At 43.3% G+C, this 288,358-nt stretch overlaps 2 protein-coding genes across 3 annotated transcripts; one reads left to right on the forward strand and one right to left on the reverse strand.

Annotated features, from left to right (window-relative positions):
• Positions 1-30,719: 30,719 nt before the first annotated feature.
• On the reverse strand, positions 30,720-169,977 carry LNX2 (ligand of numb-protein X 2). 2 transcript variants are annotated; one of them, XM_075851671.1, is made up of 11 exons: positions 169,792-169,977; positions 126,250-126,379; positions 98,106-98,584; positions 80,776-81,023; positions 66,290-66,489; positions 60,448-60,816; positions 58,062-58,199; positions 56,659-56,836; positions 55,281-55,509; positions 37,852-38,010; positions 30,720-36,352 (listed from the first exon to the last, which is right to left on the reverse strand). In XM_075851671.1, the coding sequence occupies exons 3-11, from the start codon at positions 98,504-98,506 to the stop codon at positions 36,217-36,219; spliced, it is 2,058 nt and encodes a 685-aa protein (XP_075707786.1). In that variant the 5' UTR covers positions 98,507-98,584; positions 126,250-126,379; positions 169,792-169,977; the 3' UTR covers positions 30,720-36,216. The 2 variants fall into 2 exon arrangements, with proteins under 2 accessions (XP_075707786.1, XP_075707785.1); XM_075851670.1 differs by lacking the exon at positions 126,250-126,379.
• A 28,384-nt stretch (positions 169,978-198,361) lies between these two features.
• On the forward strand, positions 198,362-213,607 carry POLR1D (RNA polymerase I and III subunit D). Its single transcript, XM_075850017.1, has 3 exons — positions 198,362-198,460; positions 207,830-207,904; positions 212,518-213,607. The coding sequence occupies exons 1-3, from the start codon at positions 198,438-198,440 to the stop codon at positions 212,783-212,785; spliced, it is 366 nt and encodes a 121-aa protein (XP_075706132.1). The 5' UTR covers positions 198,362-198,437; the 3' UTR covers positions 212,786-213,607.
• The last annotated feature ends 74,751 nt before the right edge of the window (positions 213,608-288,358 follow it).

Below are 288,358 nucleotides of genomic sequence, written 5' to 3' on the forward strand. Positions count from 1 at the left end.
AATCGACATCGATCTGGTGCTCCATGCAAAATCTCACCTCGTGGGGTATCCTTGATCCTGAGGAAGGTGAGAGCTCAGCCGAAAACTACACGGGGGGAACTTGTTAATGATCTCAAGGCAGCTGGGACCACAGTCACCAAGAAAACCATTGGTAACACATTCCGCCATAATGGATTAAAATCCTGCAGTGCCCGCAAGGTCCCCCTGCTCAAGAAGGCACATGTACAGGCCCGTCTGAAGTTTGCAAATGAACATCTGGATGATTCTGAGAGTGATTGGGAGAAGGTGCTGTGGTCAGCTAAGACTAAAATTGAGCTCTTTGGCATTAACTCAACTCGCCGTGTTTGGAGGAAGAGAAATGCTGCCTATGACCCAAAGAACACTGTCCCCACTGTCAAGCATGGAGGTGGAAACATTATGTTTTGGGGGTGTTTCTCTGCTAAGGGCACAGGACTACTTCACCGCATCAATGGGAGAATGGATGGAGCCATGTACCGTCAAATCCTGAGTGACAACCTCCTTCCCTCCACCAGGACATTAAAAATGGCTCGTGGCTGGGTCTTCCAGCACGACAATGACCCGAAACATACAGCCAAGGCAACAAAGGAGTGGCTCAAAAAGAAGCACATTAAGGTCATGGAGTGGCCTAGCCAGTCTCCAGACTTTAATCCCATCGAAAACTTATGGAGGGAGCTGAAGATCCGAGTTGCCAAGCGACAGCCTCGAAATCTTAATGATTTACAGATGATCTGCAAAGAGGAGTGGGCCAAAATTCCATCTAACATGTGTGCAAACCTCATCATCAACTACAAAAAAAGGCCTGACTGCTGTGCTTGCCAACAAGGGATTTGCCACCAAGTATTACGTCTTGTTTGCCAAAGGGATCAAATACTTATTTCTCTGTGCACAATGCAAATAAATATATATAATTTTTTTAGATAGTCTATCTCTCACTGGTAAAATTAACCTAGCCTAAAAATTCTAGACTGTTCATGTCTTTGACAGTGGGCAAACTTACAAAATCAGCAAGGGATCAAATACTTATTTCCTTCACTGTACATGTAGCAACATATTTAGTACAGACAGTTTGAAAATCATTTATCTGTAGAAAACCCTTTAACATAAGGCCTGTCTTCCTAAATAACAGGTTAGTTGATATCTGTTCTTCTGTGTCAAAAAAGGAAGAGAGTGACTTTAAGATTAGTTAATTGTTTTTGTACTGAGGTCAGTAATGGTAGGTAGTTACATAAATATAATTGAGTAGGATCTTTAGTAAGATGGATGCCTAGGTATTTTATAGATTTAGATGGCCATTGGAAGGGAGAATGGGCTTTAATAAGTTCTATAAGTGCAGTAGGAGCAGTAACATTCAATGCCTCCGACTTCCCAAAATTAACTTTAAAGTTTGACACCTCCCCCAAACGATTCAAATAAGCTTATCAAATGAGGGATAGAAACAGCAGGATTGGAAGTCAAACCCCATAGGTCATCTGCCAATGCGGCTATTGTATGGGATCCCACCTTTAATCCTTGTACCATAGGGTCTTGCCGAATCGTTTGTAGAAGAGTCTCCATTACTAGGACAAAAAAATGAGGGTGATAGGGGACAACCCTGTCGAGTGCCATTACAGATAGTAAAGGTTTTTGAAGGAGTCCCATTTATTTGAATCTTAGCACTAGGAGATTTATAAAGTGAGAAAATGGCTTTTATGAACAGTTGGGGGAAACCAAATTTCTGTAGTGTAGCTTCAAGAAATGTCCAACTGACCCTATCGAGTGCCTTCTCGGCATCTTTATCGAGAAGGACCAAAAGGATGCCCTTGGATTTGGCAAATTCAATAAGTCTAATAACCCGACATGTGTTGTCTTTTCCCTGTCTATTCTTAACAAATCCCGTTTGGTCATTTCCAATCAACACAGACAATAAATGACTGAGTCTCAAAGTAAGTGCCTTGGGCCACCCCTTGACATCTGCATTAAGCAGAGATAGCGGCCTGTAACTGCTACATAAAGTAGGGTCTTTTCCATCTTTTGGCAATATTGTAATATGTGCTTCAAGGGCCTGTTTAGGGAGGGAGCAGCCTGTAAACAGGGAGTTACACATGGCAGTAAATCGCAGAAGTAAAATAGATTTAAAGGTTTTATAATACCCAATTGGGAGACCATCAGTTCTAGGGCTTTTCCCCAAAGGGATAGTAGTCAATACTTTCTCCATTTCAGATTCTGAGAAGGTGCGTAATAGTGTCTCTATGGTCACACTATCTAATTTAGGGAGATCAATGGAGTTAAGGAAGGAAGTTAGAAGCTCTTTGTCTTGAATATTACTCAAAATAGTATCTGATGGGTCTTAAATTATAAAGATCCTGGTAAAATGCCTGAATGGCATCAGCTATAAAATTGGTATCCGTATCCGATCCTCCCCCAGATTTTTTGATCTCCGAGATAAAAGTATGTCCATGTTGTTTACGCAACAAGGCCGACATCATTTCATTACCTCTGTCACCATGGGCATATTGTTTGAACTTCAAAACTTGAAGCATTTTAGCCAACTGAACATTCAGAACATTTTTCACTTAATTCCGGAGATCAGTCAATTTCTTTAAGGAAGAAACAGCTCTTGTCTTTTTATGTATACCCTCAAGGCTAGAAATCTGGAAAAACAAAGAGTCAAGAGTCTTAGTCCTCTGTTTTTTCACATAAGACCCTAAGGAAATAAGTTCCCCTCTAATTACAGTTTTATGTGCTCCCCACAGGATAGATACAGAGATAGAGTTAGTCTCATTGTGTATAAAATATTAGGACAAATGATTCTCAATGACATGTACATTGGAAGTATCAGCAATAAGAGTACCATTAAGGCCTCGTGCACACTTCCGACACGGTTTTCACGGCCGTTTTTGACGGATCCGTGTGTCCGTTTTATCGGCCATGTGCACTCCCGTGGGCACTCCGTGTTTCCGTTTCCGTGCGCCGAGCATGGTACTGTCCAGCGTGCTGAAAGAGTTAATGGGCTGCACTGATCGGCGGTAACTCTTACAGCCCCCTTGACAGTACCATGCTCGGCGCTCGTAAAATAAAATTTTAATGTAATGAAAAAAAAAAAAATGTCATACTAACTTTCCTCCTGTCCGGCCTCCAGCAATGACGTTTCATCCATGTCGCCGCTGCAGCCAATCACAAGTTGTAGTGGCGGTCACGCACGTCAGGATGACATCAGAAGGCCGGCCTCCAGGCTCCATCCCATGTGACCGCCTCTGCAGCCAATCACAGGCTGCAGCGGCCTCTGCAGCCAATCACAGGCTGCCTCGTCATTCTGGAAGGTCGGACTGGAGGAAGAAGAGGGACTCATCACCAAGACAACAACCGGGTAAATATGAACTGATTTTTATTTTATTTTTAATCAGCAGCCTCTTTTCTCTATCAGTGATTGATAGAGACAAGTGGTTGCCGATTAGTATAAAATTTCTGTTATGTTTTACTGCCCGCCCGGCGGTTGCTAGGCAATGGCTCCGTCACACACGGACGGCACACGAATGCCTTCCGTGTGCCTTCAGTTTTTTTGACGGCCCCATTGACTTGCATGGGCCTCACTGTCACGGAATTCCGGACCAAAGTAGGACATGCTCTACTTTGGATCGGAACGGAGCAACGGACCGTCAAAAAAACTGAAGTGTGCATGGCCCCATTGAAATGAATGGGTCAGGGTGCTATCCGTCAGAAAAACGGCTAGCACCCTGAAGGAAAAAACTGATGTGGGCATGGGGCCTAAGGCTATGTTCACACGGAGTATTTTGGGGGAGGAATATCTGCCACAAAATTCCGTTTGGAACTTTGAGGCAGATATTCCTCTCCCTGCACGCCGATTTTCGCGGCAATTATCGCGCCGTTTTTCGCCCGCGGCCATTGAGCGCCGCGGGCATAAAACAGCGAGATATACGCTTTCTCCTGCCTCCCATTGAAGTCAATGGGAGGTCAGAGGCGGAAGCGCCCGAAGATAGGGCATGTCGCTTCTTTTTCCCGCGAGGCAGTTTTACTGCTCGCGGGAAAAAGACGCCGACGCCTCCCATTGAAATCAATGGGAGGCGTTCTCGGGCCGTTTCTGCCGAGTTTTGCGACGCGGTTTCCGCGTCAAAAAACTCGGCAAAAGACCCCGTGTGAACATAGCCTAAGCCCCCAGCTCCAATCTCCTTTAGGAATATCTACCAATCTCATAGTCAGAGATACAGTGGCATGGTCCGAAAGAAATATATTCCCAATGTCCACAGATTGTACCGGAGTAGTACATTTCTTTAAAAGAAAAATATAGTCCAATGTGTGGTACGTGTTGTGTGTGGGAAAAAATAAGTAAAGTATTTATCTGTCGGATGGAAAAGTCTTCACAGGTCTATAAGATGTAGGGAATGCAAGGTCTTATTAAGTCTAGACAGTTTTCTATATGATACATGTTGTGAGCCAGTTGTGTCCAACACAGGATTCAGAGGAAGGTTGAAATCCCCACGAACCACTAAAACCCCATCAGCAAAATCCCGCAGTAAGTGCAGGGTCCTGACTATCCAAGAAGTCTGGTTCGTATTCGGTACATAAAAATTGGCCAAAGTATAAACATCCCTACCTATTTTCCCTTTGACAAACAAGTATCTGCCTCCAACATCCTTCATTTCTGCCAAATATATGAAAGGAACATGCTTATTGATAGCAATGCTCACCCCTCTAGCTGCGGAATGATAGGGACTATGAAACCACAAGACATATTCACTGGTGGGAAGTGAAGGATTTTTGTTAAATTTAAAATGCGTTTCTTGAAAAAGCACTATACTCGATGCAATCTTTTTTAACATTCTAAACATTTGATACGCTTCTGTGGAACATTAACCCCTTCCCGACATTTCTCGTAAGTATACGACATGGAAAGCCAGTGCTTACCCGCAAAATGTTGTATACTTACGACAAATGCATGGCACCGGCTCAGAAGCTGAGTCGGTGCCATCATCCCCGGATGTCAGCTGTATCTGACAGCTGACATCCTGCTGTAACGGCGGGGACCGAAGTTAGCTTCGATCCCCGCCATTAACTCCATAAATGCAGCTGTCAAAAGCGATGGGTACATTTAAGGTGTTTGCAGCTCATCGACACCCCAGCAATGAAATTGACATCCACCTGTAACTGCAGGAACCGGAGCTAGCTCCGATCCCTGCCATTAAGCCCTCAGATGCAGCGATTGGATGCGATTGCTGCATCTTTGTGGTTGCTAGCAGATCCGCAGCTGTGCCCTGCAAACGCACGACTGCTGACTGCTATTATGACACCAGGAGACCTAACAATGGCCTCCTGTTTGCCATTATGGAAGCCGATTAGGCCCGACTCGGAGGCGAAGCCTAATCGGCTTGCTGTCAGTGAATGACTGACAGATCTAATACATTGCAGTACGTAGGTAGTGCAATGTATTAGAAAAAAAATCTGACAGTTGGACCTTCAAGTCCCCTAGTGGGACTAAAGTAAAGTGGAAAAAAAGTGGAAAAAAATATGAAAAAAAGTTGTAAAAACTATAATAAAAATGTTAAGTAATAAAATAAAACACAATCGCCCTTTTTCCCTTATCAAGTCCTTTATTATTGAAAAAAATAAATAAACCATTTATATTTGGTATTGCCGCGGCCGTAACGGCCTAAACTATAAAAATATTATGTTATTTATTCCATGTGGTGAACGGCGTAAAAAAAAAAACGTAGAAAATATTGCCAGAATTTCTGGTTTTTGGTCACTTTGCCCTACAAAAGTGATCAAAAAGTCGCATGTATCCAAAAATGGTGCTTATAAAAACTATAGCTCGTCTTGCAAAAAACAAGCCCTCATACAGCTCAGTTGATGAAAAAAATTAGTACATTCTTTTTACAAAAGTAATTTTATTGTGCAAAAAGTTGTAAAACATAAAAAAGTGTTATAAATTTGGTATCGCCGGAATCGAACGGACCCGCAGAATAAAGTTAACATGTAATTTATAGCGCATGGTGAACGCTGTATAAAAAAAACCTAAAAAAAACTATGCCAGAATTGCAGTTTTTTTGGTCATTTTGCCTCTAAAAAAATAGGATAAAAAGTGATCAAAAAGTCGCATGTACCCCAAAATGGTACCAATAATAACTACAGGGAACAAGGAAGGGGGGGGGGGGGCAAACATATCTGCTAGAAGCGAGGGTGCCCGTATTATATCACGACAACACTTCCTAGCAAATTTCCCCAAACTGCAAAGGTGCGGAGTCTGGACCCAAAGGGGGATAAGTAAAGACACCGTTTATCAGTGCGACGCCGGCCTGTGCAGAAAGGATTGCTTCACAGCGTTACACACATCTATGGTTCATTTTATTGTTTACCCTATTATTATACCCCCTGACTATGCCCCTGATGTACGCTGCCCAGCATACATATGCCCCACATTATAAACTGAAACACCAGTAAAACTCCAAACAAAACTACCACGAAGCAAAATCCACGCTCCAAAAGCCAAATGGCGCTCCCACCCATCTGAGCCCTATAGTGTGCCCAAACAGCAGTTTACTTCCACATATATGGCACCGCCATACCCGGGGGAACACTTTTAACAATTTTTGGGGTGTGTGTCTCCAATGGCATAAGCTGGGCACGACATACTTGCCACTGAATTGTCAATTCTGGGGAAAAATGTTAATTTTTACTTTGCACAATACAGCGCATTTATTTATGGAAAAGACCTGTGGGGTGAAAATGCTCACTACACCCCTTAATAAATGCCTTGAGGGGTGTAGTTTCTAAAATGGGGTCACTTCTGGGGGGTTTCTTTTATTATTTCTGATCTGGGCCTCTGTAATTGTGAACCAATTTTGTGTAAATCGCCAAATTAGGCCTCAATTTTGCATGGTACTCTTTCGCTCCTGAGCCCTGTCAAATGTCCAGGCAAAAGATTAGGGCCCCATGTAGGGTGATTCTAAAACCGGGAAACACAGCATAATAATTAGAGAGCTGTCTTGTTATGGTGACACAAGCTGGGCACCACATATTGGCATATCTATTGAAAAATCCCATTTTTACTCTGCAATATCGAGTGCACACTAATTTATGCAAAACACCCGTGGGGTTAACATGCTCACTACACTCCTAGGTGAATACCTTGAGGGGTGTAGTTTTCCAAAATGGGGGTCATTTTTGGGGGGTTTCCACTGTTTTGGTCCCACAGGGGTTTTTCAAATGCGACATAGCAACCAGAAACCAATCCAGCAAAATCTGTAGTCCGAAACCCTTCTGAACCCTGCCGTGGGCCCAAAAATTAGTTTATAACCAAATATGGGGCATTGCCATACTCGGGAGAAATTGCTTAACAAATGTTGGGGTTCTTTTTCTGCTTTATTTTTTGAGAAAATGAAAAATTTTGCACTAAAGCTACGTCTTATTGGAAAAAAAAAGTAATTTTTATTTTCACTGCCCAATTCAAATAAAATCTATGAAACAGCTGTGGGGTCAAAATGCTCACTACACCCCTAGATTAATTCCTCAAGGGGTGTAGTATCACAAATGGAGTCCCTTTTGGGTAGTTTCCACTGTACTGGTACCTTAGGGGCTTTGCAAAAGCAACATGGTGTCAAGAAACCAATCCAGCAAAATCTGTGCTCCAAAAGCCAAATGCCGCTCCTTCTCTTCTGAGCCCTGCCGTTTGCCCAAACAGCGGTTTATGACCACATATTTGGTATTTCCATATCACAGAGAAGTTGCTTTACAAATATTGGGGTTCTTTTTTTCCTTTATTTGTTTAGAAAATGAAAAATTTTGGGCTAAAGCTACATCTTATTGAAGAAAAAGGATTGTTTTTATTTTCACTGCCCAATTCTAATAAATTCTATGAAACACCTGTGGGGTCAAAATGATCACTACACCCGTAGATGAATTCTTCAAGGGGTGTAGTTTCCAAAATGGGGTCACTTTTTGGGCGTTTTCATTGTTTTGTCCTTTCAGGGACTCTGCAAATGTGATATGGCCTCCGAAAATCGTTCCTGCTAAATTTGGGCTCCAAAAGCCAAATGGCTCTCTTTCCCTTCTCAGCCCTGCCGTGTGTCCAAACAGCCGTTTATTACCACATGTGGTGTACTGTTTTACTCGGGAGAAATTGGTTTAAAAATTTTGCTGTGCTTTTTCTCCTTTAGTCCTTGTGGAAATGAGAAAAAATTAGCTAAACCTACATTTTCTTTGAAAGAATGTAGATTTTCATTTTCACGGCCTACTACCAATAATTTCTGCAAAAAACCTGCGGCGTCAAAATGCTCACTACACCACTAGATAATTTCCTCAAGGGGTGCAGTTTCCAAAATGGGGCCACTTGTGGGTGGTTTCCACTGTTTTGGTCCCTCTGGGGCTTTACAAATGTGACATGACCTCCGAAAAACATTCTGTGAGGGATTTGCCTGACACAGCTTCTGTGTCGAAGCCCGTGGTTAATGAGCCTGCATTTGTTCCTAGGTCTGCTAGAGTGACTCGATCTGCTACCACTCAGGCTGGTAAGCTGAGGAGTGGAAGAGCCTATCGCAGCCTGGCCAGACGGTTCTAGCTCCCGCCCTTGGTCTACTTATACCTTAATTTGCTGCTTGTCATTTGCCTGTGATTCTCCTGTTTCCTGGCTCTGCTGTTCCTGCTGTTACCATTGACCTCTGCTTCATATTGACCCTGACTTGACTGACTATTCTCCTGCTCTGCATTTGTTACCACGTACACTCCTGGTTTGACTCGGCTCGTCCACTACTCTGTTGCTCACGGTGTCGCCGTGGGCAACTGCCCCACATCCCTTGCTTTTGTGTACCCTTGTCTTGTTTGTCTTTCGTGCACATATTGAGCGTAGGGACCGTCGCCCAGTTGTACGCCGCCGCCTAGAACCGGCTGTGCAAGTAGGCAGGGACTGAGTGGCGGGTAGATTAGGGCTCACCTGTCGGTCTCCCTATCCTGAGATTACACATTTCTGCTAAATTTTAGCTCCAAAAGCCAAATGACGCTCTTTCCCTTCTAAGCCCTGCCGTGTGTCCAAACAGCCGTTTATGACCACATGTGAGGTATTGTTTTACTCGGGAGAAATTGCTCTACAAATGTTGTGGTGCTTTTTCTCTTTTAGTCCTTTTGGAAATTAAAAAAAATTAGCTAAACCTACATTTTATTTGAAAGAATGTAGATTTTCATTTTCATGGCCTACTTCCAAAAACTTCTGCAAAAAAACTGTCCGGTCAAAATGCTAACTATAGACTTCTCCCTACCTGAAGTTCTTGGGTATTAAGATTGGGCATAATTTGGATAATCTATTTTCCCTAAACTATGCCTCTTTCCTCGCCGCTTTGCCGGCCCAACTAAAGAGGTTTGAAGTCCCTTTTATCTCATGGTTTGGTAGGAAGAATGTTTTAATGTCATTTATTCTCCCTAAGCTTACGTACCTTATGCAAGTTCTGCCGATACCACTTAATAAGACATTCTTTACAGAGGTTAATAGATTATTTGTTAAATTTATATGGCAGAACAAGAAAGCTAGAATTGCTAGAGACATCTTGTCCAGACCCAAATCAAATGGGGGTATAGGTCTACCTGATCCTGAAAAATATTATCAGGCCATACATCTATCGAGGATCATAGACTGGATCCACGCCCCGTTATATAAGTTATGGGTGTCAATAGAAAACGATCTTTCCTCAATCCCTCTCCGCACATTAGTACTATATATCGGGGACTCTACAAAGGAGGCCAAGATATATAATCCAATTACACTGGCGACGTTTAGGGTCTGGCGTTCTTTTCTATTATGCCCAGACAATTGTTCAATCCCTTCCCCTCTACTACAAGTTAAAGATATATTGAGCCTTGCTCAAGGTGCCTTAAAGGAAAGTATTCCTAGTGTGATTGCCTCCTCAGAATGCCCGTTGACACAGCTTTTTGATGACCTTGGTGATATAAAAGATGACTTGTCTCTGTCCTCTATACTTAGTATCCCCATTCATCACTCCCCCTTGCTTTCCTTCATTAGACTTAAGATCAGGGCTCTAGGGCAGGCAATTAACGAAACACGCCCTCTATTATGGTTTGGAAAGCTTTTGTCACAAACATCACCAGTCCTCAAACCAATTTCTTTATTGTATAAAAGACTCATCTCACCCACCTCATCTACAACTCCGTATTTTGTTAAAATATGGGAAAGAGATCTTAACAGGTCCTTCTCCGAAGTTGAACTTCACAATTTGTTGATAGCTCCACATAAAATGTCCAGATGTGTCCGTATTCAAGAAAATGGATAAAAGATTTTATCCAGGTGGTACAAAACGCCCGACATAACCTCCATATACACACCGACACACTCAGACACTTGTTGGAGATGCAATACAGATAGACGTACTTTTTTACATATCCGGTGGTCCTGTACCGTCATTCAAAAATGGTGGAGAGATATCTTTGCCTATTGTAACAATGTATGTGGCACTAAGGTTTTAGCTTTCCCAGATCTTGCTTTGTTATTGATCAACCCCCCCCCCCCTCTACTACGATCCTATCCTCAAAATTATTTCAGATTCTGCTAATTGCTGCGAGACTACTGATCCCCTCTTACTGGCTGTCTGTTGAAACCCCGTCGGTAGCGCATTGGATTGTGAAAGTAGACCAAATTTATAGATTGGAAGAAATTTCTCATTGGGAAAGTTGTTCCAGAGATACCTTCTTGACAATATGGGAACCCTGGAGGAAGTACAGAAAATTTTCATAACCAGTCATAACCAGTGATAATGCCCCTGAATACCCCAATATCTGTATCTTCTCTAGGTTAACTCTCATGCAGAAGATTTCTTTTTAGGTGGTTTTTTATCTCATCTAAATTGTTGATACTGTATAACTATATTTGACTATCTGCTCATATAAATACTTGCACTTTCTTTGAATACTGCGATATTACATGAACATGCATGTACTATGTAATTTATTTTATGTTTGTTGTTTTCTTTTTGTTAATGTGTTTTTCCTTTGATATTTTTACGTTTTACTTTGTAATGCGTTTTTCTTTCAATAAAAATCTTTAAAAACTAAAAAAAAAATGCAAAAAAAAAATGCTTACTATACCCCTAGATTATTTCCTCAAGGGGTGTAGTTTCCCAAATGGGGTCACTTTTGGGGAGTTTCCACTGTTTTGGTACCACAAGAGCACTTCAAAGCTGACATGGTGCCTAAAATATATTCTAATAGAAAGGAGTGTCCAAAATCCACTAGGTGCCCCTGTACTTCTGAGGCCTGTGTTTGAGTCCATAAGCACACTAGAGCCACATGTGGGATATTTCCTAAAACTGCAGAATCTGGGCAATAAATATTGAGTTGCGTTTCTCTGGTAAAACTTTGTGTTACAAATTTTTTTTATTAAAAACTAATTTCTGCAACAACAAAAATATATAAGGCCCTAAAAGCCACTTCACAACTGAACTGGCCCCTGTAAAAATAGCCTTTTGACATTTTCTTGAAAATGTGAGAAATTGCTGCTAAAGTTCTAAGCCTCGTAACGTCCTAGAAAAATAAAAGGATGTTCAAAAAACTATGCCAATCTAAAGAAGACATATGGGGGATGTTAATTAGCGATTATTGTGTGTGGTATAACTGCCTGTCTTACAAGCAGATACATTTAAATGTAGAAAAATGCTAATATTTGCAATTTTTCGCTAAATTTTGTCGTTTTTCACAATTAAATACTGAATGTATCGAACAAATTTTGCCAGTAAGTGTATGTGCACACGACCAATTTTCAGGTGTAATGGAGGCGTTTTACGCCTCGAATTACGCCTGAAAAGACGGCTCCAATACGTCGGAAAATATCTGCCCATTGCTTGCAATGGGTCTTACGATGTTCTGTGCAGACGAGTTGTCATTTTAAGCATTGCTGTCAAAAGACGGCGCGTAAAATTACGGCCGCGTCAAAGAAGTGCAGGACACTTCTTGGGACGTAATTGGAGCCGTTTTTCATTGACTCCAATGAAGAACAGCTCCAATTACGTCCGTAAAAGACGCCGCGAAAAACGCGAGTACATGCAATAACGTCTGAAATTCAGGAGCTGTTTTCTCCTGAAAACAGCTCCATAATTTCAGACGTAATTGGCGTTGTCGTGTGCACATACCCTAACATAAAGTCCAATGTGTCAAGAGAAAACAGTCTCAGAATCGCTTGGATAGGTGAAAGCATTCCGAAGTTATTACCACATAAAGTGAAACATGTCAGATTTGAAAAATGAGGCTCTGTCAGGTAGGTCAAAAGTGGCTAAAGAGGGAAGGGGTTAAGGCCTGGCACATTGTGTGAAACTACCTTAAGTGCAGCCATAGTGATACGTTTTCAGAGAGCTTATTATATAGAAATACGTCCATGGATAACACAATAAGTAATAACCTGAAGAACAATGAGACACAGTTAGGCAATAATGAACAAACCAAAAATCATGTAGTTAGCAAAATTCCCCCAAAAAGGGAGAGTGAGGGATAACACGATGTAACATAAACAATCACACACTGCATAAACATGCCTTCTTCAAAATATGAAGAAGGGATGTCTCTAAGAGAAAAAATAAGGTTGACCGAAAGCGTGACAACCAAGATCAAGCCTAAAAATCAAGTTAAAAAGATGTAGCAGGAGTGCGATATGTTCCAAATATGAGAACAATGAAAACGTAATGTCAACAAGTACAACATGAGTGTAGCGTCCATGGTCGCGGGCCGTCCGTTTTACTTATGATCTGTGAGCGCTGGTCCCCATCTTCTTCCCAGGAGATGCTAGAGCTCACTTCCACTCCGGTCTGCTGTGTCCCGTAGGGTGCGCATGCACGCTCATGCCCGCTCTTAAAGGGCCAGCGTGCGCACATGAAAACAATCATTATCATCAACTCACATGATTTCCTGGACTATAAGAAGGCCTCTGCCCTTCTGATCCTTGCCTGAGCGTTGTTTGTTATATCCTAGTTTGTCTAAGCAAATGGTCTCCTAGTGTTTTCCAGTTCCAGTGTTCCCTGTTCTTGTATCCTGTATCCCGTGCTATCCTGGTCAAGTGCCGAGCTGTGCTGTAGTCGTGCTGTGCTGCGGCTCCATGCTTGACGTCTACCCGCTGCCTAGTCCCAGCCGAGCCTGCCTTGCTACTGTCTGAGCTGCCACAGGTACCCTATACGAACTATAGACTTTGACCTGCGCCCTGTTGGCCAGCTGCCATACCGCCAAGGCGGTACGGCCCAGTGGGTCCACGAACCCAATGTGACAATGAGGCATCCAAATAAAGGTCCGCACAGGAGAGGAAGGTAAGAAAAACCTCATGTCAAAGCATAGGCATCTCGATTCTTGTGAGGCTATTGTAATGGATTTGCCTGACACTGCTTCTTTGTCGACGCCCATGGTTAATCAGCCTGCATCTGTGCCTAGGTCTGTTAGAGTGACTCGATCTGCTACCACTCAGGCTGGGAGGCTGAGGAGTGGGAGAACCTATCACAGCCTGGCCAGACTGAGCTAGCTCCCACCCTCTGTCTATTTATACCTTAATTTCCTGCTCCTCCTTTGCCTGTGATTCTGTCTGTTTCCTGGCTCTGCTGCTCCTGCTAATACTATTGACCTCTGCTTCAAATTGACCCTGGCTTTACTAACCACTCTCCTGCTCTGCGTTTGGTACCTCGTACACTCCTGGTTTGACTCGGCTCGTTCACTACTTTTGTTGCTCACGGTGTTGCCGTGGGTAACTGCCCCATTTCCCTTAGCTTCTGTGTACCCTTGTCTGTTGGTCTGTCGTGCACTTTTTGAGCGTCGGGATCGTCACCCAGTTGTACGCCGTCGCCTAGGACGGGCCGTGCAAGTAGGCAGGGACTGAGTGGCGGGTAGATTAGGGCTCACCTGTCTGTCTCCCTACCCCGTCATTACATAATCACAGGCCCAAATACCTTTTCTACCCTGGTCCCTGACACACTATGGACCCCCTTGAGGCCCTGGCTCAGCAAATGCAGGGTCTTTCCCTATAGGTCCAAGACCTGGCTCAGAGGTGCAACCAGCGTGATGCTACCCTGGTAGTGCCCCCCCACCTCACCTCTAGAACCCCACCTCAAGTTGCTTGACCGGTTCTCAGGGGACCGGAAGACTTTTTTCTCCTTCCGGGAGAGTTGTAGGCTCTATTTCCATTTAAGGCCCCACTCCTCAGGTTCTGAGAACCAGCGAGTGGGTATAATTATGTCCCAGCTCCAGGACGGCCCCCAGGAATGGGCCTTCTCCTTAGCTCCTGACTCCCCTGAACTTTCGTCTGTTGATTTTTTTTTCCCGCTCTCGGGCTCATCTATGGCGAGACTGACAAGACTGCCTTGTCAGGGTAAGAGACCCGTCAGGGTAAGAGACCCGTTGAGGGTACTGTTCTGACTTTAGGAAGTGGTGTGTAGCTTCTCGGTGGAATGACGCTACCCTGAGGTGTCAGTTTAGATTGGGTCTGTTGAACGCCCTGAAAGACCTGTTAGTTAGTTATCCCTCTTCGGACTCTCTAGATCAGGTAATGGCTTTAGAGGTACGTCTTGACCGACGTCTCAGGGAACGACGACTCGAACGTTTTTGTGCCTTTTTCTCTGACTCCCCTATGATGGCTCCAGAGGTTCTGTTGCTTCGTTCTTCCACGGAAAACTCGGATGAACCTATGCAACTCGGGGCTTCTGTGTCTCCCCAACAACGTAGAGAGTTCCACAGGAAGAATGGTCTCTGCTTCTACTGTGGGGATGACAAGCATCAAGTGAACGACTGTCCTAGGTGTAAGAATAAGCAGCAGGAAAACGTCCGCGCCTAAGTGACCATCAGGGAGGTCGCTTGGGCGCACAGGTATTTCCCGTAAATATGAAGCCTAATAAAATCTTGCTTCCATTTCAGGTCTCTTTTGGTGGTAGGTCTGCCACCGGCAGTGCCTTGGTGGACTCAGGGTCTTCTGCTAATATTATGTCTGTGGAATTTGCTATGTCTTTGGCTATGCCTTTAATTGATTTGCCTAAACCTGTCCCGGTAGTGGGTATCGACTCCACTCCACTTGCTAATGGTTATTTTACACAGCATACCCCTGTATTTGAACTCATGGTTGGCTCCATGCATTTGGAGCAGTGTTCTGTGTTGGTGATGCAGGGATTATCGTCCGATTTGGTTTTAGGCCTTCCTTGGTTGAAGATGCATAATCCCACGTTTAACTGGAATACTGGGGTTCTTTCCAAATGGGGTAATGAATGCATGACTTCCTGTTTTTCTATTAATTTGATTTCTCTTGCTGAGGAGGTGAACACTCTACCTGAGTTTATTAAGGACTTTGATGATGTTTTTTCTAAAAAAGCCTCCGAAGAGTTACCTCCTCATAGAGAGTACGATTGCGCAATCGATTTGGTACCAGGAGCTAAGCTCCCTAAAGGTAGGATATTTAATCTCTCTTGTCCTGAACGTGAAGCCATGAGAGAATATATCCAGGAAAGCCTGGCCAAGGGTTACATCCACCCCTCTACTTCTCCGGTAGGTGCTGGCTTCTTCTTCGTAGGAAAGAAGGATGGTGGTCTTAGGCCATGCATCGATTACTGGAACTTGAATAAGGTCACTGTAAGGAACCAATATCCCCTTCCTATGATTCCTGATCTCTTCAATCATGTTCAGGGGGCCCAATGGTTCTCTAAGTTTGATCTTCGGGGGGCTTATAACCTTATCCGAATCAGGGAAGGGGATGAGTGGAAGACTGCGTTTAACACGCCCGAAGGTCATTTCGAATAACTCGTCATGCCCTTTGGGTTGTGTAATGCTCCCGCGGTCTTCCAGAATTTCATAAATGAGGTTTTAAGAGACTACCTGGGGGTATTTCTTGTAGTGTACCTTGATGATATACTTGTGTTTTCCAAGGACTGGTCCTCCCACATTGAGCATGTCAGGAAGGTGCTCCAGGCCCTTCGGGAACACAAACTGTTGCTAAAACCGAAAAATGTGTATTTGGGGTGCAAGAGATACCATTTTTGGGTCAAATCCTCACTCCTCATGAATTCTGCATGGACCCTGCCAAGGTTCAGGCTGTGGCTGAATGGGTCCAACCTGCCTCCCTGAAGGCGTTACAGTGCTTCCTGGGGTTTGCTAATTATTACAGGAGATTTATTGCTAACTTCTCGGTCATCGCTAAGCCTCTTACGGATCTCACTCGCAAAGGTGCGGATCTCCTCCACTGGCCTCCTGAGGCGGTCCAGGCTTTTGAGGTCCTTAAGAAGTGCTCGGCCCCAGTGCTGATTCAGCCTAACCAAATGGAGCCGTTCATCGTGGAGGTTGACGACTCCGAGGTGGGAGTGGGTGCTGTCTTGTCCCAGGGTACCAGGTCCCTCACCCATCTCTGTCCCTGTGCCTACTTCTCCAGGAAGTTCTCACCCACTGAGAGTAACTATGACATTGGCAACCGCGAACTCTTAGCCATTAAATGGGCATTTGAAGAGTGGCGCCACTTCCTGGAGGGGGCTAGGCACCAGGTAACGGTCCTTACCGACCACAAGAATCTGGTTTTCCTAGAATCTGCCCGAGACAAGCTCGATGGTCGTTATTTTTTACTAGATTCAACTTTTTGGTCTCCTATAGGGCTGGGTCTAAAATATTAAAGCTGATGCACTGTCGCGTAGCTTCATGGCCAGCCCTCCTTCGGAGGAAGATCCTGCTTGTGTTTTGCCCCCAGGTATAATAATTTCCTCTGTTCATTCTGACCTAGTCTCCGAAATTGCAGCTGATCAAGGTTCAGCTCCCGGGAACCTTCCTGAGAACAAGCTGTTTGTTCCCCTGCAATTCCGGCTAAGGGTACTCAGGGAGAACCATGACTCTGCACTATCTGGCCATCCAAGCATCCTGGGTACCAAGCACCTCATTTCCAGAAACTATTGGTTGCCTGGGTTGCTTAAAGACGTTAAGGCCTACGTCGCCGCTTGTGAAATTTGTGATAGGTCCAAGACTCCCAGGTCCCTATCACTTACTATGTTCTTTGCCCATTCCCCAGAGACCTTGGACCCATATCTCCATGGATTTTATCACCGATCTGACTCCATCTCAAGGCAAGTCGGTGGTGTGAGTTGTAGTAGACCGTTTCTGTAAAATGTGCCACTTTGTGCCCCTCAAGAAACTACCCAATGCTAAGACGTTAGCTACCTTGTTTGTCAAACACATCCTGCGTCTCCATGGGGTTCCTGTCAATATAGTTTCTGACAGAGGGGTACAATTTGTTTCATTGTTTTGGAGAGCCTTCTGTAAGAAGTTGGAGATTGATCTGTCCTTCTCCTCAGCCTTCCATCCTGAAACCAATGGCCAGACTGAGAGGAATAATCAGTCTCTAGAACAATATTTAAGGTGTTTCATCTGTGACTGTCAATATGATTGGGTCTCCTTCATTTCCCTCGCTGAATTTTCCCTTAATAACCGGGTCAGTAACTCGTCAGGGGTCTCCCCCTTTTTCTGTAATTTTGGGTTTAATCCACGGTTCTCTTCCGTTTCACCTGGTGGTTCCAACAATCCCGAGGTAGATGTCGTTCATTGGGAACTGTGCACAGTCTGGGCACAGGTTCAGAAGAACCTAGAGGCGTCCCAGAGCATACAAAAGACTCAGGCAGATAGAAGACGTTCTGCTAACCCCTTGTTTGTGGTCGGGGATCTGGTGTGGCTGTCTTCAAAAAATTTGCGCCTTAAAGTCCCGTCCAAAAAATTTGCTCCCCGGTATATAGGGCCGTACAAGGTCATTGAAGTCCTTAACCCTGTCTCCTTCCGACTGGAGTTACCCCCGTCTTTTCGAATACACGACGTGTTTCATGCCTCCCTCCTTAAACACTGCTCCCCGTCCTTGGCTCCCTCGAGGAAACCTCCTGTCCCTGTTTTCACCCATGAAGGGGTAGAATTCGAGGTGGCCAAGATTGTGGCCAGCAGGATGGTCCAAGGCTCCCTCCAGTGCCTGGTTCATTGGAGAGGATACGGGCCTGAGGAGAGGACTTGGGTACCCATCCGGGATATTCACGCTGGGGTATTGCTCAGGAGGTTCCATCTTCGGTTCCCCAATAAGCCAGGTCCACCTAGAAAGGGTCCAGTGGCCCCTCATAAAAGGGGGGGTACTGTAAAGGATCTGCCAGACACAGCTTCTGTGTCGACCCCGTGGTTACTCAGTCTGCACCTGCTCCTAAGTCTGATAGAGTGACTCGATCATCTACCACTTGGGCTGGGAGGCTGAGAAGTGGGAGAGCCTATCACGGCCTGGGCAGACGGAGCTAGCTCCCGCCCTCTGTCTATTTGTACCTTCGTTTCCTGCTTCTCCTTTGCCTGTGATTCTGCTGGTTTCCTGGCTCTGCTGCTGCTGCTTGTACTATTTGTCCTCTGCTACATACTGACCCTGGCTTTACTGACTACTCTCTTGCTCTGCGTTTGGTGCCTCGTACACTCCTGGTTTGACTCGGCTTGTTCACTACTCGTTGCTCACGGTGTTGCCGTGGGCAACTGCCCCATTTCCCTTAGCTTCTTTGTACCCTTGTCTGTCTGTCTGTCGTGCACATAGTGAGAGTAGGGACCTTCGCCCAGTTGTACGCCGTCGCCTAGGACGGGCCATTACAAGTAGGCAGGGACTGAGTGGTGGGTAGTTTAGGGCTCACCTGTCTGTCTCCCTACCCCGTCATTACAGCGCACCTACGGGATCCGGCTGAGGTGAGTGGACGCAAGTGCTGGCGTCTCCTGAGGAGGAGGCTGGGACCAGCGCTTGCCGACTCGTGGCTGTCAGGGGGAGGTTGGAGCTGACAGCCCGCAGACACGGACATTACAGGGTGAAGATATTAAAATCTGTAGCATATCAATTTCTGTTGCTAATATTCACAGCGGCTTTCATCCCTTTCATTGTAGAAAGGGGTGAAATCAGCGGTGATTCCTCAGCTAAATCTGCGGTGAAAAAATCCACTGGATCTACCCTAAGGCCTAATGCACTACGGTCGTTTTTTTCCGTGTGCTAGCTGCAAATTTGCATATAGCACACGTACCAATTGATTTGTATGGCCCCCCGCGTGGGGGCCGTAAAAACTCAGGACATGTAATTTTACTGACTGTATTTGCGGATCATGTGACCTACTCAGGGAGTTCCACCCTTTCGTTTTTTGCGGATCTGTGAATATTGATGATCACGGGCGGATTAATGAGGGCAATCTGGCAAAGTGCCAAGGGCCCGAGGCTGAAAGGGGCCCAGTTCGCCTCGGTTCTCCTGTACCGGCTGTTAAAATTACAGCTAGTTCAGAGAACCGGGGTGAAGCGGGACCTCTCACCCAATTGTATCCACGTCCTTAGGAGCTGTATTTGTGCTGGTGTTGTATATATGTAGTGAGCTTGGATCTGGTATTGTATTTATGTACTGAGATCTGTTCTGGTGCTGTATTTATGTACTGAGCTTTGTTCTGGCACTGTATTTATGTACTGAGCTTGGTTCTGGTGCTCTAGTTATGTACTGAGCTTGGATCTATGACTGTATATTTATGTACTGAGCTTGGTTCTGGGGCTGTATATATTTACCTTATCTTAACCCCTTCCCTCCGCAGCCATTTTTCGGATTTTCACTTTTGTTTTTTCCTCCCCATTTTCCAAAAGCCATAACTCTTTTATTTTTCCATCAATATTGCCATATGAGGGCTTGTTTTTTGTGGGACGAGTTGTAGATTTTCACAGCACCATTTTTTGTACTATATAATGTAGTGGGAAACGACAAAAAATATATGTGGGGTGGAATAGGAAAAAAACTGTGATTCCTCAACGTTTTGGGAGGTTTTGTTTTTACGGCATTCACCGTACGGTAAAAATGGCATGTTACCTTTATTCTGTGGGTCAATACGATTACAGCAATACCAAATTTATATAGTTTTCTTTAAGTTTTACTACTTTTACAAGGAAAAAACTGATTGTTAAAAATAAAATTTGAGTTTTGTCGACACATTCTGAGAGTCATAACGTTGTTATTTTTCTGTCGATTTAGCCGTGTGAAGGCTTATTTTTTACGGGGCGAGCTGCAGTTTATATTGGTACCATTTTGGGGTATGTGAGACTTTTTATCACTTTTTATTTCATTTTTTGGGAAAAGAAGGGACCAAAAAACAGCAATTCTGATGTTTTTAATTTTTTCTTTTTTACGGCATTCACCGTGCGGACTAAATAATGATACATTGTAATAGTTCAGACTTTTATGGACACGTCGATACCAGTTATGTTAGCTTTTTATTTTTTTTACATTGTTCTTGAGGGAAAATGGGAAAAGGTTGTTTTTTTTAGCTTTTAATTTTTTATTTTTTTATTTGTTAAAAAAAACTTTATTTTACTGTTTTTTTTACTTGTCCCCCTAGGGGACCTTAACCAGTGATCGTTAGATCGCTTGCACGATATACTGCAATACTAATGTATTGCAGTATATCGCGATTCTGACAGTGTCTTATGAAGCCCTGCCAGAGGCAGGGCTTCATAGGAGTATAAAGATGGCGGACCTGGGGGACTTCGTCAGGCCCCCAGGCTGCCGTGCCAATCAACGGCTCCCCCCGATCTTGCCGCGGGGTGGCTGTTTGGGACATTACAGGGGGTCGCCCCCTGTTTTTAGTCATTTAAATGCTGTGATCGCTATTGAACGCAGCATTTAATGGGTTAAACAACGGGATCCCGCTCGTTACCCGGAAGTGTCGGCTGTAACACACTCAGCCCGTGAGCCCGCTCCATATTCCCCCACCCGGCATGCGCCGTATGTATACGGCGGATGTCGGGAAGGGGTTAAGGTAAAATTAGATGTCAAATATATACATACAGTAAAATCTAAACCCAAAAAAAACATGGAAGAACTGCAGTTTTTTTCAATTCACCCATTATATGGTACTTTAAATGGAGCCAATAAAACCCACTCCTTCCGCAAAAAATAATCGTTCGCACACCATTCCATTGAGGTAAAAATAAGAAAGTTATGGCTCTAGGAAGGTGGCGAGTGAAAATGAAAAAATAAAAACATGGGTTGGACTTTAACCCATTAATGACCGGGCCATTTTGCACGTTAATGACCAAGGATTATTTTTTGTTTTTTCACGGTCGCATTCCAAGAGTCGTAACTCTTTTTTTATTCCGTCGACATAGCCGTATAAGGGCTTGTTTTTTGCGGGACGAGTTGTATTTTGTAATTGTACCATTTTTAGATGCTTATAACATATTGATTAACTTTTATTAACTTTATTTTAGGAGAGAATTGAAAATAAGCAGCTATTCCAGCATTGATTTTCACGTTATAAATTTACACTATTTACTATGCAGCGTAAATAACATGTTAACTTTATTCTGTGGGTCGGCACGATTACAGGGATACCAAATGTGTAAAGGTTTTATATGTTTTTTCTACGTTTGCACAATAAAAACCCTTTTAGAAAAAAATTACTTGTTTTTGCATCGCCGCATTCCAAGAGCCGTAACGTTTTTATTTTTCCGTCGATGTGGCCGTACGTGGGCTTGATTTTTGCGGGACAATGTGTAGTTTTTATTAGTACTATTTTGGGGTACATAGGACTTATAGATTAACTTTTATTTTATTTTTTATGGGGGGAATGGGAGAAAAGAGAGAATTTTGACGTTGTTTTTTGCGTTTTCTTTGGACGCCGTTCATCCGGCGGTTTAATTAATATGTTCATTTTATTGGTCAAGTTGTTACGAACGCGGGGATACCATATATGTGTATGTGTAATTTGTTTTGACGGTTTTACTAAATAAAACCACTTTTTGGGCCAAAAAAGTAGTTTTATTTGACTTTGACTGTAATTTTTTATTTTTTTTTTCACAAACTTTATTTAACTGTTTTACATTTTTTTTTTTAGTCCCACCAGGGGACTTCACTATGCGATGTGCCGATCGCATATATAATGCTTTGGTATACTTCGTATACCAAAGCATTATTGCCTGTCAGTGTAAAACCGACAGGCAACCTGTTAGGTCATGCCTCCGGCATCGCCTAACAGGCAGATGCTGAAGGCAGACCTGGGGGTCTTTGTTAGACCCCCGGCTGTCATGAAAACCCGACGGCGACCCGCGATTTGTTTGCGGGGGCGCCGATCGGGTGACAGAGGGAGCTCCCCCCTCTGTCAAACACATTAAATGCCGCTGTCACTATTGACAGCGGCATTTAATGGGTTAAACTGCCGGAATCGGCGCACGCTTCGATTCCGGCAGTTGCAGCAGGAGCCAGGCTGTGTATAACAGCCGTGCTCCTGCCGCTGATCGCGTGGGTACAGTCTCAGTACCCGCACCATCACAGGACGGATATATCCGTCCTCCTGCGCGAACTAGCAGCTGCTGAGGACGGATATATCCGTCCTTCGGCGTTAAGGAGTTAAGGGGTTAGAAAACAGACAGACAGACAGATTTTTTTCCCCCCCAGAAACAACAATTTAAAGCTCCTGACCTCTTTAGGGTCTCAAAGTATTCAGCTTTTTCTCTTCTGTATGGCTTATTCTTCTCTTACAGTGAATTCAAAACCGTGCCAGATCTGAGGACGCCTAAACTGAAATCTACAAATATACTGTACAGTGTCTTCAGAGTTGGGGGGGGGGGGGGGACACTTTGGGAACTACCCGGGGCCCATGGTGTTAGGAAATATCCGTCCCTTTAAGATTACCATGACTACTAGTCTAGCTTGGCTCTGGTTTTAGTTGCAGAGCTTATCCCACTTCTCTGTCTTTCTTCCTATCAGATTGAAGGGTGGAGTTGGTTTGGTTCTGTCTTCTTTGCTTATGGTTCTCCTTGTTTACATGTGTTTGATCAAGCTTCAATTATATCCTGGACCTTTGACTATTTGGAACTGGACCTCGGCTTGTCTATGGATTTACCCTTTGCTTACTGATTTGGAAATTCTGCTCCCAGCTGGTTTTGACCTTGGCAATTCCTGATATCCTCTAGCTTTCTGATTTGGACTTTCTGTTTGTCTGGTTTCCGTTCTGGTATTGCCTGCATTGCATCTCTTGTCCAACACCGAACTCTGTTAAAGCAACCTGGGTTCTATGCAGCCAATTCCAACCTGCCCTGCGGCGGGCTCTGGTGAAGACCATGGAGTAGCCTTAGACTCTGCTGATCAGAGTTGTGACGGATTTGAGGTAGCAGATTTACTTGCACGCTTGACCCAGACAGTCGCCAGCTGCCTTTGGGATATGGCTCACATAGCAATTCCATCAACTTTCACTCTGGGAATTGCTCAACTAGCGATTCCATAACACATGGTACCCTTAATCTGCCCCTGCTGATTATACATGGATGCACTACGGAAGTTTTTTTGCGGACAAATGGACCACAAATACGGACAACAGATCCGTGGTTTTGCGAATCGCGATTAAAATGCGCTTTAGCTGTACAAAATCACACCAAAATGATGGATTTTTAATGCGATTCGCGGCAAACCTAGCCTAACTGCTTCTGATCTGTGCCAAAGGGTAACCCCCCTCCTTTGATAAGAAACAGGTTACAGATCATAGTCATTAATTATAAGGGAGGGGCTTCTCTTTTTACTCTGGCTGGGTTCGCACACTGAGGTTGTCGTGATTCCGCCGCAAAAGTTGCAACACACTGCTTTCTGTTCCGGTTTTTGCATCCCGATTAAATTCAATGGGGAAAACTCGCAACAGAAAATCAACGAAAATGCAGCATAGATTGACATGCTGCGGATTTAAATTCCGCAACGCAGGTCAATTTATTAACATTTATGCTGCATTATTTTTCTGCAGCGCGGGCACAAAATTTTCTAAATCTCATCCACTTTGCTGCTACTGTAAATGCTGCAGAATTTCCACAGAGAATTACATTGTTTATGCTACACTACCGTTCAAAAGTTTGGGGTCACCCAGACAATTTTGTGTTTTCCATGAAAACTCACACTTATATTTATCAAATGAGTTGCAAAATGACTAGAAAATATAGTCAAGACATTGACAAGGTTATAAATAATGATTATTATTTTAAATAATAATTTTCTCCTTCAAACTTTGCTTTCGTCAAAGAATGCTCCATTTGCAGCAATTACAGCATTGCAGACCTTTGGCATTCTAGCTGTTAATTTGCTGAGGTAATCGGGAGAAATTTCACCCCATGCTTCCAGAAGCCCCTCCCACAAGTTGGATTGGCTTGATGGGCACTTCTTGCGTACCATACGGTCAAGCTGCTCCCACAACAGCTCTATGGGGTTGAAATCTGGTGACTGTGCTGGCCACTCCATTACAGATAGAATACCAGCTGCCTGCTTCTTCCCTAAATAGTTCTTGCATAATTTGGAAGTGTGCTTTGGGTCATTGTCCTGTTGTAGGATGAAATTGGCTCCAATCAAGTGCTGTCCACAGGGTATGGCATGGCGTTGCAAAATGATAGCCTTCCTTATTCAAAATCCCTTTTACCTTGTACAATATCCCACTTTACCAGCACCAAAGCAACCCCAGACCATCACATTACCTCCACCATGCTTAACAGATGGCGTCAGGCACTCTTCCAGCATCTTTTCAGTTGTTCTGCTGTAATGCCGGGGTAGGGAGACAGACAGGTGAGCCCTAATCTACCCGCCACTCAGTCCCTGCATACTTGCAACGGCCCATCCTAGGCGACGGCGTACAACTGGGCGACGGTCCCTACGCTCACTATGTGCACGACAGACAACAGACAAGGGTACACAGAAGCTCGGGGAACGGGGCAGTTGCCCACGGCAACACCGTGAGCAACAAGAGTAGTGAACGAGCCGAGTCAAACCAGGAGTGTACGAGGTACCAAACGCAGAGCAGGAGAGTAGTGAACGAGCCGAGTCAAACCAGGAGTGTACGAGGTACCAAACGCAGAGCAGGAGAGTAGTGAACTAGCCGAGTCAAACCAGGAGTGTATGAGGTACCAAACGCAGAGCAGGAGAGTAGTCAGTAAGCCAGGGTCTATATGGCGCAGAGGACAAAAGTACAAGCAGCAGCAGAGCCAGGAAACAGACAGAATCACAGGCAAAGGAGGAGCAGGAAGTGAAGGTATAAATAGACAGAGGGCGGGAGCTAGCTCCGTCTGGCCAGGCTGTGATAGGCTCTCCCACTCCTCAGCCTCCCAGCCTGATTGGTAGAAGAAGGGGTCACTCGATCAGACTTAGGAGCAGGTGCAGACTGACTAACCACGGGCGTCGACACAGAAGCTGTGTCTGGTAGATCCTTTACATCTGCGTCTCACAAATGTTCTTCTGTGTGATCCAAACACCTCAAACTTCGATTCGTCTGTCCATAACACTTTTTCCCAATCTTCCTCTGTCCAATGTCTGTGTGCTTTTGCCCATATTAATCTTTTCCTTTTATTAGCCAGTCTCAGATATGGCTTTTTCTTTGCCACTCTGCCCTGAAGGCCAGCATCCCGGAGTCGCCTCTTCACTGTAGACGTTGACACTGGCGTTTTGCGGGTACTATTTAATGAAGCTGCCAGTTGAGGACCTGTGAGGCGTCTATTTCTCAAACTAGAGACTCTAATGTACTTGTTTTGTTGCTCAGTTGTGCAGCGGGGCCTCCCACTTTCTACTCTGGTTAGAGCCTGTGTGAGCTGTCCTCTGAAGGGAGTAGTACACACTGTTGTAGGAAATCTTCAGTTTCTTGGCAATTTCTCGCATGGAATAGCCTTCATTTCTAAGAACAAGAATAGACTGTCGAGTTTCACATGAAAGCTCTCTTTTTCTAGCCATTTTGAGAGTTTAATCGAACCCACAAATGTAATGCTCCAGATCTCAACTAGCTCAAAGGAAGGTCAGTTTTATAGCTTCTCTAAACAGCAAAACTGTTTACAGCGGTGCTAACATAATTGCACAAGGGTTTTCAAGTGTTTTCTAATCATCCATTAGAACACTGGAGAGATGGTTGCTGGAAATGGGCCTCTATACACCTATGTAGATATTGCATTAAAAACCAGACGTTTGCAGCTAGAATAGTCATTTAGCACATTAACAATGTATAGAGTGTATTTCTGATTAATTTAATGTTATCTTCATTGAAAAAAACTGTGCTTTTCTTTCAAAAATAAGGACATTTCTAAGTGACCCTTAACTTTTGAACGGTAGTGTATGTGGAAACCCAGCCTGCGGCTTTGTTTTCCCGGCGCAGTCAAGACACATTTTGACTGCGATGTGTGAACCCAGAATTATAGAACAGGGGACAGGAGCGGCGCATATTCATGAGGCTGGGTTTACATTCCGCGGTCAAAATTTTGTAGCGCACCATTTTGCAGCCATTTTCCAAGAAAATCGCATCAAAACGGGGTGGTTTTGCTGTCATTTTTGGAAATATTGCAGGAAAACTGTTCGGTTTTGCAGCAATTTTCGGAAAATCACGGCAAAATGGTGCGCTTTTGCCGCTATGTTTTGGAAAATTGCGGGAAATAGTGCAGTAAAAAATGCATTTTGACTGCGGTATGTGAAACCAGCCTTATGATGCGCGGAATTTTTTTAAACTTTTCTTCTCATGTGCCCCAGCACATTAAATATAATCAGACATTGCCCCCCCCTAACATTACTCTCAGTTTTAGTAGTACGTTGCAGCATAGGCTCTCTCACTATCTCCTGTAATTTGCCCTTAACTTACATGGCCGCTCTCGTCATGGCTCCGTCCACTGTCACTCCATTGGTTCTCCCAAAGCTGCAAGAGAACCCGCTGATTGGATAAATGCCTGTCAGATAGGGAGACTGGCAGGCTCTCATCCAATCAGCAATTCCAAGTGGCACAGAGTGTGCTGCGTTCAGGGGAGCCGGAAGCTGGAGGTATAGCGCCAGCCCACTAACTGACCGACCCACCGGAAATCTTCCCTGTAGTTCACATTGCCAATCCGCCCCTGCTTCAGGGGCTCCTCTGGCCCCGGCCCGAGTCTCAGCAATGCTCTGGCTGGGGATTCCACTCCTAGAGTGAACTTCACTGGAGCTAACTACAGTGTACAGTAAGGGAGGGGGGTGTATCGCTGTCAACATGGTGTTGCACTATCTACAGGGGGCTTTGTGGCCATTGCTCACCTACCACCAATGATCCAGCAGTGCAGGAAAGGGACTGTGCTCCTTCGGCCTGCTCTCTCCTCTCCTGAGGGAGCTTCGGTGCCCCACGCGTCACAAATGACAGCCCCAAGGCCACATGCGGCCCGCGGCCCGCGTGTTTAAAAACCCCTGTTATAGAGTATTTCTTCACTATCAAATTTCTGCTAAACAAATGCCCTAGATATATGCAACTTAATGCCTATATTGTCGCATACGTTTGCCACCCATTTAAAAACCGTATACCACATAGTATTAAAAAGTACAGTCAACTACAATTTTTTACATAGTAGAGTATATCAATGTACATCAAAAGGACACTCTTTTGGCATACAACTTGCATCTACGGGCATATTAGATGTATACATCTGGAGAGTTTATCAGCGTATACATTGAATGTAGAGCCCAAATGTCATGTGAACCTAGGTTTGAGGGGTTATCCGGGACTTTAAAAAAATAAATAAATTCTAGTGCAGGTAATGGTATAAAATAATAAACTTGATACTAACCCCTGAAATGATGCCCCGCTCCAGTCTCAGCAGATTCTGCAGCGGTGACGTGCCATTCTTCTGTCATGTGCCGCTGTAGACTATCACAGATCTCAGCGGTTACATGTTGTTCATGGCAGCATCACCGATGAGGTCAATCAGTAGCTGCAACAGCAAACGACCGCTGCAGGAGCTTCTGGGACCGGAGCAACGGGAAATGGAGCTGATGCGCTGGAGCGTGGGTGGGGGGCATTTCAGCGGTGAATATCTGATTGAGTATCTGGTGAGTATCTTAATATTTGACACAATTACCTGCCCTAGACTTTTTGTAAAAAAAGTCTTGGATATCTTCTTTTAATGGTCTATTTACACTTCACGGTATAGCAAATCCTAACTCTGAAAGTTTGTCTCCATACATCGTAAGGGGGAGTTCACACAGTTTTTTTTTTACACATTTTTTGACGCGGAAACTGCATCGGAAAATGGCCGGAAATGCCTCCCATTAAAAACGGCTCGCGGGAAAAAGAAGCGACATGACCTATCTTTGGGCGTTTACGTCTCTGACCTCCCATTGACATCAATGGGAGGCAGAGAAAGAGTATTTTGCTGCATTTTTTGCCCGCAGCGCTCAATGGCCGTGGGCAAAAAACGCTGCGAAAATCGGCGTGCAGGCAGAGCAAAATCTGCCTCAGAATTCCAAACTGAATTTTGAGGCAGATTTTCTGCCTGCAAAAAACTCTGTGTGAACCCAGCCTTACTCTGGTCTGTGTTTCCATTCACAAGGATTGGTTTCTGAAACTTGTATATAGTATAAAAACACAACAACATACAGAATGTGCTCATTGTTTTTGATTTATTTGCCATTATTTATATAGCTCGCACATATTCTGCAGCGCTGTACAGAGAATGCATCAATCAAACGGTCCCTGCCCAAGTGGGGCTCACAATCTAATGTTACTATTTCAGACACACGCAAACTAGGAAGCCCTTTATCCTACCAGTGTGTTTTTGGAGTGTGGGAGGAAACTGGAGAACCAGAAGGAATTCAACACAGACATGGGGAGAAAATACAAACTCCAAGCAGATGTTGCCCCTGGTTGGTTTCCAACCCAGGACTCCAGTGCTTCATGAAAAAGTAATAAATAGCTTCTTCGCTGTGTCTTGTACATTTTCAGAAAGAAGGTGGTAAACTCCCTTGTAGCATTTATTAGGGAGTATTAGCAAAAATGTGGTCATCATGACCTCCAACTATACCGAATTTAGGCAGTAGAGTATTAACCCTATATAGTCTTTACCACATATGTAAGGCTCTGTTCACATCTGCATCAAGCCTTCTGTCTATAATTGAAATCACGATGCAGTGCCGGATAAGTAGTACAACCAGTGGCGTAACTACCGCCGTAGCAGCCGTAGCGGCTGCTACGGGGACCACGGCATGAGGGCTGGAGGCTCCGCTAGCAGCCGCTATGGCTGCTGCAGCGCGATGCCACTGAACACTACGGCAGAGCAGGGAGGTATCTCCCCGCTCTGCCATTAAACAAAAGACATGTATCCCCTATCCACAGGATAGGGGATACATGTGTGATCGCTGGAAGCGATAAGGAGAACGGGGGACTGAAAATCCCCTGAAGTTCTCCATCACAAACCTCGGACTTCCGGGGTCTGTGTCGGCAGCTCCATAGAAATGAATGGAGCGCGGGTCGCGCTTGTGCGCATGCGTGACCAGCGCTCCTTTCATTTTTATTGAACTGCGCAGACGCCGGAAGTCAGAGGTATGTCATGGAGAACTTGGTGGGGACTTTCGGTCCCCCGTTCTCCCTATCAATGCCAGCGATCACACATGTATCCATCCCCTCTCCTGTGGATAGGGGATATATGTCTTTTGTAGGACACACTGCAGGTCGCATTTTTTTGGGAGGGGGGACGCTGTATGGCGTTCCCTACAGGGGGGGGGGGCTGTATGGCGTTCCCTACAGGGGGGCTGTATGGCGTTCCCTACAGGGGGGAGCTGTATGGCGTCCCCTACAGATGGGGCTGTATGGTGTTCCCTACAGGGGGGGCTGTATGGCGTTCTCTACGGGGGGGCCGTATGGCGTTCTCTGCAGGGGGGGCTGTATGGCGTTCCCTACAGGGGGGGCTGTATGGCATTCCCTACAGGGGGGGCTGTATGGCGTTCCCTACGGGGGGCTGTATGGTGTTCCCTACAGGGGGGCTGTATGGCGTTCGGGGCTGTATGGCGTTCTCTACAGGGGGGGCTGTATGGCGGTCTCTACAGGGGGGGGGCTGTATCGCGTTCTCTACAGGGGGGGCTGTATGGCGTTCTCTACAAGGGGGGCGTATGGCGTTAGCGCCATACAGCCCCCCCTGCAGAGAACGCCATACAGCCCCCCTGTAGAGAACGTCATACAGCCCCCTCTATAGATAACGCCATACAGCCCTCTCTGTAGATAACGCCATACAGCCCCGCTGTAGAGAACGCCATACAGCCCCCTCTGTAGAGAACGCCATACAGCCCCCACTGTAGAGAACGCCATACAGCCCCCTCTGTAGATAACGCCATACAGCCCCCTCTGTAGATAACGCCATACAGCCCTCTGTAGATAACGCCATACAGCCCCCTCTGTAGATAACGCCATACAGCCCCCTCTGTAGATAACGCCATACAGCCCCCCTGTAGATAACGCAATACAGCCCCCTCTGTAGAGAACGCCATACAGCCCCCTTTGTAGATAACGCCATACAGCCCCCTCTGTAGATAACGCCATACAGCCCCCTCTGTAGATAACTCCATACAGCCCCCTCTGTAGAGAACGCCATACAGCCCCCTTTGTAGATAACGCCATACAGCCCCCTCTGTAGATATCTACAAAGGGGGCTGTATGGTGCTATCTACAGAGGGGGATGTATGGCGCTATCTACAGAGGGGGCTGTATGAGTTTTCTACAGGGGGATGTATGGCGCTATCTACAGAGGGGGCTGTATGGCGTTATCTACAGAGGGGGCTGTATGGCGTTATCTACAGAGGGGGCTGTATGGCGTTCTCTACAGAGGGGGCTGTATGGCGCTCTCTACAGAGGGGGCTGTATGGCGCTCTCTACAGGGGGGGCTGTATGACGTTATCTACAGGGGGCTGTATGGCGTTATCTACAGGGGGATGTATGGCGCTATCTACAGGGGGATGTATGGCGCTATCTACAGAGGGGGCTGTATGGCGTTATCTACAGGGGGGGCTGTAAAAAAGGCACTATCTACAAGGAGGGTTGTATGACACCCAGGGGAGGGGGGGCCCCAGTCAAAATTTTGCTATGGGGCCCAGTCTTTCCTAGTTACGCCCCTGAGTACAACAGATACCACCGGCGCCCGATGGACCACATTGACTTATAATGGGGACCGTCAGGTTAAGAATAATGCCAGATATAGTGCTTTTGTTCCTGGCAGATCTTAGGGAATCTACAACCAAGGTACCGAATTACGCCTCTAATGCAGATGTGAACATATCCTTATTCTGGTCATTACTGGTTTTTAATCATTCAAAATCTCAAACTTCAGTCTGCAATATTTAAGCTCAACATGTACAAAAGTATTTTCATAGAAAAATTGCCTCAATGGCATATTGTTTCTCAAGGATGTTTGTGTACTTATTTTACTGTTCCCAAATTTAAAGGAGTTTTCTTATCTTAGCCTTAAATATCTAAAAGGTGAGGGTCCTATTGGGAGGAAAGGGATGCCCGGACCGCTATTCCACCAGGCTAGGCAGTTGTTTCCCAGTCTTGAATGGAAAGAGACGTATACATGTGCGGCCACCTCTCTATTTACTCTACGCCTGGATGCGGCTGCTGTTGCCTGCCCCAACTGTCGGAGCAGGGGACAGGGCAGGGGCGGACATACTATATGTGCAGCCTGTGAAGCTGCACAGGGGCCCAGTAGGTAAGAGGGCCACTGCAAGCTTAAAAGCAGCTTCCTACTGACTATTAGATTGCATGAAGGGACTGAGCTAATGAATTTCATGGCTCCCTATTACAGGTTGATTGTGTGAGAGACATAAGGGATGTTGTATCATGAGCTATATGAGAGAGCATGGGGCTCATATACTGTTCTTGCACAGGCGTCCTCTGTCTGTGTCCGCCGCTGGGTCAAGGACTTTTTACTGAATGTTCCTACAATCTTATTCATCCCATATAATGGATTACTACTAACAAAAAGTACAGGACATATAACTGACCCACTTTACAGTTTATTTTTGTTGTTGTACATCATTCGTCAAGCTTCCAATCAATGCAGCAAACAATATCCATGACTTGTGAACAACATAGAAGGAAATGTTCTACAGAGATCTAAATAGAGGGTTAAGTTCCTCGTATTACCTAAAATGTGCGACCATGTGAATTACTGAGGCAAGTGATATTCATTGACATTCATTTAGAGATTATAATTTTTTTCCATTTGTATTTTCATTTCAAACAACGGTTGCACCCATAGGGATGCAGTAAGTTGCACAAACCCACAACAGTCGAACTCCAGTAGAGGTCAATGAAGATCAAGGCAGTCATGCAAAATGTTACACAACTTTTTCCATTCACATCTTTTGGTGTGAGAGGTGAGAAAGTTACATAAATTGCATGAAAGACACAACATTTCAGGATGACACGACTGAACGTTGTCTACCACTGGCCTTCAAGGTTATATCCACCTTCACAACCAATTTTTATTTGCGCAAATTCTACTAAAATAAAAAATGAACCAACTTTGCAAATAATCTTAATGAAAAATACATGATTGTTTTGTGTGTAGAGTTCCTATGCAGACCTATATGTCTCCATGGTTACAGACTACAAACTCTGTGTAGTCTGATCTTGCAATCACACTCTTCCATCTCCCTACTTTTTGCTATACATTTGCTAGGGTACAAGAAGTAGGGGACTAATAGAAGTGAGTATGGATGCAGGATTTAATAACACATGGTTTGTAGTCTGTTACCCTGGAAACACAAAGATCTGCATAGGAGCTGTAGACACAAAACGGTAGGCATTTTTTTTTAATAAAGACTATTTGAAAGGTTAATTTATTTCAGATGCATTAGGCATTTTAAAAAATTGGTCGTAAAAGGGAACATGTTTATGTTTTGCCTTCATAGTGGAAGTAACCATTTTGTATGTTGAAATAATATTGAGAGAACGTCGCCTATTCATACTCTGAGGCTTGTGCTGTTATTGTCTTGTAATGTTGCTCAATTTACTGTGCCTCAGTCTCTCTGGTCCTAACTTTTATGTATATATATATATATATATATATATTTTATATATATTTATTTTATCAATGAGGACCCTGTGAGACAAATGAATGTTGCAATACGACACCAGTGCTACAGTATATACATTCCAAAAAAGTCCTGGACCGAACACACTGCAGGGAGCCGGGCTCCTAGCATCATAGTTATGTACGACGCTAGGAGTCCCTGCCTCGCTGCGGGACAACTGTCCCGTACTGAAAACATCATTACAGTACGGGACAGTTGTGAATTCAGCCTAAGGCTTTAAAAAACAAAACAAATTTCAAGATTTTTTTCGTGGCATTTAAACCAAAATGCATTGTATATAGTGATTTCTATATTTTACTACGGACTTCAAAGTAACTCCTGGCCGTAGCGGGTTTTTTTCATCTAAAAATACGCTGTGAAGAATGGTAGTGAAAACAGCACAAAAAACGCAGCAAAATGCTGTTTGGGTATGTTCACATGGCAAACAGAAGATGGCTGAAAATACGGAGCTGTTTTCAAGAGAAAACAGCACCTGATTTTTAGCCGGTTTTTAAGCAACTAGCGGTTTTTACGGCCGTTTTTGGAGCTGTTTTTCTATTGAGTCAATGAAAAACGGGTCCAAAAACTGGTCAAGAAGTGACATGCACTTGTTTTTACAAAGCGTTTTTTTACGTGCCCGTTTTTAAAAACGACCGCGTAAAAAAACGCCCCGTGGGAATAGAATGCCGTTTCTCCCATTAAAATCAATGGCCAGATGTTTGGAGGCATTCAGCCCCCGCATTTTTTGCCGTTTTTCGGGGGGTTTACGGACCGTGTGAACATACCCTTTGAGAATCCAGTCTAAAGGCAATCTTGACCTCAATGCATGGGAACGTCTTTAAGATAAATGGTATTCTTGTGCATGTTAGTAATACTGTGAAAGGATGGTGGGACTATGGTAGATCTCATGAGTATCTGATCAAAATACGTATAAAAAAAATCCACATCGTAAAGACATTGGGGGGAATTTATTAACCTTCCTATGCCAGTTTTCTGGTGTAGAAAAGTCGCAAAAGAGACCTATTTACGCCGTCCCTCCCACTTTTGCAAAAAGGGGAGTGGTTTCACACAATGATGGGTCACAGCGGCTTGACACATTTATTATCATTTGCGCCAAAAAACTGGCGGAAATTGTAGTGGAAATCTATGCAAGCTCCTAGCTAGAGTATATTTCACTCTGTGGGGCGTAGCAAAGTAGAGGCTCATGCCAGGCCCCGTATCTTGCCCTCATCAGACTACTCCCCAAACTCCCTTCTGACAATTAAATAAATAAATAATTTAAAAAAAAATTATGCTCATCTCAACACTCATCTTCTCTCCTCTGGGTCCTCTCAGTCTCCCTCAGCGATCGGCAACTCATACAACGTACTGACGCTGGGCAGCATCAGGACATTGTATGCGACGCAGCACTGATGAGGTTGAATGTACGTCACATATAAGACTCTGATGCTGCTCAGTATCAGGACCTTGTATGAGCCGCGGCACGCTGTGGGAGGCGGAGAGGAGAAGTGATGCGCCAAACGGCTGGAAGATGCCATAGATTTATTACGTGTGTCTCTAAATACATCTGTTGCATCTTACTCCAGAGGAGCAGATAGCTAAGACTAGCGTATGAAATGCCAGTCTTAATGAAGCTATTCACACAGCCGTTTTTTTTAACGGACCGTGTGAAAAACCTGTGACAAAATAGGACATCTCCTATTTTTGCCCATTCTCACGGATTCCTCGAAAGACTCAAGACTATGAGGGATCTGTGAACTCAGGTCCCAAACTGTTTTTTCACAACTGATTTGACACACGTTCGTGTGAATAAGGCCTTACTAAATCTGCAACATTGACTTGGTGAGACAAATCCATACCACATGGTGATTTTATAGAGGGGACACCCATTTATTTCTATGGAAGCCACGTTGTTTGCGCAACAGTAGAAAAATGACTAATTCCTTTGCAATTTCCCTGCTAAGAGTAGCTGATTACCGAGAGCTCCCAGGCAACCATCTCAAACCAAAGATACATGAACAAAATAAAAGGACAAAAAAAATGTCCAATCTTGGATGGAGTTACTTTTTAATCCTACAGTTTACTAGTCAACTCTTAGGCTCTGTTCACATCTGCCTAAGGGGCATTCATCGGGGGGTTTCATCGGCCATTCCCTCGGCCATTCTGGTATTCTTGGCAGAAAAAATAGCGCAGTCTGATTCCATTGAAATTTAATAGGGACTGTCCTCGTCAGTTTAGATCTGTTTGAAAATGGTAGCCACAACGCTAATGTGAACAGAGCCTTAGGCCTCATTCATACAAAAATGATTCAGCCCACAAAATGGTCACATGCTGTATAAAGGCAACATGCACACCCTGTGCTGAAAAGAAAACAGCATCAATGTTGAAATACATATCCCGTGATGCATAGATACCAAATACCTTCTCCTGCAATGCTCATCAAATTCAGAAATTGCATGTCTTTTATTGTCTGGTAGCAACAGGTGGGGGAAACCCAAAGATTCCAGTTCTCAATTGAAGCAATCTTAGTTCAAAAAGTTGCCTTAATGTCCAACTTTGTAAAAAGTCCACGAGCACGTCCAAATAGAAATCTTGCAGTAAAAATATCAAAATTTTGTTCATACTAACAAAAAAACACATTCATTATCAGGAAGGTAAACGTTAAGATGAATCCCCTTGTCCTTTGTCAAGGATACGTTGTGTATCAAATTACTTTTTTTTTTTTTAGCAAAAAAGAAGAACATTTATTGCACAGTACAAAACCCAAGTTTAACTTTGGCCCCCCCATATTATTTTAAGAATTCTCAAAGCCGCCACAGGCAGGTGAATGATATAATTCTTAAAGGACACACATTACTGGCAATGTCCCCATGAGGTAAACCAATAAAGGGTCCTGTAGCAGCAAAAAAGTCTATAAAGAAATGGTCAGGCTTTTCATTTACGGAGAAAATTTGTATAATAAAGATGGTGGTACAGGTTTCGTCACTGACAATGTAGCGAGAACCATCAAACACTAACCATGGCACGAAAGAAAACCCCCCAAAAACATTTACTCATTGGCTTTACATAACCTCTACAGCAAAACTTTATTGTATATGAGATGATAGCGCAGCACAATCTACAGACTCGGTCAAAATATTTTATTTCGGATGGCTGGAAGAAAAGCTATGACGCCTTATTACCAGACAAGCGCATGTAGTGAGTATGTTCAAGCCCCTCATGTGAGTCTTCTCACCTCGATATGAACTTCAAAGGTCTTACAACACATATCTATCACTTCTGAGCACCTTTCCGTGAAGTGTGTAATGCTGAGATGAGGACCAGCTCTGAACCAGCTCTAGAGCACAGAAGATGTATCACAACAATTCGGTAAGATTCACTTAGACCAGGCTTCCGGGCCAGGAGATAACACTTAGTGTGACTTTGCTTCTTTGTTCCTTAAGCATTGGGACTAGAGCAGAATGGCTCATTCCAACAGTAGACAAGCCGTTAACAGCAACAATCATGTCTCCACACCTGCAATGGGAAATAATTCACGTGTAGATAGACATTACAGTATAGGCGTTCCACAATCCAATCCATTCATTGAAAATGGCAACGTACAAAAAAACAAGACAGACAAAAATAAAAAAAAAACAACATATGGCATCTACTCACACATTGTAATACAAGAGTTGGATAATATACTCTAGATTGTATCGGTCGTGCAAATTCTTCTTTGGTGAAATAGGAAAAACAAAGTAAAGTAATTTGATTCTAAAAGAGCTTCTTCCCTAGCGACATTTCCAGTCTGAGGACAATCAGGTCTCCACCCATCCATCCTATGCAGATAGGTCTTTGTGTGTACCAAAACTACTTTTTGGTTTTAGAACTGTAGTTATGATGCTATGAAATTAAACCTGGTGTTGTCCAACCCAGTATGGGTAGAAGGCCATTAGCGGCCTAGACCCAATTCCTATATGTTTCCTAAAATATGTTCATGGACAGGACTTTTTGTCCTAGGCACAAATAAGAAAAAATTTGGTTTCATGCCTTTCTTACTCTGGTCTTGGATAAGACCTACACAAACCACACATTAAACCTTTCCAATATCGATCTTCCATTGTATGGGAATATAGACTGCAAACGACCATACAGATGTGTCCCCCCTTACCGTTGCCTGAATTTGGTTAAGGACTCCCATTTCTCATTAAATAATTTTAATACAATATCGGGCAAAACCTGTGACAGGCTGCAATTCACATCACAACCACTGGGGGCCACACATAGACACAAATAGCATACACATCTCATGACAGAGTATCGCAAAATCATGTTTTTTTTAAAAAAAAAAAGCTGGTCATCTCACGCCACACATTTCAGGATATGTTGAGATAAGAAAAAAGGTAAGAAAGGACACATTTGTATATACTAGCCCATATATATAAATATATAAATATATATATGCATACACATCTGTTCAATCATTAAATTCTCCAGGCATTTTATATGGATAGCCTATCCTTAGGACTATCCGATTGGTGGGGGTCCAACTCCAGACACCCCCACCAATCAGCCTGTTGATGGGGCCACGGCGATCCTCGCCACAGCCTTTTCCCAGTGTAGAGACACAGCACCGTGCACATTCATAGCAGATGTGCCTGGAATTGCAGTTCCGGTCCCATCCAAGTGAATGGGAGTAAGATGAAATCCCAGGCACAACCGCTACGGATGTGTACGGCGCTCTGCCTGGTAAACACTGAAGAGGTCGCGTCCATGAATGTTGTGGACCCTTTATTAAGCTGATCGGTGGGGTGCCGATTGTCGGACTTCCACTGATCTGATATTGATTATTTATCCTAAGGATAGGCCATCAATATAAAAGGCCCAGAGACATGTGATTGGAAAATCACTGGATCTATACATAGAGTTAAATTTGTCAGCCATTAACTATTTGATTTAACATACAAATATCAGGCAGAGTAAAAATAGTATATGGATGATGCAGCCGGCTTCCATTGCTGAATCATACTCACTTAAGTCGCCCATCATAGTATGCAGGTGTCCCAAGAACTATGGTTTTAATGAAGAAAGGCTGATTTGTATGGTTCTCTTCATAACCTCCAACTATACTAAAGCCCCAGCTGCCCAAACTGCTTCTTCTTAGGATGACATCATGGCAGCTATGGAGACAGCTGAGGAAAAGAAAAATATATGATGGAAGTATACGTTTTAGATACTGTAGCATCTATAATGACTGTAACAACAAGTTATGTATTTGCAATGTGGCTTTTTATACATATTACATTTTTGTCAGTCCCATACTCAACAAATCAAGGAGCTGAAACAGCGCCATCTTTTCCAAAGGCTGTGTATGGTATTGCAGCTCTGCCCCATTCACTTCAATGTGTGTGAGTGGAATAGCATAGGCAGCTCATGGACAAGAGTGGTGCATATCTGCTTAGTTATGAAGTAATTTATTCCCTGCTCTAAATCGCTGCATAACTAGTTGAATTTACTACCCAGGAATCTGAGAAAGCTGGCTCTCAATCCCTGTAGCAGCTGTAGTTGTTAGCCCAGTGCACCGTAGCAGGGTTAACAACCAGGTGAGATACATTACTACATATCATTCCAGATGGAAGGAGATGAGGGGATTTCTGCAAAAACATTGGCAGATTCTCTTGACAGATCGTACTCTAGAAAAGATCTTGACTCCTTATCCAGCCATAAACAAAAGACATATATAGTTCAAAGTTATCTTCCTCCAATACGTCCTTAAAGAGGATTTGAGTCAAAGGGACCAAAATGGGACTGCTATCCATGTGAAAAATGTATTGCAGTCCCATTTATAGAACAAACTAATGCATTTTCTGATTTAGATGCCATGCATACAGGCATATTACATGCTCCACTATAGAAGTGGTGTGCTATGCCTTGTGCCCCTGTAATAATATCTATGTGGGATTGACCAGCAGGGGATTACGTATAAGTGAATACATTAGGGATATTGAGGCTGCCAGGGACGATGAGGACATTAAGAAACTCAAACCCATTACTAAACACTTTAAAGAGGCTCTGTCACCACATAAGTACCCTATGTCCTGCATAAGGAGATCGGCGCTATAATGTAGGTGACAGCAGTGCTTTTTATTTAAAAAAACGATCTGTTTTCACCACTTTATTAGCGATTTTAGGTTTATGCTAATGAGTTGCTTAATGCCCAAGTGGGCGTGTTTTTACTTTAGACCAAGTGGGCGTTGTACAGAGGAGTGTATGACGCTGACCAATCAGCGTCATGTACTCCTCTCCATTCATTTAGACAGCGCATAGGGATCCTTTTAGATCGCTATGTGCTGTCTTATACTAACACATTATCGATACTGAAGTGTTTAGACAGTCCACGGGATGTCTATTCACAATCTCTGCACTTCGTTACTGTTTCTGTGGTAGTTACAGCAGAGGAAGCGTAATCTCGCGAGATTAAGCTGTAGATGTCAGGTTACAACGAGATTACGCTTCCTCTGCTGTAACTACCATAGAAACAGTAACGAAGTGCAGAGATTGTGAATAGACATCCCGTGGAATGTCTATTCACTGTCTAAACACTTCAGTATCGATAATAGCATAAATCTAAAATCCCTAATAAAGTGGTGAAAACAGATCGTTTTCTTAAATAAAAAGCATTACTGTCACCTACATTACAGCGCCCATCTCCTTATGTAGGAGACAGGGCACTTATAATGTGGTGACAGAGCCTCTTTAAATGACATCACCAATGCATGTCTAAGGATAGAATATATTGATCTACGAATGAGTGGATGTGATTTACCCAAAATACCTATGTGAAAGTAAGTGGATCTGACAGTTAAAAACCTTAATACCAAAGGGCCTCAACAAGACCCTGAGTTTTTCACTGTTCGGCCGGGTTCACACGTAGAGTAAATACTGCGGATTTTCCACACCGGATTTCTTTGCGGAAAATCTGCAGCATATTACAGTATTGGCAAATTGGATGAGATTTGAACAAATCTCATCCACGCGCTGCGTAAATGATACGCGGAAAAACGCTCAGAAATTGACCTGCGGTGCGTATTTTTTAATCCACAGCATGTCAATTGTATTTGTATAATCGCTGCTTTTTTCTTGCGAGTTTTCCCCATTGAATTCAATGTGAGGTAAAACCTGCAACAAATAGCAGATGTTGCAATTTTTGAAGCGGGAAAGCTGCGATTCCACCACAAAAAATGGCAACTCAGAAATAAAAAAAAAAATATATACTTACCCAGAATTTTGTGCTTCTTCATCCAGCCCGGCCTCCTGGGATGACAATTCATCCCATGTGACCGCTGCAGCCAATCACATGGGATGAAACGTCATCCCAGGAGGCCGGGCTGCAGGATGTCAGAGGGTATGTGTGCGCGGTTTTTATTCTATTCTGTTTTACGCAGCGGACATTCCAGGCGAAAAACTGAACCACAATTTGGTGCGGTTTTTCAGCCAGAATTCACTACAGCCGTCAGGGTGGATACGCTGTGTACCTTTATACAGCGTATCCACTCTATGTGAACATACCCTTCCTTTGATTGCTGAAACTGTAAGGCTGGGTTCACACGTGGCGGAATTTCACTTAAATTCCGCTGCGGACACTCCGCAGCGTTAATCCGCAGCGGAGCCGTTTGTCCATTGACTTACACTTTAATTTAGCAGTGTTCGTTTAGACGAGGCGTAAAATTCCGCTGCGGAGCATAGGCTGCGGAGCGGAATTTGGTGTCCGCAGCATGCTCTGTCTGTTGCGGAGCAGTGGCGGACTCATGGCGGAATTTCTCCATTGACTTCAATGGAGATTCTAATTTCCGCAATGAAGTCCGCAGCTGTCATGCACATGTTATGTGTGCTGCGGATCCGTCTTGCTTTTTTAACTTGACATTTCTTCATTCTGGCTGGACCTATGTATTTCTAGGTCTACAGCCAGACTGAGGAAGTCAATGGGGCTCCCGTAAAGACGGGAGCGTTGATAGGAGACGTCTGTAAATAGTCACTGTCCAGGGTGCTGAAAGAGTTAAGCGATCGGCAGTAACTGTTTCTGCACCCGGGACAGTGACTACCGATCCCAATATACATGTATCTGTAAAAAAAAAAGAAGTTCATACTTACCGAGAACTCCCTGCTTCTGTCTCCAGTCCGGCCTCCCAGGATGACGTTTCAGTCTAAGTGACGGCTGCAGCCAATCACAGGCTAATGACAGGCTGCAGCGGTCACATGGACTGCCGCGTCATCCAGGGAGATCGGGCTGGATGCCGAAGGAGGGACGCGTCACCAAGACAACGGGCGGTAAGTATGAATTTCTTTGACTTTCACAAGGGAAAGTGCTGTCCCTTCTCTCTATCCTGCACTGATAGGGAGAAGGGAAGTACTTTTACCGCAGTCCGCAGCAGCTAGTCCGCATCAATTTACTGCACATTTTGTGCAGATCCGCAGCAGAATCTGCAACGCAGATTCTGTGCGGCATTGATGCGGACAGTTGCGGAGGAAATCCGCCACGTGTGGTCATGCCCTTAATGAAGTTCAATGCTCCTAGTGTTTTGATTTAATTACTCTGGAGTTTTATTATTTTTATATATATATATATATATATATATATATATATATATATATATATATATATATATATATATATATATATATATGTATATATAATGTTTGTCATTTGTTTTTCACACTATATGTATTCATTATTTGCAATATTTATTATTTGTGGTGCTTTAAGACATAAGGTATCATGCATTGTACATGAATTAACTTGAAAAACCCTTTTTTTTATTATTATTATTATTGGTGTATTTAGACAGATATTAGGCACAAATGGTTTGTTCCATGTGTTCTTATATTGCACTAGTCACTTTAAAGAGGTGTGCATTCATATTATTCACATTATATATTGTTATTACTTATTTTTATTGTAATTAAACTTATTTTATGTTATTAGCACTTTTACATCTCTCTTTGATCCGTACTGCTCTTATATATAAAAGTTAAGGGTATATCTGGATGCTGTTATTATAAGGGCACATTCACACGTGGCGGAATTGCTGTGGAATTCCGCTGCGGACAGTCCGCAGTGGAATTCTCCAGCGGCCGTTTTTTACATTTGTTTCTATACATTTCAGTTATACATTTCAGTCATATACAGTTCAGACGTTGCGGAAAACTCCGCTGCGGACCATAGGCTGCGGTGCAGAATTTTCCCTCCGCAGAATGCACTGTCTGTTGCGGAGAAGAAGCGGAATTTCACTGCGGATTTCAGCCTTTGCAATGCAAAAACTGAAATCTGTGGCAAGTCCGCTGTGTTTTCTGCAACGTCTGAATTACCTGTCAAATATCCAAATGTTGGTGCAGATTCGTTGCGTAATTGCCCCAAATCTGCACCAACATTTGCAGCGGAAAAATTCTGCCACGTCTGAACGTGCCCTTAATGATAGGTGGACTACTCCAGAGAAAGCATAATTTTTATTTAACTCCATGTGTGCGTGTAAGAGCATCCCAAACTCTGCGTTTTTTATCTATGGTGACTGTTGGCATCACAAATGGTGGCGTGATATGTGTTGCGGGCGCGCTACATCACATAAACGGCGCCGGTCACCTGACGCGGAAGCGCAGAGTTTCAGGCTAGGAGATTCCATGCGTGGCATGACGCCAACGGCTAAATTTAATTTTTGAATACATACACTCCTCACCATGCTCACTGTAGCAAGTGCAACGTGCAGTTTGACGTTGTCCTGTTGAAAAACGGCTTCTGGGACACTTTGGAGAAACGGCTGTACCACTGGTTCTACGACTAAATCAATTTAAAGCTGAGCTGTTCGTGTACCCGAAATGAAGATTAAGAGCTCCAGCTACCATACATTATGCCACCCCACACCCTAATCCTGGGAGTAGGTCTGGTGTGACGTTCCCTTGTGAAGACCTCTTCATGCCATTCCCCATGTGGTCTCCAGACCAATCTCCTGCTATCATTGCATCCAAGGCAAAAGCAGTACTCATCGCTGAAGAGGATAGACCTCCTTTCAGCCTCCATTGCCGTCTTGCTTTGCACCATGCTAGCCTTTGAGAGCGGTGGTGTGTGATCAATGGAACACCTGTAGCTGGATGTCTGGCTCGTATCCCAATGTCATGCAAACGCCTTCTTTTTTTGTCGACACTGGTTGCCACCCTAGGCTTGGGATGTGACGTCCAATTTCAGTTGCAGTACAAAATGGATCACTACGTGCCATTCTTACAATCAGACGACCTGTCTGTGCAGAGGTTCGCCTCCAGGCACCTTTTGCTGTCATTCCTTTTCAATGTTGTTCTCCCAACCTCCGAGACATGCAATGTTGAACAGTGCTAACATCTCGGCCCAGGCGCGTAACCAAGGTTTCTCAGTTCAAGGATTCTGTCCCTCTCTGTTTGCGACAACTGGCGATAACTGGCACGTCGATGAACAGAAGGCATTGCGCAATCATCCCACACCACTTGATCCGATTTTTGAGGTTTCATGTGGCTAAACAATTTTGCTTTCAATCTGGCTCTTATGTACCTCCCACATGCCACAGATTGGAGCTAGGTGCCTGAAAATATGATCATTTACAGATCTTAGCGACACCTGCTACTTCCTCGATTTGCATGACATTACGGCTTGCCCTGCTTTGTGTTGCAATTTCAATGTCGAGGAGTGTATGTATATGTCTTCCCTAGATTGGTTCATTGTCGGTGTAAATGTGTGGCTGGCCTCAGCATGACTCCATCCCCAGACCAAGGCTTGTGCCGAAACACCCCTCTGGGTTGGCATCATCTGAGTGACCACCATTACTTGGGGTAGGAACCTCGTTATACATTCTTTATAGCTCAGGTCGTCATGTTGTATTGAACTTTATGTCCTATTGCACTTTACTTATGTACTACAACGTTACCCTTTGCGATCACATCTATGTAGCAGCTATTCTATTAATTATGACCTTGTGACCAGTATTTCCAGTGTGACTCCTTTAATGTTTTTAAATATATTTATGGTAAACATGAAGAAAGATGAATTATGATTACAATTTTGTCTCCTATACATTGCTAGTTTTCATATGTTGGGTTCTGGTAAATATATTGGTCTAACAGAAAAAGTTTACTGGTGATTTTTTTTTCTCGCCATTTTTAGGGGAGAAGACAGTTTAAAGGCGACCTGTTAGCTGTTCTGACTTGCTACAATTCTAGAGCATCTTTTCTTAGAACTCTACAGTGTAATTGAAAACCGGGTGTTACCATTCCCCTTGTCATTGGGGTGTATTCCTACACAGTCTGAGACTGTAATTACTGATTGGACAATGTCAGTCTGTGTAGGGACACCCCCCCCCCAGTTGGAATCACCTAATTGTCAATTTGTCCATGAATATGTAAAAGGAATAACGGAGAAAAGGTACAACGCAGAGTTCTAAGAAAAGATGCTCTAGAATCTTTATTTTATGGGCATACAAGTATTTACTAAAACAGACATGTCAAGAGTGGCGAGAGGTCCTCTTTAACCCCTTCCCGACATTGACGTACAGTTACATCATAACCAGGAAGGGGAAGTATAGAGTGGGCTCACGTGCTGAGCCCGCTCCGTACTTAGCAGGTGTCAGCTGTATGTTATAGTAAAAACCTCACTGCAATGGTTGGGATCAGAGATTACTCTTTACTACTACGATAACCCGATCCTGGGCATTTAATCAGGGGCCCCCTCTGACAGCCCATCTGTCCCACCGCTATGTGATAGACGCGTGCTGAGGGTTGTCACGCCAGACGACTTGGGGCCTACTGAAGGCGAGAGGCATGGCTTAATAGAAGTCGGTAAAAAACACAACATATTGCAATACATAAGTATTGCAGTATATTGTGCTAGCGATCCAACGATCACTTGTTCAAGTCCCTTAGGATAAAAAAAACGTAAAAAAACATAAATAAAGTGTTTTTATATACATAAAAAAATATAAATAAAAGCCTTTTCTAACTTTTTCCCCATAAGTAATGTAAAAAGAATATAATTGGTATCGCCATAGCCGTAATAGTCCAAACTATTACAATATAACATTATTTAAGCCACACGGTAAATACCTTAAAAAAACTAAATTAAAGCATGAGGATTGATTTTTTTTATCACCTCGTCTCCCACAAAAATTAAATCAAAAGTGATAAAAAGGTCACATGTACCCCAAAATAGTACAAATGGAAACTCATGGAAGCTCATCCCACAAAAAAAAGTGATGACACAGCTCAGTCAATTGAAAAAGAAAAAAATTATGGCTCCCAGAATATGGCGACACAAATTTTTTTTTGTTTTTAACAATAATTTTCTTTTCTTTGTAAAAGTAGTCAAATTTGGTTATCGCCGTAATAGTATTGACCCACAGAATAAAGTTAACATGTAGTTTTTACTGCATCGTGAATGCTGTAAAAACGAAACCAAAAAAACTATGGAGTTTCAGCATCCCATTACAAAAAATGGTGCCCTGAAAAACTACAACTTGTCCCGCAAAAAACAAGGCCTCATATGGCTTTATCGACGGAAAAATAAAGAAGTTATAGCTTTTGAAATATGGCTGCGATGGAAAGGGGTTACATTGTGAAAGAAATAATAATGTGAGCTTATGCACATGGGGGCTCAGGAACACAGTTGTATAAACAAATCACTGCATGCTTAATCGTATGCTGTATTACAGATGTATTCACCTTTGTAGCAAGTAACATGTATGCAGGGCCGGCCTTAGGGGTGTGCGACCTGTGCGGACGCTGCAGCCGCCCCACATGTAGGGGGCGCCACTGTGCAGGTCGTTTGAGCTCTGTTCTCTGCTCCTCGTTACACACACTGAGAAAGCAGAGGCAGCAAGAGCAGAGGAAGAAGCTCCGCCCACAGCCTGTCCTACAAGAAGCCTGTGCAGCAAGGTGGGATGGTAAATGTCTATTTGTGTCTATATGTGTCTGTGTACATATGTTCCCATATGTGTGTGTATATGTGTGTTTGCGTGTCTATGTATGTGTATATATGTCTCTGTGTATGTGTATATTTTTCTGTGTGTGTTTTTGTCTGTGTGTGTATATATATATGTGTGTGTGTGTGTGTGTGTGTGTATTTATCAGTGTGTTATCTGTGTTGTTACATAGGACTGCAGGCGACATCTACTACATTATCTGTACTGTGTATATGTGTGCCCGTGTGGGTATATATGTGTCTCTGTGCATGTATATACAGTATGTACCAGTGTATATAAATATATATATATATATATATATATATATATATATATATATATATATATATATATATATATATATGTGAGTTTGTGTATACATGCCTCCTGTGTGTGTGCGTGTGTGTGTCTATATATTTACCTATGTGTATGTATATATATATATATATATATATATATATACACACTACCGTTCAAAAGTTTAGGGTCACTTAGAAATTTCCTTTTTTTTTAAAGAAAAGCACAGTTTTTTTAAATGAAGATAACATGAAATTAATCAGAAATACACTCTATACATTGTTAATGTGCTAAATCACTATTCTAGCTGCAAACGTCTGGTTTTTAATGCAATATCTACATAGGTGTATAGAGGCCCATTTCCAGCAACCATCATTCCAGTGTTCTAATGGTACATTGTGTTTGCAAACTGTGTTAGAAGGCTAATGGATGATTAGAAAACACTTGAAAACCCTTGTGCAATTATGTTAGCACCGCTGTAAACAGTTTTGCAGTTTAGAGAAGCTATAAAACTGACCTTCCTTTGAGCTAGTTGAGAATCTGGAGCATTACATTTGTGGGTTCGATTAAACTCTCAAAATGGCTAGAAAAAGAGAGCTATCATGTGAAACTCGACAGTCTATTCTTGTTCTTAGAAATGAAGGCTATTCCATGCGAGAAATTGCCAAGAAACTGAAGATTTCCTACAACGGTGTGTACTACTCCCTTCAGAGGACAGCACAAACAGGCTCTAACCAGAGTAGAAAGAGAAGTGGGAGGCCCCGCTGCACAACTGAGCAACAAGACAAGTACATTAGAGTCCCTAGTTTGAGAAATAGACGCCTCACAGGTCCTCAACTGGCAACGTCTACAGTGAAGAGGCGACTCCGGGATGCTGGCATTCAGGGCAGAGTGGCAAAGAAAAAGCTATATCTGAGACTGGCTAATAAAAGGAAAAGATTAATATGGGCAAAAGCACACAGACATTGGACAGAGGAAGATTGGAAAAAAGTGTTATGGACAGACAAATCGAAGTTTGAGGTGTTTGGATCACACAGAAGAAGATTTGTGAGACGCAGAACAACTGAAAAGATGCTGGAAGAGTGCCTTACACCATCTGTCAAGCATGGTAGAGGCAATGTGATGGTCTGGGGTTGCTTTGGTGCTGGTAAAGTGGGAGATTTGTAAAAGGTAAAAGGGATTTTGAATAAGGAAGGCTATCCCTCCATTTTGCAACGCCATGCCATACCCTGTGGACAGCGCTTGATTGGAGCCAATTTCATCCTACAACAGGACAATGACCCAAAGCACACCTCCAAATTATGCTAGAACTATTTAGGGAAGAAGCAGGCAGCTGGTATTCTATCTGTAATGGAGTGGCCAGCGCAGTCACCAGATCTCAACCCCATAGAAATGTTGTGGGAGCAGCTTGACCGTATGGTACGCAAGAAGTGCCCATCAAGTCAATCCAACTTGTGGGAGGGCCTTCTGGAAGCATGGGGTGAAATTTCTCCTCATTACCTCAGCAAATTAACAGCTAGAATGCCAAAGGTCTGCAATGCTGTAATTGCTGCAAATGGAGCATTCTTTGACGAAAGCAAAGTTTGAAGGAGAAAATTATTATTTCAAATAAAAATCATTATTTCTAACCTTGTCAATGTCTTGACTATATTTTCTAGTGATTTTGCAACTCATTTGATAAATATAAGTGTGAGTTTTCATGGAAAACACAAAATTGTCTGAGTGACCCCAAACTTTTGAACGGTAGTGTATATATAAATATATATATATATATATATATATATATATATATATATATATATATACACTACCGTTCAAAAGTTTGTGGTCACCCAGACAATTTTGTGTTTTACATGAAAACTCACACTTATATTTATCAAATGAGTTGCAAAATGACTAGAAAATATAGTCAAGACATTGACAAGGTTAGAAATAATGATTTTTATTTCAAATAATAATTTTCTCCTTCAAACTTTGCTTTCGTCAAAGAATGCTCCATTTGCAGCAATTACAGCATTGCAGACCTTTGGCATTCTAGCTGTTAATTTGCTGAGATAAATCGGGAGAAATTTCACCCCATGCTTCCAGAAGGCCCTCCCACAAGTTGGATTGGCTTGATGGGCACTTCTTGTGTACCATACGGTCAAGAATGCTCCCACAACAGCTCTATGGGGTTAAGATCTGGTGACTGCGCTGGCCACTCCATTACAGATAGAATACCAGCTGCCTGCTTCTTCCCTAAATAGTTCTTGCATAATTTGGAGGTGTGCTTTGGGTCATTATCCTGTTGTAGGATGAAATTGGCTCCAATCAAGCGCTGTCCACAGGGTATGGCATGGCGTTGCAAAATGGACTGATAGTCTTCCTTATTCAAAATCCCTTTTACCTTGTACAAATCTCCCACTTTACCAGCACCAAAGCAACCCAAGACCATCACATTACCTCCACCATGCTTGACAGATGGCGTCAGGCACTCTTCCAGCATCTTTTCAGTTGTTCTGCGTCTCACAAATCTTCTTCTGTGTGATCCAAACACCTCAAACTTCGATTCGTCTGTCCATAACACTTTTTTTCAATCTTCCTCTGTCCAATGTCTGTGTGCTTTTGCCCATACTAATCTTTTCCTTTTATTAGCCAGTCTCAGATATGGCTTTTTCTTTGCCACTCTGCCCTGAAGGCCAGCATCCCGGAGTCGCCTCTTCACTGTAGACGTTGACACTGAGGTTTTGCGGGTACTATTTAATGAAGCTGCCAGTTGAGGACCTGTGAGGCGTCTATTTCTCAAACTAGAGACTCTAATGTACTTGTCTTGTTGCTCAGTTGTGCAGCGGGGCCTCCCACTTCTCTTTCTACTCTGGTTAGAGCCTGTTTGTGCTGTCCTCTGAAGGGAGTAGTACACACCGTTGTAGGAAATCTTCAGTTTCTTGGCAATTTCTCGCATGGAATAGCCTTCATTTCTAAGAACAAGAATAGACTGTCGAGTTTCACATGAAAGCTCTCTTTTTCTAGCCATTTTGAGAGTTTAATCGAACCCACAAATGTAATGCTCCAGATTCTCAACTAGCTCAAAGGAAGGTCAGTTTTATAGCTCCTCTAAACAGCAAAACTGTTTACAGCGGTGCTAACATAATTGCACAAGGGTTTTCAAGTGTTTTCTAATCATCCATTAGCCTTCTAACACAGTTAGCAAACACAATGTACCATTAGAACACTGGAGTGATGGATGCTGGAAATGGGCCTCTATACACCTATGTAGATATTGCATTAAAAACCAGACGTTTGCAGCTAGAATAGTAATTTAGCACATTAACAATGTATAGAGTGTATTTCTGATTAATTTAATGTTATCTTCATTGAAAAAAACTGTGCTTTTCTTGAAAAAATAAGGAAACTTCTAAGTGACCCTAAACTTTTGAACGGTAGTGTATATATATTTGCCTGCATGTCTAAATATGTTTTTATGTATGTACAGTATATATGTTCGGATATGTGCACGTTTGTATTTGTGGTTAATCTTTAATTTGTGGATTGCAGCAATAGAGTCCTGCACAGGGCGCCATCCCACCTAAGGCTGGCCCGGCATGTATGCATGGTGAGACACTATACAGGGTCCATGATATGACAATGTCACATGTGTAGACGCTAATGCTGTAAATGGTCAAGTGGAATTACGGGTGCATTTACATACGTACACCTCAACCAAATGCAGTAAACTAAAAAAAAAAAAACATAATGTGGAATAACAGCATTAAACGCAGGATTTTTTTTCATTTTCTGAATTACCCTTTTTGCTTTAAGTTGTAGACAAAAGCCCAGATGTGGAAAGTGTGCAATGTTAAAGCTGCCTTCGTATACATTTCCATTTGACGTAAATGGAATGTAAAAAAAAAAAGAGACTGTTCAAGTGGAATAAAATATTCTTGTCTATGCAGCAAGTTCAGTGTTCAGCTTTTCTTGCAATTATACTAATAGCCAAACAGTGCAGACCACTTTGCTGCAGGCAACTTAATTGTATGCAAATTCTAAGCAACAGTTAACAGAAAATATGACTTTTACTTTTCCCTTTTTTTTCCCCAAACATAAAACGGTAAACTGTGTAATCACAGTAGAACTGCAATAAAATTGTTTAAAGAAAAAAATTATTGTGGGGTCAATGAGAAAATAAAGACTGTTTGTAGATATATTATGTACATTTCCGATTGGAAACACCAAAAACGTACCTTAGTTTATTTTAGTGAAAACTGCTTTTTATTAAGGGCTGATGGGCAAGGCAGAATACACAAAGTGTCCTTGAGGCTCTGTTCTAGGGAGCTACAGGCACTACGTGTGCCACCATATAATGTCTCTTGTATTACGTAAATATTCACTCCTAGAAAGAAGGCGTCCAGATGAGAATACCCCTGTAATACGACATTGGATTGTGCATGCCAGATTCTGTATGAAAACACTGTATCCCTCTATTTGCAGTCTAAAGCATATGGGGGTACAGTATGGCCCCATACACTTCCATGGGTACCATTTTACAGCTCCATACAACTCGGAGGTAGGTTGAAACCATAACGGTCGTGTGCATGGGGCCAAAGTATAAGAGTAACAGAGTTCTTCCAATAAAGAAATTTGAGAAACCCTGGTAGTGGGCGGGCAAAAATGAATAATTAATAATTACTAAATGCCAAAGGCAAAAGTAGCCCTATTTCCCAACTACACATTTATGTGCATACATTTAAAACATAACTTTATTATTATAATTTAGGAGTAACATTAACAGCTGACATTGCATTAAAAAGATCAATGCGATCTGACAAGAAGTAAGCTGAAAAGCTGTGTCCGGATAGTGCCCGAGTGATGTCAATTGCTATCTAGGTGGGCGGCTGCAGTCCGCTACCTGGTTGCTACCTAGTAGTACACAAATTCTAAGTATAATTGTCAGTAAAGCATTGTGCTTAAAGGGAATGTGTCGCGAATTAAACCTTTTTTTAAGTAAGTTACTTATTTCTATTATATTTTTTACGTCTTTTGCTTTTTTTTTTCTTTCTTCCACCTGGTGGAAAGTATTACAAATTTAATTATAATTTGACATGTTTTTTCCAATGTTGGCCACCAGAGGGAGCACTTCCCAGAATTACAGGAAGGTGAATAAGGCAAAGCAACCTGACTCACGACTGCTGTAAATGTGTAAATGTGGGAGAGAATCTCACCCCCCCTCCCTATTTTTGGCTACAAGCCAGGAAAAGGTGTCATCAAATTGCTAAGCATTGTCCAGCTGTCATTTTGGGAGTGATTGTACAAATGGCAGCTGGCAGAAGCTGTAGGACACACCAAAAGGCTAAGGATTTGTACACATGCTTACTAAAAAAAAACATCTGAAAATACGGAGCTGTTTTCAAGGGAAAACAGCTCCTGATATTCAGCCGTTTTTTAATCAAACTCACGTTTTTCATTTTTTATGGCTGTTTTTGGAGCTGTTTTCCTATAGAGTCAATGAGAAACGGCTCCAAAAACGTCCCAAGAAGTGACATGCACTTCTTTTTCACGGGTGTCTTTTTACATGCCGTTTTTTGAAAATGAGGTGTAAAAAAACGACCCGTTGGAACAGAACGCCGTATTTCCCATTGAAATCAATGTGCAGATGTTTGTAGGCATTCTGCTTCCGATTCTTCAGCCCTCTTTCGGGAAATGGACGGGAGCCATTCATTGTGTCCTATGCATTGTAGCTGCCGTATTCCATCTGTGTATGTGTCGTTAAGAGACACATACACAGATGAAATAAAACATGGCAGCCCCTAGTACAGTAAGAAAGTGTTAATTAAAAAAACATTGTGTGTGAAAAAATAAATAAAGTCAATCTAATATTTTATTAAATAAAAACACAAATTAATTTAAAAAAAAATCATGACACTGACCCTTTAAACCTCGGTTAGCCCGTCCCCCCATCAATTAACAAAATACAAAGTAAATGAACGGAAGACAAGTCTAAATCAAATCAAATCAATATTTGGTGTGACCACCTTTTGTCTTCAAAACAACACCAATTCTTCTAGGTACACTTGCACACAGTTTCTTAAAGGAACTCGGCAGGGGGGTTGTTCCAAACATCTTGGAGAACTAACCAGAGATCTTCTGTGGATGTAGACTTCCTCAAATCCTTCTGCCTCCTCATGTAATCCCAGACTGACTCGATAATGTTGAGATCAGTGCTCTGTGGGGGCCATATCATCACTTCCAGGGCTCCTTGTTCTTCTTTATGCTTAATATAATTTTTATTGACATTGGCTGTATATTTGGGGTTGTTGTCCTGCTGCAGAATAAATATGGAGCCAATCAGACTCCTCCCTGATGGTTTTGCAGGATGGATAAGTATCTGCCTGTATTTCTCAGCATTGAGGACACCATTAATCCTGACTAAATCCCCAACTCCATTTGCTGAAATGCAGCCCCAAACTTGCAAGAAACCTCCACCATGCTTCACTGTTGCCTGCAGACACTCATTATTTACCGCTCTCCAGCCCTTCGGCAACTAAACTGCCTTCAGTTACAGCCAAATTTTGACTCATCAGTCCAAACCACCTGCTGCCATTTTTCTGCACCCCAGTTCCTATGTTTTCATGCATAGTTGAGTCGCTTGGCCTTGTATCCACGTTGAAGGTATGGCCTTCATCTTGACTCTGATAACTAGTTGCACAACAAAAGCCATGGAAAAGTCATTGAAAAAGTCAAGATAAAGGATCTTGCCACTGTGTATTTCATGCGTTAAAATTCAAGATAAAAATGGCTACATCTGTATGGCTTTTTGGCCGCAATTCTTCCATGAAGACCACTTCTGGCCAGACTTCTCCGAACAACAGATGGGTGTACCTGGGTCCCGCTGGTTTCTGACATTTCTGAGCTGTTGCAACTGTTGGACATCTTCCAATTTCAAAGGGAAGTAAGCATGATGTAAGCATGATGTGTCTTTGATCTACTGCACTGTTTTCTTGGCCACTGCGTCAACGGTCCTAAACATTGCCTGTTTCTTTGTGCTTCTTCAAAAGAGCTTGAACAACACATCTTGAACCCCCAGTCTGCTTTAAAATCTTTGCCTGAGAGAGACCTCGCTGATGCAGTACAACTACTTTGTGTCATGTTGCTGTTCTCAGACTTGCCATGGTGGACCTGTGACATAAAATGGTCTTCCACAACCTCACCTTCGTAGCAGAATTTGCCTGTTCCTCACCCAGTTTTAAGCCTCCTACACAGCTGTTTCTGTTACAGTTAATGACTGTGTTTCAACCTACATGAGAAAATTATGATCATTATTGTCACAGTCTGTGGGTATGTGGACTCACTAGGCCGCACCGCCATAATGGGGAAGCAGCTGGCCAAACAACAAAGCACCCAAGCAATACAAAGTCCAGCACAAGGGTACCTAAATAGTTCAGACAGTGGCAGAGGCTTTAGCATGAATGACAGCAGGTGCAGTAGGTTGCGCCAGACGTGGCGGATGACAGTAAGAGCCGCAGGATATGACTCCAATCACTAACAGGCTCAGGAACAATAACACAGCACGGGATACAGGAAACAGGCAGCAGGGCACGGGAACAACGGGAACAGGGCAAACACTTAGGGACCATTTGCAAAGACTAACATGGGAATACTAACAACGCTCAGGCAATGAGAAAAAGGGACAGGGCCCTTCTTATAGTCCAGGGTGATCATGGGCTAATTGATCATGATTCCCATGTGTGCGCGCTGGCCCTTTAAGGCCGGGCTCGAATGTGCGCGTGCACCCTACGGGACACAGCGGACCAGAGCGTAAGTGAGCGCTCACAGATCCATGGCTGCGGCCGCCGAGAGGGTGAGTAATCCTGACGGTCCGCGGCCATGGACGCTACAATTATCACCTGTTTGGTATAATTGGTTAATCGTATACATAACTATAATCCTACAAAAATCCATGACTTTGTGCAAGTGTACCTAGAAGAACTGATGCTGTTCTGAAAGCAAAGGGTGGTCCCACCGAATATTGATTTGATTTAGATTTCTCTTCTGTTCAGTCACTTTGTATTTTGTTAAAGAGTCTCTGTCAACAGATTATATCTCCTACATAATGTGATCGGTGCTGTAATATAGATAATAACAGTGGTTTTTATTTTGAAAAACAATCATTTTTGACCAAGTTATGTACAATTTTAGATTTATGCTAATTAGTTTCTTAATAGACAACTTGGCGTGCTTTTACTTTTTACCAACTGGGCATTGTGAAGAGAAGTGTATGACGCTGACCAATCAGTGACCAATCAGCGTCATACACTTCTCATTGTTCCAGCCCAGCTTCTATCTCTGCTCAATCACACTGGGCTGGAACAATGAGAAGTGTATGACGCTGATTGGCTGATTGGTCACTGATTGGTCAGCATCATACACTTCTCTTTACAACGCCCAGTTGGTAAAAAGTAAAAACACGCCCAGTTGTCTATTAAGAAACTAATTAGCATAAATCTAAAATTGTGCATAACTTGGTAAAAAAAATTATAGTTTTTCAAAATAAAAACCACTGCTGTTATCTACATTACAGCGCCGATCAGATTATGTAGGAGATAGGACACTTATAATCTGGTGACAGAGCCTCTTTAATTGATAAAAAAAACTGTTAACTTCTGGGTGCAGACCTCCTGGGTTGAGGCTAAGAACCCTTGTCAATACAAAAATTCAAATGAAGAGAAATGCATTCCAGGGAAAAAGGTGATGTGTTTATTCACCCCATAGGCAGGCAACATTTCCATCCGTCTCAATGGGATCTTTGTCAAGCCAAGGCTTGGCAGAGATCCCATTGAGACAGATCGAAACATTGCCTGCCTATGGGGTGAATAAACACATCACCTTTTTTCACCTTTTTCCCTGGAGTGCTGTCTCTTCATTTGAATTTTTATATATATTTTAAAAAAAAAATTCTAAACATTTTGCACACTTACGTCTCTGCATAAGCTCTATTGTACAAAGCCACAATACAGCAACCATACCAGTCTATGGGGTTCTACTGCACCCCCTTATGCCTCCAATTTCTTATGTAGACATACAGAAGTTTTTCTGTCAGCCTCATAGGGAATTCAAGAACATATCATGGTGCCTCAATACAGTCAGAGGGACTCTGTGTGCTGAGGCACAGTCACAAGTGCAGAAAGAGAATATTTTTTACTGATAATACTTTTATGTACCTGGGGAGTCCAAGCCACATGACCCATGATGGAGACCAGCTGGCATCATATTCATTTTCACTGATTGTGCTCATTTCTTCATTTACTTGTGTTTGCTCCTCCAAAACCTCTACCTCAAGGGCCTTAAGAGTAATGATAGAGGAGGCAGCGCTGGCTTTGAGCATAGCCACTGCTTCACTATGACTCAAGTTGGTCAGGTCAATACCATTTATACTCAGCAGAACATCCCCTGGAGAAAAAAAAAAGTTTATCATTATAATATATATATATATATTAAGTAAACAAATAAAATACACTATAAGCTATGAAGGGAGAACGTGTCATTAGGGAAAGAATATGTTTTCAAAATGTCAACTTGATATTTCTGTTTTGCCTACCAAAAGATTTACATATTTTGGTTTTCAGTCTAGGGCTTTCATTTTATTTAGTTTGAATAGTAACTACTGGTACCACCACCAATCCGGAGAATGGGGTGCCCAGACCAATTTCTGGTGGAAAGATAACCCTGATGGAAAAGCAAGTAGTAGTCGAGCAAATAGAAGAGCTGGGAAATGAATAGTCTAGCATCTAGTATAACTGGAGAAGTAGTAGTCTGGAATACAGTGGGGCTGGGTAAGGGGTAGTCCGGCATAAAGAAAAGTTGATGAAGTAGTAGTCCGGCATATAGTAAAGCTAGGGAAGCAGTAGTCCAGCATCTAGAAGAACTGAGGAAGGAGTGGTCTGGCATATAGAAAACCTGGGAAAGTAGTAGTCTGGCATATAGAAGAGCTGGGAAAATAGTAGTCTAGGATATAAAATAGCTGAGAAAGGATTGGTCTAACAAATAGCAGAGCTGGGGAAGTAGTAGTCGTATAAGATATTGCAGTGCTGGGGAATGAGTAGTGTTGCATATATAAAACCTGGGAAAGTAGTAGTCTGGCAAAAAGAAAACCTGGGGAAGTAGTAATCGGGCATACAGTAGAGCTGGGGAAGTAGTAGTCTAGCATATAAAAGAGCTAAGAAAGGATTGGTCAGCTGGAGAAGTAGTAGTCTGGCATACAGTAGAGCTGGAGAAGGAATCGTCTGGAGTAAAGTAGACCTGGGTAAGGAGCGGTTTGGTCCCAAACAACTAAATGTGGCAATCCATTTGTCATTGTTGAACCCAAAGAGCAAAAAAAAAGACCAGATGTTCACGCCTTATAAATCATGTAAGAAAATTGACTTGAAAAGTAGTGGATAAAAGCTGTCTAAATTCTCGTCTGTGATGTCTAACCACTGCCATCTGGATTCAGCTCTGTGTATCTACAGCTTATATAAATTACCAATTATTCCTACCAGCATGATTTCTACATTTATCAAGTTCTATTTGTCGGTTAGAAAGGAAAATGTAGACTTAAACCTCGTTTTATTCTGCTGTCTCTAGCAAGACATCCGTGAGGCTGCACGCTGGTTACAAAGATTGGTAGCTCTCCACTTTTACTCCCTCTTCCTCCCGCTACTGTCATGCCTAATGATTCCATGGGAGCTTTCTTCACTGTAATATGCTTCTCGTGGCATGTTACACACTGGGCAAGATCCTGAGACAGACAAAAAAGAATACCTGAGTCAAAGGAAGGTTTACTCAGACAATACATCAGCTGAATACTGGTAATAATTTATGCCTGCTGCTGCACATGCAAATTCTATGCAAAGAACAGTCCAATATAATGCAGTGATTTTGGTTTCGTGTTTATGGCCTAGCCCGTGTGGTACTTCACACTTCTCTCCAAAGCCCTGTTCAACCACAAATCTTCCGATCTCACCTGAGCGCAATATCGATTACTTACATATCTTTCTATCAGCTAAGCAAACGATAGCCCATGCTTGGAAGAAACCATATATTCCATACTTGGAATTTCTATCCAGCTTGGACACTTTTATGACTGATGAACAACTCACCAGCATTCTCCACGATACCCATTAAAAACCTCAAGATCTGGGGCCCGTGGATCTCTTATGCCCACCCCCATCTATCGCTTACTAGTCTCTCCTTCGGATAGCTCTGGAGATTTCCCATAGATACCTTCCACTCATTCTCATTCCCCTTTTTTTCTTCTCTTTTCTTTTTTCTATCTCTCTTCTCCTCTTTTCTCTCTCTCTCTCTACTGACTCTCTCATTTCATCCTTCTACTTCTTTGATGCCGATTAGCTAATTTTATATTACTGTGATGTTACCGTTTTTGCACAGATGCAATGCAACTCCAAGTAGATTGGATGGACAGACGTCTATGCTCATATATAAGCACATTTAACATTTATCACCAATTAGAATTAAAATAACATTATCTCTGTGAAGTAAATACATCAGCAGAAGATGCTCAAATCTCACTGATAGTTTGCTACAATGTATCAGTCTGTAGTCCAAGCAGTTTAGTTCACAGAGCACAGTCTAGACTTGACACAATTTTATCCGTTAGGTATGTACAGCGTTTCAGCCTCTGAATGGAAACTAGAGTGTTCCCATTCAATGACAGCAAACTAATATCTTGAAATATGGTGAGGAATTGAAATACAAATTATATTAGAAAATTGTAAAACTTTTCATTTGTACACTGATTAAGCTGTATTTATAGAAAACAGAAAACCTCTGTATGCCTTCGTATGAACTTGGTGGTATACGGAGGTATGGTATGGATCCATAGACTTCTATGTGTGCTGTACTAAGACTGTACAAGTCAGAATTTGTACTGAGGCCTAATGAGTTAATAAAATTCTGAGACTAAAAAATACAACTCTATTGGATCAACTTCATAAACTCCTTACCCTGTGTGCACTTGGCCTGTGATGATACACTTGCTGCATATGGTGGTGAGACTGGCTGTTGCCCACTTCTCGGGTTATGTTACCAGCTGGATGCTTTACAGGCCGAGATACTGTTAAATGGACTCGTTCTCCGCTACCCTGTAGTAGAGCACAGGAATGCAAGATGAACCTACATGGATCAATATAAATATCTTAATGTAGTTTCTGTAAGAAATATTCTTGCCTTGATTCCTAAGAGACTGAGGAGAGAATTACCACTCTGCAGTCAAAATCTGCAATATTTTTGTTCTACTGATAAAAGAAATCATGTTATGCTATGCTCGGTATATGACAAAGTGCAAGGCCTCCTCCACATTTACTGTCTAAAATATATTGTAGTTTATCGAGAACCTGCTGTATGTAATAAATATACTGTATCCACAAAAACATTGCGAAATTCTTTTAATCCGATATTAATGAAAGTTGAAAAATACCAGATTATCAGATATTTTGCATTATCATATTCATACAAAAGTATATAAAATGTATTAATAAGGGTAGAGAACCATCAGGGCACTGTGGCTGGTATTATTAACAATGTATGATGGGTAATATTATGCACCAGTAGAGGCCCTGTAAAAAATACAAGCGGCCTAACCTTTCCCTTGGACTAGTTTACGACGGATATCAATGGTGCCCGACGGACCACATTGACCTATAATGGGTTCCGTCTTGGTATCTGTTGTTTGACAAGGAAGTATAGTGCTGCATACAGCGTTATTCCTCCCGCCAAATCTGACGGACTATGCAACGGAGCCTTCGACGCAAAAGTGAACAGAGCCTTAGTTCTTTATTAAAGTAATTCTGAAAAGTGGTTGCCATAGGCGTAAGAATCCTTATATAGGTACCGTTATATGGTAGAAATTTGATGTCTAATCATTGCTGATTGGCTTTAAAGTGCAGTCGTACTCTTGAAAATTGCTGTGCATAAAATTCTTACCTCGGAATCACAATAGTTATTAGAAATCTAAAATCAGCCAAATAAAAAACCCGATATATGAAACATCCGTCTCCTAATGCATCCTGAAAAAAAATGACGCCACGCAAAATAATATTTACTTTCTAAAAAAAGACTATTAAAAAGGATCGAAGCAAGAATATTTTCTTAATATCCCCGGAAAAGGTTCTGTGGCTAATAAAACTAAAATTTTGCTTTTATTATTAATGGAAGCCAAACAGCATACACCATGGTGTGGCAGAATCATGGTGTGGGGATGCTTCTCTGTATAAACCCTGGAGGGCTAGAGTCGGTAAAGGGTAAATTATTGCAGCCAAATACAGGCAAATATGGAAGAAACCCTGCTGCAGTCTGCAAGAGAAGTGTCTTGGAAGAAGAATACCTTTCAAAACAAGGACTCCCCACCCCAAAAATAAAAATGAGTGCTATATAGAAAAGCTCTTCCTCCTCTATGACCTGATGTTCGCACATTGGGCAGCATGTTCTATGTGACAGGTTCCCTTAAAAAAAACTAAAATTACTGAAAAAAAACTCGACCTATCCAAATGGTTAGCTAGAAATAATTGCCGTGTACCGTGTTGGAGAAATATGAGCACACTTTGGTCTGATAAAAACGTTGTCGCTAGCAGTGAAGTAAAGGTTGATACAATGTCTCATGCCACAGTACTGTACTTTCTATCATTACAGTCCTCAGCAAAGATGTCTTTATAAGACGTAACAATGTGTACTGGCACACTTACTCAATGCTGGCATGCTTCAAAACAAAAAAAACAATTCCCATCCACCGTTAGCCAGATTTCATGATTTAATGAGTCCATCTGTGAAGAATTATTTCTGTGTTCAGTTTTTTTCATCTCATTTCTGTACCCATAATTTATGGTTTAAAGGGACATCATTTGTTTCTATTGCTGTGTTCTGTAGGCAGTACATATGTAATATCGGCCTGTTAGCATGCTTTCTCTGACAATTTTATACAATTACAGGTAGTGATTATTCGTTAGGTTTAAGGGGGTATTCTAGTGTTAACAAGTGATGGATATTGCTAGAATATTATGGCACCTCATAGGGGGTTGTCAGACACCACCAATTACGAAAAAAAAGGGTCCGAATTATAGTAACTGCGGCAGTGGTGCTGTGCGCGGAAAAATTCAGTAGAAGCCCCTGTGCTCCACCACCACTTCAAATTATAAGGGATGCACAGACTCCGGGCCCTGGAGCGTGAGGAGGCCCAAAAGGTCTCTGCCCCATATGAGGCCATTACTATAAATGACATGTGATAGTAAAGCCACAATAGTGGTCACTTGCACATCTGGGAGTTGTGGTCATTTTGGAAGGAGGACTTGATAGCTGTATTTTCTTTCTTTTATGTGATTTTGTTTAGTAAAATACCTGAATAATCTGAGCAGCTAGTTCCGGAGTGCCATGCTTTAGGTCAAGACCATTGATTGCCAGGACGCGGTCATTGCTGTGAAGTCTCCCATCTTGAGCAGCCAGTCCTCCTTCTAGGAGATCCAGAATAAATACTCCAGACTCGTCAGTTCTGCGGACAAGTTTGATGCCAAGCTGCTCATTGGTTCCCCTTTTATTTAGAGTAACGTGGAAACTTTCTTCTTTCTGCAGATTGCTGTCCATATGGGCTTGTGTTCGGCTTCCAAAGCGTCTCTCCCGGAGAACGGTGAGATGGAGTACAGTACATGGTTGGGACAAGACCACCCTGGCATAGTTATGTGATACATTGCTAATGTCGAAATTATTCACCTATACAATAAAAAAAAGTATATCAATGGAGATCTAATATTTTAAAGGATATGTTCACCTTTGCAATAATTTTTTTTTTTTTAATTATTCCAACGAGTCATACTCATCTACATACTCAACTAGTCATACTTTCTTATAGCTGTCCCCTACGTCTTGTTTAGGAAGAAGTATGGAACAGATAGAAGGACATACGACTGCAGAATCAGACTACACAGGTTTTGTTTGTAGTCTGTAACCATAGATACATGTAGGTCTGCATGGGAGCTGTAGACACGTAATGGTAGGAAAGTTGTCTCATATTTCATTTTACATGTATTGGAATAATTTAAAAAAAAAACTGGTTGCAATGGCCATACCCTTACTTTTTGCTGTCAATATTAGAAATCGGCGCAACACAATTCCTGGAATTAAAGTAACGTACAAGCAGCATATGAAAAATATTAGAATAACTAGCTTGGCCATGCAGATCTGGACTGAGATGAATTATTGTCCATTTACACTCAGCAGTTTTTACTAACATCTGACCAATAATTGATGTTTCTAAATGGACATAATAACTATTTCCATGGTTTCCACACTCTGCCAATAACCTTTATTCTTACTAATCTAGTCAATTAATTGAGAAGACTATTCTGCATTATAGAACTTAGTAATGACACAAAAGGAACAATTTTTGCGTAAATGATCAACTGAAATGAGCATCCCGACCATGAATAATGAGAAGGTAAGTCTAACGCGAGGTTAAGTGGTAGAGTGTAAAGCCAACCATAAACTGGACATACGGCTGAATGGCACGCTCTACCAATTACCCCATCAACATATATGCTGGGATCCGCTGAGGGTGCATGTTTACTATCATAGGGAGAGGTAGAAAAGACAGCACTGGCAGCGCTTACCTCCTGGGGTAATAGTGGATCTGACATGTTAAATTCTAGGCTGCCATTTAGGGGACAGTGAGGCTGCCCCCCTCCAACATTTATCTCATGTGTATGGCCTGCTTCACACTGCGCATACAGAAAAGTAAGGGTATGTTCCCACAGGCAGAATACGGTGCAGATTTTCGACAACAGAAAATTTTCACACAAGAAAAACGCTGGTAAATCTGGCACAAAGATCCGCACCAAATTTTCATTGTGGAAACCCAGCCTAAGGCTTTATTCAGACGAACGTGAATTACGTCCGTGCAACGCGCGTGATTTGCACGCGCGTTGCACGGACCTATATTAGTCTATGGGGCCGTGCAGACATGTCCGTGATTTTTACTCAGCGGGAGTCCGCTGAAAAAAAGTCACGACATGTCCGTTCTTTGGGCGTTTTTCCCGCATCACGCACCCATTGAAGTCAATGGGTGCGTGAAAACCACGCATGTCGCACGGAAGCACTTCCGTGGGACAAGCGTGATTCACGCAACAGCTGTCAAAAGGATGAATGTAAACAGAAAAGCACCACGTGCTTTTCTGTTTACAAACATTCAAATGGAGTGTCATAATGATGGCGGCTGCGAGAAAACCACGCAGCCGCGCATCATATGCTGCTGCCCCACTGAGCTGTTAAGTGGTTTTTGCGCACGCAAAACGCCGCATTTTTGCGTGCGCAAAAACGCCACGCTTGTGTGAATGAGGCCTAAGGGTATGTTCCCACCCACAGGATACGCTGCGAATTTTCTGCAACAGTAAATCTGCAGCAGAATCTCTAGAAAAACGCTGGTAAATCTGTCACAGAAACCCGCACCAAATAGTGCAATTTTCCTGCTCATATTGCTCTATAGTTGCATTTTTATAGTTGCAGTGGTTTCACCTGCGTATTTAGTGTTAAACATTGATTATAGCAAAGTATATCTACACCTGCAAATTTCCAGTGGTTTTTACTTCGTTTCTGCTGCGTAAACGCTGTAAAAACCGCAACAAAACAAATCTGTTGCGAGATTTATGTTCCCCATTGAAGTCTATGGGCAAAACATGCAGCATCTCTGCACAGAACACGCAGCATAAATTGACACGCTGTGGAATTGACTTTTATGCACAATTTTTCACCATTTATTTTTTTTGCAGCCTGGGCATGCGATTTTCTAAATCTCATTCACTTTGCTGATACTGTAAATGCTGCGCAATATCCGCACAGAATTCCGTTGCTACATAGGACTCCAGCCTAAGACCGGGTTCCCACGGGTTGGGTACGCTGCGTAAAAGTCACACAGCGTGTCCGACCTAGGAACCCGCAGTACTTACCTTCTGAAAAATCGCATCACATTGTGGTGCGGTTTTTCGGACGGAATTTCCGCTGCAGAAAGCAGCGCTTGAAAAAAAACAGTCGATACTTACCCGCTCCCTCTTCTTTGCGCGTAGTCTGGACTCCGACGATAACGTTGCAGGCCATGTGACGTTGCAGCCTGTGATTGGTTGCAGCGGTCAGATGGGATGAAACGTCATCCCAGGTGGCCGGACTGCAGGAAGAACAGCGTTCTGGGTAAGTATGATTTTTTTCCCCCCCAGATTTGCGATATTTGTGGCATAACTTTATTGCTACTGTAAATGCTGCAATGCCAAAATGCATCGTGCGGAAAGTGTTATGCGGTTCGTTTTTCAATTCTGCAGAATGTCAATTTATGCTGCGTGTTCTGTGCGGAGATGCTGCGTGTTTGGCCCATAGACTTCAACGGGGAGAAGAAATTCCGCAACAGATTTATGTTATAATCTGCAGGTGCACATATACTTTGCTATAGCCAATGTTTAACACTATCCGCAGGTGAAACCACTGCAGCAACTATATAGCAATATGAGCAGGAAAAGCGCACTATTTGGTGCGGGTTTCTATGACAGATTTACCAGCGTTTTTCTAGAGATTCTGCTGCAGATTTTCTGTTGCAGAAAATCTGCAGCATATCCTGTGGGTGGGAACATACCCTTAGGGCATGCCCAGACGTGGCGGATTTCTTCCGCAACTGTCCGATTCAATGCCACACAGAATCTGCGCTGCAGATTCTGTTGCGGATCTGCCCAAAATGGGCATTAAATTGATGCGGACTAGCCGTTGCGTATTGAGGTGAAAGTACTTCCCTTCTCTTTATCAGTGCAGGATAGAGAGAAGGGACAGCACTTTCCCTAGTGAAAGTAAAAGAATTTCATACTTACCGGCCGTTGTCTTGGTGACGCGTCCCTCTTTCGGCATCCAGCCCGACCTCCCTGGATGACGCGGCAGTCCATGTGACCGCTGCAGCCTGTGATTAGCTGCAGCCGTCACTTAGACTGAAACGCCATCCTGGGAAACCGGACTGGAGGAAGAAGCAGGGAGTTCTCGGTAAGTATGAACTTCTATTTTTTTTACAGGTTGATGTATATTGTGATCGGTAGTCACTGTCCCGGGTGCTGAAACAGTTACTGGCGATCGCTTAACTCTTTCAGCACCCTGGACAGTGACTATTTACTGACGTCGCCTAGCAACGCTCCCGTAATTACGGGTGCACACACGAAGTCACCCGTAATTACGGGAGCCCCATTGACTTCCTCAGTCTGGCTGTAGACCTAGAAATACATAGGTCCAGCCAGAATGAAGAAATGTCATGTTGAAAAACTAATACGCTCCGCAGCACACATAACATCTACATTACATCTGCGGACTTCATTGCGGAATTTTAAATCTCCATTGAAGTCAATGGAGAAATTCCGCAATGAGTCCGCAACCAGTCCGCCACACGTCCGCAACAACCATTGTATGCTGCGGACACCAAATTCCGCACCGCAGCCTATGCTACGCAGCGGAATTGTCCACAACGTGCAAACGAACCCAACCACAAAGCTGTGGGGGGCAATGGAGAAACGGGTCCGCTGCGGATTCTACAGAGCAAATCCGCTACGTCTGGCCATGCCCTTAGGCTGGGTTTCCACAGTGCAGATTTGCTGCAGATTTTGCCAGCATTTTGTAAGCCAAAACCAGAATTGGATCCAGGAAACCAGACCTATAAGGCCTTTCTTTATATATTTCTTCTGTGTAGGTTCCGTTCCTGGTTTTGGCTTAAAAACCGCATGCAAAATCTTCAGCAAATCTGCACTGTGGGATCCCAGCCTTAGGGTGGGTTTGCAAGGAAGAATTTTATATGTTGGATTGTGATCAACGTTACAAAATAATCGTTTGTGTCTTACTGAAAAATCACTATTTGTATAATCTAATGTATCTCTGATTTGTCTGTATATTTTTTGTTACAATGCGTTACCCGGTAATAAAGCTGATGGTGCTATATAAATAAATAATAATCATCATCATAATAGAGCAACAAGTTGGATCTTCTGAAAATTAAATTGTGGAAATCCAGCCATGCACATGTTCCAAATACGGTTTTATATAACCTTTGAATTGTATGGAGTTGTAATAGGGCACCTATAGACTTCTATGGGGCTGTACTGTACGTCCATATGGCTCCAATTTCATAAAGAGGTTTTTCTCTGTCAGATTCTGTATAAACGTGACATGCACCAGCGGATACCATATTACAAAGTTATTCTCCCGTGTAAGCATTGCTTCTAAGGGAAAATAATCCCATAATATGGAGCCGTAGAGGGGCATTATAAAGTGTTTACAGCCCCATAATAGGGAGTCGCATGGACTTTGTGTGCCTCCATTATCTACATACAGCCACACGGCTCTGCTATATGCATGAGGCCTTATACTATACAGCAATGCAGGTAGTGCCAGTGCAAAGTAGACAGCAATGCTAACCAGGGTAAAGGGAAAGTCCAGATCTGCATAGGTATGTATGGTCTCTGATCTGCTCACAAAGGATTCCTCCACGCACTCAACATAATAATAGTTAAATTAGCTGACAAATTAAAATTACCCCAGCATGCACATAAGTACTCTACTGTATAGAAATTAGATTGTCAGCTCCATAGGAGTAGGAATAATTTCAATGGATACATACTACCCAGATCATAAAAAAGATATGTGCATTTGGGATTTTAGATGTGTACGGATTTACATGGTTGGTCTGGTCAGTGATGTGTACAGGGATTCTCACCCCGGTCAGAAAAAAAAGCTCTGGTTGGATCATTAAAGTGGTTTCCTGGATTAGAAAATGTATTATATATATTTTTTTCCAGAAACAGTGCCTCTCTTGTCCGTGGGCTATGTCTGGTATTGCAGCTCATATTCAAGTGAATAGGACCGAGCTGCAATACCAGACTCAATCCATGTACAAGAGTGGCGCTGTTTCTGGAAAAACAAACAATCCAGGACAACCCCTTTAATAAGAATGACTTGCTAAGAAGCTAAGCATCACCTCTTCCAGGAAATTATATTTCCATTTAGCCTGCCACCCCCCCCCCCCCCACAAATATTAACATCGAGGAGAGATTTTAGACAACAAAGCAGAATTAGGAAATGTGAACTATTTAAAGCCCAGACATCAGCGGTCTCCATCGACAAAAGAATAAGCAGCAATTCATAATGTCTATTTACACAGTGTGTCATTTTCGCTTACTTGAAGTATTTGGTCACCAGCCAGTAGTCTCCCATCTCTGGCAATGATGCCATCTCGATATATTTCCTGTATGACAATGTTTATTAAAGGGGTCTCATTACCGCCAACGATGCTGATCCCCAGTTCGATGTACGGGTTGGATCGGTGTATTTCAATGGTAGTAATTTCTCCTTCAGGCAGGCTAGCTGGGGGATGCATAGCTGTCCAGTACAAACAAACAAAAACACAACAATATCAATAGGATGCTTATGGTTCAGTGCCGTTCCGATCAATACACTGCAGAGATCAATATTACTCCACACTCTGCAACACAGCTGCATTATGTATTAGAAACAAGTCAAGAGACATCTCTATAGTTCATGTGTATTTAACAAGTTGTTTTATATACACATTTCATAAAATCACCCATATAAAAAATGTATTTATTCCCTATCCTAAAAGAAAAAATGAAATAAAATAAATTGAATAAGCCTGCATCATAAATATAAAATAAACACAAAAATTATATATATATATATATACTGCCTCTAGTTGTCAAACGGTATGGAGGTGAAATTGTAGTGTTACCAATAACAGTGCCAGTGTGTATTAGGGCAGATACAGACGAACGTTGCGTTTTTGCGCGCGCAAACAACGCTGCGTTTTGCGCGCGCAAAAACTATTTGACAGCTGCGTGTTTCATCTGTGTCTGATGCGCGGCTGCGTGATTTTCGCGCAGCCGCCATCATAGAGATGAGGCTAGTCGACGCCCGTCACTGTCCAAGGTGCTGAAAGAGCTAACTCTTTCAGCATCCTCGACAGTGAATGCCGAACACAATATCGAAAAACCTGTTGAAAAAAAAGAAAAAGTTCATACTTACCGAGAACTTCCCGGCCGTTGCCTTGGTGACGCGTCCTTGGTGACGCGCCTCTCGACATCGGGCCCCACCTCCCTGGATGACGCGCCAGTCCATGTGACCGCTGCAGCCTGTGCTTGGCCTGTGATTGGCTGGAGCTGTCACTTGGACTGAATTGTCATCCCGGGAGGTCAGACTGGAGGAAAACGCCGGGAGTTATCGGTAAGTCAGAACTTTGTTTTTTTTTCATGTATATTGGGATCGGAAGTCACTGTCCATGGTGCTGAAACAGTTTAACTCTTTCAGCACCATGGACAGTGACTATCTCCTGACGTAGCGTACCGATAATTTTTTTGCCGGGTTCGGCCAAAACGAGTTCGGCCGAACCCGGTGAAGTTCGGTTCGCTTGTCCGGCTTCGCTCATCGCAAAGACACTCCGTTTGGATGTTCGGAAACAGAAAAGCACGTGGTGCTTTTCTGTTTACATTCATCCTTTTGACAGCTGGTGTGCTGTTTCAGTCGGTTCGCACGGAAGTGCTTCCGTGCAACCTGCGTGGTTTTCCCGCACCCATTGACTTCAATGGGTGCGTGATGCGCGAAATACGCAGAGTTATTGAACCTGTCGTTCAGCAGACAAACGCTGCGCAAAAAGCACGGACTGTCTGTACTGCCCCATAGACTTGTATTGGTCCATGCGTGCCGCGTGAAAACCACGCGGCCCGCACGGACCGAATACACGCTCGTGTGAATCCCCCCTTAGGGTATGTGCACACGATAGCAGGCATTTACGTCTGAAAAGACAGACTGTTTTCAGGAGAAAACAGCTGCCTCGTTTCAGCCGTAATTCCTCCTCCTCGCATTTTGCGAGGCTTCTCTGACAGCCGTAAATTTTGAGCTGTGCTTCATTGCGTTCAATGAAGAACGGCTCAAATTACGTCTGAAAGAAGTGCCCTGCTTATAATGTATATAAGTGTCCTGCACTTCTTCTGACGAGGCTGTATTTTTACGCGTCGTCATTTGACAGCTGTCAAACGACGACGCGTAAATGACAGGTCGTCTGCACAGTACGTCGGCAAACCCATTCAAATGAATGGACAGATGTTTGCCGACGTATTGTAGCCCTATTTTCAGACGTAAAACGAGGCATAATACGCCTCGATTACGTCTGAAAATAGGTCGTGTGAACCCAGCCTGAGGCTGCGTTGCACTATAGTTGGCATTTTTTCACAGGCACTCCACACACTGTACAAAGCACTGGCACTGGGTATTGTATGGTATCATTGCAACACGTGATATCAAGCTCATCAACTACGAGGGGTAGTAGCTACAGAACGTTTACCTACATGAAGCATTCTTAGGGTATGTCGTAAACGCCCGAAAAACGGCAGAAAAATCGGAAGCAGAATGCCTCCAAACATCTGCCCATTGATTTCAATGGGAAAACGGCGTTCTGTTCCGACGGAGCGTTTTTCGGACGTTTTTTTACGGTTAAAAAAACGGCCGCGAAAAAGAAATGCAGGTCACTTCTTGGGACGTTTTTGGAGCCGTTTTCCATAGACTCTATTGAAAAAAGCTCCAAAAACGCCCGTAAAAAAACGCAGAGAATATCGCGAGTGGCACAAAAAACATCTGAAAATCAGGAGCTGTTTTCTCTTGTAAACAGCTCCGTATTTTGAGACGTTTTTGACTCTGCGTGTGAACATACCCTAATAATACAGCAGGCTTGGTACAATCACGCTACCTTGTTTCTTACTATCTGGAGAATTGACCTTCCTATGTTTAAGGCATTGTTGAGATTAGCTGACGGTAGCAGGTTAAGATTCTGAAATGCTGATGTCGCAGGGAGGAAGATGCGGCCAGTCATATGTTTTCCCTGCACAACGCCCATTTAATTGAATTGGCGCCCATGTGCTGAATGGATGGGTTGAGTGTACTACACCACCAGTTGGACTTTATCGGCAATCTACTCTGGGTAATAGAAAAGGGTCCTAAGCAGGCAACCCCCCCCCCCCCCCTCTGTGAAGTCTATATGTTGTAATAGGGCTTTTGGAAAGGGGTTTTTACCCATTTAATGTTTGAAGTTTGTTTTTGTACTGGAAAATAAATATCTTAAATTTGCAGTGCTGTTGCAGACTGCAGCAGGTTTTCTCTGTATTTGGCTGCATGATATAATTTCATCTCTACAAGTACTGCTTTTCTCTTATGTCGCAGTGGCCCATTGTGCTTACACCCAGGTATAGTATCCACTTGACATAAGGACTACAATTGCTCAGAATGCTAAATGCTTTGTGCAGAATTGAGCCAGCAAGAACTGCTGGGCGATTTCAGCTCTGAAGTCTGCAGAATTGTGAATGTAGCTATGGATTATATTACAGTTTAAATCAAGATCAATAATGCAAGGTATTTACAAAGTTTTATTAATCTTTTAAGAAGATTATAGCTATATGTTAACTGTAAATGTTCCGTTTAAGTTGAAGCTGTGCTTTAGTAATAAATCACTGGGTTGAGAACTTTAGGTCTATATAAAGATTAAATAATGTAAACTAAATGAATGCTCCTCATAATTATGGAGAGATTATTCCAATTCTGAGAGAATATACTGAATCAGCCCAATTATTGATCACACAGCAGGTTTACGGAGTACATTCCAGGAAAGCCCGGCAACTAATGACTCCCCAGAAACACAAGGACAGTATAATTTATTAGCGATATAAAAAATTGGATAGAGCCAAGATGAACGGACTATTGCAACTGTACTGAGAGCACCTTAGGGTATATATAATTTTCTTGGACGGTACAGCAGAAAACATCGTGTGCAGAGGGGAATGTAATTGAGTTTTACATTAATGGAAGAAAAACGTAACATACAGGGACGCACGTTTAAATATATATTCTCAGGAGCAGGTCAGATACATATGTAACACGAGACGATTACTCTTTGCAGTCTAGATCTAGAAGAATACAAAATCTGGATTTATTTTATGGAATCTTAAAAGTAAAATTCAATATATTTTGGAGAGATTTATAATTGATAAAATATTGTAATGTACTACAGACATGGGGAATGGTGTGCTAATTCACATCTCTGTTGCAAGACCAGTGTCAATCTAGTTTTTAACTGGGTGAGTCACACAAGAGAGGTCGGTTGCTAGGGATACGCTGCCTAACAACCACAGGCAAATGGGATTGTCAGACAGCACATCTCTACCAACCAGACTGTCTCAAATGACTCAGGTTTTCAGATCAACCACTGAATGGCCACTTTAGAGACACCAATCTAGTAGCGTGTTGGATCTCTTTTGGTGATCAGAACTGCAGCAATTCGTTGTGGTATAGATTCCACTAGGGGTTGAAATTGTTCTGCAGGAATATTGACGCATGCGGACAGGATAGCTAATGTGTAGTTGCCGCTAAAGTGTCCTTCTGCCGTAGGGTAAACAGCTGCCATGAAGGGATGAACTTGGTCGGCCATGATGCTTAGGTAAACCCTACATTCAACTGCCCATCCACAGGTATCAGAGGACCCATGTTGCCTCCACAACATTACTTCACCTTCACCAGCCTGAACTGTTGACATCTGGCAAGGAAGGGTTTATCGATTAATGCTGCTTGAATCAAATTCTGACCCTCCTATCATCATGTTGCATCAGAACTCTGGATTAAATCTTTCTATGCGATGTATTTCCACTGCTCAATTATCTCATTTTGCACCGTCTGTTCAGAACGATTCTTGACATTCTCTTCTGACCCCTTTTTTTGACGAGTTGTTTACTTAACAGAATCTCTTTTTGCTAAAGGTTTTTCTTCGATCACACCTTTCTCGGATCACTCTGGACACCTTTGTATGAGAAAACCCCACAAGGTTGGCAGTATTTAAAATACTGGCCCTGTGCTAATTTAGCACCGATGACTATGCTTCACTTTAGGTTGCTCAGATCACTTGATTTTCAGATTCTAATGTGCTCATTTAATTTTTTGCTGCACTCTGGAATCACATGTCTATTTTCCATATAGGCAGCGCAAATCAGGAAAGGGCAGGTGTCTTTAATAAAGTGGCCATTCAGTGTATAATGCAGAGTTCACACGTTACGGTCAAAATGTGTTTTTTTTTTTTTGCCGTGACCACAACCATTTGCCTATGGCAGGAATTTGTTAGGTTGTGGCTGCAATGGATCGCCCCTTCCCTCTGTCAAACTTCTTAGATGTCACGGTCTCTATTGACCATGGCATCTAAGGGGCTAAACTTCCCAGATCAGAGGTTTGGGCAGCACGGTGGCTAAGTGGTTAGCACTATTGCCTTGCAGAACTGGGGTCCTGGGTGCGAATCTGACTAAAGACAACATCTGCATGGAGCTTGTTTATTAAACTTTTTTATTACATTTTCCATATAAGTTTAACATACATATATAACATATCAACAGAACAAAAAAAAAACAAAAAAAAATAGACAATACATGGCAATGTTCATACCCTGAAACGGGTACATCTATGATACATATTATTTCTTTCATTTGATAAGTCCAAACTTTTTTAGATTGTAGGTCTATTGCAGCTTTGATGACAGGTTATACTGAAAAACATAGAAACATTTAACATGGTAACTATGGTAGCCTAACTAATCTTTTCTCATTTGTCTCTTCTCCTGTTTCCATTTATGTCTTGCGCTCAATGTGTTCCTCTCTGATCATTTGATTCTGTAGTCTTTAGTTTCCCTAATGTCCCTTTGATATCCTCGATGAGATACCATTTAGTTTGCCTGAAGCCCTCCATCGTTTTTGCTATATCTGAGTCTGGCATTTGTACTAAGAATGGCTTCCATTTTTTTTTAAATTTCGCCGTCCCCCGCTCCTTGTGCCTCAATGCCTCAGTTCTATCCGAATGTAGATACTTATGTAGTTGCTGGACTAATTGTTCCAAATTCGGGGTGTTAGTTTCCAGCCAATTTTTCAGTATGCACCTTTTGGCTATAAGTATTATTATGTGTGCTAACGGCGGTATGTGTTGCAATATTCCCTCGTCTTCAGTGTCTAGTAACGCTATTGAATGAAATAATAGCAGCGTCGGGTTCAATGGAATAGTTTTACCTCATAGCTTCCTAATATATGCCAATACTTCCGTCCAGTATCCCTGAGTAGCCGAACACAACCAGATACCATGATATAAGTCTGTGTGCGGCTGAGCACACTTTGGGCAGGAATGTATCCTATTTGGATTTCCATCTGTGGGTGGTATGTTAAAAGCATAAATGGCTGCATGCATCAGTCTAAATTGCGTCTCCCTCCACAGTTCATTAATCACATGCTTTCTCACTGTTTGCCATCCCTCCAGTAGTTGCTCATTTATATCTGGAGTTTTGAGAATATGTCTCCAATATGGGAATTGATTTTTATTTTCTAGTCGTACATAAATAACTTTCATTGCCCGGTATAATTCCAATAAGGACTTCCTATGTGAATCTTCTCCCACTAGCGCATCGAAGGGGTTGTCTATTATTTATTTTTCTAAATTCCCCACCAGCTTCGTAGAAAAAGCTCTAATTTGCAGATATTGCAGAAAATGAGTTTGCTGGATCCCATATTCGCTCCCCAGTTCTGATAACGTCTTTAATCTCGGTTCCGTCGCATGCAATACATGTTCTACTGTGAATATCCCTTTGTTTTTCCATGCCTTAAATAGACTGCTAGACTTCCCCGCCGGGAACCGGACATCGGTCCACAGGGGCAAATACTTAGACAATTGGAAGGAAAGGCCCTGCTTTTTCCTCACTTCCTTCCAACACATTATTGTGTCACGTAGTATGACTGAGGATTTGACCTTTTGGGGCAGGTGTCCTAGCTTAGTGTGTAGCAAAGCCCGGAGATCATATTCTCCCGCCAGAGCCGACTCCAAATCTCTATTCGAGTAGTGACTAGTTTTATGTATCCAATCCAGGACATGGCGGAAAAGTCTAGCTATGTTATAACCTCTCAAGTGCGGTATGTTCACTCCCCCTTGCCAATGATATCCCTGTAGTTTTAGCAATGACACTCTGGGGCGCTTGTTCATCCATATGAATTTCGTTATAGCCGAGTTAAAGGCATTTACATCTCTATGCTTCAGCAACAGAGGTAGTGTTTGCAGCGGATATAGTAATCTCGCAAAGGAAATCATTTTGACCAAATGGCATCTCCCAAACATGGACAGTGGTAAGGTCATCCATCTTTGTAGTTCTAGTTTTATTTTGCGGAAAATGGGTTCGTAATTCAATTGGTATAGGGTTCCTGTGGTCCGCCCTATTTGTATTCCCAGATATCTTATCTGCGATTTTGCTATTTTAATTCCCAACCGTTGGAGGATCACGTCTGCTGTGTGATTATGATGCGTTAAACCTAAAAGTTCGCTCTTAATTGTGTTAATTTTCAGTCCCGCTTGTTTTCCATATTCCTGAATCACCTCAAATACTCTAGGCAGATGTCTGGACGGGTGGGAGAGAAATAACAGAATATCATCTGCAAAAACCGCTGTTTTGACTTCTACTTCGCCCACCTGGATCCCTGAATATATCTGCCCTCGCTCCAGGACCTGTATCAGAGGATCCAAAGCAAGGTCAAATAAAAGTGGTGATAAGGGACATCCCTGTCGTGTGCCCCTTGACAACTTAAACATGTTCGATCTAACGCCCGGAGTGCAGACTGCTGCCGTGCGATTATTGTACAGCGCTTTCAGGTATACTCTAAATGCTCCTTGTATATTAAATTTATCCAGGACCATGTCTAACCACCTCCACTCAACGTTATCGAATGCTTTTTCAGCATCCAGTAACACTATCGCTGCCTGTTTGTGTGACTCTACCTCGGTCCTTATCCCGTCCATGACTCCCAATACCTTTCTGATGTTTGTGACTGCCGATCTGCCTTTTATAAACCCCACTTGTGAAGGACCCACCAATAGTGGCATTATCTGAGCCAGTCTGGTCGCCATGACTTTCGAGATTAGCTTAAGATCCTGATTAATTAAAGATATGGGTCTATAGGAGCCCGGCAGTAACAAATCTTTTCCCTCCTTGGGCAACACTTTTATATAAGCCATGTTTGCTGCTACAAGAATGCTTTCTCCCATTAACAATGAATTGAAGTATGCTAGTAGCGGCGGGGTTATTTGATCTTGTAGTATTTTGTAGAATTCCGCCGAGTAACCATCAGGTCCCGGCGCCTTTCCATTTGACAATGTCTTAATCGTCTGCTGTAGCTCTTCCTGCGTTATTGGTGCATTCAACTCCCTTAATTGCTCCTGATTGAGTGTGGGTATGGGGAGATTGGCTAAAAACTGGCTATCCTGTATATCCCCAGGTCCCGCTATGGAAGTATACAACTGCTGGTAGAATTCTTCCAGTACAGCATTTATTTTCTTAGGCTCTGAAAGAATTTGACCCTCATGATCCTTCATTTTAGTAATGTGTGTCTGCGGTCGAAACCCTCTAGATAACCCTGCTAGCATCTTTCCAGCTTTGTTGCCGAACCTAAAAAGCTTGGCTTCATAGAGTGATCTCCCGAACCTTTCTTTGTTTTCCAACCATGTTTCGAAATGTCTTCTGGCCTCTATCGATTTGAGTTTTTTACTTGTTATAGGGTCAGCTAGAAAGGTAGAATATGCTGCTCTAAGTCCGTCACTGCATTCCCTAAATTTTTGCTGCGTTTGTTTTTTCCTAAACGCTGCATACGATATGAGCCTCCCTCTTAATACCGCCTTCGCCGTTTCCCAATAAAGCGCCTGATCAGTGACATGTTCTGCATTATCTATCGAGTACTCCATCCACCATCCTTTTAACTTCTGTTGGAAATCTTCCTCTTCTGCCAGGTGAGTTGGGAATCTCCACTGCGTGAATTCTCCCCTAGTGTGTTTATCTATGAGCACCAACCTTACTGGCACATGGTCCGATATGATCATGTCAGTGATGTCTATTTGATCTACATACTGCAGTAATTGTTGGCTCAGATATATGTAATCTATCCTAGACCAGGATTTATGGTATGGTGAATAATAGGTGTATTCCTTATCATCTGGATGACTATATCTCCACCCATCCGTTACTTGTCTAGTTTGCGCGAATTCCGCTAAAATGCCATCCGTGCCTAGTGCCGATGCTTGAGTACTTCTCTTCCTATCTTCAGTCACACATTGCACTGAGTTAAAATCCCCTCCCACTAACTTCATTGCACAAGTGTCCGCTAGTAATGTCGTTTGCAGGGTCTGGAAGTAGGTGCGGTTATTTGTGTTAGGTGCATAGATATTATAGACACTGATCTCTCCCAATTGCGTGTCCAATAATAAACGTATAATCATGCGTCCCCCCGAATCTACCTCCTTCGAGCGCATCGTTGCGGCAAGGTTTTTATTTATTAAAATCAGGACCCCGTTTTTTTTTTGAACTGCCGGAGAGCCGTAGACCTGTCCCACCCAAAATTTTCGCATCCTGAAGAAATCTTTTTCTTCCAGGTGCGTTTCCTGGAGTAGGGCCAAATCTACCTTCAGTTTACCGAGATGCCTCAGAACCATCGATCTTTTGTGTGGGGACATAAGCCCCTTAACATTCCATGTTACTACTTTCATATAGGGCTCTTATGATATGTGCCTGTGTTTATATGTGTTGTATCTTCGTCCCCTAGGAGGAACCTTTTTTCAATATTCCCTTCAATATGGCTACCATTCCGCCTTAAACTCCAACTAAAAACAAACAATTTAATTATTTTTGTTGCCTTCTTGCCTTCAACCCCACTCCCCCCTTCTTTTATTACTTTTGACTTCACTTTTTTCTGCCATGTGTTCTTCTTTCACCTACTCTTAAACCTGTCCTAAGCAGACTGTCTTCCTTTATCACATATTAGATTAACATTTATAACATATCTCCCGGATTCACAGATATATACTTATACATCCCACCTTGACATCCTTATTTGAAACTTCCCTTCTTCTATTACCCCAAAGAGAGTTCCCGCCAACAAAATATATCTGGAGCTAAACATCTGCATTACTCACTACTCCCATAAATTGGACAGTCCACCATCATCTGGCTATTTGTCGAGATTATCCATGCTTTGGTGTCTGCGTCAGTCTTTTCTCTTTTGGCGGTTGTCCTCTCTGGTGCGATGTATCTTGTTGCGTGCCACTTCTTGCAGGGTTGTTCTCTGCCGCAGTAGACCCTGGACCTTTGACTATGTCTTTGTATACTGCTTCTGCTTCCCGATGATCCGTGTAGACTTGTGGTGTGCCGCTAGGCGTTGTTACTTTTAAAATCGCCGGATACTGAAGTTGAAACTTTATGCCTCGATGGTGAAACGCTGTGCAGATTCTGCTAAACAATTTCCTTTTCTTCGAGACTTCCGATGAGTAGTCTCCAAATAACATGACTGTGACCCCATTTAATTTTACCGGCCCTCTTCTGGTCTTGTATTGACGTAGTAGCGCTTCCTTGTCAGAATAATCCAGGTAGCGAACTATGACTTGTCTTGCCCTCTGTGTCTGGCCTTGTGGCTGTGTCAGCTTTTGTCTGTCGGGGCCCACCCTGTGCGCTCTTTCTACTTTGCACGGGCCTTCCATATTCAGCATCTTCGGGAGGTCATATTCACAGATACTTTTTAAATGCGTTGCCGGCACTGTTTCTGGTATTCCCACCACCCGGACGTTATTCTATCGTGATCTATTCTCTAGATCATCTATTTTGGCCAGCATCTTTTCCTTCTCTGTTACCAGCTCCTGCAGTGTGCCATGAGTCCCTGCTGCCTCATCCTCCAGCATCGAGATTCGCTGTTCCACCTCGTCTAGCCGTGTACCATGTTGCATAAGATCCGTCTGCATCTCTTTCAGGGAGGCTGATATAGTACTGGCTAGGGTGTCCTGTATATCAGGCGCAATGCGCTTAGCCACTTCCATGGCCAGCCTTTTGTAGTTTATCTTCATTGAGGTCGAGGGTTCCCCTCCCCCCTCCTCGTCTGACATTTCATCTTCCTGTTCTGACGATGGGCGACTCACTGTCTGCTTGTCTTTCCTGGTGACCGGTGGCATCGCGATAAGTGCTTCACTATGAATGTCTCTGTGTCAGATTCTACGTCTATTCAGGGTAGGTCAGTGTGTTTCTTGTTGTCAAAGTCTTGTCTGTGTGCGAGTGGTCTCTTCCGCACAAACCTGCAAGATGGCGTATCTTCTCTCCTCTGTGCTGCCCCGGGAATTTTGGCGCCAAAATGCTTACTCCGCGGTGTCCCGATAACTTTATTGCTCCCCGTGCCGTGCCCTTCTGATTTCTGTGCCTCTCCTCAGCCGGCACTGTTTGGGCTATAGGGTCCCCCTCTTTTGTACCTTTTATGGCGTCCGTGCCGTCTCACAGCGAAAGTACCTCGGGAGTTGCTATGGCTGCAGCGATGATGTCGGGACTCCCCCTCCACATTCGGCGTAGTCTGCCGGTGAGACGTGTGTCATTCCCCGGTCGATACAATAAGTGTGCTGGCTATGTCAGTCGATTTGGGTAGCGTAGGTCTGGAGAGCTCTTTTTCACTCTCCTCGCATGGCAGCGCCGGAACCGGAAGTCTGCATGGAGCTTGTATGTTTCTCCCGTTCTAAGTAGGTTTTAGAGTAATGACAACTTCTGTAAAGCATTGTGAAATATGTTGGTGGTATATGAAATCAATAAAGCCTCGCCATTACATGGTGAGCTGACCATCAGAACAAAAATGCAGGTTTAGTTAAAGGGGTTGTCCGGTTCCTAAAAACTGATGGTCTATCCTCAGGATAGGCCATCCATATCTGATTAGTCGGGTTCCGACTCCCGGCACCTCCGCCGATCAGCTGTTTTAAAGAGGACGCAGCGCCTTCATTTCCTTTACTGCTCACAATATGAACTGCCCACAGTGGACCATCAACTTTTTGGGACTAGAAAACCCCTTTAAAGCAACAGTGCAAGTAAAAACTGATGTATGCTGCAATGGGGAAAAGACTGGAGAACTGCTCGTACAGAATTAATAAATCTCCTCCATTACGTAGGGAACAAGTATCACCTGTATACCAATAGTGTACACACTAATAATATATGCCCGGCTGGTGACACCACTTGCCCATCCCCGGGATGCATCATCTTTTAGTAGCAGATGGCAGTGAAGTTTAATTTTTTTTCCCTTCTCACAAAATAATTTTCTGTAAGTTCCTGACAACAGTAAATAATTAGGATAATTGGAAATATATTCTCCTCGCGAGTGAATCAATTTTTCTTCATGCTTGTAATTGACTTTCATATTTATTTCGGCATGGGATTTATTAGCAGATTGAGATAGAATTATTCCCTGTTAGGTAAATATATTTCTTCATAATTGTCTTTGGGGAAGATTTTCCCACATCATGAATTACTAAATATATTACTCCACAATCTAAAACAGGAAAGGAAAGTACAAAGAGGACCCGACCTTGACGTCTACAAGGTTTTACTGATGGGAAATGCAATTACTGTGTAACAGCAACTGCTGAGATTTCCTCATCTACCCAAGAAACCATTAAATCTCAAACACAAACAATACAAAGGACACTACTGAATAGCTCTAAAAGTTCTAAGGTTAAAAGAACTGGTAAGGCTATGTTCACATCACGTTTATTGGCCTATATTTAGTATATGTGCCGGGAAAAGTTCATGATGTATAAATGGATGCCATAATAGTCTATGGCTGTCAGAAGCCTCTAATGAATGCCTAATAGGGGCATTCATCCCGCATAGGCTAATATGGCATCCGTTTACACCATGAGCTTTTAATAGCTTTTCATGACGTATATGTTAAACGGATACCATAATAGTCTATGCGTGACAGATGCCACTATTGGGCATCCAGCGCAGGCATCCATCGCGCAAAGGCTATCATGGCAAGCAGTTAACGTATATGTCATTTATAGCTATTGAAAAGCTCATGACGTAAATGTTTAAGGGTTGCCTGTCACATATGCCATACAGTGGCATTGATTACGCGTAGGCTCCGTGTGCAGTATACGTTATTTTACGGGATACCGTTGTATGAAATGGCGTAGTATACTACCATAGACCAGCCCGACAGACGCCAAAAGAAAACTCTTTTGGCCTCCGTCGGGCTTAAGGAGCCCTATGGACACGCTTAGCCTGTACATTGGGCGCTTCCCTGGCGTACACGCTATACGTAGTCACCAATTCTTTTTCTTATTTCCTTAATAAGGCTAGGCCCCTAGTTACGGTAAAATCGCAGCGCAAGGTCTCACATGCACAGAGGTTGTACGGCGGTACAGGACAATACAGTGCTCCATCAGGTGCCATACGTACATAACTATTCTCCTTTAGAAGCAAAGCTTCTAGGGGAGAATAACTGCACATACAGCAACCGGTGGAGCATGCCATGACCTCCATATGATTCTGTATGAAATTGCAGGCACATAGAGTTACAGTAAAGGCCACATGCACTCTATGGGTGCCCTATTATGGCTCTGTGCAAAAAAAAGCTATAATACGGCCAAGTGCATAAAATCTTACTGCGGCTCACGTGAAACCTCATTGTTTTCCTATGAGGGAAAAAGTAGCGTAACAAAGAATTCCTTTTCGTCTGTTACTCTTGTGATCATCACAATGTGGATGTACAGCATGGCATCGCTGCAGGAAAATAAACACTGGCCGGTACCACCGGAGCATCGACACTGGAGCGGCAGGGGATTAAACAAGTTATTACAGTGTGATTTTTAATTTTACTGCCAGATTAATGCATTAAACATCGGACTACCCTTTTGACTATATTGTGTTCCAAATAAAAGTTATAACTTCCACCTAAACAACATACACAATAATACTAACCAGTGGCATTCCAGTAAAGAATGGGTATCTGGGTAATTTCCTTTTGAGAACCAAAATAATGGCTAGCTACCATTCAGGAGGTATAGAAGCACATGCCACAGCAAATTTTTCAGATGAATGTCAAACTCATTATTGTTCTGGTCATAGCTCAAATAATTACCCCAGTTATAACTTCAAGATAATGTTGTGTTCTCAGTGCACAGAGGGAATGATACAAATGATGCCCCTGAAATGTTCCAAATAGTAGTGGTCAAAGCAGATCGTCTCCACTACAGAGCACATAAGACCTACACAGTGGTGTCACTTTTTCTCTGCTGTTGTGCCTATAAAGAAGTGCTCTAAAGGGAACTTACATGCGAGGAGTCAATGAGCAGACACCTATCTCCAGCTACCTGCAGTCTGAGATTGGCACTGGAGAAGAAAAATAGCTATCTGTAGCTATCGCCTCCGGTGCCAGTCTCTGCAGTCTGAGATTGGCGCTGGAGAAGAAAAATCAGGGCAGAAAGAATCAGATATGTTGCATTACAGGACTGTGCCAGGACTTCAGGACTGTCTTACTTAATCTTGGACACTCTTTTGGGATAGGGTTGAGTAGACACGAGCCACATGAAAAAGGCCTGCAAGTCACGCTGTGGAGACTTTGGCTATAGTAGGTCCAAAGTTTGCAACTGCACCAGGTGCCTGAAGGATAGTTCGCTGGTGAGTCCTGGTACATTTGCACTACATTGTTTCTGTCTACCTTCTTTTGTGTTATGAAAAACAACCTATATTCTGATATTTGCCCAGCCCTAATTTTAACCACATTAATGGTTTAATTTACGTACTGTTCGATATGGTGCTCTCTTCGAAGGCAGGGTTATCAAATCCCTGGTCATCTGACCACAAAGGCAGCACAGTTGGTGTCACATTTCTTTCCAGCAGTGCTGGTCCTGTTCCTGCTTTGTCCACATCTGGAGATACAGCTGCCGGTAGATCAATCACACCAGGACCATTTTCTCCTTCAATCTCTATTTGCAGCTTGCTGGTTCTTCTCTGGTCCAATACTTGTCTTCTGTGCGATGCTCCTGGACATCTAAAAACATAAGGCAGCCTTTAATGACCATAAAAATCTTTGTCAATCTACATTCTGTGGGTTTCCTACAGAGGAGATGATAATCTAGGGTTAAGCAGGTTCATGTTCCTAAATCTTCTATCACAGCTTCAATAAAGTACAATTGTGTTGAGGAAATAACATATAACATTAATCATCATAGACAATATTCAGAGAATCTCTAGTGACTGGTATAGTGCCAAGGGACTGGCGCAGCGCAAATGTGGTGCCTATTTTCAAAAAGGGCTCTAGGTCTTCCCCGGGTAATTATAGACCAGTAAGCTTAACATCCATTGTGGGGAAAATGTTTGAGGGGCTATTGAGGGACTATATACAGGATTATGTGACAATAAATAGTATTATAAGTGACAGCCAGCACGGTTTTACTAAGGACAGAAGTTGTCAAACTAACCTAATCTGTTTTTATGAAGAGGTGAGCAGAAGTCTAGACAGAGGGGCCGCTGTGGATTTAGTGTTTTTGGACTTTGCAAAGGCATTTGACACTGTCCCCCATAGACGCCTAATGGGTAAATTAAGGACTATAGGTTTAGAAAATATAGTTTGTAATTGGATTGAGAATTGGCTCAAGGACCGTATCCAGAGAGTTGTGGTCAATGATTCCTACTCTGACTGGTCCCCGGTTATAAGTGGTGTACCCCAGGGTTCAGTGTTGGGACCACTATTATTCAACTTATTTATTAATGATATAGAGGAAGGGATTAATAGCACTATTTCTATTTTTGCAGATGACACCAAGCTATGTAATATAGTTCAGTCTATGGAGGATGTTCATGAATTGCAGGCAGATTTAAACAAACTAAGTGTTTGGGCGTCCACTTGGCAAATGAAGTTTAATGTAGATAAATGTAAAGTTATGCATCTGGGTACCAACAACCTGCATGCATCATATGTCCTAGGGGGAGCTACACTGGCGGATTCACTTGTTGAGAAGGATCTGGGTGTACTTGTAAATCATAAACTCAATAACAGCATGCAGTGTCAATCAGCTGCTTCAAAGGCCAGCAGGATATTGTCGTGTATTAAAAGAGGCATGGACTCGCGGGACAGGGATGTAATATTGCCACTTTACAAAGCATTAGTGAGGCCTCATCTAGAATATGCAGTTCAGTTCTGGGCTCCAGTTCATAGAAAGGATGCCCTGGAGTTGGAAAAAATACAAAGAAGAGCAACGAAGCTAATTAGGGGCATGGAGAATCTAAGTTATGAGGAAAGATTAAAAGAATTAAACCTATTTAGCCTTGAAAAAAGACGACTAAGGGGGGACATGATTAACTTATATAAATATATGAATGGCACATACAAAAAATATGGTGAAATCCTGTTCCTTGTAAAACCCCCTCAAAAAACAAGGGGGCACTCCCTCCGTCTGGAGAAAAAAAGGTTCAAGCTGCAGAGGCGACAAGGCTTCTTTACCGTGAGAACTGTGAATCTATGGAATAGCCTACCGCAGGAGCCGTCACAGCAGGGACAGTAGATGGCTTTAAAAAAGGCTTAGATAATTTCCTAGAACAAAAAAATATTAGCTCCTATGTGTAGAAATTTTTCCTTCCCTTTTCCCGTCCCTTGGTTGAACTTGATGGACATGTGTCTTTTTTCAGCCGTACTAACTATGTAACTATGTAACAAGAGGGGCCGCCACAGCAAAGATAAAAATTGTCCCCTCGTTATGATGTTGGGTTTTGCAACCCAGGAAAAGGATCGGGTGTATGTTTCCCTCTCCATACCCTTTCTATGACTTTTCTTTCCCCACCCCGTTGCTTGCAAACAATGAGGTTCCTCTAGATGTCCAGAAGAATGGGACCAACCAGGACTGGGCCGCCTCTCAAGGGCCCAATAGCGGCAGCATGGTCACCTTCTATGGTATGTACACCCTTATATCAACCCTAGAAAGCTGTAAATTCTCCAAGCTTGTCAAGTTACTCAGTCTGAAAGAAAAGCCAATCTAGATCAAAGAACATTTACAACAATTACAATACTCTCAGACAAATAAAGAAAGCTTCTGTGGCCATAGAATTGAGGAGAATGAGATGGAAATTGTGTACTTTAAGTACCTTTATCTCATTTTCTGCTTTGTCAGAATTTATATTTTTACTCTCGGCTCTGTACACATCAATCCTCAGATAATCCGCACCTTCGCCTATCCTAAGGATAAAATGAAAAATGAGCGAGCACAGCTAACACAGATCTTCAGATATGACCTGTAAACCTTTCTTTCATACAAATCCTGCAGATTTTTCCAGCATAAGCTTAAAATACTTATTTCAGAATTCTTAATGTGGAACTAAGTTATATTAAACACGTGTGTAGAATAAAAGGGAGTTATTGTAGGATCGGTAAAGGGTAATGGAAGTTCCCTAAGCACTGGGAGCTTATATTGTATAACGATGGGATCATCTATGCCAATTCTGAGGTACACATAGGCTTAATCCCCAGATGTCAAAGAGGTGACGGTTAAAGAGCTTCAAGAGAAAAATGGCCAATAAAAAAAGATACTAATGGGCTTTCAATAAATATAAGGACAATCACCTAAATGGAGGCTATAACTTGGAACACAGTATGAGCATGTTTTTGAATCCATAAAGGGTTTGTATGGGAGAGCCTAACACTAGGGACCCCCAGAATCAGGAGAAAGTAGAGACCGTAGCCTTCACCCTTCACTGTTCATTCGAGCTAAACTGTAATTACTTTTTAGCTCTCACGACCATTACGCAAAGTCCACTTTTATTAATCAGAACCGAGAACCGAGAACAACATCATGTCACACTGTCGAAGAGAGGAGGCCCCATATCAAAGACCAAACTGGTCCCTCATTAATTAAAGTGCTTGGTTTTGCCTTTAAAGAGGTCCTGTCACTAGGTCATATAAGTTGAACTGGTTTACTGACCTTAATGGTGCTGTCTCCCTGATTCCAGCTCTTGGGTTTAATTTATTTTTTGATCCCCCCCGACCTCTCTGTCCCAGAGATATGGCCCACTGTTGTGTTGGCTCCCTATGTGCTAAGTTGCTGTAGTTAGCCAAATAATTTTACATTGCAGTTCCCCCAAAGCAGGACACACTGCAATCAACTATACTTAGGACTCACAATCCCACTAACCGAAATCCCACAAACCGTACAACCCCTTTTATCTGAATGTTTTAAACCTCTGCTGTAAACACCCTTTCATTCCAGTACATTTTTTAATAAAAATTCTATTATACCCAGCTCAATGATCGTCCCATTTATAGAGCGTTGTAAAACCTATTGATCCCGAATGTTTAAAAAGGTTCATCTCACTCAACCATTGAGCCATGATCTTATTTGTGGCCCCATTTGGATCCAGACCTGAAGGAACAGACCGAGATCTCTGCAGGATGCACAATGCTGCAGGGCATGAGGTTTATGTTTTCTTTCAGCAGTCTTCTGAATAGTCCATAATAGTTACCAACCTCCTCCCAATTAGGCTTATAATCCGGACCCCCGTTCTGGCACTATCCAGTGATTATGCAATCCTGAAATAAACTAGTACATTGTCCCATGTTATGTAACTCCACAATCTGACATGTTTTCTTGTGTTGGAGGGATTAGATGATTTACTGTACTTCAATCACATTCTAGACAGCAGAATGCTCGTCTCATTATATTACAATCTGGGTATCTACTTTAATTCATGTAGAGGTCACAAGTGTTTTTTTAAAAAAAATCTTAAAACATCAGCCATGTATGCAGTTGGAGGACAGCTAAGCTTGTCAATACAGCAGAGCTGAGTTTAGCATGTAACACAACTCATTATGATATCACGAAGTGTAATTTCCGGTTTTCAGGTGATCATGAGTTACCTGATTTAGGGTAGTCCTGAGTTACCAGTATGAACAAAACAAACAGATTAAAGGGGTTCTCTGGGTCTTTAACATTGATGGCCTTAGAATCGGCCATTGATGTTTGTTCGGTTGAAGTCCGACTTCCGGGATCCCTGCCGATCAGCACAGTAATGGAGCCAAGGTATTTTCAGGAGCACCTCAGCCCGTTCGTTCTGCAGATTGTGGATGTCCCAGTGGTCGGATTCCCACCGATAAATCAAAAACTTAGGATAGGCCATCAATGTTAAAGTCCCGGAGAACCCCTTTAATGGCCTATTCAGATCTACTGTTCTACTGTTAAAAGTGCTCTATATTAAAATCAAAATATCTCCAAACTCAAAACCTTAAAGGTAGTAGTTGTACTGCTTTAACTGTAATATAGTCTGGCCATTTGGTCCCTGAGCGCTGATCTCATGGACGGGCTTGTAGAAGCAGCAGGGGGTGGGGGTAGAAGAGTATGTGAGATGGTCAAGTAATTGCTTACTCAATTCTCTACAATAACTTTCTCTGGGATTTGTAGTCATTAGAAGACAATTTGAGCAACCTGTAATAATGTCCTGTTCATAATAGGAATATAATAATAGGTAACTGGGGAATTCGGTCATTACGTGACTACGTTTGAGATGAAAATCTGCAAGCTGCAGAGAGAAGCACTGAGGCTTGTGAACAATGAATGGCCCATAAAACAATGACCTCTACTCTCTGCCCTCGCTCATTTTGTACAATTTTATAGAGATCGTGTTATTACGTACGACTTCCATTACAAAGGTGTTCTTCTAAATATATTAATATAATGTATTTTGGAAGTGCAGTCTCTGGGCATACTGATGCTAGCGGCTGTCTGGCCCATCTCAGTATTAATGTTATTCTCATACAGAACACTGCAAGCACTGCTCAAAAGAGTTGCTGACAGTACAGAAAACAGCATGGATACATGCGTTATATGCTGCTGTGTAAAATACACAAATAGAAACTCTTACACAAATAGACTCTTCTGAATAGTACTATAGAGATATATATGCCTTTCAGGATGACCTACTCTCCCAAAGAATGGGAATGAAAAATTAACCATAGTGGCTTTATAACCTGAATCGTTTTTCAATGTCATATTTATCGACAGGAATTGTTTGCTATCTTGGTCAAGACCATAAAGTCAATCTCCAGAAAAAAACCACTTTTGGTCTAATATTGTATCTCTCGAATCCCCCATAACGTCTTACTAGGTGGTGTTTTCTAGCCTTATTCAGCAGGGCTGTCTATACTAGAGATGATAATCATGCCCATTCCTGCCCAACTCCGTAAAAAATAAAATAATTGGGTGCCCAGAGGTGTAACTTAAAATATCTAAGCCGATATGCAAAATCTATAACAGAGCCCCATCTACCATTTGCCATTTATAATATTGGTGTCTTTGTATGCGACGGAGAGGCCTTTAGGCCCAATCAGGCACCAGTGTTACCTCTGCACCCCCATAGCTATGCCCCTGCTTGGGTCTTAGCCGAGATTTTTATTATACAGGAGTGCATAGTTTTAGTCACAGTGCTTAGTGTATAGCCTCTGGTCAGAAGGTGGGTCTTATAAGGTTGGTCAAGGATGTACAGGCAGCTGGCCCTGTAAGCTCTGTATTTGGGCACTATCACACTAATAACCGTTTATATAACTGTATCTTATGGTAACGTTCAAATGAAAGACTGGATGTAGGAATGAGATAAATATATATATATTTTTTTTTACATTATACAGACAAAAAGTGACAAAAGTGTCAAGAATTCAAGAACATTTTGTCATAGGGCCCGTAGAAGAAGTGACTATCATGGGGCCTACAGAGGATGGTGTGAGCCCCATGTGTTGCCAATGAATTTAGCGTGGGCTAAACTGGGGAGCAGAGTCTAAGGAATAGCTAGGTGTTCACGCTTTCTCCGTACGGAGATGTGGCCGCTAGTTTCCCCAGGTCGCTACCCCCAGAGTAGTCTCCGTTGGCAATGGCTGATGTGGACAGGTGAGGTACAATAATAGCAGGCAAGATGCCGGGTCCAGTATTAGTGTAGGTCAGGGCAGGCGGCAGACATTCACTCATGGTTAGCAAAGCCAGAGCTCAGGGAAGTTAGGCAAGGTCAAGTTCTGTCAGGGTCGGTAACGGATAATCCAAATACAAGTCTCAGGAGAATACAATTAGCAAACAAGAGTATGGAACCTAAGTGCTCAGGCATGGAGCAATGTGCCAGGTACTTGGAGGAATTTGGCACATGGTGGCCCTTCAAGAATAGAAGGGTTCGCGTGTACTACAGACAGCAGGGGAGCCAGGACGAGAGCGGCAGCGAGAAAGTCTGCCTACAGTGTGAAATGGAGGAGAGATGCGGCGCCAGGCTGGAGACAGGAGACGACGCGGAGAGGTAAGAACACAGCAGCAGGGACGGTCAGCGACCATTACAAATGTAATAATAGATTAAACTGATGACTAGTAAAGCCTGTTGGTTGATGCAGGCACTTAAAGGAGCATTTCTAAAAGATAACATTCTAGATTTAGTATTTACAAATGGGTATTGTAAAGGGTTAACCTTGCTCCCCAATCAGGGAAGTGGGTGAGGTATTTCAGTCCCCTGTGTACTGTCCTCAGCACCTTCTTTGTTGTTTTGAGTTCTGCAGCACTAGAAAGTTTGCGGAGCTATCACTGGACTCTGTGCCCTGTACCCCGAAATCAAAGGCAACCCTGTTTCTGGACTTTGTCGACTGTTGCAGATATCCGTTCGTATTCCTGAATCCAGTGCTGGGCCCTGTATCCCATATCTGCATTTGTATCCTGTATTTGTATCCTGATTTTGTATTTGAACCCTTTGAGTTGCTGATTGAAGGAAAGGGGCCCTTGGGGTTTAAACCTGAACCCTGAATCTTATCCTGGGACCAGGGTGTGTATACTGTATGCCTTACGCTGTAGCTTTACCCAGACCCAACAATGAGCCTGCTAAAACCCAGCTGCAGAGGACGGCATTGCTTGGGCCTTCCTGGCGGTTGTTCTTATGCTGAGAATTCATCTCCGATGTCTCCCCTAAACCCAGAAGCTGTATCCTGAACCCTGAATCTGATCCGGTGTGTTTGTATAAAATTAGACAGAAGGTGGTATATTAGTGACAGAGGAAAAACTGAAATTACAAAAATTAGAAATAGGAAAAATTACTATATTGATGGGGAAAAGGCTGTCGCTGACCATTTGAATAGCTAATTTTGATCAGTATTTTCAGAAGGCGGCCTTTTAAATCATAATATGTTTGGGCATGGTATTAGCATCCATAGCCCATAGGGTCCCACTGTAAAAACAGTATTACCTTATTTACTGGATACAATGGTATGGAATGGCATTTTTTGCAAGATACAAATGTATAACGACCAGACGGAGTTCAAAAGCACACACTTCTGGCCTCCGTCGGGCTAATGTAGCCCTATGGACATGTTTAGCATGAACGTTGGAACTTTCCCAGCATACACGCTAACTGTACATCACAACATGTGAACAGGGCCTTAGGGTTCAGCTCCAGTGTTTTTGGAAGCAGATGTTTTTGGTGAACATGCGCGTTTACAGTTTTTGTTTTTTATTTTTTTTTTATTTTTTTATTTTATTCAATACAATATAAAATTCCATACAAGTAAGGAATAAAGAAAATACAATTATGCACATTTTTACATTTTCCCCCTACTCCCACCCCCCACCCTCTCAAGACCGATCTTGGTAAAAGAAAAAACAAAAAACAAAGAGAACAAAAATTCTTACCACTCCCCCCAATAGGTTTTACGGTGTTTGCCTTGATTATAGATTTTCTCATATTTCATTATAATTTTTACATTATTTACCCAAGCATTAAACTCCGGTGGGGAGCTAGATATCCACTTTCTAACTATTAGTAATTTTGCAATAAATAATAGTTTTATTAATCCACATTTTTTTTCCTTAGAAATTTTTAATTTGGAATCATCACCCAGCAATACCAGTTGAGGTTGAAAACACTATATCTGGATCTATTTTTTCCAAAATGTTTTTAAAAATTCTATCCCAGTAATCAGCAATCTTAATACAATTCCATAACATGTGCAAATAGTTTGCTTCCGCTGCACCACATCTGGGGCAGTTAGAAGCTTTATTAATCGAGAACTTACTCAAAAGGACTGGCGTATAGTAAAGCCTATGTATCAAATTGAACTGAATAAGCTGATGGTTCATGCTTATCGATACTTTAGAAATATTTTGAAATATTATGTTCCAATCAAGAACACAATCGTTATTCAATTCCTTCTCCCATTTTATAACACAATTAAATTTTATTTTCCTTGACTTTATTTCCATCAGGGATTTATACAACCTGGAGAGAGGTTTTTTTTCACATTTGTATTTTCTCAGCATACACGCTAACTGTACATCACAACATGTGAACAGGGCCTTAGGGTTCAGCTCCAGTGTTTTTGGAAGCAGATGTTTTTGGTGAACATGCGCGTTTACAGTTAAATTAGGCGATGGGTCCAAATGGCATCCACCTTAGAGTTCCTAAAGAACGGACTTGTTAAACCATTCCCTAATAATGACTATTGGAGAATGGCCAACGTTGCACCAAACCATAAGCAGGGTAGTAAAAAAGAAGCTGGTAACTACAGGCCAGATGGCATTACATCTGTAGAAGTAAAAATAATGTAAACCCTCCTGAAATAAAGGATAGCCGACCAACTAAAAACTAACAACTTGTTAGACCCAAAGCAGCATGGCTTTACTGAGGGCAGATTATGTCCAACCAATCTCATTGAATTCTTTGACGATGTCACAAAAGTGTTGGATGAAGTTTATGCCGTGTATATCGCCTATCTGGATTTCAGAAAAGACCTTGATAAAGTTCCACATAAAGTGCTTCAAGTTATTAAAAATTGGACTAAATCCCTGGTTATTTCAGTGGATGCGCAGTGGGCTAATAGATAGATATCAGAGTGTTATTGTTAATGGTGTATATTCTGAAGAGAGACTAGTTGCAAATGATGGACCAGGTTTTGTTCTGGGCCCTATTCTTTTTTTTATGCTTGTAAGTGACATAGGAGAAGGTTTGGTAGGTGAGATATGCCTGTTTGCCAATGACACAAGAGTGTGTAGTAGGTTTGATATTTAAAGAGTAACTGTACTTTCAAAAAACTTTTGATATTTTATAGAGACTACTACACCTTCAACTGTGATCGACTCTCCTGGTCAACCGAAAGACGGGCTCACATAGTACGTCTATGAGCCCGTCTTTAGCCTAACATGTAGCGCAGATCATAGCCGAAGGTGCAGAGTGCTCAGCTGAGAATGTACTTGCGTTCCAGAGATAGTGTTGGTCTTAGCACCTTGACCCCCACTAATCAAAAATATGTCTCTGTGACATATCAAAACTTTTGTGAAAGTATAATTACTATTTAAAAAAAGGTTCAGGAGGGAAGTGTTTGTAATAAGAAACTAAACACAAGAACAAGGGGGCACAATCTGAACATAGTTGGCGAGAAGATTAGAAGCAATGTCGTAAAAAAATTTTTTATTGGAGGACTATTGAAACATACCAGGGCCTATTTTCTACTTCATCGGCCACTGATGTAGACATACCCTAATTGAATTTACACATGCCTGTGATAAACATATATATACCGTTAGGTCCAGAATTATTTGGACAGTGACACAAGTTTTGGCATTTTAGCTGTTTACCAAAACATATTGAATATACAGTTATATAATCAATATGGGCTTAAAGTGCAGACTCTCAGCTTTAATTTCAGATTATTCACATCCTAATTTGAGGAACTGTTTAGGAATTACAGCTCTTTAATATGTAGCTGCCTCTTTTTCAAAAGGTCCAAAGGTAATTGGCCAATTATCTCAAAAGCGATTTAATGGGCTGCATGGGTTATTCCCTTGTTAATCCATCATCAATTAAGCAGGTAAAAGGTCTGGAGTTTATTTCAGGGGTGGCATTTGCATTTGGAAGCTGTTGCTGTGAACCCACAACATCACGTCAAAGGAGATCTCAATGCAGGTGAAACAGACCATCGTTAGGCTGAAAAAAATTAAGAAATCCACCAGGGAGATAGCACTAATGTTAGGAGTGGCCAAATCAACAGTTTGGTACATTCTTGAAAAAAAAGAGCGCACTGGTGATCTCGTGAACTCAAAAAGGCCTGGACGTCCGCGGAAGACAACAGTGGTGGATGATCGCAGAATCCTTTCCATGGTGACGAAAAACCCCTTCACAACATCTACCCAAGTGAAGAACATCTCCTGGAAGAAGGTGTATCAGTATCTAAGTCTACCATAAAGAGAAGACTTCATGAGAGCTAATACAGAGGGTTCACCACAAGGTGAAAACCATTAATCAGCCTCAAAAATAGAAAGGCCAGATTAGACTTTGCCAAACAACTTGTAAAGAAGCCGCCCAGTTCTGGAACCGCATGAAACTAAGATCAACCTGTACCAGAATTATGGGAGGAAGAAAGTATGGAGAAGGCTTGGAACGGCTCATGATACAAAGCGCACCACATCCTCTGTAAAACATGGTGGAGGCAGTGTGATGGCATGGGCATGCATGGCTGCCAAAGGCACTGGGTCACTAGTGTATATTCATGATGTGACTGAAGACAGAAGCAGCCGGGTGAATTCTGAAGTGTTCAGGGATTTATTTCTGCTCAGATTCAACCAAATGCAGTAAGGTTGATTGGACGTCGCTTCACAGGACAGATGGACAATGACCCAAAACATACTGCGAAAGCAACCCAGGAGTTTTTTAAGTCAAATAAGTGGAATATTTTGCAATGGCCAAGTCAATCACCAGATCTCAACCCGATCGAGCTGCATTTCACTTGCTTAAGACAAAACTTAAGGCAGAAAGACCCACAAACAAGCAACAACTGAAGACGCCGCAGTAAAGGCCGGGCAAAGCATCACAAAGGAGGAAACCCAGCGTTTGGCGATGTCCATGGGTTCCAGACTTCAGGCAGTCATTGCCTGCAAAGGATTCTCTACAAAGTATTAAAAACATAATTATTTATGGTAATGTTAATTTGTCCAATTACTTTTGAGCCCCTGAAATGAGGCGGCTGTGTAGAAAAATGGTTGCAATTCCTAAACGTTTCACAGGATATTTTTATTCAACCCCTTGAATTAAACCTGAAAGTCTACACTTCAATTGCTTCTCAGTTGTTTCATTTCAAATTCAATGTGGTGGCAGCAGAGCCCAAGTCATGAAGATTGTGTCACTGTCCAAATAATTCTGGACCTAACTGTATTCTAAGATTAAAAATAAAAATGAAATAAAATAAAAGGAAGACTAGATGGATCATGTGGTATTTTTCTGGCGTCAATCTTCTGCGTTTCTAACAAAAGTAAACATAATACAAGCAATATTTTGATGCTGAAAATATAGAGCATGCATATGCACTTCTGAATCCAAACATGCTCTAATAGTTTTCCTGTTTTTCAAAGTTTTATGGAGATGAACAGAAAGTTTATCTTCATTTAGTGATAGGAAATGTAAGGGTTAAACTCATTTAAATGTTTAAAGAATGCTTATAGTACAATATAATTAAAAAAAATATTGGATTCAAAGTAAATTTTAAGTTTGTCTTAAATACATAGGTGCATCGTGGGGTCATTTTGCACCCCATCGATGTTCCATTCTGTTATACAGTATATAATTACATAGGAACATAGGTTGAAAAAAGACACAGTTCCATCAAGTTCAACCTTTCTCAATCAATTACATGTCATTAATTGCTTGATTAATTATATGCCATTTGTCAGTAAATAATCATCTAGTCTTTTTTTAAATGCTGACATTATTTACCATCACTACCTATTGGGGTCGGGCATTCAACAGTTTGACTATTCTAAGGCCTTGTTCACACAACAGGGATAAACGGCCGTCAGACGGCCGTTTTCAGAACAATGATGTTCTATGGGTGTATTTACACGGCCATTTTTTAACGGCCCGTGAATAAAGGGCGTCAAAAAATTAGACATGTCCTATTTTTGTCCGTTTTAGCGGCCTGACGGCCCCCATAGAAGTCAATGGATCAGTTTTTATCGGCTGTCAATACATGTAACAACCGTTAAAAACGGATCTGTGACATGGGGATTTGCAAGGGAACTACTATCGGTGGCGCGACGACAGATACCCACCGATGCAGCGCCGACTTCTTCTGGTCTGGTCGCAAGTCTCACGGGTTCTGCAAATGCGCCTTTGCAGACTAGCGACCACACCAGAAGAAGACAGCGCTGCATCGGTAAGTGTATGTCATCGCGTCACCGCAGATTCCATGAAGATGAGGGACCTTACCTGAAGAAGACAGCGCTGCATCGGTGAGTATGTAGGGCATTCATGCCAGCCTGTGTGGAATCATATACATCAGGGCTCTGTGGCATCATATACAGGAGGGCTTTGTGGCATCTACAGGGGGGCTGTGTGGCATCTACAGTGAGGCTGTGTGGCATCTACAGTGAGGCTGTGTGGCATCTACAATGAGGCTGTGTGGCATCTACAGGAGGCTGTGTGGCATCATATACAGGGAGGCTGTGTGGCATCATATACAGGAAGGCTGTGTGGCATCATATACAGGGAGGCTGTGTGGCATCATATACAGGAAGGCTGTGTGGCATCATATATAGGGAGGCTGTGTGGCATCATATACAGGGAGGCTGTGTGGCATCTACAGGGAGGTGTGTGGCATATACAGGGAGGTGTGTGGCATATACAGGGAGGTGTGTGGCATAATCTACAGGGAGGATGTGTGGCATATACAGGGAGGCTGTGTGGCATATACAAGGAGGCTGTGTGGTATCAAATGTAGGGAGGTGTGTGGCATCATATACACGGAGGTGTGTGGCATCATATACAGGGAGGTGTGTGGCATCATATACAGGGGGGCTGTGTGGCATCATATACAGGGAAGTGTGTGGCATCATATACAGGGAGGTGTGTGGCATCATATACTGGGAGGTGTGTGGCATCATATACAGGGAGGTGTGTGGCATCATATACAGGGAGGTGTGTGGCATCATATACAGGGAGGTGTGTGGCATCATATACAGGGAAGTGTGTGGCATCATATAATGGGAGGTGTGTGGCATCATATACAGGGAGGTGTGTGGCATCATATACAGGGAGGTGTGTGTGGCATCATATACAGGGAGGTGTGTGGCATCATATACAGGGGACTGTGTGGCATCATATAATGGGAGGTGTGTGGCATCATATACAGGGAGGTGTGTGGCATCATATACAGGGAGGTGTGTGGCATCATATACAGGGGACTGTGTGGCATCATATACAGGAGGTCTGTGTGGCATCATATACAGGAGGTCTGTGTGGCATCATAAACAGGGGGGCTGTGTGGCATCATATACAGGAGGTCTGTGTGGCATCATAAACAGGGGGGCTGTGTGGCATCATATACAGGAGGTCTGTGTGGCATCATATACAGGGAGGTGTGTGGCATCATATACAGGGGGGCTGTGTGGCATCATATACAGGAGGTCTGTGTGGCATCATATACAGGGAGGTGTGTGGCATCATATCATGGAGGCTGTAAATAGTGTCTAGGTGAACATGTGACCTTCTTTTGGGTGTTTTCAGGGGGTTGGGACAAAAAAAGTCTGACCAATGAAATTCATAATTTTTTTTTAACGGCTATGAAAAACTGATGCAAAACGGCCATAAAAACGGACAGATGGACTGGAAATGGATGAAAATTTAGAGACACTGATGCAAAATGGCCATGAAATACTGACAGTTGATCCATTTTTAATGGACATTTTTTTTCACTGTCGTGTGAATATAGCCTGACTGTAAAGAACCCTTTCCTATATTGATGTCTGAAACGCCTTTTCTCATGCAATGAATGTCCCCTGGTCCTATGAAGAGTCTTTGGAAAGAACAGATCATGTGCTAGTTCTCTGTATTGACCACACATATACTAATACATGTTAATAAGATCCCTTCTAAGGAGTCTTTTTTTCCAAGCTGAACAAGTCCAATTTTTCTAGCCTTTTTATTGTAAGCGACACCTCCCATCTCATTTAATAATCTACTCATCCGCATTTGAAAACTCTCCAGTTATCCTATATCCTTTTTACAATTTGGAGCCCAAAACTGAATTCCATATTCAAGATGTGGCCCTACATTGATTTATAGAGGGGTAATATTAAATTTGAATCACAGGTTTTTATCTCTCTTTTGATACACTCTAAAATCCTATTTGCTTTTGCAGCTGCTGCTTGACATTGAGTGCTGCTTAGCTTATTTGTTACCAGAATACCCAGGTCCTTCTCTTGTTCCATTATCCCCAGTTTTATTCCATGTAATATATAAGCATAGCTACATATATGTTAATGGAAAATAAGAAATAATTATGGGTGAAGATGAATTTGGGATATTATACCACAAAGTCTGTATCAGCTTCCAAAAATAATTGTCAAGCTGTTAGTCTGAAAGTAAAAATAATAGAACGCAGCAGGGAAAAATTCAAGTGAGGAAAGGTAGAGAGAATGTAGAAAAGAACGCAGGAAATGTGAGAATTATAGTCAGCAATAACCACATAATGAGAAATTGGCAACTGGTAAATCTCCTCTGCCTTCCCTGTGATGAGTTTTCCAAACCTAATACTCAAAATTATTTTTAGAAGGAGAGGAAAGGGGCTAAATTAGTAAGCAAAGTGGAAAAACGGTTCATCAGCAGATCAGTGAAAGACGGTATATATGGTGCCCACTAATACTTCTTTACTCGATTGTGTGCTCTACAGCCATAGCTTGAATGCACCAAAGGGAGTACCAGCATGCAATACTTTACTGGTGTGCTATCTCACTGTACATGGCAAACATTGTATTCAGAAATCTGTTTTGTGCCTTTTCACAGCAACTACATTTATATACTGATCAAAAGTACTGAAAAACAAAGAAAAGTATAAAGGATAACAAAACATTGCCACATAGAAAAATATATGAACGCTTGTGTGCCCTATGATTGGCTCATGTAAAAGGGCCTTAAGAGTTCCTATATTTCACTTTTTCCTACTTCTATTCATTCTGAAGTGTATCTGTTTGATTAACAAAGAATATTTTGTTCACAGATTTTCCGTCTTAGGGCCTATTCGGATAAGCGATGTTTACGTCCATGTGCTGTCCGAGAGTAGAACTTATAGCACCCGGACTGAACACTGACCCAGCAAAGTCAATGAGCTCATTAGCAAGTCCAATTTTCCGTACAGACCCTCGGTCCTTGAAGAGAAATTCGCAGCACACACTAGTTTGGTTCGATTCTGTCGTTAGACTCGCCCATTTAAGTCTATGTCAGTAAGAAAATCGGACAGCATACTGACGCTATCCGAGTGCATCCATTTTTTACTGATGGATTGCTAGGGTATTCTGAAAAAAAAGCAGGCAGTTTTTGTTTTAACGAATGTGAAAAACTGCTGTTCACTGATGCTGCACTGGTGTTAAAAGCTGAAACACAGAACGCACCTTTACACAATACTAATTCAACTCTGAAAAATGTCAGTTTTTCCCTGATGAAACACTGACGCGTTTTACAACGCCCATCTGAATAGGCTAGGTTCACACGGGACGGAAATACTGCAGATTTTCTGCAGCATTTCCGCAGCGTTTCTGCAGCATAATCTGCACATGTCACATGCGGTTTTTGCTGCGTATTTTCCTGCGGACTTTACCCATTGACATTGAAATTATGAAATCCGCAGTGAACATACAGAACAGAATGAGCATACTGCGTTGTTGAAAATCTGCAGAATGCTCTGATTTCCGTCCGGAAAATATTCAGCAGCATGTGGAGGAGATTTGTTCAAATCTCATCCACATGGCTGGGACATTCCACCGATTTCCATCCTGTGTGAATCCAGCCGTCCTGTGTTCAGAAGTGGCCAATTTACTGCTGCAACAAACCACAGTCCAATGCAAGTGAATGTGGGTTTACAAAATCCTATACAAATGAAGTAGAAAAAAATCAATGCAGATTTTAGGGGATGCTGCTCTATATATCGTGGATATCTTTCCCCCTTTGAATTAAAATATGCAACAGAAAATCCTGCATGTACCACTTAAACATGCATTTATGTGTTGTATGGGGATTTTACTGCAGATTTCCTACGGCAAAAAGTGAAATTTGCAGCAAAATTCTGCTAAAAATCTGCAACAAATAGGGGCAGAGTATCATGATCTACAATTTATGCAGATTTTTTTCGGCCACATGTCAATGGGGTTTTGTAATAGCCTGCAATGTACTTTGCGTAAGCGCAACAAAAATCCTCAACAATTCTGCCTTCATTGAATATAGCCTAAGTGTTCTAAAAGAATGTGCAGTTCAACACAATATTTAAAGGGGTTGTCTGATGAGATAAAGATAATGTCCTATCTTCAAGATTCACTTGAATGGGAGGAAGCTGTAATACTGTGAACCGCCGCTACGAGTGTGACGACATATTACAGTATGGAGCAGCGTAAGTGAAGGAGGGGAAGAAGAACTCACCGGAGTGCCGCAGCCTCTTCAAACAGTTGATCAGCTTGGGTTTCCGAGAGTCGGACCCCTACTGATCAGATATTAAACTTTCATAAAACTTTTGACAGTCCATGGACTTAGACTTTCTATTGAGCCCGTACACAAGTCGCTCGGCTGTCCGATGAAAGCCAAGCAAAGCCGATCAGAAACGAAGCAGCATAGCACTCACCTGACCGCTTGCGCAGCTTCATTTTAGCGATCGGTTGGTGTGTTTGGACCCCGACTGATCAAAACGTCTGACATGTCACTGTGACGTCAAAAGTTTTGTCACACTTTAATAGCCTATCCTGAGGCCATCCATTTTTTTTCTCACTGGACCACCTTTTTAACATATTTTTTGTTTTTGCTCTTGCAGTTGCCCTTTCTTCCAAATATCTGCCTCTGTCAAGTTGAAGAAGATGCCAAGTTGGAGACAAACTTTTATACATCAATTACACCCAAAGTTGTATTTGAACATGGAAGCAATCGCTACATACCCTTCCATGACCCGGATTTAGGTCCATAATTGCGGCGGATGTGCAAATTTAGTGAAACTCCAAATGAAATTTGATGTAAGAGAATAGAACTGACCACTGTTCTAGGAGCTCTTTGATAACCGTAACTTGTTTCACAACAATAACAATAAACTGCATTCGAGCAATCTCACCTATTTTTCAGATGAGCCTCCACATCACAGCGCTGCATGGTGTCCTTGCAGGCATTGGAAAACGGACAAGAGACAACAAGCTTGTCCAGAAGTTTGTGCACCAGGATACTAGATTTCTTGCACAGTTTAAAGTGCAGTCGCTTTCGGTCCAGCGGACAAAAGTCTTTCTCCTGTAGGAAGTTTCTGAGGCACTTGTAGCAGAAAGTGTGGCCACATGGGGTATCCAGTGGCTGTAGCAATGGTTGAAGGCAAATGTGGCATACCAGGTCATCGTCCACTTCATTCAGGTAATTGTACAGGTGGTTCTCTCTGGTCCAGTGCTGTTGACCACACTCAAAGCACAAGGGATTCAATGAGGAATCATCCTCTACCACCACTAGTTCTTCCGTCGCTGTTCCCATAGTGAAAAGTCTCAACACCTAGGCTGTCTTCCAGTCCTCAACATTCCACATAGGGAACAGACACTGCCATTTGTCTTCCTAAAAACATAAAACAAAATAGTAAGTTGAACGCAGGTTGTTGTAAATGGAAAAAAATTTAAAAAGATGGAACAGATCATTGTGATATGAGCATAATTACAATACCATTGAACAGGCCTTTTACTTGAAACTGTAACTGGCATTTGCACAAAGAAAAAGCAGATGTTTTTAAGTCCCTTAAGTCATAGTAAACCGGAGGCAGTAGGGAAAGTGGCTTAGTGAAGTCAAAGATGCACATGACAATCTATTAGTATGACATCTGCCTGTCCTCGGATTCCCTGAGCTATTGGCAATTCTTTCATTTAATATTAGAAAAGAGAAGGATCATGATCATTGCGCAGAGATTTTCACAATTTCACAAGAATGTACATACCATAAATGTATCCTGAGCGGCTGCTATCGGGTCTGTGAAGAAGGGGCCCTATCCCAAGATGGCCTTGTTCCCTATGGGTGGTCCTCTACTTCATAGGGCCACATTTCCAAAAAAGTGCAGGAATAACCTGCCTCAAGGATCATGACATTATTTTCTCTAAGACATGATGGTGGGAAGCACTGGAACATCCTCTTTGGGATGGGGAATAGGTGGTGGTGTGAATAAACACCTAAAAAGGTTTTGTTTTTTGTTTTTTTTTACTATTCAGCTTACTTTGCTCATGGTTTGGCCCTGAATTTTGGAGAAATATCCTTGTGCTATATATTCCCATACTTGGAGGTAATTCTTATATCTTCACATACATTACCTGGTTTTTGGGTTAATCGCTGAGGCCAATATTAAGCCATTGGGTGAATGTGACGTTCACACGATCCGCACTGGAAATCCCGAACAAAGTATAATACTATGCGTGCCGAATTTCCAACTTTACAATGCAACGGATGAAAGTTTTACTGCGGATTTTAGGCCAGTCCTGCAGTGAACATGGCCTTAAAGATCACATTAGGTTTTAGTAAAAAGAGGACTGTGTATTCAGAGACTAAATATTTTTGTCCGTCATCCATAAAATCTGCCACCACATAGAAACTGAAACTGGCTATGGATTTCTCAGCATATAATTCAATGACTCAATTCCAAACAATAGCGCTATAATTATACTACCGCATTGTTATACAGAGTTACATTCCTACTCCTTCTCTAACCATCCGGTGCTCCCTCTCTGCTACTGTGGCTTCCAGAAGTGCTGTAAAACTTACAGTGTCTTAGGGTCAAGATGGCTGGAGAAGGCGATGGAATGTAACTCTTTATAACAATGTTGTTTCTTAGGTCTCTCCAAGTCTGTGAAAAACTGGGTAAAACAAAAAAGCCCGGTAAGGGCTGCAAACAGAAGTTGTTACATTTGACAATCTAAGGATATGTTCACACAATATAAGGCCGGATTTACACGAGCGTGTGCGTTTTGCACGCGCAAAAAACGTGGCGTTTTGCGTGCGCAAAAGGTACTTAACAGCTCCGTGTGTCAGACGCGTATGATGTGTGGCTGCGTGATTTTCGCGAAGCCGCCATCATTATGACTCTGTATGTTTGTAAACAGAAAAGAACGTGGTGCTTTTGTTTTCATTCATACTTTTTACTGCTGTTGCGCGAATCACGCGCGTCACACGGAAGTGCTTCAGTGTGCTGCGCGTGATTTTCACGCACCCATTGACTTCAATGGGTGCGTGATGCACGAACAACGCATAAATATAGGACATGTCGTGAGTTTTACACAGCGGACACACGCTGCGTGAAACCCACGTGCATTCTGCACGGCCCCATAGACTAACATAAGTCCGTGCGAGGCGCAAGAAAATCACGCATGTTGCACGGACGTATATCGCATTCCTCTAAATAAGCCCTCATTCAGGGTATCTAAGAGATTACCTAATTTAAACACGACCTGTCATCTCTTTTAGTAAATACTTGTATTCCTCATTAAGTAACAATGCTGAAGTACTTTTTCTGTACCAATCCTCCATTATTCGTCCTGAAAATGTAAGAATAAATTGACAACTTGGCATTATCATTCCCCATGTCAATCATCCCCCATGTACAATTTGAGCACTGATTGGACAGTGTCAGACTATGTGGGGACATGCCCAACAGACAAGGGGAATGCATACCTCCCAACTTTCAAAAATGCGGGGGACAACCAAACCAGCACTTTTTTTCCTTTTAAGCCACACCTCTAACCCCAACCAATCTCCACCCATACACACCCGGTACAGCCCATACAGCATTATGTTCCGATAGTGCCTTTCTTCAGTGTACTGCCCCTATAGAACCCTCCACACAGTATCATGCCCCTATAGTGCCTCCCACACAGAATAATGCAAAATAGCTTCCCCAACACAGTATATTGCCCCATAGCTGCTCCCATACAGTATAATGCCCATACAGATGCCCCATACAGTATAATGCCCACATAGATGCCCCTAGTATAATGCCCCCATAGCTGCCCCATACAGTATAATGTCTTCTTAGCTGCCACCATATAGTACAACACCCCCTTAGCTGACCCCATAAAGTATAATGCTGACATAACTGTCCCTTACAATATAATGCCGCCTTAGCTGCCCCCATACAGTATAACGTCCCCTTTGCTGCTTCTAGTGCCAGTGCCCACATATAAAGTACCAGTGCCCACAAAGTTAGTGCCACAGTGCCCATGTAGATAGTGCCACACACAGTGCCCATGTAGATAGCGCCACAGTGTCCCCTGTAGATAGAGCCACAGTGCTCATGTAGATAGTGCCACACCCCCTTGAAGATTGCACCACCGCCCCTGTAGATAGCGCTACCCTCGTGTAACTAGCGCCTTTGGGGCACCCTCTAGGTGCGGATCCCCAGCCAGAGCATCGGCCACGCTGTGGCCAGAGATTCCACTCCAGGGGGAACCCCTGACGTCACTGTCCATATATGAACAGTGACGTCAGAGGTTCCCTCTAGGAGCGGAAACCCTGTCCAGAGCATCGGCAACGCTCTGGCAGGGGATTCCGCTCCAGGAGTAGCCACTGACGTCAGTGACGTCAAGGGCTTTCCCAAAACATGAGTCCCCGGCCAGAGAACTTGTGTTGCACTAGCTGGGGATTCCATAGTTAAAAGCCCGACATCACTGTCCCTATATGGACAGACAACAAGGGCTTCCCCGGGCTCAGTGCTTTAAGTAGTGCTGTGCTTGGGGAGTCCTTGACAAGTGGAGGAGCTCTCTCTGCTCCTCCGCTCTGTACTAATGCTGAACAGAGAGTTAACGGATCCTTGCTTCAGTGTTGGGTTCAACTGTATCTGCGTCCTGGAGACGCAGATGCAGTTGACACCCTGGGCATACCGCCGGCCGCCCGGGACAGCGTCCAGAATTCGGGACTGTCCCTTGAAATCCGGGACGGTTGGGAGGTATAGGAATGGTAACACCCAGTGGTCAATGTATTCATGTATTTTCAGTTGGAATAACAGAGGAACGACACAAGAGCTGACAAATCCTTTCTATATAACTTTATAAGTGCTGCATAATACAACTTACAACTTCGTATGCCTTTTCTCCCCAGCAACCAGAGTACTAATAGATTCCCCCCCCCCCAACACTTACAAGATACAAATGACACACAAGTGTTAGTGATTTCAGCATGTTAATCACACTTTCTGTGCTACTCGAAATCTCACTGAATTCTTTATAAATGTGGACCCAAACAAATGATTTTGCCATTAAAATTGATCTGTTTATTTGAATTTTTAAAGAAAACATAAATTCAGGGAGAGGATACATTAATGGTTTTATTTATTTTGCTGCAAAGAAGACAACAGGCATTTATAGCCTGGTATTAGCTGCAGTGCGGGGTGGAAATGAGGTTTCTTGTTCTGTAATATTCATGCACAAGGGAAGAAATCTTCCTAACAGATGTCAGATAGTCACAATACATTACCGCAAATAACATAGGAGTTTAATTATATCCCCATATTGTTACATTGTACAACCACATCTCCACAACAACACATATGTGAATATACACAATTCTACACTTGTAAAAAAAAAGAATGAAATTGAATCCACCCGTAAGACTTGCTACGATTTCTCATCATTACCCTGACACTCTTCATACCTCCTCACTTACACCTACCCCCCTGTTTTTCTTGTCACCTACTCAGGCACTAGTATTTTCACAGCTTAGAATTGGGTAGGAGTTACAACAGGATTCTGAGGATAATATAAAACAGGATGAGGATTCAACTACATCAACGGCATAGAGATGGATACCTGAGACAAAGGACTAACAGCTCACAGGACCTGCAAGCTTCAGCCATAACTCGTCCACCACTTTTCCGTTTCAGCAAATAAAGCTTATTCATCTTATAATGAAGTTACATCTTTTCTAATATACTTTCTGTATCGATTTGTCACCCTTTTCAAAATCTCTGCTTGCAGTCAGTCAATAGGAACATTCATTGTTTACATCAGTAAAAGCTGTCGTTGTCATGTAATGGACACACAGGTGCTGGGCTCGTTACATAACAGCTTTTCAAACTCTGGATGCAAACAATTCGAGTTTTTATTTAATGACTGCAAGCAGAGATCTTGAAAACCATTAGGAATTAACATTAGGTATATAAGAAAATGGCATAGATTTTAATTTTACAAGGAATAAACTTTATTTGCTAAAACCGGAAAATACTCTTCGAAATCTCAACTCCACCTTAGTGTACTTTGTTTCCAAAGAATATCCACTTCTCAGATACAATACAGATATAGTAGAGCCGAATTTGGCTCCATTTTTTGAGATCGCTCACCAGGTTAAGATTATGTAGTAAGTTTATCTGCAGAGCTATGTTAGGGTCCTATTACACGGTCCGATATGGTGAAAACGAGCGCCGATCAACAAGATAGATCGTTGATCGGCGCTCGTTTGCTCTTTTCATCAGTAATGTATGGTGACGGGAGATCGTTACTACGATCGCTCGTCCCCATACATTTCCATCATGTTGACAGCACATCTCCCTGTATACACAGGGAGATGTGCTGCCGACAACGATAATATTTAATGCTGATTAAAGGAGCAGATCAGTCGATGAACGAGTGTTTCCCATGATCATTGGCCTGTGTAAAAGGGCCTTAATTCTACATATGAAACATTGTGATATCACAGTGAGTTATGACATATGATAATCTTAGCTCTACTACATCTGATATAATCTGCTTTGCTATATCTGACAAAGTCAGCCCGCCTAAGCTCTACTAGTGTATTTTATTGCTTAGGTCATACAAAGCTGACCAACGTTAGCTATTTTTGGTTTACTGTACATTAACAATATAAAGTACTTTGACTTTTAAAGGAATTGTCCATATATACCCGCATAACAAAAATGAGTTTGCAGCAGCTACGTGACAATGACTGCTCATCAGTTTACACGTCTATACCAGAACACCAAGGAAATTCTGCAGCCATGAGTCACGCTTAATAAAATGCTAATCAAAAGATGCTTTATAGAACAGGTAAAGGAAAAATTTATATGCTCAACGTTATTGCCTTAAAATGTTTTTATCCTTCTAAATATTCATAACTGTATGACCCAAAAGTCATTTGGTTGTTCTATGGAGAGATAAAGTATGTCAAAATTGAACATCATCAGTCCAATTATGTGCGGCATAAAAAATATAAAGCATTCCATAGTAGGAACACCATAAAAGTAAAATATGGTGATGGGCATAGTCTGGTGGGTGGTGTGCAGAAGGTTTGCTGACTCAGGACCTGGACAACTTATTAAAGGAACCCTGACCCTCTATACCAAAAGACACCTCAGAATTTCTGGTCTTCCGTTCCTAAGCCTGTGAACTGCAAAGTTTAAGGCCTTCATATCTTCAGTTCAGGGGCAAACGAAGGTCATAGGGGCGTTCCTCCTCTCAGGACCCTCCTCTATTAGCCACAGTGGAGAGCCACTAAAAAAGAGCTTGATCTGACGGGCCCAGTCCATCTATGTATTACATGGCCAGCCATTTATTTGAATGGTCGGAATGTAATACTACATGTTCCCTGCAGGAAAACCAGGGGTTACATAGTGAGAATGGTTGAAAAAAGACATATGTCAAAGTTTAACCAAGGGATGGAAGAAAGGGAAGGGATATGGGTAGAACTTCGTTTTACCCTACTGATCCAGAGGAAGGTTAAAAAAAATAAGGCATTAACCAATCTGCCCTAAAAAAGAAAAAATTCCCTCCTGATCCCAAGTGACAATCAGAGGGGTTTCTGAACGTGACTTCCGACGATCAGATGATCGCTGGACTGGCTTCAATTTAAAAAGTGTCTTGATGAGAGCACCCCTTTAACTTTGCACTGATATGTTTGGATTGTTACTACTTACTAAGTGGAAATATTTAATATTTGTTAACCTTTACCCTATAATATAGAAGACGTTAAATAAGAATTTCTTACATTCAGACTTGAGCTGCCTCTAAGACGTCACTCATGTTTACATCACTTGGGAGTTGCTGATCCCTGTGAATGTGATTCTATGATAATTCCATAATCGCTTCCGCTCTTACGTTTTACCATGTGTGATAATGTTCCAGGGAGACTTGAGAAATCCACTAATGACAAAGTGATTCTGCTAGTGCTAGACCAATCAAAAGACAGCAGTTAATTATTCCATCGAATTTTGATCTCGGTCTCAATTCTCTTTATTTCATTAGCAACCAATCCATTATAAGTAGATCGGATAACAACGACAAATTACTAATTCCCTAAGAAAAGACTAAACGGTAATCAGAGCCACGACTCAGAATCTATCCTAAAAATCTAACATGAAAAGAAAGCAACAAAACAAAGCCAAATAAAGCAAATAAAGTCCAAGAAGAAAAAAAAAAATAAGTATACCAAAGATCAAAAATCAAAGACCAAAGATCAAAGACCAAAAATCTAAAGATCGCAAAGTGAAGTCCCTTAGTAGGACAAAAAAAAAAGTAAAATAGTAAATTTTTACAAAAAAAAAAACAAAAAAAAAAGATTACAGTCAAAATAAAATAAAACCACTTTTTTCCCCCAAAAAGTGGTTTTATTTAGTAAAAGTGTCAAAACACATAACACACACATATAAAGTATCCCCGCGATTGTAATGACTCAAACAATAAAATTAACACATTAATTAAACTGCTGGATGAACGGCGTCCAAAAAAATATTTTTTTTCTCCCATTCCCCCCATAAAAAATAAAAGTTAATCAATACGTCCCATGTACCACAAAATAGTACTAATGAGAACTACACCTTGCCCCGCAAAAATCAAGCCCACATACGGCCACATAGACGGAAAAATAAAAAAATTACGGCTCTTGGAATGCGGTGATGCAAAAACAAGTAAATTTTTTCGAAAAACTTTTCTACATTGTTTATTTTGCAAACGTAGGAAAATTTATAAAACCTTTATATAATTGGTATCCCAATAATCGTCCCGTCCCATAGAATAAAGGTAACATGTTATTTACGCTGCATAGTGAACGTCGTAAATTTATAACGTGAAAATCAATGCTGGAATAGCGGCTTATTTTCAATTCTCTCCTAAAATGAGGTTAATAAAAGTTAATTATATTATATGCAACCAAAAATGATGCAGTTGAAAAATACAATTCATCCCTTAAAAAACAAGCCTTTATACGACGAAGTCGTTGGTTTAATAAAAAAAAAAAGCTACGACTCTTGGAATGCGACTGTGAGAAAACAAAAAATAATCCGTGGTCATTAACGCGCAAAATGGCCCGGTCAAGAAGGGATTAATGAACCAAGGTGTTTTTATATTATCATTGGCCCATCCAGACAATGCCCTTTGTGTTATTCACTACAACTCTGTATTCATTACATCTTGTGCCAGTGTCATTGAAAGGTGCATTGAATTTTAGAAAGAAAAAAAATGTCCTTAAACTATTCAATGGTTTTTAATACTATCCTGGAATTTTAAAAATGACATTTCCATTTGCATCTTTTTATTTGGGTGAAGTGTGTTCCTATGGTGACTGGCGAGACCACAGATTAAAAAACATTTTACATCTGCATTTCAAGGTCACTTGTTGAATTTCACATACTGATTGCACGCACATAGAACATGAATAATGATTTTTCTCCTCAATATCAAGGTCACCGGTTAGAAAGTCACGATTATTCACAGCATGCTGGGTGTACTGTATGGGCTCTGGGGCTTATTTATATTCCAAATACACCCTGTTGTCAGTATGTCCCAGACACCTCAATAACACTCTTTGAGACACAGCAGTTTGCATAGGATTCTGGGATTGTCGAAAAAGACAAAGGCATCATGTGAAGTGATCTCTACAAGGTTTCTCAAGGCAGCCAGTGTCTTTAGAGGAATCACTTCAGGAATAATAATATTTAAAGAGGTTGTCTGGTTTAGAAAACACCTATTTAAATACCATATTAAAGAATTTTGAGTTTGGGTCCTCCGTTTAGGACCCTCACCTTTTTAACCAGAGCAAAGAGCGTCTCTTCCTTTGGAGGGCCCGGCACATTTGCATTTTACAAAGAAAATCCCATTGATTTAAATGTAATATTTCATTTTTCCTGTTGCAGCGCTGCAGGGGAATTTAACTCCTTCCCTCTTTAGCCACTTTTGACCTTCCTGACAGAGCCTCATTTTTCAAATCTGACATGTTTCACTTTATGTAGTAATATCTTCGGAATGCTTTCACCTATCCAAGCGATTCTGAGACTGTTTTCTCGTGACACATTGGACTTTATGTTACTGGCTAAATTTGCTCGATACATTCAGTATTTAAATGTGAAAAACACCAAATTTAGCGAAAAATTTCAAAAATTTGCATTTTTCTAAATTTAAATGTATCTGCTTGTAAGACAGGCAGTTATACCACACATAATAGTCGCTAATTAACATCCCCCATATGTCTACATAAGATTGACATCGTTTTGTGAACATCCTTTTATTTTTCTAGGACGTTACAAGGCTTAGAACTTTAGCAGCAATTTCTCACATTTTTCAAGAAAATTTCAAAAGGCTATTTTTACAGGGGCCCACTGGCGTAGCTATAGGGGTCGCAGCGGTCGCAATTGCGACCGGGCCCCGAAGCCAGGGGGGCCCACGGCCCCCCGCACCACATCAATAAAAAGTTACTATAGTAACTCGGGCCGCGGGCCCCTGTTACTATAGTAACATACTTTACTTACCTTCCTGGTTCCGGATTGCAGCGGAGGTCCTGACTTCAAGCGCTGTGCGCAGCGCATGACGTCACAGCGCTATGCGCCGCGCACAGCATCGAGACGACAGAACTCCCGCCGCGGCCAGAGAGGAAGGTAAGGTGAGCCCTGGCTGGCGGGGTCCGACTCCCGGGACCCGCCAATCAGCTGTTTTGAAGGTGGCCGCAGCACTCGTACGAGAGCTGCTCCCCTTCATTCCGGTCACACTGTGAATCGGTGTTGGCGATTCACAGTGTGAGCAAGTAGTGAAATGAAGGGGAAGCAGCTCTCGTACGAGTGCTGCGGCCCCTTCAAAACAGCTGATTTGCGGGTCCCGGGCGACACATCAGCTATTGATGGCCTATCCTGTGGATAGGCCATCAATGTTTAGGGACTGCACAACCCCTAAGCCTACCATGTAGCAGGCTTAGGGGGCCCATGAGACAGGATCACAGATTGTGTGATCCTGTCTGCTGGGCCCTGTATCTAAGCCAATCACATGGTAGGCTTAGATACATGGCCCATGTGTGATCCTGTCTGCTGGGCCCTGTATCTAAGCCTACCACACTAGGTTTAGATACAGGGCCCCAGCACACAGTAATCTTATACTGTATAAGATTACTGTCTGCTGGACCCTGTATCTAAGCCTACCTTGTGGTAGGCTTAGATACAGGGTCCCACAGACAGTATCACACATGGGCCCTGTATCTAAGCCTTAGGGTATGTGCACAGACACTAATTACGTCCGTAATTGACGGACGTATTTCGGCCGCAAGTCCCGGACCTAACACAGTGCAGGGAGCCGGGCTCCTAGCATCATACTTATGTACGACGCTAGGAGTCCCTGCCTCGCTGCAGGACAACTGTCCCGTACTGTAATCATGTTTTCAGTACGGGACAGTTGTCCTGCAGCGAGGCAGGGACTCCTAGCATCGTACATAAGTGCGACGCTAGGAGCCCGGCTCCCTGCACTGTGTTCGGTCCGGTACTTGCGGCCGAAATACGTCCGTCAATTACGGACGTAATTAGTGTGTGTGCACATACCCTTACACATGTGTTACTAAGCATTTTTTGTGTGTTTTCTTACAGGTTCGGTCGTTGGACTACGTCGGATTCCAGGACTACTTCGATGACAGCTTTTTTTTTATTAATAAAATGGTTAATGACGGTTGTGTGGGTTTTTTTTTTATTTCAATAAAATATTTTTTCTATGTCTTTGTGTTTTTTTTTAAACTATATTACTACCGCCTTAGTAATGGCCGCCGGCTGATTGACAGCATCCATTGCTAAGGCGGGGCTTAGTGTTAGCCGATGCAGAGGCTAACACTAACCCCCTTTATTACTCCGGTACCCACCGCCACCAGGGGTGCTGGGAAGAGCCGGGTACGATCCTGTACTTGACCATCTGTAGTGATGGTCGGCCACTGGGGTGGCCGCAGGCTGGTATTATCAGGAGGGGAAAGGCCAAAAACAGTGGCCCTTCCTACCCTGGTAATGCTAGGCTGCTGCTGCTTTATTGTATCTGGCTGGTTATGAAAAATGGGGGGTACCCCACGTCATTTAAAAAAAAACAAATAATAATTGGAAAGAACGATGTCGGGTCCCCCCCAATTTTCATAACCAGCCAGATACAACACAGCAGCAGGCAGCGTTACACGGGTGGGAAGGGCCACTGTTTTTGGCCTTCCCCAGCCTAATACTACCAGCCTGCGGCCACCCCGGTGCCTGCCCGTCACTACAGATGGTCGGGTACTGGTTCGTACCCGGCTCTTCCCAGTACTCCTGGTGGTGGTGGGTACCGGGGTAATAATGGGGGTTAGTGTTGGCCTCTGCACCGGGTAACATTAAGCCTCGCCTTAGTAATGGAGGTTGTCAATCAGCCGGCGGCCATTACTAAGGCGGGGATAATAAAGTTTAAAAAGACAAGCACATAGAAAAAATATTTTATTGAAATAAAAAAACAACCCTCATTAACCATTTTATTGAGAATAAAAAAAAACGCCGTCATTGAAGTCCTCGTATCCGAAGTCCAACAACCGAACCTGTAAAAAAACACAAACAAAAATAATCAGTAACACATAAAGAAGCAAAATTATTATTCTTACCTGTCCTGGGTCCAGCGCTGGAGACGCAATGTCAGCGAGCTGGGCCCTGTATCTAATCCTATGATGTGTGATACAGTCTGCTGAGCTGTGTATCTAATCCAATCATGTGTGATACTGTCTGCTGGGCCCTATATCTAATCGTATCTTGTGTGATACTGTCTGCTGGGCCCTATATATAATCCGATCATGTGTGATACTGTCTGCTGAGCCACTGTATCTAATCCTATCATGTGTGATACTGCCTTCTGAGCCACTGTATCTAATCCTATCATGTGTGGTACTGTCTGCTGAGCCACTGTATCTAATCCTATCATGTGTGATACTGTCTGCTGAGCCACTGTATCTAATCCTATCCATAGTTTATAGGGTCGTAGTGCTATAGATATGCTATGCTGTCTCATATACACACTTTTTTTTGGGCGGACACATATGTATTGGGGCTATTTCCCTATGTTCACACGGCAGCCTCCGTTACGGCTGAAATTACGGTGCTGTTTTCAGGAGAAAACAGCACCGTAATTTCAGCCGTAATGGCATGTGCAGGCGTCTTTTGCTGCGTCCATTACGGGAGTAATTGAAGCTGGTTTTCCATGGAGTCCATGGAAAACGGCTCTATTTACGTCTGAAGAAGTGACAGGCACTTTTTTGACGCGGGCGTCTTTTTTACGCGCCGCCTTTTGACAGCGGCGCGTAAAAAAAAATGACCGTCGGCACAGAACATCGTAAGACCCATTCAAATGAATGGGCAGATGTTTGCCAACGCTTTTGAGCCGCATTTTCGGACGTAATTCAATGCTAAAACGCCCGAATTACGTCCGTAAATAGTGTGTGTGAACCCAGCCTTAGTGACGCCCCCGGCTGCTAGTGCTGCATTGTTGGGTCACTTAGGAGACCCAGCGATGCAGCTGAAAGCTGCAGACCGTCAGCCATGAAAAGTTTGCGGGGGGGGGGGGGCCCAGTAAGAATTTTTGCATCAGGGCCCATGAGCCTCTAGCTACGCCCCTGCAGGGGCCAGTTCAGTTGTGAAGTGGCTTTTAGGGCCTTAAATATTAGAAACCTCCAAAAAGTCACCCCATTTTTAAAACTCCACCCCTCAAAGTATTCAAAACAGAAGTTTCTTAACCCTTTAGACGTTTCACAGGAATTAAACCAAAGTAGAGGTGAAATTTACAAATTAAATTTTTTGTTGTTGCAGAGATTCATTTTTAATCCATTTTTTTTGTAACACAAAGTTTTACCAGAGAAACGGAACTCAATATTTATTGCCCAGATTCTGCAGTTTTAGGAAATATCCCACATGTGGCCCTAGTGTGCTACTGGACTGAAGCACCATCCTCAGAAGCAAAGGAGTACCTAGAGGATTTTGGACAATCCTTTCTATTAGAATATATTTTAGGCACCATGTCAGCTTTGAAGAGCTCTTGTGGTACCAAAATAGTGGAAACCTCCCAAAAGTGACACCATTTGGGAAACTACACCCCTCAAGATATTAATATATTAAGGATTTTGACCGGACAATTTTTTTGCATACATTTTTGGAAGTAGGCCATGAAAATGAAAATCTACATTCTTTCAAATAAAATGTAGGTTTAGCTAATTTTTTTTAATTTCCAAAAGGACTAAAGGAGAAAAAGCAGCACAACATTTGTAGAGCAAATTCTCCCGAGTAAAACAATACCACACATGTGGTCATAAACAGCTGTTTGGACACACGGCAGGGCTTAGAACGGAAAGAGCGCCATTTGGCTTTTGGAGCTCAAATTTAGCAGGAATGGTTTTCGGAGGCCATGTTGCATTTACAAGCCCCTGAGGGACCAAAACAGTGGAAACCTCCCACAAGTGGCCCCATTTTGGAAACTGCACCCCTTGAGGAAATTATCTAGGGGTATAGTGAGCATTTTAACGCTGCAGGTTTTTTGCAGAAATTATTGGAAGTAGGCCATGAAAATGAAAATCTATATTCTTTCAAAGAAAATGTAGGTTTAGATAATTTTTTCTCATTTCCACAAGGACTAAAGGAGAAAAAGCACTGCAAAATTTGTAAAGCAATTTCTCCCGAGTAAAACAGCACCCCACATGTGGTAATAAACGGCTGTTGGACACGCGGCAGGGCTGAGAAGGGAAAGAGTGCCATTTGGCTTTTGGAGCTCAAATTTAGCAGGAATGGTTTGCGGAGGCCATGTCACATTTGCCGAGCCCCTGAGAGGACAAAACAATGAAAACGTCCAAAAAGTTATCCCATTTTGGAAACTACACCCCTTGAAGAATTCATCTATGGGTGTAGTGATCATTTTGACCCCACAGATGTTTCATAGAATTTATTAGAATTGGGCAGTGAAAATAAAAACAATCCTTTTTCTTCAATAAGGTGTAGCTTTAGCTCCAAATTTTTCATTTTCTCAACAAATAAAGGAAAGAAGGAACCCCAACATTTGTAAAGCAACTTCTCCCGAGTACGGAAATACCCCATATGTGGTCATAAACTGCTGGTTGGGCACATGGCAAGGAACAGAAGACAAGGAGCGGCATTTGGCTTTTGGAGCACAGATTTTGCTGAATTGGTTTCTTCACACCATGTCGCTTTTGCGAAGCCCCTAAGGTACCTGTACAGTGGAAACTACACAAAAGGGACATTTGTGATACTATACCCCTTGAGGAATTAATCTAGGGGTGTAGTGAGCATTTTGATCCCACAGCTGTTTCATAGATTTTATTTGAATTGGGCAGTGAAAATAATTTATTTTTTTTCCCCAATAAGACGTAGCTTTAGCGCAAAATTTTTCATCTTCTCAAAAAATAAAGCGGAAAAAGAACGCCAAGATTTGTTAAGCAATTTCTCCCGAGTATGGCAATACCCCATAAGTGGTTATAAATTCATTTTTAGGCACACGGCAGGGCTCAGAAGGGAAGGAGAGCCATTTGGCTTTCGGAGTACAGATTTTGCTGGATTGGTTTCTGGTCGCTATTTAGCATCTGCAAAACCCCTGTGGGACCAAAACAGTGAAAACCCCCCAAAAGTGACCCCCATTTTGGAAACTATACCCCTCAAGGTATTCACCTAGGGGTGTAGTGAGCATGTTAACCCCGTAGGTGTTATGTAGAAATTAGTGTGCACTCGATATTGCTGAGTAAAAATGGGATTTTTCAATAGATATGCCAATATGTAGTGCCCAGCTTGTGCCACCATAACAAGACAGCTCTCTAATTATTATGCTGTGTTTCCCGGTTTTAGAATCACCCTACATGGGGCACTAATCTTTTGCCTGGACATTTGACAGGGCTCAGGAGTGAGAGAATACCATGCGAAACTGAGGCTTAATTTGGCGATTTACACAGAATTGGTTCATAATTGCAGAGGCTCAGATGGGAAATAATAAAATAAACCCACCAGAATTGACCCCATTTTAGAAACTACACCCCTCAAGGCATTTATTAAGGGGTGCAGTGAGCATTTTGACCCCCAAAGGTCTTTTCCATAAATAAATGCGCTGCGGATGGTGCAAAGTAAAAATAAAAATTTTTCCCCAGAATTGCCAATTCAGTGGCAAGTATGTCGTGCCCATCTTATGCCACTGGAGACACACATCCTAAAAATTGTTAAAAGGGTTCTCCTGGCTATGGCGGTGCCATATATGTGGAAGTAAACTGCTGTTTGGGCACACTGTAGGGCTCAAATGGGTGGGAGCGCCATTTGGCTTTTGAAGCGTAGATTTTGCTTGGTAGTAGTTTTGTTTGAGTATTACTGGTGTTTCCATTTATAATGTGGGGGCATATGTAAGCTGGGCAGAATACATCAGGGGCATAGTCAGGTGGTATAATAATGGGGTAAACAATAAAATAATCCATAGATGTGTGTTACGCTGTGAAGCAATCATTTCTGCACAGGCCGGTGTCGCACTGATATATGGCGTCCTTTCTTATGCCCCTTTTGGTCCACACTCCGCACCTTTGCAGTTTGGGGAATTTTGCTGGGAAAGTGTTGTCCTGGTATAATACGGGCACCCTCGCTTCTAGCAGATATGTTTGGGGACCCCCCCTTCCTGGTTCCCTAATTTTAGGGCCCCGATAAATCGCCTCTTGAAACAGACAAAATGTTCCCCTTTGATCTGCACAAATGCATATTTTTTATTTCCTGACTTATGGAAGCCTTAACTAATTTTATTTTTTTATAGACGTAGTGGTATGAGGGCTGTTTTTTTGCAGGACGACAACCGATTTAATGGTTGCCTGTGATGATTGTCCTATATTACAATCATGTAAGAACCTCTCAACAGTTTGCAGGGAAGTAGTTACTAAAATAGTTAAAAAATCGGAATAAAGTACCAGAAGTCAAAGAAATGTCTTTTTATGTCATTTTGAAAATGGAAAAGCTATAATTTTCGTGTCTATTTAGCATGGCAATCAGCATTGGCCCTTGATCTGTGCCACCTTTGTTTCTTCTTTTTTTGTCTTTTTACATCATCTATCCTCCCACACACACCAACACAGCTTTACTGCTATAGATTTTCGCTGATGCTGGCAGTTCCCCATTAATCTTGAATCATCCAAGTGCCAGATGTCAAGAAAATTGTATCCCAGCTGATTACATAATATAAAATTCCACTTGTACAGCTTGATAGAGAAGTAAATCTCTAAGTACTTGTTTAAGCTTTGTCCATCGTATTCGGTAGCAGATACAAGAAATTGGATTTCAGTACCTGAGGAGCTAGCTGATTATAGAATGACCCTGTTCCTGCAGATGAGCAGTAACTACGACTTTACTACTGTACAACAGTGTCCAAAACTGCACTATGGTTATATAAGAGGCAATCCCCAAGGAGCCTATCTCTACAGCTGGCCATAAACATCAGATTTTTCTAGAAAAATCAACAGAATTTGACAAATGGTAACAATCCAATGTCTATGAATAATTTTCCCCCGATGTCTTGTGGGAAGAGGTTGGATTACAACCTGTTCAATCCTATTGTTTCCACTTGAAACAGCGACGCTTGAGTTGTCTGGCAGTCACTAATCCCCTTTGAAGGACCAGCGGGTTGAGTACCCGGTTTGACTTTGGGTCACCTCTAAGGGCGTTATCTAAGTAGCCTCTCCAGTCTTAACCTTTTAACCTCTATACAGGGATCTGGTCTTCGCTGTGGGGAGACTACCAAGTTGCTACCTCTTTAGGTAGTCCCGGTGAGAGTAGCAGCTGGCCCAGCAGACCAGGATACAATGGTGTAGTACACTGAGGGTATCAGAAGTCACAGTTCATAACCGGTAGTAAGTCTAAGACTCGTCTCAGGTAGTTCGGTACAGACTCGCAATAGATAGCAGGATGAAGACTGATGGCGGGTAACAGGATACGGACTGGTAGCAGAATGCAGACTAGTATCGAGTAGCTGGATACATACTGGTTGCGGGTAGAAGCAGAAGAACCAGATCACCGGCAGAACAGGTAAAAGACTCGTGGGCGGGGACCGTCGGCATTACAAATAATGCACAAATTTATGGAGTCAGGGCTGATAGCACTCATGTTGCATGTGTATGACCAACTTAAACAAGCTATATGACATTTAAACAAAGTGCCGCTCTTGTTTAACCTTTATAAATAAAGCCGGCCCGTCATTCAGCAGGTTGCCATCAGTATGCTTTCAGAAAACCGAGGGAATCAGCTGTTATTGTACGGGAAGTTGCGGTCGGTCATACATTTCCCCTGCAGTGACCGTAGTATTATGTAGTATGACATGGTGGTTATTCAAATAAATGGGAGTCCATTTAAAACTTGGAGGGGTGTGTAAAAGTCTGCAGGTATAAAGATGAGTTATTATCATTGATCTCAGTGAATGCAGTTCTTCTTTATAACAGCTTATGTGGACATAGACAAACACTTTTGCTCCTCAGCGTAGGCCTTTTTTTCTTCCTTAGCCTGCAGAAGCAGCCAAAGTTTGCCAGAGCACTACATGTGCTCATTATTTCAATTATTTTATGCTATTATTTCCATACTTACCTGTGCCTGGTCAATTGTGCAGTACCAGGCACAGCCACATATACATATGATCCGCAGTGCCTGGATAGTCGGACCCCCAAAGGTCAGTGGCGGATTAAGTAGACCATAGGCTCTGGGCTGTTACCCAAACTTTGGCCCCCCTTCTCCACCGCCGCCCTGCCGCGCCGTAACTATTGTTAACACTACCTTTTTGTGCAAGCATTAACAAATGGGTGTTACGATTCCCCTTGTCAAAGGGCTGTGTCCCTACATACTGACAGTCTCCAACCATTGCTGACAGTATCACACTGTGCAGGGACACATCCTCCTGACACGGGGAATAGTAACACCCATTTGTCTATTAGTCCTGGACTGCACAGAGACTTTTTGTCAAATACAAGTATTTTCTATAATAAACAGGTCAGGAGAGGTGACAGATTGTCTATAAATCCAGTGACTCACTGATGGCATCTTCCCAGATTCTAGTAGTTTTTTTCCCTCTTTTCTTCTCTATCCGGTCCAGACCTCATGACGACTTTTCCTGGCCATGCCCCATTTCTGAAGAATTTGCCACTCAGATGTCTTTGGCTCCTCACTTTTCCAACATTTCCACACTTATAAATGAAGATAAAATTCTCATGGTGCCACACACTGTGCCCCTAAATATAATAATAACCATACACTACACCCCTGAATAAAATAGTACCAAAGACTGCGCCCCTGAATATAATTGTGTCAAACACTGTAAAGTAAAGCACCACACACACAGTGGTCACTGTATATAGCGCCACATACAGCCCCCTGTAGATAGCGCCACACACAGCCCCCTGTAGAAAGTGCCATGGCCCCCCGGGAGCCTTGGGCAGACGCCCATTGCGGACCTATAGGGATCTGTCTCTGCCAAGGATCCAACATTCATGACCTATCCTAAAGATTGGCTATCAATATTTTAGTTCAAGACAACCCCTTTATTTAGTATTTAACCTATTATCAGGGAATGCTTAAAGAGGCACTTTTTTTTTTTTTTACTGAATCCCCCGTTTTCAAATGTGGTGTAGTGCACAATAGTCCTGTGTATCGAATGTATTTCATGGTAGCCGCTCCGTTCCAGGCTGCCGTTGGGTTAAGTGATCTTCAGTCCGACTCCAGGTATCCTACAGCGCCTACTGTAGAAACTGGTCGTCAGTCTTTCAATGCAAGTCTATGAGACTCACATCGAGCCTCTCATAGACTTGCATTGAAAGACTGAATTCCGGTCCCTACAGCAGACACCGTTGGATACAGAGATTTAGAATGAAGATCACGTGACCCCACGTTTACCCATGACAAACAGCACCAGGTAAGCCGATACACATGACTACACTGCACTACATTACATTTAAAAATGGGGTGGGGGTAGTGATTCTTTAATTGTGCTTAGACCTTCTGCTGGAATCAAATATTTAAGGCATTGAGGAGTTAACTTGATAGAAATGTGCTGAGTACCAGAGGTGGGAATTGAGTGTGTGGCTTATAAAGCAGTGCAGTCTCTAATCTAATGCTTCCAGTTGTAGTTTGAAGATGTTTTCCCTTTCTTTGTGTTATTCATGTTATTCTACTGGGATCAAAGTCTAGAAGTCTGCATTTTCTCAATAGCTTTGTTTAATAGCTCATTAAGTCTGGATTACATGATTCCCTATGGGATAAATCCCCAGGGTGACGGAGAAGAACAAATAGTTTAGATACCAGGAGAAGGTGTCGATTGTTAGGAAACTATTTACATCATTTCGTTTTTCTTACAAGAGTATATTTACCAACGCTACACGACAGGTCAAAAAGGAGAAATTCAGGAACGCAGTAGCTTTCTTTTTTTTACCCTTGTCTGGTGCCGGGGCCAGATCAAATTCTGCGGAGGCTGATATACATGAGCCACTACTCTATCAATTTTCGGTAGGAGTAAACTGGTGATTTATATTATCAAAATACTGTCCAAATATTGTTGGGGTTGGCAGTGAAGGAGATAACCCCATATTTCCCCTTCCCCTCAATTTATTTTTTCTTTCCTTCCCCGATTGTCTAGGTCTTTGTTGCACTCTGTCTTGTCGACTATACTGTACTCCCTTTTTAGACGGCCTAGTGATGAACCCATTTAGTCGCATGTGCCATGAATGGAGATGCTTTATTACATGTCTCTGAAGTATCCTGCACCCCTTCGTTTTCTAGACCATTGTGAATCAATTTGGCTACGCAGGTGCAGGTTTTTTCCTGTCTTTATTTTGTACCTACTTCCTGTCTTGTACTTGTATTGTTTTCCAAATGCTTGTTACTTTTATAAGTTTGCAAAACATTCAATAAACATTAAACATACAATACTGTCCAAATAATAGTACAATACTGCTTAAGGGCTTATTCAGACGAGCGTATTACATGTCCGTGTGCTGTCCGTTAAAAAAAATGGACAGCACCCAGACCCATGCAATTTAATGGGGCTGTTCACACAGTCGTTGTTATAAAGGACCATGTGAAGGGCCCGTGAAAAAATAGGACATGTCCAATTTTCGTCCGTTTTCGCGGATCCCTCAATAGACTCAAGTCTATGAGGGATTCGTGAAAATGGGTCCCGCACGGGTGCGGCTCGGACGTAAAATTTTTTAGTTTTTCACGTCGGAGTTTACACTCATTCGCCTGAATAAGCCCTAATAATGTATCCTCTACACTGTCATGATTTAAAAATACCATGCTGTTTTGTGTATACAGCTCCTATGCACACCTATGTGTCTCCATAGTTACAGACTACAAACAGTGTGTGGTCTGATCCTGCAGTCATGTGTTACTGTCTACCATCTGCTCCCTCTTCTACTTTCTGTATGTTAGAAACAGGAAGCGTGCAGATAGAAGGGAGTTACAGTTGACTACAGGATCGGACTATACGCTAGTTTCGGGGTCGGACAGGCCCACCAGAGAACGAGAGGATCTTCCGGTGAACCCAGGCTCTTTCACAACAATGGGCTTTAAAGGTCCAGCAGAAGACAACACCATTTGGTGCCAATCACTTTCCACTGGGGTCCATTTCTTCTGAGATGATTCACAAATAACCTATTAGACCTTATTGGTGATATATCCTGTGTGTACAATGATAACAACAAGGACTATGATGAAATGAAAAGTGGACATGTACATATTCTATATAAATGGGGGTGGGCCCTCAGAATCATCTCCTCTGGTGGCCCCATGCAACCACAATCCGATGCTGGCTGGGTTTGTTTGTAATTTGTAACTATGGAAACACAGAGATCTTCATAGGAACTATAAACCCAAAATGGTAGGATATTTTTGATGAAAGTTGCTTCTTTTTGTATTTTAGGTGCATAGGAGCAAATACAAAAATAATTACAAAAGTGCACATAGCCTGTAAGCCTCATAAAGTACCTTCCAGTAGTACGACGTTTTGATGCCGGTTCATAACTACATTTAGTCCAACAGCAATTTTACATCAAATGGTGCAATAAAAGTCTGCAAAAAGTGTATATATCCTTTAAAGTGTAACTAAACTGATCAGTGGGGATCCGAGCACTGAGACCCCCACCGATTGCTAGAACGAAGGGGCAGAAGCGCTCGGGTGAGCACTGAGCCGCTTGGTCTCTGATTGGCTTTACTCGTAAAGCCGATGTAGCGGTTTACGGGCTCAATAGAAAGTCTATGAGCCCGTACACCGTTAAATCGGCTTCCCGAAAAAAGCTGAACAGGAACTAAGCAGCTCAGCGCTCACCCAAGCGCTTCTGCTGCTTAGTTCTAGTGATCAGTAGGGGTCTCAGTGCTCGGACCACCACCAATCAAAACTTCTGACACGTCACGATGACATGTCAGAAGTTTGTTGAAGGTTTAGATACACTTTAAGAGCCATAGAGTCTAAAAATGCAAGGAACACACAAGGCAAAAAGCACCAATTCTGCAATATGGATATTATATAGAACATTCTTTCAGTCATTCTCTCCTATATATGTAAGATCATATCACCAAATTGTAAGTCTTCAGTCCCGTGATGTCCACATTCCTCTTTCTATAGACGGAGCTGCACTAAAAGTGATTAAAACAATCAACCCCTTCACCAGAAAGTGAAAAGGAATAAGTTTGCGATTCTAACCTTCATCCCGTCTGCAGAGACAGAACATATAAATGGAATGGTTTGCTGGTCTCGCTGAAAGGATTATATTGATTAATACACAAGGGAGAAATAGCAGCCAGGGAATAAGCAGATACTTCTAGATAGAACATAATGTAACCACAACTAAATACATGTACAATAGCCAACAAAAGAAAACACAAGGGAACCCTGGCTTCACCCACAACACACATACTGCTGAGATTAATTCTGTTCTGACAGTAAGATCAGCTGCTAACTATCCAGACGCTTACATTCATGACACAGACACAAGATGATTGGATTCGTGGATACTCAATTTCCCATTCAGTATAAGAGCTTAATTTGTCTCCTGAGGGCCTCACTTGATGGAAACTTGTCAGTGATGTGATATTGATTAGCAAGAAGGACAGATACTAAACTTGCTGTAAATTTAGCTTTGGTGAAATACATTCAGTAAGATGCTATTCTGTGGTCAGGACTCTGGAAACTGAACATCAGGAAGCAAAAATAATGTTTGTAACAGATTACTGACCGTTAGGTTGGCTTCCGACGGCCACATTGCGGATACATTTTTGCCTCCGTATTACGGCCACAAAATCTAAATCTCATGTGGTTCTACTGAACCAAACTTAGATCATCAAAGGGTTTTATGATCATTTAGGTGGGGGGTATGGGTGCAAAACGTGGCCGTAAGAAATCTAAGAATCTATTATACTATATATACTGACTGTGGTCTTGATGCAAATTTAAAGTCTCATGGGATTCACAGGTCCCCCTTTTGTCCATCTCAATAGTTGACTTTGTTGGAAGGGTACTTTTTACAGATACACCAAAAACTGTCCAGCATGTTTAGCACATACTGCGGCACCAGTGGCGCCACTTTCCTATTACTACTACCACACGTTGCTATCATGAGCTGTCGCTTATTAAACCTTTTTCTTGTAGAATTAAATTCAAAACATAGCACAATGCTGCACCGTTTTACATTTCCACTATTACCTCCATCGTGCCCTTCATTTAAAGAGGCTCTGTCACCAGATTTTGCAACCCCTATCTGCTATTGCAGCAGATAGGCGCTGCAATGTAGATTACAGTAACGTTTTTATTTTTAAAAAACGAGCATTTTTGGCCAAGTTATGACCATTTTTGTATTTATGCAAATGAGGCTTGCAAAAGTACAACTGGGCGTGTTTACAGTAAAAGTACAAGTGGGCGTGTATTATGTGCGTACATCGGGGCGTTTTTACTTCTTTTACTAGCTGGGCGTTAGGAATGGGAGTGTATGATGCTGACGAATCAGCATCATCCACTTCTCTTCAGAACGCCCAGCTTCTGGCAGTGCAGACAGCTTGTTCTCGAGAGATCACGCTGTGACGTCACTCACTTCCTGCCCCAGGTCCTGCATCGTGTCGGCCACATCGGCACCAGAGGCTACAGTTGATTCTGCAGCAGCATCAGCGTTTGCAGGTAAGTAGCTACATCGACTTACCTGCAAACGCCGATGCTGCTGCAGAATCAACTGTAGCCTCTGGTGCCGATGTGTCCTCGCTCGTCCGACACGATGCAGGACCTGGGGCAGGAAGTGAGTGACGTCACAGCGTGATCTCTCGAGAACACGCTGTGTCTGCACTGCCAGAAGCTGGGCGTTCTGAAGAGAAGTGGATGATACTTCTCGTCAGAACACCCAGCTAGTAAAAGAAGTAAAAATGCTTAGATGTACGCACATAATACATGCCCAGTTGTACTTTTACTTTAAACACGCCCAGTTGGACTTTTGCAAGCCTCATTTGCATAAATACAAAAATGGTCATAACTTGGCCAAAAATGCTAGTTTTAAAAAAAATAAAAATGTTACTGTAATCTACATTGCAGCGCCGATCTGCTGCAATAGCAGATAGGGGTTGCAAAATCTGGTGACAGAGCCTCTTTAACCAATGACCTGCGACTCCCATCCTCCCTTATTACATTCCTCACTCCTGTCTTCAGGACTTCTCCCATGCTGCACCCATTCTGTGGAACTCACTGCCCCAGACCATTGCTCCTAACATTCCCAGTTTTAAGCGTGTCTTGAACACCCATTTCTTAAAGGAGGCTTATGTCACATAACCAGAGTCCATGGTCCATACACAACTTGACCTGGTTGCAGGTATCTCCATTCCACCCTGCTATATCCTCAACAAGCTGCCCTTGTTGTATATCTCTGCACTTTATATCTGAGACTCAGATGCCGGCTGGGTGACTGGTTCATACAGCTTTATGTTCTCTTTGCCAACAAAAATAGGTCCAGGTCCCCTATTATATTATTCCACCTATTCTAGTTAAATTATGAGCGCTTATAAGCAGGGACCCGTCTTTTTTTGTCTCATTTGCTTGTTTTAATTATTTGTTATTTTACTTGTTATTTAGTTCACCGATTGTTTACGCTATATAAAGATAATTAATATTATAACAACTATTTTTTTTCCACCTATTTGCACTTCATCCCCTAGTGCAAGTATGTGTTCTCCCAATTTAGACCAGGACTGTTAGACATGTTCTATAAAGGCTTCTGGCTCTATGGGTGGTCCCTCCCTAACTGAAACAGGAAGTGACGTCACCAAAAAAAATTGTTTCGTTTAAAAAAAAAAATCTCTCGGCTGAAATTGGCGGATGGGGTGGGGGGAGGGATTTGCAGTTAAATGCTATCATTTACTTTTTGTTTGTGTTGAATATATTTTTTTATATCAGTAAAAAAGATTAAATAAAAACCCAAAACATATAGTTATATGCTACAAAAAAAAAAAAGGAAGTGATGTTATTTGATTGACAGATGCAGACAGGAGGACATAATTTGGAGCAGAAGGGGGCGTCACACAGGAAAATGACAGCCATCATGTTATATTTTATGCCATATAAGTCACATACTCTTCTTTGTAATACTGAAGTACAACGTACAAGGCCTGATGAGCAATTGCAGTCCATATAATTATTCTTGTCCGTATGGTACAGTATTATAGTAGCTAGTGCTGGTGTAGTAAATATAGCTTCGTTTTTAGGCCAACGCTTAATAAGTGACAATTAATTTTCTAATCCAGATTAGTTCCCAGAACAGTTGTCACTTCCCTTCCTTCACTTCCCTTCCTCCACTCCTCATGGAAGGTCTTCATTGAGCACCACTGAGCAGGAGATCATCCTGAGGAATGATTGGAATAACTTACAAAATACTAATATATACAACAAACCCTATACTAAAGACGTTTTAATGTAGTGCAAATGTTACTGTCAGTTGAGACCACATTTGCTCTCGAAGCCTTTATACATTGTAGGAAAACAAAAGATTAAAATAAAGCACTGTGAAAAATGTACTAATAAAAGTTGATCATTTAACACATTGTATTAGACTGTGGTCAAATAACACGTGGAAGGATGTCAAGGTTTTGTTCTTAAGTTCCTTTCTTCATGTATAAATGCTGCTACAAATAACTTGTCACATCTTCCCTCACTTATCAGCATCAATCCGCTGAAACATATAACCGAGCAACATCTCAATTTATCGACCACGTCTCCCTTTCAGCCTCCGGCAGACAAATCTCCGTATTTTATACCTGCCACAGGGCATGAATAATTTAAAGTGAGGCTTATAGAACCCTCCACCTTCATGTGAACGAGGGATGTCATGATGAGACAAAAGTTTTTTCTTTATTCTTTTCCAACAAGGATAGAAATGTGGCCAATGCAGCTGGTGACTACAGTCTAGCTCTGAATGGCAACTAGTCCCAAGAGAAAAAGCAGTGTTTGACTTTCCCTGTCTCCACCTGTCCTTCCCTGTCAGACTCCTGGGGAGATGGACATGTAGGATTATCTTAACCTACTGGAGATGCCAGGAATTCAGATTTATTCACTTGACGCCTGGCTCTTGAATGAGATCAGGTCTTGCTAGGGAACAAGGCGTGAATAGGAAGCAAAAAAGCATCTTACGTATTATGCCTGGTAAAGACTTCCTAGGGAATTTTGACGGAATAATGGCGAATCACACAAACTGCTTGAACAATGAATGTCGTAAATTGCAATTGGCAAAAACAAACATAAAACACATATTGCGTGATCTCTAGACAAGGATTCTTGTCTAGCGTGTACGTGCGCAGCTTACTAGTCAGATATCTACTACTACACAATTGGATTAAAGGGAAACGACACCTTGTCGGAAAGTTAGGACTATAGAAATGATGGTTCATTGTGTATATTGGAAGGGATACAAAAACATACATTGTTAAACGGCTAAGAAAAGTCTTTTTTTTGCTTTCCCTACTGCTCACCTCATGTCCTACTCAGAGCTGCTTATGGTAAAAACCTCTATACTTACATATGTCTAAATCTAGTGTCAAAATAGTTACAGTCCCATCTGAGCGTAAACGCCTGGAAAAACACTAGCAAAACGACTACAAACAGTTTCCCATTTTTTTGCCGCTGCTAGTGAATTTAAAAAATGCCTTGTAAAAATAAGGGTATGTTCACGCAGACTTTTCTGGTGTATTTCGGGGGCGCAAACGCCTCGAAATATGCCTGAAAAAATGCTAGCTGAAGGCCTACAATCATCTACCCATTGAATTCAATGGGAAAAACTGTGTTTTATTCAGACAGGGCGGTTTTTATGCTGCAGTTTAAAACAAATAAACGCGCGTAAGAAAACACTGCGCAAAAAGAAAGAACATATCACTTCATGAGCCTTTGTTTGAGGCATTTTTTCTAGACTTATTTGGAGCGGTTTTTCTATTGACACTATGAAATAGCTCCAAATAAGTCTAGAAAAAAACGCCTCAAAAAAAGTTTTCAACTTCAAAAATGACTGAAAATCAGGGACTGTTTTCTCTGAAAACACCTCCATTAATTTTAGCCATTTTTTATTTTTGTGTGTGAACATACCCTCTGCCTCATAAAAAGAAGTAGCATGTCACTTCTTGAGGCAATTTTGGAGCTGATTTTCCATTGACACTGCCTTAAAAAAAACGCCTCAAAATACGCTTCAAATTAAAAGAAGCTTAATTTTCAGCTTTAAAAACACCTTGAAATCAGAGGCGGTTTTCCCTTGAAAACAGCTCCATAATTTTCAGCCATGACTTTTTGTATATGTGAACAGACACTCAGGACTGTAGCTGATGTTAAAAATAGCAAATATAGGTTTGTTAGCCCAAACCAACCCAATAACATTCAAGTAAACCAATTTGGCAAAGATCAGACTTATCAGACGGCTCTTTTTTGAAGGGCTATTCCAGATATTGCTATTCCAGACATCCGGGCCCCTTGACCTCCCCCTCCTACCTTCTGCCACTGAGCTCCGGCCACTGATTTACGAGGTGGCCAGGTTTCCGGAAACAGCCAAACTAATTTTGCTACGCTGTTTCTGGAACTCTCATAAAAGGGAATCTGAGTCATGGAAACAGGGTAGCACGGACATCTAGGCTGTTTCCGTAGCTCCCGAGTTCAGGAAACAGTGCAGCTCACTATGCTACTGCGTTTCCATAACTTCTATTTACATCTATAGGAGTTTAGGAAACAGCGTAGCAAAACACGCTCTGCTGTTTCCACAAAACTCGTCCACCTGGTAAATCAGTGGCCCAGCAAAAATGGCAGAAAATAGGACGGGGGACAGGGGGCCCCATTCTAGAATAATGTGTGGGCCCCACAGGCCAGCAGGCCGGCTAATGCTGCAGTTTTTCGCAGCATATGTTCAGGGCAAAAAAACATCCTGATGGATACAGGTTTCAGTGCTAGATACAGCTGTTCTGTATACAAGATACTAAGCAGCTCTATCTCAAAAAGCAAAAATAATTTTTAATAAAAAGTATTTAGAAAGTTGCACCATACACACTGACATATATATATATATATATATATATATATATATATATATATATAGAAAGCAATTTCAAAGGTGTACATAAAATTTAAGTCAATGACTCGGTGCATTGAAAAGCCTTTCTTGGAATTCTGAAATTACTCAGTAGACAAGATGTTAATGATCTTCTAAATAACTGTCCGTCAACAAAAGGCAAAAAAATATGGTCTTCCCTCCATTGAGACTTCTAGATCTCTTGCAGGTTCAGTGCACTGACTATGATCCACAAGTGCAGTATTGTATGTCGGATAAGATAAAAAAAAATAAAAATCTATGTTATTGAACCATAAATCTAGTAAAAGAGATGATTTACTTTGACAATCTGTATGATCCTTTGTATGAGGGAGTAATGAAGAATATCATTGTACGTCTACAGAGGCTTCCTTTTTAAAAAATGTATTTCTAAAAAGCTACAAAAACCCCCATAAGAGCGAGGTTACCTTTCATATAAGCTGACGTCGCTCTTCAAACAGAGATTGTGCCCATAGAAAGCTGCTCGGGTGCATTGATCATCGCCCTGTACATTGCAGAATAGAAGACTCTTCTCTGTTACTAAGCTGACGAGGATTTCTAACAAATGAATAAAAAAAGGAACATTGACGAGAAGTAAAACAAACTCAAATCACAGCAGGATCCTCGCAAAACACAACAAAATGTGGATGTGTCATATATTTCATGGTATTATTTACTGCGCGTTCAGAGCGCTTTATTGGAGACGACACAGGAATGAAGAGGTGCTGTATTTTTTCTGGATGGATGTGATAAAGCGTTCCTGTGTTACTCTCACTTCACCGCAGGCATCCACCAAGCCATTTATTATTACTCCGCTGTGTGTGCCAGTAGAAATTGCATTTATGCTTTATATCCTTTACACAATATTATTAAATACAACTAAACATGTAATAACAATGAATACAGGAACGCCTTGTCTATATACAGTGTCACCTGTGCCCATTGATCTTTTACTGATATGTTGACGTGTGAGGACGTTAAAGGGCAAGTAAATAAAGAAAAAAATAAATTTCTATTAAATTCGCATGTTGGAATATTCTATTTATGAACATGGATATGTCAAACTGCCGAGCAGATATTTATATTACAAAGTGTGTGTGGGGGCGGGGGGGGGGGGGTGCCTGATTTGGAAGCTATAATTCAGGCCATGCATACAGAAAATATCTATCTATCTATCTATCTATCTATCTATCTATCTATCTATCTATCTATCTATCTATCTATCTATCTATCTATCTATCTATCTATCTATCTAATCAGCCTATCTATCTATCTATCTATCTATCTATCTCTATATCTATCTATCTATCTATCTATCTATCTATCTATCTATCTATCTATCTATCTATCTATCTATCTATCTATCTATCTATCTATCTATCTATCTATCCCATACATATCTATCACCTATCTATCTATCTATCTATCTATCTATCTATCTATCTATCTATCTATCTATCTATCTATCTATCTATCTATCTATCTATCTATCTATCTATCTATCCATCCATCCATCCATCCATCCATCCATCCATCCATCCATCCATCCATCCATCTATCTATCTATCTATCTACCATTATACACTGCAAAACAGTCTGGATGTACATTACATAGTGCATCATATACTATGTAGAGAGTACTAAAAAAACACATTATCAACTAGTATTGTTCCATTACGTAAAGGCTATGCACACTTTTGCAAGCTCCTTTTGTTTATTAAATCAATGTTTTATGTGATTCATTTTTTTTAATTGACTTATTTGAAAAAAATATGCTTCGTTTTCCAGATACAGCTTCTATGTGTCCTCCATACATAAAAGCTGCATTGTTCGCTATGAGCCGATTCCATCAGTTCAGCTGAACTGACGGCTCGGATGAGAGTGGGTCCTGTGTGTGTCTAACACAGGACCACCATAATATCGATCACACACATCTACGTACGTAAGCACTGCGCTGATCCTTCTTAGAATAGAGTGTACACGTTCACAACATATTGTGACGTCTATCCTGTTCTACTTGATAGCTTTTGATAAAGTATACATTAAACGGATTCCATAAAAGTCTATAGGTGACAGATGTCTAACAGAGTTCCTGACGTATAAGTTTAACGTATCCCAGAATAGTCTTTGGGTGACGGATGCCACTGTTAGGCATCCGTCACAGCCAACGTTTAACATACAAGTCAGGAACTTTTCCCGGAGTAAACATTAAACATAGGTCAAAACGTGATGTGAATAGGGCTGTAGTAGGGGCTTATGGTGGACGATACCCATACATTCCACGTCTATGTAGGATACGTCTTAGGCCTCATGCACACGAACTTATTTTTTTCCTCCTGTAAATACTGGCGTAAATAGGGGTCCTTGGTCACACGTATTCGACCCGTATTGCACCAGTATTTATGGACCCGTGCCCGTAAATATGGGTCCGGTGTCACCCGTATTTACGGGCACGTTGTCGATGCAAAATTGCACTGCAGTAATCGGCAGCCCCTTCTCTCTATCAGTGCAGGATATAGAGAAGGAACAGCCCTTTCCGTAGTAAAAGTAAAAGAAATTCATACTTACCCGGCCGTTGTCTTGGTGACGAGTCCCTCTTTCGACATCCAGCCCGACCTCCCTGGATGACGAGGCAGTCCATGTGACCGCTGCAGCCTGTGATTGGGTGCAGCGGTCACATGGGCTGAAACGTCATCCCAGGAGGCCGGACATGAGGAAGAAGCAGGGAGTTCTCGGTAAGTAGAAACTTCTATTTTTTTTTTTACAGGTTGATATATATTGTGATTGCCTAGCAACGCTCCCGTAATTACGGGTGCACACACGTAGTCACTCGTAATTATGGGAGCCCCATAGACGTCTATGGGCCTGCCCGTGCCGTAATTACGGCCTGAAATAGGACATGTTCTATATTTTTCAACGGCACGGGCACCTTCCTGTAAGCATACGGGGAGGTACCTGTGGCCAATAGACGTCTATAGCGTTTACGGGCGATTACGGGCGTTTTTACGTTCGTGTGCATGGGGCCTTACTGTGTGCGATAAAACAGTCACTCCAGTTTGGCTTGCCATTGATTTTGCCAGCTCTGAGGCACTTGCTTTGTTTTTCTTTAGTTCAAGGGAGCTTTTTATAAGACCATCTTTATTGAATTTCTGTATTACTTTTGCTACTGTTTGCCAAATTAAAGAGAACCGGCAGCAGATTCATGTTGTGGGGTGAAAGCGGCCCCCGATTTTAAATAAAACTATGTTTTACTCTGAAGCACTGTAACGTTTAACCGCTTCCCGACCGCCCACAGTAAATTCACGTCGGCACTTGCTGGGCTCTGTGCAGCGCTGACGTGAATTCACGGTGGGTGTTAAAAGCGCGATCCGGGTGTCTCAGAATAGCGCTGACAACCGGATCGCGCTGTTAACCCCTGCCTCTGGTCCCGGAGACATGACCGGGACCTAATTGGTTCAGGTCCCGGTCATGTGATCGCAGGGAAAGTTTATTGTAGCAACGAACTGGAAAGTTTGTTACTACAACAAACTGGAAAGTTTGTTGCTACAACAAACTTTCCCGGGGACCGATTCCGGGTGCTGCAGTCGGTATGGCAGAACCGGAGGCCATACAACGGCCCCCGGGTCTGCCATGCACAGCAGCCTATGAGAACCAGCCGGAGGCCGGTCCTCATAAGCTTCCTGTCAGTGTGACTCTCAGCGTCACACTGACAGTTTATAACTCGTTACACTACCTAGGTAGTGTAATGTATTATAGCAGCGATCAGTGCTGCAGGTCTTCAAGTAAAACAAGTAAAAAATAAAGTAATAACATTTTTTATAAAACTGTAAAAACAAGTTATAAAAGTTACAAATACAAAAAATGCTTTTTTTCCTATAATAAGTATTTTATTATAGGAAAAAAATTAAAATGTTAAAAAAGTACAAATATTTGGTATCACCGCGTTCGTAACGACCCAAACTATAAAACTATAATATTATTTTTCCCGCACGGTGAACAGCGCAAAAAAAATAATTAAAAAACAATGTCAGAATCACTCATTTTTTGGTCATCAACCCTCCAAAAATATAGAATAAAAAGTGATCAAAAAGTCGCATGTACCCTAAAATAGTACCAATAAAAAGTACAACCCGTCCCGCAAAAATCAAGCCCTTACACAGCTTTTTTTGATTGAAAAATAAAAAAGTTATGGCTCTCAGAATATGGTGACAGAAAATAAATAATTTTATCGAAAAGTGATTTTATTGCGCAAATGCCACACAACATAAAAAAAACTATATACATCTGGTATCGCCGTAATCGTATCGACCCGCAGAATAAAATAAATTTTAATTTATAGCGCACGGTGAAAAGTGTAAAAAAAAAAAAAGACAAAAAACATTGTCAGAATTAGTTTTTTTGTCACTTTGCCAAAAAAAAATCTAATAAAAAGTGATAAAAAAGTTCTGGCTCTCAGAATATAGCGACAGAAATTGTGCAGTGTCCAAAAGCGGATAAGATCGGGCGCCATTTATCAGTGCGACATTGGCCACATATCTGCGGATTATTATTTATTTACCGAATTATTATACCCTCTTATTATGTCCTGATGTACTCTGCCAAATTTACACATACCCCCACATCATAAACTGAAATACCAGCAAAACCCCAAACAGAACAGTTACCAAGCAAACTCTGCGCTCCAAAAGCCAAATGGCGCTCCCTCCCTTTTGAGCCCCACAGCGTGCCCAAACACCAGCTTACGTCCACATATATGATATTTTATATCCGGGAGAACCCGCTCAACATTGTATGAGGTATTTGTCTTCAGTGGCACAAACTGGGCACAACATATTGTGCATTAAAATGGCATATCAGTGAAAAATTTAATTTTCACTTTGCACCATCCGCTGCGCATTAACGCCTTGGCGCACCACGACTTAATAGCATGTCGTGGTGCGGGGGGTTATATATGGAGAGGGCTCATGCGCTGCGCCCGCTCCATATTCTGCAGGTGTCCGCTGTGTATTACAGCTGACACTCGGGACTAATGGACAGGAACAGTGATCGCGCTGTTACAGGAGCCTGTAAAAATGATATTATACTGCAATACATTAGTACTGCAGTGTATTGTACCAGCGATCTAATGATCGCTCGTTCCAGTCCCCTAAAGGGACTTTTGGGAGGTTTCCACTGTTTTGGTACCTCAGGGGCTTTGCAAATGCGACATGACACCCAAAAACCATTCCAGCTAAATTTGAGCTCCAAAAGCCAAATATTGTTCCTTCACTTCTGAGTCTTGCCGTGGGTCCAAACAGCAGTTTATTACCACATATGGCGTATTGCTGTAATCAGGACAAATTGCTTTACAAATTTTGGGGTGACTATTCTCCTTTATTCATTGTAAAAATTAAACATTTCATTTTTACTGCCTAATTCCACTAAATTCAGCAAAAATCTGTGGGGTCAAAATGCTAACTATTCCACTAGAAAAATTGCTTGAGGGGTGTAGTCTACAAAATGGGGTCACTTTTGGGGGGTTTCCACCGTTTTGCTTCCTCTAGGGCGTTGCAAACGCGACATGGCACTGAAAACCAATCCAGCACAATCTGCGCTTCAAAATCCAAATGGCGCTCCTTCCTTTCTGAGCTCTGCCATGGGTCCAAACAGCAGTTTAGTACCACATATGGGATATTGCTGTAATCGGGAGAAGTAGCTTTACAAGTTTTGGGTTGCTTTTTATTCTTTATTCCTTGTAAATATTATTTATTTTTATATTTTTTCAGAAAAAAAGTAGATTTTCACTTTCACAGGCAAACTCCAATAAATATAGCAGATGCTAACTATACCCATAGATAAATTCCTTGAGGTGTGTAGTTTCCAAAACCGTGTCACTTTTGCGGGATTTCCACTGTTTTGGCACTAAAAGACCTCTTCAAACCCGACATGGTGCTTAAAATATATATAAAGGAGGCCACAAAATCCACTAGGTGCTCCTTTCCTTATGAGGCCGGTATTTCAGTCCATTATCACACTAGAGCCACATGTGGGATATTTCTAAAAACTGCAGAATCTGGGCAATAAATATTGTGTTGTGTTTCTCTGGTAAAACCTTCTGTGTTACAGAATTTTTTTTATTACAAATGAATTGCAGCAAAAAAAAAAAAAATTGTCAATTTCCCCTCTACATTGCTTTAATTCCTGTGAAACGCCTAAAGGGTTAATAAACTTTCTGAATTCTGTTTTGAATACTTTGAGGGGTGCAGTTTTTAATATGGGGTGATTTATGGGGTCTATCTAGTACATAAGGCCCTCAAAGCCGCTTTAGAACTGAACTGGTCCCTTTAAAAATCGCCTTTTGAAATTTTCTTGAAAATGTGAGAAATTGCTGGTAAAGTACTAAGCCTTGTAACGTCCTAGAAAAATAAAATAATGTTCAAAAAACGATGCAAATATAAAGTAGACATATGGAATATGTGAAATAGTAACTATTTTGTGTGGTATTACTATCTGTTTTACAAGCAGATACATTTAAAATTAGAAAAATCATAATTTTTGCAAATTTTCTCTAAATTTTGGTGTTTTTCACAAATAAGCAATGAATTTATTGACCAAATTTTTCCACTAATATAAAGTACAATATGTCACGAGAAAACAATCTCAGAATCGCTTGGATAGGCAAAAGCATTCCAGAGTTATTACCACATAAAGTGACACATGTCAGATTTGAAAAAATGGGGCTTGTCCTCAAGGCCAAAATGAGCTCGGTCTTGAAAGGTTTAGGAGAAAACATAGTTTTATTAAGTGCTGGGCTGGGGAAGAAGTTTCTAATGGGCGGCTCCACTCCGACTTCTCCTCCCCCGACTAAACTTGATTGACGAGTCTCTCCTGTACCTGCCACTTTTCCATGTGGCCCATGGTTAGGTCAACATAAATCTGCAAACTGGTTCCCTTTAATAATAGTAATTTGTTAATCTTCATGTACCCTTCTACTATTTTGTGCAATAAAATAATTTTCTTTCTCAAGTCTAAAGACAATTTTCTCCCATGTGGTGCTATTGTTGTCAGGATTAAGTCTTAAAGTGATTCAGTGTGTTAAGTACCACTTCTAAATGTCAAACAAATGCACAAATTTGATCTTTTATATTATTATTATTATTATTATTATTATTAAAAACGCATTTATAAAACCACATCTAAAAACGCATGTATCTTTTAAACTTCATACGCACTTTTAAATAATTATCAATTAAATATTCTTAGGTTTTTTCTTTCATTTATGCAGTGTACTTTATACAGTTTATAGCAATTACATAATAATCCTCTTTTCTTACTTGCAGTTTAGTTGCATTCTATCCTCATTGTAATGAAAATCACCTCTACATGCGGCTAAATTTGCTTGCTCCTGCTCAGTGCTAGGCTTGTGAATACATATAGCAGCTAATCTGAGCAAGCAGAGCCGCAATTTAAAGAGTGACAGAGAAAGAGATATGACTGGAGGTGGATTTTAGTCTACTTAAAGGGGTTTTCCTATTATGATAATTTTTTACCTCTCCGGCAGCCCCATAGAAAGTGAATGGAGCAGTAGCCGAGCATGAGCAGTCCCACTCCATTCACAAAGGGCACTCCGGAACCTCCGTTCTCAGAATCGGTGTGGGTCCCAGTGGTCGGCATTAAAATAAATTCAAACAGTAAAAATTCCATATGCACCAGATTTATTAAGAGGCAATTTGGTGCAATGCCCTCTCCAATTTCTTTGGCACAAAACACGCCATTATTATTAAATGTGGGTCATTGCATCTGAACAGGAGTCATTGATTGTAGTGGTGCATTGGAAGAAAAAAGACGGAAAGCCAACAATAACATTGTGTTTCTGTAATCCTGGCCACCTTGCCACTGGTTCTCTGTTTGAATGGGGTAGCCACTGGCCACCTCACCAGACGAGAACGGGGGCCTCCCGTTCACTAGATAGGTGGACATCCCACATTTATTCCTGTGGATATGCCATAAATGTCTAAGATGGTGTCACATAGGGTGTGGACCCACTGGGCCGTACTGCCTTGACGGTATGGCAGCTGGCCAAAAGTGTGCAGGTTACAGTCTATAGTTCATATAGTGTACCTGTGACAGCTCGGACAGTAGCAAGGCAGGCTCAGCTGGGACTAGGCAGCAGGTAGACGTCATGCGAGAAGTAGCAGAACAGGCGTAGAATACAGCACAGCACGACTACAGCACAGCACGGCACTTGACATAGTACGGGATACAGGCACTGGGAATTCTGGGAACTGGAAAACACTAGGAGACCATTTGCTTAGACAAACTAGGATACGACAAAGAACGCTCAGGCAAGGATCAGAAGGGCAGAGGCCTTCTTATAGTCCAGGAAATCATGTGAGTTGATGATGATGATTGTTTTCATGTGTGGAAAAAAACACCCCATTCATATTTTGTGTATGAAAATCGTTGGCCCTTTAAGAGCGGGCACGAGCGTGCGTGCGCACCCTACGGGACTCAGCGGACCTGAGCAGAAGGGAGCGCTGGCGTCTCCTAGGAAGGCGATGGGGACCAGTGCTCACAGATCCATGGCTGCGGGCGTCGGGAGGTGAGTAAACCAGACGGCCTGCGGCCATGGACGCTACAGATGGGAATACACCTTTAAAGCTGTATAAAGTTTCGCTTTTGCTGCTACTATATCAGAGTATAATGGTGAATTTACACGGTGTGGTTTCATCGTGGTTAATTACCGTGATCATCAACCAGCAGCATTTTGCAGTGATTTCACGTTAATTGCAGAAAACAAACTATCACTGTGTATGTGAGGTGTGCTGCTTTGATAATGATAACTACACCGTTAAGCCACAACATTAAAACCCCTGACAGGTGAAGTAAATAATATTGATTTTCTGGTTACAATGGCACCTGTCAAGGGGTTGGATATATTAAGCAGTGAGTGAACAGTCAGATTTTTTAAGTTAATGCGTCGGAAAAAGGAAAAATTCCCAACCGCAAGGATATGAGCAACTCTGACATGGGCCAAATTGTGATAGCTAGACGACGAGGTCAGAGCACCTCCAAAACAACAGATCTTGTGGGGCGTTCCCGGGATTCATTGGTTACTACCTACCAAGTAGTCTAAAGAAGGATAACCATAGAAAGGTGTCAGAACACACAGTGAATTGCAGCTTGCCACATTTGGGGCTGTATATCCGGAGGTCAGTCAAAGTGCCCATAATTACCCCTGTCCACCGTCAAAAGTGCCAACAATAAGCAAGTGAAAATAAGAAATGCACAATGGAGCAGTGGAAGAAGGTCTAATGAATCATGTTTTCTTTTTCATCACGTGGATGGCCAGGTGCATGTTCGCCGCTTACCTGGGAAAGAGATGGCACTAGGATGCACTATGGGAAGACAAGCGACGGAGGCAGTGTGATGGTGTGGGCAATGTTCTGCTGGGAAAACTTGGGTCCTGGCATTCATGGGAATATTACTGTAATGACGGGGTAGGGAGACAGACAGGTGAGCCCTAATCTACCCGCCACTCAGTCCCTGCCTACTTGCAACGGCCCGTCCTAGGCGACGGCGTACAACTGGGCGACGGTCCCTACGCTCAATAAGTGCACGACAGACAAGGGTACACAGAAGCTAAGGGAAATGGGGCAGTTGCCCACAGCAACACAGTGAGCAACAAGAGTAGTGAACGAGCCGAGTCAAAGCAGGAGTGCACGAGGTACAAATCGCAGAGCAGGAGCGTAGTCAGTAAAGCCAGGGTCAAAAATGAAGCAAGGTCAATAATCATAGCAGGAGCAGCAGAGCCAGGAAACAGAAAAGAATCACAGGCAAAGGAGGAGCAGGAAATGCAGGTATAAATAGACAGAGGGCGGGAGCTAGCTCCGTCTGGCCAGGCTGTGATAGGCTCTCCCACTCCTCAGCCTCCCAGCCTAACTGGTAGAAGATCGTGTCACTCTCTCAGACTTAGGAGCAGGTGCAGACTGATTACCCACGGGCGTCGACACAGAAGCTGTGTCTGGCAGATCCTTTACAGTTACTTTGACAAGTTCCACCTACCTAAATATTTGTGCTAACCAAGTACACCCCTTCATGGCAACGGTATTCCCTAATGGCAGTGGTCTCTTTCAGCAGGATAATGCCCCTGCCATACTGAAAAATTGTTCAGGAATGAGTTGAGGAACAGGACAAAGAGTTCAAGATCTTGATTTGGCTGTGGGATGTGCTGGAAAACCAAGTTTCATTCATGGAGGCCCCACCTCGCAATTTACAGGACTTATAGGATCTACTGCTAACGTCTTGGTGCCAGATAACACAGGACACCTTCAGAGGTATTGTAGAGTGTCCATGACTCGATGGGTCAGAGCTTTTTAGGTGGCACGAGGGGGACCTGTACTGCTACCTCTATTACATCCAGTGGTGAATTAATTTACTGGGAGAAGAAAACTTAAAACTAAGACATCCCTTTATGCAGGCATCTTCAAGATGGTGCACAACTTTACTAATCATTACTTTTTACGATTGATTTACCCAATAGCTTTGTAAATACATTAAATATTTTACTTTATTTATAGCAAAGTTCCCCAACCTTCTGGTACTCGTGTGCCAATTTTGAATGTGACAGATGGTGTTGAGCCATACCAAGTATTAAATAAGACCTATCAAGTCATATGGACCTAACCCTAGTGTTTATTGCCAAATATATGGTTGTATATAGATCCTAGTAATCCTATGACATTGCGGATACCACTAGGGCATAGTAGCATTTTAGAGTGGTCACCAGCTGGGGAGCCCAAAGAGCTACAGGTTTATAGGTAAATCAAAGATTTCCTCTCAATGAATGTAAATCTCTGCAGTTTTCCTTTGGTGGATGACTGAAGGGCAGCAACCACATCCGAAATCCAGAAAACACCAATCCTGTTCAACATCTCTTTATGTTCCACACTATAAGGTTGCTTTCACATGGCCCTATTACAGCAGGATTTCTATGGTATACGGTATAAGTTCGGTACAGAAGAACCATAGGAGGTCAGGGTATTGCACCAGTAATACGGATGCAGAAATTAAGCCACATTACGGCCTAATCTGACTCTTCGAATAACAAGTTTTAGCCTTCCCTGCCTGATTTCTCGGAAAAAAAATCTGAAATTAATTAGAGAAAGGACTGTGCAGTTACAGCCACAAAACATATGTTTTCTACGAGGTAAACTCTACCATCAGCAGCATTTCAAGGCTGCAAATGCACGTGCATGACAGGTGGATGCCACAAGGTCCATGTCTTAATGCGCTTTACTGGTTTCCATTAGATAAAGGGAATCAATTTCTTGTTTGGCAGGTTCCCCCTCCGGTAATCTTACAATTGATAATCCATATAGCCGGCTTTCCAGTGCTGGCAGATTCACTGCTGAATGGGGATAAACATTAACATCAATAAAGAATAATGTAGAGTCTAGCTGACGTAGGCAAAATGTAATGCACCTGATGTAATATATGTCTTGGCACTGTTAAAGTAACAGCCTCCTATTCATGATGAAGGTCATGAATAGGATACTAGAATGTAATAATACTTGTATTAGACTATTGACTTTTACATATTACAAAATGATTTTAGTTACTTTACTGGATACATCACATGAAGACCTATGGTAGAGGGCTACAGTATATTGGTGTATGGCATGATGCGGAGTGAAAAATGTGGCTAAGAACTGCAGCAAGTAATAGGGATATTAGTCACAGTTTTAATGCAAAGAAAACAAAAATAGTTTGAGAAAACTGCTAAGGTTTTTACGTGCAATTTTCAATGCTACATTTTTTCCATTGCAGTTAATAGGAAAAAAACACAGCAAAATTGTAACCGACAGGGCATGCTTTGCAGTAGCGTAATTATAAGCTCCTGGACCCCCTATAGTAACGTCCCTGATTATGTAGTTTTAAGAAGAAAAAAAATGAAATTCTCTAAAAATGCGTGATTTTCATACACAAAATATGAATGGGGTGTTTTTTTTCCACTAGTGAAAAATACAGTAGAAAAAATATACTAGCATTAGTGGCGGTACCGGCAGGCTCATTACAGCCCCCTCCGGTGACTGGCCTGGAGCCTTACAGAGCAGTCGGTGTGCGGAGCAATGGGGCTTGGGATTACAGCACGGCTCGGTAATGTAATCGACTGTGGTATACCACACCTTTTTCACGGTATACTGATGGATAACAGCCAGACTTAGGCAGGGCCGCCATCAGGAATTTCTGGGCCCTATACAGCCAAAGAGATTGGGCCCCCCTCCATTAGTGGGGGTGAGCAACGGAAATTGTGGCGATCACGTTTGTATGTTAGATGCAGTAACTGATTTTGTTACTGACGTCGAGTTACAGTGAACGAAACCATGAAGCAGTCAGTGGATTTTATTGAATTCAGCCAAAATATATGGCATACAATGGGATACGTCGCCTGGGGAAACTCCTGAAGTCACTGTCCATAAATTAACAGAGACGTCAGGTACTTCCCCAGGGCCAAAGTCCACGGGCAGAGTGTTTGTGATGCTGTGTGGGGACTCCGGCATTGGGAAGCTCCTGATAGTACTGTCCATATAGTGTTGTCATGAGCGGTAAACTTTTTTTGCGGGATCTCTCAGGATAGAATAGCAGAGTCTACTATCCTATTCCATCCTTTCAGGAAAAAAAAAAAAGTATACCAAGTATAACAACCCGACGGAGAACAGATTTATCATGTACGTCGGGAGCTTTTCCGACGTACAAGATAAACGTAGGGTGATAAGACAATGTGGAGGGTGCCTTACGAGAAGGTGAAGCACTAGTAAGGATGTAAGGAGCACTAAGGCAGGTAAGGAAAAAAAAACTATACTTACCATGCCACGCGTCCCTCTGACGTCCTGCAACAGTCACATGGGATGAAACGTCATCCCTGGAGGCCGGGCTGGACGCAGAAGCACAGAGATCTGAGTAAGTATACGGTTTGTTTTTTTCTAAATTGCTATTATTTTGTGGCAGAATTGCAGCTTTTCCGCTGCAAGAATAGCAACATCTGCTCTTTGTTGCGGGTTTTACCTCCACATTGAATTTAATGGACAAAACCCACAATAGAAAACCAGCGATTCTGCAACATAAATGGACATGTAGCAGATTAAAAAACTGCACCGCAGGTCAATTTATCAACGGTTTTCTAGTGCATTTTTTACGCAGCGTGCGGATGAGTTTTGTTCAAATCTTATCCCCTCTGCTGCTACTGTATTAATGAAATCCATTGCGGAAAATCCGTAGTGTTTATGCTACGTGTGAATTTACCTTTACAGATTTTGCTAAGGATTTGCAGCAAATGAAACCCCATGCAGATTTTTTTTTCTGCTGCATGTGAATGGGGTTTTGAAAACCCCATTCACATAAATTGTATAAAAATAGGAGACAAATCCACCATGTCTGAAGTGGCAACCCCTGGGTGATTATTGTGCATACAAGCGTTGATGTAACGCTCGTTGCCGATAATTGCCCTTTGTAAACAGGGGAATGATCAGCAGATGAATGAGCAAACGCTCGACCATCTGCTGATCGTATAGTTTAAAAAAAATAAAATATTATCATGGTCGGCAGCACATCTCTCTGTGTAAACAGGAAGACGCACTGCCGACATGATAATAATGTATTGGGATAAGCGATCGGAGTAACGACCGTTCGTCCCCATCCACAGCTCCGTGTGACAGGAGCAAACCAGCGTCAATCAACGATGTCTCGTTGAACGGCGCTCGCTGCAGCGGCCGCTTATCGGCTGGTGTAAAAGGGCCTTTAGTGTTTATTCACACAGTGCAGTCAAATCCTATTTTTTGCCATGATTTTTGCAAAATCGCAGCAAAAATGTGATTTGACTGCAGTGTGAGAATAGACCCCAAAAGCAGTTTTTTTCATGTTTTGTGCCATTATTTTTCATTGTAATTTTTGTTTAATCGCGGCACAAATAAGGCGTTTTTGCCGCGAGTTTTAAAATCGCGGCAAAACTGCGCCATTATTGCCACGATTACGAATATCGCGGCAAAAAACGCACGTTAAACGGGAAAAAAACCCAGTTTCTTTTCTACAAGTGGGGTCAGGGGGATGTGAAGGAGGATGGGGCACTCACCAGTCTTGCAGGGTCCTGTCGGCTGTGTCTGGTGGGCGGCTCTCTCCACACGGAGCTGCTGTCATGCTTTTCATGCAGCAGCTTCCCCTGCTGTCCTCCCAGGGTCCGAGCGTTAAAGTTACTTCGGAGGTCCGTTCCTTTCTCCAAGTAACTAATGCTGGGGCCCTGATAGAAATGTATATGGTTACTAAGAAGCGGGCAGGCCCTTTTTTTCCTGCATTGTGACCGGGCCCCTGACTGCAGTACCAGGTGTACTGCCCTTACGCCGGCCCTGGACTGAGGTCAAAAGGACACTCTTTTTGCCTCACTCTGGTAATAGAGCCCTATGGGCATGATTAACGTGTACATTGGGTGCTGCCTCGACGTACACACTAAGTGCAGGGCCAAAATGCGGTGTGAACAGGGCCTTACAGCAACAATACCCTGCCCTTCTGCGTTCCAACTGCACCACAGAAACATATGGTGATACAAGTACGGTTCTTAAAGAGGCTCTGTCACCAGATTTTGCAACCCCTATCTGCTATTGCAGCAGATAGGCGCTGCAATGTAGATTACAGTAACGTTTTTATTTTTAAAAAACGAGCATTTTTGGCCAAGTTATGACCATTTTTGTAGTTATGCAAATAAGTCAATCTTACCTGCAAACGCTGATGCTGCTGCAGAATCAACTGTAGCCTCTGGTGCCGATGTGGCCGTCACGATGCAGGACCTGTGAGTGACGTCACAGGTCTGCACTGTCAGAAGCTGGGCGTTCTGAAGAGAAGAGGATGTTACTTCTCTTCACAGCGCCCAGCTAGTGAAAGTATTAAAAACGCCCCGATGTACGCACATAATACACGCCCACTTGGACTTTTACTTTTAAACACACCCACTTGGACTTTTGCAAGCCTCATTTGCATAACTACAAAAATGGTCATAACTTGGCCAAAAATGCTCGTTTTTTAAAAATAAAAACGTTACTGTAATCTACATTGCAGCGCCGATCTGCTGCAATAGCAGATAGGGGTTGCAAAATCTGGTGACAGAGCCTCTTTAAGACCTATGCACATGACCGTAATCACAGTCCCATACATATAAAGTATGGAAGTACGGTCCGTAAAAAGAAATAAAATAGGACATGTCCTAAATTTTGCGGAGTCTTTCTACGGCACAGTCACCTTCCCGTAAATATACGGGAAAGAGTCCGTAGGACATAGAAATTAATGGGTCCGTAATTACAGACAAACTCTACGGTCGTGTGTATGGGACCTAAGGCCCCATGCACACGACCGTAAAAACGCCCGTAATTACGAGCCGTAATTACGGGCCCATAGACTTCTATTGGCCACGGGTACCTTCACGTTTTCTTACGGGAAGGTGCCCGGGCCGTTGAAAAATATAGAACATGTCCTATTTCAAGCCATAATTACGGCACAGGCAGGCCCATAAAAGTCTATGGGGCTCCCGGAATTATGGGTGGCTACGTGTGTGCACCCGTAATTGCTAGGCGACGTCAGGGGATTCCCCTGTCTGCAGGCTCATCCCTGATTTGAATTTTAAAATAATTAGAAACATTAGAAATCTATATTGTGAGCGCCGCGCACAGCGGTAGTCACTGTCTAGGGTGCTGAAAGAGTTAAACGATCAGTGCTGGATAGAGAAAAGGGGCTGCATTGATCGGCAGTAACTCTTTCAGCACTCTGGACAGTGAGTACCGCTGGACATGCGCAGCACTCACAATATAGATTTCTAATGTTTCCTTCAAAAACCCGCAACAAAAAAAAAAGTTTATACTTACCCGGAACTCCCTGCTTCTTCCTCCAGTCTGGCCTCCTGGGATAACGTTTCATCCCATGTTACCGCTGCAGCCAATCACAGGCTGCAGCGGTCACATGGACTGCCGCGTCATCCTGGGCAGTCGGACTGGATGTCAAAAGAAGGGTGCGTCACCAAGACAACGGCCGGGGTACATATGAACGTATCTTTCTTTCTATCGTTGCGTTCTGCTGTGGAAACTCTGCCCGAAAGGGCTGCCCCTTCTCTCTATCCAGCACTGATAGAGAGAGGAGGCTGCCGATCAGAGCTGGATAGAGAGAAGAGGCTGGCGATCAGTACTGGATAGAGAGAAGGGGCTTCCCCTTCTCTCTATCCAGCACTGATCAGCAGCCTCTTCTCTCTATCAGTGCTGGATAGAGGGAAGGGGCTGCCGATTAGTGCAGTGCAATATCTGTCTCTATGTGTAAAGAGAAGCAGAGAAAACGGGTCCGTAAATACGGGTTAAACACGTGTGACAAAGGGCCAGTGTTTACGGGAGGGAAAAAATACAGTCGTGTGCATGGGGCCTTAGTCTGGGATGCTAAAATGCGGCCGCATTATGGCTGTCTGAAAGCTATCTACACTAAAGCCCTAGATCTGCAAAAATAACAACATCTACGTCATATGTCTAGGATCTTTAGTGACATTATAGAAGTTTATATGAAGATAAAGTTCCCCTATCCAGAACTGATAATATTAAAGATAATAAAACAAGCAAAGAGCGGTAATTATAACGTAAAACTCATGAAAACAGAAAACACGTTCCTCTGTGCACTAGGAAAAAATCACTACATTCAGCAAAACAGCAGCTTTACCATCTGTCAATTTAGATTATTTTTTTTAACTGATAATTTTTGTCTCATTTTTTATTTTCATCTTTAAATAGATTTTGCAGGAAATACAATATATGAGACAGTAATACTGGGAATTGTGCTGTTTTTAATAAGTTTTTAAGCTAACGCCTGTGTGCTGTAATCCCTACATGACAAGCGGTTTAATCTAAGATGAATCAACATGGATGAGAGGAAATAGAACATGTCCTACTTTCTCCTGTGTCTAATCGATCATTCGTTTGCTTATACGCACATTATGTGATTTTCTCCCCAGGAATCAATGATCTCTTTGTTTAGATACATCTAAACGACACTGGAACCCAAAAATATTACAAAATAAAAAATATGAATCACTATAGATAAGGTTTAGTGATGCTAAAGTAATGCCATGCAAAATCTGCCTACTGATAAAAAAAAAACTCAGACAATGTCTACCTGACTTCATCCTGACCACAATGCCACGTCTACAGTGCAAAGTATCAAGACAATGCTGACAATGCAATAATTAAAGGGAAAGTATGATAATAGAAAGACATTTTTTTTTTTTATAGAAACAGCGCCACTCTTATTCATGGGCTGTGTCTGGTATTGCAGGTTACTTGAAAAAGGCTAATCTGCAATGTGAGATGCCGGCCATGTATAAAAGTAGTGCTGTGTCTGGGGCTCATATATATCCTTTAATTATTGCACTACGGACAACACATTGTGGTTACATTAATACAGTCATAAAGTGATGGCATATCACTAGGATGGGTCATCACTTTCTGATCAGTAGGGGTCCGACTGGCTGGGAAACCAACCAATCCTGAGAATGAAGGGGCCGCAGAACTGCTTTAATGCTGCGTCTCTGTCACTGTTTTTCCCGGCAGCACAGACCCATTCGAGTAAATATCTTCAAGACATGCAATCAAAATATGTAGTTGCTGCTCGGCTGTCACTGCATCGAAGGGGTACTCAGGTTTAAAGAGGCTCTGTCACCAGATTTTGCAACCCCTATCTGCTATTGCAGCAGATCGGCGCTGCAATGTAGATTACAGTAACGTTTTAATTTTTTTAAAACGAGCATTTTTGGCCAAGTTATGACCATTTTTATATTTATGCAAATGAGGCTTTCTAAAGTACAACTGGGCGTGTTTAACGTTAAAGTACAACTGGGCGTGTATTATGTGCGTACATCTGGGCGTTTTTACTTCTTTTACTAGCTGGGCTTTGTGTATAGAAGTGTATGATGCTGACGAATCAGCATCATCCACTTCTCTTCACAACGCCCAGCTTCTGGCAGTGCACAGACACACAGCGTGTTCTCGAGAGATCACGCTGTGTCGTCACTCACAGGTCCTGCATCGTGTCGGACGAGCGAGGACACATCGGCACCAGAGGATACAGTTGATTCTGCAGCAGCATCGGCGTTTGCAGGTAAGTCGATGTAGCTACTTACCTGCAAACGCTGATGCTGCTGCAGAATCATCTGTAGCCTCTGGTGCCGATGTGTCCTCGCTCGTCCGACACGATGCAGGACCTGTGAGTGACGACACAGCGTGATCTCTCGAGAACACGGCTGTGTCTGCACTGCCAGAAGCTGGGCGTTGTGAAGAGAAGTGGATGATACTTCTCGTCAGAACGCCCAGCTAGTAAAAGAAGTAAAAACGCCCCGATGTACGCACATAATACACGCCCACTTGGACTTTTACTTTAAACACGCCCACTTGGACTTTTGCAAGCCTCATTTACATAAATATAAAAATGGTCATAACTTGGCCAAAAATGCTCTTTTTAAAAAAAATAAAAACGTTACTGTAATCTACATTGCAGCGCCGATCTGCTGCAATACGAGATAGGGGTTGCAAAATCTGGTGACAGAGCCTCTTTAAGCAAATAAATGTTATTCTTCATATAAGGAAAAGCTATACAATTTTCTCATATATTTTCTGTAAAAATTCTTCACAGCTTTCAAGATCTCTGCTTGTTGTCATTCAATAAGAATCTTCAATGTTTACCTCCTGTGGATAACAATCTGTCCATGACATGTAATAGACAGACAGGTGTATGGTTTGTTATCAGTGCTGTCTTGAGCCAAGCAGAGAAAGTATATTGGAAAATCGTATAAACTTTTTATTATACAAAGAATAACTTTTTTATGTTGAAACCATAACAGCCATAATGTTGAAACCATAATAATCCCCCCCCCTAGACTTTTCTATCGGACTGGCATGGCAATAATTGAGAGTTGGAATACCCCTTCTGCACCGCGGGTGTTATCAGATCGGTCTTGCTTGTCAAGAGAAATTTCCATGATAATTGCGTATTAAGGAAATGTTGTTTATGCTATTCCCTACAATGTAAGAGTAAATGAACGTCCGTGCCCATCAGAACCTCATGATATGATAAGTTCTCTATATATGAATATTGTTCTGCCGCAACGGGTATGTTCCCACAGCTCGGATACGCCGCGTAAAAGACCTAGAAACCGCAGGGAATTCCAGCCAGAAAAACGCACCACATTGTGGTGTAGATATTCATCCGGAAACGCCACTGTGGAAGAGGTAAAAAAAAAAAAAAAGGTCAATACTTACCTCACTGGCGTTGCCATAGCGACATGTCCCTCTGTTCTCCGTGCAGATAGGCCTCCTGTCAGGATGATGCAGCTCATGTGACCACTGCGGGCTGTGATGGGCTGCAGCAGTCACATGGGATGAAACGTCATCGCAGTTGGCCAGCTACACGGAGAACAGAGGGAAAAAAAAGGAGCCGTCACCATGACAACGCCGGGGGGTAAGTATAGACTTTAGAATTAAATTTCAGCAAAAAAAGTTTTCCTTTTTTTTTTCAGATTAGCGATTTTTTGCGGCAGAAATCGCAGCATTTCCACCGCAAAAATCGCAACATTGGCTACTTGTTGCAGGTATTACCTCCCTATTGAATTTAATGGGAAAAACCATGCAACAAAAGTGCAACGATTCCGCAGGATAAATTGACATGATGCAAATTAAAAAAGCGCACCACGCTTTCTTAGCGGATGTTTTCTACAGCGTGTGGATGACATTTCTTCAAATCTCATCCACTTTGCGTTCCGTTGCAGAAATTCTGCAGCATTTAAGCTACGTGGGAACCCGGCCTAATGTGACGGCTGGGGCTAGACATAGACTTTTTTTTTTGTAGTGAGCGAAAAAAAAACGCTGTGAAAATATCTTCAAAATCGCTTCTGACAAGTGCATGGCTCTCAAATCCCAGCATGTAACCATTAAAAAAAAATCCCCCCAACACTGTCAATAGGAAATACTCGGAGACTGCACTTGTTAACAAGCCTAATGCTGTGTCAAACATTTAACAGAAATCAGCGCCAGAGACATCCTGTGCTAAGTCGCTGTTCTGGAAAACAAATGCGATCAATTAAATCAGCAGGATTTCCTGCCCTGTCCAGTGTGAGGCCACACAAACTTGCCCTACATTTAGGGAACAGATAAAACAACATATTTTTTAAATATAATTTTCATTACTTATTTCAACTGTAATTAGCAATAATTAAAGAGTAAAAAAACCATGGCTGATTGCCTCCGGAAACAGCGCCACAGCTGTCCATGGGTTGTGTCTGGCATCGCAGCTCAGCTCCATTGAAGCGAATGGGGGGGGGGGAGCTGCAATACCACACACCACCATAGGGGTTGCACTGTTTTTTGGAAGAAAGCCGTCATGTTTTTCACATCCTGTACAACCCCTTTTAACATCTATAAAAAAAAATTGATAACAGTAAAATGTTCTACATTGGTCCTTGTTTTACATTTTCTAGAAAAGTTGCATTATATTGCTGTGGGTAACCAGGGGTTGTTCACTTTGGGTATTTGTCTTTATTAGAAGGATTCCCCAAAAATAGGCCGATCTCATGGAGACTTGCTGCTGGGAGATTAGCTATAATTTGCAGAGAAATCTTTTAACAAGTGTTCAATTCCCTTGTAGCGCCACCACATGGGGAAGTGAGCATTACAAAGTGCCATTCGAAATCAATGTCCCTATAATGCAGTCATGCTGGGTCCTCGAGAGTGATAGAGACTCTTTGTCCCAAATGTGGAACCTCCCTATATTAAAGGGATTTTCTGCTTTGAATAATACCTACTTGTTAGGCTGGGTTCACACACCCTATTTACGGACGTAATTCTGGCATTTTAGCCCCGAATTACGTCCGAAAATACGGCTCCAAAGCGGCAGCAAACATCTGCCCATTCATTTGAATGGGCTTTACGATGCTCTGTGCCGATGGCCATTTTTTTTACGCGCCGCTGTCAAAAGACGGCGCGTAAAAAAGACGCCTGCGTCAAAGAAGTGCCTGTCACTTCTTGAGACGTAATTGGAGCCGTTTTCCATTGACTCCATGGAAAAACAGCTCTTATTACGTCCGTAATGGACGCAGCGAAAAGCGCCTGCACTTGCCTTTACGTCTGAAATTGCGGAGCTGTTTTCTCCTGAAAACAGCTCCGTGATTTCAGGCGTATCAGACGTGTACGTGTGAACATACCCTAAAGGGGGTTTTTCACTGGGCGATTATCGGGCAGATAAGTGTTCAGAGAACGCTTGTTGACGATAATTGCCCTCTGTATACAGGGGAACGATCAGCAGATGAACGAGCAAATGCTCAGTCATCTGCTGGTCGTATCGTTTTAAGAAAGTGAAATATTATCGTTGTCGGCAGCACATCTCCCTGTATGGATGGAGACGCGCTGCTGACATGATAATGTATGGGGACAAGCGATCGGAGTAACGACAGCTCGTCCCCATCCATAGCATATTGGCCGGTGTAAAAGGGCCCTTGACATAAAGCAGAATGCAAAGTGTCCCCCCACTGTGACCCCATGTGATCAGCCATAATCTGTAGATTCTGTAGGGAAACGTGGCAGTAATTGTTAAATTTACCTAAATTAATGGCTATGTAAACCTGTAAAAGGCAATTTTTATAAATTTTTTTAATAAAAAGATGTATCAGTGTGTTTTGTGTTACTTTGTAAATACTTTTTATTAAAAATTATTTTTACTTTTTGAAACACAGCTGCTCTGTATTCTCTATAAGGGTCAGTTCACATGGAGTTCTTTGACACATTTTTTGATGCGGAACCGTGTCGGAAAACGTGCCAAAAATACCTCCCATTGATTTCAATGGGAGGCGAAGGCGTTTTTTTCCCGCGAGCGGAAAAAACGGCTCACGGGAAAAAGAAGCGACATGCCCTATCTTCGGGCGTTTACGTCTCTGACCTCCCATTGAAATCAATGGGAGGCAGAGAAAGCGTATTTAGGCGTTTTTTGCCCGCGGCGCTCAATGGCTGTGGTCGAAAAACGCAGCGAAAATCGGCGTGCAGGCAGAGGAAAATTTGCCTCAAAATTCCAAACAGAATTTTGAGGCAGATTTTCTGCCTGCAAAAAACTCAGTGTGAACCCAGCCTAAAGAGCAGCTGTATCTAGCGCTATTCACTGAATACGTCAGTCCCGCAGACCTGACTGGTTCAGTGACAGCGGGTCCTGCGTGTCTCTGGCACGCAGGATCTACCTGTAATCTATCACATCTAAGTTATGAACCCAGATGTGATAGTTTACAGGTAGATCCTGTGCCTCGCCATAACTGAACCTGTCAGATCTGCGGGACTGACGGATTCAGTTAATAGCACTAGATACAGCTGTTCTGTATAGAAAATACGGAGCAGCTGTATCTAAAAAAGTTAAAAGAATTTGTAATAAAAAGTATTTACAAAGTTACACAAAACACACTGATATATCTTTTTATTGCCTTTCAAAAGTTTACATAGTTTTAAGGCTGGATTCACACGAGCATGTTACGTCCGTAAAGGACGGAACGTATTTCGGCCGCAAGTCCCGGACCGAACACACTGCAGGGAGCCGGGCTCCTAGTATCGTAGTTATGTACGACGCTAGGAGTCCCTGCCTCTCCGTTGAACTACTGTCCCGTACTGAAAACATGATTACAGTACGGGACAGTTGTCCTGCAGCGAGGCAGGGACTCATAACATCGTACATAACTATGATGCTAGGAGCCCGGCTCCCTGCAATGTGTTCGGTCCGGGACTTGCAACCGAAATACGTTCCGTCCTTTACGGACGTAACATGCTTGTGTAACTCTTAGGCTGGGTTCACACGGAGTGTATACAGATCAATGGGTTGTCTGTATAACGCAGGACAACAGGTTCTCCAGAGAGACATTCTTTGTAACCGCTCAAGAGATGAGGCCCAAGAAATGAGGATCCTAAACAGAGGACCCTCCTCTATTTACCCAGAATTCCCTAATAGGGTGTATGAAAATGGGTTCTCTAAACTGGACAACCCCTTTAACTCTGAATTTCCCAATATGATATTTAAACATGGGTGTTCTGAACCAGACAACCTCTCTTAGATTAATAAATGGAGTACACAATTGGGGGGCTCTGGCCAGAAAGTGATATTTTTTAAGCAGCTCACTATTTAAATAATTTGCTAAACATTTACTGTATATATAAAAAAATATCCTGCGCATAAATGAAACACATAAGTTACTACATGCATTTAGAGAAGAGTTTTACTGGAGTTACTTTCTTTAAATTTAACAATCCATGAAAATTAATCCCATGTGGAATCCATTCTGTAGGGAGATTTTGAGATACTTGTCATCTTTGAGCAGTGATCACAGGGACAATGGCTGCAGGTGGACGAGATTGTTTTCTTTACATAAGGATAAGTTCACATCTACATCAGAGGTTCTGTTAGGAGCCTCCCTCGCAAATCTGGTCAAAAATAGCATAAGAAATGGCGCAGCATGCTGCGCTATTTCTTTGGGCAAAACAGCAGACGCCCAATGGAACCTATTAAAGTCAATAGGTTCCATCGGGCGCTGTTAGTGTCTGTAATGCAATGGCTCGGGGACTTAGATTTATTAATTTTGCAGTTCCTATGATGGAAAAGTAGAATGGAAGAAAGGCGCGAAAAAGGCACGCAGATGTAAACCCAGCCTAAGCTCGTCCATATTTGCTCCTCTGGAATAATATATTCACAGAGATATTGACAATTCATATAGCAGAATACAAGGATGAGACGTCCCCAACCTTCTATCTTGAAACCATGGTAGCCGAGATCAATGCTCAGGGACCACATTTTAATCAGGGATTTTTAATACATCTGCTCTGATGTTTAACCCCTTCCCGACATCTGACGTACTATTACCTCATTGAAAGCCGACCGTTCCCACGAACTGACGTAATAGTACACAGAGTGATTGCAGGAACTGTGCCCGCGCCATCACTTGCGGTAGTTGGCACTGTTATATATCTGACACCCCACTCTAATGGCAGGGATCGGAGATAACTCCAATCCCATCTGTAAAACCTCTTAGATGCCGAGGTCATTGCTGTCTGCGGCATTCTGGTGGTTAGCCAGAGAAAAATTGCTCACTCTGTGACCCCGTCGGCGCACCCGCGACACAATCGCGCCGTGCCAATGGGTTGCTGGCAGCCAAGTGCCTAACATCTTTGTGGCTGTCTGTCAGTTTCTCACTGAGCAAAGTATTGCAGCGTATTATGTAAGCGATCAAACGACCTGTACGATAACATTATTTATCCCGCACAGTAAACACCACAAAAAATGGAATACAAAGAGATCAAAAAGTGGTATGTACCCCAAAATGATAACAATGAAAACTACAAGTTATCCCGCAAAAACACGGCTCCGTGTTATGGGTCTTTGAATGCAGTGACATAAAAATAAATATTTTGTAAAAAATAGTTTATGTTTGAAAGTAAAAAAACATTAAAAAAAATAATCTGATATCGCGGTAATAGTAACGAACCGCAAAATAAAGTTATCATGTCATTTATACCGCAGAGCTAATGCTGTAAAAAAAACAAAATGCGGAATTACATTTTTTTCCCATTCCCCAAAACCTTTCAATATATTTTACGTACCCTAAAATGGTGCCCTTAAAAATCTTGCCCTGCAAAACACAAGCCCTCATGCAGCTACGTTGATGGGAAAATAAAAAAATTATAGACTCATGGAAAGAGGGGATGATGTTGCATCAGAAAGGCCAAATCTGGCTGTGGCTGGAAGGGGTAAAAAATGTTGTCCACTCACGCCAACTTTGGCCACTGTAAGGCTTCGTTCACATATGGGTCAGGGCTCTATTCTGATGTTCCGTCTGAGCTTTTTGTCAGAATGGAGCCCTGACTGCAATAGAATGAATAGCGTATACGTTATTCATTCCGTCAAACCAACGGAACCCTTTCCCAACTGAGACAAACGGAAACCATAGGTTTCCGTTTCCATCAACGTTGATTTCAATGGTGACAGATCCAGTGCCAATGGTTTCCATTTGGCTCAGTTGTGCAAGGGTTCCGTCGGTTTGACAGAATTAATAATGTATACGCTATTCATTCCGTCAAAACTACGGAACACTTGGATAACCGAGACAAAGGGAAACCATTGGCACCGGATCAGTCACCATTGAAATCAATGGCATTGAAAACGGAAACCTATGGTTTTCGTTTGTTTCAGTCAGGGCTCCATTCTGACGGAAAGCTCAGACGGAATGTCAGAATAGAGCCCTGACGCAGATGTGAGGGAAGCCTAAGTAGTAGTGGGTGTTGAGTGTGTGCTGTAAGACCTGTGAGCCTGCAAATAAAAAAAACTGAAATTACTGCAGCAGGTTAATATATTTGCAGAATTGCTGCTTGCCAGGGAAGGAATATATAGTAACATACAGGGAAAGGGTAAAAATGAACGTTTCACCAGGAAAAACATAAAAGGTAAGACACTTCAAATAACAGGCTATAAGGGCTTGTTTAGATGAACGTGTAATACGTCCGTGCAACGCGCGTGATTTTCACGTGTGTCGTACGCACCTATATTAGGCTATGGGGCAGTGCAGACAGTCCGTGATTTTTGCGCAACGTAATCCGTTGCGTAAAACTCACGACATGTCCTATATTTGTGCGTTGTTCGCGCATCACGCACCCATTGAAGTCAATGGGTGCGTGAAAATCACGCATGCCACATGGAAGCACTTCCGTGGGACGAGCGTGATTCACGCAACAGCTGTCAAACTATGAATGTAAACAGAAAAGCACCACATGCTTTTCTATTTACAATCATCCAAACGGAGCGTCATAATAGGGCTGACACACGGAGTGTCATACGGGGCTGACACACGGAGCCGGAAAGCGAGGCGGCCCACCAGCTTGGTGTCTTGTTGTCGGGAACATTCAGCCATGTTGGGAAGGTCAGTATGGGAGCGGTGTGGCCTAGGCCTGCCATACAGCACACGTAACCTCACGGAGCTCGCTGTCCACCGCGCTCTCAAAGCACAGACCCAGCTCCCTCCGCCAACGATACTCACCATCACGGCCGTGTCTGCCTGCCCGTCCCGGGGAGGCTGTGAGCAGACAAAGAGCAGACAAAGAGCCAGCGCCCGACACTGCGCTCAGAGTATCCTCTGACCTAGCACCATTTTGTGTGTGGCGATCCTCTGACGCCAAGGCGTGGCTACGCTGTGGAGGATGGAGCGTGACGTCACTTCATTTTAAACCAATGAAAAATCGGGCTTCAAACAAACTTTCGAAAATATATAATAGATATACAAAACTGTAACATTAGAGATTGGTACACAGAGGGCGAGGGTGACAACCTTCTATTTCTTTTGATCAGGCCAGTTTTAGAAGTTTTAACGTCCATATTACCACACCAAAACCCAGATCCCTGCATTCTCTCCTCTCCCTTCTGCAGAAACTGGTGCTAACAGTGTGTGATTCCCCCCTCTGCAATGTGTGCTCTCCTCTCTCATTATACTCTGATACAGTCTGCTCTGCTGTGCACGACCTCCTCCCCTCCCTCATGGTATATTCCACTGAACTTACACTGTGTTACTCCGAGGGGAGGGAGGGGTAAAGCATGCTCTCATGTAAAACAGCAGATAGAGGACTGCCCTAAGCTAACAGGAGCAGTGTGCTTTTAAATTTATGTCAGAAGCAGCAGCAAAGCCAGCTATGTACAGGAGTTGCACAGACTCTACAGCAACAAAATAGTATGAGCGTTTTAATGAAGACTATTTTGAAAATGTTACATTTAGGAGGCAAATGAATAAGAAAAAACAAACATTCAGTCTAAAAGGTGTTCGTAGAACAGGTGGTCTTCACTATGTAAAGCATGTAATACTTGGTATTCTATTACAGATGTGGAGATCGTATACCCATCTGTACATTGTTTAAAACAGGCCTTCAGATAAGCCAGTTCTAAAATGAGAAAAGAGGCTAATTATAGATTAAGGTGGAGGATTTTTCCATCTTCCATGCTTTTTAGCCAGAACAGTCCTGGTTCTTGAAATGACCAATACATGTCTCATAGAGTCACACGGAAATGGGGGAATAGCCTGTTGGATTGGGGAATAGTTTAGGAGACAGAGTCAGACCTCATATAAAAAATGTGCTCATATGATGGCATAATCACATTCCTCATTAAACCTCATATAATATTTGGAACTATGTGACAATGACAATACTCATTTCAAAAACTATTATATCAATAACGGAAGTAAAGAAATAGTGCATAAAGAGCATTTCCACCAAGTAAAATCAGTCCTCGAGTTTCCCCTTCTGTTAGTTATGCCTATATTTGGTACAGTTTGTTACAGCTCCTTACAAGTTTAACACCCAACTTTCCTAGATGGCCAACCTGCCTGGGTATCAATCCATAACTGGGCTGACTTGTCATTTAGGGTTCTGCCATGTGCATGGTGCCTACACGACGCCATATGGTCCCAATGTGCTACTGTGCAGGCTACTTAGAATGCCGTATGTACAGAGATAGTCTAGGGAAAAACATCTCAGTACATACGGCTTCTAGCTGATTTTTTTTGGTTGGAGGTACAGTAAGGGCTCCCTAGATTTGTATGGGCGTCGTATTACAGCTCAGTACGGAGGTTGTTTGGATCCACAATATGACTGTCTGCATGAGCCCTTAGGATTCACAGAAAACCGCATGACAACTTCTGTAACTATGACCATATTGACTTCCACCCAACTTTCCTAGAAACAAATACAACAGTTTCATCTATCAGACATGTAGTACCACGCAGGTCTTCACTAGGACTGCTTACAGCAGTGGCGGTCCACCTGGCATATTGTGGGTGCCTCAAATTCCTCCCTTGACACCATTAAGGGGCTGGACATAACATCAGCCAGTGCCAAGGCAAGTAGTAGGCACACGCGTATGACTTTTTTTTTTACACAGCTGTATTAGTGGTCTGTATTTTCTCCATATATTTTAGGGTATCTTCACACTGAGTTTTTTTTCTGCGGTTTTTGAACTGCGTCAAGAAACGTCCGAAATCGCGAGCGGAAAAAAACGCTCGTGGGAAAAAGAAGCGACATGCCCTTTCTTCAGGCGTTTCCATCTCTGACCTCCCATTGACATCAGGAGAAAGCATTTTTCGTGTCATTTTTTGCCCGCTGCACTCAATGGCGGTGGTCGAAAAAACCTGACGCGGCAAACAACGTGAAGGCGGGTCAAAATCTGTCTCAAAATTCCTTCAGGCAGATTTTTCCACCTGCAAAAAAGTCAGTGTGAACAGGGGCTTAGAAAAAAAACTTGTTTTTTGGCAAGATACATATAGAGGTAACACAGAGCACAACGATATACAAAAGCTCATACATAAAGATACAGTACATATACATCTTTTGAAAATTGGAAAGATACCACTCTGGATTGGTGTAATTTATACCAATATTTAAAACACTTACTAGATGCTATAGAATGCCAGACTTTTCATATAAAATTATAAAAGTGCAATCTGACAAACGTTGGGGCTATTCCCACAAAGGGGACATGCCTCACATTTGGTGCGATTTTCCAATTACCCAAACTTTTTTGAGCGAAATAACTGACATTATCCAGAAAATCACTAGCAAACACACTACTCTTAACGCTGCCCTCGTCCTGCTTTGGGTGCCACCAAATACCTTCTGCCAAAATGAAATAACCTTATCACGTATATGATTATTGTAGCAAAACTGCTAATACCTGTAAACTGGAGATCCCATAAACCTCCCTCCATCCAGGCATGGATTAGAAAAATGCTCCCTATGTGCAGAACTGTGGAGCTGGGAAATAAGACGCCATGAACATTTCTTTGATACTTGGAAACCCAAACCCACCTCCAACCAGGCCTAATAGTAACAGCTATACATTCCCCTAAATAAGATTGACGGTCTGGTGCCCTATCCACACTCCTTTTTTCATTTCAAACACCTCAAGCAATGCTTTCGTTTTTTGATTTTGTTTTTTGTCCCCGCATTCCAAAAGCTTTATTATTTTTCTGTCAACACGGCTGTATTAGGGCGTGTTTTTTGCTGGATTAGTTGTAGTTTTTATTGTCACCATTCAAAGTACCATAACATGTATTGGAAAACTGCAAAAAAAAAATCTCTGCAGGGTAGAATAGGAAAAAAAAACCTGTGATTCCACCATTGTTTTTTTGGGTCTCGTTGTTACGGCTTTCACCGTGCAGTAAAAATGACAAGTTAGCTTTATTCTGCGAGTCAATACAATCACGGCGATACCAAATTTATATTGTTGTTTTATTCTTTGATGTACTACTTTTACAAAGGAAAAACAATTTGTAAGAAAAAATAGTTTGTGTCGCCATATCCTCTCTCGATATATATCGGTATGAAATCTCATGATTAGGATGCTGGATAAAGTTCCTGGCGTGAGTGTCTGTTGGAACACTCGTCTAAATTTCAGTCTAAGGGTATGTTCACACGCTTAGCAAAAAACGTCTGAAAATATGGAGCTGTTTTCAAGGGAAAACAGCTCCTGATTTTCAGACGTTTTTTAAGCCACTCGTGATTTTCGCAGCATTTTTTACGGCCGTTTTTGGAGCTGTTTTCTATAGTCAATGAAAAACGGCTCCAAAAACGTCCCAAGAAGTGACCTGCACTTCTTTTTCGCGGCCGTTTTTCCCATTGAAATCAATGGGCAGATGTTTGGAGGCGTTCTGCTTCCGATTTTTCAGCCGTTTACGGGCCGAAAAACGGCCGAAAATAAGTCGTGTGAACATACCCTAATATATTTTGAGCCATTGACTTCCACAACAGACCTTTCCGTTGGAGGAACTCATGAATGGAAAGCCTTCTGTTTGCATTACCATTGATGTCAGTGGTAATGCTTCAGTTTCAATTGGTTTCCGTTTGTTTTCGTTCCATAATGTTTACATTTTTTTCACAGAAACAATAGCGCAGTCGACAGCGCTATTGTTTCTGCTTAAAAAACGGAAACAAATGGTAATGCAAACTGAAGCTATGGTTTCTGTCTGGCTTTCCGTTCTTGGGTTCCTCCGTCGAAAAGGTCTAACGGAACCGATGAACCTTGGAAGGGTGACGCTGATGTGAACACACCCTAAGACCTATAACTTTTTGGGGAACAATGGGAAAACAATGGGAATTTTTTAATTTTTAATATTTTTTTGCACATTATTTAAAATGTTATTTAACAGTTTTTTTTTATGTCAAGCATTCGTTTGATCACTGGTACAATAAATTGCAATACTTATGTATAGTAGTGTATTGTGCTATTTACCTGCTCTTATTAAGCCCTGTCATCTAAGCGGCGAAACGACCCGGACCAGAGTTATCTTCACACCCAGTCATTGCAGTAAGGTGTCAGCTGTAACATACAGCCAAAATCGTGAAGCGTGCCCAGCTTGTGAGTCTGCTCCATACTCCCCCTTGGCGGCTGTGACGTACAGTTACGTCACATGTCGCCAATCGGTTAAAAGCAACCGGTTTAAATTACTGGATAAACTACACTCCAGTGTTTTCTTTTATATTTCAAACAGTTATTGATCTCCTATTGAGATTCTATGTATATGACAATGTGAGAAAAATTTACATAGTTGGGCTTCGTTCACATCTGCGTCAGGGCTCCGCTCTGGTGTTCCGTCGGAGCTTCCCGTCAGAACGGAACCCTGACTGAAACAAACGTAAACCATAGGTTTCCGTTTGCATCCCCATTGATTTCAATGGTGGGATCCGATGCAAAAGATTTCCATTTGTCTCAGTTGTGCAAGGGTTCCATCGTTTTGACGTAGTCGACTGTGCTATTCACTCCGTCAAACCTATGGTTTCCGTTTGTTTCAGTCAGGGTTCCGTCCTGACGGGAAGCTCCGACGGAACGTCCGAACGGAACCCTGACGCAGATGTGAATGAAGCCTTATTGGTTCTCTAAGCTTCTTCTGTTATCTCTCATATCTGTATACACATATAGTTTGCCAGGGCATGCGTGCCCTCTCCAAATTCTTAAAGTGAATTTCAATGTGTTTCTTTCTTTATTAAAAAGAGATTTGCAAGAAAAAAAATAATAATATAAGAATATATCTTTGGATTAAGGTACTCTATAAAATAAAATGTATCATCAAAAAATTACCTACTGTATGTAAAATGTTCTAAAAAAAAACATTGATATTTTTTTCATGTATTTCCATATAACGGTTTAAAAACCCCTCACAGTTTTCACATAAACCCTCACAGTACACTGACACTTCCTGTTCTGTAGAGATCACTTTTCAGCAGTTATCTCCTTATCATCATATGCAGGATTACAATAAAAGATATCACCTCTATTATACAGGATCACACTATTGACAAAATAGGTGATGATAAACTGTTCATCTCCTCCCCCTCCCTGTATCTGAGCATGCCCACAACACTCTACCACTGATGTCAATAGGTTTGTTTTCTGACTGAGGTTTCTAATGTCCATGTGACTGCCGTAAAGCGAATCCCTAAACTGCTGTTCATAGCGCAGACCAGCAGCAGCACAGGCAAGATGGCGGCCTCCAAAATCATATAAAGAAAATACAATACGAAAATATACTATCAAAAATAAAATTAAGAAAAAATTAATATTTTGATTATATAGTTGTAATAAGAAAAAATATGTAGCTAATACATTCCCTTTAAAACATTAAAATATAATTCTCAGCATATTCAACACTCTACAAATTCAAGAAAAATAAAATACAGAAGTTGCAGTTTCTCCAACACGTAATATCGTGGGAGATGTACAAGAAATGTGTAAAGAAAAAAATGCTCCAGTTACAGGATCCGTGCAGCTGTTCTCTCGCTCTGACAAAACCCCCACTTGGTATCAGCACTATGAAGGTGTGTGAATTGAAAAGGAGATGTCCCAGATTGCAGTGGTTCTGGTCTTAGTGGCTGAAGCTTTTGTTGCTAGGGAAAGAAATAAAGAAATGTACGTGGTTCCCAGGAGGGCACTTCAGCACAATAAGTGAGAGAATTGAGGCCACAGTTATACTACCCAACATATTGTTACATAGGGTAATTGTTAGCAACTGGTCAGATCCATGTAAAATATCTATTCTTTGGAGGAAACATGAAATGTGCTAATTGAATCTGTTGTGTTATCCAATAGCACACAAGAGAGCATTACCAGGTACTGTCTGGATCACTCGCTGAGAGATTATTAACAAAACAGAAATTTCAGATGAAATGTGGGATTGTCAGATAATAAAGCAAAAATGGCACGGTTTGAAGCAAACCTATCGCAACGGTGATGCTAGGAACAATGGGCACAATTAGATGCCCTCAAAGTGTAGAAGTGGTGTGACCCGTTCCTGGAAGTACAGGAATGAGATTTCTTGTGCTCACTCCTCTTCTCGGACTACTCGTCTGCTGTGACTGCTAGGTAGGAAAGTGAGAAGGGGCTGATGTGACTACTGGGGAGAGAAGTGGAGGAAGGAGTTGCTGTGACTACTGGCGAAGTATGGTGTGCTGTGGTGAATACTGGGGAAGAGGAGGGCACACTGTCTCTACTGAGAAAGTTAGGGGAGCTGCATTGACTACTGGGGGGTGATGACTAGATTGGGGTGCCTGCTGTGACTACCAGGGAAGTTTAGCGCACACTGCATCTACTGAGAATGTTAGGGAAGCTGCTGTGACTACTGGGGGTGATTACTAGATTGGGGTGCCTGCTGTGACTACCAGGGAAGTGTAGGGCACACTGCCTCTACTGAGAAAGTTAGGTGAGCTGCTGTGACTACTTGGGGGTGATGACTGGATTGGGATGCCTGCTATTACTACCAACTAAGTATAAACTACTGCTTCACATATTACAATTAATGTAATTTTTGATAGAGAAGTTGTTTGTGTCCATAGAATCCGTGAAAGTTTTTCTTGGGAGAGCATACTTTACATGGGTGTACACCACATTTGAAAAAGCCTTTTTGTTCCAACCAGGTAGTTTTGTGTTCATCTGGTTGTAACATGGAGGGGGGCAGAAAATTACCTAAGGAGGGAGCTTTACGGGCTACTACTCTACACCCATCTTTTAAAATGTTTTCCAACACATGGTCTTCCGTGAGGATTGGTAAGTGTTTAACAATAATGTTTTTTATTTGCATGAATTGATTACTGTGTTGGAATATTAAAGTTGGTTTGTTTATATTAAACATCGTAGGATGTTTGGTGTCAGTTAGTAAATCATCCCTCGTTTTCTTTGAAGTAATGGAGATCGCTCTTTTGAGGGTCCAATGGGGATACCCTCGTTTTTGTAATCTTTTGGAAATTACTTGTTGTTCTGTTTCATAACTAGTTTGAGTATTGCAGTTGCGTTTTGCTCTGTGTATTTCACATACAGGAATGGATGTTATTGTTTGTTTTGGATGGTTGCTTTTTGCATGAAGTATAGTGTTTCCTGAGATCGGTTTACGATGTGTTTTGGTATGTATTATTTCTCCATCAACTCCTTGGAGTTCTAGATCTAAATAAATTGTATTATTTGTGTGATAGGTATAGGTGAATTTGAGATTGTCTGAATTGGAATTTAAATGGTCGATGAAAAGGGGTATCTCTGAGATGTTGCCTTTCCATATAAACAAAAGATCATCAATGTAACGACCATACCAATGTATGTTCTTACTTAGTAGATTTTTGTCTGAGAAGATGTGTGTTCCTTCCCACCATCTAGACGACTGGGTCACATTTGCAAATCAGGAGGTCTACTGTAGCTCGAATTGCTGAAAAAGTTAATGCTAGCAATGATAGAAAGGTGTCGGAACACAGAGTGCAACACAGTGAGCTACAATTGGGGCTGCGTAGCTGCAGAACAGTCAGAGTGCCCTGCTGACCTCTCTCCATCTCCAAAAGGGTCTACAATGGGCACATGAGCATCAAAACTAGAACACTTAAGTTATATCAGAAATCCCAATATTAGCAACATATCTAGTGTAGCCAAACATTTCATCAATTATCATAATAGGTCCACCAATACTCTTAAATGTTATGCCATAGACAAAGTATATACACCTAAACGAGGAGGAAATTTAAAACTTAAAATATTAGGAAGGGAAGCGTACTGGATATATCGCTTGAAAACCAGACACCCACATGGACTAAACTTGAAGAAAGTATTAATGTTCCACTATTAGAACAATCATAAAATCAAATAGCTAGTCTTTAATTCATATAAATTCACTGCCATATCCATTTTCTGCTTCTCTTAGAAAGTAAACCTTATTAAAACTACAAACTAAGAATGATATTCCACAAATATTCAAGGTCATCAATGGAATAAACATAAGTATGAATTATGATAAGGTCAAAAACTAATGCCAAGATAGTTTTTTCGTTTCTACAATCAAGACAAATATAATCAGGTTTCCATAATGACAATAGCATAAAACAAACCCTGAATGTCCCATTTCCTCTGCTCCGGAAACAAATGTACGCCTCAGCTCATGCAAACATATATATAGATTTTTATGTTTTGCATTTATTAACACATTTAAAAAGTCAATACTGGTTTCTGTCTATCATTTTAATCTTTCCCATATTCCTATTGTATATGGTGTATTCACACAAGTTTTATTCATTTGTCCTCTAAGTGTATTTTTCATTAACCCGAAGGGTTTATTTCCGGTCAAAATGTAACTACCGTAAAAAATAATATACTTAAATTAACGAACGTTGTTGCACAAAGAAATCATAGACTACGACAATATCTAGTCAACGATAATAATTCTATTTACCTTCAATTCATTTTTCGGTCTTTTCTTGAACTCCCGGAAACATCCGTCTGACATGACATGTGCCGATTTTCCCCTCTTGCGTTCCAAACAAATTACTGTGAAACGCAATCAATTTCACTTGTTACTGACCGGCTATAAACCCTAACCCTGCTGTCATAACTTTCACTTCAGCCATGACTAAGGACGCTGCGGTCGTCTGAAACGCGTAGGCAGCGTGCACTATTCATATCCACCTTTTGCCGTGGGACATTGTCTCCTTTTATTCTTTTTCTACAATAAAATTGGAACTATGTTTCCATTTTAAACAATCTATTTCTCAAGAATTACTTTGCGCTGAAACCTGCCTTGTACCATTGTTCACTTCAACTGACTGATCACTTGCTGCCTAATTTATCCCACCTCTTGACAAGCGCCATTGTAACCAGATAACCAATGTTATTCACATCACGCGTCAGTGGTCTTAATGTTATCCCTGATCGGTGTTCACATTGTGTATTTTTATTGTGCTTACAAACGCTACCAAAAGAAACGCACCTGAAAAAATGCATGCATTTTTAAATGGTTTAGATGTCATCTGATTTTTCATTTAAAGCTGGGTTCACACTGTTCATTTTTGCTATGCTTTTAACATGCATTTTTTTTTTTTTGTTTTACCAGATAAACTCCTATGTCTCCCAATGGAAGTTCATGAATTAAAGCAAAAAAAAAAAAGAATGTTAAAAACGCAAAAGAAAAAAACCGCAGTGTGAACCCAGCCTAATGGTCATAAGTTTACAGCAGACACTCTTTGTAAAAACTCATGGATATTTAAAAAACGCATTTGTTTATTCACATGTGTTTCTTTTGGCAGCACTTGAAAACGCAACAATAACACACAGTTTTAACCCAGGCTATCATGTAATAATAAAAATGGTCTTCAGGCAATGGAATGATATAATTGTATGCTTCTATATAGAGCCAATATATATTTAGCCCTATTGAAAGGGTTAAACAGGAAGTGACATTTTTTTAGTAGGTGCTGCAAATTAAAGAGGCTCTGTCACCAGATTTTGCAACCCCTATCTCCTATTGCAGCAGATCGGCGCTGCAATGTAGATTACAGTAACGTTTTTATTTTTTTAAAACGAGCATTTTGGCCAAGTTATGACCATTTTTGTATTTATGCAAATGAGGCTGCAAAAGTACAACTGGGCGTGTTTAAAGTAAAAGTACAACTGGGCGTGTTTACAGTAAAAGTACAACTGGGCGTGTTGAAAAGTAAAAGTACAACTGGGCGTGTATTATGTGCGTACATCGGGGCGTTTTTACTTCTTTTACTAGCTGGGCGTTCTGACGAGAAGTATCATCCACTTCTCTTCAGAACGCCCAGCTTCTTGCAGTGCAGACACAGCCGTGTTCTCGAGAGATCACGCTGTGACGTCACTTCCCCAGGTCCTGCATCGTGTCAGACGAGCGAGGACACATCGGCACCAGAGGCTACAGATGATTCTGCAGCAGCATCGGCGTTTGCAGGTAAATCGATGTAGCTACTTACCTGCAAACGCTGATGCTGCTGCAGAATCAACTGTAGCCTCTGGTGCCGATGTGGCCGACACGATGCAGGACCTGTGAGTGACGTCACAGATCTGCACTGCCAGAAGCTGGGCGTTCAGAAGAGAAGTGGATGATACTTCTCATCAGAACGCCCAGCTAGTAAAAGTAGTAAAAACGCCCCGATGTACGCACATAATACACGCCCAGTTGTACTTTTACTTTTCAACACGCCCAGTTGTACTTTTACTGTAAACACGCCCAGTTGTACTTTTGCAAGCCTCATTTGCATAAATACAAAAATGGTCATAACTTGGCCAAAAATGCTCGTTTTAAAAAAAATAAAAACGTTACTGTAATCTACATTGCAGCGCCGATCTGCTGCAATAGCAGATAGGGGTTGCAAAATCTGGTGACAGAGCCTCTTTAAATGTCACACCTATAAAACAGTCCTTTGGATAACCAACATATCATAGCATGCTGGCATATCACCACTTACCACACAACGCACCACCTGATCCAGACACAGATTACTAAGGCATATATATTCTCAACATCACAATAGAAAGCCGTGCTTCGAAAATGCCTGGTATTTTTGATGGGACAAAGAGCTTTGAAGACTACATTATTCTAGCCCTTAAAAACACAGGAACCTTGATGGGACAGAACACATCGCCAAAGTGAACTGAGTCTTAGATAGATTCCTTTTATTACTATTCTGTTCCACTGGGGAACACTGGTCATTAAATTAACTTAGTGATCTAATGCCTTATAACTCTTCTTCTCCTGTGCCATGCGACCCACAGTCTCCACGCTCCGCCGCATACATGTGGAGAGTTAGTGCAGAGGTGGCCGGGAATTCCAGAAACAGCCGAGCTCGCTGAGCTACGCTTTTTCTGTAACTACCAATCACTACTTTGGGAGTTATGGAAAAAGTAGACGGGGTCAAGGGACCTACATTCGGGAGATAGGCAGGGGTCCCAAAGGTGGGACCCGCATCTATCAGACATTTATGTCAATATGGCTTAAATATCTAGTATGGGAATACCCTATTGATGTTTTGAATAGAGAAATGTTACAACCTTGCTGGATCTCCCTCGTCTTGGCACCAGGGGCGCACAGCACCCACACAAATCTCCTCTATAAATGGGCTTCTAGATCAAGAGTACTCTGTGTATGAAGTTTATATGTAAAACTTTTAAAGCGAAGGTCTGGTTTGCAGTCATCTTATTTTATATATTATGCACAAATTCCTAAAGCAGTAAAATTCAACCTGACAGAAGTCGTATTATCAAAAAAATCTGGATTATCAGAGAGGTAAATTAATACATTTATGTAAAATAATTTAACTTTTTTCTTATTCTTCAATTCTATTCTGAAGGCAAGTTGTGAAGTATCAGATGCAGGATTAAAAATATTGACTAAAGTTATTATTTGGGCATGCCCACACGTGGCGGTTTTCCTCCGCAGCTGTCCGCATCAATGCCGCACAGAATCTGCGTTGCAGATTCTGTGGTGGATCTGCCCAAAATGTGCAGTAAATTGATGCGGACTAGCTGCTGCGGACTGCGGTAAAAGTACTTCCCTTCTCTCTATCAGTGAAGGATAGAGAGAAGGGACAGCACTTTCCCTAGTGAAAGTAAACGAATTTCATACTTACCGGCCGTTGTCTTGGTGACGCGTCCCTCTTTCGGCATCCAGCCCGACCTCCCTGGATGACGTGGCAGTCCATGTGACCGCTGCAGCCTGTTATTAGCCTGTGATTGGCTGCAGCCGTCACTTAGACTGAAACGTCATCCTGGGAAGCCGGACTGGAGACAGAAGCAGGGAGTTCTCGGTAAGTATGAACTTCTATTTTTTTTTACAGGTTGCTGTATATTGGGATCGGTAGTCACTGTCCAGGGTGCAGAAACAGTTACTGCCGATCGCTTAACTCTTTCAGCACCCTGGAAAGTGACTTTTTACTGACGTCTCCTAGCAACGCTCCCGTAATTACGGGAGCCCCATTGACTTCCTCAGTCTGGCTGTAGACCTAGAAATACATAGGTCCAGCCAGAATGAAGAAATGTCATGTCAAAAAAGCAAGACGCATCCGCAGCACACATAACATGTGCATGACAGCTGCGGACTTCATTGCGGAAATTAGAATCTCCATTGAAGTCAATGGAGAACTTCCGCAATGAGTCCGCAACCAGTCCGCCACTGCTCCGCAACATCCATTGTATGCTGCGGACACCAAATTCCGCACCGCAGCCTATGCTCCGCAGCGGAATTTTCAGCCTCGTCTAAACTAAGCCTACTAAAAAGAAGTGGAAGGCAATGGAGAAACGGCTCCGCTGCGGATTAACGCTGCGGAGTGTCCGCAGCGGAATTCAAGAGCAATTCCGCCACATGTGGCTTTGCCATTAGGATTCAGCCCTTTACAAGAAAGAGCAATTCAAACAATAAACCTGCAATCGATTCCAGCATATACAGACGCACAATACAGGCATCGCTTACAGAAGCTGTGAATGGAGTTCTCACAATTGTTGCACTGTCTGTCAGCACTTCATGACAGTCCACGTGCGCAGTCCATTCACAGAATACAGGCTGTCATAGATGCCAATTGATTTCACCCCTGTAACGAAGCAGTTGAGAATCTGATTTCCTTTTAGGCCTGCTATAGCATTTCAGATAATACCATTATCTTAAGAAACTGGTCATAATTTTCCCAAAGTAAGATAACTAAAAGCTTCACTTTGACCTATTTCAAAATTACGCCACTGGACATGTGATTAAAACACGCTGGGGCATGTTTATTAATGCAATGGCCCCAGTATTCGGGCGTAATTGCATTGTAAAGAATGGGCTTCAGGGTGAACACCATATTCATATATTCTTCAAACACCAGCAAAGAGGCAGAAAAAAATGGCGGCATGGTTTTACAGTCACATGTGCGACTTATTTAAAGGAAAATGTTCTCTGATCGCAATGTCGTAGGACAGGGAAACCTGCTGCGGATTTGTAACTGCGCTGTATTCATCAACATGGCATGCGTCATGTTGATAGAAAATGTATAATATTGCTATTACGAAATCGCAGACAAGAGCATAACAAAGCAAAAAAACAAAACAAAATTACAAGTAAGGCGGGTACTGTAGTAATAATGGGAGATTTTAATTACCGGGATATTAATTGGTGTCATGGTTCGGCTTCAACTACAAAGGGGAGACATTTCCTCAGCCTGTTGCAGGAAAATTTTATGGGCCAGTTTGTGGAAGACCCGACTAGAGGTGAAGCTCTGTTGGATCTGGTCATTTCTAATAATGCAGATCTTGTTGGGAATGTCAATGTTGGTGAAAACCTCGGTAACCGTCATCACAATATAATTATATTTTATCTATAAAGTAAAAAACAAACGCAGGCTGGGAGAGCAAAAACATTTAATTTTAAGAAAGCCAATTTCCCCAGGATGAGGGCTGCAATTCAGGATATAGACTGGGAAGAACTAATGTTAAACAATAGGACAAATGATAAATGGGAGATTTTCAAATCTACTTTGGGTGATTATAGTGCAAAATTTATTCCTATAGGTAACAAGTATAAACAACTAAAATTAAATCCCAAAAATACAAATCTGAGGGTACAGCTGTAGCCTTTTTAAATTACAAAGAGCGTAATAAAATCTGTAAAAATGTAATAAAATTAGCAAATGTTAAATACTTTTGTGTCAAAAAAGACAAAAGTATAATAGGTATGATACCTTTATTGGCTAACCATAAAAGTTCTATATGCGGCTTTCAGAGCACAGAGGCCCCTTCTTCAGGCGGTTTACAAATGAATGACTTAGAAAAAAGCACAACATTTAGATGTTACACAAAGACAATTAGTACATGAAGTGATATATCATTAAGATATAAAATTAAAATTAACATTAAACATTAAAATTAGCAAAAATACAAAATGAAAGGCAGGTGGCCAAGAATAGTAAAACAAATCCCCAAAAATTCTTCAAGTATATAACTGCAAAAAAGCCAAGGTATGAACATGTAGGACCCCTAGATAGCGGTAATGGGGAGTTGGTCACAGGGGATCAAGAGAAGGCAGAGTTACTAAATGGGTTCTTTAGCTCTGTATATACAACAGAAGAGCAGCTGATAAGGCGTTGCAAGTGCTGTTAATATATCAGTTGATATACTGAGTTGGATGAATGTAGATATTGTCCAAGCTAAATTAAATAAAATAAATATGCACAAGGCCCCGGGACCAGATGGGTTACACCCTAGAATTCTTAGAGAGCTTAGTTCAGTTGTTTCTGTTCCCCTTTTCATAATATTCAGAGATTCTCTAGTGACTGGTATAGTGCCAAGGGACTGGCGCAGGGCAAATGTGGTGCTTATTTTCAAAAAGGGCTCTAGGTCTTCCCCGGGTAATTATAGACCAGTAAGCTTAACATCCATTGTGGGGAAAATGTTTGAGGGGCTATATACAGGATTATGTGACAATAAATTAAGGACAGAAGTTGTCAAACTAACCTGATCTATTTTTATGAAAAGGTGAGCAGAAGCCTAGACAGAGGGGCCGCTGTGGATATAGTGTTTTTGGACTTTGCAAAGGCATTTGACAGTGTCCCTTAAAGATGTCTAATGGGTAAATTAAGGACTATAGGTTTAGAAAATATAGTTTGTAATTGGATTGAGAATTGGCTCAAGGACCATATCCAGAGAGTTGTAGTCGATGATTCTTACTCTGAATGGTCCCCGGTTATAAGTGGTGTACCCCAGGGTTCAGTGCTGGGACCACTATTATTCAACTTATTTATTAATGATATAGAGGATGGGATTAATAGCACTATTTCTATTTTTGCAGATGACACCAAGCTATGTAATATAGTTCAGTCTATGGAAGATGTTCGTGAATTGCAAGCTGATTTAAACAAACTAAGTGTTTGGGCATCCACTTGGCAAATGAAGTTTAATGTAGATAAATGTAAAGTTATGCATCTGGGTACCAACAACCTGCATGCATCATATGTCCTAGGTGGAGCTACACTGGGGGAGTCACTTGTTGAGAAGGATCTGGGTGTACTTGTAAATCATAAACTAAATAACAGCATGCAATGTCAATCAGCTGCTTCAAAGGCCAGAAAGATATTGTCGTGTATTAAAAGAGGCATGGACTCGCGGGACAGGGATGTAATATTACCACTTTACAAAGCATTAGAAAGGCCTCTTCTAGAATATGCAGTTCAGTTCTGGGCTCCAGTTCATAGAAAGGATGCCCTGGAGTTGGAAAAAATACAAAGAAGAGCAACTAAACAATTAAGGGGCATGGAGAATCTAAGTTATGAGGAAAGATTAAAAGAATTAAACCTATTTAGCCTTGAAAAAAGATGACTAAGGGGGGACATGATTAACTTATATAAATATATGAATGTCACATACAAAAAATATGGTGAAATCCTGTTCCATGTAAAACCCCATCAAAAAACAATGGGTCACTCCCTCTGTCTGGAGAAAAAAAAGGTTCAAGCTGCAGAGGCGACAAGGCTTCTTTACTGTGAGAACGGTGAATCTATGGAATAGTCACCGCAGGAGCCGTCACAGCAGGGACAGTAGATGGCTGCAAAAAAGGGTTAGATAATTTCCTAGAACAAAAAAATATTAGCTCCTATGTGTAGAAATTTATACCTTCCCTTTTCCCTTCCCTTGGTTGGGCTTGATGGACATGTGTATTTTTTCAGCCGTACTAACTATGTAACTATGTTACGTTCACATTTGTGTTATAAATTCCATTTTTCTGTTCAGTCATAAGAGCAGAAAAATTGAATTTAGGTTGTGACGGATCAGTCACACGATGGACACATATGACGTCGGGTGGACCCCGTTGACTTATTTTAGGGTCCGTCGAGTTCCGTCAAGGTGTTTGTTGTTTTGCTGGAAACAATAGTGATCCGTGCTGCCCTATTTTTTCAATCATGTGACGGAAATGAACAAAGCCTAAGATGGTTACAAAAGGAATAGACAAGGAAAAAAATCCATTTAGGTCCTCTTCACATCAGCGTTGTTTTTCCGTCGAGGAGTTCCGTCTGAGCTTTCCGTTTCCATCACCATTGCTAATGGTTTCCGTTTGTGACCGTTGTGAAAGGGTTCCGTTTTTTGACGGAATCAATAGCACAGTCGATGGTTTACTGTCATGGTTTGGTAAGTGGGCACAAGTTTGCAGGTAGTAATGGACGGCTGTGCCCACTGCCTCCCCTACTAGTGCATACATATAGAAAGACCAGTTAAGTAATCGCTTCTATATGTAAGCGCAAGCAGGGATGCTATGGATGCAGCAGTTGCGTCACCTCCACCTCCATTATTGCCACCGCAATTGTTTACATGCGACCTGTCCTGCAGCCCATATCCACTAAGGAAGCAAGATTTAATACCACACTCTAGTAAGTGTCAACACTTTCCAATTCAGGGTATATAGCTACTTATTAAAAAATTGCCAACTCCTTTAATCTGTTCAATATTGTAACTAAATAGATGTAACTAATTCTGTTAGTTTCAGGGAGGCAACGCTGCATTCAAAGTTTTCCTCTGGCCCCAGAGTCAGCCAAGGTAAATGTTTCCATAACTCGGATATGTTTTGGCAGCCGGCTTCCTCCTGATCTGCAGCATGGTATACACCTCGGTAATGAACGCTGCAAGTAACTTACCAGCACCCAAAGATCAACAGCTGCCACATCTCATCTTACATCAAATATACAGAGAGGAGAAAGTGGATCCTTTCTATGATTTTAGCACATGGGATGCGGATTTAACCCTCTCTCTGCCCCTTAACTAGGCAACAGACTGCAGGGCGCCCTATAAGAGAAGGCTTGAGATGATCCAACCAAGTCATATCTAGGCTGCCAACAGATTTTTATCAACACGTCTTTATTAGTATGCGTAATTATCACTTGCTAATTGTGTCATTTATAGAGCAAAGCCAATTATTCAGTGACGCTGACAGAACCAGCCTTGAGTTGCAGGTACCTATTGCATCAAAGGGGACGCTGGCTATACTGCTAGGAGACCACAACAAAAGAATTCAATTAGGCATGACTGATTCCAGAATACTGGCAAGAGGCACCGACAGCCCTGGTACTAAATTATTGCAAGGGTCCCTATAGCTGGATGAAGAGCAAATTGCTGCATGTGTCCCAGTCTGGCTGCACGTCCATCATGTGCGATCAGCTGCTTACTTTGCTGCACACACATCGCCAGCAACAAAAAAAAAAAAGATGCATTTTGCATATGTTGCAGGTTTTGTTCCAATTCACAATTTCACCTACATCTTCCCATAGGCACCGCTTTCCCACCACAATACTCAACTTTCCCATTGCAGCAAGAAACCTAATTACAGAATATAATTTCCACTTGTCACCCAATGAAAGTTCGCTCAGTCCGGTAAAAGTCAACATTGAAGAATGGACGTCAGTAATAGTGGTCAATTTATAGATGTGTGCAAAACAAAAGGGAGCTCAATGAGTGTTGGGTCTAATTGACAGTAAGTGGGCAGCCCTGCCCAATATCAGACATCATAACACACACCCCCACACCTCATGCATCAATGAGCTATAGACCCCCATACCCCCCCCCCTACATTGGAAATACAGAAGTTAACTCACCCCTGTTTGTGATATCCTCCTAGGCAACAAGCCAGTGTTGTTATCAGAGCATATAAATGTGTTAGCAACACAGGACAGTCCTGATCGCCCAATATGCCTGAGTGGGAGAGGTGACGGTCAGGGTGCCCCCTCCCTCCTCCTTCTTTGCCTATTGCTGCTGCTGACACACTCCTGCCAAGGCTCCGCTGCAGCTCAACCCAGACTATGGTTACCTAGGAAACCTAGAAGCCCACCCCATCCTAGTATAGAAAGCCAGTCCTGTCCTTGACTGACAGCTGCTCTGGACCAATAGGCTTTGCAGAGGGAGTAGAAGATTGCTCATGCAGTTGCTGTAGCCTGGTAAAAGGCAAGTGACAGGTTAGGGATCAGAGTGCCTACTTCTGAGGAGTTGTGTTGTGTGCAAGCGTTTATATTCCATGTATTAATATAACGTAGGTTATAAACCGGCTAGGAATAAATAACATTGATAATATAATATAACTCTTTTTCATTAGCACCAACGTATTCCGTAGCACTTGCCAATTAATGAAGAATAAACGTTGTAAGACAAATAGGAAGAAATATTATATTTGATCTTCATTAGTTGCTTACCTGGTAAAGGAAAGATGATAGGTCTCAACCTAAAAATAATAAGCATATATAAATGTTAGAATAAGCATTCAAGGCTAATTCATTCCTACGGTGGAAACGTTATTTCTGTCATCAGTAAAAGAAAAAGAGTTTGATGTCCGGCAGCAAGCTTTATAATGAAATTGATTTCCCTATGGATGTATAGGCAGCCATGCACGACCATGAAATTACTGGCGGGGGAAGGGACATGCATTATTCTTTATATCTGAGGTGCTAACATATTCCACAGCTCTTTATATTTCTGCATTATTTGCAGTGAACAGATGTAACATAATATAAGGGAATCCTGCTATTTATTATGTAAACGTGAAGAATTGCAAATTGCACAAGTACCTGTTATAATGAATGGATCAGAGACATCAAGTTTTCGTACTTTCCTTTGTTGGGATGCATATGAAACATGTTTTATAGAATTGTGCCATTCTCTGCCAGGACCATACAGTGTCCACATAATGCCACCTCCTGTCCTTGCCAGCTCATCAGGCTGCGAAATCCGCTGCACTAAGGTCCACTCCCTCTCTTCTTCCCCCATCTATTAGCCAGGACAGATACGTATGTACGGTATTACTGAAATAGTTTCCTTATCAATAGGAAGTCATTGTAATAACAAGCTTGCGGGGCAGCAGTTCTGAATAAAAAAAAATGCTGCCATTGCCCTAGGAATCTATGTCCTAGGAGTCTATGATGTAGTTGCATGCGGTCAGAAAACATCCTTGGCCTCATGTGTACTAGTAAAGACTAAAGTTTGAAGTTTTCCCCTTTGCAACCAATCAGAGTTCAGTTTTATAACCTACTGTAGAAAGATGAATGTAGTAATCGGATTGGTTGCTATGGGAACTTTTAGTCTGGACTAGTTTCTATACAAGTTTCCCCGACCTCGTGTCTGCAGGTGGGATGGCCAGGGAGGCCACATTGATCTGAATTCCCACAGGATCCCTGCACATACTGGCATAGAAGGTGGTGATAGTCGTGTCCATTGTACAATTATAACTCAGATCAGTAGGTCGGTAATAACGGCTGATCTAAATAATTCACAGTAAACAGAAAGGGATTTCTCTCCCCTGTCAACTAGGGTGTCTTGTACTTGGGGGCGCTCCAAGAATTGTGGGTACTGGGCAATTGCCTAGTTTGCATCCCCCTTACAGTCAGCCCTGGCTGTAGACAAAGCTTCTCCTGTCCATGAGTTAGATCTACAACTAGTTGGGATTTTACAAATTCTACATCAGTCTTAATAAATTTCCCTCCCTCATGCTTTATACTGCAGCTCTGCCAAGAATAGATGCTGTACAAGGCCATCACAAGTTCAAGTCAGTACATGATTTCCATTACAGCGAGAATAGAATAATTAAAAACGACAAGTAAGTAAAACAGCAACATTATAATGTAACTGTCTCAAATTTAAAGCAGCTAAGTCTCAATAAATGAGGTTCTGGGGTTGTCCCGAAATTCACTCCTATGACATGTCAGTTGAAAGTTTCTATAGCATTCATTCAATTTAGAGGCACCTCCATTCTGGAACTAGTAGCAGGTTATGCCATAAATATCTCTTTAAAATGTTTCGTCCATCTTGGACATTTATGGCACAGCCACAGGATATGCCAAAAATGGCGGTTAGATGTGGGTTCCAGCTCTGGACCCGCACCTATCTCTATCCTGATCACTGTCCTACCTTCTCTTGATCTCACTGCCACTGACTGACGAGGTGGTCAAGAGTACGGAAACAGCGTAGCTACGCTGTTTCCGTAACTTCCTTTCGCTACTATGGGAGTCACGGAAACTGTGTAGCTCAGCAAGCTTGGCTGTTTCCGTACTCCCGACCACCTAGTCATTCAGTGGCAAGAGGGCAGTGAGATCAAGAGAAGGTAGGACGAAGTTCAGGAGGCCCATTCTACAGATAGGAGCAGGGCCCAGAGGTGGGATCCACATCTATCGGACAATTATGGCACATCAAAAATGTCCAAGATGGGAAAACCCCTTCAAGGATTCCACGGACCCAAACATAGACATATTTATCTGAAAGAGAATCAGAGGCTCTAGTAGAGGAATGGCTATGGGAAAATCCAACATGTAAGGCAGGTGGGGGCAGGGCCGGCCTTAGGATAGATGCGCCCCGTGCTAAATTATTTTTCGGCACCCCACACCATCATAAAAAAAATGTTCCATAAAAAAAGTACAATGCACTCCACAGTATAATGCCACTTTAGTGCCCCCATAAAGTATAATAATAATATTTAATAATATAATATATTATAACCCCTTCAAGGACACTGTATTTTGCCCTCTAATTGTGCCCACACAGTATTATGCCACACACAGTATATTGCCCCCATAGTACCCCTACACAGTATAATGTCCGCTTAGTGGCCCCCATACAGTATAATGTCCCCCTCCCCTGGCTGCCACACACAGCCCCCACTTTGTAGATAGTGCCCACCTGTAGATTGTGCCGATTCTGTGACCGGGGATTCCACTCCAGGAGAAGGCCTTGTTGTCTGTGACCATTTATGGATAGTGACATCACTGGTTTCTCCTGGAGTGGAATCCCTTGTCACAGCGTCGGGGATTCCACTCTAAGAAAGCCCCTGTCATCTCTGTCCAATTATGGACAGTGACGTCAAGGGCTTCTCCTGGAGTGGAATTCCCGGTCCACGGTCACAGAGTCGGCAACGCTGTGGACGGGGATTCCGCTATGGACGGAGACATCAAGCTCTCCGTCTAGCAGCGGAATCCCCGGCCACACGGGGATTTCGCTCCTTCATGGAGCTACAGTGGCGCTAGTAGATAGCAGAGTAATAATAATAATAATAATCTTTATTTATATAGCGCCAACATATTACGCAGCACTGTACAATTTAGAGGGGACATGAAACAAACAATATCAGACATTACATAGTGACAAAGTTCATTTACAATTCAAACCTGGGGAGTGAGGACCCTGCTCGCAAGAGCTTACAATCTATGAGATACCTTCCTGCTCTGCTATAATGGCATTGCTACCGCTGCACCGCGACTGGCGGCACGGGCGCCCTCATGCCCGGTGTCGCTGCTATGGCTGCTACAGCGGTAGCGACGCCACTGAATGAAGAAGTGCGCGGGTCCATAGGCGGCTGCTGGTGGATAGGTGGCTCGCCGGGCCCGGGCGCTTCTGAAAGAGCCAGAACAGCACCCCCTTCCACCTGCTGGAGTGATGCGCCCTGTGCAATGGCACAGTTTGCGCACCCCTCTAAGGCCGGCCCTGAGTGGGGGGACAGAGCATCGGTGCTTGGCATCCCATCTATAGCGGACCATAGCCGTAAGATTATCCAATCCAATAATTGCTGTTTCTATAGTATAAAGATGGAACTTTAGGCTATGGGTTGGAGTAGTTATTGTGCATTTCTGTCATACTTACATTTACTATCGTAGTGTTTACATTAACTTTGTCTGAGAAAAGTGCCATGGAATAGAAAAACATACGATATTTCCCACAATCTGAATGATTATCGATGCCAAAAAATAATTTATTTCCTGGGTAATATCCATTAATCTGAATACTCATCTGGGGAGAATGTTTATGGCTACCTTTTATTTTTCCGTCCATTCATGTATACAGTAAATTTTATATGGGGATTATGTTATTGTTTTACTATTTAAAAACATGATGAAACATATTTTATTTTCTGATAGAATTTTTTTCATTTTATTGACTTGATTATTAAGGCAGCCATCTTGTCTGAGTTGGAACTATATGAATTTCCATATTGTACATCAGAGCTCCCCAACCTTTTTTTTCTCGCCTTGGTCCCTTAGGCCCCATGCACACGACCGTGTTTTTGCGTCCGCAATTCCCCCGCAAATCCACGGGAGAATTGCGGACCCATTCATTTCTATGGGCCCATACCCACTATCCGTGTTTTCACGGGTCTCCGCATGTCCGCACATCCGTGCCGCAGAAACTCAGGACATGTCTTATTACGGGCCGCAAATTCGATGCGGACATGCCCATAGAAGTCAATGGGCCCGTGGAAATTGAGGATACACCTCCGTGTGTCATCCGCAGTTTGCGGATTTGAGGAAATGTTGCTAGGCGACGACCGGGAATGAGTTCTGTCGTCATCCTGTTTTACCTAGGCTTTTTTTTTTTCATCCGCATTTTGCGGATTACGTACGGATGAACTGCGGATTACATACGGATGAACTGCGGATGACATTTCACGGAACACGGTCCTGGAATTTGCGGACCAGAAAAACACTAGGGTCGTGTGCATGAGGCCTTAGTTCTCCAGACTGGCGAGGGTCCCAAAGGTCGGACCCCAATGGATCATAATGTCATGGCATATGCTAGCAATATGCCATAAAATTATAAGGTGGGAATATCACTTTAGAGAGTGAAAACTAGATTTTGTATATACATTTGACGGGGTTCTTTCTATAACTCCGTCATACTTCAATGGAGAGGGCTGCACGGCCACCTCTCAATTGCAATCTATGAGAAACACCGTCTATTTGAATCTGTGGGACCCTGAGCTGAGACCTGCACCTATAATGCATTTATGGCTTATCTTGTGGGATGGAAATACCCCTATAAATACTGTCCTCAAATCAATTCACTCATTCGCCAAGCTTTAGTAAGTGTCTTTTTACACTGACCCACTTGAGGTGCAAAAAACAAACGCCGATCAACGAGACAGCTTTCACATGGAGCTATTATCAGTAATGTATGAAGACGAGCGATCGATACTACGATTGCTCGTTCGCATACATTTCTATCATGTCGGCAGCACGTCTCCCTGTTTACACAGGGAGATGTGCTGCCGGAAATGATAATTTCTACTGCATGAACGATACGATCAGCCAGTGATCTAGCGTTTACTCATTCATCGGCTGATCGTTGTACTGTTTATACAGGGAAATGATTGGGAACGAGCGTTCATATGAACGCTTGTTTGCCTGATCATTGGCCAATGTAAAAGAGCCTTACCACTGTGACATATCTGTTGTCTTTGATGGACAATACTATTCAGAGATTCTGGCCGTCTGGGAAACACTGGTTGGACAATACTGTTAAAATCAATTATGTACAAAGCTGGAAAGATATTAAATGAGTATATAATTGGTTGTATTGATAGTTTCCATAGAGGTGCTTAGCGTACACATTGCGACAATCTGGCTGTAAATCAGGTTATGGGGAAGGAGATAGTAACAGTTTCAATGATCAGGAGCCCCTAGTATGGCACAAGGACATTATCCAACCTATGCAAATCTTGTGATGACCCAATAATCTATTGGATAAGAATATTGTTCAAAAGAATAAATAAGGCCATTGAAATATATGTTTAATTGTGGATATTAATGAAGAGAGCGAAGAGAGAGAAGATAGAGAGGAGAGAGAAGAGAGAGAGGAGAGGGAGAAGAGAGAGGAGAGAGAAGAGAGAGAGGAGAGGGAGAAGAGAGAGAGGAGAGAGAGGGAGAGGAGAGAGAGGAGAGGGAGAGAGAAGAGAGGAGAGGGAGAGAGAAGAGAGAGAGGAGAGAGAGGGAGAAGAGAGAGGGCACATTCCCTCAGTAAAGTCAAGCCCCTTTTCTGGAATCAGATCCAGATTCCCATGTTTGATCTAGGAAAAATCCCTCTTCGCTCTGCCTTGGCACACTGTGTAGTAATCTGATAATACTAGCAGACATGTATTCACAGGAGGGAGCTACAGTCCATTAATCATTAATTTACTGTCGGTGAATCGACTCATTTAGACTAGGGAGGGTTACTAGGAAGAATAAATGTATACAGTGTTCACATAATTTTTGCCAAGAATGTGCAGTATACAGTACATACCTATAAGAGTACTAATGACAGCAATAAGTAGATTATTGATATAAAAGGTGAAGAACTACGGACAAGAAACAGCTCTGCAACAAAGCGAAAAACGACTAATCACGTAACGTAACACTGATAACACCCTGTAGGATACTAATGAAGATAAAGCTTGGAAACTGTAGAAAGAAAATGTATAAATACAGTTTAGTTGATACCTTTTTAGTTGTGTCCCATAATGCATCATTCCCCACTGTCACTTTCAGATTCTTTCCTACTATGAGCGTGGCTGAGGCCCCATGTACACCACCGTAGTTTTTATCCGTAATTACGGATATTCTGCGAACCCATTCATTTCTATAGGCAACCGACACCTTTCCGTATATTTATGGATGTGTGCATGGGCCGTAGAAATGATCCGCAAAATATAGAACATGTCCTATTCCTGTCCGCAATTTCTGCACGGACTCGTCCATAGAAGTGACGTGTGCATCCGTAGACGTCTGTAATTGCGGAAGCGTTACAGATGGAACGTTAATGATCATGTAACCTTTACAAGGGGTTTGGACATGTTGGTGACATCATTTGTAGCCTTCTTTTTTTGCGGATCTGTAAATACTGATGCACTACAGACCGTATTTGCGGAGAGTGTGCCAGATATGCGGATGACTACGGATTTGTTTTTTTCCGAGAGTAAAAAACACTACGGTCATGTGCATGAGGCTTTATTTGTGAAGTAAATTTCTGCCTCTGATGCCTGTGCATGGAAAAAGAAAACATATGGGCTTGAGATACATGAGCTGCTACATTGTAGAAACCATACTGTAACCGTAAACACAGAGATCATTTTATTTAGAGTTTTTCTTTAAGCATTGATGTTGCTGGTCGTCTCTCTTCTTCCGGCCACCAGTATGGTCCAACAACTTCGTCGCAGGCAGAAAAATTGAATTTTTCCAGCCCCCCAGACCTCGATTACACGACGAGTTGGTGGTTACAATTATATTTCCTAATTTCTGTTTATGAACTTTTTCCCCTGCTGACCTTCACTCCTGCCTTGCTCCTTTGCATTTACGCCTGGTACCTTCCCTGCTGGACCCCTTGATACCGACCTAAGCTGCATCTGGCTACATCTGCCCAGTTCTGATCACATTCTTGGTTTTAACCCTTGACTATTCTGACCTACATATCTGTATTTATCGCCACAACCTAGCCTGACATCCTCTGCAGTGGCGCATCTGCCACAAATCGCTGATTACACTGGTGCCATGACCTAGGAGTCTGACTGGCAAAGTCCATACCTCCATGAGGGGGTTAAGCATGAAGAGCAAGAGGGTCCCTTAGACCCAACACTAGGGTTAGTCAATGCCACACTGTTTACAGCACTAGGGGTTGCACTAAGGCCTCGTGCACACTTCCATCACCATTTTCACAGCCGTTTTTCACGGAACCGTGTGCCCGTGATTGGAACCGTGTGCTTCCCGTATGTACTCCGTGTACACTTCCGTGTTTCACTTACCGAGAGGAAACTGAAACCCATTCACACTATGTACACGATATTGTGAGCGCTGCACATGCTATTCCCTGTCCAGCGGTACTCACTGTCCAGGGTGCTGAAAGAGTTACTGCCGATCAGTGCAGCCCCTTAACTCTTTCAGCACCCTAGACAGAGACTACCGCTGGACATGGAATACCATGTGCGGCACTCATAATATAGATTAATGCTTCATTAAAAAAAAACCTGCAACAAAAAAAAAGTTACTACTTACCCAGAACTCCCTGCTTGCGTGCTTCTTCCTCAAGTCCGGCCTCCTGAGATGACGTCTCAGACCATGTGACCACTGCAGCCAATCACAGGCTGCAGCGGTCAAATGGACTGCCGCGTCATCCAGGGAGGTCGGACTGAATGTCAGAAGTGGGACGCGTCACCAAGACAACGGCCAGGGGGACGTATTAACTTATTTTTCTTAATATCGCTGCGTTCCAGCACTGATCAGCAGCCTCTTCTCTCTATCAGTGTTGACAGAGAGAAGGGACTGCCGATTAGTGCAGTGCAGTATCTGTCTATATGTGTACCTCTGCCCACCTGGCCGTTGCTAGGCAACGGCTCCGTCACACACGGATGGCACACGGATGCCTTCCGCGTGCCTTCAGTTTTTTTGACGGCCCCATTGACTTGAATGGGCCTCACGGTCAATGAATCTCGGACCAAAGTAGGACATGCTCTACTTTTGTCGGAACGGATCAACGGGACCTTCAAAAAAACTGAAGTGTGCATGGCCCCATTGAAATAAATGGGTCAGGGTGCTAGCCGTCTGAAAAACGGCTAGCACCCTGAAGGAAAAGACTGAAGTGGGCATGAAGCCTTACAGTGAGGATCGTAATAGTTACCCTCAGAAATTTGAATAACAATGTACGATAAAAAGCTCTGCAACTTTCCAATATAAATTGAATGCAAAACCATTTTCCGGATCTGTGTATGTGGTGGAAGAAACTTCTCTGTGAGAATAACTTGGACACAAAGTGAATACATCTTGCCTAAACAGATACATTGTAGAAAATATCAGGACAGGAGAGAGCAGCAGCACAAATGATTGTCTAGAATAGATATAATTGTATCTACCTCTCAGCTGTGAACAGTGATTTCATCCACTAAGGCCCCATGCACTCGACTGTGCCGAAATTATGACCCGTAATTACGGGCACGGCGGCTGCAGACAGCCGTCCACATTTACGGGACGTGCACCCATTATAAAGTATGGGAGCACGGTCCGTAAAATAAAAAAAATGGACATGTCCTATTTTTATGGAAAAGTTTCTATGGCACGGACACATTCCCGTAAACGTGCCATGTCAACTCTTTAGTGCGTAAAGCGCAAAGAAAACAGGCCAAATATTCCCATAGTCAATGGGAATCTTAAAAATGCCAAAAAACACACAAAAAGCACCAACACAATGCATAAAAAAACACACCGAAAACATGTAAGAAATGCCTGAACTTTAAAAAGCTAGCGTATTTGACACGTTTACACATTGTTTTCTGAGCGCCATGTGAACATGCCCTAACAGCAAACATAGATCAACATTTAAAAAAAAAAAAAAAATTTCATAAACATTATTATAGTTAGCAAAAATAGAAGAAAAAAAAACAACAAAAAAAAACAAAACAATAGGGGCGGTTTTTAGGTGGAAAGAGAGTTTTGTTTTTATTTTACAGTCTGTTTCCCACAGTCAAAAAAAAGACCATTGGAGGAGTTAGTTATTTTATAATTTTTTTGTCTCACTGTAAGGGCTTATTCACACGAACGTCGGGGTGGACGTCTATCAATTGCTCTAGCGCTTTATGGGTCAGTATGGTCATTTATTCTCCAGATCACGGTTGCTTGTTTGATGCAGACTATTATTGATATGTAATCATTTGTACATTCTTGTCTGCATTTGTATGATATATCTCATTATCTGACCCATACATATGTTGTTTATCACCTCATGCGCAGGAGTTTTTGATGTACGTCCCAGATTTAGTGTGTTTGTGGACCTTTTTACACTCTGTTTTAGTATTCTCAATAAAGACTATATATTTTACATTTGATACCTTACAATTACGTATTGCATCGTTTTTTTAGTTTTTTGGTTTGTGCATATACATACGACACTAAAAAAAAACGGCCATTAAAAATGGATTATATGTACGTTTTTCATGGCTGTTTTGTATCAATGTCTCTAAAATGTCATCCATTTCCCGGCCGTCTAACCATTTCTAACATCCATTTGTCATCCGTTTTTAATGGCCCTTAAAAAAAATGGATGTATTGCATTTGTCAGGGTTTTTTGTCCTAGCCCCCTGAAAACACCACAGTGCTCATGTAGATAGTGCCACAGTGCCCACTGTGGACAGTGACCACATAGATAGTGCCAGTGCCCCCTTTAAATAGTGCCCACATAGTGCCACAGTGCCCACTGTAGAGTGCCCAAATACATAGTGCCACAGTACCCACTGTAGATAGTGCCCACATAGATAGTGCCAGTGCCCACATAGACAGTGTCCACTGTAGATAGTGCCCACAGGTAGTGCTAGTGCCCACAGATAGTGCCACAGTGCCCACTGAAGATAGTGCCCAGATAGTGCCAGTACCCACATAGATAGTACCAGTGCCCACATATAAAGTGCCAGTGCCCACATGGATAGTGCCACTGTCCCCAGGTAGGTAGTGCCACACACAGTGCCCATGTAGATAGCGCCAGTGTCCCCTGTAGATAGTGCAACAGTGCCCATGTAGATAGCACCACACCATCCCTGCCAGGGATTGCGCTCCTGGAGGAGCCCTTGACGTCACTATATAGGCAGAGGCGTTAGGGGCCTGGAGATGGTGCACTCTCAAAGCTTCTAATGTCATTGTCCATATATGCACAGTGACCTTAGTGGCTCCTTCTGAAAAACTGCCTCTAAAAACCGATCCATTAACTTCTATCGTGGCCGTCGGGCCGTAAAAACGACCGAAAATAGAACATGTTCTATTTTATGATAGACAGTATTCACGGGTTATTAAAAAAACGGCCGTGTGAATACACCCTTAGAACTTCATTGTTTTAAAGAGAACCTTTCACCTGCCCATACATGTACAGCGGAGAGCAGGATGTAATGGGCAGGGCTGCACAAACCCTGGGGCACTTTACATTTTTCTCCTACCCTCCTCCGTTATTTAGATATCGGTGCCGTTATATTTGGCGCCCGATATTTAAATAACCCCAATGTGGCGTGTATCATCGCTGTGACACAGTCCAATCAGCTACGGACTGTGCCATAGCAAGAGCTGGAGAGAGGAGAGCGCATGCGCGCAGCTCTGAGCTGTGCGCGCATGCGCTTTCATTCACTCTTCAGCTCTTGGCAGACAAGGACAAGACTGTGTGATCTCTCGAGAGATCACAGTCTTGTTTTGTCTGCCGAGAACTGAAGAGTGAGTGAGAGCGTGCATGCATAGCTCTGATCTGCGCGTGCGCGCGCACACGCTCTCCTCTCTCCAGCTCTTGGCAGACAAGGACAAGACTGTGATCTCTCGTGATAGCTAAGTAATGGAGGTGGGTAGGAGAAAAATGTAAAGTGCCCCAGGGTTTGTGCAGCCCTGCCCATTACATCCTGCACTCTGCTGCACATGTATGGGCAGGTGAAAGGTTCTCTTTAATAACGGCCGCCACACGGCCATTTTTAACTGTTGTGTCAATATAGCCTAAGACTCAGCAGCTGCCTCTTTAAACCTTTTTCCTGGCGATAATATGATCAGTCATGTGACCACCGAAACCAACAGGGTGCTCAATGGGTAATGTGTATATGAAATCATAAAAGACTGAAACAGTGAAAAAATGTTTTCTGGATGCCCAGAAGTCTCTGATAGTCGGTGCATGGTCCGTCACAGTACAGCTGTGTCTTGTAACGAACCAAACACCTGTGTCCATCACATGACCAGGACAGATTTGTATCCACTGGAACTAAGCAATGAAGGTTGCTATTGAATGTCAGCAAGCAGAGATCTTGAAAACTGCGAGGAATTGATACAGAAAGAACAGAAAATGTGCTAAACTTTTAATTATACAAAGAATAAGCTTTATTTGCTGAGATCGTAATATTCCCTTTTAGTTACATACACTAGTGAAGGACGCATGTGGTGCCGGCTGCTTTCACAACCATCTATAAATGTGTGTACTTTCCAGTTGACAGTAATTAATTTGAGTTATTTTGGCAAGAAATATAGCAGCATATTGCGCCCCTTTCCCTCATGTTTTTCTTACATTTGCTTTCTTTCAGCCTAAACCTTTTTCTTCAAATTTCTTCATCATTTGGTCATTATGTATCGTGCAAAAACACCACAATGTACAATTTCTGAACTGAAACACATAATCACCGGTCGCATTAATAACGTAACATCAGATCACGTAACAAGCTTGTGATTTGGCTTGTCTGTACACAGAATTAATAGGACCAGACGGGAAATTCAGCATCTATAATGCGTTTGGTATAAAAATAAAGGATTTTTTTGCATAATCCATCACTGCTGCTTAACATTTGGTCAATATGTCTGATTTTCACAGTACTATATTTTGGTTGAAGGCAGTAATGGAGAGAACAGAAGATATAAGAAGAGAACAGAATGTGATATTGTTTGTTATGTACAAATGAATCTGTTTATTGAGGAGGTTCTCTACCTACATTTAATTCTGGAAAAGTATACAAATAATAACCTTTATCTGCTGTAACCATAAATACAGGCTTCTATGAGACGCCTATGAGAAGTTAGAATGTGTTGGCGGTGGTTGAGGAGGAGAGCGCTGTCACAGTGAGTAGCTCTCCTCCAAGCAACAGCGCCAAGTGATCTAACAGGGCCTGTAGAAGCAACGAACAGCACCCCCAAACTCCACAACTGGATTTTTTCCTGTCACTTGAACACAAAATTGCTGAAAAAATGTAACAAAGATCTGTGGCAAAAATACCACGTGCAGATCAACCCAAATTCGAGTGCTGATGACCTTTGTATGTTTTAGCCCTCTTGCACATGACCGAGTGCCACTCAGGCTGTTTTTCACGGCATCTGAGTGGCACCCAATAGTTTTCATGGACGCATTCAATTTAGTGGGTAAATCTAGTCCGATTTACCCACTAGAATCTCCAGTCCTATGGAAGATGGAACATATTCTATCTTTCCACGGATCATGGACGGACTTGGGCGGTACACAAGGTCATGTGCATTAGGACTTAGTCTATGCACCTTTATGATACCTTGTTTGTTATTTATTTTGTAGTTAAAACATTTTTTACAGCAGTTCAAGTAAATAATTTAGCAAATTATATTCCAGGAAGTTTTTTTTAAATTATGCTATTCGCCAGAAAATACAAATTAGTAAATTTATTCTATGAGTTTTAACAATACCAAATATGTGTATGTAAGGCTTTCGGTCAAAAATGACAGACAAAAAAAAGACACCATGACAGAAATGGATCTAGCGTTTTCGGTATTTTCGTTGTACTGCTCCTATAACAGAGCAGAACAATAGAAACACTGAATGCAGATGTGAATGAAGCCATATTTATTGTCAAGGTGAGGTATGCCTAGTAAAGTTATTTACTATAAAATTTGTGTTTCATGTGTTTTCTTAAACATTTTACTTTATTACTGTGCTAAAAAAATAGCATAGATGGTCTATACTTGTAAGCTAATGTTAAGACAGCAAAATATTCCCTTAATAGAAGTGAAGCTACCTAGGTCTCTCTAGGACCCATGGCTGCCTAATAATGAAGGAAATTCCATTTGATTACATCACCAACGTTTCCTCGATTACATCAAATGGGGACCATTTGGATGTACAACATCAGCACTGATTGTTATGCCATATAGCATGGTCAGCAATATCCAAGATAGTTATCTCTCAATAAGTTAGTAAAAAAGGGGAGACCTCTTTCTTTTATACATTTCCTCCTCCTGGGATGGGCCTACAAGGGAAGTATTAGGCCCCTTGCACATGCCAGAGACATGTACAACGAGGCCGTACGATTCCCAAGTATAGAGACCCAGGCCTTTGTATGTTGCCACACAGGCTACAAATGGTGCTATATGTATAGAGATATACTCTACCCTAGTAGCAATGCTTTTAGAGAATATCTCCATACATATATATATACATACATACACATACATATATACAACCATACACACATATATATATATATATATATATATATATATATACACACACATATAGAGAGAGAGAGATTCCAATGGAACATGATAAAACCCTGACAAGAGGAATACCCATTCACCTCTATGCGAGCCCTATTACAGCTCTGTACAAAAGGGAGTCGTGATTGTAATGACGGGGTAGGGAGACAGACAGGTGAGCCCTAATCTACCCGCCACTCAGTCCCTGCCTACATGCACGACCTGTCCTAGGCGACGGCGTACAACTGGGCGACCGTCCCTACGCTCAATATGTGCCCGACAGACAAACAGACAAGGGAACACAGAAGCTAAGGGAAAAGGGGCAGTTGCCCACGGCAACACTGTGAGCAACAAGAGTAATGAACGAGCCGAGTCAAATCAGGAGTGTACGAGGTACCAAACGCAGAGCAGGAGCGCAGTCAGTAAAGCCAGGGTCAATATGAAGCTGAGGTAAATAGTAATAGCTGGAACAGCAGAGCCAGGAAATAAGAGAGAATCACAGGCAAAGACAAGAAGCAAATGAAGGTATACATAGACCGAGGGCGGGAGCTAGAACCGTCTGGCCAGGTTGTGATAGGTTCTCCCACTCCTCAGCCTAACAGCCTGAGTGGTAGCAGATCGAGTCACTCTATCAGAGCTAGGAGCAGATGCAGACTGATTAACCACAGGCGTCAACACAGAAGCTGTGTCTGGCAGATCCTTTACAGTACCCCACCTTTTATGAGGGGCCACTGGACCCTTCCTAGGTGGACCTGGCTTATTGGGGAACCGAAGATGGAACCTCCTGAGCAATACCCCAGCGTGAACAACCCGAGCGGGTACCCAAGTCCTCTCCCGTATCCTCTCCAATGGACCAGGTACTGGAGGGAACCTTGGACCATCCTGCTGTCCACAATCTTGGCCACTCGAATTCTACCCCTTCAGGGGTGACAACACGGACCGGAGGTTTCCTCGAGGTAACCAAAGACGGGGAGCAGCGTTTCAGGAGGGAGGCATGAAACACGTCGTGTATTTGAAAAGACGGGGGTAACTCCAGCCGGAAGGAGACAGGGTAAAGGAGCCCTAAAAACCGGGGAGCAAATTTTTTGGACGGAACCTTAAGGCGCAAATTTTTTGAAGACAGCCACACCAGATCCCCGACCACAAACAAGGGGTTAGCAGAACGTCTTCTATCTGCCTTTTGTATGCTCTGGGACACCTCTAGGTTCTTCTGAACCTGGGCCCAGACTGTGCAGTTCCCGATGAACGAAATCTACCTCGGGATTGTTGGAACCACCAGGTGAAACGGAGGAGAACCGTGGATTAAACCCAAAATTACAGAAAAAGGGGGAGATCCCTGACGAGTTACTGACCCGGTTATTAAGGGAAAATTTGGCGAGAGGAACGAAGGAGACCCAATCATATTGACAATCAGAGATAAAACACCTTAAATATTGTTCTAGAGACTGATTAGTCCTCTCAGTTTGGCCATTAGTTTCAGGATGGAAGGCCGAGGAGAAGGACAGATCAATCTCCAACTTTTTACAGAAAGCTCTCCAAAACAATGAAACAAATTGTACCCCTCTGTCAGAAACAATATTGACAGGAACCCCATGGAGACGCAGGATGTGTTTGACAAACAAGGTAGCTAACGTCTTAGCATTGGGTAGTTTCTTGAGGGGCACAAAGTGGCACATCTTACTAAAGCGATCTACTACAACCCACACCACCGACTTGCCTTGAGATGGAGGTAGATCGGTGATAAAATCCATGGAGATATGCGTCCAAGGTCTCTGGGGAATGGGCAAAGAACATAGTAAGCCTGCTGGTCGGGACCTGGGAGTCTTGGACCTGGCACAAATCTCACAAGCGGCGACATAGACCTTAATGTCTTTAGGCAACACAGGCCACCAATAGTTTCTAGCAATGAGGTGCTTGGTACCCAGGATGCCAGGATGGCCAGATAGTGCAGAGTCATGATTTTCCCTGAGTACCCTTAGCCGGAATTGCAGGGGAACAAACAGCTTGTTCTCAGGAAGGTTCCTGGGAGCTGAACCTTGATCAGCCGCAATTTCGGAGACTAAGTCAGAATCAACAGAGGATATTATTATACCTGGGGGCAAAACACAAGCAGGATCATCCTCCGAAGGAGGGCTGGACATGAAGCTACGCGACAGTGCATCAGCTTTAATATTTTTAGACCCAGCCCTATAGGTGACCACAAAGTTGAATCTAGTAAAAAAACAACGCCCATCGAGCTTGTCTCGGGTTTAACCTCCGGGCAGATTCTAGAAAAAACTGATTCTTGTGGTCGGTAAGGACCGTTACCTGGTGCCTAGCCCCCTCCAGGAAATGGCGCCACTCTTCAAATTTATGACCCCCCTCCATTTAATGGCTAAGAGTTTGCGGTTGCCAAAGTCGTAGTTACTCTCAGTGGGGGAGAATTTCCTGGAGAAGTAGGCACAGGGACGGAGATTGGTGAGAGACCTAGTACCCTGGGACAAGACAGCACCCACTCCCACCTCAGAGGCGTCAACCTCCACGATGAATGGCTCCATCTGGTTAGGCTGAATCAGCACTGGGACAGAGATAAAGCACCTCTTAAGGACCTCAAAATCCTGGACCGCCTCCGGAGGCCAGTGGAGGAGATCGGCACCTTTGCGAGTAAGGTCCGTAAGAGGCTTAGCGATGACCGAGAAGTTAGCAATAAATCTCCTGTAATAATTAGCAAACCCCAGGAAGCAATGTAAAGCCTTCAGGGAGGCAGGTCGGACCCATTCAGCCACAGCCTGAACCTTGGCAGGGTCCATGTGGAATTCGTTAGGAGTGAAGATTTGACCCAAAAATGGTATCTCCTGGACCCGAAACACACACTTTTCGGTTTTTAGCAAAGAGTTTGTTTTCCCGAAGAGCCTGGAGCACCTTCCTGACATGCTCAATGTGGGAGGACCAGTCCTTGGAAAACACAAGTATATCATCAAGGTACACTACAAGAAATACCCCCAGGTAGTCTCTTAAAATCTTATTTATGAAATTCTGGAAGACCGCAGGAGCATTACACAACCCAAAGGGCATGACGAGGTATTTGAAATGACCTTCGGGCGTGTTAAACGCAGTCTTCCACTCATCCCCTTCTCTGATTCGGATAAGGTTGTAAGCCCCCCGAAGATCAAACTTAGAGAACCACTCGGCCCCCTGAACCTGATTGAATAGATCAGGAATCAGAGGAAGGGGATATTGGTTCCTTACAGTGACCTTATTCAAGTTTCGGTAATCGATGCACGGCCTAAGACCACCACCCTTCTTCCCTACGAAGAAGAAGCCAGCACATACCGGAGAAGTAGAGGGACGAATGTATCCCTTGGCCAGGCTTTCCTGGATATATTCTCTCATGGCTTCACGTTCGGGACAACAGAGATTAAATATCCTACCTTTAGGGAGCTTAGCTCCTGGTACCAAATCGATAGCGCAATCATACTCTCTATGAGGAGGTAACTCTACGGAAGCTTTTTTAGAAAAAACATCAGCGAAAGCCTGAATAAACTCAGGTAGAGTGTTCACCTCCTCAGCGAGAGAAACCAAATTAATAGAAAAACAGGACGTCATGCATTCATTACCCCATTTAGTAAGATCCCTGGTATGCCAGTTAAATGTGGGATTATGCATCTGCAACCAAGGAAGGCCTAAAACCAAATCGGACGATAATCCCTGCATCACCAACACTGAACACTGCTCCGAATGAATGGAGCCCACAATGAGATCAAAAACAAGGGTATGCTGCGTAAAATAACCATTAGCAAGTGGGGTGGAGTCGATACCCACTACTGGGACAGGTTTAGGCAAATCAATTAATGGCATGGCTAGAGACATAGCAAATTCCACAGACATAATATTAGCAGAAGACCCTGAATCCACGAAGGCACTGCCGGTGGCAGACCTACCGTAAAAAGAGACCTGAAAGGGAAGCAAGATCTTATTAGGTTTCATGTATACAGGAAATACCTGTGCGCCCAAGCGACCTCCCCGATGGTCACTTAGGCACGGACGTTTTCCGGCTGCTTATTCTTACGTCTAGGACAGTCGTTCACTTGATGCTTGGCATCCCCACAGTAGAAGCAGAGACCATTCTCTACGTTGTTGGGGAGACACGGAGGCCCCGAGTTGCATTGGTTCATCCGAGTTTTCCGTGGAAGAACGAAGAAACGGAGCCTCGGGGGCCATCATAGGGGAGCCAGAGGAGAATGCACAAAAATGTTCAATTCGTCGTTCCCTGAGACGTCGGTCAAGACGTACCGCTAAAGCCATAACCAGATCTAGAGAGTCAGAAGAGGGATAACTAACTAACAGGTCTTTCATAGCGTTCGACAGACCCAATCTAAACTGGCACCTCAAGGCAGGGTCATTCCACCGAGAAGCTACACACCACTTCCTAAAGTCAGAACAGTACTCCTCAACGGGTCTCTTACCCTGACGTAAGGTCGCCAGCTGACTCTCAGCAAAGGCAGTCTTGTCAGTCTCGTCATAGATGAGTCTGAGAGACGAAAAAAAAGGTCAACAGAAGGGAGTTCAGGGGCGTCAGGGGCCAAGGAGAAGGCTCATTCCTGGGGGCTGTCCTGGAGCCGGGACATAATTATACCCACTCGCTGGCTCTCAGAACCTGAGGAGTGGGGTCTTAAACGGAAATAGAGCCTACAACTTTCCTGAAAGGAGAAAAAAGTCTTCCGGTCTCATGAGAACGGGTCAGGCAACTTGAGGTGGGGTTCAAGAGGTGGGGTGGAGGGAACTACCTGGGTAGCATCACGCAGGTTGCACCTCTGAGCCAGGTCATGGACCTGTAGGGAGAGACCCTGCATTTGCTGAGCCAGGGCCTCAAGGGGGTCCATAGTGTGTCAGGAACCGGGGTAGAAAAGGTATATGGGCCTGTGATTATGTAATGTCAGAATAGGGAGACAGAGAGGTGAGTCCTAATCTACCCGCCACTCAGTCCCTGCCTACTTGCACAGCCCATCCTAGGCGACGGCGTACAACTGGGCGACGGTCCCTACGCTCAATATGTGCACGACAGACAGACAAACAAGACAAGGGAACACAAAAGCAAAGGAATGTGGGGCAGTTGCCCACGGCAACACCGTGAGCAACAGAGTAGTGAACGAGCCGAGTCAAACCAGGAGTGTACGTGGTAACAAATGCAGAGCAGGAGAATAGTCAGTCAAGCCAGGGTCAATATGAAGCAGAGGTCAATAGTAACAGCAGGAACAGCAGAGCCAGGAAACAGGAGAAAGACAGGCAAAGGACAAGCAGCAAATGAAGGTATAAGTGGACCAAGGGCAGGAGCTAGAACCATCTGGCCAGGCTGCGATAGGCTCTCCGACTCCTTAGCCTACCAGCCTGAGTGGTAGCAGATCGAGTCACTCTAGCAGACCTAGGAACAGATGCAGGCTGATTAATCACGGGGGTCGACACAGAAGCTGTGTCAGGCAAATCCTTCACAATGTCAATTTTTCTTGCGAAAACGCATGGAAATTCTGCAGTATTTACGCTACTTGTGAACTTAGTCCATGTATGTAGGCCACTTGCATATCTGCTCACTTTCAAGACCTAGTTCACATCGCGTTTTGGCCCTACGTTTTATGTGTATGTTGGGAGAGCTCCAGACGTACACTCTAATCGTGTCCATTGAACTCCATTAGCTTGATGGAGGCCAAAAGAGAGTGTCTATTTGGCTTCCGTGGGCTGGTATATGTTTTTTTTGAAGGATAGAATAGTGTGGTAGACTACACATTTCAATCCCGCTGGATCCCACAAAAAAATATTCACCATGCAAAATGTTTTTTACATGGGGCCCTATGGGTGATAGATGCCACTTTATGACAATGATATAATTATTCATATATGGGAAGTTATTGCTGAAGCGTTTCAACACAGCAGAGGTTGTCCTGCCCACCCGCACAGCAGCCCTCTTTCCTACGACTGCAAGACCTTTATAGCCGGAGCCCTTGGCTGCTATCTCTGCTCGGGTTGGATACATCACTGGAGCTTCCCTGTGCAGAGATAGCAGGGGACATTGACTGCTTTAAAGTTCTTGTGGTCGCGGGGAATATAGCACCACCGTGTGGGATCTGTCTTGAGGTCTTATGATGCTCTGGCCGGGGACTCCGGCATTGCATAGCTCCAGACATCGCTGTCCATATATGCCTCTCGGGCACAGCGATTCAGGTAGTACTCTGCCCGGGACGTTCGGGTGACATTTCCCACTATATGCTTATAAAGTCGGATACATTGCAGCTTTTCATCAGAAGTACCAATGTATACCTCCAATGGAAGGTAAAAAACGCTATGTGAACTAGGCCTAAGGTAGTAATTTTATAATGGGGATTGGCAGCCAGTCATTGCGATCTACTGGCCACTCATCGTAGGTCAACCAAGAAATCAAAATACATTTTTTGGCCACCCCTGATCTCATGCATATTACCATATTCAGGATATGTATTCCATGAGAATAAAAATTGAGGCAGGCTCCAATGCATGCTGTAAGGCCGAGGTGTTCTACTGTAGAAGCATTACTGTTAGGGAAGAATAGGGTGTTTCATGGAAGTGCAGAGACTGCAATACTGGCCAAAACTAAGGTAGGATCCCAAAAAAAAGAAATGATAACGTATAATATGTTTAAATTGTAAATCTTTTACTGTTCACTATTTGATATATTTTATTATATATATTTTAATGCTTTTTATGTCTATTTACACTTTCTGTATTGATTGTATTATTGGCAATTATAACTCGAGTCCTTATATACTGTGGTTTTTCTGTATGTTCACATGCTTGAGAAAGATCCTGTTGGACTGAAACATTACACCTGTGGGTGTATACATTTCCATTTATTTTTGATGTGCTGCCTTGTTGCTCTCTGTTTGTGGATTCTTTGGATCGGGTTCCTTTGAGGCGTGCACCCACAATATTATATTTTGCTCTGTCTCTCTGTCTCTCCAGTGCTGTGATAACCTCTCCTCGTTCTTCCTTTATACCGGTCTCCACTTTTTTGCTTGAGTGTTGCATTATTTGATATCATTGGTTTGCTCAGGTGGAAAAGAAGGGGACGGCCCCCTCCGACAGCTCATCGCGCCCCCCCCCGCAGTAAGATCGGGGGTAACGACGGTTGTTATGGCAGCCCAGGGTCCTAATGAAGGCCCCCAGGACTTCACTCGGCCTCCGTTAACAGAAGCCTGTAAAAGTGACGATATACTGCAATACGTTAGTATTGCAGTATATTGTACCAGCGATCTAATGATTGCTGGTTCAAGTCCCCGAGCAAAAGTTCAAGTCCCCTAATAAAGTGTGTGAAAAAAAGGGGAAAAAGTTTTTAGTAGTGAAAAAAAATATATATATATTAAAATTTCAGAAAACTCCCCTTTTCCCATTTTTCCCTAAAGTAATGTAAACAAAAAAATCAAAAACTTAAACAAAATTGGTATCGCTGCGTCCATAAAAGTCTGAACTATTACAAAATAGTGTTATTTAACGCGTACAGTGAACGCTGTAAAAAATAAAAATTGTAAAATGGCAAAATCACTGTTTTTTGGTCAACATAGCTCTAAAAAATTGTAATAAAAAGTGATCAACAATTCTACGTACTAAAAAATGGTACTGATAAAAACTACAGCTCGTCCCGCAAAATATAAGCCCTCACACCGCTCAACCGGTGAAAAAATAAAAAGTTATGGCTCTTAGAATGTGGCGACACAAAACATTTTTTTTTAACAAAAACTTTATTATCAATAAAAGTAGTAAAATATAAAAATAAAAAAAATGTAAATTTGGTATCACCGTAATCGTATTGAGCCACAGAATAAAGATAAGTTGTCGTTTTTACCGCACGGTGAAAGCCATAAAAACAAAACCCAAAAAACAATTGAGGAATCGCAGTTTTTTCCAACCTCAGCCCGCAAAGAATTTATTTTCAGTTTCCCAGTACATTATATGGAACTATAAATGGTACCAGAAGAAACTACAACTCCTCCCGCAAAAAATAAGCCCTCACACCGCACTATTGACGGAAAAATAAAAAAGGTATGGCTCTTGGAATGCGGGGGAGTGAAAAACAAAGTTAAAAATTGGCTTTGTCTCGAAGGGGTTAAAGGATTAGGAAACCTTTCCTGGTGTTTTGTGTTGATTCGCTGATTAGAGTGTCACACCATGAGACGACAATCTTGAACTTTCACCTAATATTCTAATTTTCTGAGAGAAGAAATTTTGGGTTTTCATTAACTGTTACCATAATCTTCAACATTAAAAGAAAAAAAATGCTGGAAATAGATCACTCTGTGTGTAATGAATCTATTATAATATATGAGTTTCACTGTTTGAATTAAATTACTGAAATAAATTAACTTTTTATTGATATTGTAATTCATTGAGAAGGACTTGTAATGATCAGTGCAATGGTCAGGGGACACTTTCAAGCAATTTGAGTCCCTCAAAATTTGTGTTCACTGCATTGTGGCCACCATGTGCAACTCCCCACAATCCTATAAGTGGTGACACTGGCTATGGGCAACTACATAGTTATCATACTTGACTACCCTCCCAGGAAAGCTGAACCCGTTAGGTAGGGGCACCCAGACACTGACTGCTTAACACCCTGGATCGAGAAGGATTTGACAGTTTTTTCCTTTCAGTTGAACATATTGGATGTCACAGAAATGGGGGCACTGTCTGGATGGATCTTCTGATGGGGGCACTGTCTGGATGGCACTGAAAATAAGGGGCACTGTCTGGAGAGCACTGTTAATGGGGGCATTGTCTGGAAAGCACTGTTAATTGGCAAAGTGTCAGGTCAGTTATACATGGCAGTTAGACAGGGAAAGTGACAGGTAAGCAGTGTGAACTAAAGAAACAAACTTGCAGATTATTAATATTATAATTAATACTTTGGAATTTTCTGTTTCCTACGACCAAACCATCGCAACGTGTTTGCTGCCTCACTCCTCATTGTAGCTGTTGTTGGTTTACAAGCCTACCTGTAAAGGATCTGCCAGGCACAGCTTCTGTATCCACGCCCATAGGTAATCAGTCTGCACCTGCTTCTATGTCTGTGAGACTGACTCCATCTTGCACCACTCAGGATGGCAGGCTTAGGAGTGGGAGAGCCTATCACAGCCTGGCCAGACGGAGCTAGCTCCCGCCCTCTGTCTATTTATACCTGCCTTTCCTGTTCCTCCTTGCTTGTGATTCTTCTCGTTTGGTTTCCTGGCCCTGCTGCAGCTTCTGAACTATTTGACCCTGCTTCATATTGACCCTGGCTTACCGACTACTCTCCTGCTCTGCGTTTGGTACCTCGTACACTCCTGGTTTGACTCGGCTTGTTCACTACTCTCCTGCTCTGTGTTTGGTACCTCGTACACTCCTGGTTTGACTCGGCTCGTTCACCACTCTTGTTGCTCACGGTGTTGCCGTGGGCAACTGCCCCATTTCCCTTAGCTTCTGTGTACCCTTGTCTGTTTGTCTGTCGTGCATTTACTGAGCGTAGGGACCGTCGCCCAGTTGTACCCCATCGCCTAGGGCGGGTCGTTGCAATTAGGCAGGGACTGAGTGGCAGGTAGATTAGGGCTCACTTGTCTGTTTCCCTACCCCCATCATTACACTACCACCCATTTCGCCCTTTAGTAAATTCTATCCACATCAGTCCCTCTCCTTCCCTCGCCCATGTACAGCTCCCATTATTCACTTTGCTGAATCACCTTAACCCATCTCATCCCACTGCCCAACACAAAGGTCACTCTCATAAATCACTGAACCATCTGCTGTCTCTCTCCATTCTCCTGCTACTAGCTGCAGGGGACATCTCTCCCAACCCTGGTCCTCCCATTTCTTCTGCCAAGCTCAACCACTTACCTGCCACACACAGAAAACCTGCTAATCTTCTTGCCATTCCTTGTACGTCTTCTCCTATCCCTTTTAACTGTGCGCTCTGTAATTCTCGGTCCGAGGGCAACAAACTCCCCTTTATTCATGACTTATTCCTCTCTAACTCTCTCAACCTCCTGGCTCTTACGGAAACATGGCTACACCTGTCTGACACTGCTTCCCCTGCTGCTCTATCTTATGGTGGTCTCGATTTCTCTCATGCCCCCAGACCTGAGAACAGGCAGGGTGGAGGAGTAGGTATACTTCTTTCCCCACACTGCACCTTCCAGGTCATTCCCCCGGTCCCCTCACTCACATTCCCCTCCTTTGAAGTCCACACCCTCAGACTCTTTTACCCTTTTTCTCTCCGAGTGCCCGTTGTCTACCGCATCCCAGGCTCACCCTGCCAATTCCTAGATCATTTTGCTGCCCGGCTTCCACAATTTCTATCCTCTGAAACACCCACTCTCATCATGGGTGACTTCAACATCCCCATTGATAACCCAATCTCCTCATCTGCCTCCCAGTTTCTATCTTTAACCTCGTCCCTAGGTCTGTCACAACTTACTAACTCTCCTACATATGAAGACTGGCATTCGCTTGACCTGGTCTTCTTCCGTCTCTGCTCAGTTTCTGACTTTATTAACTCTCCTCTCCCACTCTCTGACCACAATCTTCTCTACTTTACTATCAAATATTCTCTGCCTCCTCAGGTCATCCCTACGTATCAGACATACAGAAATCTACAGGCCATTAACACTCAGAAACTCATAGACAGTCTACAGTCCTCATTGTCCCGTATCTCTTCCCTCTCCTGTCCCAATCTGGCCGCCAAACTTTACAATAACACTCTCAAGAATGCATTGGATGAAGCAGCCCCCCCTACACTCCGAACTACCTCACAGAGAGGACGACAACCCTGGCACACGCCTCAATCCCGCTTACTTCATCGGTGCTTGAGATGTGCCGAACAACTGTGGAGCAAATCGCATTTGGCTGCAGACTTCCTCCGTTACAAATTTATGCTCAAAACTTACAACTCTGCCCTTCACTGCGCCAAACAAGTCTATTTCACCTCTCTCATCTCCACACTATCTAATAATCCAAAACGCCTCTTTGATACTTTTCACTCCCTCCTTAGTCCTAAAGTGCAGACACCGGTCACAGATCTCTGTGCTGAAGACCTGGTCACTTATTTTAAAGTTAAAATTGACAACATCCGCCATGATATTATCTCCCAGTCCCCTAGTATCATCGATCCCCTTCCCTCCCACACTCCCTCTTCTTCACTCTCAGCATTTGACCCAATAACTGAAGAAGAAGTTTCGAGGCTCCTCTCTTCTTCTCGTCCTACTACCTGCCCTAGTGATCCTGTCCCCTCACACCTCCTCCAGTCCCTCTCCCCAGCTGTCACTGGTCACCTGACTAAAATATTTAACCTCTCTCTTTCCTCTGATATCTTTCCCTCCTCTTTTAAACATGCCATTATACACCCATTACTGAAAAAACCAACTCTTGACCCATCCAGCGCTGCTAACTACCGGCCAGTCTCTAATCTGCCCTTCATCTCCAAACTCCTGGAACGCTTGGTCTACTCTCGCCTTATCCGCTATCTCTCTGCCAACTCCATTCTTGACCCCTTACAATCTGGTTTCCGCACTCAACACTCCACAGAAACTGCCCTTACTAAAGTCTCAAATGATCTCTTGGCGACTAAATCTGAGGGTAACTCCTCTCTCCTGATTCTTTTGGATCTCTCTGCAGCCTTTGACACTGTAGACCACAAACTCCTACTTAACATGCTCCACTCTATTGACCTAAAGGACGCGGCTCTCTCTTGGTTTTCCTCCTATCTCTCTGACCGCTCATTCAGTGTGTCATTTGCTGGTTCCACCTCTTCTCATCTTCCCCTTGCTATCGGGGTTCCTCAGGTATCAGTCCTAGGTCCGCTCCTCTTTTCTCTCTACACTGCCCCTATTGGACAAACCATCAGCAGATTTGGCTTCCAGTACCATCTCTACGCTGATGACACCCAATTATATGCCTCTTCCCGTGACAACACCCCTGCTCTAATACAGAACACCAGTGATTGTCTGTCCGCTGTCTCGAACATCATGTCCTCTCTCTATCTAAAACTGAATCTTTCTAAAACTGAGCTCCTTGTGTTCCCACCATCTACTAACCTCCCTAAACCTGATGTCTCCATCTCTGTGTGTGGCACTACCATCACTCCTAAGCAGCACGCCCGCTGTCTCGGGGTTATTTTTGACTCAGATCTTTCCTTTACTCCTCACATTCAATCACTTTCACGCTCCTGTCATTTTCACCTTAAAAACATCTCCAGAATCTGCCCTTTTCTTACGGAGGAAACTGCCAAAACTCTCATTGTTGCTCTGATTCACTCTCGTCATGACTACTGTAACTCATTACTAGTCGGTCTTCCCCTCACCAAACTCTCACCTCTCCAATATATCCTCAATGCAGCAGCCAGGCTCATATTTATGACCAACCGCTACACCAACGCCTCTACCCTCCCCCAGTCACTGCACTGGTTGCCCATCCCCTTCCGAATAAAATTCAAACTTATTACTCTCACCCACAAAGCTCTCCACAGTGCTGCACCTCCTTACATCTCCTCCCTCATCTCGGTCTACCACCCTACTCGGGCTCTACGTCCTACCAACGACCTTAATCTGAACCTCCCACTCCCGTCTCTAAGGTTTTTCTCGTGCTGCACCCGTCCTCTGGAATGTGCTACCCCAGACAATCAGATTAATTCCCAATATCCACAGTTGTAAACGTGCCCTGAAAACACATCTATTTAGACAGGCTTATAACATTCCCTAATCTGACTCCTTTCCATGGCCCCCTTATAGATTAGTCATCAGAATAAGATTCCCTCACACTCCTCTTCATGTCAGTCATACACGGATACTGGCTGGTGACCGGCTCATGCAGCTTTATGTCACCACCCCATGTGTATAAAAATGGCCGGACTATTGTACAGAACAAACACTGTTACACTTTGTGTCCCTTATTTCCTCATAGATTGTAAGCTCTTGCGAGCAGGGTCCTCAATCCTCCTGTCTGAATTGTAAATTAGCTGTCACTATGTAACCTCTGATTTTGTCTGTTTATGTTCCCACTAAATTGTAAAGTGCTGCGTAATAAGATTATTATTATTAATAATGGTGGCACAGTTCGGATGGCACTGTTCGGGTATGTTCACACGGCCTATTTACGGACGTAAATCGGGCGTTTTTTCCCCGAATTACGCCCGAAAATAGCGCCTCAATAGCGCTGACAAACATCTGCCCATTGAAAGCAATGGGCAGACGTTTGTCTGTTCACACGAGGCGTATATTTACGCGCCGCTGTCAAATGACGGCGCGTAAATAGACGCCCGTGTCAAAGAAGTGACCTGTCACTTCTTTTGCCGTAATTGGAGCCGTTATTCATTGACTCCAATGAATAGCAGCGCCAATTACGGCCGTAATGGACGCGGCGTTCAAGCGCCTGCACATGCCGTTACGGCTGAAATTACGGGGATGTTTTCAGGCTGAAACATCCCCGTAATTTCAGCCGTAACGGACGCCCTCGTGTGAACATACCCTTAGGCTAGATTTACACTACATTCAGATCACGTGCTCTGCCATGTTTCTTGATCTAAATGAGGATCAGATCACGACATGAGGGAGGGAAAAAGTAAAAATAAGTGATGGCTTATGTCTAGGATATGCCATCACCATGTGATCAGTGGGAGTTGACTCCTGGGACCCCACCATCAATAGAATGAAGGGGCTGCACAGGTAGGTGAAGCACTGCGCCCCCTTGGATTTTTCGCTTGAGTGAGGCTTTGCTGCAATTCCATTTGCTTTAATAATTGATGGGATGAGGGTTCCAACAGCCGACCCCCCCCCCCCCCAGCGAAGAGCAGGGCCTTATTCACTCAGTGCAGATTTTGCATGTATTCTTTAAGCCAAAAAAAACCAGAATTGGATCCAGAAGATACTTTAAGGCCGTACTTGGTTTTGGCTTAAAAAATTCATGCAATATGTGTAGAAAATCTGCACTGTGTGAACAAGGTTTACGTAATCTTAGCAATATGCCAACGGGCTGGTATATGGAGGCACTTTGGCACTGATAATGGGGTTGTAATCTGTTGATATGGGGTCACAGCCAGTTTTCAAGGACAAGAATTATGTGAAAAAAAATTGCTTTGTGCACCATCTAAAATCGCTCTGAAAACATTTATTTTTATTTTTGTATACATTAGAGGCCCATTGTGTTACCAAAGTCCCAAACTACCCAGGGCATGCATAAAAGTGCTGTACATGGCATAGAGACAAATGTTAGGATTTTGTGCCCTGAATAATAATTGACGCTTCTGATAAATCAATGTGCTGCTATTTACAACATGGTATAAATAAAGCGCACAGGAACCTTCCCAAGCGCCTAACTGCCCGGCGACAAGTTCTGCGGCTCCCATCTGCATCATCTGACCGCGTGACGTCATTCCCAGAGCGTCACACGCGGCTTAGCATCCCCACGTCACGGCGCCGGAAGTCGCTGATGATGGTTGGCAGCTTGTAGTAAAGTGTTGGTTGGCAGCATCCGGTTTGAGGTTCCGGATAGAAGGCACAATGAAGGAGGAAGAGCTGGAGCGGTAGGGTTCCTGCTTGGAATTTGTGTATGATCTCTGCAGTCCGCTATGACCCTCCTGTTCATAGATTGTGTGTGATATTAACGTGTACTATAAACGTGGATGTTGTCTGCATTGTAGCCCTGCTGCTAGACGTGACTTGGACAGTGGAGATTGCCCTTGGTTTTTCTCACAGGTGCCAGCCACGAGTCCCACCAGTGAGCCCCACCCCACAGGTGCCAGCTGCAGCATGCCCCATTAGTTACTCCGCCAAGTGTGTCCCATCACCAGCTGCATCGTGTTCCCCCACAGGTGTAGTTGTGGTGCATCCCCTTCCACACAAGTGCCAGCTGCAGCGTGTCCTGTCACACAGCCAAACAGAGCTCACACCCAGGGGCCACACTCCTCTGATGTATTCATGTTGCTGCCATACATGACTTGTATGGTGTTAATTGTGCCCAGTTTACATTTCCAAAGCACCCCATGACCGTGCCAACCACTGTCCCCTCCACAAGTGCTTGTCAAAACATATCCCTTACATTTCCGTGCTCCCACGCGGTATAATCTTTCTGCCAGTAACTTTCTAAACACATAGCGTTACTTCCTGTACTGATCCTGAGTTACAGCCTTTATTACACTCCAGAGCTGTAGGTGTAATAATGATGGAAACCGTATAAGGCTGCGTTCACACAGGGCGGATACGCTGCGTAAAGGTACACCGCGTATCCGCCCTGGTGGACGCAGGCAATTCGGGCTGAAAAGCCACAACAAATTGTGGTGCAGTTTTTCGGCAGAATTGTCCGCTGCGGAAAACAGAAGAGGGGACAAAAACAAATAAGACCGTGCATACTTTCCGCACAGGGCCGCCACTTCAGAAATTTCTGGACAACTGAGCTAAAAATCACGGACAGATCAAAATTTTTACGGACACATTACAAAATCATTGCCAGTGCAGTATTGTAGGAGCGACTCCCCAATCACAGCTCCGCCTGTAGCTTTCCCCCGCTGACTTAGGTGATGTTTTCTCTGATTAGTCGTTCACTTTCCCTTTTTTTTTTTTCTCCATCCGGCCCAGACCACTGTGATGACTTATTCCAGCCACGACTCGTCTCTTCAGAATTTGACACACGGGCATGTTGGTTTCACACTTTTTCAGCACCTTCCCCACCAATACCCCATCCTCTAAATAAACTCATAATCCAGTGGTCAAGATGGTAATAATGATCCCTCAGTGCTTGACACAATAAAAGTGCCCCATCGGTAACCGTTCCCCTGTAGATAGCACCCTCTTGTAGATAGCGCCGCACAGCTCCCCCCTTGTAGATAGCGCCGCACAGCTCCCCCCTTGTAGATAGCGCCGCACAGCTCCCCCCTTGTAGATAGCGCCGCACAGCTCCCCCCTTGTAAATGGCGCCGCACAGCTCCCCCCTTGTAGACGGCGCCGCACAGCTCCCCCCTTGTAGATAGCGCCGCACAGCTCCCCCCTTGTAAATAGCGCCGCACAGCTCCCCCATTGTAGATGGCGCCGCACAGCTCCCCCCTTGTAGATGGCGCCGCACAGCTCCCCCCTTGTAGATGGCGCCGCACAGCTCCCCCCTTGTAGATGGCGCCGCACAGCTCCCCCCTTGTAGATGGCGCCGCACCGCTCCCCCCTTGTAGATGGCGCCGCACCGCTCCCCCCTTGTAGATGGCGCCGCACCGCTCCCCCCTTGTAGATGGCGCCGCACCGCTCCCCCCTTGTAGATGGCGCCGCACCGCTCCCCCCTTGTAGATGGCGCCGCACCGCTCCCCCCTTGTAGATGGCGCCGCACCGCTCCCCCCTTGTAGATGGCGCCGCACCGCTCCCCCCTTGTAGATGGCGCCGCACCGCTCCCCCCTTGTAGATGGCGCCGCACCGCTCCCCCCTTGTAGATGGCGCCGCACCGCTCCCCCCTTGTAGATGGCGCCGCACCGCTCCCCCCTTGTAGATGGCGCCGCACCGCTCCCCCCTTGTAGATGGCGCCGCACCGCTCCCCCCTTGTAGATGGCGCCGCACCGCTCCCCCCTTGTAGATGGCGCCGCACCGCTCCCCCCTTGTAGATGGCGCCGCACCGCTCCCCCCTTGTAGACGGCGCCGCACCGCTCCCCCCTTGTAGACGGCGCCGCACCGCTCCCCCCTTGTAGACGGCGCCGCACAGCTCCCCCCTTGTAGACGGCGCCGCACAGCTCCCCCCTTGTAGACGGCGCCGCACAGCTCCCCCCTTGTAGACGGCGCCGCACAGCTCCCCCCTTGTAGACGGCGCCGCACAGCTCCCCCCTTGTAGACGGCGCCGCACAGCTCCCCCCTTGTAGACGGCGCCGCACAGCTCCCCCCTTGTAGACGGCGCCGCACAGCTCCCCCCTTGTAGACGGCGCCGCACAGCTCCCCCCTTGTAGACGGCGCCGCACAGCTCCCCCCTTGTAGACGGCGCCGCACAGCTCCCCCCTTGTAGACGGCGCCGCACAGCTCCCCCCTTGTAGACGGCGCCGCACAGCTCCCCCCTTGTAGACGGCGCCGCACAGCTCCCCCCTTGTAGACGGCGCCGCACAGCTCCCCCCTTGTAGACGGCGCCGCACAGCTCCCCCCTTGTAGACGGCGCCGCACAGCTCCCCCCTTGTAGACGGCGCCGCACAGCTCCCCCCTTGTAGACGGCGCCGCACAGCTCCCCCCTTGTAGACGGCGCCGCACAGCTCCCCCCTTGTAGACGGCGCCGCACAGCTCCCCCCTTGTAGACGGCGCCGCACAGCTCCCCCCTTGTAGACGGCGCCGCACAGCTCCCCCCTTGTAGACGGCGCCGCACAGCTCCCCCCTTGTAGACGGCGCCGCACAGCTCCCCCCTTGTAGACGGCGCCGCACAGCTCCCCCCTTGTAGACGGCGCCGCACAGCTCCCCCCTTGTAGACGGCGCCGCACAGCTCCCCCCTTGTAGACGGCGCCGCACAGCTCCCCCCTTGTAGACGGCGCCGCACAGCTCCCCCCTTGTAGACGGCGCCGCACAGCTCCCCCCTTGTAGACGGCGCCGCACAGCTCCCCCCTTGTAGACGGCGCCGCACAGCTCCCCCCTTGTAGACGGCGCCGCACAGCTCCCCCCTTGTAGACGGCGCCGCACAGCTCCCCCCTTGTAGACGGCGCCGCACAGCTCCCCCCTTGTAGACGGCGCCGCACAGCTCCCCCCTTGTAGACGGCGCCGCACAGCTCCCCCCTTGTAGACGGCGCCGCACAGCTCCCCCCTTGTAGACGGCGCCGCACAGCTCCCCCCTTGTAGCCGGCGCCGCACAGCTCCCCCCTTGTAGCCGGCGCCGCACAGCTCCCCCCTTGTAGCCGGCGCCGCACAGCTCCCCCCTTGTAGCCGGCGCCGCACAGCTCCCCCCTTGTAGCCGGCGCCGCACAGCTCCCCCCTTGTAGCCGGCGCCGCACAGCTCCCCCCTTGTAGCCGGCGCCGCACAGCTCCCCCCTTGTAGCCGGCGCCGCACAGCTCCCCCCTTGTAGCCGGCGCCGCACAGCTCCCCCCTTGTAGCCGGCGCCGCACAGCTCCCCCCTTGTAGCCGGCGCCGCACAGCTCCCCCCTTGTAGACGGCGCCGCACAGCTCCCCCCTTGTAGACGGCGCCGCACAGCTCCCCCCTTGTAGACGGCGCCGCACAGCTCCCCCCTTGTAGACGGCGCCGCACAGCTCCCCCCTTGTAGACGGCGCCGCACAGCTCCCCCCTTGTAGACGGCGCCGCACAGCTCCCCCCTTGTAGACGGCGCCGCACAGCTCCCCCCTTGTAGACGGCGCCGCACAGCTCCCCCCTTGTAGACGGCGCCGCACAGCTCCCCCCTTGTAGACGGCGCCGCACAGCTCCCCCCTTGTAGACGGCGCCGCACAGCTCCCCCCTTGTAGACGGCGCCGCACAGCTCCCCCCTTGTAGACGGCGCCGCACAGCTCCCCCCTTGTAGACGGCGCCGCACAGCCCCTGCTCTTAGTGTCACTCCCCCCCTGCTCTTAGTGTCACTCCCCCCCTGCTCTTAGTGTCACTCCCCCCCTGCTCTTAGTGTCACTCCCCCCCTGCTCTTAGTGTCACTCCCCCCCTGCTCTTAGTGTCACTCCCCCCCTGCTCTTAGTGTCACTCCCCCCCTGCTCTTAGTGTCACTCCCCCCCTGCTCTTAGTGTCACTCCCCCCCTTCTCTTAGTGTCACTCCCCCCCTGCTCTTAGTGTCACTCCCCCCCTGCTCTTAGTGTCACTCCCCCCCTGCTCTTAGTGTCACTCCCCCCCTGCTCTTAGTGTCACTCCCCCCCTGCTCTTAGTGTCACTCCCCCCCTGCTCTTAGTGTCACTCCCCCCCTGCTCTTAGTGTCACTCCCCCCCTGCTCTTAGTGTCACTCCCCCCCTGCTCTTAGTGTCACTCCCCCCCTGCTCTTAGTGTCACTCCCCCCCTGCTCTTAGTGTCACTCCCCCCCTGCTCTTAGTGTCACTCCCCCCTGCTCTTAGTGTCACTCCCCCCTGCTCTTAGTGTCACTCCCCCCTGCTCTTAGTGTCACTCCCCCCCTGCTCTTAGTGTCACTCCCCCCCTGCTCTTAATGTCACTCCCCCCCCCCTGCTCTTAGTGTCACTCTCCCCCCCCCCCCCCCTGCGTGTCACTCTCCCCCCCCCCCTGCTCTTAGTGTCATCCCCCCCCCCCTTGCTCTTAGTGTCATTCCCCTCCCCTTGCTCTTGGTGTCATTCCCCTCCCCTTGCTCTTGGTGTCATTCCCCTCCCCTTGCTCTTGGTGTCATTCCCCTCCCCCTTGCTCTTGGTGTCATTCCCCTCCCCCTTGCTCTTGGTGTCATTCCCCTCCCCTTGCTCTTGGTGTCATTCCCCTCCCCCTTGCTCTTGGTGTCATTCCCCTCCCCCTTGCTCTTGGTGTCATTCCCCTCCCCCTTGCTCTTGGTGTCATTCCCCTCCCCCTTGCTCTTGGTGTCATTCCCCTCCCCCTTGCTCTTGGTGTCATTCCCCTCCCCCTTGCTCTTGGTGTCATTCCCCTCCCCCTTGCTCTTGGTGTCATTCCCCTCCCCCTTGCTCTTGGTGTCATTCCCCTCCCCCTTGCTCTTAGTGTCATTCCCCCCTTGCTCTTAGTGTCATTCCCCCCTTGCTCTTAGTGTCATTCCCCCCCTTGCTCTTAGTGTCATTCCCCCCCTTGCTCTTAGTTCCCCCCCCCTTGCTCTTAGTGTCATTCACCCCCCCCCCCCCCACCCTTGATCTTAGTGTCATTCCCCCCCTTGCTCTTAGTGTCACATTGCAAACAGAGTGGAGCGGTAACCTACTGCTACCACTCTCCGCTTTGCCTAATGTGACTCACCGTAGGAGGAGACGAGGAGGTCATGCGGTGTGGAGGTGACGGGTCCACTTCTGACTGGGGTCGGTGACGGCCTTGGAGTGGACCAGTCACCTGACCTGAGTCATCTGACCTCATGATGCTGAGGTGAGGTCAGATGACAGGCCAGGTGACTGGGTTGGTCCACTCACCGACCTCACTTGGCAGCGGCCTGAATATTTCCAGATTCCGCGGAATCTGAAAATATTCCCGGCCACGGCCTATTCTTCCTTTGCATGTACGTTTCAGCGCATGCGCAGTGCAAAGTTCCGAAGAATGATGGAAAAATCCCAGTGGTTTTTTTTTCTGCCAGACGCTGCGGACAGCAGAAAATAACACGCATTTTTGCGGATTGTCCGTAAATTTATGGACGGTTGGCAACCCTGTTGGCGTCCTGCAAACGGGCCTCCTGGGATGACGGTTCATCCCATGTGATTGGCTGCAGTGGTCACGTGGGATAACACATCATCCCAGGAAGCCAGCCTGAACGAAGAAGCACAGAATTCTGGGTAAGTATAAGATTTTTCTTCTGTGGAATCGCAGCTTTTCCGCTGCACAAATAACAACATCTGCTATTTGTTGCGGGTTTTACATCCCCATTGAATTTAATGGGGAAAACGCAACAAAAAAACAGCGATTACGCAAATACAATTGACATGCTGCGGATTAAAAAACCGCACTGCAGGTCCATTTCTAAGTTATTCCGATTATTATTTACGCTGCTATTGTATTATTCTGCCGATTTTATGCAACTAAATCCGTTGCGTAAAATTTGCAGTATTTAAGCCAAGAGTGTATTCACACATGCAAGTTTTGTTTTGTTGAGGTTTTATGCAGTTTTTGAAGCCAAAACCAAGCGTGGATTTAAATAAGATGAGAAGTTTATGTCCCTTATACTTTCTCTACTTTTATGATACAAACCAGGTTTTGGCTTTAAAAATTGCATTAAAAAATCTGCACGTGTGAACACAAACCCTAAGAACCTAGCTGAGCTCCTATAAGGCCTTATTCACACACTGAATATTTGCTGCAGATTTTGCATGCATTTTTAAGCCAAAACCAGAATTGGATTCACAAGAGCAGACATATAAGGCCTTCCATTTTATGTATTCTGTTTAGGTTCCGTTCCTGGTTTTGGTTTAAAATATACATGCAAAATGTGTAGCATATCTGCTGTGTGAACAAGGCCTAATGCAGTGGGACAGTTTTTGTTTTTTTTCTAAATTGGATTACTTTACTCTCTCACCAGTGTAGACTAAGCTTCCCAGAATGCAAATCACCAGAGCAAGCTTTGTGCATACACTAAGGCTGGATTCACACGAGTATGTTCGGTCCGAGATATACGGGCCGTATGTCGGCAGTGTTTCCCGGACTGAACACAGTGCAGGGAGCCGGGCTCCTAGCATCATAGTTATGTAAGACGCTAGGAGTCCCTGCCTCTGCGTGGAACTACTGTCCCGTACTGAAAATGTATATACAGGGTGGGCCATTTATATGGATGCACCTAAATAAAATGGGAATGGTTGGTGATATTAACTTCCTGTTTGTGGCACATTAGTATATGGGAGGGGGGAAACTTTTCAAGCTGGGTGTTGACCATGGCGGCCATTTTGAAGTCGGCCATTTTGTATCCAACTTTAGTTTTTCCAATGGGAAGAGGGTCATGTGACACATCAAACTTATCGAGAATTTCACAAGAAAAACAATGGTGTGCTTGGTTTTTACGTTACTTTATTCTTGCATGAGTTATTTACAAGTTTCTGACCACTTATAAAATGTGTTCAAAGTGCTGCCCATTGTGTTGGATTGTCAATGCAACCCTCTTCTCCCACTCTTCACACACTGATAGCAACACCACAGAAGAAATGCTAGCACAGGCTTCCAGTATCCGTAGTTTCAGTTGCTGCACATCTCGTATCTTCACAGCATAGACAATTGCCTTCAGATGACCCCAAAGATCAATGGAAACCTCAAGGCCACGGGATCTCTGAAATTGCTACATGATGATGTGTTTCCCTCTTTATGCACTGAAGCTGGCACGTTCCCTGAGTTTTTCCAGCAAGATGGTGCACCACCACATTATGTGTGTCAGGTCCGAGCATTCCTAGATGAACAGTTTCCTGCAAAGTGGATTGGTCGTCGTGGGCCAGTTGAATGGCCCCCTAGGTCTCCTGATCTGACCCCCTTAGACTTTTATCTTTGGGGTCATCTGAAGGCAATTGTCTATGCTGTGAAGATACGAGATGTGCAGCAACTGAAACTACGGATACTGGAAGCCTGTGCTAGCATTTCTTCTGCGGTGTTGCTATCAGTGTGTGAAGAGTGGGAGAAGAGGGTTGCATTGACAATCCAACACAATGGGCAGCACTTTGAACACATTTTATAAGTGGTCAGAAACTTGTAAATAACTCATGAAAGAATAAAGTAACGTTAAAACCAAGCACACCATTGTTTTTCTTGTGAAATTCTCGATAAGTTTGATGTGTCACATGACCCTCTTCCCATTGAAAAAACTAAAGTTGGATACAAAATGGCCGACTTCAAAATGGCCGCCATGGTCAACACCCAGCTAGAAAAGTTTCCCCCCTCCCATATACTAATGTGCCACAAACAGGAAGTTATTATCACCAACCATTCCCATTTTATTTAGGTGTATCCATATAAATGGCCCACCCTGTATAACATATTATATATGTTACAGGCAAAGTGTCAAACTAAGGTACTGTATATTGTCCAGGTATTCTGTAGAATCCATAGCTTTTTTTTTTTTTTTTTGGGGAAAAGCTTCAAATAGGATATTTTATTGCCCTGATATGCTTCACCTAGAAATTGTAATAGAATTGCCTATTAACGTATATTTCTAATAGACAACAGGGGGGGGGACACCTTATTAAAGGGGTTGTCTAGGCTGGGGGCTGTTCTGTATACTAATGACCAACCCACAGGATAGGTCATCATTATATGATTGGTGGGAGTCTGACACCCGGACCCCGCACCAATCGGCTGTTGCGGCTGCCTATAGGCGCCAGAGGCTATGCAGTGGTCGGTGCCGGAAGCAGATAGCTCCGATCATATATAGCGACCGTGCTGCGGTATTGCAGCTCTTCTCCTATTCAAGTGAATAGTGAGTTGTAGCACGGACGCTACATAGTGTTTGAAGCCATCTGCTTCCGGCACCGACCACTGCATAGCTTCTGGCGCCTATAGGCAGCCGGAACAGCTGATTGGTGCGGGGTCCGGGTGTTGGACCCCCACCGATTAATATACTGATGACCTATCCTGTGGATAGGTCATCAGTATTCAAAACAGCCTCCAGCCTAGACTACCCCTTTAACATATCTCTAATAGACAAGAGGGGGACCCTTTATTAACCAGTTATTCTATAGCACGTCTAGCCGTTTCACACGTTGTCTCAAACAAACTCGTCGATCTACAGATTACTTAGAAAACGTGTACAGATGAATTTATTTTATGTGTTCTAGAAGTTTTAGGCTTTCTAAAAAATATCCCGGCATTCAGTACAACGCTTTAGTTTCACGTATTTCCGGTAAGGCTCTGTTCACGTCTGTGTCTGGTCCTCAGTTGTTCTGCGCCATCAGAGGAAGCACCGATCACGTTGCACCACTGACACCGCCGTCGGCTGACGGAACGCATTGATTTTAATAGGATCCGTAGGGTGTCTGTGGTTTTTTGCTGGAAACAACAGCGCAGCATGCTGGACTATTGTTACCGGTAATCTCTGCCGGTTCTATGCTGGAGGCCCCTAATGGAGCCTCCATCGCAGATGTGAACAGGGCCCAAGGAGTAGGATGAGCACAGGTTCAGTCTGGTGCCCGTTATTTACAGACTGTTCTGTTACACGTGATGAACCAGAAGTCCTGATCGCTGGGAAACACTTCTTTCCAATGCTGGTTTCAGAATGAGCGGATCTCCTCTCCTCAGTCTGCAGTAGACATTGCTCAGTTTGCTGCTTCCTGTAACATCTTATTACTGTTTTATCCGTGTGATGTGAAATTATAATTCATTTTTTTTCCTTTTGTGCAGGAAAGCAGTAGAAGAGCTTCTCAAAGAAGCCAAAAGGGGAAAAGATCGCGCTGAGACGATGGGGCCGATGGGCTGGTACGTCATTCTGAGCCGTGCATTTGTTTCATTTCAGGGCAGTTTTTAACGATATAACATAATATATTTAAAGAAATTCTGTCACCAGGACAGAATCTTATTAGAACAAGCCATCGGGTGTACCAACCTGGCTAAGCGCCCACCCAAACTCCCATTCAGGGTGCTACTTGAAAGCTTACCTTGCATGCTTATTTGATTGGCCTGATGAAGACGCCGGTCCGGCGTTGAAACGCGTAGCCTCTTCTTTGTATGATTAAAGAGGCTCTGTCACCAGATTCTCAAATCCCTATCTCCTATTGCATGTGATCGGCGCTGCAATGTAGAGAACAGTAACATTTTATTTTTTTTAAAAACGTTCATTTTTGGCCAAGTTATGAGCTATTTTATATATATGCAAATGAGCTTTGAAATGGACAACTGGGCGTGTTTTTATTCGTATGTCCAACTGGGCGTGTATTGTGTTTTTACTTGTTTTACTAACTGGGCGTTGTGAATAGAAGTGTATGATGCTGAAGAATCAGTGACCAATCAGCATCATGCACTCCTCTCCATTCATTTACACAGCAGCATCACGTTCTTACTAGAACGATGTGCAGCCACATACACAAGTGTCCTGACAATGAATATGCATTACCTCCAGCCTGGACGTCATGTGTATTCAGAATCCTGACACTTCTGAATCTTTTCTGTGAGATTCCAGCAAGCCACGCGTAATCTCGCGAGATTACGAGGTAAACGAGATTTTGTTTCACTTGCTGGAAATCTCAGAGAAAAGATTCAGAAGTGTCAGGATTGTGAATACACATGACGTCCAGGCTGGAGGTCATGTGTATTCATTATCAGGACACTTGTGTATGTGGCTGCACATCGTTCTAGTAAGAACACTATGTGCTGTGTAAATGAATGGAGAGGAGTGCATGATGCTGATTGGTCACTGATTCATCAGCATCATACACTTCTCTCCACAACGCCCAGTTAGTAAAACAAGTAAACACGCCCAGTTAAAAACACAATACACGCCCAGTTGGACATACGAAAAAAAACACGCCCAGTTGTCCATTTCAAAGCTCATTTGCATATATATATAAAATAGCTCATAACTTGGCCAAAAATGAACGTTTTAAAAAAAATAAATGTTGCTGTTATCTACATTGCAGCGCCGATCACATGCAATAGGAGATAGGGGTTAGAGAATCTGGTGACAGCCTCTTTAAATACTTTTACTTCATGTTTGCCTAAAGCCCTGTGACACTAATTATTATAGCAGCGCCTTTGGTCCCTTTTTTTACTCTTCCTTTAAGTTATGCTTATTGAGTGTCCACTACGGCTAAATTGAGCATACAGGAGCGCTTTCTATGGGCATCATATATGTGAGTTCAGGGGACGACTCAGGGATTGTAGGAACACCCACTTGTATGTGTTAGGGGTCTAACTGGGTGACATATTCCCTGTAAATTGTAAAAAAATAAAATTAAAGTCCTATTAAAAATGAGACCTTTTCTGAATCCACCTCAGCAATAGTCGACCTTTATCTCTGATCTGGGGCATTGCCATAAGTGCTATTGGTTAACACCGTTTCAGAATATTTGACCAGCAACCTGCAGCTAATATATACCTCAGGGATAAACTATATGTCCGCATAGGGTTAGGGTCCTTTTACACCGGCCAATATTGGCCGTAAAAACAAGGGGCGATCAATGAGACAGCTCGTAGATCGGCGCTCGTTTGCTCCTTAAACACAGAACTATGTATGGGAACAAGCGATTTTACTCCGATCGCTCGTCCCCATGTATTTCCATCGTGTCGGCAGCGCGTCTCCCGGTTTACTCAGGGAGCTGTGCTGCTGACAACGATAATAATTTGCGCTGCATAAACTATACGATCAGCCGATGAACGAGTGTTTGCTTGTTCATCGGCTGATCGTTGCCCTGTTTAGACAGGGCAATGATCTGGAACGAGCGTTTATATGAACGCTTCTTTGCCCGATCATTGGCTTGTGTAAAAGGGTCTTCACAGACGGCACTCTTCTTCCTTCCTTGTGCTTCCCAGCTGCTGTTAAAAGCCTGGCTTAAAGAAAAACTCCACTTTTGCATATCCCTTCACTTTAATAAAAGGGGTATTTATGGGCCTGTAAATACGATGGCCTATCTTTAAGATAAGCCAATAATATCTGCTTGTTTGGGGTCCCCCTCCAGCATGTGTCTTTCTTTAATTGTTTACTCCGGCACCGCACCATACCTTTTTGTTGTGGCTCTTCCTGCTACTGCGGCACTTAAAAGGGACTGGCCTGTTGTGAGACCCAGTGGCAGGCACAGCCGCAACAAAGTGTAGTGTTGTGCCTAAATATGAAGAGGCTCCGTCATGCAGCTGATCCAAAGGAGGGTTCTGGGAGTCTGACCCCCCCCCCCCCCACACCTATGATTTAATAATAGTCCTATTCTAACAATAAGCCATCAATATTACCTGTCCTGGGAAACCCCTTTAACACACTTAGAGCTAAACTGTTAAACCGCTCGTCTACCCAGGACAAGCCCTGTCCATGTGCCCTATTCTATTATATGGACATCATAGAGCGGGGTCCCTCGCTGTGGATAGTCCTATTTTTTATTTTATTTTTTGTTCCAGTCATCGCTCTGGTATAGTTGGTTCGACCAGGTGTTACATAGTCAGTCATTGACTTCTCTGGGTGCCGTGCAATTGTAACATGGATGTTAAATAGGATTTCCATGTAAAACACAATTAAATATAGGTCCTTGTGTTGTCCTCTTCTGTTCTATTCAGCTGATGTTCATACCATTAAAGTGGTTTTCCCATCAGAGACGTTTATGACCTATTCACAGGATATATCATAAATGTCAGATAGATGCGGGTCCCACCTCTGGAACCCGCACTGATCTCTAGAACAGGGGCCCCCTAAACCCCGTTCTGTCGCTTTGTGTTGCGGGTGAAGCAGGAGATTTCCGACCATGAAGAAGTAGTAGCTGCTGAGCTACGCTGGTTTTGTAAGTCCCATAGAACTGAATGGTAGTTACAGAAACCGAGTAGCTCACATGCTGCGCTGCTTTCATAACTGCCAACTACTATGGGACTTACTCTGTTTTCGTAACTCCCGACCATATAGTCAGGAAGTGGCCAGGGGGCAGCGGGAGCAGAAAAAGATAGAACGGGGTTTAGGGGGCCCCCGTTCTAGAGATCGATGCGGGTCCCACCTCTGGGACCTGCATTTATCTGACATTTATGGCATGTCCTGCGGATATGTCATAAATGTCCCTGATGGGAAAACCCCTTTAAATGCCACCATTACTCTTAGTGGCGCCATATTGGTATATCTGCCTTGTAGTACAGTGGTACAATAGTAGGAATAGGAACCTTCATTCTTTACTTCCAGTGGATAAGTCCTGGTCATGTGGTCGATATACAGCTGCATGGTCGTTACAGTACAGTTATCAGAGTAGTATCATGTAACGAGCTGAGCACCTGGGCTCATCAGACCCTGAAGGTTCCTATTAAATGACAGCAAGCAGAGATCTTGAACATGAATACAGAAAGTTTTTTGAAAATTGCATGACTTTTTTTTTTTTCTTTATACAAATAGCAACCTTCGTTTACTGATACCCTAATATCCCTTTAGATACATAAAATATAGGGTGATCCAAATCGCCGACTTGATTCATGTAACGGCAACCTCTTCTGTAAAAAGAAGCCGGACCGCCGTGTGTCCGGCTTCTCCCCTCCCCAGTAATCAGCTGTTCTAGCCGGGGGCAGCCTGGTCCAGCCGCACATTTTCCCTGACGTAGCGCTCAAATGAATGGTCGTCCATGTAATTTATGGACGTGCTGGGCCCGCCAGAGCAGGAGCTGATCTTACAGAGCAGTTCTCCGTTCTGTCACATAGAGGGATGTCTTGAGCGGGAGGACCTCTCTATGCCGTCCTAATAGGAAATATGATTGGGGTTGTTGTGTGAGATACATAGAATATTTCCATACATATACACCAGAAACACACTACGTGAAGGAGTAAAGTACACTGGTTATAGATCAATATTCCCAAGCTCAGTCATGATTGATTTACGACCATCTGATACACCGGGAGGATGAAATGTCTGTAAAATAATAATGCAGCAAAACGATCTGAAAGTCATTGTTATAAATTATTGTTATTTTAAAATGTGTTGTTTTTTTGTGTCTGTAAAAATTAACCCAAGAAGTTTTGGGGTATGTTCACATGGTATTAAGTTGAGGCTAAAAAAAATCAGAAGCTGGATCTGCCTCCAAAATCAGCGCGTTTTTCCTGCTGATTTTGGATGATCTCATACCCACAGATTTTTGAACAGTAAAATTAACGCGCCGTATTTGCGAAGTCTTTTCTGCTTCCCATTGATTTCAATGGCATTTTTAAGGGCGGATGCCACGCTTGAGTAGGTAAGGACCATAAAAGGCGTAATAGAGGGTTTTTCCACTCGCATTGCAACGCCGAAAAATCATCGGAATCTGAATGCAAAAAACATACACTTAGATGGATTCTCGACTTCATAGCATTATGCTTACGTCATACACTAGGTGGCGCACAAGACAAGCTCATTGACTGTAGCCGCTCTCTTAATTCTTTTGCAGGATGAAGTGTCCTCTTGCCAGCACTAACAAGCGATTTCTGATCAATACCATTAAAAACACCCTGCCGTCTGACCGAGAGAATCCCAGCAGAGGAACACCAGATGAAAAGGATACCAGGGACGACAGTGAGGAAAGGAGGCCTTCAGAAAAGCACAGCTCACATCCCTATAAGAGGAGTGAGGACTCCAGGAAGGATAAGAGGAGATCTCCATCTTCAAGCAAAAGCACAAGACATAGACAGTCCAAGAGCGACGGCAAGAGACGATAGCCGGGAGTGAATGAAGCAATAAGGCTCATACTGTTATCTGTTTGCATAACGCAGGGTATTAATAGTTAGTGTCGTCTGACTCTTAAGCCTGGCATTGACTGTTATATGTTCTAAACGCTTTCACTTCCGTTATTACCTGCATACAGTTGTGGATTATAAAGGTATTTAGGATCGTAAGCCACTCATTAATAACCAGGGGTGTAAGTAACGTATGGCCTTCATGATCTAGAGGTGAAGCGTTATGCATGCTGAAAATAACATGGAGGAATGTTGGGCTCGAAGTGTTTCCAGTTGTAGTTTTGCAACAGCTGCTTTGTAACCCCGCTTGTGTACCTGAGTCACAAGACACAACACAACCCTGTGTAATGGGATCCACCGGGCATGGTAAAGTGGAATCTTATTGTGTGATATCATTGAAATGATTGAAAATTTCCTTGTAAATGCAAATCTAGATTTTGTCTAAAAGAAATATACTTTTCTGAATAGTTTATTTAAAGCGATTGTCTAGTATTAGGAAAAAAAAAGGGTCTGTTCACCCCCCCACCCCCGAGACAAGGCCACTCCTATGCATGACATGGGCTCTGTCTGGTACTGCCGCAGCTCGGCCTCATTCACTTGAATGGGGGCCCGCTAGGATATCGGACATAGTCCATGAAGAATAGTGGCACAGTTTTTGGGGAAGAAAAAGCATACACTTTTTTTTTTTTTTCCCCTAATACTGGACAACCTTGTTAATTGGTTTAAATATATCGCTTCACCATATTTTTTATTTTATCTGTATATACCTTACTATTAACACAATTAAAACGATTTATGAAAACATCTTGGTTTTAATCATTTTCCATAGAGATTAATTACCAGAGTAGCATCCAAATGTGACATTGCCTAAATTTATACATTTGTCCATAGTGTTTCCATCATTTTGTTATAAATCTCCATATATTTAGGTAGTTTCACTATGGAACGAATGAAAACGTTCTGTCCAGTTATATAATGCAGGTTGTCACTTTGAGTGCTCCCATTTTTTGTAATCTCGTACAACACCATTAAGATTTGGTTCTTGAATGCTGATTGCAGGGACCCATGGATGCAATGAGGGAAATGTATAAAAACCTTTGCTGAGGAAACCTCGGTTGCTGCAGGCAGTTGATCCAGTTGTCCTTTGTATGTGGTTTTATACATAATCCCAATTTTTGTCCTCTTTGTAGTACTGAGAGACCGGTCGAGGGTTTGTGGGGCTGGGATACATCATGTGTTCTGGTAAATCGATCATGCAATGAGTAAGTTTAAGCAAATTACTCAATCAGCAATACCGGGCATAATCTTAATAGATGTATTCGGGCTTATTCAGACAAACGTGTGTCAAATCGGACGTTTTTCATGGCCGATTTGCACCCATGCAGGACCCGTTTTCACAAATCCCTCAGAGTTGAATCTGAGGGATTTGTGAAAACGGGCAAAAATAGGACATGTCTTTTTTCACGGACTGTTCACACGGTCCATTAAAACAACGGCCGTGTCAATAGCCTCATAGTAATACATGCAGCCAGGTGACGGCCGTTAAAAAAAACCTCCAAAAAAAACGGCCATTGCACGTAAGATTCCAACTTTCGTACATATATTATTAAAAATCATCCATGTAACTATCGACTGGAGTACTCAGAAACTATTTGTAATGTTCTAAAAACCTGCAATATTACAACCAGTGTTGAGTAACCTAGAGCACACGTGCAGGATATATGCATACAGGCTGTATGGTGGGTCAATGTCTTTATGTATGTGGTTAGTGAAATATGTTTTCTATATGAGCCAGAAGCCAGGCGTTGCTTGTTCAGGTGAGTAGTAGAATGTGAAACCGACTTCTCATTTTCACATCAGGACATTTTCTCTGCTCATCTACTGTGCTATAACTAGTAAAAGTGCAGGATTCGGATGGTACGAGTGTACTTCATGGCATTTAGCACAGGTTGAGAACCTAGGATTTAGACCATTAGCCGACGTTCTCTACATTCAGCAACAGCAGGCCACGCAATGTTTCAGGGGATCCGAGCATTAGGACTCAGTTTACAGTAGATTGTGATTCTTCAAGTAAACTGTGCTAGCTGTACTTGTGGCTCCAGGGAAAAACGTAAAACTCTCAACAGTCTCTCAATGTTTACTTTATCTCAACAGGCCAATTGTGGAGATAACCCGCTGTCCTCTGCTAGACCACAGCCTGATATGGCAATGGAGCAACACAGTTATCCGTTCCTTTGGAGTCAACAAAGGGAATACTTTAAATGGCATCACACAGTGACCATATAATAACAGTCACCCAGCAGCTTATATAGGAAATACTCAAATTACTATCGGTGACCACTAATATTTTACACGTATAGACAGTATGTAACGTCCAATGGGGTTCTGGATGCACTGGGCTACTCTGCTAAAATGGACTAGCTGCTGGCCAGACAGGTGTTAAACAGTCATAGGCAGATGGTACCTTGGTGGCAGCTGGATACAGGCAGATAGTGGATAAAAGCTGGTGCTGGATTACTGGAAGCGGATACGGACTCAACACGGATGCAGGACCCAGGATACCGACTGGTCACTGACACGGGGCACAGGACACCGACTGGTCACTGACACGGGGCACAGGACACCGACTGGTCACTGACACGGGGCACAGGACACCGACTGGTCACTGACACGGGGCACAGGACACCGACTGGTCACTGACACGGGGCACAGGACACCGACTGGTCACTGACACGGGGCACAGGACACCGACTGGTCACTGACACGGGGCACAGGACACCGACTGGTCACTGACACGGGGCACAGGACACCGACTGGTCACTGACACGGGGCACAGGACACCGACTGGTCACTGACACGGGGCACAGGACACCGACTGGTCACTGACACGGGGCACAGGACACCGACTGGTCTCTGACACGGGGCACAGGACACCGACTGGTCACTGACACGGGGCACAGGACACCGACTGGTCACTGACACGGGGCACAGGACACCGACTGGTCACTGACACGGGGCACAGGACACCGACTGGTCACTGACACGGGGCACAGGACACCGACTGGTCACTGACACGGGGCACAGGACACCGACTGGTCACTGACACGGGGCACAGGACACCGACTGGTCACTGACACGGGGCACAGGACACCGACTGGTCACTGACACGGGGCACAGGACACCGACTGGTCACTGACACGGGGCACAGGACACCGACTGGTCACTGACACGGGGCACAGGACACCGACTGGTCACTGACACGGGGCACAGGACACCGACTGGTCACTGACACGGGGCACAGGACACCGACTGGTCACTGACACGGGGCACAGGACACCGACTGGTCACTGACACGGGGCACAGGACACCGACTGGTCACTGACACGGGGCACAGGACACCGACTGGTCACTGACACGGGGCACAGGACACCGACTGGTCACTGACACGGGGCACAGGACACCGACTGGTCACTGACACGGGGCACAGGACACCGACTGGTCACTGACACGGGGCACAGGACACCGACTGGTCACTGACACGGGGCACAGGACACCGACTGGTCACTGACACGGGGCACAGGACACCGACTGGTCACTGACACGGGGCACAGGACACCGACTGGTCACTGACACGGGGCACAGGACACCGACTGGTCACTGACACGGGGCACAGGACACCGACTGGTCACTGACACGGGGCACAGGACACCGACTGGTCACTGACACGGGGCACAGGATACAGACTGGTTACTGACACAGGATACGGAACCTATGCAGGATAACACTAGGTTAGCACTTCAAGAGACTGCCTGAGCGCACACGCCCTTTGGGCAGCTTGTGCTCTGCCTCATATAGTTTAGATCTTGCCGGCGTCGCAGAGGAGGCAGGTGCCTATGATCACAGTTCCGCCGGCAGGAGGGAAGATAAGCAGTCAGCAGCTGCCGGCGCTACAATACCCCCCTTACGCCTTCTCTTGGGTTCAGAATGTAGGAGGAACTTTTTGATGAGAGCGGGAGCCTCAATGTTCTCTTCAGGTTCCCAGGATCTCTCCTCAGGACCAACAACTTTCCAGTCCACAAGAAAATATTTCCTTCCTCCAACCTTCTTGGAGTACTGAATCTCTGACTTCAAAGACATCAGCCAAACCTCTAGGAGCAGTAGTAGAATCGGAGGGCTTGCTGTAGCGGTTGGGGAACACAGGTTTCAGGAGAGACACATGAAAGGTATTGGAAATTTTGAGAGTAGGAGGCAAACAGCTTGTATGACACAGGATTGATCTGTTGCAAGGGACCGAGAAACCTAGGAGCAAATTTGTCGGAGGGAATTTTTAGGCAAACAGTCTTGGAAGATAACCAAACCTTAACTCTGGGGGGGGCATCCTTCTTAGCATACCTCATGAGATCCACCGCCTGCAGGATCGTTGACTTGATTTGCTGCCAGATCTGGCAAAAACTTCCGTAAGAAATATTAGGAAATATTAGGAACTTGAAGAGGGACACAAGGATGTTCGCTATAAACTATGAAATATGGAGAAATAGCAGTAGATGTACTCATGTAAGTTATTACATGAGAATTCAGCCCATGGAACGAGATGTACCCAGTTGTCATGTTGAGCTGATATAAAATGACGGAGATAATTATCAAGCACTTGGTTCATTCTTCAACTTGGCCGTTGGATTGCAGGTGGAATGCAGACAAAAAGTCAAATCTTACGTCCAGAAGTTTGCACAGGGCTCTCCAGAATTTGGATGAGAATTGGAACCCCGATGAGACACGATATGGAGAGGCAATCCGTGTAGACGAAAGACATCCTGAACAAATAGACTTGCCAGTCGAGGAGCTGAGGGCAGGCTGGACAGAGGAACAAAATGTGCCATTTTGGAGAAACGGTCAGCAATAACCCAAACAGTGGTGCAACCATCAGAGGAAGGAAGATCTATAATAAAATCCATGGCAATGTGTTGCCAGGGCCTGTTCGGTACTGACAGAGGTTGGTGTAAGCCCGCAGGTATGAAATGAGTAATCTTATTTTGGGGACACTTGGTACAAAAGTAGACGTAGTCCAATACATCTTTGGGTAGCCTAGGCCACCAATAATGGCGAGCGATAAAGTCCCGAGTTTTATGGATGTCCGAGTGACCTGCCAATTTGGAGTAGTGACCCCAGGCAAAAATTCTTCCTCTGTCTGTAGGACGAACAAAAATTTTCCCAGGAGGCATGTTTTTGATCTGCAGAGGGTTGACCGTAATAAAACATGAGTAGCCAATGATATGGATATTTATAACATTCGCCGGACATACAAAATTATCAACTTAAAAATGAGCCTGCTATATTTGGTCAAACATTTAATTAACTCACCCCTAACTGCTTCTCTTTGGTGAGGTTTGTGATGTTAGCCGGTATTGATGATGTTTCGACTGCGTCGGTCATTCGGGCGCGTTCGACTCTTAAGTTTTGAAAAGATGTTCTCGCATTAGTAAGGGCCCATGCTCACATCCATAAAAATCGTTCGCAATCGCGGTCCGCAATTACGGACACATTCACTTATATTGGCTGCGGACACCTTCCCCTATATTTACGGGAAGGTGTCCGGAACGGATAAGTGTACCGCAAAAGATGATAGGACATGTTCGTTCTTTTGCATTTTACGGGGCATGCTTCCAAACTTTGTATGGGCTCACGGGCCGAAAATGCGAGTGGCTGTCTGTGGCCGTAGGCGGCTGGCCGTGCCCGCAATTGCGGCCCGTAATTACGGGCACGGCCGTGTGCATGAGACCTAAGTTGTTCCGACTTACTTAAAGGGGTTTTCCCATCAGGGACATTTATGACATATCCACAGGATATGTCATAAATCTCAGATAGATGTGGTCCCACCTCTGGGACCCGCACCTATCTCTAAAATGGGGCCCCCTAAACCCCGTTGTACCGTTCTGTGTTGTAGCTGAAAAGTGTGATTTCCGACCATGAATTATGGAAACCGCGTAGCTCGCTGTTTTCGTAACTCCCATAGTAGTGAATGGCAGTTACGGAAGCAGCGTAGCATACGAGTTAAGCTGTTTCCGTAACTACCATTCAATTCTATGGGACTTACGGAAGGCGCGTAGCTCGAGCTACGCTGTTTTCTCCTTCATGATTGGAAATCACAAGTGTCAGCCACAACACAAAGAAAATACAACTTATTGGTACATCCAGGAAAAAAAATTTGCCCGCACAAATATTGTGTCTACAGTGGAAAATTCAGGGGCAAAAATATACATAACCAAGTAATAGTTGGTGCATTGACCTACTGCATTATATATAGCTTACAAAGAAAGGTCCATTAACACATGAAGTTCAAAAGATTACAATAGTTTTTTTATTCTAAATACATACAAACAGATTAAAAAATAAGTCATGCAATGCATAAAACAGACGTCTATCTGTGCAGGAAGCATATACACGAAAGAATGTAGCGATGGTATGAAAACCAGCAATATAAATGATGTAATAATGTGTCAGTATACATCCAAATAACAGAAGGCAATTGCCCATGTGTAAAGAAAGATCCAGGGATAAATGATATATGTATTTCGAAGGGCACAAATGTGTTTTTAAGAAGTAATGTTCCCTGGAAAGTTACATAACGAGTTACAGACCAAAAATGCCTAAGGGGGGATTCACACGAGCGTGTATTCGGTCCGTGCGGGCCGCGTGGTTTTCACGCGGCACGCATGAACCAATACAAGTCTATGGGGCAGTACAGACAGTCCGTGCTTTTTGCGCAGCGTTTGTCTGCTGCGCAAAAAGCGCGACAGGTTCAATAAAGTATTTCGCGCATCACGCACCCATTGAAGTCAATGGGTGCGTGAAAACCACGCAGGTTGCACGGAAGCACTTCCGTGCAAACTGACTGAAACAGCGCACCAGCTGTCAAAAGGATGAATGTAAACAGAAAAGCACTACGTGCTTTTCTGTTTCCGAACATCCAAACGGAGTGTCTTTGCGATGAGCGAAGCCGGACAAGCGAACCGAACTTCACCGGGTTCGGCCGAACTCGGCAAAAAAATTATCGGTACGCGACGTCAGGAGATAGTCACTGTCCATGGTGCTGAAAGAGTTAAACTGTTTCAGCACCATGGACAGTGACTTCCGATCCCAATATACATGAACCCGTAGAAAAAAATACGAAGTTCTGACTTACCGATAACTCCCGGCGTCTTCCTCCAGTCTGACTTCCCGGGATGACAATTCAGTCCAAGTGACAGCTCCAGCCAATCACAGGCCAAGCACAGGCTGCAGCGGTCACATGGACTGGCGCGTCATCCAGGGAGGTGGGGCCCGATGTCGAGAGGCGCGTCACCAAGGACGCGTCACCAAGGATGCGTCACCAAGGCAACGGCCGGGAAGTTCTCGGTAAGTACGAACTTTTTCTTTTTTTTCAACAGGTTTTTCGATATTGTGTTCGGCATTCACTGTCGAGGGTGCTGAAAGAGTTAGCTCTTTCAGCACCTTGGACAGTGACGGGCGTCGACTAGCCTCATCTCTATGATGGCGGCTGCGCGAAAATCACGCAGCCGCGCATCAGACACGGATGACACACGCAGCTGTCAAATGGTTTTTGCTCGAGCAAAACGCAGCGTTGTTTGCGCGCGCAAAAACGCAACGTTCGTGTGTATCTGCCCTAACACATATGAAATAATGTAGGTGGAAACCTACCCATGTTGAAGCTCCTGCACTAGAGACACGCCAGACCCGACGTGCGTTTCGGCAGATGCCTTCGTCCGGGGATGGCGTCTTTCCAGCGGGGGCCTCTGTTTAAAGGACGTCTATCCAATCAGGTGTGTAGGAAGAAGATTTACCATAAAAAAGTAGGATGGCCTGTATTCATCGTCATGCGCTGTGTACGAAGATTGCCGCCGGCATGGACTCCTCCTGCTTCTTCTTCTCATCCCATATAGACCATACAGCAGTACCTACCGGACAATTCCTGAGGATCAGGAGGATTTGCTCCTCAAATGAGGTCTATGAAAAACAAGCCTCGGTGACTCAGGTCAGGTGACTGGATTGGACCACTCCCGGGCCTGCACGCAGCGGCCTCACTCAGACTGCAGCCATACTTGGCTCCATATGGAGCCAAGTAGCAAATGACGCGGCGGCAGCGCGGTCTGAGTGAGGTCGGGCCAGACCAAATGATCTCGTAGGCCTTAGGGTATGTTCACACGAGGGCGTCCGTAACGGCTGAAATTACGGGGATGTTTCAGCCTGAAAACATCCCCGTAATTTCAGCCGTAACGGCATGTGCAGGCGCTTGAACGCCGCGTCCATTACGGAAGTAATTGGCGCTGCTATTCATTGGAGTCAATGAATAACGGCTCCAATTACGGCCAAAGAAGTGACAGGTCACTTCTTTGACGCGGGCGTCTATTTACGTGCCGTCATTTGACAGCGGCGCGTAAATATACGCCTCGTGTGAACAGACAAACGTCTGCCCATTGCTTTCAATGGGCAGATGTTTATCAGTGCTATTGAGGCGCTATTTTCGGACGTAATTCGGGGCAAAAATGCCCGAATTACGTCCGTAATTAGTGCGTGTGAACATACCCTTATACTGCCTGTGGGCTGGACGTTCCCCACCCCTATTTTAGATGATTAATGAAAACCTATAATGGGAGGGCAGAGGTGTGAACACCCGAAGATAGGGCATGAAGCTTCATTTTACTGCGAGCGTTTTTTACCGCTCGCGGTAAAAAAAAAACTTCCACCTCCCAATGTAATCAATGGGAGGCATTTTCGGCCGTTTTTTGGTGCAGTTTCCGCGTCAAAAAATGTGTCAAAAAAACTCTGTGTGAACAGGGCCTAACACTCCTCCTCTCTTTTGGATCCACTTCTGGCTTTGGCTTAAAAAAAACTGCATCAATACTTTTCTTCTGTTACAACACACATGAAGAAAAACACTAGTGTGAACGAGACCTGAGCCTGCAGAAGTGAACCGAGCCAGTACAAAGGGCAGAGTACTCTAACAGCACAGTGTGATTCTTTTACACTTATTGAAGTTGAGATTTAGAACTATATTTTATTCTGTAGCAGTTAAATGTACACTCCAGGGAAAACTGATACATGATGTTATTCCTAGTACAGATCTCAAAGAACACCAGACAGAAGTCACACACTCCCCTCCTCCGCACCTACTCTGGGCGGAACACACTGTAACTGTTTTTTTCCTGGAGTGTTCCTTTAATAACAATTAACTTTTTTCGAAACTTTAAATGATCAAATAACATTTTCTGAATACGTTAGTGAAAAATTAATTACTGTATATTTTCCTCTGCAAAATGAAAGAACTAGGCCGTGTTCACATCAGCAATCGACTGCTCTATTTATTCCGTCAAAACTACAGAACCCTGTCACAACGGTGAGAAACGGAAACCTTCAGCAACGTTTCCGTCACCAATCAATGGTGATGCAAACGGAAGCTAAGGTTTCCGTTTGCCTTTCCATTGAGGAGTTAACCCGATGGAAACCTCCGACGGAACCTCTCAACAGAAGGGCAATGCTGATGTAAACTGGCCCTAAGGGCTTATTTACACGAACGTCGCACGGACCTATGCTAGTCTATGGTGCAGTGCAGACTGTCAGTGATTTTTGCTCAGCGTGAGTCCGCTGCGTAAAACTCACGACAGGTCCTATATTTCTGCGTATTTCGCGCATCACACACCCATTGAAGTCAATGGGTGCGTGAAAATCACGCGCAGCATACGGAAGCACTTCCGTGTGACGTGCGTGATTCGTGCAACAGCAGTAAAAAGTATGAATGAAAACAGAAAAGCACCACGTGCTTTTCTGTTTACAAACATCCAAACGGAGTGTCATAATGATGGCGGCTGCGCGAAAATCACGCAGCCACGCATCATACGGGGCTGACACACGGAGCTGTTAAGTGCCTTTTGCGCACGAAAAACACCACATTTTTTTGCGTGCGCAAAAACGCACACGTTCGTGTAAATCCTCCCTAAAGGTAGGATTTTATTAAAGTGGTTCTTTGGGATTTGACAATGTTTCAAAAAGTGTGAGAATCGGTAAAAAAACAAAACTACAATTTTCTGATATACTCAGGAATTTTTTTGTTCCCACTGCTGATGACCCTTTGTCCCGTGTGATGATTGCTCTACAGTGACCTTGGCTCCATAGTGATGTAGTGTCATGTGACGCCGCCGTCCAACGCCTCTATAGTCGCAACATCACAGGGATAGAAGAAGCATTCTGTTGGGTGGTATATTACAAAGTTGATGATTTTTCTATTATTTTTTTTACGGGTCCCAGCCGTTTTGGAAAATCGCTAATTGCTGGACAACTTTGCTAAGTTATTCACCGCTAAATAATTGATGTGTATTCATCTGTAATGGTGGCTTCGTATCACGGTTGGAGCAGAAATATGTGATTTCTACTCTATGCACTGCAGGATTGTTAAGGACAAATATTTGGACAGATGGGGCCTTATTTTGGAAGTGGCTCGTCCATGACAATGGATTAGCAGCAATATACAATGCTTGCATTTCTGTATTATCTATTGTTCCTTTAAATTACAGGCTCATTTACTCATATTGTACCTTGAATTAATGGACTTTAATGAATGAAAGTTTTTGTTTTTTTTGTGGTTTATCAAGATGTATTTGAAAAACATTTCTTACCTTTTTATTTCATCATTAACATTCCTTCATAAAAGCACATTACTACTACGATTACCTTGACCTTTTGATCATTGTACTGGATGCCTCTGGTGTCCTTGCTTACAAATATTCGAATTAAATCTAAGGCTTACTGATACTGAAAGCTTTTAATTTGTTTTGCAGAGCGAGAAATAAAAGAATAATTGTCAGGGACATTAATATCAAGTTCAATAGTAGAATTTTGGGAGAGCGTTTTACAAAATATTAGACTGTATTAAATATACTAAGTACAGATGTAGCAGAGTTCAGTTTGTATAATATAAAACACAAAATAGAGTTCAACGACGAATTTAACTTTGCTACATCTGTAGTACCGGCTTTATATCTGTAAGGCTTCGTTCACATCTGCGTTGCGGTCCCGTTCTGACGTTTTGTCAGAACGGGACCCTGAGCAGACACAAACTTCCCCCGACGGAAACCAGAGGTTTCCGTTTCCATCACTATTGATTTCAATGGTGACAGATCCGGTGCCTATGGTTCCCGTTTGTGTGTTGCGCACCGGACCCGTCGTTTTGCTGGAAGCAATAGGGAAGCGATAGCGTAGACGAGTACGCTATTCCTTCCGGCAAAACCACGGGTCCGGTAAACAACAGACACAAATGGGAACCATAGGCACCGGATCCGTCACCATTGAAATCAATGGTGATGGAAACGGAAACCTCTGGTTTCCGTCGGGGGAAGTTTGTGTCTGCTCAGGGTCCCGTTCTGATGGAAACCTCCGATGGAACATCGGAACGGGACCCCAACTCAGATGTGAACGAAGCCTAACTATATTTTTATATACTATTTATAGCTTCCTGACAGTCTGACCGCAGCTGGCCAAACAGGCTAGATGGCTAAAAAGCATGATTTAGGTATTTTTCAAAATGTTGAAATTTGTGGAAAAGTTGATCTGCCATGTTGGAAATTTTTTAGTTGTTATCGGGTGCAATGTGTCGTTGGCAATGAAAAGTCCTTTATGCCAAACAGCAAATGTGCACCCTCTGAATAGAAGCCCCGGTCACAGATCAAGGAAGAGATTGAGCTCTAATTTGGCTTTTTAATTTCTGACATCCAGAATATTAACCTTCACAGACCAACGATGAACAGCAAGTCGTTTAGAAAACAGAGAAAACATCATCATAAACTTTTAGTGTGTCACGAGGGGTACGTGCACCCACTGGGCCGTACCGCCTTGACGGCATGGCAGCTGGCCAACAGGACACACGTCACAGTATATAGTTCGTATAGTGTACCTGTGGTAGCTCAGACAGTAGCAAGACAGGCTTGGCTGGGACTAGGCAGCAGGCAGGCATCAGGCGTGGTGCAGCAGGACAGGCGTGGAATACAGCACAGCACGACTTCCGCTCAACACGGCACTTGACCAGGATAGCACGGGATACAGGTTACAGGTAGCAGGAATAGGGAACACTGGGAACTGGAAAACACTTAGGAGACCATTTGCATAGACAGACTAGAGTAACGACAACAAGGCTCAGGGAAGATAGGAAGAGGCCGAGCCCTTCTTATAGTCCAGGGTGCTCCGGAAGTTTTTTGGGGGTTTTTGAACTTGAAACTAATTATTTTTAATTTTGAAAAAAAAATTCTCTTTTTTCTTAGTCCCACTAGAGGACTTGAAGGTCCAACTGCGTGATTGTTGTTGTAATACATTGCATTAATTATGTAGTGAAATGTATGACAACTGGGGACTAATAGGCTTCCGTAGATAGCAGATCTGGAAGCCATTGTTAGGCCTCCAGTTGGCATAGAATCCATCGGTACCCCCACAATCACATCAAAGACAGAGGGTGCTGGGCTACATAGCACTTAGATACCGCGGTCGCTATTGACAGAGGCATCTAGGGCTTAAACAGCCGGGATCGGAGCTAACTAGCTAGTAATATGCGGCAGACACCCACCCGCTGGTGATGACACAGGCTCAGCTTCTGAGCACGCACCATCACCTGTAAGGGTATGTGCACACGATAACTGCAATTACGTCTGAAATTCAGGAGCTGTTTTGCGGGGCGTCGTTTATGGCCGTAATTTGGAGCTGTTCTTCATTGGAGTCAATGAAAAACGGCTCCAATTACGTCCCAAGAAGTGTCCTGCACTTCTTTTTTACGAGGCTGTAATTTTACGCGCCGTCTTTTGACAGCGACGCGTAAAATGACAGGTCGTCGGCACAGTACATCGTAAAGCCAATTGAAAGTAATGTGGAGATGTTTGCCGACGTATTGGAGCCGGTTTTTCTGAAAATAGGTCGTGTGAACCCAGCCTAACTGAACAGCGGTTTGCGGGAAACCCTTGCTGACAGCACTGTATATATACAACGGATGTTGGGAAGGTGTTAAACATTGGTAGGATTTAAACATTTTTTTAAAATAAATACTCACATAGTCACTGTTCCCCATGGCTCCTTTGCCGTCCACTGCTTGAAAATGGAGTGGGCAGGCAGACGCTGATGAGTGCTGCCTCAGTACCCCATAACTTGGACTTTTATGTTAGCTCAACCTAGTATAAACAACTGGGGTGTAAAACAAGTATACTACTCTAATGTCCTCTGATCTCTGGGGGTAAACTATGTAAAAATGTAAAATAAAAACGGAAATAAAAAAATGCTCCTGCTTGTTCTACTTACCTAATCCAGTCTAGCCTTGTTATATGTTATATGTCTGAGACCGCAGGGATCTGTACTGGAACCATTACTCTGTAACCTGTTTCTAAATTATGCAGAAATTGGACTTCACAGCATTTTCTCTGCATTTGCAGATGACACAAAGCTCTGTAGTGCTGAAGATAATGTATAGAATGTCTTATCTCTACAGGGTGATCTGGATAAACTGGCTAAATTAGCAGTAAAATAGCAGATGAGGTTCAATGTTGACAAGTGCAAGGTTATACATTTTGGGGCACAAAATGTAGATAGTATATATATCCTGATCACTATTGGATGAGTGTACAATGGAGAAGGATTTGGGTGTAATAGTTGATAATAAACTAAATAATAGCACACAATGCCAGTCTGCTGCATCAAAAGCTAACAAGATATTGTTTGTAATAGAAAAAGCATGGCTTTGTGAGAATAAAGTATTATTTTTCTCCTAAATAAAGCACTGGTGCGACTGTATCTTTAGTATGCAATCTGATTTAGGGCACCAGTCCATAAAAAAGTATTTTTAGGGCTAGAGAGAGTTCAAAGAACGGTAACCAAGTTATTAGGAGTTATAGAGGATTTTATTTATAAAGTAAGGTTGTTTAAACTAAATGCATTTACTCTACAGAAGAGAAGACCAAGGAGTGATATGATAAGGCCTGTTCACATCAGCGTCGGGGTTCCGTTGATGGGTTCCGCTAAACCTTTCTGTCAGGGGAACCCATCAATGGAAAGGCAAACGGAAACCACAGCTTCTGTTTGCATTACCATTGAATTCAATGGTAAAGCTTCCATTGCAAATGGTTTCCGTTTGTTTCCGTTCCGTAATGTTTCCGTTTTTTGCAAGAATCAATAGCGCAATCGACTACACTATCGTTTCCAACACAAAAACGGAAAACTTACGGAACGGAAACAAACGGAAACTATTTGCAATGGAAGCTTTACCATTGAATTCAATAGTAATGCAAACGGAAGCTGTGGTTTCCATTTGCCTTTCCGTTGATGGATTCCTCCGATGGAAAGGTCTAGCGGAACCCATCCACAGAAACCAACGCTGATGTGAACACACCCATATTTTTATATAAATATGTAAATGTATGACAAATGTAAATGGCTCATACAAAAACCAATGCAAAAAGTTATTCTTTTTGCGGATCTTAAATATAACATGGGGTCTCTGATTTAGTTTAAAGGAAGTTCAATTTCATCACAAATTTCGAAAGCGATACTTTACTGTCCGAACCATAAAGTTATGGAACCTGCTCTCACAAGATTATTAATGGCTCAAAGTGTGGATAGATTCCTTGAAAAACACAATATACATGGATACTGGTACTAATGTAGAATGTTGATCCAGGGATTTGTCTGGTAACCAGCAAAAATCAAATAGGAATTTATGGCAATTTGGGTCTATGGCATTCAAGGTTGAACTTGATGGACTTTTATCAACCCATTAACTATGTAACAACCAACCAAATAAGGGCTACCAGCATGTCCCATCATGATCTTCTAAGTGCACATCTTCTAACTTTTAATAGCTAACTAGCAGTAAAGTTTATAAAAGAGATGCAGCAGACATTGCACAGATAGAAATGGCCCCTTTTTATGGTGCTGGGTTTTGTCACCCAGGACAGAATGCCCTGGTGTTTGCTTTTCCCCTTAAAGAGGCTCTGTCACCACATTATAAGTGCCCTATCTCCTATATAAGGAGATCGGCGCTGTAATGTAGGTGACAGTAATGCTTTTTATTTAGAAAAACGATCTATTTTAAACCACTTTATGAGCAATTATTAGCTTTATGCTAATGAGTTTCTTAATGCCCAAGTGGGTGTGTTTTACTTTAGACCAAGTGGGCGTTGTACAGAGGAGTGTATGACGCTGACCAATCAGTGACCAATCAGCGTCATGCACTTCTCTTCATTCATTTACACTGCACTAGCGATAAAGTTATATCGTTATGTGCAGCCACATAAACACACTATAACGTTACTGCAGTGTCCTGACAATGAATATACATCGCTACCAGCCTGGATGTGATGTTTATTCAGAATCCTGACACGTCTGAATGTTTTCTGTGAGATTCCAGCAAGGCAAGCGTAATCTCGTTTGAAATTACAGGTTACATCGTAATCTCGCGAGATTACACTTGCTTTGCTGTAAATCTCACAGAGACGCTACAGACACGTCAGGATTCTGAATTCAATGGTTAAATAATGATCATCTTCTATATTTACAATAAGAGATGGCGGTTCACTATTAGGGTATGTTCACATGGCTTATTTTTGTTAGTTTTTCAGAAAACGGCTGAAAAACAGGAAGCAGAACGCCTCCAAACATCTACCCCTTGATTTCAATGGGAAAAATGGCGTTCTGTTCCGACGGGGCGTTTCTTTACGCAGCCGTTTTTGGAGCCGTTTTTCATTGACTCTATAAAAAAAACGCCACGAAAAACGCGAGTTTGCTTAAAAAACGGCTGAAAATCAGGATCTGTTTTCCCTTGAAAACAGCTCCGTATTTTCAGACGTGTTTTGTTAACCATGTGAACATACCCTAAAACTTCAATCTAATAAATCTATCAAAGTTGTCTGCCCCTGTATAATAGCATCAGGCCATTTCTTGCAGTTTGCAAACTTCATGGAAATTGCTGACAGGTTGATATATGACTGTGGCATTTTCCGGTTTTATACTCCCGCCATCCTCATTAAAAGCCACTTTTTAGCTGGGAAATAAATAGTATTTTTGTATAGAACAGCTTGAAGGGGTGCAGATGTAATAGATTTGCACAGCGATTATGAAATTTCCACTGAAAACTACTTAACAAAGAAGATTTAAATGTTTTTAGATCAATAGAATAATGTAGCCAGAGGGGGTTCCTTTTCTTAGCACAAACACAGCATTTTTTTGTTGCACTTGGTCGGCTTGGCTCTGGGAAGCGCACAGCATTTTCCTCTCTTTGACATTGCAGGCTCATAATGATGTGTCTTCTACTCCTGAAAACACACTAAACAAAACAGGTCTTCACTGGACAATTGGCAACAAAACTGCCACATCTACTATTCATAAATGCTGGGCGGTGAGAAAAATGATAAAGATTGATGAAATCAGAGCTATTTGGGTTTTATCATCTAGCACATGCAGACAGCGGCGTAACTTAAAGTTACTGGACCGCAAATACGTAACAACCCCCCCAACTATCACTTGACATTTATAGAACTGGCCTCCTTAAAGGGGGCTTCTCAACAGTGGCTTAAAGATCGCGGTCACAGAGGGAACGACCCCGACCAGACCCGCCACGGATCCCCTCAGGCTGTCACATCAGTTGGTCCGTGCCTTGCCGTATACAAGGTGCTGATGCGGGGCAGCGTCAGGACATTATTTGCGACGCAGAACACAACTCCTGGACATTTTGTGCTACATCACATACAACGCCTTTACGAAAAACAACAAGGTACGGGCACCACAGAATGTATATATAGCAGGGGCGCTGCAGAACGTGCAAAACAACTAAATAGACGAAAGCAAGGAAAGAAAGCGCGATCAAAATAGCGCACACCCAATAAAAAAAAGTATGAAAAATGGAAAAACTTTTATTGATCAAAAAAATATATGTATGACACACAAGTAAAAACATGTGGGTTTTGCATACCTGATAATTCGGTTTGCTTTATATTTGGCGTCTACTCTCTCTTTTTTCTATTTCTTTTCTGGTGCCTGTTTGCAACTTATTGTCCAACTTTATCTTTTATGCAGTTACAATTCTTGGCATGCTGAGCACCAGATAGTCCCAGGTTTCTGGTTCTTGAAATAATTGCATGTTGTGCAGTAGAGACTTTACATTTACCCAGTACTATCTAATTATTGGTATATTATTGTCCCATTTTTGACAAGAATTGTGACTGTAGTACTTGTCCTGTTTATTTACACATGGGCTCCTGTTCATACATGTTTTTACTTGTGTGTGTCATATATATATTTTTTGGTCAATAAAAGTTTTTTAATTTTTCATACTATTTGTATAGAGTGTGCACTATTTTGATCGTACTTTCTTTCTTTGCTTTCACATACAACGCCTTGACATTAATCGGCACCTGGACTTTGTGTTGTATGTGCCGCAGCACAGACCGCCCCGCATGTGACAGTCTTAGGGTATGTGCACACGACCTCTTTTCAGACGTAATGGAGGCGTTTTACGCCTCGAATTACGCCTGAAAAGACGGCTCCAATACGTTGGCAAACATCTGCCCATTGCTTGCAATGGGTCTTACGATGTTCTGTGCAGATGAGCTGTCATTTTACGCGTCGCTGTCAAGAAACGTCGCGTAAAATTACGCCCATGTCAAAGAAGTGCAGGACACTTCTTGGGACGTAATTGGAGCCGTTTTTCATTGACTCCAATGAAAACCAGCTCCAATTACGTCTGTAAAAGACGCCGCGAAAAACGCAAGTACTTGTAAAAACGTCTGAAATGCAGGAGCTGTTTTCTCCTGAAAACAGCTCTGTAATTTCAGACGTATTTGACGTTGTCGTGTGCACATACCCCTAGGGGATCTGGGGCAAGCCCCTTACGCACAAGAAAAGACAGAGGAGTGTTGAGTAAAGGCTTTTTTTTCTGGTGGTGTCTGATCTTCTGGGGGGGGGGGTACGGACATTTTTTTTTAAATTAAATATATGTAATTGTTGATTATAAAGATTTTTTAATTTTACACTTATTACAAATTTTCTATTGTTTTTGAGGGACATCTTCTATGTATCACACACAGACACACGCACGTACGCACATACGATAAGTACATCAAATTAGAACTGATCACTATTAGGCTGGATTCACACGAGCCTGTGCGTTTTGCCCGCGCAAAAAACGCTGCGTTTTGCACGCGCAAAAGGCACTTGACAGCTCCGTGTGTCAGCCCCGTATGATGCGCGGCTGCGTGCTTTTCGCGCAGCCGGCATCATTATGACTAGAGTTGAGCGAACTTATGATAAGTTCGGTTCGGCAGGTTCGCCGAATTTCTTGAAAAAGTTTGATTCGGACCGAACCTGTAATTCAAGAAAGCCCATAAAAATCGTGTATGGAGCTCCCGTAATGACGGGTGGCTACATGTGTGCACCCGGCATTACGGCAGCGTTGCCAGGCGACGTCAGTAAATGGTCACTGTCCAGGGTGCTGAAAGAGTTAACTGATCGGCAGTAACTCTTTCAACATCCTGGACAGTGAATTCCGATCACAATATAGAGCAACCTGTAAAAAAAAAAAAAAAAAAGACGTTCGTACTTACCGAAAACTTGCTGCTTCTTCCTCCAGTCCGGCCTCCCGGCCGTTGCTTGGTGACGCGTCCCTCTCAACATCCGGCCCGACATCCCTGGATGACGTTTCAGCCAATGTGACCGCTGCAGCCAATCACAGGCCAATCACGTGCTGCAGCGGTCACATGGACTGTCGCGTCATCCAGGGATGTCGGGCTGGATGTCAAGAGAGGGACGCGTCACAGTTGCCTTGGTGACGCGTCCCTCTTTCGGCATCCAGCCCGACCTCCCTGGATGATGCAGCAGTCCATGTGACCGCTGCAGCCTGGGATTGGCCTGTGATTGGCTGCAGCCTGTGATTGGCCTGTAATTGGCTGCAGCGGTCACTTGGACTGAATCGTCATCCCGGGAGGTCGGACTGGAGGAAGAAGCACGGAGTTATCGGTAAGTAGGAACTTCTATTTTTTTTTACACGTTGATGTATATTGTGATCGGAAGTCACTGTCCAGGGTGCTGAAACAGTTACTGCCGATCGCTTAACTCTTTCAGCACCCTGGACAGTGACTATCTCCTGACATCGCGTACCGGAAAATCAGTGACTCATAAGCCGGGTTCAGTCAAAACGTGTTCGGCCGAACCCGGTGAAGTTCGGATTCGCTGTGAACCGAATTTTTCACGATGTTCGGACCGAACCGGGTTCGGTCGTCCCGGTTCGCTCATCTCTAATTATGACACTCCGTTTGGATGTTTGTAAACAGAAAAGCACGTGGTGCTTTTCTGTTTTCATTCATACTTTTCACAGCTGTTGCGTGACTTCAATGGGTGCTTGATGCGCGAAATACGCCCAAAGAACGAACGTGTCGTGACTTTTTCGCAGCGGACTCACGCTGCGTAAAAATCACGCAACTGTCTGCACTGCCCCATAGACAAATATAGGTCCGTGCGACGCGCGTGAAAATCACGCGTGCTGCACGGACGTATATACCGTTCGTCTGAATAAGCCCTTAGGGTAAGCCCAAATGGAGTGGTCCTGACACAATTGCAAAGCAGTCAACAACCGCGTGGGCGCCATGTTTGGCGAGGCTGTCAACTAGCCTGTTAATGGCCGCAGGTTATTGCGGGTAAAACGGCCCTTTACCTGCAAAATTGTGCGACCATAAAGGGTGTATTAATTAATTAATAATCGCTCGATTTATGCAGGTAAAGGGCTGTTTTACTCGCAATAATGCGTGGTCATTAACAGGCTAGTTTACAGCCGCGCTGAACGTGGTGTCAGCGCTGTTGTTTGGCCACGTCGCGACAGTGTCAGGACTGCTCCGTTTGGACTTACCCTAAGGCCGGATTCACACGAGCGTGTGCGTTTTGCGCACGCATAAAACGCGGAGTTTTGCGTGCGCAAAAGGCACTTAACAGCTCCGTGTGTCATGATCATATGGTGTGCGGCTGCGTGATTTTCGCGCAGCCGCCATCATCATGACACTCTGTATGTTTGTAAACAGAAAAGCATGTGGTGTTTTTCTGTTTTTATTCATACTTTTCACTGCTGTTGCGTGAATCACGCGCGTCCCACGGAAGTGCTTCCGTGTGGTGCACATGATTTTCACGCACCCATTGACTTCAATGGGTGCGTGAAAAACGCACAAATATAGGACACGTCGTGAGTTTTACGCAGCGGACACACGCTGCGCAAAAATCACTGACTGCACGGCCCCATAGACTAACATAGGTCCGTGCGAGGCGCGTGAAAATCACGCGCGTTGCAGGGACGTATTATACGTTCCTCTGAATAAGCCCTTAGGGTTATCCTACGTGTTAGGCCAGGGCCACAGATAGACTTTTTGTAGAGCTACTGATTTATTTTAACTATTGAGTTACAGCTGCAGTCCAAATGAATACATTGAGTTGCATGCAATCTTGTGGACTGCAGCTGTCACTCTAGAGTTAAATTCATTAGTAGCGCTACAAAAAGTCTAGGTATAGCCCTGGACGAAGAGACACTCGAGTCGCTCTATGTATCCTCTATAGAGGATACATGGAAGCTGTATCTCAAAAGTGATTACATTTTTAAATAAAAATGTTTATAATTTACATTTACATACATTTAATTTAAAAAAAATGGCTGCAAAGGTTTTCATAGCCTTTAAGCCCCTGCTTATCAGCCTCCAGGGCACAGGTGAGACTTCAACCTATACATCCCCTATAGTTACACCCTTGCATACAAAGTCTTCATGAATGTTAGAATTTTTTTCTAATTTATTTAAAATGAAAAACTCAAATCTCGCATGGACATAAGTATTCAGACCCTTTGCTATGACACTTGAAATTTAGCTCCGGGCCCTCCCATTTCTCTAGACCATCTTTGAAACGTTTCTACACCTTGATTGGAGTCCACCTGTGGTATACTCATTTGATTGGACATGATTTAAAAAGCCACACATCTATCTATATAAGGTCTCACAGCTGACAATGCATATCAGAGCAAAAACTAAACCATGAGGAGGAAAGAACTGCCTGTAGAGCTCAGAGACAGGATTTTGTGGAGGCACAGATCTGGAGAATGGTCCAAAAAAAATTCTGTGCACTGAAAGTCCCCAAGAGCACAGTGGCCTGCATAATTCTTAAATGAGAGAAGTTTGGAACAACAAGGACTCTTCCCAGAGCTGGCGACCCCACCAAAATAAGTAATCGGGACAGAAGAGTCCAAGAGCCCAATGGTCTCTCTGACTGTGCTCCAAAGATCATGTGTGCAGATGGGAGAAACTTCCAGAAGGTCAACCATCACTGCTCATCACCCGCCCATTACCATCCCTAGTGAAGCATTGTGGTGGCAGCATCATGCTGTGGGGGAGTTTTTCAGCGGCTGGGACTGGGAGACTGGTCAGGGTTGAGGGAAAAATGAAAGGAGCAAAGTACAGAGATATTCTTAATGAAAACCTGATCCAGAGTGCTCTGGACCTCAAACTGGGCCAAAGGTTCACCTTCCAACAAGACAAATACCCTAAGCAAACAGCCAATACAACACAGGAGTGGCTTAGGGACAACTCTGTGAATGTCCTTGAGTGACCCAGCCAGAGCCCTGACTTGAGCCCAATCGAACATCTCTGGAGAGACCTGAAAATGGCTGTCCACTGATGGTCCCCTCCAACCTGACAGAGCTTGAGAGGATCTGCAGAGAGGACTGGCAGAAAATCCCCAAATCCAGGTGTGCAAAACTTGTGGCATCATATCCAAGAAGACTGGAGGCTGTTATCACTGCCAAAGGTGGTTCAACTGAGTAAAGGGTCTGAATACTTATGTCAATGCAATATTTTAGTTTTTCCTTTTCAATAAATTGGCAACGTTTACTGACATTCTGTATTCACTTTGTCATTATGGGATATTGAGTGCAGAATGATGGGAAAAAAATGATTTTTTATTTTATTTTAGCACAAGGCCTCAACACAACAAAATGTGAAAACATTTAAAGGGTCTGAAGACTTTCCGAATGCATTGTATATATAAAGAACTGCAGGCCTCACTTGCCTCAGTTAATGTAAGTATACACAATTCCACAATAAGAAAGACACTGGGCAAAAATGGCATCCATGGGAGAGTTGCAAACCACTACTGATCATAAAGACGTCAAAAGCTCTTCTTGTGTTTGCCTAAAAAACATCTAGATGACCACCCAAAATTTTTGGGGTGATAGTCTGTGGAATGATTAGTTAAAGGTGGAACTTTTTGTAAGACATGGGTCTCATTACAAGTGGCAGAAAGCGAACCCCACATTTTATCATAAGAACATCATACCAACATGGCGGTGGTAGTGTGATGGTCTGGAGCTGCTTTGCTTCTGCAGGAAAGAAATAGATCCGTAGTTTATATATGTAAAATATAACTTTTACAGAGTTTCCTTTTTAAAAAAATGTAAGGTACTACCGTAACATACATAAAATTTATTCCATATGCCATGTATTCATACATCATCATCATGGGTCATATTGTATCTCGTATAGCTTGTATCTATGACATTTATTTTTCGAGATTTTTGTTCAATAAATAGACAGCACGATATCCACCCAGTAAGGGGTTAAACAAACATATTGTTGCTTTTAAAGAGAGAGTTTCACACACATTTCTTATTGTATTCCCTTAATACGTTTGATTATTTCAGTCATAGACTAATGCGCAGTTGGGTTATGCAGCAGAATAATGATCCGTAACACACAAGCAAGTCACCCTTGAATAGCTCAAAAGAAACAAAATTAAAGGGTAACTAAATGTTCAATAAACTTCTGACACGTCATAGTGCCATGTCAGAAGTTTTGATCGGTGCGGTCCGAGCACTGACACCCCCACCAATAGATAAATCGAAGTGACAGAAGCGCTCATGTGAGCGCTCAGCCGCTTTGTTTCTTTTCGGCTTTTCTCGGAAAGCCGATTTAGCGGTGTACGGTCCCATAGACTTTCTATTGAGTCCGTACGCCGATACATTGGCTTTCCAAGAAAAGCCGAACAGAATCAAAGTGGGTCAGCTCTCACACGAGTGCTTGTGCCATTTCGTTTTAGCGATTGGTAGGGGTCTCAGTGCTCGGACCCCACCGATCAAAACTTATGACATGTCACTATGACATGTCAGAGGTTGATTGAACGTTTAGTTACCCTTTAAGGTTTTGGAGTGGCCGAGTGAAACTTCAGACTTGAGTCTCATTGAGATGCTGTGGGAAGACCTGAAACGGGCATCGCATGCTCGAAAACCCTCCAACGTAGCCAAATATAATATAATAAAAAATAATTCTGCAAAGAAGAGTGCGCCAAAATCCCTCCACAATGATGTAAAAGACTTATTGCATGTGTGATTTGAGTTGTTGCTGCCAAGGGTGGCACAACCAGTTATTAGGTTTAGGGGGCAATTACATTTTCAGATGGTTGATCAAGGTTTTGAATAAATCTTTATCATTAATAAATGACATTTTTATATATATTAAAATTAGTTAAGTCATCTGAAATATTTAAATGTGAGCAAAAATAGAAAAACATCGGTGAGGGGCAAATACTTTTTTACAGCACCATATATATATATATATATATATATATATATATATATATATATATATATATATATATATATATATATAGGAAATACAAAGAAGAACCACACCACAAATCTTGAAATAATCACCTCTATCAGGGGTTTCGTGTGTGCAAGCCTCCAGACCACGACCAATAGTCCAAATTTAGGAATTAAAAAAATAGGCAGCACTCCACAACATAGTAGTCAAAAAAGTGAAAAACGTTTATTCACCCATATGCAAGATTGCTACGGTTCAGTCCCAATCTGGACCTTTCTCAAGCAGTGCTGCCTATTTTTTGAATTCCTATATATATATATATATATATATACAGACACATACACACACATACACACCGAACTGCCATGAAATTATAACCACCTTGCTAATATTGCATAGGACCCTTCATGTCACCAAACAGCTCTCACCCGTCAAAGCATGGACACCACAAAACCTCTGAAGCTGTGATGCACTGTGTGTTCTGACACTTTTCTATCATAGCCAGCATTAACTTTTTCAGCAATTTTTGCTACAGTTGCTTTTCTGTGGGATCGGATCAGACGGGTTAGCCTTCACTCCACACATGCATCTATGAGCCTCAGGTGGGCATGACCCTGTCGCTGGTTGCTCTTCCTTGGACCACTTTTATTAGATACTAACTACTGCATGCTGGGAACACCCTACAAGACTTGCCTTTTAGCGATGCTCTGACCCAGTCGTCTAGCCATCACAATTGGACCGTTGTCAAAGTCGCTCACACCATTACACGTGACAATTTTTTTTGCTTTCAACACATCAACTTTAAGAACTTACTATTCACTTGCTGCCCAATATATCCCACCCCTTGAAAGGCACCATTGTAATACGATAATCAATGGTATTCACTTCACATGGCAGTAGTTTTAATGTTGTGGTTGATTGTTGTATAATATATATATATATATATACTGTATATATATATACAGTGCCCCCAAAAGTTCCGGAACACCCTCATAACTTTTGAACGGCTCGAGGTGGAGAGTTTAAATAATGGTGGGATTTAATGGGGTCATAAAATCTACCAGTTAACGGCAAAAAAAAAACCACCCCATCCCCCTTGGGGGTGGTGGGGTTGGCGGGGGCAGCAAAATATTAAATGGCATGGGAGGTCGAGCGGGGAGTCATTTGAAAGCTCTTTTCAATACGAAAACAATGCCGCAATCGATTTTGAGATAGGATTTTTTTTCGTTGAGATTGATAAGCGAAATGGGCCTATAATTCTGAACAGAGGAGGGGACTTTTCCTGATTTTGGAATCACTGAAATATAAGCTTTGAGTACTTCAGGGCCAGGAGGCCCTCCATCTCTTAAAGAGTTAAAAAAAGGTCACCGAGTAAGGGGCCAATAAATCAGCAAATTTCTTATAATATAAGTTGGAAAATCCGTCCGGACCTGGGGATTTAGCAGGTTTAAGTGACTTAATAGATATCAGGACTTACTGCAGAGAGATGGAGGCTTCGAGACAATCTTTATGGGGTTTGGAAATTGTAGGTAAGGAGACATTGTTAAACAAGATATCAGCTCTCAATTTATCAAACTGGGGAGGGGCTTATATAAAGAGGAGTATAGGGAAAAAAGCAGTTAAAGGAACAGTGTCATCACAAATTATTTTTTTATATGTTAAAGATGTTAGTGCTTTATTAAAAACGTTTATATTCATTTGTGTGTTTGTGTTTTACTTTTTCTTATTTTTACACTTTTTCTTCCCTATGGGGGCTGCCATTTTTTGTTCCATTTCTGTGTGTGTCGATTAACGACACATACAGACATGGAATACGGCAGCCACAGTCCCATAGGGACTGCGAACGGCTCCCGTCCCATTGACTGCAGTGTACGGCGTCTGTGTGGGAACTGCGCATGCGCCGCTCCCACACAGTCCTATTCGAAATTGGCGCCGTCCGGCGCCATTTTCCTGTGGACCGGAAGTCGCGGCCGGACAGTAATATTACTACTTCCGGTCGCGGCTTCCGGATTTGTGCACTTGCACCAGCGACAGCAAACGGAGCGGACGGGCCGGAGGGAGCCGCGGCGGCAGGAGCAGGTAAGAGATTTCAATGTATGTTCGTGTTTGTGTGTGTTTACTACTGTATGTAAACCTACTACACTGTGGGTTAGCTCAAAAAATGGCGACACACAGTGTAGGAGGTTACATCGTTCAAACCCCTCGTTTATCCCGGCACTAGCCAGGATAAAGGAGGGGGGGATGCTGAGAGCTCACTAGAGCGAGGGCTTTTAACCCAATGTTGCAATGCTGCAATTTTGGGAACAGCTCCATCTAGTGACCAAAAATGGGTAGTATTATAAATTAGAAATAATTTATAATATTTCCTGGACTCGTGCAAAAAAATAAAAAAAATTTGAACAATGTTTAATCACCCACACACTAAATGTTTAATTTTTTAAAAAAAAACATGTTTTTCTGGCAACACTTCTTTAGGATGTTTTGTTAAATTACCGTTCGCCAGCCGTAATTTAGGGACCATGTAGTTACGGAACAGAGGAGAAAGCTTTCAAGCCAGAAGGGTACCTGTTTTATCGCTATGGGCACAAAATCTATACTGCGACCATCTAAGGTGACGTTCAGCAATTGTAGGAAGGCCCAAGTTAAGTTCCATACGGGCCTCCTTAATTTTAGGTCGGAGATCTAATCTAGAAACCAATTGTCGCTGTTGTATTAGGGCTAAGTAGGCCGATTCCGAGTTTTATACCTAGATTTTTTCAGTCACGAGGCCAAATGAATAAGTTTCCCCCTAAGGGTATCCTTGTGGGCTTCCCAGTTAATAGCTGGGGAAGTTTCAGTTGCACAATTAATTTGGAAATAGTGTTCAAGTTCAGTCAGTATATCCAGTATTGTTATTTTATGGGGAATGTAAGTATTTATTAAAACAAACATGTCAGAAGAGCTTACAGGTCCTCTTTGAGATTGTTGGTTGATTCTGCTAATATTAGTGGGATCCACTGGCAAGTGTTTGGGCGACTTTATTACGGTCTGTTAGGAGAATGCTTATTGTATAAGAAGGTTGCGTTGGTTTCTCACATGCTACAGTGTTGAGTAAGTTGCTAGATATTACTGCAATTATCTCTTTACTATATATGCGTCATCTATGCTTTAGCACACTGGTTTATTGGTCCGAAGGGTAAAAAAATTAATCGTTTAGTAATGCCCCAGTATGGCGTAAAGGGGTCACTTGGTGGTAAAGTCTGAGCTTCCAAAAAATATAAACTATAGCAATGAAAAAAGGGTGAAACACATCAAGCAGTATGGAAAAATCTGTTATACCCCATTCAACTCTTTGGGTGGCTTAGATAGATGCACAACTTTATAATTAGGATTGACCCCTTATAGGGCATAAATGGTGAGTTCTTAAATCTATACTATTCATACTAGGCAAAATTCTAATCATATAACAAAGTATGAGCAAATCATGTATTTGTGCCATATTAGACCAGAATCTATTTTGTTTTTAGAGAATGAAATGTGTAGTAAAATCTGGATCCAAACATGATCCAAAAAAAGATAAAAATAGGTACATCACAAATATTTCCGGGAGGGATTTATTACCAACCTATATCTGAACAGAAACGGCAGACAAGCGAGTCTCAAGAGTTATAGAAAGTGCATGAGAATGGGCTCATCACGTCTGGTATATCCAAAAGTATTGTTACACATTTTTTGACATACCAGTGTACACTTGGAAATGGATGTCTAAGTATACCCAGTATCAAGAGTACTAAAGAAAATAAAACTGTAATGACAGGGATAGGGAAACAGACAAGTGAGCCCTAATCTACCCGCCACTCAGTCCCTGCCTACTTGCAACGACCCGCCCTAGGCGACGGGGTACAACTGGGCGACGGTCCCTACACTCAGTAAGTGCACGACAGACAACCAGACAAGGAAACACAGAACAAAGGGAAACGGGGCAGTTGCCCACGGCAACACTGTGAGCAACAAGAGTAGTAAACGAGCCGAGTCAAACCAGGAGAGTACGAGGTGCCAAACGCAGAGCAGGAGAGTAGTGAACAAGTCGAGTCAAACCAGGAGTGTACGAGGTACCAAACGCAGAGCAGAAGAGTAGTCAGTAAGCCAGGGTCAATACGAAGCAGGGACAAGTAGTTCAAGAAGCTGCAGCAGGGCCAGGAAACCAACAGAGAAGAATCACAAGCAAGGAGGAACAGGAAAGGCAGGTATAAATAGACAGAGGGCGGGAGCTAGCTCCGTCTGGCCAGGCTGTGATAGGCTCTCCCACTCCTAAGCCTGCCATCCTGAGTGGTGGAAGATGGAGTCAGTCTCACAGACATAGAAGCAGGTGCAGTCTGATTACCTATGGGCGTGGCTACAGAAGCTGTGCCTGGCAGATCCATAACAGTACCCACCCTTTTATGAGGGGCCACCGGACCCTTTCTAGATGGACATGGTTTATTGGGGAAACGAAGGTGGAACCTCCTGACCAATACCCCAGCGTGAACATCCCGGGCGGGTACCCAAGTTCTCTCCTCAGGCCCGTATCCTCTCCAATGGACCAGGTACTGGAGGGAGCCTTGGACCATCCTGCTGTCCACAACCTTGGCCACCTCGAATTCTACCCCCTCAGGGGTGAGAACGGGGACAGGAGGTTTCCTCGAGGGAGCCAAGGACGGGGAGCAGCGTTTAAGGAGGGAGGCATGAAACACGTCGTGTACTAGAAAAGATGGGGGCAACTCCAGTCGGAAGGAGACAGGATTGAGGACTTCAATGACCTTGTACGGCCCTATAAACCGGGGAGCAAACTTCTTGGATGGGACTTTAAGGCGCAAGTTCTTTGACGATAGCCACACCAGATCCCCGACCATAAACAAGGGGTTAGCAGAACGTCTTCTATCTGCCTGAGTTTTTGTATGCTCTGGGACGCCTCTAGGTTCTTCTGAACCTGGGCCCAGAATGTGCACAGTTCCCGATGAACGACCTCTACCTCGGGATTGTTGGAACTACCAGGTGAAACGGAGGAGAACCGTGGATTAAACCCAAAATTACAGAAAAAGGGGGAGACCCCTGACGAGTTACTGACCCGGTTATTAAGGGAAAATTCAGCGCGGGGAATTAATGAGACCCAATCATATTGACAGTCAGAGATAAAACACCTTAAATATTGTTCTAGAGACTGATTAGTCCTCTCGGTTTGGCCATTAGTTTCAGGATGCAAGGCAGAGGAGAAAGACAGATCAATCTCCAACTTTTTACAGAAGGCTCTCCAAAACAAAGAAACAAATTGCACCCCTCTGTCAGAAACAATATTGACAGGGACCCCATGGAGACGCAGGATGTGTTTGACAAACAAGGTAGCTAACGTCTTAGCATTGGGTAGTTTTTTGAGGGGCACAAAGTGGCACATCTTACTGAAGCGGTCTACTACAACCCACACCACCGACTTGCCTTGAGATGGAGGCAAATCGGTGATAAAATCCATGGAGATATGGGTCCAAGGTCTCTGGGGAATGGGCAAAGAACGTAGTAAGCCCGCTGGTCGGGACCTGGGAGTCTTGGACCTAGCACAAACCTCACAAGCGGCGACGTAGGCCTTAACGTCTTTAGGCAACCCAGGCCACCAATAGTTTCTGGCAATGAGGTGCTTGGTACCCAGGATGCCTGGATGACCAGATAGTGCGGAGTCATGATTTTCCCTAAGTACCCTTAGCCGGAATTGCAGGGGAACAAACAGCTTGTTCTCAGGAAGGTTCCCGGGAGCTGAACCTTGATCAGCAGCAATTTCAGAGACTAAATCAGAATCAATAGATAAATAATAAAATGATTATACCTGGAGACAAAATACAAGCAGGATCTTCCTCCGAAGGAGGGCTGGCCATGAAGCTACGCGACAGTGCATCAGCCTTAATATTTTTAGACCCAGCCCTATAGGTAACCAAAAAATTTAATCTGGTAAAAAATAACGCCCATCGAGCTTGTCTCGGGTTTAGCCTCCGGGCCGATTCTAGGAAAACCAGATTCTTGTGGTCGGTAAGGACCGTTACCTGGTGCCTAGCCCCCTCTAGGAAGTGGCGCCACTCTTCAATTGCCCATTTAATGGCTAAGAGTTCGCGGTTGCCAATATCATAGTTACTCTCAGTGGGCGAAAACTTCCTGGAGAAGTAGGCACAGGGACGGAGATGGGTGAGGGACCTGGTACCCTGGGACAAGACAGCCCCCACTCCCACCTCGGACGCGTCAACCTCCACGATAAATGGCTCCATTTGGTTGGGCTGAACCAACACCGGGGCCGAGATAAAGCACTTCTTAAGGGCCTCAAAAGCCTGGACAGCCTCAGGAGGACAGTGGAGGAGATCAGCACCCTTGCGAGTGAGGTCCGTAAGAGGCTTAGCGATGACCGAGAAGTTAGCAATAAATCTCCTGTAATAATTAGCGAACCCCAAGAAGCACTGTAACGCCTTCAGGGAGGCAGGTTGGACCCATTCCGCCACAGCCTGGACCTTGGCGTGGTCCATGCGGAATTCATGAGGAGTGAGGATTTGACCCAAAAATGGTATCTCCTACACCCCAAACACACATTTTTCGGTCTTCGCAAACAGTTTGTTTTCCCGAAGGACCTGGAGCACCTTCCTGACATGTTCAATGTGGGAGGACCAGTCCTTGGAAAACACAAGTATGTCATCAAGGTACACTTCAAGAAATACCCCCAGGTAATCTCTTAAAATCTCATTTATGAAATTCTGGAAGACCGCGGGAGCATTACACAACCCAAAGGGCATGACGAGGTATTCGAAATGACCTTCGGGCGTGTTAAACGCAGTCATCCACTCATCCCCCTCTTTGATGCGGATAAGGTTATACGCCCCCCGTAGATCAAACTTAGAGAACCATTGGGCCCCCTGAACCTGATTGAAGAGATCAGGAATCAAAGGAAGGGGATACTGGTTCCTTACAGTGACCTTATTCAAGTTACGGTAGTCAATGCATGGCCTAAGACCACCATCCTTCTTCCCTACGAAGAAGAAGCCAGCACCTACCGGAGAAGTAGAGGGGCGAATGTAACCCTTGGCCAGGCATTCCTGGATATACTCTCTCATGGCTTCACGTTCGGGACAAGAGAGATTAAATATCCTACCCTTAGGTAGCTTAGCTCCTGGTACTAAATCGATAGCGCAATCGTATTCTCTATGAGGAGTTAACACTTCGGAGGCCTCCTTAGAGAAAACATCAGCGAAGTCCTGAACAAACTCAGGTAGAGTGTTCACCTCCTCAGGCCGAGAAATAGAATTAACAGAAAAACATGACGTCAAGCATTCATTACCCCATTTGGTAAGATCCCCAGTATTCCAGTCAAACGTGGGATTATGCAACTGCAACCAGGGAAGGCCTAAAACCAAATCGGACGATAATCCCTGCATCAACAGTACAGAGCACTGCTCCAAATGCATGGAGCTAACAAGGAGTTCAAAAACAGGGGTATGCTGTGTAAAATAACCATTAGCAAGAGGAGTGGAGTCGATACCCACTACCAGGACAGGTTTAGGCAAATCAATGAAAGGCATAGCTAGAGACATAGCAAATTCCACAGACATAATATTAGCAGAAGACCCTGAATCCACAAAGGCACTGCCGGCAGCAGACCTACCACCAAAAGAGACCTGAAAGGGAAGCATGATCTTATTAGGTTTCATATATACGGGAAATACCTGTGCGCCCAAATGACCTCCCCGATGGTCACTTAGGCGCGGAAGTTCTTCCGGCTGCTTATTCTTACGCCTAGGACAGGTGTTCACTTGATGCTTGTCATCCCCACAATAGAAGCAGAGACCATTCTTCCTGCGGAACTCTCTACGCTGTTGGGGGGACACGGAGGCCCCGAGTTGCATAGGTACCTCCGAGTCTTCCGTGGAAGAACGAAGCAACGGAACCTCGGGAGGCATCATGGGGGAGTCAGAGGAGAAAACACATAAACGTTCACGTTGTTGTTCCCTGAGACGTCGGTCAAGTCGTACCGCTAAAGCCATAACCTGGTCTAGGGAGTCAGAAGAGGGATAGCTAACTAGCAGGTCTTTCAGGGCGTTCGACAGACCCAACCTAAACTGGCACCTTAAGGCAGGGTCATTCCACCGAGAAACTACGCACCACTTCCTAAAGTCAGAGCAATACTCCTCAACAGGTCTCTTACCCTGACGTAAGGTCACCAGCTGACTCTCGGCAAAGGCAGTCCTGTCAGTCTCGTCATAAATGAGTCCGAGAGCAGAAAAGAAAAGATCAACGGAGGAAAGTTCAGGAGCGTCAGGAGCCAAGGAGAAGGCCCATTCTTGGGGCCCTTCCTGGAGCCGGGACATAATTATACCCACCCGCTGGCTCTCAGAACCTGAGGAGTGGGGCTTTAAACGAAAATAGAGCCTACAACTCTCCCGAAAGGAGAGAAAAGTCTTCCGGTCTCCTGAGAACCGGTCAGGCAACTTGAGGTGGGGTTCAAGAGGTGAGGTGAGGGGCACTACCATGGTAGCATCAGGCTGGTTGACCCTCTGAGCCAGGGCCTGCACCGATAGGGAGAGACCCTGCATTTGCTGAACCAGGTTCTCAAGGGGGTCCATAGTGGTGTGAGGGACCAGGGTAGAGTAGGTATATGGGCTTGTGATTATGTAATGACAGGGATAGGGAAACAGACAAGTGAGCCCTAATCTACCCGCCACTCAGTCCCTGCCTACTTGCAACGACCCGCCCTAGGCGACGGGGTACAACTGGGCGACGGTCCCTACACTCAGTAAGTGCACGACAGACAACCAGACAAGGAAACACAGAACAAAGGGAAACGGGGCAGTTGCCCACGGCAACACCGTGAGCAACAAGAGTAGTAAACGAGCCGAGTCAAACCAGGAGAGTACGAAGTGCCAAACGCAGAGCAGGAGAGTAGTGAACAAGCCGAGTCAAACCAGGAGTGTACGAGGTACCAAATGCAGAGCAGAAGAGTAGTCAGTAAGCCAGGGTCAATACGAAGCAGGGACAAGTAGTTCAAGAAGCTGCAGCAGGGCCAGGAAACCAACAGAGAAGAATCACAAGCAAGGAGGAACAGGAAAGGCAGGTATAAATAGACAGAGGGCGGGAGCTAGCTCCGTCTGGCCAGGCTGTGATAGGCTCTCCCACTCCTAAGCCTGCCACCCTGAGTGGTGGAAGATGGAGTCAGTCTCACAGACATAGAAGCAGGTGCAGACTGATTACCTATGGGCGTGGATACAGAAGCTGTGCCTGGCAGATCCTTAACAAAAACTGTAATAACCAGCGGGTTGTGGACACACTGTGCTACTCAACTTGTTTGACTTCGGGCCATCTCTAAGGACGTTGTCTAAGTTATGACCCTGGTATTCATCCTTTAACCCCTGTACGGGGATCTGGACTTCACTGCGGGGAGACTACCAACTCACTACCTCTTGAGGTGGTCCTGGTGTAAGTAGCAGCTGGCCCAGCGGACCGGGAGACAGTTGTTGAGTACACCATGAGTACAAGCACTGGCAGATGATATCGTGGCAAGCAGGTATAGATCTGAAGTCACAGCAGGAAGCAGGTCTTCAGTCTCGCATTAGGATACACGTTGGCTACCTGCTGCCAGTCTATGTCCCGCTATGTGATACGAGCCTGTGGCCTACTACCTATTGCCAGAGAACAGACTGGTAACAGGTAGCTGGATGCGGACTGATAGCAAGTAGTGGAATACAGAATTGTAACAGGTAGCAGGACGTGGATAAGAACCTTCGCTGGAACAAACAAAGCTGCACCAAAATTGCTCAGGCACCAGGTGGCAAGAGGAGCTGCCTTAAATAAGCACAGAGCATCAGGGATGGTTGGGGAGGATTGAGAATGTGCGCTATGGGACATGCGTGCAGAGCAGCAGCAAGCAGAGAGAAGAGGAGGAGCGCGGCCATGGGAGAAACGAAAGGTGCGCCGGCGGCTGGGGTGAGTAAAGATGTATAATTATCAGAACAGTTAAAGGGATAGTTAGGAGGGACAATGGAATCACAATCATCACTCTTCCCGCTTTATAAACCTGTTTTCACTAACAAAGTCTAGTCTTGGTCTACCACACAGGCTTGGGAGTGCATGCCATGCTTCAATAAAAAGAGGATTCGGTTAGTCTCAGAAAGAGAGTTGTCGATGCTCTTTAAAAAGTTAAGACTAGGACTTCACAGTGTCTTTCGGAACAGTATATGGACTAATTGATTTTCAACTACTAATGCATGTGTTGTGTCCCTAAAGCTGCAACTAAACTGAAAAATATACATTATCAGAGTGCTAGGCATAAAAAGGCATACTTGCAAGATATGTGCAATGATGGGAATGGAAATTGTACATGTATTTACTCATCCAATATTTGATTAAACACAATCAAACGTTCAATCAGTAATGACCAAGAAAAATTAGGAACAAGTCCTATTTGTTTCAACTAAAGAAACAAATTTCCCTTGGGACCAATTACATCAGTATCATAGAATTAGCAATTATCATGAATGTCTTTCATGGTCAGATCGTGAATTATGATTGTTTGTCTATGGCCATCTTTAGGTCTAGGGTATTGTTCCGCAGGGGACCCTGTGTGACGCCATGTAACCTCCTGCACATGGCTCTGCCTAAAGTCTGAGACTCCGAGACCCAAGTAAGGCCCCATGCACAGGACCGTAGATGTCATCCGTCCATAAATACGGATCCGTAGTCATTTTTAGTCATCCGTAGTGCATCCGTTTTTACAGATCCGCAAAAAAACAGGGAAGATTCTTGGGTAATCCCCTGGTGTCATATAGCAACGCTTCCGTGATTACGGACAGCTACGGATGCACATCCATAGCCACCCGTAATTACGGAAGCTCCCATAGACTTCTTCACTGTGCCGTAATTATGGACAAAAAAAGGACATGTTCTATAATTTCTATGGCACAGACACCCATCTTTAAAAATACGGAAAGGTGTCCGTAGCCCATAGAAATAAATGGGTCCCTAATTACAGTCCGTAATTACAGATGAAAAATACGATCGTGTGCATGGGGCCTTAGCCTGTGCCAATCATATTATAGAACAGCGCATTTACTACCCAGTCTATTACAGTGACTACCAAAACCAGCGCTTTGATGGAATACAAAGATGCTTTCTATGTAAAAGGAGCAGACCATTATTTTTCAGTAACGTTATATATAAAATTGACGATAGTGTTAAAAATTTACAAAAATTGTTATACATGTTATTTGTTTTCATTACTTTTTATTATTATTATTATTATTATTATTATTATTATTATTTTGTTTTCATAAATTGTAGTAGGATTAACTTGGAATGTAAAAATATGTCATATTATTTTATCTAATATTATTAATAAAAATAATAATTATTATTAAAAATACTAATATTATAATTATATAATGCTATCATCCATTGTTTATGTATGTTTTATTTCTTTAATTATTCATGTTAAGATTTTTTTAAATCGTGTTCTTCTTTTATAATCGCCAAGCCTACATCCAATAAGATTTTACTATGATGTAATTTCATTTTAATTATTATTTTAATATTTTATTATAATATATATTGTACAAGCAAATGTCCTTATTGTTTTTTTATTTTTTTTATTTATTATCTTAATTTACAATTACTTTGCAATATGGATATTAACAAACATAATTAAAATGTATAATTGTGTGTTAATTATAAAAAAAATGACAGTTTTTTTTTCCCATGTATAAGCTGCTTGGCAGGTGTCTGACATATACTGGGGACTAATTTCTCTCTTCATGAACAATTTGGATAAGAAAAATAAAGGCCGCGTCTGTCCGGACAATTAATCGTCTAAACTTTCCTGAAGTTCAGCTGTCAAAGCAATAAAGTAAATGAGTTTTTGACTAAACAGTTTTTCTTTTCTGCAAAAGTTTGATGTTGCTTTGTAAAAAGAGGGAACTGAACTATAACACCATTAAACGATTCCTTGGTAATGCACCATTTTCGGGCTATCTGGGTGGTCTTAAGTCCATGGCCACATTGGATACATAGCCGATACCAATCAAAACCCTGCAGCTGAGACCTTGACTGACCTGTTTCAGGAGCTTTTTTTCAGAGCCTGGCTCACTCTCTTGTGTGTTGATGCTTTTCTGTTACCTTATTTATGGGATTACATAAACGAGCCATTAAAAATGTAAATCTTCAGAACAGTTGAATAATACAGATTTTAGACAATAAGCTCGTGGTGGTACAGTACAGAGGCAGCGCTAAACCAGCAATATTGCAGCCTTGTGGCTATGGTAACAATAAACCGTAAAGAGACAAAAAAATGTAACATCTCAGGGTTGGAGTTGTCACTGGGACCAATGAAAGATTAGCCTCCTTCTTTTTTTAAATCAGTATTAGAACAATAATGAAGATGTGTCTTTCTAATCCACAAAAGACACTGTGCCATCTCTCACATAGTGCAGGTGTCAAAACAATCAGCTGGTTATAGAGGGGTATTTAACCATTTCATTGTATCAGACCCTGAAGCCCCATCACTGTGTTATTTCTGTCTCTACTTAGTGGGAAAATACATTATCTTTGACCTTCTAAATCATATGTAATTTTATTTGGTTTTACTTTTATAGTACAAATATAGACTTAGCTTCACTATTTCACTATCATACATTTATATATATTTATATATATATATATATATATATATATATATAGGCTTAGCTTCACTATTTTATATATATATATATATATATATATATATACATATATATATATACATATACATATATCAGAATAAAAGTTATCTTGTAAACTGTAAACAAGTCCAAATTTGTTGTTATTTATTTATATATATATATATATATGTACGTGTATATAATTGCAATTATTATATATGTATTATTATATTTTTTTCTTATTTTAATAAATGTTTTCTTTTATTATGTATAAAATATTTTATTGTCATTTATATTATATATTTTTAAATTTAGTGGAAAAAAAATATTAAAAACATTTTCTTGATCATCAGCATTATAATTAGATTATAAAAAATATGATTATTTAGTGAAATACTGTAATAAAATGCATTATTTATAATTGTTGAATTGGTTTAAATGCTGTAGTTCACACAGTATAAGATGGTTAAGTCTTACTTCACACACAGTTTTTTTTTCTGGCGTTTTAAACTAAATGAAATTTTTTTTTTTTATTAAGAAGCCAGCATTTTTTAAATATTACAGCATTTTTTTTTGCCATTTTTATTGGCGTTAAGGAAATACCGCCACTGACCACAAAATTGCAACAAAACGGCACAAACAAAAACGCTGTGTATGTAGTGCTTTTGATATTTTACTATAGACTTAATTGGCCACTCTCTAGTTAAATAGTGCTCTGACCTAGTTTAGCACTAGCCCCGGCAAAACAAGGGCAAAACGCGTGTTGGGGTGTGGTGTCTCCCCTGGTCGGTATAATAGTTATTTTTGTCTCATTGTGTGCTATTTCCTTTTTTGACTATCATTCATGTCATGAGATTTCATATAGATACTTATGTGGGCTTTTTTGCACATTATTAGTAGTATGTTTTAAGTTTGTTTTACTTTGCACATATCCCCACATTAGACATAACAGCGTTCATGTACAGGCAAGGGCACACTACTTTATATGTTTTATTATGTGGTTTTTATATATTTGGATATATTAATAAAGATGTATGATTATTCCTTACAATTTTTGTCCTGTGTATTCTCGATCTTTGGTGTCTATAGACTTTAGTGTAACATTTGCCTGAAAAAGAAAAAGCACCACATAAACGTGAATACAAATGCCATTAAAACACTGTGTGTAATGCAGCCTAAGGCCCCATGCACACGAACGTGTTTTTGCATCCGCAATTCCCCCGAAAATCCACAGGAGAATTGCGGACCCATTCATTTCTATGGGCCCATACACACTATCCGTGTTTTCACGGGTCCCCGCATGTCCGCAAATCCGTGCCGCACAAACTCAGGACATGTCTTATTACCGCCCGAAAATTCGATGCGGACATGCCCATGGAAGTCAATGGGCCCGTGGAAAATGCGGGTACACCTCCGTGTGTCAACCGCAGTTTGCGGATTTGCGGAAGTGTTGCTAGGCGACGACCGGGAATGAGTTCTGTCGTAATCCTGTTTTACCTAGGCTTTTTTTTTTTTATCCGCATTTTGCGGATTACATACGGATGAACTGCGGATTACATACGGATGAACTGCGGAGGACATTTTAGGGAACACAGTCCTGGAATTTGCGGACCAGAAAAACACTATGGTCGTGTGCATGAGGCCTAAGAGCTATACTAATTTATTTAAGGCAAAAATAGTATGTGTATCCACTAATAATAACAAAAATCCATATAGCATCAACTTATTCCGTTGCACTTTACAAATGGGGAAGTAACAAACAAGTCATCAAAACAAACAATTAGACAAAGGGAGAGGGGTCCCTGCCTATAAGAGTTTACAATCTAGATGGATTTAATCCAAATTTTTGAAAGCATTTTAGGTATCAAGAATTTTGAGCTAATCTTTATAAAAAATAAAAAAAAAAAGGTGAAGAGTAATACAGAAGGCTAAAATATACATATCATTCAGTAATACATTTCATATTCATTTTACTTATTATTTTGTTTTTTTATGGACCGCACTCATTTTGACAAAATAGTTTTGTTTACTTTATGGTATGGGCCCCTGATTTTTTTTTTTTTCTGTTATGTTGTAGTTTTTATTATAACTTTTATTCAAAAATGTTGTTAATTACTTAAAAGTATTAAATAAATGTATAATCTGTATATATATTATTTTAACAAATATTTTCGGTCTGTGAATATTAATTTTTATATTCTTTAAAATATAATAAAATTTTCATCTCCAATGGACATCAGCAAAATTAATATTGCCAGTGTCAGTGAAAACAGAAAAATGTCCTTGTCTTATGTGTTAAATATGATGGCCCATGCTGGTAACGACAATAATAAATGCAAAATGATAAAGCAAAAAATGAAGGACTGCAGAAGTCTCTGCATTGAGTGATGGACTTGACATTAGTGGCCTCCTCATTCTTTGGATCATTGATACAAATTCTACTTAGATTTTGCTTAAAAACAAATATGCTTCTCATTACCTAACACACACATTCCCTGTACCCCCTGTTTTCTTAGGTTAAGGTTTTTTTTTTTACAAAACATTTAATTAGTGATAATATATATATATATATATATATATATATATATATATATATATATATATATATTTATATATATATATTTTTTTTGCAACTCTTTGTTTATTGCCCTGTTGTATCATTTGTAAATCATGGAGAAGATCTCAGTTTAAACATCCTTACGATAGTTTGATTTAGCTTTTGGCAGCTCGCCCACTGAAATGAATGGATGCAATTTGATAATGATAATAATAGTAATAATAATCTATTTTTATGTAGCACCATCAAATTTCAAAGCGCTTTGTAATCAAACAAATTATGGAAATAAATTAATTAGCTTCTAAAGGGGACAAATGAAGTGACACAATCAATACAAAATGTTAAATTTAAAGGGGTTGTCCACGACCGGAAAACTGATGATTTATCCCCAGGATAGGTCATCAGTATATGATCGGTGCGGGTCTGACACCCCGACCCCGCACCGATCCGCCACTCCGGCTGCCTTTGGGCGCCGGATTATTTGAACGGTATGCAATAGTTGTAGTCGGAAGCAGATGGCTCCGACCACTGCATAGCGGCTGTTCTGCAGAACTGCAGCTCTGCTCCTGTTCAAGTGAATAGGAGCAGAGCTGTAGTTCTGTAGAACGGCCGCTATGCAGTTTTGAAAAATGAATCGTTTTTCAATATAAAAACCGCTGATGTTATTTACATTACAGCGCCGATCAGATTATTTAGGAGATAGGGCACTTATAATCTGGTGACAGAGCCTCTTTAAATTGTGACTTTTGATGCATTTGCGACTTTTCTACTCCATAAAACTGGCAGAGAAAGGTTAATCAATTCCCCCCATAGATTTAAAGGATAAAATCCTGGCTGCCTGTAGCTACCACGAGAGGGAGCTTACAACATACAGAGTTATTATTCAGTGCAATGTATAAATAGTACGCAATAAATCTCCAAGCTTTTCCCAGTGTCGGTTATCCTTTAGCCCTATGCAGGTGACTTGGAGCTCTGTATAACAAATATTGAGCTCTGACCTCTATAAAAAAAAAATATATATATAAGAAAATATTCGGCATGGAATGTTGGATATGTATGAAAAAAAACCTTAAAATTGTGTTCAAGGGTAGACATTCAGTTTAAGGCTATAAATGTTAGGAGCAAGGCTAATAGTCCATTGAGTGAGTTTAATGGGATGTGTGCAGCACGGGAGAAGTCCTGAAAAAGTGAGAAGTTCTAATGAGGGAAGGTGATTGCTGCAGGACTGAATGAAGAATACAAGTGGGTTGGTAGATAGAAATCAGAGCTTAAATGGATTACAGTAGTTGAGGGGAGAAATTATTAGGGCCTGAGTTAGTATTTTTGCAGTGTCAGTGAGGCAAGGACAGATGCGTGAATTGTTCTTTAGGTATAACCTGACTTTCAAGGGACTCAATGTGAGGAAGAAAGGAGAGATTAGAATTAAATAGAACTGAGATATTGGGCCTGAGGTCTAGGAAGTATGTTAGTGTAACAGAAAGAAGGAAACTTCAAATTTAGGTGAGTAAGAGGAGCAGGGTTGCCAACCGTCCGTAAATTTACATACAGTCCGCAAAAATAAGTGGTCTTTTTTCTGCGTAGCGTCCGGCAGAAAAAAGCACCTTCTGGGATTTCTCTGCATTCTCCCGGAACTTTGCACTGCGCATGCGCCAAAATGTACATGCGCAGTGCAAAGTAATAGTAGCCGCAGCCTGGCATATTTTCAGATTCTGCTTGACAGCGGAATCTGGAAATAAGCTGCAAATTGAGGTCGGTGCCAGGAGTGGACCAATCCAGTCACCTGACCTCTCATCTGACCTCACGTCAGCAACATAAGGTCAGGTGACTGGACTGGTCCACTCCCGGGCCGTCACCGACCCCAGTCAGAAGAGGACCTCCTTCGCATGACCACCTCGGCTCCTCGGTGAGTCACATCAGGCAGAGCGGTAGCGGTAGGCTACCGCTCTCCGCTCTGTTTGCACTTTGCAGTATTTACAAAGGGGACTGTGTGGAGCTATTTATGAGGGATGGCTGTGCAGCGCTATACACAAGGGGGGCTGTGTGGAGGTATTTACATGGGGGTCTGTGTGGAGCGATATACAATGGGGGTCTGTGTGGAGATATTTCTAGGGGGGGCTGTGTGGCACTATATACAAGGGGGGCTGTGTGGCGCTATTTACAAGGGGGAGCTGTGTGAAACTATTTACAAGGGGGCTGTGCAGCGCTATTTACAAGGGGGGCAGTGTGGAGCAATTTACAAGGGGGGGCTGTGTGGAGCTATTTTCAAGGGGGGCTGTGTGGAGCTATTTACAAGGGGGGGCTGTGTGGTGCTATCTATAATGAGGGCTGTGTGGCGCTATCTACAAGGGGGGGGGCGGTGTGGCGCTATCTACAAGGGAAAGCTTTGTGGCGCTATTTACAAGGGGGCTGTGTGGCACTATCTAAAAGGGGGTGCTGTGTGTGCAACTATCTACAGGGGGGCACAGTTACTGATGGGGCACTTTTATTGTGTCGAGCACTGAGGCATCATTATTACCATCTGGGTCACTTTGGATTACGAGTTTGTTTAGAGGATGGGATATAGGTGTTGGGGGTGCAGGAAAAGCAAGAAACCAACATGTCTGTGTGTCAAATTCTGCAGAGACGAGAATGTGACAATGTGATTTTTTTTTATTTAAAACAAAAAAAATGGGTTGTGCCTACTCGACATGGATGAGGCCATTGGGAAAAAAAAAGGACTATAATCCCTGACCTTAAAATGTAAATCCATTTGCAAGAAAAAAAGCAAAAACCTTTTTTGTTCCCAATCTCATACAACTGTTTTAATCCAGTTTTCTTCTGTGTTTGTCATTATTACTAAATCCTTGAATGTAAATATTTGATGAGCAGATAACAAGTATTCCTACATGTTACCAATAAAATGTAAACTGTTTAATAAATTATCACCTATCAACAGGATAGGTCATAATTTTCTGATCGCTGGGGGTCCCACCACAGTGAGGAGGAGCTTAAATAGAGTGGTGGTCAAGCATGCGCCCACTGCTCCATTTACTGTCTGTAAGAATGATGGAAAGAGCCAAACACTGCACTCGGCTGTTTACATCAATCCCATAGACATTGAATAGAGCAGCAGTATGCTTGTTTGCTACTCCATTCAAGCTCTCCCTCACTGTACAATTGGTGGGGGGCCCAGCTATCAGAAAATTATCACCTATCCTGTGGATAGGTGATAATTTATGATTTTGGGCAGGGGCGGATTGGGCCCTGGAATAAAATCTAAAGTGGCCTTGATATTGTAGGTAGGTCCAAATTGGCAGCAGATGGGGCCAATCATTAAAATCATTAGCCATAGTCACATTGGTGGTAGGTTGAGCCAATTCAAAAATACAAAGTCAGAGCATTTACAGTAGGGGGGGGGGGGCTAACGCACAATTAAGTGAGGCATTGCACAGGTAGATAGGGAGAATACTACAAAACAGTAGGTGGAACAAACAGTCAAGTCACTGACCTCAGCAGTCCCGTGCCATACATACTGGCATCAACGCTGAAGCCAGTGACTGTGACTGTCTGCAGCGGTCATGTGCCGGTACGGCATGTCATCAGTCCTGGCAAATAAACTCAAAACCAATATTACCCCAACATAGTGACTGAATAATACTACTGTAACTGAAAAAAAAAATTCCTATACAAAGATCAATATTAACACTAGGGATTAGCGAATTTCACACAATTCTTTTTGGCCATCAGATTTGAGTAAATTCGTTGCTAATTGAGTATCAGCAGGCGTCGGCACGCTATCAGAAGCAGGATTTACATTTTAATTCAAATCTATTTTTTAAAAAAACAATTGAGCAATTTGTGTGGGACGAATCCCAAAAGTTTTGGATTTGCTAAAATCCGAAACTTTTGGGAAATTCGTAACTGATTTGTGTAGAATCGATTCACTTATCTCTAATTACCACCAAATTGAGACTAAACAATAATACCATGCAGTAGTGTATGCAGACTGCAGAGTATTATCACACTGCAGAATATACGAGTGAATACAGGGCTGATCCAACACAGTCAGAGTACATTGCACTAAGGCCCAGTTCACACTGAGTTTTTTTAAGCTGATTTGGATGCGGAAAACGCGTCGGATTCAACACCAAAAAATGGCCGCTTGCGGCAAAAAAAAGCGGCATGCTTGTTCTTGTCAGAGAAAGCCTTTTTCGTAGCGTTTTTTGCCCCCTGGCGCTCAATGGCCACGAGCGAAAAAAGCAGCAAAAATCGCAGCAAAAAATTGCAGGCAGTTAAAAAAAGCAAAAAAAAAAAATGTGTGAACAGGGGCTTATATTCAGCAAAAAAAGGACCAAAACTGCAGCTTGAAAACCCAGCCTGAGGCTGGGTTTTCCTGGCGCAGTCAAAACACATTTTGACCGCGATGTGTGAACCCAGAGTTATACGACAGGGGACAAGAGCGGCGCATATTCATGAGGCTAGTTTCACATGTGTTTTTTACCGCACCATTTTGCCATGATTTTCCAAAAATTTCGTCAGTTTAGCTACGATTTTAGAAAAATCAAGGCAAAATGGGGCACTTTTACCATGATTATCGGAAAATCGTGGCAAAATGGGTGCGGTAAAGAAAGCATTTTGACTGCTGCATGTGAACCCAGCCTTATGAGTGCTGCAATTATTTTTTACTTTTCTTCTCACCTGCCCCAGCACATTAAATATAATAAGACATTTCCCCCCAACATTACTCTCACTTTTAGTAGTACGTTGCAGCATAGGCTCCTTCACTATCTGTGTAATTTTCCTGCATTGACTTGCAAGGCCGGTCACTTGTCATGGCTCTGCCCACTGTCACTGTCACTCCATAGCTGCAAGAGGACCTGCTAATTTGAGAAATGCCTGTCAGATAGGGAGACTGACAGGCTCTCATCCAATCAACAATTCCAAGTGGCACAGTGCGCTATGTGCAGGGGACCGGCAGCTGGAGGCACTGACTGACCGGCCCACCAGGAATCTTCCAGGTACGTTACATTGCCAATCCGCCCCTGATTTTGGGAATACCCCATTAAGCACTGAGTATGCTATATATTCTGCCAAATGTTCTAATAAACCACAATATCATTACAGATTGTAGATTGCAGTAGCTGCAACCCTTATCACTAACATTTACACACAATGGTTGCTAGTTATATTTAATTAAGGAATTTACGACAGAAACGTCCTTGTTGGTATCAGAGGGCTAGCTTAAAGGAACAGTGTCATCGCAAATAATTTTTTTATATGTTAAAGATGTTAGTGCTTTAATAAAAACGTTTTTATTCATTTGTGTGTTTGTGTTTTACTTTTTCTTATTTTTACACTTTTTCTTCCCTATGGGGGCTGCCATTTTTTGTTCCATTTCTGTGTGTGTCGATTAACGACACACACAGACATGGAATACGGCAGCCACAGTCCCATAGGGACTGCGAACGGCTCCCGTCCCATTGACTGCCGTGTACGGCGTCTGTGTGGGAACTGCGCATGCGCCGCTCCCACACAGTCCTATTCGAAATTGGCGCCGTCCGGCGCCATTTTCCTGTGGACCGGAAGTCGCGGCCGGACAGTAATATTACTACTTCCGGTCGCGGCTTCCGGACTTGTGCACATGGAACAGCGGCAGCAAACGGAGCGGACGGGCCGGAGGGAGCCGCGGCGGCAGGAGCAGGTAAGAGATTTCAATGTATGTTAGTGTTTGTGTGTGTTTACTACTGTATGTAAACCTACTACACTGTGGGTTACCTCAAAAAATGGCGACACACAGTGTAGGAGGTTAAACCTTTCAAACCCCTCGTTTATCCCGGCACTAGCCAGGATAAAGGAGGGGGGGATGCTGAGAGCTCACTAGAGCGAGGGCTTTTAACCCAATGTTGCAATGCTGCAATTTTGGGAACAGCCCCATCTAGTGACCAAAAATGGGTAGTATTATAAATTAGAAATAATTTATAATATTTCCTGGCTCGTGCCAAAAAAAAAAAAAAAATTTGAACAATGTTTAATCACCCACACACTAAATGTTTAATTTTTTAAAAAAAAACATGTTTTTCTGGCAACACATTCCCTTTAAAGCTCTTGAGCCCAAAATATTCCACAGCACGTACAGTATATACATACATATACTCTATAGTTATTAACATGATGTGTCAATTTATTGCACGGTTGTGCAATAAACTCATGTTTCAGGAAAAGTCACTGGCCTCTCTGGATGGGAGTCTGAGTGTGGTCAGTGGCGTAACTAAGTAACTACCGCGGTAGCAGCCGTAGCGGCTGCTACAGGGCCCGTGGCTTGAGGGGGCCCGTTCCACCAGCCGACACACCCCCCCCATATGCTTGGTGGCACCGCTAGCAGCCATTATGGCTGCTACAGCGGTAGCGCCACTACTATGGGGCCCGTGCCGCCGAGCCTCCAACAAGTATGGGCCGGGCGACACAGGCCATCTCAGGACTGTAGGCGTCGCTAGCACCGGAGGGGGCCCCAGTGCTAGCGACAGCCAAATACATGCATTACAGCTGAATGGCCAGGCATGTTCAGCGCATTACCATTCAGCGCATTAAAATTACGCGGATTGGCTAGCGGCGCACTATATACAGGGGAAGTTATATGTGAGACACTATACAGGGGTGGGCTATATGTAGAGCACTACCTATAGGGGAGCTATTTTTAGGGCACTTTCTATAGGGGTGGGCTATATGTGGGACACTATATATAGGGGTGGGTTACCTGTGGGGCACTAGCAACAGGGTGGCTATATGTAGGGCACTGTCTACAGAGGTGGGCTATACGTGGAGCACTATCTATAGGGGAAGCTATATTTAGGGCAGCACGGTGACTCAGTGGTTAGCACTATTGCCTTGCAGCTCTCAAGTGCATATGTGGGCTGTAATGGCAGGAAGGAGGTGAAGGGAAAGTGAGCCCTAATCTACCCACCGCCCTGTCCCTGCCTACTTGCAACGACCCGCCCTAGGCGACGGGGTACAACTGGGCGGCGGTCCCTACGCTGTCTAAGTGCACGGGAGAACAAACAGGGAACACGCAAGGGAAGGGGCAGTAGCCCACTGAACGCCGCGAGGAAACGGAGCGGTGAATGAATAGTCAGGACCAGGATGAAGTGGAGTATACCAACGTGAGCACGGAGAAGGAAGCAAGCCAGGGGCAAAGCGAAGCAGGTTAAGCGGAACTGCAGCAAGGCAGAAGCAGGCAGAAGCAAGCTGGAGCAAGCAGCAGTGGGGCCAGGAATCCAGAAGAATTACAAGCACTGAGGAAGAGAACACGGCAGATAATAAAGGACAGGGGGCGGAGCTAACTCCGACTGACCAGGCCGCGATAGGCTCTCCCACTCCTGAGCCTGCCACCCTGGTTGGTGGGAGACGGTGTCAGTCTAACAGGTCTGGCCTCAGGTGTGGATTGATTAATCCCAGGAGTATACCTAGACGTAGTACCTGACAGATCCCTAACAGTACTCCCCCTTTTATGAGGGGCCACCGGACCCTTACTAAGAGGACCCGGTTTAGTAGGGAAGAGAAGGTGGAACCTCCTGATCAATACCCCAGCGTGAACATCACGGGCAGGTACCCAAGTCCTCTCCTCCGGCCCGTATCCTCTCCAATGGACCAGGTACTGGAGGGAGCCCTGGACCATCCTACTGTCCATAATCTTGGCCACCTCGAATTCCACCCCCTCGGGTGAGAACGGGAACAGGAGGTTTCCTCGAGGGGGACCAGGACGGGGAGCAGCGTTTGAGGAGGGAGGCATGGAAGACGTCATGTATGCGAAAGGATGGGGGCAGCTCCAGACGGAAGGATACAGGGTTGAGGACTTCAATGATCTTATAAGGTCCAATAAATCGGGGAGCAAACTTCCTGGACGGGACCTTAAGGCGCAAGTTCCTGGACGACAACCAGACCAAATCCCCGACGACAAACCGGGGGTTAGCAGAACGTCTACTATCAGCCTGAATCTTTTGTGCGCTCTGGGACGCCTCTAGGTTCTTCTGAACCTGGGCCCAGACTGTGCACAGTTCCCGATGAACATCCTCTACCTCAGGATTATTGGAACAACCAGGGGAAACGGAAGAGAACCTTGGGTTAAACCCGAAATTACAGAAAAACGGGGAGACCCCTGACGAGTTACTGACCCCGTTATTCAGGGAAAATTCAGCAAGGGGAAGGAATGAGACCCAATCGAATTGACAGTCAGAGATGAAACACCTTAAATATTGTTCCAGGGATTGGTTAGTCCTTTCCGTTTGGCCATTAGTTTCGGGATTGAAGGCGGAGGAGAAGGACAGATCAATCTCCAACTTTTTACAAAAAGCTCTCCAAAATAAGGAAACAAATTGTACCCCTCTGTCAGAAACGATATTGACTGGGGCCCCATGGAGACGCAGGATGTGTTTCACAAACAAAGAAGCTAACGTCTTGGCGTTAGGTAGCTTCTTAAGGGGCACAAAGTGGCACATCTTGCTGAAGCGGTCTACTACCACCCACACCACCGACTTGCCCTGAGATGGGGGCAAATCGGTGATAAAATCCATGGAGATATGGGTCCAAGGTCTCTGGGGAATGGGCAAGGAACGTAGTAGACCCGCAGGTCGGGACCTAGGGGTTTTGGACCAAGCGCAAACCTCACAAGCGGCGACGTAAGCCCTAACGTCTTTAGGCAACCCAGGCCACCAATAGTTTCTGGTAATGAGGTGTTTGGTGCCCAAGATGCCAGGATGACCAGATAGAGCGGAGTCATGGTTTTCCCTGAGTACCCTTAGCCGGTATTGCAGGGGAACAAACAGTTTGTCCCCAGGGACGTTCCCAGGAGCTGAACCCTGATCAGCCGCAATATCAGAAGCCAAATCAGAATCCGTGGCAGAAACGATTATACCAGGGGGTAAAATACAAACAGGATCCTTCTCGGAAGGAGGATTGGCCATGAAACTACGTGACAGAGCATCAGCCTTAATATTCTTGGACCCAGCCCTATAGGTAACCAATAAATTAAATCTGGTAAAGAATAGTGCCCACCGAGCTTGTCTAGGATTAAGCCTCCGGGCCGATTCTAGGAAAACCAGATTCTTGTGATCCGTAAGGACCGTTACCTGGTGTCTGGCCCCCTCCAGGAAGTGCCGCCACTCTTCAAAAGCCCATTTAATGGCTAGCAGTTCGCGGTTGCCAATATCATAGTTACTCTCCGTGGGCGAAAACTTCCTAGAGAAGTAAGCACAGGGGCGGAGATGGGTGAGGGAGCTGGTACCCTGGGACAAGACGGCCCCTACTCCCACCTCGGATGCATCAACCTCCACAATAAATGGCTCCTCTTGGTTGGGCTGAATCAGCACGGGGGCCGAGATAAAGCACTTCTTGAGGGTCTCAAAGGCCTGGACGGCCTCAGGGGGCCAATGGAGGACATCGGCACCCTTGCGAGTAAGGTCCGTAAGAGGCTTAGCGACGACCGAGAAGTTGGCAATAAATCTCCTGTAATAGTTGGCGAACCCTAAAAAACACTGTAACGCCTTAAGGGAGGCAGGTTGGACCCATTCCGCAACAGCCTGAACCTTGGCAGGGTCCATGCGGAATTCATGAGGAGTGAGGATTTGCCCTAAAAATGGTATCTCCTGTACCCCAAAGACACATTTTTCAGTCTTAGCAAACAGATTATTCTCCCGAAGGACCTGGAGCACCTTCCTGACATGCTCCACGTGGGAGGACCAGTCCTTGGAAAACACCAGTATGTCATCAAGGTACACAACAAGAAAATTACCCAGGTAATCTCTCAGGATTTCATTAATAAAATTCTGGAAGACAGCAGGGGCATTACACAACCCAAAGGGCATGACCAGGTATTCGAAATGACCCTCGGGTGTTTTGAACGCAGTTTTCCACTCATCCCCCTCTTTGATGCGGATAAGGTTATATGCCCCCCGTAGATCGAACTTAGAAAACCATTGGGCTCCCTGAACCTGATTAAAAAGATCCGGAATCAAAGGAAGTGGGTACTGGTTCCTTACGGTGACCTTATTCAGGTTACGATAATCAATGCACGGCCTAAGACCACCATCCTTCTTCCCCACGAAGAAGAAGCCAGCACCTACAGGAGAAGTCGAGGGGCGAATGAAACCCTTGGCCAGGCATTCTTGGATATACTCCCTCATAGCTTCACGTTCAGGACATGAAAGATTAAATATCCTACCCTTAGGAAGCTTGGCACCAGGCACCAAATCGATGGCGCAATCGTAATCTCTATGGGAGGGCAACACCTCGGAGGCCTCCTTAGAAAACACATCGGCGAAGTCCTGAACAAACTCAGGAAGCGTGTTTACCTCCTCCCGGGGAGAAATAGAGTTAACAGAAAGACATGACATAAGACATTCATTACCCCATTTGGTAAGCTCCCCAGTATTCCAATCAAACGTGGGATTATGCAACTGCAACCAGGGAAGACCTAATACCAGATCAGACGATAATCCCTGCATCACCAGTACAGAGCACTGCTCCAAATGCATGGAGCCAACCAGGAGTTCAAAAACAGGAGTATGCTGAGTAAAATAACCATTAGCAAGGGGGGTTGAGTCGATACCTACTACAGGGATAGGATAAGGTAAATCAATAAAAGGCATCTTTAGAGACATAGCAAATTCCACAGACATGATATTAGCAGATGAGCCAGAATCCACGAAAGCACTGCCCGTGGCAGACCGGCCAGCAAACGAGACCTGAAAGGGTAGCAAAATTTTATTGCGTTTCACATTAACGGGAAATACCTGTGCGCCCAAGTTCAGAGGGGGTTGGATCAAGCATTACTAACTAGCTTTTTATCTAGACCTAATGGATCATTCAAATGTGGCCACCCGCGATGTCTATGCTGCAATAGTATCAGTAATAAAAAATATACCTATATATCAACGGTTACGAAAGAGTCTTTTACAATTAAATCACCCCTAAGTTGCAGCAGCACCTATGTAATCTATTTGATGGAATGTACATGCCAACTCCAATACGTAGGGAGGACAACACAGTGCTTAAGAGCCAGAGTAAATAAACACAGATTTAATGTGAGAACAGGTTTCTTAAAACATAGTGTTTCACGCCATTTCACCCATGCACATAAATGCCAATTCGATCAAATCACAGTTACACCTATTGAAAGCATACAACATGATGTTCCCAATAGATTCAATAGGCTTAAACAGAGGGAAAACTACTGGATATTTAAACTACAGACACTACATCCAGAGGGCCTAAACGATATCTCTGAATCTACATTAGACTAACCCACATCCTCATTATCCGCTATACCGTAAATTAAACACTTGAATCTAAATACAAATATTTACTGATACACTATACGCTCTTTTTCTACTACTTCGCTATCCACTAAGTTCATCCATACAGAGGCTTCCTTCCTTTATTGAAATAGTAAACATGAAATAATGCTTAAATTAACATCCTTAAACATGAAGATTAATAATTATTTTCCTAGGTATCCACTCACCTGTGGCATGCCTTGCCCGTTTCGTTCCCGTCCCGTTTGGTTCCTCAAGTCCGACTGCCCGACATTAGCAACCTAGTAATATAAGCAAGAGTTTTTACAGACTATTAGTTTATATTTCGAGAAACTTATAACCTACTATTTCTATTATAGAAATACATATTTGAGCTAAAAATACACTCCGTATTTCTACCCAAAATAAAACTCCTCAATATAGAACTGTTCATTTTAAAGAGCTCCGGAATTTTTGATCTATCCTTGTAAATCATTTAGACTAATAACTTTTTTTCACCAATCCTACAATGTATATCTTATCCTATTTAAACTCTTAATATCTCACCTATAGCAAGCACGAACCACTCCATCTGTTCCGTTGCTTCACTCTCTGCTTGGTTACCTTGGCAACGAGACCGCGTCCCGGCTTCTCGCTCTGCAAACCAGCAATAAACTGATTTTTACTATAGCCTTACGTTAAAACAATCTTTACTATTTCATACACTTACCTCATTGGTCTCACCATACCCTGTTAACTGACTAGGGTATGTTTTTTTATATCTGTATATTAAAGACATTATATATATATTTTTTGTATATATTTTTTGTGAATATTTTACTTAACAATGTATTTTCATGCATTTATTATCGCTGTTCCCAACCCTCACCCCTTCGTCTGTTTAAACTGTTCTTTTATATGTGATTTTATACTAATTTTAAATTGTATTTTGTTGCTTCGCGCTTTCATTGTGAAAAAAGCCGGGTGTGACGTCACGATCGCACCTTGACCTTTTACAGATTTGGCGGTTTTTTCACTCCTGGGATAATGAACCTAGACACTATATAAGCTTTGTTACTTGTAATATATACATGGCCTGATGAAGACGACTGTCCGTCGTTGAAACGCGTAGCCACTCATGCAATTAAATTGAACTTATCAATACCTCTGGATTTCGCTCCCAATTATTATCACCACACAGCAGCGCCCCTGGAATGATCCGCATTTTTCTCCTACAATTGTCTGTGCGCCCAAGTGACCTCCCCGATGATCCCTTAGGCGCGGAAGTTTTCTGGCTTTTTATTCTTGCGCCTGGGACAGGTGTTCAGTAGATGCTTGTCGTCCCCACAGTAGAAGCAGAGACCATTCATTCTGCGAAACTCCCTACGTTGTCGAGGGGACATGGAGGCCCCGAGTTGCATAGGTACCTCCGAGTCCTCCGTGGAGGGGCGAGGGGACGGGACCTCGGGGGGGGGGATCGCAGAAAAGTCAGAGGGGAGCACATTGAAACGTTCAAGCTGACGTTCCCTGAGACGTCGGTCAAGTCGTACTGCTAGGGCCATAACCTGGTCAAGGGAGTCAGAAGAGGGGTAGCTAACCAGCAGATCCTTCAGGGCGTCAGATAATCCTAACCTAAACTGGCATTTTAGGGCCGGATCGTTCCACCGAGAAGCTACGCACCACTTTCTAAAATCAGAACAGTATTCCTCAACCGGTCTCCTACCCTGACGTAAGGTCACCAGCTGACTCTCGGCTAAAGCAGTCCTGTCAGTCTCGTCGTAAAGGAGTCCGAGGGCAGAGAAAAAACGATCAACAGAGGAAAGTTCAGGGGCGTCAGGAGCCAAGGAGAAGGCCCACTCTTGGGGCCCTTCCTGGAGTTGGGATATGATGATACCCACCCGCTGGTTCTCGGAACCTGAGGAGTGGGGTTTTAGGCGGAAATACAGTCTGCAACTCTCCCGGAAGGAGAGAAACGTCTTACGGTCCCCTGAGAACCGGTCAGGTAACTTGAGGTCGGGTTCTAGAGGTGAGGTGAGGGATACTACTAAGGCAGCGTCACCCTGGTTGACCCTCTGGGCCAGGGCCTGGACCTGTAGGGAGAGGCCCTGCATCTGCTGGGTCAGGGTCTCAAGGGGGTCCATGATAGCGTCAGCGTAGGAGAATGGTAGACTAGGTATGGGCTTGTAATTATGTAATGGCACGAAGGAGGTGAAGGGAAAGTGAGCCCTAATCTACCCACCGCCCTGTCCCTGCCTACTTGAAACGACCCGCCCTAGGCGACGGGGTACAACTGGGCGGCGGTCCCTACGCTGTCTAAGTGCACGGGAGAACAAACAGGGAACACGCAAGGGAAGGGGCAGTAGCCCACGGAACGCCGCGAGGAAACGGAGCGGTGAATGAATAGTCAGGACCAGGATGAAGTGGAGTATACCAACGTGAGCACGGAGAAGCAAGCCAGGGGCAAAGCGAAGCAGGTTAAGCGGAACTGCAGCAAGGCAGAAGCAGGCTGGAGCAAGCTGGAGCAAGCTGGAGCAAGCAGCAGTGGGGCCAGGAATCCAGAAGAATTACAAGCACTGAGGAAGAGAACACGGCAGGTAATAAAGGACAGGGGGCGGAGCTAACTCCGACTGACCAGGCCGCGATAGGCTCTCCCACTCCTGAGCCTGCCACCCTGGTTGGTGGGAGACGGTGTCAGTCTAACAGGTCTGGCCTCAGGTGTGGATTGATTAATCCCAGGAGTATACCTAGACGTAGTACCTGGCAGATCCCTAACATGGGCACTATCTACAGGGGCTTCTATGTAGTTCACTATCTACAGAGGCTCTATGGGGGTCACTATCTACAAGGGGCTATGGGGGCACTATCTATAGGGGGCACGGTGTATGTGTGTGTGTGTGTGTGTGTGTGTGTGTGTGTGTGTGTGTGTGTGTGTGTGTGTGTGTGAGACAGTGTATGGTACTATTATAATCAGGGACACAGTGTATGGCGCTTTATTATATTTAGAGGTGTTGAGAATTTTAACTTTGTTTATAGGTGCAGAAATGTTTTAAAAGTGAGAAACTGAAGACATCTGAGTGGAAAACTGCAGAAATGGGTCATGGCCGGTAGAAATCCATCATAGATGTCTGGACCGGAGGGAGAAGAAAAGAACTAGAATCTGAGACATCACCGGTGAGTGACTTAATGTAAATGTTTATTCTGCCTCTAATCAGCACTGTAGTCACTGTATAATCTGCAGTGAGATGATTATATGATTTTTTTTTTTTGTGAAGCTGGGAGCTGTAGTTTTACACCGTACAAACCTATACGTCAGGGGTTGCACTAAATTGAGCTGTATTTGTTCTGGTGTTGTATATATGTACTGAGCTTGGTTCTGATGCTGTATGTAAGTACTGAGCTTTGTTCTGGCGCTGTATACACGTATGAGATTGGTTTTGGTGCTGTGTATACAGTATATGTAATGAGTTTGGTTCTAGTGCTGTATTTATGTACTGAGGTTGGTTCTGGTGCTTTATATATGTATGAGCTTGGCTCTCGTGCCGTATACATGTATGAGCTTGGTTCTAGTGCTGTATTTATGTACTGAGCTTGGTTCAGGTGCTGTCTATATGTACTTAACTTGGTTCTAGTGCTGTATTTATGTACTGAGGTTGATTCTGGTGCAGTATATATGTCAGAGCTTCGTTCTAGTGCTGTATTTATGTACTGAGGTTGGTTCTGATCCTGTATATATGTATTGAGATTGGCTCTCGTGCCGTATATACACTACCGTTCAAAAGTTTGGGGTCACCCAGACAATTTTGTGTTTTCCATGATAACTCGCACTTATATTTATCAAATGAGTTGCAAAGTGACTAGAAAATATAGTCAAGACATGGACAAGGTTAGAAATAATGATTTTTATTTGAAATAATAATTTTCTCCTTCAAACTTTGCTTTCGTCAAAGAATGCTCCATTTGCAGCAATTACAGCATTGCAGACCTTTGGCATTCTAGCTGTTAATTTGCTGAGGTAATCTGGAGAAATTTCACCCCATGCTTCCAGAAGCCCCTCCCACAAGTTGGATTGGCTTGATGGGCACTTCTTGCGTACCATACGGTCAAGCTGCTCCCACAACAGCTCTATGGGGTTGAGATCTGGTGACTGCGCTGGTCACTCCATTACAGATAGAATTCCAGCTGCCTGCTTCTTCCCTAAATAGTTCTTGCATAATTTGGAGGTGTGCTTTGGGTCATTGTCCTGTTGTAGGATGAAATTGGCTCCAATCAAGCACTGTCCACAGGGTATGGCATTGCAAAATGGAGTGATAGCCTTCCTTATTCAAAATCCCTTTTACCTTGTACAAATCTCCCACTTTACCAGCACCAAAGCAACCCCAGACCATCACATTACCTCCACCATGCTTGACAGATGGCGTCAGGCACTCTTCCAGCATCTTTTCAGTTGTTCTGCGTCTCACAAATGTTCTTCTGTGTGATCCAAACAGCTATACTTCGATTCGTCTGTCCATAACACTTTTTTCCAATCTTCCTCTGTCCAATGTCTGTGTGCTTTTGCCCATATTAATCTTTTCCTTTTATTAGCCAGTCTCAGATATGGCTTTTTCTTTGCCACTCTGCCCTGAAGGCCAGCATCCCGGAGTCGCCTCTTCACTGTAGACGTTGACACTGGTGTTTTGCGGGTACTATTTAATGAAGCTGCCAGTTGAGGACCTGTGAGGCGTCTATTTCTCAAACTAGAGACTCTAATGTACTTGTCTTGTTGCTCAGTTGTGCAGCGGGGCCTCCCACTTCTCTTTCTACTCTGGTTATAGCCTGTTTGTGCTGTCCTCTGAAAGGAGTAGTACACACCGTTGTAGGAAATCTTCAGTTTCTCTGCAATTTCTCGCATGGAATAGCCTTCATTTCTAAGAACAAGAATAGACTGTCGAGTTTCACATGAAAGCTCTTTTTTTCTAGCCATTTTGAGAGATTAATCGAACCCACAAATGTAATGCTCCAGATTCTCAACTAGCTCAAAGGAAGGTCAGTTTTATAGCTCCTCTAAACAGCAAAACTGTTTACAGCGGTGCTAACATAATTGCACAAGGGTTTTCAAGTGTTTTCTAATCATCCATTAGCCGTCTAACACAGTTAGCAAGCACAATGTACCATTAGAACACTGGAGTGATGGTTGCTGGAAATGGGCCTCTATACACCTATGTAGATATTGCATTAAAAAACAGACGTTTGCAGCTAGAATAGTCATTTACCACATTAACAATGTATAGAGTGTATTTCTGATTAATTTAATGTTATCTTCATTGAAAAAAACTGTGCTTTTCTTGCAAAAATAAGGAAATTTCTAAGTGACCCTAAACTTTTGAACGGTAGTGTATGTATGAGCTTGGTTCTAGTGCTGTATTTATGTACTGAGGTTGGTTCTGGGGCTTTATATATGTATGAGCTTGGCTCTTGTGCCGTATACATGTATGAGCTTGGGTCTAGTGCTGTATATATGTCAGAGTTTGGTTCTAGTGCTGAATTGATGTACTGAGCTTGGTTCTATTGCTGTATTTATGTACTGAGCTTGGTTGTGGTACTGTATATATGTCAGAGCTTGGTTCTGGATCTGTAATTATGTAGGATATATTTATAATAACAAAATTGCAGGGCAGATGGAATTGTTCTCAATTCATTGTATATTTAATGGGAATCTGTCAGGTAGCTTTAACCCCTTGAACTGCCACCATGCGGTAATACATGACCTGACAATATTTCCAAACATTCCCTTGTATGTTTTTTTCAGATGCAGCAAAATTCTTAAAATCTATTTTTAAAACGTCACATACTATATGCTAATTGCTCATTAGAGGGTCATGTGGCAGTGCCGCTATCCTGAAGAGTCACATAGTCCTGCCTCCAAACCCACCTTTCCATATTTGAGTGACGTCTCCCTGGCTGATACAACTTTCTCGGATGCGCCATTGCCTTGTGGCACTATACACAAGGGGGGGGGCTGTGTGGCACTATACACACGGGTGGGCTTTGTGGCACTATACACAAAGGGGCGCTGCGTGGCACTATACACAAGGAGGAGCTGTGTGGCACTATACACAAGGGGGAGCTGTGTGGCGCTATACACAAGGGGGAGCTGTGTGGCACTATACACAAGTGGGAACTGTATGGCACTATTTACAAGGGGGAGGACTGTGGCTCTATCTACAGGAGGCTCAGTGTGGCGCAATCTACAGGGGTCTGTGTGTGGCACTTTCTACTAAGTGGGGGGGGGGATGTGCTGCACTTTCTATTAAGGGGGGCTGTGTTGCACTATATACAAGGGAAGGGGGCTGTGTGGCACTATATACAGTGGGAGCTGTATAGCGCTGTATACAGTGGGGGCTTTATGGCGATATCTAGAGTGGGGCTGTATGGCACTATCTACAAGGAGGAGGTAGGGGCGCTATCTACAAATGGGGTGTGACACTGTCTATAGGCGGGGCTATATAGCACTGTCTACAGGGGAGCTGTATGGCACATTCTACAGGGGGCACTATTTATAAGGGGGGCTGCTTGTAGCACCAGGGGGGGCCCCGGGCCAGAGTTTGCTATGGGGCCCAGTCTTTCCTAGTTACGCCCCTGAATGTGGTTACAGCCTTGGTATGCTCTACTACTACGTCACCGGTCAATCTTCAACAATTGATATATATCCTTGTGTGTTGCTTCAAAACATGCAAGCTAACCGTAAGGCCAGGATCACACGTACTGTTTTGGTGCAGTTTTTGGCTCAGTTTTTTTAAGCCAAAGCCAGAAGTGGATCCATATGAAAGTAAAGGTATAAAGAAAAGACTGATGAATCTCTGTGTCTTTGTGTCCACTCCTGTGTTTGAATAAAAACTGCATCAAAACTGTTTGTGTGATCCTGGCCTCAAGGACTGAACTGAGAATTGTGGTGGTGAATTATTTTATGACTATATTTTGCCAGATGGACACTCTCAGCTCCAACTTTTTGACAATAAAAGGGCTAATGTATTGGTTACTGCCACGTTAGATGTCCTGGAAGTATTTTTTTTTATCTTTACGCCGTAATGGGTAGGACCATCTTCTATGACCACCATGAATATAAATATGCACACAAAAGGACTATGGATATAACTAAAATTCATGGGGCAAAGTCAAGAATGCCCCCTTACTATGTTAACAGAAAACGGAACTGTAGTAATGACAACAGCAATATTACTGCTTCTACTTGAGCTGCGATCAGATTTTCTGCTCAGAAGAGTACACACATAGCAGTGCCAGGTACTGTAGCAGGAATAAAACAAGTAGAAATATCGAGGCACTCACCGGATTGCAACAAACTTCTTTATTTCTGGATCTCGGTCAGGATGTGGAATTAAGCTTAATTCCACATCCTGACCGAGATCCAGAAATAAAGAAGTTTGTTGCAATCCGGTGAGTGCCTCGATATTTCTACTTGTTTGATTCAAGTTCCATTGTGCTGTACTGATCTATGAGCACCCCTAGGCAACGTAGCTGCTACAATCAGCAAAGATAAGAAGACCATTTTTATATGCTCCGTTCATACCAGTGATTCTGGTTCAGCAGTGCCAGCCGTTTTTTCCTTCTATTCAAGCAATATTTACTGTAGCAGGAAGCCACCACTTTGTTTTTTTTCATCCCAAAAAGGTACAATGATCCTGTCCCATAGTGGCTTCAGTAGTGAATCCTCATAAGGGCGGGGTTGGACTGCCGCCTGGGGCCCAAGGCTCTGACAGGGCCGGCGTTAGGGGGGAAACTGGGCCGGCCGATAACATTTATGTGCCAGACGGCATGGGCCTCCTCATGCCCGGTGGCGTCGCTAGCACCGGAGGGGGCCCCCGGTGCTAGAGACAGCCACATTCACTTGTATCTGCGTCCTCATGACGCAGATACAAATGAGTACTATAGGCTGCAAGCCACATTAGGCCTGCAGCCTATAAGGCGCTGGGAAGAATCCCTTACGCAGGCTGGCGTGGTGACGTCACTGCATCATGCTGGTCTGCGCAAGCGTCCCGCCCGGAGGCTGTGCAGCGCTCCATCCGTCGCGGAAATGGGGCTATGTGGCAATATACATGGGGGGATTGCTGTGTAGCACTATATACAAGAGGGGGCTGTGTGGCACTACATACAAGGGGGGCTGTGTGGCACTATATATAAGGGGGCTGTGTGTCACTATATACAAGGGGGGCTGTGTGGAGCTATTTACAAGAGGGTGAGGGCTGTGTGGTGCTATCTACAGGGGCTGTGTGTGGCGCTATCTACAGGGGTTGTGTGGGGCACTACCTACACAGGGCTATGTGCACTATCTACAGGGGGTCTGTGTGGCCTATCTATAGGGGGGCTGTGTGGCGCTATCTACAGGGGGCTGTGTGTGATGCTATCTACAGGGGGCTGTGTGTGGTACTATCTACAGGGGGCTGTATGTGGCGCTATCTACAGGAGGCTGTGTATGGCTCTATCTACAGGGGGGTGTGGGTAGCACTATCCACAGGGGTGTGTATGGGGTCTCTCTGCAGGGGGGCTGTGTGTGATGCTGCCTACAGGAGGATGTGTGTGGCGCTAACTATAGGGGGACTGTTTGTGATGCTGTCTACAGGGTGATGGATGTGTGTGGTGCTATCTACGGGGGGGGGGGGGGGTGGGTGTGATGCTATCCACAGGAGCTGTGTGAGGCGCTATCTACAGGGGGCTGTGTGTGTGTGGTGCTTTACTTGACAATGTTTGACACAATTATATTCAGGGACACAGTGTTTGGCACTATTTTATTCAGGGGCTATTATATTTTATTCATGGTGCTATTATATTTAGGAGCACAGTGTGTGGCACCATGATAATTTTATGTTCGTTTATAGGTGTGGAAATGTTGGAAAAGTTGGGAACCGAAGACCTCTGAGTGGTAAATTCTGCAGAAATGGGTCATGGCCAGGAGAAGTCGTCATAAAGTCTGGACCGGATGAAGAAGAAAAGAGGAAAAAAACTACTAGAATCTGAGAAGTTGTCACCTGTGAGTCATTGATTTATAGAGAATCTGTCACATCTACTGACGTGTTTATTATAGGAAATCCTTGTATTTACCAAAAAGTCTTTGTGCAGTCCAGGACTCATAGACAAATGGGTGTTACCATTCCCCTTGTCAGGAGTATGTGTCCCTGCACAATGTGATACAGCCAGCGATGGTTGGAAACTGTCAGTATGTAGGGACACAGCCCTTTGACAAGGGGAATCGTAACACCCATTTGTTAATGCTTGCACAAAAAGGTGGAGTTAACAATAGTTACGGCGTGGCAGGGCGGTGGTGGAGAAGGGCGGCAAAAGTATGGGTAACAGCCATGGCCTATGGTCTACTTAATCCGCCACTGAGTGGATGCCGTAGTGTTGGACTAGGTTATTTTAGGAAAAAATCCTGATGCCTCATTCTCTGCCGCACAGGCACACATCCATTTTTAATTGCATTGTAAACTGCTGTTATTATCCTACACACGGAACATATCATCAATATGATCTAATAGGTTATCTGTGATCCAAAAGAAATAGACCCTAGTGTCAAGTGATTGGTTTCAAAGTCACCTCCAAATGGGTTTGTCTTCTGCTGGACCTTTGTTGCTGTAAACCTTCAACCTTGTTTACTTAAGAGATACTAACATAGAAACCAATGTCAGCATATAAGGTCCTATTATGGGACATGTCTGAGAGCTCTCCGTGCCCCCTCCTCAGCCACTGGTGTATAGAGCTTCTGATGGTAGATCCCACAGAAGAGCTACTGTAGCACAAATTGCTGAAAAAGTTAGTTCTGGCTATGATAGAAAGGTATCAGAGTACACAGAAGCAGGGCCGGCCTTAGGTTGGAAGGCACCCTGTACGGGACTCTCTATTGCCGCCCCCTACACAAACCAAAAAATTAACTACATATACTGTATAGACACGCACATACTGGAACATATATACTGTACATACATAAAGACAGATATTTAAACATACAGGCAAATATACATACACACATCTGGAATATATACATACAGGTAAATATATAGACGTACAGACACATACACACACACACACACACACACACGCACACCGGCAGATAAATACACAGACAGGAACATATACAAATACATAAAAGGCACATATATACAAGCACAAAGACACATTCACAAACAGATCCATATATACCAAGTACAGATAATGTAGTACATGTTACCTGCAGTCCTATGTAACACCACAGATAACACACAGTAATAACTGAGTACAGATAATGTAGTAGACATTACCTGCAGTCCTATGTAACATCACAGATAGCACAGTGATAACTCTCTGAGTATAGATAATGTAGTAGACGTTACCTGCAGTCCTATGTAACATCACAGATAGCACAGTTATAACTCTCTGAGTACAGATAATGAAGTAGATGTTACCTGCAGTCCTATGTAACACTGCTGATAACACACTGATAACTCTCTGAGTACAGATAATTTAATAGATGTTACCTGCAGTCCTATGTAACACAACAGATAACACAGTGATAACTCTCTGAGTACAGATAATGTCGTAGATGTTACCTGCAGTCCTATGTAACACCGCTGATAACACAGTGATAACTCTCTGGGTACAGATAATGTCGTAGATGATAACTATACCCACAGCCACATATAAACACACACACACACACACACACACACGCATATATATATATATATATATATATATATATATATATATATATATATATATATATGTGCAGCAGAGTATATAAGGGGCAGCAGGGTCTATAAGGGGCAGCAGGGTCTATAAGGGGCAGCAGGGTACATAGGAGCAGCAGAGTATATAAGGGGCAGCAGAGTATATAAGGGGCAGCAGGGTGTATAGGGGGCAGTAAGTTATATAAGGGGCAGCAGGTTATATAAGGGGCAGCTGGTTATATAAGGGGCAGCTGGTTATATAAGGGGCACCAGGGCATATAAGGGACAGCAGGGTATATAAGGGGCAGCAGGGTATATAAGGGGCAGCAGGTTATATAAGGGGCAGCAGGATATATAGGGGGCAGCAGGATATATAGGGGACAGCAGGATATATAGTGACAGCAGGGTATATAGTGGGCAGCAGGGTATATAGGGGGCAGCACAGATATCTTTGTCTTATCTGTTCTATTTTAATATTGAACACACACTTTTACAAAAAGTCAAACACACATACACACACACACACACACACACACACACACACACACACACACACTGTAACGTATACACATAAAAACACATAGACACATACTGTATACACACAGACACACAGAGATACTCACCATCCTCCTTGCTGACAGGATCACAGGCTTCGTGCAGGACGGGTGTTGAATTTAAGGTGATGACTTGGCCTCCAAATTCCCCAGATTTAGTCCGATTAGGCATCTGTGTGATGTGATTGAAAAACCAGTCCGATCCATGGAGGCCTCACCTCGCAATTTACAGTACTTAAAAAATCTGCTACTAACGTCTTGGTGCCAGATAACACAGGACACTTTCAGAGGTTTTGTGGAGTTCATGACTCGACGGGTCGCAGTTGTTTTGGGGAGAAAAGGGAGACCTACACAACATTAGACAGGAGGTTTAATGTGATAGCTGAACATTGAATAGCTATTTCAGATTTGTTTTAACACTTTTAATATATAATATAATCCCTTTAACCACATGAGCATTCTGATGGCCTGCAGGGCTGTTGGGATTTTTAAAAGTTACACTTATATCTTTTTTACTAGACTGCCATAAGTATATGGTATAAAAATATAGAGAGAAAATATTAAATCTATGCAGATAGAACCACATCAGGTCATAGAAATGAATGTAATATCTTTATAGGGTGGCACTAATGTTTGCCCAAAGTTCAAATTAAATGCTCAAAATGTTCATTAAATGAGTATATTTTCCAACCAAGAACGGGTCTAGAAATAATCAGTAGGATAAAGATAGATAAATGATGGCTGCAGATTATTTCGTACCAGCCTAAGGAGCTATGCCTGAGGTCATCTATTTCTTCCCAGCCACAGTAAATAAAATGGTTCTATTGTTTTCTGTTTCTATAGAATAAATATGGACTGCAACATGAACTTTCAACTTCAAATCTAGAAAAGAATATATTTTCAATTGTAAACTATGCAAATTCCCCCAACCAGTCGGCTTTACAAGTATAATCACATTACGGACGCTGCATTTATAGGGTGTTCTTAAGGGGTTTAGGCTACACACTCCACTCTGACTTATGCTTCTTAGCGGAATGGATACAATGCAGGCAGAATCAATGCATTCATTCATCTCTGAATAAAGAAAAAAGCTTGTTGTGACATATTTATTATTGCTTACTGTATATATACATGTTTGTGAGTACTATCTATCTATCTATCTATCTATCTATCTATCTATCTATCTATCTATCTATCTATCTATCTATCTATCTATCTATCTATCTATCTATCTATCTATCTATCTATCTATCTATCTATCTATCTATCTATCTATCTATCTATCTATCCATCCCTTTCTATCCAACCATCTTATAAAAGTATAAAAGACCCTTAAATACCAAGCTATTTGGCATTTATTTTTTATTAGTTTAATTTGGGGGAGGAGGTACAAGTAAAAAAACAAAACAAAACGCCATTTTGCCATGTTATATATATATATATATGTTGTTCATCGCCGACTTAAAATAAGTGTATATATTTAGAGTACATGTTGTGACGGTTATGGGGTATCAAATATGTGCAGATCCCACCCATAAAAATTTTGAGAAAATCCTCTGGAATTTATGGAAGTACGAGGCTGGTATATCCAACGGTAAAACTTGTGTCAAATAAAGAATTTGTGGGAGAATTAAGGTTGTGAGAATATTATTCCAGGAATCCAGTTTTGTCTGGAACGATTTCAATAGGGGTGGGTAATTGAGTTTGAAAGCATTTTTTGGGTCAGCTGGTACTCGAATTTCTAAATACCTGATGGAGTCATCAGGCCAGTTTATAAAGGAAGTCGTTCTCAGATGCTCTACTTGACTTTTAGGAAGTGTTATATTGAGAGCTTCCGACTTGCTATAATTAATTTTAAAATTGGATACATGACCAAATTGCTCAAAGATTCACATGAACGAGGGAAGGGCAGTCTGGGGATCGGTGGTAAATAATAATAAGTCATCAGCAAAAGCTGCTGTTTGAGGTGTGAAATTCCCCACCTTGAGACCCTGAACAGTCGGATCCTGTCTAATTTTGTTGATCAAAGTTTCTATCACTAATATGAAGAGGGTTGGTGACAGTGAACACCTCTGCCTAGTGCCGTTTCTTATGAAGAAACGTTCTGATAGGGAACCATTGATCTGAATACGAGCCGAGGGATTCGAATATAGAGAGAGGATAGCCGTAATGAAAGCTCTAGGGATCCCAAATTTTAGCAAGACCTTTTCAATGTATAACCAGCTCACTCTATCGAATGCCTTTGCGGCATCGATAAAATTGTATTTTTAAAGAAAAGTTTGGTGTAATTTTTATCCTGTTAGGGCATACCAGTGGTATGCTAACAGGATTTTACGAGAGACAGCCCTGGGTACCCCAGGCTCTCTCCATAGGGATGCCAGCCCTCGGTGATCATGGGTACAAGGGGGGTCCCCCTTGTACAGTTATGTCAGCAGATATTATTTGTGGCACTGAACAGTTTAACTGCTGGGATCAGAGTTTTCTCTGATCCCGGCAGTTGGTGCAGGAGTGAGGCGGTGTATTACAGCTGTCCCCCTAACAGTGATCCTGCGGGCACAGTAGCAGCACTAATCACATTGACGCTATAGTACTTGAATGTGCCTCAGCTACCTGAGGCCTTTGATGTACTATTATGTCTAGGGGCATTAAATATTAGGATACAGGCACATTGAGGAAATATATGCTCCGTGTAACTGAAGTCTTTCATAGAGTTCACATTTTATTACTCTTATTTTGTAATATAACTTAGAAGAGGTGGCGCATGGCTTCTCTCCTTGGTGTTCTTTGAAATTCTGAGTCGTGTAACTGCTCCCTCAGGCCCTGCATGAGATGATACATGACGCTGAGACGGATCCGACATATGATGTATCCAAATGATGACCAATGGATTCTTTTGATTTATAATGGGGTTCAGGGTTCCATCGAGTGCTTTCATTGTATTGAATACAAGAATATAACTGCATGCTGCTCCATTTTTGGCACCAAAAATGCAGAAACTCCTATTAGAACCCCCGACATAGGCTTCTAACACTTAAGGCCCTGCTCATACATTCAGGATTTCAAGGGAATTTTCCTGCGCCAAAATCCGTGCCAAATTTCGCACGAAATCTGCCTCCCATTAATTTAAATGAGAAATCCGCATCTGTGTGCAATACCGGCGGATTTCCACGTGGATTAGCCTCATTGAATGAAGATAATCCGTGTGCAGATCCACCGCACAGCAAACTGCTAATCCTCAGCAGAAATCCAAGATAAGACTCGAATTTCTGCTGTGGATCCTGCAGCAAATACGTGTTGGATTGCGGAAAATAACTGTGTGGAATTTTCCCTCCGCAGCATGCTCATTATGTTGCAGAGAAGAAGCGGACTTTCACTGCGTAAAACTTCATTTGCATTTGAAAGGCTGAAATCTACAGCAAGTCTGCTGTGATATCTACAACGTCTGAATTACCTGTCAAATATGAAAATGTTGCTGCAAATTCGCAAAGAATCTGCAGCAATATTTTCAGCGGAAAAATTCTGCCACGTCTGAACATGGCCTAAGGGTTTGTTCACACTGGATATTTTTGTCCGTTTTTCGGGTCGAAAAACGGCCAAAAAATCGGAAGCAGAACGCCACCAAACATCTGCCGATTGATTGCAATGGGAAAAACGGCGTTCTGTTCCGATGGGCCGTTTTGAAAAAAGGCCGCGTAAAACAATGACCGCGAAAAAGAAGTGCCTGTCACTTCTTGGGCCATTTTTGGAGCTGTTTTTCATAGACTCTATAGAAAACAGCTCCAAGAACGGCCGTAAAAAACGCTGTGAAAAATGCTGTGAAAATCGCGAGTGTCATAAAAACTTTTGAAAATCAGGAGCTGTTTTCCCTTGAAAACAGCTACGTATTTTGAGACGTTTTTGAGTTTGTGTGTGAACATACCCTAAAACTGACAAGCATCTGTTAGGCCATGCCTCTGGCTAACAGAAATTCTCTAAAGGCAGACCTGGGGCCTTTTATAGTGCCCACGGCTGCCACAAAAATTATCGCGGGTGTGCTGATGGGGTGAGAGAGGGGGCCCCCTCCCTCTAAAACCACTGAGATGCGGCAGTCGCTATTGACTGCCGCTTCTGAGGGGTTAAACGGACAGGATCGATGCTGATTTTGATTCCTCCTACTCGAGCAGGATTGCTCAGAGCCCTCAGCTACCTCCTGTAGCTGAGAGCAGCATGTTCAGTCCCAAAAAGACGGAACGTATTTCGGCCGCAAGTCCCGGACCGAACACACTGCAGGGAGCCGGGCTCCTAGCATCATAATTTTGTATGACGCTAGGAGTCCCAGCCTCTCCGTGGAACTACTGTCCCGTACTGAAAACATGATTACAGTACGGGACAGTTGTCCCACAGCGAGGCAGGGACTCCTAGCGTCGTATATAACTATGATGCTAGGAGCCAGGCTCCCTGCAGTGTGTTCGGTCCGGGACTTGCGGCCGAAATACGTTCCGTCCATTACGGACCGAACATGCTCGTGTGAATTCAGACTTAGTGCACGTTCAGACGTGGAGGAATTGCCGTGGAATTCCGCTGCGGACGTTGCGGAAAACTCCGCTGCGGAACATAGGCTGCGGTGCGGAATTTTCAGACCGCAGCATGCACTGTCTGTTGCGGAGTTGTTGCGGAATTTCCCCATTACCTTCAATGGAGTTTCAAAATTACGCAATGAAATCCGCAGATGTAATGTGTGTTGCGGATTTGCTGTATGTTGCGTTGGTTGCGGATTTCTTTCAGGAACAGGATATTTTATCTTTCTGATGAGGAAGAGAAAACTTCCATTTTCGCCTTCCAGGCTTATTACATGAACACAGAGCTATTACCATGGCCTGATATAGGCGAATGGATATGGAAGTGTCCACTCTTATTAGGGCATGGCCAGACGTGACGTATTTCTGCAGACACTGTCCGCATCAATGCCGCACATGATCTGCGTTGCAGATTCTGTTGCGGCTTTGCCAAAAATGTGCAGTAAATTGATGCGGATTAGTTTTCACTAGTTTACTTGTATGTATGATGTCTGAATAGCAGCATCTGCAGTATGTAAACATTATACAAAGATAAACATGTAACATATAGAACATTATTCATAAGTACAAATCAAACTTCAATATGCACTGTCTATTTGTTTTTCAGGTACATAACCGTCCCGAATTGTGGGACACCTCCAGTGCAGGGTATAGTGAGCGCAACACACGGGATCAAGGCTGGACCTGTGTGTGTCGAGGTCTATACCCAGACTGGGATGGAATGTTTGAAAGAGAACAGGGTGTGATCAGAACCTGAATCCGCAACGACAAATCCGCAGCATTTTACCTATCATTTTAGCAAAATCCTCAATGGAATCGGCAACGCGGATTATGTGCGGCATTGATGCGGACAGTGTCTGCAGCTATTCCGCCATGTCTGAACATTAAGCCCGTTAGTGACCATCGTAAACACGCATATGGGCGGTCACTAACGGGTTAATGCCAAGCCAGCATGTAATGTCAAACATGTGGCGGCGGTATATTCGATATATTATATTGGTAAAAGCAATCTTCGGTGAATTTACACTTCTTTAATAGAGAAATGCATTATGTTTCTAGTACCTGAATGGCTTAACTTTTAAGATAGTACGATTCAAGCAATAATGGAGAGCAACAGTGGGATATTCTATTTCTTGCTGCATTGCAAGCACAGTCAATGGAGTACAAACATTGTTTGGGGCACCTGTATTCTGTGACTATATAGAGCAGAGGGTCTGTTGCAATGTGGGGACAGGCATTATTAAAGAGGCTCTGTCACCAGATTATAAATTCCCTATATTGTACACGATGTAATCGGCGCTGTAATGTACAGTACATTACCTCCAGCCAGGATGTGATGTGTAATCAGAATCCTGACCACTTCTGTAGCGTCTGTGTAAGACTACAGCACAGCACAGCGAGATCTCGCTGTAAATGACAGGTTACATCGTAATCTCGCGAGACTACGCCTGCTATGCTGTAGCTCATAGAGAAGTGCAGAGAAGTTGTCAGGATTCGGATTACACATCACGTCCCGGCTGGAGGTAATGTATATTCATTGTCAGGACACTGCAGTAATGTTATAGTGTGTTTATGTGGCTGCAGATAGCGATATAGCTATATCGCTATCTGCAGTGTAAATGAATGGGGAGAAGTGTATGACGCTGATTGGTCAGCGTCATACAATCCTCTGTACAACGCCCACTTGGTCAAAAAGTAAAACACACTCAGTTGTCCATTGAGTAACTCAATAAAAAACACTGCTGTAATCTACATTACAGCGCCGATCACATCATGTACAATATAGGCCACTTATAATCTGGTGACAGAGCCTCTTTAACCCCTTAAGGACGCAGCCTTGTTTTGGCCTTAAGGCTCAGAGCCCATTTTTGAAATCTGACATATTTCACTTTATGTGGTAATAATTTCGGAATGCTTAAACTTATCCAAGCGATTCTGAGATTGTTTTCTCGTGAGACATTGGGCTTTACGTTTATGTTAGTGGTAAAATTTGTTCGATATGTTCAGTGTTTATTGGTGAAAAACTGCAAAATTTAGAGAAAATTTAGAAATAATAGAGTTTTTCTGAATTTAAATGCATCTGCTTGTAAACCAGATGGTTATACCACCCAAAATAGTTACTAGTTCACATTTCCCATATGTCTGCTTTAGATTGGCATCATTTTTTGAACATTCTTTTATTTTTCTTGGACGTTACAATTTCTCATATTTTTAAGAAAATTTAAACATTTAAAAATACTTTTTTTTTTAAGGTACCTGTTCAGTTCTGAAGTGGCTTTGAGGGGCCTATGTATTAGACACCCCCATAAAACACCCCAGTTTAAAAACTAGACCCCTCAAAGTATTCAAAACAGCATTTAGAACGTTTTTTTAACCCTTTAGGCATTTCACAGCAATTAAAGCAAAGTGGAGGTGAAATTTGGTAATTTTTCTTGCTGAATTTCAATTTTATTAATTTTTTTTCTGTAACACAGAAGGTTTTACCAGAGAAACACTACTAAATATGTATTGTCCAGATTCTGCAGTTTTTAGAAATGTCCCACATGTGGCTCTAGTGCGCTCGTAGACTAAAACACAAGCCTCAGAAGCAAAGAAGCACCTAGTGCATTTTGGGGCCTCTTTTATATTAGAATATATTTTAGGCAGCATGCCAGGTTTGAAGAGGTGTTGAAGTGCCAAAACAGTAGAAATACCCCAAAAGTGACCCAAAATTTAATTTTTTCCAATAATATGTAGTTTTGGCTCAAAATAAAGAAATAAAATACCCCATTTTGTTGCCCAATTTGTCCTGAGTGCAGCAATACCCCATTTGTGATGATAAACTGCCGTTTGGGCCCATGGGAGGGCTCAGAAGGAAAGGAGCGCTATTGCTCTTTGGAGTCCAGATTTTGCTGGATTGGTTTTCGGATGCCATGTCGCATTTTCAAAGCCCCAGAGGTATCGAAGCAATGGAAACCCACCAGAAGTGACCCCATTTTGGAAACTACACCCCTTAAGGCATTCATCTAGAGGTGTAGTGAGCATTTTGATCCCACAGGTATTGTATAAAGGGTAATGCACAGCAGAGGGTGCAGTGTGGGAATTGCAATTTTCTATATATGTATGCCATTTCAGTGTCCAATATATTGTTCCCAGCATGCGCCACCGGAGATATACACCCTATAAATTGTAATGTGGGTTCTCCTGGGTACGGCACTACCCTACATGTGACTGTTATCTGCTGCCTGGGCACACGGCAGGGCTTAGAAGGGAAGGACCACCATTTGGCCTACTGGAGCTTTTCTGGTGCTAAGTCATGTATGCAGAAGCCCCTGAGGTACCCGTATAGTTGAAACCCCCAAGAAGTGACCCAATTTTAAAATCTACACCCCTTAAGGCATTCATCTAGAGGTGTAGTGAACATTTTGATCCCACAGGTATTGTGTAAAAGGTAATGCGCAGCAGATGGTGCAGAGTGAGATTTTGCAATTTTCTATACATATATGCCATTTCAGTGTCCCATATATTGTGCCTAGCATGCGCCACCAGAGATATACACCCCATAAACTGTAATGTGGGTTCTCCTGGGTACGGCAATACCCTACATGTGGCTATTATTGCTGCCTGGGCACACGGCAGGCTTAGTAGGGAAGGACCACCATTTGGCCTACTGGAGCTTTTTTGGTGCTAAGTCATGTATGCAGAAGCCCCTAGGTACCAGTACAGTTGAAACCCCCAAGAAGTGACCCCATTTTAAAATCTACACCCCTTAAGGCATTCATCTAGAGGTGTAGTGAGCATTTTAATCCCACAGGTATTGTGTAAAAGATTATGCGCAACAGATGGTGCAGTGTAAGATTTGCAATTTTCTATACATATATGCCATTTCAGTGTCCAATATATTGTGCCCAGCATGCGCCACCGGAGATATACACCCCATAAACTGTAATGTGGGTTCTCCTGGGTACGGCAATACCCTACATGTGGCTGTTATCAGCTGCCTGCGCACACAGCATGGCTCTGAAGGGAAAGATGAGGGGAATAAGCTGTGCGGAGTGCGTCAGGGTAGATTAAAAATCTAAGGGATGTATGATAAATTTTAAAACTCTTACATACAGAGCCCTGGTTTTTCGGGACATGTGTCAGATTGATATATTGTGTCCTTCCTTATCCCCCTCTTATAGCAGACTTTGCACCTCTTCTAACTTTTTCCCTTCTTGCCAGTTTGGTGAACTTCTCCTGGAAAGCGTTGCCCTGGTACGATGCGTGTGGCCTCGCTTCCAGAAGTACTGGGTGTCCCCCTTCTTGGTACCTAAAGATTAGGTTCTTGATAACCACCTCTTGAAATTCCAGGAAAGTTCCCTTCTGGCCTGCACATCGACGTAGCACGTACACATTGTACAATGCCATCTGTATGATGTGCACGGCCAGCTTCTTATACCACACCGCATGGCGCTGTAGGGCTTCAGGATTTGATCTGACAAGTCCACACCTCCCATGTACCTATTGTAGTCCAGGATGCAGTCTGGTTTGGGGGTCTCTGTACTGGTACCTCTTATTGGTACATGGGTACTGGTGTGGCCATGTATTGTTGTTAATACAAGGACATCTCTATCGTCTTGTACTTGACACACAATATGTTGCTGCTAGAATGTGCCCTGCTCTCACCCCTTCTAAGTGTTTGCCCAAGCAGAGTCTTAGGGAGGCCTCTCAGATTTCTTCTAGCAGTGCCCCATGCCTCAGGACTTCTGGAAGCGAGGCACTTGAAGAGTGGGACGAAGGTATAAAAATAATCCAGGTAGTGGTGGTAACCCTGGTCCAGCAGTGGGTGCACCAAATCCCACATAATTTTTCCATTAACTCCCAGTAAGGGGGGGGGGGGCATTCTGGGGGCTGAATACTGGTGTCGTTCCCTTCATACATCCTAAATTTGTATGTATACCCTGATGCACTCTCGCACAGCTTATACATCTTCACACCATACCTTGCCCTCTTACTCGGCAGGTACTGGTGGAATTGAAGCCTCCCTTTAAAATGTACCAGCGACTCATCAATAGAAATACACTTCTCGGGGGTGTATGCTTTGGAAAACCGGGCACTGAAATGGTCTAATAGGGGGTCTCCGTTTATACAAACAGTCAAAACTGGGGTCATCTCGGGGTGGGCACGGCTCATTATCAGTATAATGTAAGAAGTGAAGTATTGCCTAATTAATTTTTTTAGGTTCCAGTTCAGTTCTGAAGTTGCTTTAAGGGGCCTATATATTAGACACCCCCATCAAACACCCCATTTTAGAAACTAGACCCCTCAAAGTATTCAGAACAGCATATAGAAAGGTTATTAACCCTTTAGGAGTTTCAGAGGAATTTAGAGCAAATTAGAGGTGAAATTTACATATTTATATTTTTTTGTCAGAAAATCCTTTTTATTCCATTTTTTTCTGTAAAACAGAAGGTTTTACCAGGGAAACGCAACTGAATATGTATTGCTCAGATTCTGTAGTTCTGAGAAATATCCGACATGTGGCCCTACTGCGGTAATGGACTGAAGCACCGGCCTCCGAAGCAAAGGAGCACCTAGAGGATTTTGAGGCCTCCTTTTTATTAGGCACCATGTCCGGTTTGAAGAGGTCTTGTGGTGCCAAAACAGTAGAAACCCCCCTATTTTGGAAACTAGACCCCTTGACGAATTCATTGCAGTTTTCTTGGGGTGAATCCGACTTTTTGATCAGTTTTTATTCTATTTTTAGGTGGCGTGGTGACTAAAAGACAGAAATTCTACTATTGTTTTTTATTCCTTCTTTTTTACAGCGTGCACCGTGCGCTATAAATGACACATTCACTTTATTCTGCGGGGCGATACGATTACGGCAATACCAGATGTTTATAGTTTTTTTATGTCTTATGGCGTTTGCACAATAAAATACGTTTTGTAAAAAATCATTTACTTTTTTGTGTTACCTTTTTCTAAGAGCCAGAACTTTTTTATTTTTCCATCAATAAAGCTGTGCGAGGGCTTGTTTTTTGCGTAACGAACTGCAGTTTCGATCAGTACCATTTTTAGGTACATGCGACTTTTTGATCTCTTTTTATTCCATTTTTGGGAGGTGAAGTGACAAAAAAATTGTGATTCTGGTACGGTTTATTGTTATTTTCTTTTATGGCGTTCACCGTGCACAATAAATAACGAAATAATTTTGTAGTTCAGGCCGTTACGGACGTGGTGATACCATTTATGTAAAGTTTATTTGTTTATTTATCTATTTCTATTCATAATAAAGAACTGATAAGGGAAAAAGGGGGATTTTTACTTTTATTACGTTTTTACACAACTTTTTTTTACTTTTTCTTTTACTTTTTTACTTTATCGCACTAGGGGACTTGAGGGCAGGAGGCCCTGATTGCCATTCTAACACACTGCACTACAAGCGTAGTACAGTGTATCAGAGCTGTCAGCTACTCACTGACAGCAAGCATAGTGGGTCCTGACTTGCCGCAGCTGTAGGAGCTGCGGCAACTGTTGTACGAGACAGCAGCTGTCACAGCTCCTGCATGTGTCGGGAGGACGGCCGAAATGGCCGTTACTCCCGTGACGTACTATTAGGTCATGGAGCGCGAACGATACAGCTGCCATGACCTAATAGTACGTCTAGGAGCGGGAAGGGGTTAAAGCCCTCCTCCTCTGCTACTCAAATTGGTCCTGGTTGAAAAAGGGTATTGCTCTTAAAGGGGTTGTCTGGTTTCATCAAATTAATGTTATTTTTTGTATAATTAAAAGTTATGCGATTTTCTAATTCACTTTCTATATAAATTCCTGAAGGTTTTCAAGATCTCTGCTTGATGTTTTTCAGTGGGAACATTCATAGTTTATTTCCAGTGGATAAAATTCTCTCTATGGTATTTGATGGGCACACAGGTGCCAGACGAATGCTGAAAGGACACTCTTTAAAAATATATTTGCCCATTAAAATCTAAGGGCACATCAGCATTTTAAGTGGGAGATTTTCCTGCTGCATACGCAAATGTGGTGTGAACTGAGCCTAACTACTAGAGAACCCAATAGGATATAATGATGTTACTTATTATTTAATCTCTGGAGTAGGCACAATAGAGACTTGTGGACTTGCATTTGGTTTCCTTAACTTGAGTCGGGGAACTGTCAGCAATAGACTGTTACTTGATAATCTCCAATTGGCAGTGAGGATTTTTGTGAAGTGTGACAATATATACTAGTCCTTCTCAACTAATTAGAATATCATCAAAAAGTTCATTTATTTCAGTAATTCAATGAAAAAAGTGAAACTCCTATATTATATAGATTCATTACACACAGAGTGATCTATTTCCAGCATTTTTTTCTTTTAATGTTGATGATTATGGCTAACAGTTAATGAAAACCCAAAATTTAGTGTCTCAGAAAATTAGAATATTACTGAAATAAATTAACTTTTTGATGATATACTAATTTATTGAGAAGGACTAGTATATAATAAACAAAATTTATTTCAAAAATCGACAAAAATGTGCCATATTGTTATAAAAAAATTTATTATTTCATTTTTAAATCTCACAACTCTGCCAAAATTCTGAATGGTAAAAATAAATGCTACTACTAAATTATATTAGCACTTACAAAATACTAATATATATTAATTATATTTGTACCCTGATAGAATTGTATGACATTCAGTTTTGGCTATTGGTAATTCCACATTAATATATAATCTTGTACAAATTTTCACAGCAAATTTGATCCTAAACCTAATAATTCCATCTACAAAGAGCAAATTTGAATTGGAAATAGCCACTTTCAAGTTAAAAATGCCAAAATAAGTATTGTGAGTTGAACTCTGAGATGAATTGACTCAGCCTCATTCATATCTGTCATATAGAGCTTTGATTGGAAAGCCAAAATCTGTCAGTGCGATGGCAGCAGCTGTTGTTATGTTGAACAAAATGGATACAAATGGGCATTATTTTAAAGTGAAATGGTTAATTTCAGGCCTTACAAGCACACTGTCCTCTCTGTAACCCTGTGTCATGAAAGCCACGATCTCCAGTAGAGGGCTTGATTGCACAGGAAACAAGAATCACTATCCTCAGCCTAGCAAATCCACAAACGCATTGGCACTGTTTGAGTTACTATGGCAATCACAAAATAGGGAGGCCTTTTCTTTTACCTCTGCTCTGCATGCAGCCAACGGGCTGCTCCTGAATAGCTTGCATCTGCAAAAAAAAAAAAAGTTTTAACACGGTACTCAAATAAAGAAAAGAGTCAAAAAATGGGCAATGACCCGTCTCAAAAAAATGTAGCAAATTTTACATACAAGGACTGGGTAGCGCTGCCACTTTGCACTGGTTATGTCATAAAGCAAACAAAAAAGGATAAAAAGCAAAAGAAAGCTTTTGCTGTCAAATATCGACAAGAAAGGGGGTGGGGGAAAGGCATACGTAACTGACAGCTTTAATGCAGGTTTAAAAGAGAAAGTCATAGTTCGGTGACAAAGTTACTGACAAATAAATAATGGGGGAAAATGTGAAGGAACAAAGTAAAAAATAAAAAAAAAACACAAAAACTCAAAAATAAAAGCATTAATACTAAAAATCATTTGTATATATATATATATATATATATATATATATATATATATATATACTTTATAAACTCTACGTAGGATATGATTTAGCAAATTTGTAGGGTAGTCTTTTATTAATCTCTAGGATCTGCACCTATATCTAGAACTGACCGCAGAATCCAGGCGGAGACCAGTGGAGTGAGGGTCACGCGTGCGCGCAGCTCTCTCCATTCTGTTCAATGGGAGTTACGGAAACAGCCGAGCAAGCACTGCTCGACTATTTCCATAACAACCATACAACAGAATAGAGAGAGCTGTGCGCTCGCGTGACCCTCACTCCACTGGTCTCCGCCTGGATTCTGCGGTTAGTTCTAGATATACAGTGAAGGAAATAAGTATTTGATCCCTTGCTGATTTTGTAAGTTTGCCCACTGTCAAAGTCATGAACAGTCTAGAATTTTTAGGCTAGGTTAATTTTACCAGTGAGAGAGATAGATTATATATAAAAAAAAAAAAAGAAAATCACATAGTCAAAATGATATAATTTATTTGCATTGTGCACAGAGAAATAAGTATTTGATCCCCTACCAACCATTAAGAGTTCAGCCTCCTCCAGACCAGTTACACGCTCCAAATCAACTTGGTGCCTGCATTAAAGACAGCTGTCTTGGGGGGGGCGTGGCCTGGACATGGAACTGGTGAGACGCGTGGTGTAAGAGCTCCTGCTCTCCGACTGCTCCCAAACCCGATTAACAGCGTCTATTTGCGACACACATCGCACTAATGCGAAGGGGATCAAGCACCAAACCCCCGACACCCGCAAGAAGCGATCAGACAAGAACGAGGAGAGGTATACCTCATTATTTCGCGGATTCAGGCCTACCTGCATCTCCGGCCCGGCTTTCCAAGATGGCGGACCGCACTGGCACCTCAGGGACGCCGCCTCGGGGAACGGCAACTCCTCCAGACCAGCCGCAGGATAGCTCGTTGGAACCTCAGAGGGGTGAGTCAGCCTCTAACCCGATATTACACTGTAGTATGAGCCCGGAGCTGCAGGCATTAACGACAC

This window comes from Rhinoderma darwinii, chromosome 2 (assembly GCF_050947455.1).
Source record: "Rhinoderma darwinii isolate aRhiDar2 chromosome 2, aRhiDar2.hap1, whole genome shotgun sequence".
Lineage (NCBI taxonomy): Eukaryota > Metazoa > Chordata > Amphibia > Anura > Rhinodermatidae > Rhinoderma > Rhinoderma darwinii.

Excerpts from the sequence above, each read along its gene's own strand:
- LNX2 (XM_075851670.1), bottom strand. The coding sequence starts at position 98,506 with ATGGGAACAGCGACGGAAGAACTAGTGGTGGTAGAGGATGATTCCTCA. Across the intron at positions 81,024-98,105 it reads GAGGCTCATCTGAAAAATAG|ATGTCCAGGAGCATCGCACA; the intron begins GTGAGATTGCTC and ends TTATGTTTTTAG. Across the intron at positions 66,490-80,775 it reads AGAGAGCACCATATCGAACA|CTATGCATCCCCCAGCTAGC; the intron begins GTACGTAAATTA and ends TGTACTGGACAG.
- POLR1D (XM_075850017.1), top strand. The coding sequence starts at position 198,438 with ATGAAGGAGGAAGAGCTGGAGCG. Across the intron at positions 198,461-207,829 it reads AAGGAGGAAGAGCTGGAGCG|GAAAGCAGTAGAAGAGCTTC; the intron begins GTAGGGTTCCTG and ends CCTTTTGTGCAG. Across the intron at positions 207,905-212,517 it reads ACGATGGGGCCGATGGGCTG|GATGAAGTGTCCTCTTGCCA; the intron begins GTACGTCATTCT and ends ATTCTTTTGCAG.